The sequence below is a fragment of the Crotalus tigris genome, unplaced genomic scaffold, assembly GCF_016545835.1.
Source record: "Crotalus tigris isolate CLP2741 ecotype Arizona unplaced genomic scaffold, ASM1654583v1 scf7180000019754.1282937, whole genome shotgun sequence".
NCBI lineage: Eukaryota > Metazoa > Chordata > Lepidosauria > Squamata > Viperidae > Crotalus > Crotalus tigris.
In genome coordinates this window covers 130,766-415,360 of record NW_024097694.1, presented here as the reverse complement: position 1 = coordinate 415,360, position 284,595 = coordinate 130,766, and the positions used below count along the sequence as shown (strand labels likewise).

The following is a 284,595-nucleotide window of genomic DNA, read 5'->3' as shown; positions in this document are numbered from 1 at the left end:
CAATAGGTCCACTAATGGGAGCAGAAGGCAGGAAGGAGACAGGCAGCAGGGTGAATTCAGAAATCCTTAACTCCTTTCCATCTCTTTTTCAGCAAAAGAAAAAAAACAGCCTATCAACAGCAACATCGAGAGAGATAGAATCTATATACGATTCCAAATAGGCACGAAATTAGTCAAAGAGGACCAATCCACTCTGGATGGGTAGAAATCACGCCGACCAGATGGTTTGCCTCCCAGGCTTCCGAAGGAGCTGGCAGACCTAATTTTGGGGTCACCAAACGTCATTTCTGAATGCTCCTGCAGCCCAGGGGAGCTCTCAGAGAACTGGAAAAAGAGCTTGACATCAATTCCTGGGAAAATCCTGGAATAGAGAATCAAGTGGAGGATTTGCGAGCACCTAGAAATGCACATCCACCAGTATCACCTTCAGATGGGTCCTCAGGGGGCTGACCAGCCGCACCCAGTGTTTATTCCTTAATGGAGCTACCTGTACATCTACATGGGGGGAAGCATTCAGTGGGGACCCTCAGGGATCTGCCTTGGGCCCAGGACTCTTCCACATCTTCATCAATGATCTAGATGAGGGGATACAAGGGGAACTCATCAAATGTGCAGAGGACATCAAGATTGTTGGAAGATAGGCTCAATATCCAGGAGGATCTTGACAGACTTGAACATTGGGCCCATCTAACAAGATGCAGTTCATTGGTGAGAAAAGTACAGTTCTTCTTTACGCAGGAAAATCAATTGCACAGGCACAGAATGGGCGGTACCTGGCTCAGCAGGGATAACTTTGAGACGGATCTAGAGGAAAACCACTTAAGGATCAGCCAGAAGTGTGCTGCAGGTGTCAACACAGGCCAATGCAGTCTTAGGCAGCAATAAAAGAGGGCCAGTTTCAAGATGGCCAGAAGTGCTGGTACTGCTTTATATCGCACTGGTGAGACCACCTTGGAATACTGTATCCAATTCTGGTCAGCCCAATAGAAAACATTGTTGAGACTGCAGAAAGTTTGAAGAGCAACAAAGATGATTTAAGAGCTGGAGGCTAAATCGTTTCATGAACGGTTCAGGGAGTTCGCTATGTGTAGCCTATCGAAGATGATAAGGAGCGGGCAGACACAACAGCAGTCTTCCACACTGTTAGGGTCTCTCTCAAAGGAAAGAGCTTCAGAGCAGGCAAAAAGACATGGGTGGACGTTGAAAGGGAGATCCAACCCAGAAGTCAGGAGAAATTTTCAGACAGTAAGAAGTTGTCAGTGCTGCATCACTGGAAGTTTTCAAAAATGGAGAAGCAAACCATTTTTGGATGCAGGGACATCGGCTTGGAGTTACGGCAAGTGACAGCAATGGGCAAAACGGCACTTGCTTAATGACCATTAATGGCAGCAGGGACTCGCCCAGGAAGTGCTGGGGTGGCAGAAAAATCAAGATGGCAACCGCACAATCAGGTTTCACTACATATCCAGGAGAGGATGGGGGACTGGGACAGAGCGGGAGGGGGTGGGGGACTTGCTACCTAGTGTGCCAGGCTAGTCTGGCCACCGCTGGACCTGGGAACCGGAACCGAGCAGCCGAATGGGCCGAGCAGTCGGGAGCCCACAGCCCGCAGGAGAGGAGAAGAGAGGAGAGGAGCCAGGAGCTGGGCCGGGAGCCGAGGGGTCCCCAGGAGAGGCCTCGGGGGAGCAGAGAGCGCCGAGGCAGCAAGGCGGAGGGAGCGGGTGGCGGAACTGGGGGACGGGGCTGGGTAGAGGGTCTCGGGGGCAGGCAGAAGCTCCTGCTGCTCCAGAGCCTCTCGGGGGGAGCAAGAGAAGGACGACCTAACATCCAGCTGTAAGTACTCTATTGCTCGCCTGCATTATATATGCCAACGTTAAAAAAACATTCTGTTACAACACACCTCCAGTAACTCAAAAAGCCCCAACACCCCACTTTTCTCCTGCACCCTATATGTTCACAATTTGAGAAATACATTTATTTAGAACAAACCTCGAGATACTAAAAATGCCCTAATATATTCCTACACTCTATTTTCAATGCATATGTCCACTTTAAAAAAAGACTAAAACAAATCTTCAATAACTATACTATTTTTGTAATGCATTATATATGTCTACTGCATGTATCATATCTAAAGTATGAAATGAAAAAAAAATCCTAAACTCCCCCCTATATATGCCGATATTTCTCTCCTTTATTATATGTCTCCACTTTTTAAAAAGCTTGTTTGGTTAAAACATAGCTCAAGTGACTTAACAAGCCCTAATAGATAGCTAAACGCTACACCTGTAATGTATTATATATGTCCATTTTGATTAAAAGAAAACCCTGGAAAATGAAACGATGAAGGACCGAGCAAAAACAATACGACACGGAAAAATTAAAGATATCATGAGATACCAGAATGGTTGCTCAAAGAGCCCTCCGAGAAGTACAATATGGTCAGGTAGAAAAAAATGGAAAGAAGGGCACATAAGTAAAGCAGAATACCAGCGAGTAGACTGAATTTGCAAGGACGGACTCGGAATAGCAAAGGCCTGGAATGGGGAAAGACTGGCAACTAAGACCAAAAATAATAAAGGAAAATTTTATATAAGGAACAAGAAGAAAGTCAAGAAAGTCAATAGGTCCACTAATGGGAGCAGAAGGCAGGAAGGAGACAGGCAGCAGGGTGAATTCAGAAATCCTTAACTCCTTTCCATCTCTTTTTCAGCAAAAGAAAAAAAACAGCCTATCAACAGCAACATCGAGAGAGATAGAATCTATATACGATTCCAAATAGGCACGAAATTAGTCAAAGAGGACCAATCCACTCTGGATGGGTAGAAATCACGCCGACCCCTCCCAGGCTTCCAAAGGAGCTGGCAGACCTAATTTTGGGGTCACCAAACGTCATTTCTGAATGCTCCTGCAGCCCAGGGGAGCTCTCAGAGAACTGGAAAAAGAGCTTGACATCAATTCCTGGGAAAATCCTGGAATAGAGAATCAAGTGGAGGATTTGCGAGCACCTAGAAATGCACATCCACCAGTATCACCTTCAGATGGGTCCTCAGGGGGCTGACCAGCCGCACCCAGTGTTTATTCCTTAATGGAGCTACCGCTACATCTACAAGAAGGGAAGCATTCAGTGGGGAACCTCAGGGATCTGCCTTCGGCCTAGATCTCTTCCACATCTTCATCAATGATCTAGATGAGGGGATAGAAGGAGAACTCACCAAATGTGCAGAGGACATCAAGATTGTTGGAAGATAGGCTCAATATCCAGGAGGATCTTGACAGACGTGAACATTGGGCCCATCTAACAAGATGCAGTTCATTGGTGAGAAAAGTACAGTTCTTCTTTAGGCAGGAAAATCAATTGCACAGGCACAGAAGGAGCGGTACCTGGCTCAGCAGAGATAACTGTGAGACGGATCTAGAGGAAAACCACTTAAGGATCAGCCAGAAGTGTGCTGCAGGTGTCAACACAGGCCAATGCAGTCTTAGGCAGCAATAAAAGAGGGCCAGTTTCAAGATGGCCAGAAGTGCTGGTACTGCTTTATATCGCACTGGTGAGACCACCTTGGAATACTGTATCCAATTCTGGTCAGCCCAATAGAAAACATTGTTGAGACTGCAGAAAGTTTGAAGAGCAACAAAGATGATTTAAGAGCTGGAGGCTAAATCGTTTCATGAACGGTTCAGGGAGTTCGCTATGTGTAGCCTATCGAAGATGATAAGGAGCGGGCAGACACAACAGCAGTCTTCCACACTGTTAGGGTCTCTCTCAAAGGAAAGAGCTTCAGAGCAGGCAAAAAGACATGGGTGGACGTTGAAAGGGAGATCCAACCCAGAAGTCAGGAGAAATTTTCAGACAGTAAGAAGTTGTCAGTGCTGCATCACTGGAAGTTTTCAAAAATGGAGAAGCAAACCATTTTTGGATGCAGGGACATCGGCTTGGAGTTACGGCAAGTGACAGCAATGGGCAAAACGGCACTTGCTTAATGACCATTAATGGCAGCAGGGACTCGCCCAGGAAGTGCTGGGGTGGCAGAAAAATCAAGATGGCAACCGCACAATCAGGTTTCACTACATATCCAGGAGAGGATGGGGGACTGGGACAGAGCGGGAGGGGGTGGGGGACTTGCTACCTAGTGTGCCAGGCTAGTCTGGCCACCGTTGGACCTGGGAACCGGAACCGAGCAGCCTCATGGGCCGAGCAGTCGGGAGCCCACAGCCCGCAGGAGAGGAGAAGAGAGGAGAGGAGCCAGGAGCTGGGCCGGGAGCCGAGGGGTCCCCAGGAGAGGCCTCAGGGGAGCAGAGAGCGCCGAGGCAGCAAGGCGGAGGGAGCGGGTGGCGGAACTGGGGGACGGGGCTGGGTAGAGGGTCTCGGGGGCAGGCAGAAGCTCCTGCTGCTCCAGAGCCTCTCGGGGGGAGCAAGAGAAGGACGACCTAACATCCAGCTGTAAGTAGTCTATTGCTCGCCTGCATTATATATGCCAACGTTAAAAAAACATTCTGTTACAACACACCTCCAGTAACTCAAAAAGCCCCAACACCCCACTTTTCTCCTGCACCCTATATGTTCACAATTTGAGAAATACATTTATTTAGAACAAACCTCGAGATACTAAAAATGCCCTAATATATTCCTACACTCTATTTTCAATGCATATGTCCACTTTTAAAAAAAGACTAAAAGAAATCTTCAATAACTATACTATTTTTGTAATGCATTATATATGTCTACTGCATGTATCATATCTAAAGTATGAAATGAAAAAAAAATCCTAACTCCCCCCTATATATGCCGATATTTCTCTCCTTTATTATATGTCTCTACTTTTTAAAAAGCTTGTTTGGTTAAAACATAGCTCAAGTGACTTAACAAGCCCTAATAGATAGCTAAACGCTACACCTGTAATGTATTATATATGTCCATTTTGATTAAAAGAAAACCCTGGAAAATGAAACGATGAAGGACCGAGAAAAAACAATACGACACGGAAAAATTAAAGATATCATGAGATACCAGAATGGTTGCTCAAAGAGCCCTCCGAGAAGTACAATATGGTCAGGTAGAAAAAAATGGAAAGAAGGGCACATAAGTAAAGCAGAATACCAGCGAGTAGACTGAATTTGCAAGGACGGACTCGGAATAGCAAAGGCCTGGAATGGGGAAAGACTGGCAACTAAGACCAAAAATAATAAAGGAAAATTTTATATAAGGAACAAGAAGAAAGTCAAGAAAGTCAATAGGTCCACTAATGGGAGCAGAAGGCAGGAAGGAGACAGGCAGCAGGGTGAATTCAGAAATGCTTAACTCCTTTCCATCTCTTTTTCAGCAAAAGAAAAAAAACAGCCTATCAACAGCAACATCGAGAGAGATAGAATCTATATACGATTCCAAATAGGCACGAAATTAGTCAAAGAGGACCAATCCACTCTGGATGGGTAGAAATCACGCCGACCAGATGGTTTGCCTCCCAGGCTTCCGAAGGAGCTGGCAGACCTAATTTTGGGGTCACCAAACGTCATTTCTGAATGCTCCTGCAGCCCAGGGGAGCTCTCAGAGAACTGGAAAAAGAGCTTGACATCAATTCCTGGGAAAATCCTGGAATAGAGAATCAAGTGGAGGATTTGCGAGCACCTAGAAATGCACATCCACCAGTATCACCTTCAGATGGGTCCTCAGGGGGCTGACCAGCCGCACCCAGTGTTTATTCCTTAATGGAGCTACCTGTACATCTATATGGGGGGAAGCATTCAGTGGGGAACCTCAGGGATCTGCCTTGGGCCCAGGACTCTTTCACATCTTCATCAATGATCTAGATGAGGGGATACAAGGGGAACTCATCAAATGTGCAGAGGACATCAAGATTGTTGGAAGATAGGCTCAATATCCAGGAGGATCTTGACAGACTTGAACATTGGGCCCATCTAACAAGATGCAGTTCATTGGTGAGAAAAGTACAGTTCTTCTTTACGCAGGAAAATCAATTGCACAGGCACAGAATGGGCGGTACCTGGCTCAGCAGGGATAACTTTGAGACGGATCTAGAGGAAAACCACTTAAGGATCAGCCAGAAGTGTGCTGCAGGTGTCAACACAGGCCAATGCAGTCTTAGGCAGCAATAAAAGAGGGCCAGTTTCAAGATGGCCAGAAGTGCTGGTACTGCTTTATATCGCACTGGTGAGACCACCTTGGAATACTGTATCCAATTCTGGTCAGCCCAATAGAAAACATTGTTGAGACTGCAGAAAGTTTGAAGAGCAACAAAGATGATTTAAGAGCTGGAGGCTAAATCGTTTCATGAACGGTTCAGGGAGTTCGCTATGTGTAGCCTATCGAAGATGATAAGGAGCGGGCAGACACAACAGCAGTCTTCCACACTGTTAGGGTCTCTCTCAAAGGAAAGAGCTTCAGAGCAGGCAAAAAGACATGGGTGGACGTTGAAAGGGAGATCCAACCCAGAAGTCAGGAGAAATTTTCAGACAGTAAGAAGTTGTCAGTGCTGCATCACTGGAAGTTTTCAAAAATGGAGAAGCAAACCATTTTTGGATGCAGGGACATCGGCTTGGAGTTACGGCAAGTGACAGCAATGGGCAAAACGGCACTTGCTTAATGACCATTAATGGCAGCAGGGACTCGCCCAGGAAGTGCTGGGGTGGCAGAAAAATCAAGATGGCAACCGCACAATCAGGTTTCACTACATATCCAGGAGAGGATGGGGGACTGGGACAGAGCGGGAGGGGGTGGGGGACTTGCTACCTAGTGTGCCAGGCTAGTCTGGCCACCGTTGGACCTGGGAACCGGAACCGAGCAGCCTCATGGGCCGAGCAGTCGGGAGCCCACAGCCCGCAGGAGAGGAGAAGAGAGGAGAGGAGCCAGGAGCTGGGCCGGGAGCCGAGGGGTCCCCAGGAGAGGCCTCGGGGGAGCAGAGAGCGCCGAGGCAGCAAGGCGGAGGGAGCGGGTGGCGGAACTGGGGGACGGGGCTGGGTAGAGGGTCTCGGGGGCAGGCAGAAGCTCCTGCTGCTCCAGAGCCTCTCGGGGGGAGCAAGAGAAGGACGACCCAACATCCAGCTGTAAGTAGTCTATTGCTCGCCTGCATTATATATGCCAACGTTAAAAAAACATTCTGTTACAACACACCTCCAGTAACTCAAAAAGCCCCAACACCCCACTTTTCTCCAGGCACAGAATGGGCGGTACCTGGCTCAGCAGGGATAACTTTGAGACGGATCTAGAGGAAAACCACTTAAGGATCAGCCAGAAGTGTGCTGCAGGTGTCAACATAGGCCAATGCAGTCTTAGGCAGCAATAAAAGAGGGCCAGTTTCAAGATGGCCAGAAGTGCTGGTACTGCTTTATATCGCACTGGTGAGACCACCTTGGAATACTGTATCCAATTCTGGTCAGACCAATAGAAAACATTGTTGAGACTGCAGAAAGTTTGAAGAGAAGAGCAACAAAGATGATTTAAGAGCTGGAGGCTAAATCGTTTCATGAACAGTTCAGGGAGTTCGCTATGTGTAGCCTATCGAAGATGATAAGGAGCGGGCAGACACAACAGCAGTCTTCCACACTGTTAGGGTTTGTCTCAAAGGACAGGGAGTGACTTTGGAACTAGAGGGCAGGCAAAAAGACATGGGTGGACGTTTAAAGGAGATCCAACCCAGAAGTCAGGAGAAATTTTCAGACAGTAAGAAGTTGTGAGTGCTCCATCACTGGAAGTTTTCAAAAATGGACAAGCAAACCATTTGAATGGGATGGCAGAAAGTTCCTGCCTTGAGCAGACGGTTGGAGTAGAAGACCTCCAAAGTCCCTTCCAGCCCTACGAATCAATCTCTTATGCTCTACCACCCCTAAGACTACTTGACCACCCACAGGCCACTGACCGCCCCCGGCTTCTCCCTTCTGTTGCCACTCTCTTGCAGGCTCTGGAGCAGCAGGAGTTTCTGCCTGCCCCCGAGACCCTCAGCCCAGCCCTGTCTTCCAGCTCTGCCACCAGCTCCGTCAGCCTTGTGGCCTCCGGGGGTCTCTGCTGCCTCGTGGCGTCTCCTGCGGATCCCTCAGCTCCTAGTTCAGCTTCTAGCTCTTCTCCTCTCTGCTCCTCTCCTGTGGGCTGCTCGGATCCCAGCTGCTCGGCTCATTCAGCCACTCAGTTCTGGCTCACAGATCCGGTTCTGGACAGACTCTCTGCTCTCCCCACCGCAGAGCCCTCACCCTGTCACTGGTGCCCCTCATCCTCAGCTGGAACTCCGAGGCTTGGAGCTGAGTCTGTGGACTCATCCTACCAACCTCACCACCAAGCTCCTTCTTGGCTCGGAACCCTGGGATTCCCCAGCCCTCTGAGGCCCCTATATTCGGTGGATGTGAGGTTTTCAGCTCAGCTGACAGCCCTGCAGTGACTGGGAGGGTGAGGGTAAGGGTGTTGCTTTAGCTTGTAAGGGGGGGCTCGCCTGGCTCCCCGGCACATTAGGTGGCAAGTCAGGGGAAGGGAGGGAAAGAATTCTTTTTCTTTCTCCAAAGGGTAAAAGGCCACCGTTCCTCCATTCCAGCTATGGGGAGAGAGGGTCAGCGAGTTGTCCCATGTGCTGGTCGCTTAGGAGTGCCAAAACCATTTCTGAAGAAGGCCATTTGGCTGGGGACCTCCCTGTGGAGATCTTCACTGTCTTTCTCGAAACACCTGGTCTGCAACTCTAATTCTTACATCGCCATTTTGGCATGGTTCAGTCCTTCTCCGTTCTCCTCCTCGGTTTTCCACAGGTCTCCCACTGTGGCCTGGGAAGCACAGCTCTGTAGCGGTTGCTGTTGTTGCGGTAGATTGTTGACTTGCTTCTTCTTATTTTCCCTCACATTCTGCTGAAGAGGACAGACTTTCTACATCAGTTGGCTGGAGTGGCTTTTCTCCACATAGTAACTTTGGTCCGTCTCAATCTGTTCATGCTGCAGACTTTAGAGGTGCTTCTTAAGTTCTTAAGAAGGTTCCAGACTTCTTCGAGACCTCTTCTCAAAGGTTCTAAGGCAGCCTTCTCGTGTTTGAGGAAGGCCGCTTGGCTGCTGACCTGCACAGTTCTTTGTGCAGTTCTTCAGTGTGTTTCACCAAATATTTGATCTTTTAGCCCTCGCTGAAGGATCATGGTGGTGGCACGCTCCAACCTTTCTCTTTTGTCCTGCAGTTTTCTTCCACTTTTTTGTTGTGCTCTTTAGTTGATCGACCGTCTTCTTGAGGCAACTGTGCTGCTCTTTCATCCTTCATTTTTCTCTTGAATTCCTGGGCCTGAAGGTGAAAGGTATCTCTCGGCTGCTTAACCTGGAGATGTAGCATCTCACTGGTCGCTGAGAGATAGCCCAGGGATATTCACTATAGGGCCGTTTCTTCCCTGTTGCTGACCTATCTGAAAAAATGGAGAGACAAAGTCAGATCCTCCCTCTGTTCAGGGGCCATTTTGCTAACCGGCCTTAAAGTGGCCCATTAGATGTTATTCATCTTAAAAAGATATGAGAATGTGGCTAAAGAAACAAAAAGATTAAATGTTGTACAGTCCCTAACCAAGTACCCTACAATAGTCCTCGTTTTATAGCCTTTCCTTTTGCGACCGTTCCAAGTTCCAATGGCACTGAAAAGAGTGAAGTATCACGGATCCTCGCACATACGACTGTAGCAGCATCCCCAGGGTCACACGCTCATGACTTGGATGCCGGGCCATCAGCTTGGAGTTATGACAAGTGACAGCAATGGGCAAAACTGCACTTGCTTAATGACTCCCTTATTCACTAAACAATTGCCGTGATTTGCTTAATGACGATGGCAAAAACATCATAAATCTTAAGACAACTCGCTTAAGGACCACCTAGCTTAGCTATGGCAATACTGGTCCCAATTCTGGCTGTAAGTTGAGGACTGCCTTAAGGACCCAGCAGTGGACTGAACTGGAAAAGCTTAAGCAGACTTGGATTAAAGCAGGGATGGGAGACCACTAGGAAATGCCAGGGCTAGGTTGGGAAGGAAGTCGGAAGTCAACGCCTTTTCTTTCTCTTTCCCCTTTTTCCCTTTCTTTTTCCCTCCCCTATTCTTTCTACTCTTGTCTTTTGTCTTTTTGCATTTTATGCCTTAAACCAGGGTTTTTCAACCTTTTCACCCATTGTACCACTTTTAGGATATGGCAACATCCGAGTACCACCAGTTGCCTAGCAAGGTGTCAAAAACTTGATGATCAAAAAAAAAGTGATAAAGTACAGATAGTCCTCGTCTTACAACAGTTATGCTGAGCCCAGAAGAAGCACCGATCAGCTGGAATGTTGCAGCATCTCCAGGCTCTTGTGATTTACATTCAGATGCTTGGCACAGTGTCCCAGAGTCACATGAAGGACCAAAACCTGCTGCAACACCCAGCAGATGGGGGGGAATAAAAAACAAACACCCCCACTAAAGTAGAACAATGAAGAATAAAGTAGAATAATGTGGAAGAATAATAATAATAATAATGAAAAATCACTAAGAAAATGATGTGTCTGCAAAATTACTGGAATAATGCTGTGTTAGAAATATGTGACTAACCAAATGCGCATTGCATTTAGAAACATTGTATAAAGTAAAAAACTCTCTTCATTGTATGCCTGTGAGAAACTAACCTAATGAAATACAATGTAGATTTCTATGTGTGGTTCTTTGTTCCTGAGAAAAGAAAGCTATAAAACTGTAGTTTGAACCCGCCCTCGGGGTTCAGAATTGCTGTTGGTAATTGCTTCTGAACCTGCGCAAAATAAACCTCTCTGCTAAAACCCTCTGGAATTCGTAAAAGTTCCTTTCGTTTTCCACAAGATTTATGGTGACTCCGCCGGGACTTTTAGGAAGAGGCCGTTGACCTTCCAGACAGATTGCCCTGGTGGAGAGCCCCTCTCCTAACGATGACTTCTCCAAGCCGGCACTTTGGCTTTTGTCTAAGGGAGACCTCAACGGGAAGGGAGGGGAACTCACCCACCAGCGAAGCACTCCAGTCAAGGATCCGCCGAGGGTAGCAGACAGGTCTTTAATCTTCAAAAAAAAGTCTGGAACACCTGCAGGCAAGTATTGTAAAAGGGGAAACCTGATCCCTTTTGGATCAGAAGAGGGGACTGATCACCCCCTAGAAGACAAGGCGGCATCCCTAAGTCTTCAATAGGTAGGACTGTGTGGGTGGTTAAACCATCGCATTTCCTGCAGAGTGACCGTTGGAACATCCGGCACTTCAGGTCGGTGTTAGTGTGTTAGAGAGAAATGGGAGGGAATCGGTCAAAGAAGGGCGTTGGTCAGACGCCACTTCAATGCATGTTAGGAAATTTCAAAAAGGGTTTTTCTAGGGATTATGGAGACCCAAGACCAAATCCAGCCATGTTAAAAAGATTCTGTGAATCTGAATGGACCACCTTTGGCATAGGGTGGCCCAAAGAGGGATCGGCGAATCCCGAACTCGTGGCATGGGTTCATCAAATTGTGACTGGAAATGGTCATTGGGACCAATACCCCTATATTAACCAGTGGCAGATCAACATTGCAGCAAGACCCCGATGATTAGCAAAGTGTCAATTAGAATGTGCTATGATATATTTGGCAAGCCAAAAAGTCAAGCCTCAAACAAAAGCTAAGATTTTCAGCCAGGAAGATAGGGAGGAAATTGCCAGACCCCCCCCCCCATGTTCCTAGAAGAGAAGAAGGGAGAATAAATCAGCAAACTCCACCCCCTCTGGTTGAAAGAAATGAAGCCCAATTTCAGCCAGAAGCCGGTGAAGAAAGAAAAATAAAAACAGCTGGAACCATTCAAGAGGAAAATAAGGGCTTGGATAATGATGCAAGCAAAACAACAGTTTCTAGCCAAACTAGAAGTAAAACAGGAGTAAAAAGAAGAAAATATAGCCCCTCTAAGAGAAGTTTTGGTTCTTGGACCAAATAACACCAATATTTCAATGCTCCAATATGTTCCCTTTACAACCACTGATCTCCTTAATTGGAACTGCAATTTGGGCCATTTTCAGAAAAACCTCAAGAAATAATTGATCTATTTGCAAATATTATCCAAACTCATAATCCCAACTGGGACGATATCCAACAGATTATCTCTACTTTACTAGATGTTGAAGGCAGCGAAAAATATAAATTAAGAAAACTGAAAGTGCTGGCCAGACGGCATCCAGAAGGAGGAGTTAATTATGAGATACACAGAAATACAGAGACCAGAGACCAGACTGGAATGCAAATAATGTCCAATACCAGACTTTGTTACGAAATTATCAGATGTTGTGTTTAGAAGCTTTGAGAGAAGCAGCCATCTGTCCAGTTAATTATTCTGCCGTAACTAATGTTTGGCAGGAAAAAAAATGACTCCCCAACTGTTTTTCTCAGCCAACAGATAGAGGCTTACAAAGTAAATACAGGTCTTGATATGGAGACGGCTCAAAATCGCCCACTCCTAATTGAAAGATTTATTACCCAGAGTGCCCCAAACTTAAGAAGGAAGTTACAATGAACAGAAGGGGGCCTTAGGGAAAAATATAGCAGAGATTATGGAAATTGCTGAAAAGGTGTTCCGTAACCGTGACAAGGAGGAGGAACGTAAATCAGATAAGAAAGAGAAAAAGAAAGTTGAAATGTTAGCAGTGGCATTGGGAGGAATGCGAATTGGACCCAATCAATGTGCCTTCTGTAGACAGGAAGGACACTGGCAAAGGGAGTGCCCCCAGAGGAATGGCCAACCCAGGGGACAATCTCGCCAATATGGAAGAGAAGAGGAAGAGGATTCAGAGGGACTTTCCAGAGAGGCTTCAGAAAGAGCTTCAAAGGAAGAGGGCATCCAGTTTATCCCAATCAGACAGAGGAAAGAGAAAAAAACATGATCGGCTTAGCTGACATGGAATGGGAAGACTGAAGAGGACAGGGTTCTATAGCCCCACCCCCAGAGCCCATTGTTAAAATACGGGTGGGAGAACAGATTGTCCTGATGTTAGCTGACATGGGAGCCACCAGATCTGTCCTAAATTAATCTATTGGCAAGCAATCAAAGTAGACTATTCAAATTCAGGCAGTATCTGGAGAAACTCAAATCAGATCACTCCTGGAACCCCTAACATGCCAAGTGGGACAAGGAGTCATTAAACATCAGTTTCTATACGCTCCAGAATGTCCCATTCTGTTATTAGGCAGAGATTTACTCACTAAATTGAAAGTGACCATATCTTTTGACCATGGAAAACAATTAATGCAAGTGCGCCACCCAGTGGAACAAATATGGCGTTTGATGATAATAACAGAAACAGGAAAGGAAGTGGGAAATTCTAATTGGCAGCAATTTAATGTCCCACTACTGTGGGCACAGGATAATCTCCCTGGATTTGCAAAATATGCCACGCCCGTTATAGTGGAACTAAAGCCACAGGCATATTCTATTAGGGTGCCTCAACGATATTGTACTCCAGAGGCTGCAATTGCCATTCAAGAATTAATCCAAAAATACTTGATAGCAAAAATCATTAGAAAAATTCAGTCACCCTGGAATACTGCAATTCGACCTGTTCGTAAACCTGATGGACAGTGGAGGCCAGCACAGGATTTACACCCCGTTAATAATTTGACCCTAACCCTACACGCAACTCTTCCTAATCCATATATTCTTTTGAGCACAAATGGTTTTCAGTTGTAGATTTAAAAGATGCATTTTCGGGGAACGAAGACTCGCTATATTAGAGCAATTCCTTGTTCCGGCCCCTCAAAAGGCCCATCCTGTAGTACTAGTGACAGGGGAGTACAGGGCCCTAGTTGTAGACTGCTGTTGCTTAATGCCAGGTCCATTGTCAGCAAAGCCCCCTTGTCTGTGATCTAATATTGGACAGGGGGGCGGACCTGGCATGTATAACCGAAACCTGGCTGGGCCCTGAAGGGGGTGTTTCCCTCTCAGAGATGTGCCCAGATGGGTTTGTGGTGCTTCATCAGCCTCGACATCAGGGCAGGGGTGGGGGAGTGGCAGTCATCACTCAGAGGTCCCTGAGTCCTCATGGGATTCCTGCCCCGGAGATCGTTGGGTGTGAGTCCCTCCTATTGAAGTTGGGTTCACGGGTTCAGTTGGGCTTGTTGCTGATGTACCTACCTTCCAGCTGTGTTGCAACAGTCCTGCCTGCGCTGCTGGAGTCAGTAGCCGGGTTGGCGGTGGAGTTCCCCAGACTTATGGTACTGGGGGACTTTAACCTGCCATCACTCGGCGAATGCTCAGAGGTGGTGCAAGAGTTCATGGCTTCCATGGCAACCATGGACCTGACCCAGGTAATCCAGGATCCAACTCATAGGGGTGGTCACACGCTCAACCTTGTGTTTCTCTCGGGGCAATGGAGACAGGATCTGGAATTAAGGGGAATAGAGATCTCTCCCTTGTCATGGACAGATCATTTCCTATTGAGGCTAGACTTCAGAGCATCACTCCCCCACCGCAGGGAGATGGAGACGATTAGGTGGTTCCGCCCCAGGCGCCTAATGGACCCAGATCGGTTCCAGGAGGAGCTTGGGGAAATACCTGACTCCCTTGTCCACAACTTGTCCGGGTCCCTGGTTGCGGCCTGGAATGAGGCGGCATCCGGGGCCCTGGATCGAATTGTGCCTTTGCGACCTCTCTGTGGTAGAGGTCCCCGGAGGGCGCCTTGGTTTACTGAGGAGCTCCGGGAGATGAAGTGCCACAAGAGATATCTAGAGCGACGTTGGAGGGCCAGTAACTCTGAATCTGACCAATCACTATTAAGAGCCTATCTTAGGATTTATTTAGTGGCGATAAGGGCGGCAAAGCATGTTCATTTTTCCGCACTTATTGCGTCCGCAGAATCTCACCCAGCCACCTTGTTTAAGGTGACCCGCTCCTTCTTAAAGTGGAGGAGGTGGAGGAACGCTTGCAGCGGAGAGCTGAGGAGTTTGTTCAGTTTCTCTCGGACAAAATCGCTCAGATTCAGAGAGATCTGGACTCCGACTGGGCAGTGCCAGTCGAGATGCCGGGGGCTGGTCTTAGTCATGTTATCTGGAGCGAGTTTGAGCCTGTGACCCCTGATGTAGTGGACAAGGCCATGAGGGCAATGAATGCCGCCACCTGCTTATTGGACCCATGCCCCTCCTGGCTGGTTTCTGCCAGTAGGGAGGTGACACGAGGCTGGCTCCAGGCGATAATCAACGCCTCCTTGATGGAGGGGTCTTTCCCGCAACCTTTGAAGGAAGCGGTGGTGAGGCCCCTCCTCAAGAAGCCTTCCCTGGACCCAGCTGTTTTGAAGAGCTTTCATCCTGTCTCCAATCTGCCCTTTGTGGGGAAGGTTGTAGAGAAGGTGGTGGCGTCCCAACTCTTGCGATCCTTGGATGAAACGAATTATCTGGACCCTTTTCAATCTGGTTTCAGGCCCAGCTACAGCACTGAGACTGCTTTGGTTGCACTGACCGATGACCTCTGGCGAGCCCAGGATAGGGGTCATTCCTCTATCTTGGTGCTTCTTGACCTCTCAGTGGCTTTCGATACCATCGACCATGGTATCCTTCTGCGTCGTCTCGGAGAGCTGGGGGTGGGTGGCACCGTATTGTGGTGGTTCTCCTCCTACCTCTCTGACAGGTCACAGTCGGTGTTGGTGGGCAGACAGAGATCGACCCCTAGGCGCCTCGATAATGGGGTGCCTCATGGCTCGGTCCTGTCCCCCTTCCTTTTTAACATCTACATGAAACCGCTGGGTGAGATCATTCAGCGACACGGGGTGAAGTATCATCAGTATGCGGATGATACCCAATTGTATATCTCCACCCCGTGTCCTTTCAGTGAAGCAGTCGACGTGATGTGCCGGAAGATGTGAGGGTCTGGATGGGGGTGAACAGGCTTAGACTCAACCCTGACAAGACCGAGTGGCTCTGGGTCTTGCCCCCCAAGGGTCATCCTGATGGTCCATCATTAGTCCTGGGGGGGGGGGTAAATTTACCTCCCTCAGTGCAGGCACGCAACTTGGGTGTCCTCCTGGACTCACAGCTAAATTTGGAACAACATCTATCGGCTGTGGCCAGGGGGACCTTTGCCCAGGTTTGCCTGGTGCACCAGTTGCGGCCTTATTTGGACTGGGAGGCTCTACTCACGGTCAATCATGCCCTTGTCACCTCAAGACTGGATTACTGTAATGCGGTCTACATGGGGCTACCCTTGAAGGGCGTTCGGAGGCTGCAGTTGGTTCAGAATGCAGCTGCGAGAGCGATTGTGGGTGCGCCAAGGTACACCCACGTGTCACCTATCCTCCGCGAGCTGCACTGGCTTCCTGTGGGTCTCCAGACGCAATTCAAGGTGTTTGTTATCACCTTTAAAGCCCTTCATGGCTTAGGACCAGGTTACTTACAGGACCGCATACTGCCGCATAGTTCCCAGAGACCGGTGAGGTCCCACAGATTGGGCCTCCTTCAGGTCCCATCGGCCAGACAATGTCGGTTGGCGGGCCCTCAGGGAAGGGCCTTTTCTGTGGTGGCTCCGACCTGATGGAATCAACTTCCCCCCGAAATTTGAACTACTCCCACCTTGCCGGCCTTTAAGAAAGCCATTAAAACTCTCCTGTTCCGGCAGGCCTGGGGTTGATGTCCCCAGGGGGGCTGGAATACGATTGGGACATGCTGTATGAATGCACTTATTTTACTGTTTTATTGTTATATTTATTGTTTTAATTTTGTACGCCGCCCTGAGTCCCTAGGGATTGGGCAGCATATAAATTTTTATAATAATAATAATAATAATAATTTTTTACAATACCCTTAGCAGAGAGTTGTCGGCCAATCTTTGCATTTGAATGGGCTAATCCAAAGACACAGGTTAAGACTCAATACAACTGGACCAGGCTACCACAAGGCTTTAAGAATTCGCCAATGTGCTTTGGTCAAGCCCTAGCCCAAGATCTTGCTTATTTGAAGTTAGTCAGACAAGAGGATTGTTTTCTTCAATATGTAGATGATGTTTTGGTAACTGGACAAAACAGGGAGGATTGCTTTGAAAACACATCCAGACTGCTCCAATTGTTATAAGACTGTGGTTACAGAGCATCCAAAAAGAAAGCACAATTAGTTCAAAAGACTGTAATTTATTTAGGCAATGAACTATCACAAGGACAAAGAACTTTGGGCCCCCAGAGAAAGCAAGCTGTGTTACAGATTCTCATACCCCAAACAAAACAGGAAGTTAGAGCCTTTTGGGGAATTACAGGCTTCTGTAGAATTTGGATTCCTAACTTCGCACTCACAGCTAAACCATTATACCAAGTTTTAAGGGGACCAGAAAAAGAACCTCTTTTGTGGCAACAGGAACAAGTGATGAAACACTTACAACAGGCTCTAACCACAGCTCCAGCCCTAGGACTACCTGATATATCTAGGCCATTCTCACTTTATGTCAATGTGAGGCAGAATGTGGCTTTAGGAGTTCTTACCCAAAAGCAGGGAAATTGGAACCGCCCAGACGCTTATCTGTCAAAATAGCTGGATATGGCCTCGCAGGGTTGGCCACAATGTTTAAAAATTCTAGCAGCAGTTATACTGTTACTACAAGAGGCAAATAAGTTAACCTTTTCAGCTATGGTGGTTGTTTATACTAGTCATGCCCTGTAGACAATTATTGACAATAAGGGACATTTATGGATCAGCAATCAAAGGATGCATAAGATACAGGCTCTTTTATTAGAAAATCCACAAGTTACACTGCAACAGTGCTCAACTCTAAATCCAGCAACTCTCATGCCAATTCCTGAGTCAACTATGCCTGTTCATGACTGCATGCAAACAATAAAACTACAATATTCTTGCAGACCTGACCTTACAGACCAACCCTTGCATAATCCAGACTTTCAGTGGCTTACTGATGGATCTTGCTTTATGGATCAAGGATTTAGATACTCTGGTTACGCAATAGTTTCTCAAACTGCCACTGTCGAGTCAGCACAGTTACCTAGCCAAGCAAGTGCACAATTTGCAGAATTATATGCCCTAACCAGAGCATTAGAAATAGCTGCAGGAATGACTTTAAATGTATATACAGACAGTAAATATGCATTTTTAACAATCCACGCACATGCAGCAATCTACAAAGAGAGAGGATATTTGGACTCCACAGGCAAGATTATACAATATGCAACTTTGATTAAAAGACTTATTAAGGCAGCTCAATTACCATCCAAAGTTGCAATCATCCATTGTCCTGGACATCAAAAAGACTCAAGGCTTATTACTCAGGGCAATAGGAAGGCAGACAAAGAAGCCAAAAGAGCTGCATTAGAAGGTCCCCCTCTCCAGTTCAGATGTCACAAGGTTCATGTATCTAGACACCTAATTAGAACAACTTGATCCTACATATACGAGGGAGGAAACTCAAAAATTGCAACAAGATGTACAAGCCAAACTAGTTAAAGGCTGGTACACCCTACCCAATGGACGCATTGCTGTTCCTTTGGCACTCGCCTACTCACTTATTTTTCAGGCCCATACGCAACATCATTTGGGAAAAACTGCATTATTACAGCAACTTGAACTATTTTTCTGTCTTCCCTTTGCTTCTTCGCTAACAGCACAAGTATGTTCTCAATGTTCCATTTGTGCCCAAACCAATGCATGCCAAGGACCAGTAATACCACCTGGTCGACAACCAATAGCTTATTTTCCAATGGATTATGTCATTGTTGATTTTACTAATATGCCCAGAAGTAAGAAGTATGTAGCCTTGTTAGTTATAATCAATTATAAACCTATTCAGGATGGATTGAAGCATTTCCAACTGTAAACAAGAAAGCTATACAGGTTGCCAGAATATTTCTTAAAGAAATTATTCCTAGATTTGGTTGCCCTTCTAGGATTTCATCAGATAACAGCCCTGAGTTTGTACACCAAATCAATCAGGCTTTAGCCCAAGCATTAGGAATTAAATGGAGATTTCATTGTGCTTTCCACCCTCAATTGGCTGCTAGAGTGGAAAGGGCTCATAGAACAATTAAAACACTTATTACCAAATTTTGTTTGGAAACTCATCTACATTGGCCAAAGTTTTGCCTATGGTTTTGTATGCAACCAGACTGGCCCCCTGCACTAAATTACAACTTAGTCCTTATGAGCTCATGTTTGGCCATCCTCCTTGCTTATTTAAACCTGACAGTCAAGGCTGGCCAGATTTGGCTCATAAGGGGGGAGTAGATCAACAGAAATTGTTACATCAGTTACAGCTTCATAATTTGGCTGTTTCAAATTTGCGCCATTATATGATGGAACAACAACCTCCTCCAGTGGTCAGAGCAACACATGGGTTCAAACCAGGAGATAGGGTGTGGGTAAAGCACTGGAAATCAGATCCCTTGAGCCCAAGATGGAAAGGACCGTATACTGTTGTCATGTGTTCTCCTTTGGCGGTGAAAACCTTGGAAGGAAAGTCCTAGATCCACTGGAGTAGAGTGAAAGCAGCGGCACCTGCAGATCCAGTAACTTACAAGGTGGACAAGATTGACAAACCTTTGGTGTTGAAATTTACAAGAAATACAGCAATGGGTTCCCAACACATGGTGTGAACTACAGCCTTGCTCAGACACCCCAGAAGCTGTCTCTCTACGCACGGTGGAAGATATGAGGATTCTACAGTTCATCATACCTGTCAGTTATTTAATAATATACACACACATTCCTACACAGATCAGTGCAATGGCTACACGAGAGGTCATAATGCAGAAACCCTCTAGTAAAAAAGTAACACACACAAAGAAAGAACAAAAACACAGGGAAACCAAGGTTATCAAAACTGTATCAAGACTACAAAACAAGGAAACCAGATTACCAAGACTTTGATTTATCATACAGTAAAACCAGAAGGGTGCCAAGATAGTTCCCCTGACTCTTGTACATACAATAGAACTACATATAAAGTTTGTAAAAAAGGGGTCCAAGATCAGTGTTATAACCCAAAGTCTGATCCTGATCGTTGGGCCTTACAAATCAAAACAAATAGAACAAGAAGTAGCTATAAGGACCAGGCACTATTAGGGATCTCCCAATGGAAATCCAACCCACACTCCAGTTTTAGCGTCACCTTTGATGTTTGCAAAGCAGCTAATTATTGGGCTCCAATATATGGTTGCGGAGGGATCAATCATACCCACAGCTATATCCCAAACCATAAATACTTGTGTCCACCAGATGGATGTGCGGTCAAATGTAAGTGGTGGTCATGTATGAAGTGGCATACCCAAGACCCGAAGGAGATAGATCACATCTTGTTTGAAAAGAATGAAACTAAAGCTGTGGAACGGATAACTGTAATTTGGTGACTCTCACAGTCAAGAATGGCAGTTGGTTCCTGGAACAAAATAGGTGGGAAAGAAAGAAATGGATGTTTGGGATAGGAATAGATACCAAAGGCTATGACCCAATGTCAGAAATAGAAGTCAAAATTATATAACTGCAACCAAAAGACCAGAACAAAAATCATTATATAAAGAAATGGAGAACCTAAATATTGCTGAAGTACCTAGACATGTAACCAATACCTTTGTTAAGTTAGCTGAAGACATTGCCCATACTTTAGGCGTGTCTAACTGTTTTGTGTGTGGTGGAACAAACATGGGAGAAAGATGGCCATGGGAGGCACAAGAATTAAATTATACCAAGGTACTAGAAATGTCTAAAATAATAATTTAACCTATACAAGTGGGAAAGATGGTGATTGGACTCTCACTTCCAACTTGGTAGGACATGTATGTTACTCAAGAAACAAAACAGAATCTTTATTTTAAAGGAAATTCCACCTAAAATTTTAAGAAGCAGAAAAGATTTTGCTTTTTTAGTAAATGAACTTAAAGCAAGACAAATGCCATTTAGATGGGAGATTCCGATGGGCATTGTTTTGAGCCATGCGGGGACACGTTATAGACTTAATACAGTTGCTAAAGCTAAGGAATTTTATAAAACGGTCCTGGGAGCAGGCTCTCCTTTGCCCATGATGCATAAAGTCTTGAGTGACAAAGAGATGGAACAGAAATCTGAAGGTACAGGGATGATGACTGCTGGTCAGGTGGTATGGATGTCTCAACCAGAGGTTAAAGAACAGAGAATGACCCGTGCAGCACATAAACGTAAAGAAAAAGAACAACAGAAAAAAGAAAAAGAAAAAGAAATTGAAGAATCTACTCAGCAAATTGCTTCAGTGCCGGTGGGAGGAGCAAGACCCAAAAGCTCTGCTACATATTCATCAGCAGCAGAATTTGAGCGGATCTTCTCCAGGCTGAAGGCCAAGGGAGATGGCAAAGCTCCTGTCCTGGAATGTTAATGGATTAAACATTCCTCAAAAGAGAAAAAAAATTTACCACTATTTGAAACAACATAACAATGATATTATTTGCTTGCAAGAAACTCATATTACAGCTAAAGATCAAAAATATTTAAATAATCCTCGCTTGGGATCTCATTTTGTATCTCCCGCCCCTGGGAAGAAAGGGGGTGTGGTAATCTATGTTAAACAGAATCTATCCGCTACCTTGTTAGAATCAGATCCTTACGGAAGATATGTTATGCTTGAACTTGGTTTATATGGCAAGAAAATTCTTATTGTGGGGTTGTATGCACCAAACCAGCAACAGGAGCAATTTTATAGGTTACTACATCAGAAAATAACTTTGTTGGACTATAGATCTGTGATTTTAATGGGAGACTGGAATGGTGTCTTAGATATACAAATGGACAAAAAAGGCTCTTCTACCTTTTTTAAACAGGCTAAATTACCTAAAGCCTTTTTTGATATGAAAGAAGATTGGGAATTGAGAGACTATTGGCGTGAACGTAATCAAGAAGAAAAGGATTTTACGTTTTTCTCAGATAGACACCAATCTTTCTCAAGAATTGATTTCTTTTTGATCACAACAGATTTATACAACAGGGTGAAGAATGTAAAAATTTTTCCTAGGACATTGTCCGATCATAGTCCAGTTTGGATGGAACTGTTTGTAGAGAAGGAAGATAGGAGATCCTGGAGGGTGAATGAGAATTTATTTAAACAAGAAAAAAATGTTCATAAATTAAAGGAATGTTTAAAGGAATATTTTACTTTAAATATGAACAAGGGAACATCAATGTCAATGGTCTGGGATGCAAGTAAAGCTTTTATGCGTGGTATTTTGATAAAAATGAATAATTTGCATAGACAGAAACAGACTCAGAAACGGAAAGACTTGGAAGAGGAGATTAAATTAAAAGAGAAACTTTTAATTTCAAATCCCTTAGATGAAAAGGTTAAAGGAGCTTTAAAATTGTTAAAAACACAATTTAACATGCTGATGGCTGATCAAGCTGCAACTAATTTGCTATTTATGAAACAAAATACATTTTGTAATGCTAATAAACCAGGGAGATGGTTGGCTTATCAGTTAAGAAAAAAACAGAAACAGAGGAATATAGATAAAATAAATTATAATGGTAAATTGGTTTATCAGAAAGAATTGATTAAGAAATCTTTTTTAGAATACTATCAAAAATTATATAAGGGTACTAATATTCAAATTACAGATATAAATAATTATTTAGGCAAAGTTAACTTTCCTAAATTAACAGAAGATCAGGAAAAAAAGATTAATGGTTTAATTACTAAGGAAGAAATTGTTACAGCTATTAAACAATTGAAATTGGGCAAAGCGCCGGGTACGGATGGGTTGACATCTATTTATTATAAAGCTTTAGTAGAAGAGATGACTCAACCGTTGTGTGAACTGTTTAATAATTTATTACAGGGGTTAGAGATCCCTCCATCCTGGCGTAATGCATTTATATCATTGATTCCAAAAGATAGTCAAGATCTTACTTTGCCTAAAAATTATAGGCCTATATCTCTTTTAAATGTGGATTACAAAATTTTTGCAAAAATTTTAGCTAACAGGCTTATGGGGATCTTGCAGCAGTTTATACATAGGGATCAATCGGGTTTTATAACTGGAAGGTATATGAAGAATAACGTTAGACAAATTATTAATTTATTAGAGTATTTAGAAAAGAATAACCAAGTCTCTGCAGGCCTGATATTTTTGGATGCTGAAAAAGCCTTTGATCAAGTGAATTGGCAGTTTATGCTGTGTTTAATCAAGGAGATGAATTTTGGACAAAATATATTACAAGTATTATCCAATATATATCAAAAACAGACTGCTCAAATTATTGTAAATGGGGGTTTGTCAGAGGCTTTTGTAATAGAAAAAGGAACAAGACAGGGATGCCCGTTGTCTCCGTTATTGTTTGTTTTAACACTGGAAATTTTGTTGATTAAAATTCGGGAGTCTCAAGAAATAAAAGGAATAGAAATTAATAAAAAAGAATATAAATTAAGAGCCTTTGCAGATGACTTGGTTGTTACTTTGTCTCAACCTGTTTCTTCGGTGGTGAAATTATTACAATTGATTCAACAATATGGACGTGTTTCTGGCTTTAAAATTAATAATAATAAGACCAAAATATTAGCTAAAAACATGACTAATGGTGATAAACAGGCTCTAGTTAACTTAACAGACTTTGAAATTGTTGATAAGGTAAAATATTTGGGGGTTACATTATCTGCTTCTAATGTAAAATTGTATAAAAATAATTATGAAAAGCTGTGGATGGAGGTACAGAAGGATTTAAAAAACTGGAATAATTTACAGTTATCCCTTATGGGCAGAATTGCAGTTATTAAAATGAATGTCCTGCCAAAGTTTATTTTTTTGTTTCAAATGTTACCTATCTTAAAGAACGAACGTAATTTAGATGAATGGCAAAAAGGTATTAATAAATTTGTTTGGGCAGGGAAAAAACCAAGGGTGAAACTTAAAATAATGCAAGATTTTCGTGAGAGAGGTGGACTCAAGGTACCAAATATGAAATTGTATTATGATGCTGTAGTATTGACATTGATTAGCGACTGGGTGAATTTAACAAATACAGAAATACTTCATTTGGAAGGCTGGGACCTATTTTTTGGATGGCATGCCTATTTAATATTTAATAAAAAAGTGGATTGGGTTTTTAAGTCTCATATTATAAGAAACTCTTTGCTAAGAGTGTGGAGAAAGTATTATAAAAGTGACTTCAAAATACCATTATGGGCTATACCTCGGCATGCCATAGAAGGTATAAGGAAAGGGGTAAATATGGACAAGGTCTCTTACGTACAGTTATTAAGATGGGATGGCCAAGACTGGCAGTTAAAATCTTTGGAAGAATTAACACATGAAAACTTAACTTATTCATGGTTCCAATATAGACAAATAGTGGATAGATGGAAGATGGATTGTAAAATGGGCTGGCTTAGAGAAGATGAAATTTTTTTAAAACAAGTAAGAGATCAAAGGCCAACCCATATTAAGAGAGTTTATGGGGTTTTAGTGGAATTAGATTCAGAACTTGAACTAGTTAAAGATTGTATGATTAAATGGGCACAGAATATTGGTGAAACGATTTCAATGGATACTTGGGAACTTATTTGGATAAGAAATGTTAAATTCACACAAGCGCAAAACTTAAGAGAGAATTTTTATAAGATGTTTTATAGATGGCACCTTGACCCAAAGAAAATGTCCATTATGTACCCTAATCTACAGCCGAAATGCTGGAGATGTGGATATTTGGATGCTACCTATTACCATATTTGGTGGACGTGTAAGCATATAAAAGCTTTTTGGATTAAGATATGGTGGAATATTCAAAGAATTTTTAAAAGGAGGGTAAAATTTACTCCGCAATTATTTTTACTAGGTATTGTTATTGACTGTGATGCTAAGGAGGTTATATTGATGTTAAATTTGATTACAGCCGCTAGGTTGTTAATAGGACAATATTGGAAGAAGGAATCTTTGCCTACTTTACAAGAATGGTTTCATAAAGTTTCGTATTTGGCAGAAATGGCAAAGATTTCGGCTTTCTTAAAGGAGCAATCTCAAGAAAAATTTTTTGCGGTATGGGAAAAATGGATAAATTTTATACAACATAATTTGGATATGGAAAAATATTATTTAGCCTTTTTATAATTTGTAATGATTGTTTTTTCTTTCTTTCTTTCTTCTTTTTCTTTTTTATATATATACATTTTTTATGTATTATTATTCATATATTTTTTTTTTATATATATATATGCTTTATTCTTCGTCTACTTTCTTCTTTCTTCTTTCTCTCTCTCTCTTCTCTTTTTATTTTTTTTTTTTTTTTCTTTTTTAGTATATATTATTCATTTTAAAGTTTATGTTATGTATATTATTATTATATATATTATTACTGTGATTTTTATTATTATTATTAATTATTTTATAAATTGCAAATGTTATTTTTAAAATATTTGTTAAATAATCCTATATTCAGTTCTGGGAAGTCGGGGGGGGGTGGGGTGGTTGGGGAGGGGGGGGTGGATTTTTATTTGTAAAACTTTTGAAAAATTTCAATAAAAAAAAAAAAGAAACAAAACAGAATCTTGCATAGCAGTAGGTGACCTCCTATGCACAGGGACATGGGAAAACAGTAAATGGTGGTCTGGAACCAACGAGACCACTGCTATGGATTGTTATGCCCTTACTAACATACCTGGGATGCCATATCTAAAAGACCCCACAAATACCAGTCTCCATTGGCTAGCCCCAGATGGAATGTACTGGATTTGCGGAAAAATGGCATACGGACAACTACCTAAGAACTGGTGTGGATCTTGTGCATTGGGAATAATTCGACCAGGATTTTTCCCGTTACCATTAAAAACTAAGCAAATTCTTGGAGTCCCTATCTATGATGAAATTGGCAATATAAGACAAAAAAGGGAACCAAGTGCAGGAATCACTTGGCAAAAAAATGAATGGCCACCTTGTTGCGTCATCCTAGTCTATGGCCCGGCTACTTGGGCTGAGGATGGAATGTATGGATACCGTACCCCTATTTATATGATCAACAGGATCATTAGGTTACAAGCGGTGGTAGAGTTAATCACTAATGAGACTGTGAAGGGACTAACTGAATTGGCCAAAGAAAATGTAAAATCCAGAACATATATCATGCAAAATAGGTTAGTCTTGGACTATCTCTTTTGGCCAAAGAAGGAGGGGTATGTGGAAAATTCATCCTAACAAACTGTTGCATCGAAGTAGATGAAAATGGAAAAGTATTGAAAGGCATAACAGACCAAATGATCAAGTTAGCATATCTTCCGGTACAAACCTGGAACGGATTTAACTTGGAAGACGTATTTTCAGGATGGTGGCCAAAGTTACCAGGCCTACAAACCATCATAGTTATAGCAATCTTGTTAATTCTAGGATATATTTTGATTCCTTGCTTACTCACCTGTCTTATAGCCATGATTTGGAGGATCTCAGAAAGCACAGCCCAATTAACTGCAAAACACAAAACAATGTTAGCTTTATGGGAATATAAAATGGTGCCTACTAAAGATCCTGAATCAGAGGCAGAATAATGGAAGTTTAAGATGGAAAACTTCCAAAGGGGGGAATAAAGTGGAATAAAATAGAATAACATAGAATAAAGAAGAATAAAGTAGAATAATAATATCATTATTCAAGTAAAATGATGTGTCTGCATAATTCCTGGAAGAAAGCTGTGTTAGCAAAAGCTGTGTTAACTGACCTAATGCATATTTAGAAACATTGTATAAAGTAAAACTGCCTTCATTGTATTCCCATGAGAAATGAACCTAACCTGTGAGAAACTAACCGAATGATATACAGTGTAGATTCCATGTGTCTCCCTTTGTTCCTTAGAAAGGGGAGAGTTATAAAGATTGTAGTTTGGAACCGCCCCCCTGTTCAGAATTGCTTGTCTCTATTGCTTCTGAACCTTGTGCAAATAAACCTCTTGGTTTCACCCTTTGGAATTCGTAAAAGTCCTTTCGTATTCCACAAGACACCCAGCAGGCTGCACCCATCCTGGCCACACCCATCCGGCCCCCTGAGGGCAATCACCGTGCTGATGCAGCCCTCGATGAAATTGAGTTTGACACCCCTGTCCTAGGAAGCCAGAGCAACCGGCTCTTCAGTCCAGGAAGCGGATGGGCCACACGTTGATCTTTCCAGGACTGCAAGTCTTTTGGCCATCATAAGTTGTTTGGTTGTCAAATTCCACGTTCTAAGTAGGTGGTTCAAGGGAATTTCAGCTTTTGCCTATAGCTATAGAGATGAAGTGGAAAGTTACTTCTTCATATATTTCTTCTTTTTTTAGCACGCTATTCTTTCCTTTTATTCCTTTATTTTGTAGTTTGCAGTGGTTTTTATCTGCATCAGTGTAATACTTATTAAAAATATTTTTAAAAGAAAATAAGACTAGGTTCTATAACATCGCTTTAATACTAAGCGAAAGATAAATAATTCAGTAGTAATTTTGCTCAGAGAAATAGCCATTAAAATGTTGTGTAAGAGAAAAGAATATACTTTCCTGAGTGATAAACTTAAACAGAAGAAGCTACCATTCTGCTGGGGCCAAGGAATGATTTTAACTTTTAAACAGCAGAGATTCCAACTTAATTCAGTCCTAAAAGCCAGCTCTGATTGGATCATGCTGGATGCAGACTGAACATTTTGGCCAGATTCTGCCATCCGAGGATACTGCCGCACAGTTCCCAGAGACCGGTGAGGTCCCATAGATTGGGCCTCCTTCAGGTCCCGTTGGCCAGACAATGTCAGCTGGCGGGCCCTCGGGGAACGGCCTTTTCTGTGGTGGCTCCGACCTGGTGGAATCAACTTCCCCCCGAGGTTCAAACTACTCCCACCCTGCCGGCCTTTAAGAAAGCCATTAAAACTCTCCTGTTCCGGCAGGCCTGGGGCTGATGTCCCCGGGGGGGGGGGGGCGGGATATGATCGGACACGCTGTATGAATGTATTTATTTTATTGTTTTATTGTCAGATTATTGTTTTAATTTTGTACACCGCCCTGAGTCCCTTGGGATTGGGCGGCATATAAATTTTAGAAATAAATAAATAAATATTTCCGCTGTGCATCAAAGAGGCCTCTGTCTGGAGTAGAAAATCTCCCTCCAGGACTCATCACGGTCACAAAGCTTCTGGCTGATTGGGCTACCTATAGAGTCAATGCCTCACAGGCTGCCCAAAAGGGCACGATTCTGTCAGAGCTCTGTCAACAGTATCACTTTCCCTTGGGGAATGGGATCATTTCCATTCATTGCAAGTGGATAGAAAGTGCCCAGGTTCCTCCCGACAACGCACGCATTTTCCTGGGCAAGAAAGTAGCTTGGTTTCCTCGCCTTTGCAAGATTGGAATTTTGGCAGAAATGGAGAATCATAGAATCATAGAGCTGGAAGGGAACTCTATAAAGCAGGAGACCTTATACTAACCTGGAGAAGTGGTTGTCCAATCTCTTCTTGAATAATCTTTGAGAGAGAGGCTGTTCCATTGGTTAATCATTCTCAGTATCAGGGAATTTCTTTTTAATTCTAATTTTGATCTATTGTTAATCTTCCACCTGTTATGTCTCATTCTGCCCTCTGATGCTTTGGAGAATAAATTGACCTCCTCTTCTCTAGGACAGCCCCTCAAATACTGGAAGACAACTATTACATGCTCCCTAATCCTTCTCTTTGACAAGCCAGATATACCTGGCTCCCTCCACAGTTCATCATACGATCTAGCCTCCTGACCTCTTCTCCTGACCAGAGAAGAGCAACATCTTTGTTGCTCTTCTCTGCACACCTTCTACGGACTCAGCATCTTATTTGTATCATGGTGATATTCTAAGTGTGGCCTCGCTTATTCCTCATTTTAGTCAACTTTTTTTTTTTTATTTATTTAATTCATTATTTATCAGGCCACTAAAACCTGTGCTGAGCAAAAAGGTTTGAACTAGAATCTTTTTGATAACATCAGGTAGGGATGTCTCTGTGTGTGTACATGCGTGTATGTATGTGTGTGTGGTAGGGAAAACAATTATTCCATTTTGGGCTGGAGAACTACAATTCAGATGCTCAGCAATGAAGGTTTCCTTCCAAGAATGCTTGGTTGTCATGGTAACGGGGCCTGCTGCTCTGCCCGGAGGCACAAAGGCATAAGATGGCGTTGCTCCAGAGGCACTCATGAGCTGTGTGGAGGGGAAGCATTGTGGCTCGGGAGACCACATTGCCAGTGATGAAAATGGCTGTCAAGAGGAGGAGGACAACAAATTACTAAGACCTCAGGGCCACATAAGGATTTGCAAAAGTTCTTACTGAAGTGCAACATTTATGTGACAGAAGAAAGAAATAATTCAATACTAGAATCGGGAGTCATGATCTTGACTATATTTGATTGCAATTAAATCCAAATAGAATCAAAATCAGTTTTAAATCCTGTTCTGGCCCATTTACTGCTTTTTCAAACATAACCACATTGTTCAAATGTCATGTGTGCCGCTGGCCCTGAAAATCTGTGGCATAATTTGTTCCACATTTATGTTGGGAATAAATATCCTTTCAAATCTCACTGCCACTTTTTTCTTTAACAAAAAAATAGACATAGAAAAGCCGGCTAAGGCCAACTCTGCCTGAGCATCCAGGCTGGTCCTTGCAATTCCCACACAGGAGAAGGCAAGGAAAGGCCAGCTGGAGTCTCCATCTCTGTTTCCCCTCCCAGCAAGTTCCACCTGGGCTGGCAAAAAACCAGCCACTGCTCGCTCTTGTAAAGGCTTCTCCTTTACAAGAAAGAAAATGTGGCCTCCTGTGGCTGAAGGAAGTTGTGTGTTACACCCAGTGCTTTTTTTCTTAAAAAAAAAAAAAAAAAAAGGTGCCAGAACTCACACAAATCATACAACCCGCCTTGCCTGCCCTACAAGGTTCCATCCAAAATGGTGCCGGAAGTCCGTTCTGAGCGTTCTATGAGAAAAAAAAGCCCTGGTTACACCTCACCGAGGCACAAAAGATGGCCAAATATCCTGCAAAGGTGGCTAAAGATACAGCGTAGCCTTTTACTCAGCTTTTTCCTTTTCTCTCCCTGTTTTTCCTGCCTTCACTTCCTTTTGCCAGTTAAACTTTTTTTGTTGCTGGCTGATCTTTAATAAATAAGCATCAAGCTTTATTTTTTTTTCCAGCTGAACTGAGGGATATGCATGCTTGCTGGGAATGTGATAGGTGCAATCTAACCTGGAAATTACAGGAATTTTCTATGTATGCTAAAAATATTGTTAATCCAAGTATATAGTGACTCAGACTTTTAAATTTCATGGTTACAAAATCACACATGGAAAGTGATTTGGGATACGCATGCTGATATGAAGTGGATTGAATCCTGAATTTAAATCATACATTCGGTAAGAAATGTGACTGGCTTCCTTATTTACAAGTGGTTCTCACTTAATGATAGGAATTGGGACCAAATTTTTGTTGCGAAGTGTGCAGTTGTAAAGTAAGATGTCATGTGACTGTATTGCTTAGCAACAGCAGTTCTGGCAGTCTGGCAATTATCAACATTAAGCAATCACTGGGGGTCATTAAGCAAGAAATTCATGTGATTGCAACCTCTGACTTCCTGCCAGCATCCCCACTGACTTTGCCTGTGGGAAGCTGACATGGAATATTGTAAACTGCGATTATGGGACTGTAGGGTAATGCAGCAGGGGAAACCTCAAGAACCTATCTTAAGTACCACTCGTTCAGCACTGTTGCAAGTTTGAAAGATCTTGGAACAAGTAATTAAACAAGAGCCTCCTGTCTTTCTTTGTCTCATGATTCATTAGATGTCAGGAGGAAATATTCAGTCTACCATCTGTCAGTGGAGTTCTCAATCATCCAGGTTGTGGTCATCCCAAAGGTGCTTTTCAAAGGGCTTTCTATTTTTTTTCTTGGAAATGTTTCACTTTTCATCCAAGAAGCTTCTTCAGTTCTGACTGAGTGGAGGTAATAGAAGGATTCATAGTCTTTGCAGTCTTCTGGTCATTAGCAATCTGAAGGCCGGTCATTAGCCTTCTGAGAGTCATTGAGACCATTTGGAGGCTTAGCTTTACCCTCAGGGTCACCTGAATCAGAGTGCAAACGGATGTGGAACCTTTTTGGGACTGCTGAAAGGCCTGTGTGGTGGACAAGAGTCTTTCACAGTCCTTTCAGCAATCTCAAGAAGATTCCACACCTGTTTACACTCTAATTCAAGTGACTCTCAGGATAATAGATAAATCCCCAATGACCAGATGACTGCAAAGAATATAAATCCTTCCGTTCCCCACCAATCAGTCAGAACTGAAGAAGCTTCTTGAATGAGAAGCAAAACATTTTCAAGAAAAACTAGAAAGTCCAGTTGCCTTTTGAAAAGCACCTTTGGGTCCACTGTGTGGATTTTATTATTTTTCAGTCTGATCCAATGTATTTGCATGCTTACATGTAATGGAAGTTTGTGCATGGAAAGTGACAAGGGGGGGTGAGATTAAGGTTAGCAATGTGGGACACCCACTTTCTCCAGAATGAATGCCTCAGGTTGCACCTTCCTGGGTCCCGAGCCCCAAAGATCAAGATAATTTCGCACTACCAGACCTGGCTTACTGCACAGAGATTGCCCTTTTCTCCTAGAAAAGAAAAGATCATCTGGGGGCATTTAAAAGTTCTGGTCTAGTTGTGAGGTTGTAGACACTACATTTCTTGCCCACCAGGATGCTGAGTTAGATGAGTCTTCCTGCAGAATGAAAGACCTGAGGAAGAGGCCTTGACTCTCTGCTGCCAAGACATTGGTAGCAAGACCCTGAGAGAATGCAGGCATCTCTGTTTGAGGGGCTGGCAGGAGCATCCCCCCCCTGTGGGTGAGGCTGGGCTTAAGGAAGCAGAGGAGGCTACCAGGGCTTTTGCTGTGATGGGACAGGACTTCTACAGAGGCCCCATCTTCACTGGCTGATTTTCTCCAGCCTCAAAGTGAGTTCTGTTAGAAGCATCTAAACAATATCTTTCCAGGGATCTCATCCTGTTACTACGAAGAACATCCAGCTGTGCCAGGGAAAGACAGGTACTGTTATGTCCTGAGCCTGTGCAAGCAGGCTCGGGGCATTGCAAACGGTCCCGGGCAGGTGCAAGCTGCCCGGGACCAGACAGGCTGTCGCCAGTACTTGTGCGCATGCGCAAGTGCTGGCGCGCAAAAAGTTTGCAGATTGACCCGGGAATGGCCTATAAAAGAGGCTGGGAGTTTTGGGAGTTGTCAGCGTCTTGTAACCAGTATGCTGAACCGAAAATAAAGAAGTTCCTGAGAACTACAACTGCTTCTCGTGTCTTGCCATTTCGCAAAGGACGCAACACTGGCGACGAGGGTGGGATGCCTTACATCGACAGAAGAAAGGTGTAAACTTACCCGAGTGAGTCCTGAGCGGCAGGAACGGCGTTGACTCGGCAGCTACCCGCCAATCCAGCGAGCATCGGGGGTAGGCTGGCTGATAGACCCTTCCTTTCTACAAAATGGCAAAAATTGGAAGGCTTTCAGAATTCGACGTCTCACATCCGGAGAGGTGGGAGTCCTATGTAGCCAGGGTGGAAAACTATCTCAAGGTAAATCAAGTAAGGGAAGATAGTTTAAAGGCTGCCACCCTGCTGTGCGTTTGCGGTCAAGACGCATTCGAAATCGCTGAGAACATTGCAGCACCTGTTCCTCTAGAATCTGTCAGCTACGCAGATCTAAAAAAGCTACTGAAGGAGCACTTCCAGCCCAAGTTGTCTGTCATCGCGTGGCGCCACACCTTCAAACAGAGGGATCAACGACCCGGAGAATCGGCCAAGGAATACGTTGCCGCGCTGAGAAAAGCCGCTAAACACTGCGAGTTCAAGGACCTCGAAAAACGACTGAGAGACAGATTTGTATGCGGACTAAGGCATAGAGAGTTACAGCAGAGACTTTTTGCCAAAGAAGACTTATCATTCCAAGATGCCTTAAGAGAGGTCACTGCAGAAGAAGCAGCGGGTGGCGCCATCAAGAACATGCAGCCGATCAGAAGCACTCCAGATGCTGCGTCCGTGCACCAGGAAGGAGTCCAAAGGAACTCTGAGGAGGATCCTGACGATGAAGTGGACCGTCTCTACCCCATGAAGGAAGGGAAACAGAAAGGAAGCTCTTCAGCTCTCCCCAAGTGCCTCGGTTGTGGAGGTCGCCACAAGAGAACCGACTGTAAGTTCTGCTCCGCTATCTGCAGGGCATGCGGAAAACAAGGGCACATTGCAGCTGTGTGCCTGGGCCGTCAGAAGGTACAAGCTCAGGAAGAATTGCACCTGAAAGATACCAGGGTTCCCAGCCAAAATAGGGTGGGGTTTTGCGCTTCGCGAAGACAGGCACACACAAGCCCATTAAGAAAAAGCTGTCACTTAAGGTGAAGCTACAAGGGGTTCCATTGGCTATGGAACTGGATACGGGGTCTGCACTTTCGATCATTTCCATGCACACGTTTAGGAAGATTTGTTCTGGCACTGGAATTCAGGCCAAGTTGAGGCCTTCCGACATTGTGTTAACAGACTTTCAAAACTCCAGAGTGTGTGTTAAGGGGGAGGCCACCCTTAACGTACAGTATAAGGATTTTGAAGGTCCACTAGATCTAATAGTAGTAGGGGGTGAACGAACGAGTCTCATAGGACTCGATTGGTTTGAGGCCTTGGGAATACACGTCACAGGGCTCAATAGTCTGCAAACACTTGACCTACAAGAAGTCTGCAAAGAATTTGCAGATGTTTTCAGCCCCCAGCTGGGCACATACAAAGGACCCCCTGTGTCACTAAAGCTAGACCCCACTGTCACTCCCATTAGAATTAAAGCAAGAAGGGTCCCTTTTGCTTTAAAAGGTAAAATTGACACTGAGTTGGACAAACTGATTCAGCAAGGAGTTCTAGAACCTGTTGACTCCAGTCCCTGGGAAACCCCCATTGTCACGCCTCTCAAGGCAAATGGGGACATTCGCATCTGTGCTGATTACAAATGCACTCTGAATAAGGCATTGCAGCAACATGCCTATCCTGTTCCTGTGGTCAGTCATATTCTGGCCTCCCTCAAGGGGGGGGCGTGTTTTTGCAAAGCTTGACCTAGCTCAGGCGTATCAACAGCTGCCTGTTGATGATGATGCTGTAGCTCAGACCATTGTGACCCATAGAGGAGCATTCAAGGTGAAGAGGCTACAATTTGGAGTAAATGTCGCTCCTGGAATTTTCCAAAGCATAATGGAAAACACACTACGGGGTATACCAGGGGTTTGCCCCTATTTTGATGATGTCTTAATTGCAGGAGACTCTACACACAATTTAGCTGAGAGATTAAGGGCTGTCCTGTTAAGGTTCAGGAAAACGGGCCTCAAGCTTAAGAAGGACAAATGTAAAATTGGGGTGCCTTCTACTGATTTTCTGGGATTCAAAATTGATGCTACTGGGATTCACCCTGCTGAATCCAAACTGAAAGCTATTATGCAAGCCCCTAGGCCAAAGTCTAAGGCTGAACTACAGGCTTTTCTGGGCCTTCTGAATATCTACAATTCCTTTCTTCCACATAAGGCTAGTGTAGCTGAGCCTCTTCACAGGCTATTGGACAAACAGGCAGTGTGGCAGTGGTCACAAAAACATGAAGCAAGTTTCAATGAGGTCAAGGCCTTACTCACTTCTAACAGTGTACTTGCACATTTCAATGAATCCCTTCCTGTGTGCATCGCTTGTGATGCTTCTCCTTATGGGGTAGGAGCTGTACTAAGCCACCTCAGGTCAGATGGAACTCAGGTTCCTGTTGCATATTACTCCAGAATCTTGTCTTCTGCCGAGCGTAATTATGCTCAAATAGACAGGGAGGCTTTAGCTGTTGTTGCTGGAATTAAAAAATTCCATGATTTTTTATATGGCAGGCATTTCACGGTCTTCACTGACCATAAGCCTTTGTTGGGACTGTTTACCACACGTAAGCAAACTCCCCAAATCATCTCCCCCAGAATGCTAAGATGGTCTATCTTTCTTTCTGCCTATGATTTCTCCCTATTTCACAAACCTGGGAAGGAAATGGGCCATGCTGATGGCCTCAGTAGGTTACCCCTGCCAGTAATAGAAGCTGACCCTGCACCAGCTATCAATCTTCTCTCCATTCAGGCCTTGCCCGAGTCTCCTTTAAATGCCAGAGATGTAGCCGCTGAATCAGGCACAGATCACACACTTTCACGTGTCCTTTCTTGGGTTTTATCTGGATGGCCAGAGAGCTGTCCTGGTACTGAGTTTCAGAGTTTCTGGTCTAAAAGGAACGAGTTGTCCACCTTCCAGGGTTGTCTGCTTTGGGGAAGCAGAGTTGTCATTCCTACCTCAATGAGGACTAGGGTCTTAGGTTCCCTCCACGAGGGTCATCCTGGCATTGTACACATGAAGGCGCTTGCGCGCAGCCATTTGTGGTGGCCTGGGTTAGATAGAGACATTGAAGCTAAGGTGCACGCATGCCACCTTTGCCAACGCTCGTGCCCCGAAATGCCCCAAGCTCCTGTACATAGATGGGAGGAAACACAGTCTCCATGGTCTAGGGTGCACATTGACTACGCTGGGCCCTTTCAGGGTCAATTCTTCTTGGTCCTAGTTGACAGCCATTCAAAATGGCTTGAGGTTGTACCTGTCTCTTCCACCACCACTGCAAAGACTATTCAAGTACTGAGGGGGATTTTTGCTGCACACGTCCTCGTGTCTGACAACGGCCCTCAATTCATGTCTTCCAGACGTCCTCGTGTCTGACAACGGCCCTCAATTCATGTCTTCCGAATTCCAAGCTTTCTTACAGGCTAACATGATTCGTCATGCCACCTCTGCACCTTTCCACCCGTCCACCAATGGTATGGCTGAACGCATGGTTCGCATCACCAAGGACGCCTTGAAGAAAATTACCTATGGAGACTGGCATCACAGGTTGGCTGACTTCCTCCTTTCTTATCGCACCGTCCACTTCTACAGGGAGAAGCCCAGCTGAACTTCGTTGGGGGCGCAAACTGACTACCAAGCTTGACCGGTTGCATCCGGACAGACTGCCTTCTTCTTTCACACACCCCAGGGCACCTAGACAAACTCCCCGGTTTGGACTCGTAATTACAGGCCTGGTCATTCATGGGTCCCCGCTACTATATCCAGGGTCACTGGTCCTCTGTCTTACGAGGTGTCCCTGGACAACGGTCGTGTCCTGCGTCGACACATCGACCAGCTTCGCCCTAGACGGGACCTTCCCGCTGAGACTCCTGGGTCTTTTCCAGGGGGAAGGGGGACCCTTTTGGGCAAAGGAAAGGGTATGGGCTGCTGCCCATCATTAATGAGGAAGCTACAGACAGCTTATCCCAAGATTCCGCGAGTGCTCCAAACAGGAATTCAAGGAGCTCAACTAGATATCAGGCATCAACGCCTACTCCAGCCAGGGAGTCACCCCGGGGGCATAATCACTACTCACCCGCATCACTCAGTACTCCAGTCAGGGAGGATACCCGGGAGCATCCCAACAAACCATACCCCGCAAGAGAGCTGGCACACACTCCTTCTAGTTGGCCCGACACTACCCCTGTCCCTAGAAGGGGGCAAACATACAGGGAGGTGGTCGAGGAACCAAATCCCGACTACAACACCTCTGACTTCACTCAGGGGACAACTGAGTTTTGGGACAGCACTGAAACCCCCACAAGCCCGGGGACAGAACGGGAACCAGGGGACAGACAACCTCCTGACAGGTCTTGGACGGACCTAGGAGGTTCTACAGAATCGCCCAACAGTGACAGTCACTTAGAGGGGCCAGAGAGCCTGCAGCTAGGCAGGACAACCAGGTCAAACAAAGAAAGAAGCCCTGGCCTGACGAGCCCGGTGGGCAAGCAAGCAGGCCAGGCATTGGAGCACAGTCCTTGGGAACCACCAGGGTGTAATAGGGGGGACAGGTATGCATCACCCCTCAGTCAAGGGGTACTCGGCAGGTACCCACAAGTTAGGAGGTCAAAGAGAGCCAGAAGATCCCCTAAGTATTTAGAGGATTTTGTAGCTCTATTGGCAAAACAGAGTTAACAGAGAACATTCCTGTACACAGAGGAAATAGAACACTGAGACTGATGGAAACAAAAGAAATGCATAGCATGAGGTAGTATGGCACTACACTCGCAATGGGTTCTGTGTTATTATGGTATGATCAATAGTCTTAACCCGGGGGGAAGGGGTGTTATGTCCTGAGCCTGTGCAAGCAGGCTCAGGGCATTGCAAACGGTCCCGGGCAGGTGCAAGCTGCCCGGGACCAGACAGGCTGTCGCCAGTACTTGTGCGCATGCGCAAGTGCTGGCACGCAAAAAGTTGCAGATTGACCCGGGAATGGCCTATAAAAGAGGCCGGGAGTTTGGGGCGTTGTCGGCGTCTTGTAACCAGTATGCTGAACCGAAAATAAAGAAGTTCCTGAGAACTACAACTGCTTCTCGTGTCTTGCCATTTCGCGAAGGACGCAACAGGTACCATGTCATCGTCTTGATATGGGAGGGGCACAGTGACTCATGAGGTTAGGATGCTGAGTCAGAAGACTATTGAGAGGTCAATAATTTGGCAGTTTGAAATCCGAGAGCATGAGCTGTGTGACTGAATGACCTCCCATCAATTTGCCCCAGCTTCTGCCCACCTGGCAGTTCAAAAGCATGCAAATGAAAATAGATAAATAGGTACCACTTTGGTGGGAAAGTACCAGGATCATGAAAGGAGCCGCCTCCGGTATCCTCTGGGCAATGGCGGTGTCACTGGCTAATCCTTTCAACCCAGAAGCACCGTGGTAAGGGTGCTTCCAACACAAACGTAGTAATAGTATTCTTGATATGGAGTTGGCTGCTGGTGTTTCTTCTGATTTCATTGTTGTGTTTTGCTATTGTTGTTTGTATCACATACCGTATTTCCCTCTCCTCTGCACTTCTGTTTCTAGCACAAAATAATATTTTAAATCATCATATAATTTAGTTTACCTGCTGATCTTTTTCCAACTGAGAGTTAATCCAAAAACTGCAAGGCCAGATCTCCTACCACTCAGAGCACTGAATCTAATTCTACCCTTCAAGATGATTGTCCACAACTTTGGACAAGATGCCAGTTCTCCTGGAAAAGCAGGGAGAGTCCTTGTCTTCTAAGCTTTGTGAACCAGCATTCCTATTTTATCAATTTCCCCCCTTTTAGGAATGTGGTGCATGTGAATTCTAGGGGGATCAGAGTCTCAGTGGTGGAGGAGGCCTCAGTTGCCAACATCTGCAGCTCCATTTGCAGAATCCAAATTACACATTCTTGTACATGTCTATTTGGCCTCTGCATGAATTCCTCTAGTCTAGTGAATCTCTGCTGATTGTGAATTCCACAGTCTTCTACTCTTATTGTTAGCATATTTCCTCCTAATCTTCAAGCGCAGTGATAATCCTGGGCCATTACTCTTTTTAAATTACTTCCATGTCACTATAGCAACATTTTCTGAAAGGGTAGCTGCCACTGGACACCTCCCTAAAGCTACCTCAGCCCCAACATACTCACTAAATTCAAAATGTGCCCCTTGGCAGTAGATGGAGGCTGTCTGTCGTGGAAAAGAAAAGCGAAAGGATAAAAGAGGTCTGGCCTACTGGAGAAAGAGCAAGAAAAGGTGATGTCCATCCGCAGTTCAGCTACATTGAAATAACCACAGGCAGAATTCATCATTAGGCGTGTTTTCAAAAGGCACATTCTGGAGAAACAACAGAGATGAAATAGAGTTTTGGTAGCTCCAGGCAGGCCTGGGAAATGGCACTGATTAGTATAGGTAGCGCAAAGATCCTCAGATGTCACTTTTGTGCTAAGAACAAGGATGGATCCTTTTAGAAGACTCTTCACATGTTGCTCACATCCATTGTGTTTTCTTTAGGTTCCTGGTGTGCTTCCAAAGATTGACACTGTAGTATAGTCATGGAAACAAGTGACTGGGCAGAAGAGAGAGGAAGCCCGTTCTGCCCTCTTCTAAGCACTTGCATCACAAGCTGAATCCAGCCTGCAGATGTGGATATGACCGCAGTCATAAAAAGTCTTAGCCAGGAGGCAAAAATTAAAGCTATTTCTCCCAATGCAAATTGTATTGGAGCAATTAATTTTCTTGGCTTCACATGTTGTATTCAAGCATTCCAAAATGTGGATGGAACAAGTCAAAGTATGTTAAATATAGCAGCTACCCATTTAATAGTTTGCCTTTACTTGCAACGTGAAATTTGAAAGCTTTCAGCAGAGGAGAGGAAATAATGGAACTCCCACCATAAAATATTTTGTCGAGAACCAATTTGTCACTGATTAGTCATCATGATTAAATAGAATATATGACTTTGTGGCAAATACAGAATAGAGTTGAAAGGGACCTTGGAGGTCTTCTAGTCTTCCTACGCAAGCAAGAGACCCTATACTATTTCAGTCAAGTGGCTGTCCATTCTCTTCTTAAAAGACTCCAGTGATGGAGCACCCACAAATTCTGAAGGCAAAGTTGTTCCATTGGTTGATTGTTCTCACTGTTAGGAAATTTCTCCTTAGTTCTAGGTTGCTTCTCTTCTTTTTCAGCTTCCATCCATTGCTTCTTGTCCTGCCTTCAGGTGCTTTAGAAAATGAGTTGACTTCCTCTTTGTGACAGCCTCTCAGATATTGGAATACTGCTATCGTGTCATGCCTAGTGCTTCTTTTCACTAAAGTAGACACTCCCAGTTCCCACAACTGCTCATCATACTGTAAATGAGATATATGAATTCCTGCTATTTTTCTTGATTAGTTTCAATCTCACATCAGTATTCAAACAGGACAGTTTTGAAAGCATTTTGTGCATGTGCTGCATAAATTAATTTACGAAGGAGAGAACGAAGTCCAAGGAGGGAGCCATTTTTAGTAACGACTAAGAACAAAGCATCCTGTGGAACAAACGGATGCAAACGTGTCCTTGAGCCCCAGCCCTTGGCAGCAGTGAGCAGTCCCCAGAAGCTCCCAGACTGGTCTGTGGAATTGAGGGGAAATGGGACTGGGGAGCCATGAGGCTGATGTGGCTGCTTTGATGTCGATCTATAGAAAGTCTCCTTGCAGTCAGTAAGAGAGGCTATTCCCTTCTCTTCTGGTTCCGCCTGGCCCCGATCTAAAGCACGATGGACACAAAAGAGGATGAATTTTGTGCTCATAGTGATGTTTAAATAGTCCCTTCACACAGATCAGTCACTCAGATCTTATTATCACATCCTTCCAACACCAATAAACTCCTATTTTTCAAAGTCAGCCAGCCTTTCATCCATACCAAAGAAACAAGCAGCAAAATACAGTTTTACAACAGGTAATCTTAACCCATCTCTTTAGCATCTTGCAACAATTTATATTTCATTCTTGCTTTTTTCTTTGCCATACAAATTTAGAAATATCCTTTTGCCATTGTTTAAATGACACATCAAAGGTTAACATTGGTTTTGCCTGAATAAAAATTAAAATGACATCCTAGGTAAAACATCAATGTTTATCGCTGAAATTATACCCAGTAATGACAGTTGTAATTTAACCCACTTTGAAAAATCTTTTTTGATAACATATCACACCTTAACATAATTTGAAAGAACATTCATTTCATACTAATCGGTGTTATCCACAGGTATTTAATCTTCTTTTCAATTTTGGAGCCAGTCTTTTTCTCAAAGTTTCTTGATCTTCTGTGCTCACATTCTCAACCATCTTTGTTTTTTATTTACTTAACATTGGCTAATACACCAAAGTCCTTCGGTTCCTTCATTCAATATTCAATGTAATAATAATAATAATAATAATAATAATAAAGTTGAAAGGGACCTTGGAGGTCATCTAGTCCAACCCCCTGCTCAGGCAGGAAACCCTATACCATTTCGGACAAATGGCTGTCTAGTCTCTTCTTAAAAACTTCCAGTATTGGAGCATTCACCGCTTCTGGAGGCAGGTTGTTCCACTGGTTAATTGTTCTCACTGTCCGGAAGTTTCTCCTTAGTTCTAGGTTGCTTCTCTCCTTGATTAGTTTCCACCCGTTGCTTCTTGTCCTGCCTTCAGGCGCCTTGGAAAATAGCTTGACTCCCTCTTCTTTGTGGCAGCCCCTGAGATATTAGAACACTGCTATCATGTCCCCCCTCGTCCTTCTCTTCATTAAACTAGACATGTCAGATATTTTTTATTAGGTATAGTGCCAGAAAAGACTGGTAAACAAAGCATATATTTGACTTTGCATGTTATAATAGTGGAAAGAATTATATTTGCATAATATTGGAAAAATGAAAGAACACCATCAGATGAAGAAATAATTTAAAAAATATTAGAATGCGTGGAGATGGATAGACTGACTCTGAGACTGAAAGAAAAAGAAGAAACGGAATATTATCAAACTTGGGACTTATTTTATCGATGGCTAGAGGAAAGAATAAAGGATTAGGAATTAAATATGTATTAGCGAATGTAAACTCAGACAGCACGTTCATTGAATAAATACTATTGAATGTAAAAAAAAATTCCTTTCCTTAAGATTCCATTCTAAGCTGAGCAACGATATTCCCAAAATAAACAGCAGGGAAATAAGAAATGGCACACAAGTGTGATATAAGCTGCTAAAGCAGGTCCTGGGGATAGTTTCAATGAGTGCCATTAATTAAATATTCTGACTGTGTTATCAAAATAGAAAGCACCTTCTTCACCAACTCCTTTATCTTGCTTATTCTTTTTTCTCTAAAAAAAATGCACATTGCTTTTGAAATGATCCCAAATGTAAATGGGTACCTCATGTAAGCTGTCTGAATTGAAATAGACTTGCTCCAAAGAAACCCAAATAAGAAGCTACAACCTTTCCACACCTAAAACTTTTCACATATTTCATATGGCAAAAAAAAGTATTTTCTTCTTGCCATATAAAGCAGGGGTCTCCAACCCCCAGTCCGTGGACTGGTACTGGGTTGCGGCATGCCAGCAACCGGTCCGCACAAACAAGCAGAGCCCCATCCGTGGGATGTAGGCAGCACACAAAACCACGCCTCCTCCGGTCTGTGGAAAAACCTTTCTCCACGGAATTGGTCCCTGGTTCCCAAAAGGTTGGGGACCTCTGATATAAAGAAAAAACCGGGGACTGGAAGAAAGGAAACAAGTGAACCTCTTAATCATAATGACTGGTTTTACTGGGCTTTTAAATAATAATGCTTAGGATGAGTGTTGAGGAAATAGAACATTTGAATTGTCCTCATGTTCAGGTTTGTTTATTTATTCACTTTGGTTCCTTTGATTTCCTTGGGCAGAACCCTGCAGTTTTCTTGGCAAGGTTTTTCAAAAGTAGTCTGTCACTGTCTCCTTCCCAGGGTTGAGAGAGATTGAGTAGCCCAAGATCTCATAAGTGTTTTGTTATCTAAGGTGGAACTAGAACTCACAGTCCCCTAGTTTCCAGACTAGTGTCTGTTGGCTTTCTGTGTTCAACATTCTTCATAAATTCATAGAAGGAATGGTCAACAGTTAGGTTGATCTGCAAGGATATGAAATGTAGTATAGGGTATATGCTAGATAGTCCTTCTGTTTTTTTCCATTGCACCTATTTTGTCCTAGAGCAATCACCTACCCCATTTGCAAAGTTGTATTAATTTAACAGAACATTATGTGTCAATTGTTTCATTCATCATTCATTCAGCCTGGACTTTGCACCTATTCTTCTGAATGTTTGCACATTCCTGACTAAGAGACATGTTTATGCCATTATTCTAGAAATTACCCAAAATATATAAAAGGATAATTTGAGGAAACTATTCGTCACCACTCTTTGAAGATTCCGTTTTTATAAAACTATCTGGATTTTAAATTGACAAGTTCTAAGTTAAAGTCATCTTTATGCTCCTATTTCATATTATATGAAGGCAGGTGTTAGAAAGAGGGAGTTGTGGCAGGGTAATGCTAGGAAGTAATATTACAGGCAATCTACTAAGATTTTGTAATTTAGGGTTATACAAATTCCAATATAAGTTTCTCAACAACAATAACAACAATACAAAACCAAACCTGAAGTAATTGGTATTTTCTTTTCTTTTCTGCAATGTCATTATTAGCTTCTTGTGAGATCAAAATTAGGTCATTAGCAAAGGCCTTCAATTTATAGCTTTTTTTTAATTTTCAAAGCCATTATTTTTTCATCCTGTCTAATGTCCTTTTTAAATAGAATAGAATAGAGCTGGAAGGGACCCTGGAGGTCTTCTAGTCCAGCCCCTCACTCAAGAAGGAGAACTATACCATCTCAGACAAAGTGACTGTCTAGTCTCTTCTTAAAAACCTCCAGTGATGGAGCGTCCACAATGTCTAAAGGCAAGCTGTTCCACTGGTTGATTGTCCTCACTGTTAAGATGTTTCTCCTTAATTCCAGGTTGCTTCTCTCTTTGATCAGTTTCCAACCATTGTTTCTCACCTGCCCTCTGGTGCTTTGGAGAATAATTTGACCCCTTCTTCTTTGTGGCAAGCCCTCAAATACTGGAATACTGCCGTCATGTCATCCCTATTTGTTCTTTTCTTTACACTAGCCAAACCCAAGTCCCGCAGCCGTTCTTCATATGTTTTAGTCTCCAGGCCTTTGATCATCTTAGTTGCTCTTCTCTGAATTTTTCCCACACTCTCAACATCTTTTTTGTGATATGGTGACCAAAATTGGTTGCAATATTCCAGGTGTGGTCTTACTAGGGTTTTATAAAGCAGTACTAATACTTTGCGTGATCTTGATTCTATGCCTCTCTTTATACAACCCAGGATTGTATTAGCTGTTTTGGTTGTTGCTGTACACTGCTGGCTCATGGTCAAGTGATCGTCCACTAGGACTCCAAGGTCCCTCTCACAATTACTGTTTTTAAGCCAGGTCTTGCCCTATCTATACTTATACCTTTGATTTTTCTTGCCTAAATGTAAAACTTTGCTTTTCTCCACATTAAAATTCATTTTGTTAGATAGGGCCCATTGTTCAACTTTGTCAAGATCTTTTTGGATCCTGAGTTTGTCTTCTGGGGTATTAGTTACTCCTGCCAGTTTAGTGTCATCTGCAAATTTGATGAGTTCCCCTTCAATTCCCTCATCTAAGTCATTTATGAAAATATTGAAGAGTACTGGGCCTAAGACCGAACCTTGTAGTACCTCACTGTTTACTTCTCTCCATGTGGATGCAGTGCCATTGAGGACTACGCATTGAGTACGGTTTGTCAGCCAGCTACAGATCCATCTGATGGTGACGTTGTCTATTCCACCTTTTTCTAGCTTACCAAGGAGTAGGTTGTGGTCACCTTTATCAAATGCCTTACTGAAATCTAAGTATACTATGTCCATAGCATTTTGCTGGTCTACTAATTTAGTCACTTTATCGAAGAATGACATAAGATTGGTTTGGCATGATCTCTTTTTAAGAAACCCATGCTGATTACTGGTTATGACTTTGTTTGCTTCTAGTTGTTCGCAGATTTATTTTTTTTATCTTTTCTAGGATTTTCCAAGGTATTGATATTAAACTGACTGGTCTATAATTTCCTGGGTTTGTTTCTTTTTTCCGTTCTTGAAGATGGGAACCACATCAGCCCTTTTCCAATCCTCATGTACTTCCCCGGTGCTCCAGGGTTTATGAAAAATGTGGTGCAATAGTTCTGAGGTAACATCTGTCGGGTCCTGGTGATTTATATTCATCAAGGTCGGATAAGTGTTCTCTTACCATTTCTTGCTTATTTTAAATTTTGTTTCTAATTTGTCTTTTGCAGTGGGTTTTTTTGGGTATGTTGGACTATAGTTTCTTTTTGTGTGAAGACTGATGAAAAGTATAGTTAAGCAGCTCTGCTTTCTCCCTGTTGCCTGTTATTTCCTTGCCATCTTCTCTCTTTAGTGGACCTGCAGTTTCCTTGACTTTTTTCTTGTTGTTAATATGTTGGAAGACACTTTTTATTATCCTAGTAACTTTTTATCCTAGAAACTTTTTTATTATCAAAAAATATAAAATGAAAATAAAAATCAAATTTAGTTTCTCTAGATTGAATCGCTTTAGTTGTAAATCCTTCAAACGTATCTCTGAACATTTCCATTTCATTTGATCCTTGAGGGAATGGTCTTTTCACAGCCAAGTTCAATTACACACTACTACATATAAAGGCTCAAGAATTGGCACAAGCAAGTGAATAGTAGCCTCTAGTGTCTGCAGAGATGAATTGCAGCTGGCAATTCCATTTGAAAAAAGGGGGGGGGGAAGTTAACATGAAACTCCTTCAATTATTTCAGCACAAAGGCTGGTTCCCATCAAGCATCATCCAGGAATTCCAAATTCCAAGTCCACAGCAGCAGATTTGCCAAAAAGTGAATTTTAGTCTATCCACAAAAAAGCCTTCTCGTTTCTTAAAAAAATAGCCAGTCATCCGGCTTTCAGCCCTTTTTGCTAAATGTGCAATTCACAATAGCCACATCCAATTTTTATAACATACTCAAATACCCTTAAACTCCAAAATGAATGGAGGTCCCCATGTCTTCACATTCCAAGTTTGGACACCCCTGGTATAGGGTGCCCTGCTTGAGCAGAAGGGGCTAGGCCAGAAGACCAGCCAGGTCCCTTCCAACTCTGCCCTTTTATGCTCTAACTAAGCCAGTGTTTTTCAACCTTGGAAACTTTAAGATGGGTGGACTTCAACTCCCAGAATTCTCCAGCCAGCTTTGCTTTGCTGGCTGGAGAATTCTGAGAGTTGAAGTCCACCCATCTTAAAGTTTCCAAGGTTGAAAAACACTGCTCTAAGCGAGGGATCGGCAGAGATGCAGATTTTGTGCTGATGGCAAGCATGTTCATTCATCGCCTGAGGAAAGAGGCTGCAAACTGGACAGCTCCAGAAGATTTGTTCTTTGTTCTGTCTCAAGTTAACGCTCACAGAAATGCATGTAGCTCTCCCCCAAATGACACACATCTTTACCTATATTCCTTTCTGAAAAGTATTAAATGCTGGTTTTCTGTTGAGTTGCTTTTGAAATTTAAACAAAGCCTACAATCTGTAATTAAAAAACAGGTGCCTAAAATTACACTGACTTCTGTTCTTATCTTTTAGAAGTCTTGGTGCCTCTGAAAATGATATGAAAATAATACTAATACCACTCTATAAAGCCTTAGTAAGACCACGCCTAGAATACTGCAACCAGTTTTGGTCTCCACACTATAAAAAAGATGTTGAGACTCTAGAAATAGTTCAGAGAAGAGCAACAAAGATGATTAGGGAACTAGAGGCTAAAATATATAAAGAACGGCTAAAGGAACTAGGCATGGCTACTCTAGTGAAGAGAAGGACCAGGGGAGACATGATAGCAGTGTTCCAATATTTGAGGGGCTGTCACAGAGAAGAGAGAGTCAGTGTATTTTCCAAGCACCTGAAGGCCAGACGAGGAACAATGGATGGAAACTGATTAAGGAGAGATTCAACTTAGAAATAAGGAGAAATTTTCTGATAGTGGGAACAATCAACCAATGGAACAGATTGCATTCAGAAGTTGTGGGAGTTTCATCATTGGACGCTTTCAAGAAGTGACTGGACTGCTATCTGTCAGAAATGGTAGGTCAGGTCTCCTGCTTGGATGGAGGGTTGGACTAGATGACCTCCAAGGTCCCTTCCAACTCTCTTATTCTAATCTAATGCTGGTGTGATCAAAACTGAATGAAAAAGTCCATTCCTCTCAGGAGAAGGGGAAATCTACCCAAATATGGAAATACAGATCAAATAAAGGTTCCCAATTTTCTAGCTGTTGCAAAGCAGCTCTGACCTGTGTGCTTGCAAATGTCTAACAGACGAATGTGGACTCTAGAAGAGCCCATGCAAAGGAGGGGCACAGAGCAGCATTCCTCCAAATATGGTCCCAGGATGCCTTGGGGTCCACAAGACATTCTTGAGGGGTCTGTGAAATCAAAATCATTTCTATTTAGAGGTTTAAGTTGTTAGATTTGGTTTCAGTAAATATCAGTAACCCTAACCCATACAAACAAAAGCTCTTTTGGAGTTCTCCATAACTGTTAAAAGTGGGAAGGGGTCCTGAGGGGGGAAAGTTAAAGAAACACTGGTGCAGATTTTGTGTTGGTTCCTCTGTGTCCTTAGGAGGATCTTGCAGAACCTAAAGAAGATAAAGAAGAGGAGCTCCGAAACTATTTCCAAGTTGCGTTTTCTCTTTTTCTCGCTGTTCTCTGTGATCGTGGGGGAGGATATTAGTCTTCTTTTAAGGGATGGGTTTGATTGGGTATTTAAGGGATTGGAGGTGGCTTATTTTCACTTGGGGGGGAGGTTGAAATGCTACGAAGACGTTTTATTTTATTATGGAAAGTGCATTAAGAGAGCTTCTCACCCATTCCTGGAAGAGAGAGAGTAATTTTAGGAGATGGAAGATCAGCTGTGCATCTTTTGTCTCTTCAACATCTCTCTTCTTTTCCCCTATTGAAACCCAGGTCAGTGGCAAATAACACTCAACACATGCACGTTCTTTAATAAATTATAAATGATCATTTAATTTGTCGTGCTGAGAGCTGGTGAATTCCTTCTGGCCATAGCCAAGAAATAGCACAAATTAACACCCAGGACTTTGGTAGAGTTTTAAAGGCATGAATACCAGAAGTCACCTTAATTCATCAGGTAATCTGAGGCTGCGGGTGTTTTAGGCCAAGGCTTGGGCAATATATTTTAGCGTGTAAGTGACATTATGTTTGGCAATTTGTCTTGTGTAGCATTTTAATATCCAAGTTGCTTCATAATTGGTTGGATTAATCTAAGTATGGCAGCGACGCCAGTTGTGTGTTTGGGCAATTTATGTCCTTTGAAAATAGGATGGGTCACTGGATGTTCCTACACAACAGTGAAGTCAAATGCAATAATGTGCAATCCAGTCCCAGTCAGGAATTAGAGCACAGGAGAGAGAGAACATCCCTTCCCTCCACGGAGTCTGCAAAGAGGAAATCCAACCATTTCATTTTACAGCCCGGCATTTTCAATCACCCACGGCTTGGGCTGAAGAAGAATTCTGCTCTCCCGACTCTTCCCGGCCCGTTTGCAGCATTAAAAGATTGTAAAAGAAGCAACAGGAGCAAAAATAGAACAGAAGTCAAGGTTAAGTTCACAAACATTTTTTTAAAACAAAATTCCTCAGGCAAGTTCCAAGAATAGAACATAGAATAATAGAATTGGAAGGGACCTTGGAGATCTTCTAGCCCAACCCCCTGCTTGAGCAGGAGACCCTATACCCGTGGTGGTGAACCTATGGCACGGGTGCCAGAGGCTGCACTCAGAGCCCTCTCTGTGGGCACACGTGCCGATGCCCCAGTCTTGGGCCTTCAGTCCAGGTTTATAAAACCTTTTCCCTTTAGGCCTCCGCCGCCATGTGCAAAAAAAAAAGTAGGTTCAATCAATCAATTTCAACTTCTCAAGGGAAAAAATTTTTTTTTGCAAAGTTGGAATTGATTGATTGAACTTTTTAGTCCCACCCAGTCTGCCGTTACCACCGAAGCCACGCCTACCCAGCACCTGATGATACATAAGTGGGTTTTGGTTGCAGTTTGGGTACTCGGTCTCTAAAAGGTTTGCCATCACTGCCCTAAGTGGAATTTTCCTTCTAACCATACCCAAGCACTCGGAATTTGTTGATGATGTCCATTTTGCTGTATGAGTTCATGGAGACCTAACCCTAGCCCTAAGTGGAATTTTCCTCCAATGGGATTTTCTCATGTATTTTACCAGGAAACATAGATAGGGCAGGCTAGAAAAGTCAATGACTTTCTAATCATACCCAAGCACTCTGAATTTGTTGACAATGTCCATTTTGCTCTCTTATGGTGACATAACCCTAACCCTAAGTCTGTGGTGGCAAACCTATGGCATGCCTGCCATAGGTGGCACACTGAGCCCTCTCTTTGGGCACACGTGCCATCGTCCCAGCCTTCAGCTAGGTTTTATAAAACCTTTTCGGTTTAGGCTTTTGCTGTCGTGTGCAAAAAAAAAAAAAAAAAAGGTTCAATCAATTAATTTCAACCTCACAGGGAAAAAAAATTCTCGCAAAGTTGGAATTGATTGATTGCACTTTTAATCTCACCCAGTCTGCTGATACCACTGCAGCCATGCCCACCCAATGGGCCATGCCTGCCCAATGGACTACACCCACTCAATGGGCCACACCCACCCAATGAGCCACGCCCACCCGGCACCCGACCATACATAAGTGTGTTTTGGGTTACAGTTTGGGCACTCGGTCTCTAAAAGGTTTGCCATCACTGCCCTATACCTTTTGGGATTCCAGCCTTCCTGACCTCCAACATGCCAGATCCTGCAGCTTTTCATGGTTGTGGATGCCGTACAGAGAACCCATTTGAATAGAACACCTTGCAGTCCAAGGGACTCGCAGGAGTCTTCTCCGGCACCATAGTTCAAAGGCCTCAATTCTTTTGCGCTCAGTCTTTCTTATGGTCCAACTTTCACAGCCATACATTGCAACTGGGAAAACCATGGCCTGGACTATACGCACTTTTGTTGGCAGGGTGATGTCTCTGTTTTTTAGAATGCTGTCTAGATTTGCCATAGCTTTCCTCCCCAGGAGCAAGCGTCTTTTAATTTCTTGGCTGCAGTCCCCATCTGCGGTGATCTTGGAGCCCAGAAAAATAAAATCTGTCACTACCTCCATTTCTTCCCCATCTATTTGCCAGGAATTGAGAGGGCCGGATGCCATGATTTTGGTTTTCTTAATGTTGAGTTTCAAGCCAACTTTTGCACTCTCCTTCTTCACCCGCATCAAGAGGCTCTTTAGTTCCTCTTCACTTTCTGCCATTAGAGTGGTATCATCTGCATATCTTAGGTTGTTGATATTTCTCCCGGCAATCTTAATTCCAACTTTTGATTCATCTAGCCCTGCCTTTCTCATGATGTGCTCTGCATATAAGTTAAATAGGCAGGGCGACAGTATACAGCCTTGCCGGACTCCTTTTCCAATTTTGAACCAATCAGTGGTTCCGTGTTCGGTTCTCACTGTTGCTTCTTGACCCGCATATAGGTTTCTCAAGAGACAAATGAGATGGTCTGGTACTCCCATCTCTTTAAGAACTTGCCACAATTTGTTGTGATCCACACAATCAAAGGCTTTTGCATAGTCAATGAAGCAGAAGTAGATGTTTTTCTGGAACTCCCTAGCTTTCTCCATGATCCAGCGTATGTTGGCAATTTGATCTCTAGTTCCTCTGCCTCTTCGAAATCCTGCCTGTACTTCTGGTAGTTCTCGATCCACATACTGCTGGAGTCTAGCTTGTAGGATTTTAAGCATAACTTTACTAGCATGTGAAATGAGTGCAATGGTGCGATAGTTTGAACATTCTTTGGCATTGCCTTTCTTTGGAATTGGAATGTAAACTGACCTTTTCCAATCCTGTGGCCACTGTTGAGTTTTCCAAATTTGCTGGCAAATTGAGTGTAGCACTTTTACTGCATCGTCTTTTAAGATTTTGAATAGCTCAGCTGGAATACTGTCACCTCCACTAGCTTTGTTGTTGCTCAGATTTTCTAAGGCCCATTTCACTTCACATTCTAGGATGTCTGGTTCGAGGTCATGACCATCTCATTGTGGTTATCTGGGATGTTAAGCTCATTCTTGTATAGTTCTTCTGTGTAGTTTTGCCATCTCTTCTTAATCTCTTTTGCCTCTGTTAGGTCTCTGCCATTTTGGTCCTTTATCATGCCCATCTTTGCATGAAACGTTCCCTTCATATCTCCAATTTTCTTGAAGAGATCTCTGGTCCTCCCTATTCTGTTGTTTTCTTCTATTTCTTTGCACTGTTCATTTAAGAAGGCATTCTTATCTCTTCTAGCTACTCTCTGGAATTCTGCATTCAATTGGGTGTATCTTTCTCTTTCTCCTTTGCCTTTCGCTTCCCTTCTTTCCTCAGCTATTTGCAAAGCTTCCTCAGACAGCCATTTTGCTTTCTTGCATTTCTTTTTCTTTGGGATGGTTTTAGTTGCTACCTCTTGTACAATGTTGCGAACTTCCATCCATAGTTCTTCAGGCACTCTGTCTATCAGATCCAGTTCCTTAAATCTATTTGTCACCTCTACTGTATATTCATCAGGAATATGATTTAGTTCATACCTGAGTGGCCTAGTGCTTTTCCCTACTTTTTTCAATTTAAGCCTAAATTTTGCAACGAGAAGCTCATGATCTGAGCCACAGTCAGCTCCTGGTCTTGTTTTTACTGACTGTATAGAGCTTCTCCATCTTTGGCTGCAGAGCACATAGTCAATCTGATTTCTATGTTGACCGTCTGGTGATGTCCATGTGTAGAGCCGTCTCTTGGGTTGTTGGAAAAGAGTGTTTGTTATGACCATCGTATTCTCTTGACAAAATTCTATTAGTCTGTGCCCTGCTTCATTTTGTACTCCAAGGCCAAACTTGCCTGTTATTCCGGTTATCTTTTGGCTTCCTACCTTAGCATTCCAATCCCCCATGATGATAAGGACATCATTTTTTGGTGTTAATTCTATAAGGTGCTGTAGGGCTTCATAGAACCGGTCAATTTCATCCTCTTCAGCACCAGTGGTTGGGGCATAGATTTGGACTACTGTGATATTGAATGGTTTGCCTTGGATTCGAATTGAGATCATTCTGTCATTTTGGGGATTATATCCCAGTATTGCTTTTCCTATTCTTTTATTGACTATGAAGGCTACTCCATTTCTTCTGAGGGATTCTTGCCCACAGTAGTATACTTGGTGGTCATCTGAGTTAAATTCACCCATTCCTGTCCATTTTAGTTCGCTGATTCCTAAGATGTCGATGTTCAGTCTTGTCATCTCTTTTTTGACTACGTCTAGCTTGCCTTGACTCATGGATCTTACATTCCAGGTTCCTATGGAGAAAAAATCTTTACAGCATCAGACTTTCCTTTCACCACCAGATATATCCACAGCTGAGTGTCCTTTTGGCTTTGGCCCAGTCGCTTCATTCTTTCTGGTGCTACTAGTACTAGCCCTCTGCTCTTCCCCAGTAGAAGTAGTGTATACCTTTTTTTAATGAAAATTATCAGCACTTTTGATCAGTGACGTCATCAAAGTAAACAAACCCACGTGCTGATTACGTCAACAGGGCACAGCCCTAAAAGGAAGTGACGTGCTCAGCCCCCACCCTCCGGATGTGACGTTTTGGCCTAATCCCATCAAGATTGGCAGTCAATCCTCTGGGTACATGATTAGGTTAACCCTAGACTAATTCTATGGACATTCAAAACCAAAAAGAGCTAAGTAAAGTGAATAATTAGCAGAGGCCTGTGTTTTTGGGGAACAAGCCCTACTTTGGGGAGCTGTTAACCCTAGACTATTTCTATGGACATTCAAAACCCAAAAGAGCTAAGTGAATAATTAGCAGAGGCCTGTGTTTTTGGGAAACAAGCCGTACTTTGGGGAGCTGTGAAATAAAAAATAAAAAAGGCTTTTTATTTCTAATCATTCTAGCCTAACGATGCTTTTAATTTTTGTGGAGTTTTAAAAATCAGTGCCTCAAAAGCTGGGGAAAAAGAAGCCCCTGAAAGGCAGCCAGAGCCTGCATTTAACCCCTTTTTTCTAAAAGATATTTTTTTCTAAAAGGTATTTATGTCTAGGTGGTTTTAAAAGCATTTCCTCGAATGCAGGGGGAAAAACAAACAAACACAGCCCCTTTTAAAACCCACAGCTGGTTTTTACCTTTGTAAAAAATCTAAACACACATATTTTGCCATTTGTACCCTGAATAAAATTTATTCTGCCCGCCTTCCCACTATAGCAAAAGACAAGGAATATTAACAGGAATTAAAATGCTCACAAGAGGCAAGCAGCCAACCAGGCTCACAAGAGGCAAGCAGCAAGCAGCCATGTGTGTTTCTGTCTGTCTGCTAGTAAAAAAAGGGGGGGTTAGGCCTTGTTTGGGACGTGCCCGGGCATGTCATGCTCCCCGTGATCTGGGCATGCGCAATGCTCAAGGGCGTGTCATTGCAAGGGGCAGGGGAGTTTGCTCCCCGTGATCTGGGCATGCGCAATGCTCAAGGGCGTGTCATTGCAAGGGGCAGGGGAGTTTGCGCGGGCAGGGACATGCCCGGGCATGTCATGCCCCCCGTGATCTGGGCATGCGCAATGCTCAAGGGCGTGTCATTGCAAGGGGCAGGGGAGTTTGCTCCCCGTGATCTGGGCATGCGCAATGCTCAAGGGCGTGTCATTGCAAGGGGCAGGGGAGTTTGCGCGGGCAGGGACATGCCCGGGCATGTCATGCTCCCCGTGATCTGGGCATGCGCAATGCTCAAGGGCGTGTCATTGCAAGGGGCAGGGGAGTTTGTGTGGGCAGGCCTGAACAGCTAGCGATTTAACCCCAGCAGTCTTTTGAAGATGGCAGCCTCTGATGGAGATTTGTTTGATGTAAATTTGACCCCCAAACCACCCAAGCGTGGGCGCAGAATAAGAAAAGGACCTGAGTTATACAGTTTCATTGAAGAGAACAAACTTATAAAACCTTGTTATTGCAGATTCTGCAAAACATCAAATGGTAAGTAAATATGTTTTTATTTATGATAATGTAAATGGTGCTGGAGCGGATACACCGCTAACAGGATGTGCTTTATATTTTGCAGACTCTGAATTAGTAATACCTAGACAGCAAACACTTCAAGACACCCCGCTTTTAGATTCCTGTGGTAATCGCCATGGTCAGAAAGCTTCTGCAGATTTCTCTGATCTAGACTGTAACAGGGATTATGAGCTATCCCAGAGACCACGCTATCTACCTTGTGAGTTAAAGAGCTGCAATTTGTGTAAAGACTGGTTTGCTTGTGACTGCGGACGTGATTTGTGGGGCTCAGACGGGTCAGAGTATTATAAAATAGTATTATCTTCTGATTCTGATAGTGGTGATGAGGGATATTTTTCTGATGGCGGAGCCGTGCACCCTCTGAATTCTGTATAACCAATAAAAGACTGTGTTAATGTCAACACTTGAACATTTGTCAGTGGTCTTTCAGTATAACGATGCATGAAAAGCTTTTAAGTCGTATTTATTATACTCCGGGGTGTGTAGGGAGTTATGGAGGTGTGAATGCCCTTTTTCAGGAAGCTAGAAAACATGATAAAAACCTGACCATGAAGCAAGTCAAGACGTGGCTGTCAGGGGAAGATGCTTATACGCTTCATAAGCCTGCAAGAATTAATTTTCCTAGAAATAAAACAGTAGTGTCTGGCTTAGATCATCAATGCCAGGCTGACCTCATAGATGTCTCCAAATTTTCTAAAGAGAATCATGGAAAAAAGTACATCTTAGCAGTTATCGATGTGTTATCTAAATATGCCTGGGCCTCCCCTTTATCTGATAAAACAGGGAGGGAAGTTACATCCGCTTTCCAGAATATCTTTCAAACAGGACGTGCACCCCGAAAATTACAGACAGATGCAGGTAAAGAGTTCTTGAATATTCCACTGAAGAAACTTTTAGCACGTTACGGCATTCATCATTTTGTCACTCATAGCGAAACTAAAGCAGCCGTTATAGAGAGGTTTAATAGAACCCTAAAAAACAAACTCTGGAGATATTTCACAGCTAGAAATACCCACCGGTATGTGGACATTTTAGCAGATACTATTCAGGGGTACAATAGCTCTTACCATCGTAGCATCGGTACTGCTCCTAACACCGTAAATTTGTCTAACGAAAGGGGTGTGTGGATGAGGCTTTATGGGGCAACTTTAAAAAGAAAAAGAAAGGAAAAATGTCTTAAGATGGGGGATCATGTCAGGGTATCCAGACTGAAGGGTAAGTTTGAAAAGGGCTATCAGCAAACCTATACGGATGAGATATTCATCGTCAAAGAACTGCAGACAAGGGGGGAAAGAGCGGTGTATAGATTAAATGATTACACTGGTGACCCTGTAAAGGGGGCTTTTTACTTTGAGGAGCTCCAAAAGGTTCCTGCTGACCAACAGCGCATATACAGAATAGAGAAAATTATCCAAAAAAGAGAGCGGGGGAGACACAGAGAATTTCTGGTCAAATGGACTGGATGGCCAGAGAAGTTCAACAGTTGGGTTAAGGAGACTGAAGTACAACATCTTTGATATGGCAGAGTTTTACATCACCCTTCCCAGCAATGCGTCAGCAGCAATTTTCCCCCAAAACAGAAATTCTAATTTTACTATACAATTAGCAAGATCATTGGATCTTCCAGGGTCATGGGAAGTAGGGCTAGCAGAGATACAGTATCCGCATAGTTGGCACACATTAACTTCTCCTGGATATTTTGAAATTGCTAATGAGAGAAAGAGATGGCATTTTTCTTTGAGAAGCGGATACTATACTAGCATCCGACAACTGTTAGAAAATATGAACAAGCTTATATCAAGTGCCAAGGACGGCCCTAAGACAACCCTACAGTATGATGCAGTGGGTCGAAAAATTAACCTTAAAGGTGATGAACCGCATACCATTCTAGTTAGCGGAGAACTTGGACATCTGTTAAGTACATTCCCTGGATTCAACACCTTATATGTTTACACAGACATTGTAGAGCTCCAGATAGTGGGTGACTACTATGTGCCATTACTGCGCTGTGTGCCTGTGCAAGGGCAAGACAATGATTTCATCACAATAACCTATGACCGTCCACATTATGTACCAGTCAGCAAACATCACATCGATACCGTTACTATAGAAATCAAAACCGACCAGGACAAAAACGTGCGTTTTTATAACAGGAAGGTGATTGTCAAGCTTCATTTTAGGCCTCGGAAAAGTGAAGGATGGTTGTAATCAAGGAGCACGGGAACCCTCAAGACTACGTGGCTTACTACAGGGCACAAGCCGGTGGAGGCCTTCCAGGCTTCCGAGGAGCCCCCATTATGTACGGGACAGGGTTAGGGGGTCTGTTCCGTGGGCTTTTTCGAAAAGCAATGCCTTTTTTGAGGCGTGGGTTAGAAATCATTAAGCCGCATGTGAAATCTGCTGCCAAAAACATTGTCAGAGATGTTGCGGGGAATCTTGTATCCCAAGTTGTTGATAGGGGGCAGGCTGGATCAGGGTTGTTCATAGCCAGGAAGAATTATGCATCGGGCCCGCCTATTCCGCTTAAAAAGAGAAGACTTGTGAAAAAGGCCCGTCATACCAAGAGGAGACGTGCGCAGAAGAGGAAGCTCTGTGACAAGGAAGACATATTCTAATACAATATGTCATTTATTCATTCTGCTTCAGAGGAATGTGTTAAATCAGAACTGGATCTTTTTCAACTGGCGCCTACACAGACCAGTATTGAAAACAGTACCTATGTCGAGATCCCTCCTTTATCAGCGCTAACACCCAACGCACCCCTGGAATTTTTTATCACGGGGCATGGTGAGCATTACACGGATTTAAACAACACTCTGCTGTATGTGAGTTGCAAGATTGTAAAGGCGGATGGGACGGATATTGATGATGGGGCAAGGGTGGGCCTGACCAACTACCCTATAGCATCACTATTTAACCAGCTGGATGTTACTTTGGGAGATCGGCTCATTACACAGAGCCATCATTGCTATTCTTATCGGGCCATGATTGAACTGATTCTGAACTTTGGTAGTGATGCACTGGGTACCCAATTTACAGCTGGGGGTTTTTACAAAGATGACTCAGAACTCATGGAGAGTACTCTACTGACAGCTGCTGGGAACTCCGGTTTCAAAGCGAGAGCAAGACACACGGCCGGTAGTCGTAAATGGGATTTGCTAGGGCCTCTGCATAGCGATCTGTTTTTTCAAGACAGACTGCTGATTAATGGCGTTGATGTGAAAGTCAAACTCACAAGAAGCAGAAATGAATTTTGTGTGATGAAGGACGGCAATGAGAATTATAAAGTGCAACTCCTGGCAGCTTCTCTCTTTGTAAAACGTGTAAAAATAGCCCCGGGAGTGCGCCTTGGGCATGCAGAAGCTTTGCTCACCTCCAATGCCAAATACCCCATTGATCGAGTGGGGATGAAGGTTTACAGCATTCCTGCAGGGAGCCTTGTGTGTAATCAGGAAAATCTATTTCTGGGGCAGCTACCTAAACAATTAGTGATTGGGTTTGTGGACAATGCATCTTTTAGTGGGGATTATGAAAGAAACCCGTTCAATTTTCAACACTGCAATGTCAATTTTTGCGCCCTGTATTGTGATGGCGAGCAGATCCCTGCAAAGCCTCTCCAGCCTGATTATGAACACGGTCTTTTTGTGAGAGAGTACATGCAGATGGTGCAAGCCACGGGCAAAGGCATGAAAGACAGGCCACTGATAATCAGCCGGGAAGAGTTTAACCGAGGGTATACTTTGTATTGTTTTGACTTGAGTCCTGATCAGGGGTGTTCTGAGCACTATTCTTTGATCAAGAATGGTAACCTCAGAGCCGAAATTAGATTTGCACAACCCCTCCCCAACACCGTCAACATGATTCTCTATGCAATTTTTGAAAACCTTATTGAAATAAGTCACACAAGGAATGTGCTTTTTGATTATATGTGAGTATGGACACACTGCAGCTCCTCCAATTGTTCTCTGGAAATACTGCCTTTCTAGGGGTCTACCCTTGTGATCTGCTACCCCAGAGACATATCTCCAAAAGACCTTTTGGATTAATTGTAAATACTCACCCTCACACTCTGCCTGGTGAACACTGGCTGGCCCTCTACTTCCCATCTCCTGGATATGGGGAATTTTTTGATTCTTATGGAAGACCGCCGGATAGCCCTGACTTTCCTGGCTCTATAGTGATGTTTTTAGAGCAGCAAGCTGAGAAGTACACATTTCACCAACGTCAACTGCAACACCCCAGCACTGTGACCTGCGGGCAACACTGTGCGTTTTTTCTACTGAACCGGACTAAAGGAGTGGACTATGAAAATATTTTAAAGATGTACTCCAAAGCCGATATTAAAAATGATCAAATGGTAAAGCTGTTTGTAAAAACTATAAAGGTGGGAAGGGGGCTTGGAACCTGTAACCGTCACCAATGCATGCAGACATGCATGCCTTATTGTAAAATAAAGAAGAAGACTTAAACGTTTTTACTTGTTTCACTGTGTTTTTATTCATTTTACAAATTGAGCCAGTCACCAAACTTGAACCTACTTCTAGGATTTAATGTCCAAGGGCTAGAGGGGGTACCGGTAATCAGAGGCTTCTGAGTTCCAAAAGGGGGTGTCATAACAGAGACGGGGTTAGTAGCAGCTTCATCCTTAACAACCAGAGAATCTTTCAACTTTTCTATTTGCTCTTTAACAGTTGTAGATCCCAACACAGAGGTTGGAACATTCACCTCGGCCATAGCATTCATAAAGTCATCCCAGCCTTTAGGTTTCCGCTTCTCAGTAGGAGCTCGGTGTTGTGAGGCTCCTTTTACCAAGTCTAAAATATTAGTACCAGGAATAGGGACCCCTTTGTATAAAAAGGTACCACGATCATCCCAGGTTGAGACGTCCTGATGCTGCTTCATTTTGTTCAGTAAAAGTTCTGCATTTTTCCTGTAACGGGTGCTCACACCCCTTAGGATCTCATCCATCGCTGTGTCCTGCGGAGATGGCTGTGGCGGCTGTTCTGGTAAAGTTGGAAGTGGTCGAGGCTCTTCCGGTGGATAAATGAGATTCAGTCTGTCCTTTTCAGATTCATTTTGCCTGGTCAGTCTTAGATACCTCTGCAGTGTAGAATTGTAGAGCTTAATCTTGTCATCCTCAGACAAATCAGCTCTCTGAAGAATGGTACGCATCTCATCATCCAACCGGTTAGTGGCTATAGCCCCCATAGTAGGTGGCCTACCCTGTAGTTGCTCCATCTGATGACGCGACACCAGGTACATTTTCTCGGCATGATCCATGGTTTATCCAGCTAACGGGCTAATCAACAGCGGAATAGCTGTCCCTAGTAAGGACCCGATAAAACCACCCGACTGAAGTATGATCTTCTTCTTCTTTTTTAGTGAGACCTTTCTATCACTCAACTTTTTAATGACACCTTTCTTTCTCTTTAGAGACCGGAATTGTGAAGGTTTCAGAGGAAGGTTTCCTTTTAGGGTGTTCAGAGCTATTTCTGCTATTGCCCCCACCAGGTCATTGTTAGCATTGCATAAGATGGCTTTTCTCTGTCTTGGTCCAGCCTTTACTAAGATTTTTAAAAGCCCCCAATTTCTACGTACCCTCTCTGACATCTTAAATGAACTAGTGCTAGGGTAACTGAGCTACTGCTTTTTACACTTCTTTTTCATCGTGTAAACAGTAGGCCAATCAGGCGGGAAGAGGCCTGTTCTCAACCTGTAGGATTCTGGAGTGGTGGCTGCCAAATCTACCAAAAGGTACCCATGTGGTTTGTGAGTGGCATCTTGGAATACTTCTAAAAAATACTTTGTGTTAGTGGGATACATTTGCCTGGCCAGTGTGACAATTTGCATCTGATCACGGGGGCTGCTGAACAAAACCAAATATTTGGAATTCAGAGCTATTGTTCTCATTTTCTTACCTTGAAAGAACAGGTTTTGTAGTATGAGAATAATGCTCAGGTTTCTGTGATGGACGTACTGTGTAAAAGCCTTCTCTATTTGATCGCTGTCACCGGCCGATGCCATGAGATCATCTATCACAGCTAGAGTGATTTGTTTTGGCGGAAACAAATCATCATCTTCAAAAGAAGACGGAAGCCCCTCCATAAACTTAATATAAGGAACTTTATTAAGCAGTTCTTTGTACAGAGGTTGCCAACAACTATAAAACCATACAATATTTTGAGGCATTTGAGACAACACAACATCACCATGTTCTAACATTTGTTTGATAAAAAAAGATTTGCCAGAATTGGACGGGCCGCTTATAATACAGGAGAAAGGATGTACAAATTGTGCAATGTTTTCTGCCATCCTTAATAACCGTAAGGCAGCGTACAGTAATCCTCACTCTTTAATAACCTTTTATTATACACTACTTTTAGAGTTTTTCGGAGGACCCGCGTTTCTAGGGTCCAATTTTTCTTAACCCTAACAATCCCCAACTGCTCTACCCCGATCTCCTTTTTTCTCTCTGCACCAGACACACAATAATCATCTACCAAATCTTTCAAGCTGTCAAAATTAACCTTGTTGCTATTACCACAGTTTAGCGTGATCCCCTTCACTTTTAGCACCGTTTCCCCGTTGGACAAAGCATAAGCATACGTTTTGGGACCAGCTGCAACAAACTCTGTTATCGTAGTGTTTGGTGGAATCTCACTTGTCAGCTGTCCTAAATAATCACCCAAAGGAGGTGTCCACGCCCCCTCTCTACTTACAAAAATGACTGAATCGGTGTCATGGTACAGGCACCTATCGCCCAGCCCATCCAGTAGTCTGTATAATTCCAGCCGGGCATAAGCAGTAGTAAAGCTGGCGATAAATACATTAGTGCATGTCGATTTGGTGGGGTGGTTCTTGGCTGTTTTCCATGTCACAACAGCTGTCTCTGTATCCACAAACTCACATGAGGAAACATCATAATAGGGCACAAAAAAGTATTTGAATAAATCCTCAGGGTTTGTCACCACGGATGTGGTCGGGTGATTGGTGCTCTGACCAAACTTGCCCCACAGCGAATTTAAAAACAGCTTGGCAATCTGTCTTTTAGCAGGATTTACTTCAATGTGGTCACGTCGTAAGCGGACACCTTCCATCTTTTCATAATCCTGAATATATTGCTCTTCATCCTGTTCTGTTTTGCACCAGTCAGGGTAACCACTGGCCTCCTGTTTCTGTCTGAGATGCGTGTTCATATAACCTGAAAATAGCTCATTTGATGTTCTTTCAAAATGCCAGATCTCATAGATTTCAACAATTCTGTAACCTTTTTCTAAAGCTACATTCAATTCAATGGTACACCATGTCCCAGTCAGAGCTCTTTCCTCATCACTGTGTTTACAGGGGGTGGTTTGCAGTTTTTCTGTGCAGGTTGCACACAAACTAAACATTAATTTGCCCCCTGATTTGTGGGGTAGGATTGGGAAATAGAGATTCCTTGGTGGGTACACTTTGACTTTGGCCAACCCAAAATATTGCTTTATGTCCCCAAAGTTTTGGTAGATGATTTGCGGATGGCCAATTGGGTACTCCTTGGTCTTATTCACAAACGGGTACAAACTGGTGAAATCATAGTATAAGATTTGTTCACCGGGTTTTGGTTTGTAGTACAGGCATGTAGCATTTGTTCTACCACCAAAAAAAGCATCTCGAGGATTCAAAGGAGTTGGGAGCTTATTCTCAACTAGAAACTGCTTCAAAGAGGTGTCATCCTCCACCATGGCCCTCCATTCATGTTCCCAGATGCAGCGCACAGCATACCCCTGGCCCCTGAGGTACTCTTCTTTAATCTTAGTACGATTGTGCAGGCCTCCATATGTTGAATCAAGTAATTTGTTGAAGTCTTTTTCAGAGTAGCAGACAGGGCACCCATGAAAAAAACACCCGCGAAATTCAAAAGCTGTGGGAGTTCCATTTATGACAGCAAAACCATCCAAAAAATATTTGCCTACTTGCTTTTCACCCCCCTTCAGAGCATGCTGGATATTGAGATTCTCAGTGTGCTCTATATGCAACAACCATTGAATCGCTGGAGCTGAATACCTTTTCTGTGTCTTGTGATAATTGTCCAAAGGAGCTAATGCAATGGTATAGCTCTTCAAATACATGAACCGGTACTGGGCCATACAGACAGATGCCAGTGTGATATGTTGGAAGGGGTCAATGCCTCGAATCGCTATCTCCTCAACAATATCCCCCCCGACCCCCCTGAAACACTCTCGCTCAGTCATTTCCATCACCTGTTCCCTAAATCGAATACAGGCCTCTCTTAATATATCTACATCTTGTCTGCAATAGTAAGCCAGAGCCTTCTTTAGTTTAAACACAGTACCTGTATTAGCAGAGTGCCATTTCATGAATTCTTCTCTCTCCCCGGGCATCATGGTTTCAGGGCTGTAATACTTGATTTCAGGGAGTGGCCCCACATAGTCTTGATTGGCCATTGTATTGAACAAGTGGGGGAAATATCCTTTGCTGCCTTGAAACTCCATAGCTTTGGGTAATTTGCTTAATTTAAGGGGCAAAAATGAGAGGCTATCAATAAACCGGATCTTATAATCTGGCAGGGTGATACACAAAAGTTTCCCCCCTTGATTTATAAGCTGAACCCTAACCTTTTCACGGATCAATTGCTTCAGTACTAGGTACCCGTCATAACCTTTGGAGTTGTGAGCGATAAAAGTACATCCTTTAAACTTATGATTTATAAAATTCTTTACAAACTGCTCCAGGCATCTAACACCATAACAATCCCACCTCACAACATCTTTATCATCCTCATCCTTCAACATATCCCTGGCACAGGCATAATTAGGTATATGGATGCCTGTCTCTTGACAGCATTCAAAATCATAAATAATATATCTTTTGCCAATTTGCGGCCGGTCCAACGAATTTAGAAAGCATAAATGCCCTTCCAAACTTTCAACCTTCTCAGAGCACTGTCCACACTTGGTTTCCTTGCACTTTTTGTGGGGGCTAAAGACGTAAACCCCACACGTTTCACAATATTCTTTATTCTTACAGTCTACTTTTCCCTCCATAGCAAGCTGTGTGTGTCTTTCAAGACACACCTTAGACCGGCAAAACTCTTTGCACCTACAGCAGCGCGCCTTCTCCCCCACCACCTGCTGGCATTCTTGGGTGAGGCAGGCTCTGCAGATATATTGACAGCCATGACTAAATTTGTGGTGGTAGGCTGTGTGGCAGAATTTACAGAAATAGCGTTCACCCAGGAAGCCCTTGATATTTTTGATGCCATAATAATGCTTGTCGTGTAACAATATAAACACTATTTTTTCTTGCTGGGGGCTACCTGTGACAAAAAACCGCCAACCGTCCTGCATATAAAACAAGATCTTTATAGTGACCCTTAAAGCTTCTTCAAAGAGGTGTATCTGAGAAAAGTCAATTCTGTTTTCTGTGGAAACACCCAGTCTATTGTGAAGTTCCCTGGCCCTGGTAATAATTTCTTGATTTCTAACATCCCCGCCAATCAGCCAGAGCAAACAGCTAGCAAAACATAGAAATTCACCTCCCACATTGAAATCTACTAGGTGCTGCCTTTTTTTCTCCAGCACTCTGGTGAGCAGCACAGTGCTTAACTTCCTAAGACCTCCCCCCTCCTTGTTCTTCACGACGGTAACCACTAATTGCAAATCACCCCCCCACAATATCTCGGCCTTACTTTGCAGCAGATTTTCAATACCGGTCAGAAAATCCTCAGCATTTAAATCATTGATATTCCTCCTAAGAGAAAAGAGAGGATGATTTAACCCCTCTGCATCCAGCCGTAGTTGAACAAAATCGTTTGGACCTATGTCCCTAGCAACATTATTCAAAAGAGGCTGTATCACATTATGAACAGCCTCTATAGCATCTACAAAAGACTGGATTCGGTCAAGATTAATAAATCTATAGCGTTGATAATATTCCACAGCCCTGAAATTCCTGATAGGCTTCTCCCATTCCTGTACCATATCCAAATAAACATTGTTCATATTCTGAGAGTTTGCAGAGTTAGGGGCTTGTAGCTGTGGTGTAGAATGACATATCTCCCCTTCTGGTTGAGATGCTGGCATGAAATCACATTTATGACTGTCTGCTGGGGATGCGGGAAGTCCACCTCCATGCATTTTTGCTTTTTTGCAGGCCGGCTCTGGTTAAACAAACAAACAAAAGGCTATCACCAACATTCCTAATAATGTAATACCGTTCCCCTACCTTTAGTTTCTAAAAAATAATACTAATGATTTTGTAGTTGGATAAAATGCTAAATATTATACCTCCTAACAGCATTCGTGTTGTGTAGCTTGTGCATGGCCGGGCCTCTTGGGGCTCCTGGGGTAATGTAAGGTCTACATAGGGCTGGTCATCCTCCCATTCTGAAGGAAAAAAAGCCCCCCAATGTTCAGAATTGTTGCAGAAATGTTTACCAGAATCTAAAATGTTATGAAAATATGAAAGACAAATACCTTCATACGCCCTCAAACATTCTGAGTCTGTCAATTGGTTCTCAATAGCAATAACTACTCCAGTAAATAGCTGATCATCCTCCCATTCTGAAGGAAAAGAGAAATCCTATGGTCAGATTTGTTGCAGAAATGTTTACCAGAATCTAAATGTGTGAAAAGTATGAAAGACAAATACCTTCATAAGCCCTCAAACATTCTGAGTCTGTCAATTCATTCTAGTGAAATAAAACAATCAATCAGTCAAAAAGCAAGCAGACAAGAATATTCTAAAACTCCATTTTGCATCTAAGTGTTTCAAAAATTAGCCATAAAACTACTTACAATAGTGGCTTCCATTCTGAAAAGGGTCTTCTTAGCAGATCAAATGGCTCCGGAGGTACAGATATGCCAGAAACCAGCAAATGTGACTAGACCAGTATGGACCCTGCTTTTGTATACGCTGGTGATGTCACAACTTAATCACATCAGAGGAGGTGTGCTTTTCACAACTTTTGCAAATCTGGCCAGCCCCGCCTCATCAGGAAAACCCAATTGAATAATACCCCTTGAGTTTTGATTAAATTGTGTTTAACATCTGCCAAAGTTAAACAGGGGTCAGCAAAAGAAAAACATAATATATATTTCATGTGATTTGTAAAACCCATTTTATTATAAATTTCATAGCATTAAGAGATTCTTGTAATTAATTTCTGTTACATTTTGGCATATGAGCCTCTTCAGAGACAATGGCAATTCAGATTCAATCTTTGACATTAATGACAGTGGTTTACGGCTCTTTTCGATGCGCTGTATGAATGTCTTGACCTCATCAAGGGAACCCTGGGTGAAATATAAGTTATTCATTTTGTCAGAAATACTGATGATGATCCAGAGAACATGAGGCATAGAAAGTCTAAAGCATAAGCTTTTAATATGTTCTGTTTCACTGGTACCATCCACGTGGTCTTCATCTGATTGTAGACACCCCATTAAACAGTGGTGTAATATTTTAATAATACACGCTTTCAGAATCTGAGGCATGCTGACATTTTGAGACTCCGCCGTTTCTAAAGCAGGAAATAAGGTAGATTTAGGCTAGCTGTTTCAACCAATCAAAATACTGTTTTCTTAATTTTATATATATATATTTACTTACCATTTGATGTTTTGCAGAATCTGCAATAACAAGGTTTTATAAGTTTGTTCTCTTCAATGAAACTGTATAACTCAGGTCCTTTTCTTATTCTGCGCCCACGCTTGGGTGGTTTGGGGGTCAAATTTACATCAAACAAATCTCCATCAGAGGCTGCCATCTTCAAAAGACTGCTGGGGTTAAATCGCTAGCTGTTCAGGCCTGCCCACACAAACTCCCCTGCCCCTTGCAATGACACGCCCTTGAGCATTGCGCATGCCCAGATCACGGGGAGCAAACTCCCCTGCCCCTTGCAATGACACGCCCTTGAGCATTGTGCATGCCCAGATCACGGGGGGCATGACATGCCCGGGCATGTCCCTGCCCGCGCAAACTCCCCTGCCCCTTGCAATGACACGCCCTTGAGCATTGCGCATGCCCAGATCACGGGGAGCAAACTCCCCTGCCCCTTGCAATGACACGCCCTTGAGCATTGCGCATGCCCAGATCACGGGGAGCATGACATGCCCGGGCACGTCCCAAACAAGGCCCAACCCCCCTCCCCTTTTTTACTAGCAGACAGACAGAAACACACATGGCTGCTTGCTGCTTGCCTCTTGTGAGCCTGGTTGGCTGCTTGCCTCTTGTGAGCATTTTAATTCCTGTTAATATTCCTTGTCTTTTGCTATAGTGGGAAGGCGGGCAGAATAAATTTTATTCAGGGTACAAATGGCAAAATATGTGTGTTTAGATTTTTTACAAAGGTAAAAACCAGCTGTGGGTTTTAAAAGGGGCTGTGTTTGTTTGTTTTTCCCCCTGCATTCGAGGAAATGCTTTTAAAACCACCTAGACATAAATACCTTTTAGAAAAAAATATCTTTTAGAAAAAAGGGGTTAAATGCAGGCTCTGGCTGCCTTTCAGGGGCTTCTTTTTCCCCAGCTTTTGAGGCACTGATTTTTAAAACTCCACAAAAATTAAAAGCATCGTTAGGCTAGAATGATTAGAAATAAAAAGCCTTTTTTATTTTTTATTTCACAGCTCCCCAAAGTAGGGCTTGTTTCCCAAAAACACAGGCCTCTGCTAATTATTCACTTAGCTCTTTTGGGTTTTGAATGTCCATAGAAATAGTCTAGGGTTAACAGCTCCCCAAAGTAGGGCTTGTTCCCCAAAAACACAGGCCTCTGCTAATTATTCACTTTACTTAGCTCTTTTTGGTTTTGAATGTCCATAGAATTAGTCTAGGGTTAACCTAATCATGTACCCAGAGGATTGACTGCCAATCTTGATGGGATTAGGCCAAAACGTCACATCCGGAGGGTGGGGGCTGAGCACGTCACTTCCTTTTAGGGCTGTGCCCTGTTGACGTAATCAGCACGTGGGTTTGTTTACTTTGATGACGTCACTGATCAAAAGTGCTGATAATTTTCATTAAAAAAAGGTATACACTACTTCTACTTTCCCCAGTAGCATATTGGACACCTTCCGACCTGAGGGGCTCATCTTCCAGCGTCATATCTTTTTGCCTTTTAGTACTGTCCATGGGGTTTTCATGGCAAAGATACTGAAGTGGTTTGCCATTTTCTTCTCCAGTGGATCACATTTTGTCAGAACTCTCTGCTATAACCTGTCCGTCTTGGGTGGCCCTGCATGGCATAGGTTATAGCTTCATTGAGTTACGCAAGCCCCTTCGCCACGACAAGGCAGTAATCCATAAAGGGGCTTAGAAATATACATGTATTTAATTCTTTTCTGTTTATTAATCAAATTCATATGTCCCACCTCCATTTCACTAAATGACTGAGCAGTTTACAAGTAAAAAATAAATATTGCTTTTCCCAATTCAAAAATCTGAAAAATCCTAAAAATGTCCTAAGAATATTTGAGTTGCTTAAAAAAAGCAGTGTGTTGGGGGTTATATTATCTGCTTCCAATGCAAAATTGTATAAAAATAATTATGAAAAGCTGTGGACGGAGGTACAGAAGGATTTAAAAAATTGGAACAATTTACAGTTATCCCTTATGGGTAGAATTGCAGTTATTAAAATGAATGTCCTGCCAAAGTTTATTTTTCTGTTTCAAATGTTACCTATTCTAAAGAGTGATCGTAATTTAGATGAATGGCAAAAAGGTATTAATAAATTTGTTTGGGCAGGGAAAAAACCAAGGGTGAAACTTAAAATAATGCAAGATTTTCGTGAGAGAGGTGGACTCAAGGTACCAAATATGAAATTGTATTATGATGCTGTAGTATTAACATTGATCAGCGATTGGGTGAATTTAACAAATATAGAAATACTTCATTTGGAAGGTTGGGATTTACTTTTTGGATGGCATGCCTATTTAATATTTAATAAAAAAGTGGATTGGGTTTTTAAGTCTCATATTATAAGAATCTCTTTGCTTAGAGTGTGGAGGAAGTATTACAAATGTGATTTTAAAATACCATTATGGGCTATACCTCGGCATGCCATAGAAGGCATAAGGAAAGGGGTTAATATGGATATGGTCTCTTATGCACAGTTACTTAGATGGGATGGCCAAGACTGGCAGTTAAAATCTTTGGAAGAATTAACACATGAAAATCTAATTTATTCATGGTTCCAATATAGACAAATAGTGGATAGATGGAAGATGGATTGTAAAATGGGCTGGCTCAGAGAAGATGAAATTCTTCTAAAACAAGTAAGAGATCAAAGGCCAACCCATATAAAGAGAGTTTATGGGGTTTTAGTGGAATTGGATTCAGAATCTGAATTAGTTAAAGATTGTATGATTAAATGGGCACAGAATATTGGTGATTCGATTTCAATGGATACTTGGGAACTTATTTGGATAAGAAATGTTAAATTCACACAAGCGCAAAATTTAAGAGAGAATTTTTATAAGATGTTTTATAGATGGCACCTTGATCCAAAGAAAATGTCCATTATGTACCCTAATTTACAGCCGAAATGCTGGAGATGTGGACACTTGGATGCTACTTATTATCATATCTGGTGGACGTGTAAGCATATAAAAGCTTTTTGGATTAAGATATGGTGGAATATTCAAAGAATTTTTAGAAAGAGGGTAAAATTTACTCCGCAATTATTTTTATTAGGTATTGTTATTGATTGTGATGCTAAGGAGGTTATATTGATGTTAAACTTGATTACAGCCGCTAGGCTGCTAATAGGACAATATTGGAAGAAGGAATCCTTGCCTACTTTACAAGAGTGGTTTTATAAAGTTTCGTATTTGGCAGAAATGGCAAAGATTTCGGCTTTTTTAAAGGAGCAATCTCAAGAGAAATTTTTTGCGGTATGGGAAAAATGGATAAATTTTATACAACATAATTTGGATATGGAAAAATATTATTTAGCTTTTCTATAACTTGTAATGATTGTTTTTTTTTTCTCTTTCTTTCTTCCTTTTTTTTACGCTTTATGTATTATTATTCATATACTTTTTTATATATGTTTTATTTTTCGTCTACCTTTTTCTTTTTTTCTTTCTCTCTCTTTTCTTTTTCCTTTTTTCTTCTTTTTTTTCCTTTTTTTTTTTAATATATATTATTCACTTTAAAGCTTATGTTATGTATATTATTATTTATATATATTATGATTACGATTTTTATTATTATTATTAATTATCTTATAAATTGTAAACGTTATTTTTAAAATTTGTTAAATAATCCTATATTCAGTTCTGGGAAGTCGGGGGAGGGAGGGTGGGGTGGTTTGGGAGGGGGGGTGGATGTTTATCTGTAAAATTTCTGAAAAAAATTCAATAAAAAAAAAAAGCAGTGTGTTTTAAACAGCTTAAATCAAATATATTGGCATTAAAATAACAGTCAAATAGCCACTTGTCAAAAACACAGGGTTTTAACAGCTATAGAATTTCATGAGATATGCTATGAATATCAAAAGTTAAGAAATCCTGCCCCTCCTCAACATAGTTTAATAATTTAATCTACACTACAAACTGAACAGTCTATATTATCTAAGTATTAATCCTAAATCCAGGTTAAAAGTGCAACCCAATTAAGTTTCACCTAACTGGAAGCCGAAAAGGAAAGCATGAAGGCAACACTTTCTGAATTGGTTCTGATAAGTTCTTGCTTCAAGGAATTGCAGACGATTGGGTGGGCATGGCTGCCGTGGTAACGGCAGACTGGGTGGGACTAAAAAGTTCAATCAATCAATTCCAACTTTGCAAGAGATTTCCCCCCCCCCCCAGAAGTTGAAATTGATTGATTGGACCTTTTTTTTTTTTTTTTTTTGCACACAATGGCAGAGGCCTAAAGTGAAAAGGTTTTATAAAACCCAGCTGAAGGCCTAGGACTGGGGTGACGACGCGCGTGCCCACAGAGAGGGCTCTGAGTGCCGCCTCTGGCACCCGTGACATAGGTTCACCACCACAGGATTAGATGAACCCTGGCTTTATAGTAATAACTGCAAGAGGGACTTTGGAGTCTAAGTGGACAATCACATAAATATGGCCCAATGATGTGCAGCAGCAACCAAAAAACCCAATACAATCCTAGGTTGCATTAACAGAGGGACAGAATCAAGATCACGTGAACACAGAATCAAGAATCAAGTGCTAGTACTGCTTTATAAAGCATTGACTTTCTACATCACATTGTGTCTTCCCCAATGTTGCCACAGCTTCAACCCCCTCTATCACTTCTGCTCTGTTAGTAAGAATTAGGTCCGGTCCAACTGACTCTCTAATTCAGAGGTCCAGGGGACCAGTTCCGTGGGGAAAGGTTTTTCTGTGGACAGGAGAGTGTGTGGTTTTGTGTGCTGCCTTTATCCCACGGATGGGGCTATGCTTGTTTGTGCGGACTGGTTGCTGACATGCTGTGGCCCGGTACCGATCCCCAGACCAGAGGTTGGGGACCCCTGCTCTAGTTCAGAGGTCTCCAACCTTTCTCAGTTGACAGACTGGAAGAAAAAATAGGGGGAAGCATTTTATGTGCGCGTGGGCACACACACACAAACAGTGCCAAGAGCATGTGCGATGCAAATGGGGCAGTGCTAGCGTCCACATGACACTCGCTAGCGCTACCGTTTTTACCACGCGGCACCCCATTTTTGCCTCACGGCATGGGGATGAGTGCATGCATGTGTACGCACACTGGCCATCCTGTCCCGCATGGCTCAGTAGTGGGCTGTGGCCCACAGGTTGGGGACCCTCTGCTCTAGTTCCCTCTTTTACCCTTTGGATGACAAAGTTGTCAGTCAGGCTTGTCAGGAACCTGTTCAATCTCCCACTTGCTTCAGAGTTTGTCTCCCAGTTGATGTCAGGGTACTTAAAGTCCCCCATTACTGTTGTGGTGTGCTTCCTACATATCTTAGTTAGCTGATAAGCAAAAGGTTCAATTTCCTCTGCTTGGTTTGCTAATTAACACTAACTTTCCAAGTGACTTTTTTTTAGACTAACTTGTTTCTTGCCTATCTCTTGCACAAAGATGACCACAACAGTTTATTCCCTCCTTTGCAAAGTGGGTCACGGGGAATGAAAAGTTCCAAATTTGTACTTGTATGATATGTAACTCTTGAAGGCCTGAGTGCTGGTGCTGAGAAGGATGTGCATCAAATAAAACTTTAAGTTGAGATTTTTGCAATTTGTGGCTCATGCTTTTAAAATTTGGTTTCCTCATGCTTTTCTTGCATTTTAATTATGGTAATTAAGTTTTAGAAATCTAGGCCACTACCACAGATGAAAAATGCCCAAAATTATGAAAATAACACAGGGATATATTCAACAATACAATAAAAACATCCCAAATAAAGACATACACAGCACCCAAGAGACTTGGCCAAGTTAGCAATACAGCTGGAGTATCTGGGTGGGCACTACTTCCAGTGGTGGGATTCAAATAGGTGAACAACCGGGTCTCTGTGAGGATGCCACTTCCGGAAGTCCATTCTAGGCAACAAAAAATTAGCTACCGGTTGTGCGAACTGGCTGAATCCCACCACTGCCTACCTCTTTTCAAGAGACCGGAGTGAATTTATAGGGAAGTTCAATGCCGAATTGGGAAGAAAATTTGAAGGTTTTGCTTTGTGTCCTTTTGCTAGGCGGTATCCAAGGTAAAGGGCGGTGAAAACGAGCGCTTTGCTCAGGATGCGGTCGAGCCCGCTTTGCTCTTCGGTCCTTTTTCCCGAGTCTTGCGCGGGGAGGCCCCGAGGGAGAAGGCGGGAGGCGGACGGGCGAGACGGCCGCGGGATTCGCCCCGCTTCTGGGAGACGCGCCTGGCCCCGGAGCCTCCCGCCGGCTTCCACCGGGGACGCGGAGAAGGCTTGCCCGGGAAATTATGCAGCTGAAGCGGAGGGAGAGCTTCTGCCGGGGCTGGAAGGGCTCCTCTGCCTGCCGCGAACGCTCAGAGCAGAGGCGGCCGGAGCTGCGCCCGCCCGGGGATTCCGCGCAGGGCTGCCCGCCTGCGCTCGCCCACCGGCCGGGACTGGGCGGGCGGAGCGGGTCTGGCCTGCGGTGAAGAGGCGCTCCCCCTCCGGCCGACCCTCTGCGCTGCGGAGCCTCCCAACGGCTGCCCCCGCCGAGGCCGGGAGGCGCCGCGTCCGCTCCGCTGACCCGACAGCGTCGGGCGGGGGATCGCGGGCTTCCCCGGCGCCCTCCGCCTCCCCCGCGCCCGCCGAGGGAGCCGTGTGAGCCGGGCCGCCCCTCCCTCCCTCCTGGCTGGGCCGGGCGAGCGGCGGCGGCGGCGGGCAAGTCCGGACACGTCCCTGGCTCCGCGCGGGCGACGGGGCTGCTCTCGCTGGCTGAGCGAGAAGCGGAGCCGAGGCCGCGCGTCGCCTCCCGGCCGGGGCCGGGTCGGTGAGTGGCCGCGGGCGGGCGGGAGCGCGGGCGGAGGCGCCGGGAGGGTCTGCGCGGCTCCTTCCCGGGCGAGTCCCGGCCGGCGAAGGAAAGCCGCGTCCGTGGCGCAGAGTTGCCGGCTGGCTGGCGGGCTCCCCGGACGGGCGCGCGGCTGCAGAGCGGAGCCGGAGCGGGTGCCGGGTCGGTGCAAGGTGCGCCGGGCAGCCCCGGCCCGGTTGGGCGGCGCCTGGACGGTCCCGAAGGAACCTGGCTGAATTCATAACGTTGCATAGTGTTGATACTGTGATGATGTTGCACCAAGGAGGGTAACGTAATAGTACATTTTTTTCCTTGGGTCGGTCGGGCTTTTTTACTTTGCTTCCAAGGCTCAAGTCGCCCAGAGCCTCGCACTTGGGACGGGCGTCGAGGTGCATTTGTTAAACAGGCTCCAAAGCCCCCGTCCACGGGGGGGCCGCGGGCGAATGCCTGCGCTTTTCGGAGGGGGTGAGCGGGTTTTCCCTCCGCTTCCACCTTGGCGGAAGAGGCGAAAGGAAGGGGGGATGGGGGGGCCGCCGGATTTTGCAGCGCAGCTCCCGCCGTCCCGGAGCCGTTGCGAGCGGCGGGTCCCCCCCCTTGATCCGGGACTGTTAATTGGAGCTCGCGCGACGCCCCCTGCGCGTCCACGGACTCTGCTGGGGCAGAGCGGCTTCCTCCCAGGTGTCCGGGGGGGGGGGTCTTTCTGCATTTTTCCTGGCTTGATATTTTTTTTATTAGTTTATCCAAAAACAAAATCTAAAGAAATGGGAAAATGGGGGAGGAAAAAGTGTAAGGTAAAGAGAAAAAGAAGAAGAAAGCATTGACTTTGGATTCCTTTTGGCGCAATAGAATAAGATAATAACATAACAACCTCAACTTTTTAAGTTTACATAATACTGTGGTATTACAACAAGCCCATCTAATCAGCAAAACCCAAAAACAGAGTTTCATTTTTTTCACTTTGTGCACAAAGTCCAAAAGTGGTTTCCAAGTAAAAACAAAATTATTTGTGTTCTTTTCTTTAATTAAAACAGTCATTTTAGCCATTTCTGCTAACACCATCAACGTTTGCAGCCATTGATCCATTATGAGATTCAGAAAGTATCCTTTCATTTTTGTGCATAGAGTCTTGCTGTTGCCAGCAAATATTATCATTAAAGTTCTAGGGTTTTTTTCAATTCTTTATCCATTAAATCCAAAAGAAAACTCTCTAGGTTTAGCTTTAATTACACTTTCAGAATCCTCTGTATTAAGATGTGAATCCTACTCCAATTATTTCTTTGCTTTATCACATGTCCACCATAAATGGTAAAAAGTTCCTTCTTTATACATTTACATTTCCAACATTTACTTGAAATACTTTTATACATTCTTGACAATTGGTCCACTGTTAAGATACCAATGGTACATTATCTTATAAAAATTTTCTTTTAAATATAATTTAATGTAAATTTTAAATATTTCATGCACATGTTTTTCTATTGTTCAGGCATTATATCATATCCAAGCTCTTTGCCCATGCTTTACATCAGGCGTGGCAAACTGCCAGCCCGCGGGTCAGATGCCTCTCACACCGAAACCGCGCCCACCTCATTGCCGGCAGTGGGGAAAAAGTCCCGTTACATCACATGACATCGCGAGTTTGACATGCCTGCTTTACATGCTCTTTCTCCAAGTTCAGTTTCAATAGCAACGTATAAACTTTAGCAATAGAATTTCCAATTCATTTCTTAGAAAATCAAATTCATAGCTTTTTATCTATTTGAAATCTTTCTTTCAATAGGCTAATGTGTAAACTAATGACAAACACATCCTTCTAATTCGAACTCCTCTTTAGATTTGAGTATAGGGTTACCATAAATGAAAAATATTATTTGACCCTAAGTCCAGCTGTCTGGCCTCACCACTATTCCTTTTCTTAAAAAAGGTTCCTGGGGTGACACCCAAAGGAGCATATTTGCAGAGAACCTTACTTTATATTTATTCCAATTCAATAAACAAAGTGGTTGTTGAAATCAACATTTATCATACAATAAATAGGCAAGCCATCTGAATGTTAATTTTTAATCTGAATCTTAAGTAACCTCTTATCTTGGAGAGTCATCCACTCTTAGCCAGACCAAACAACAAGTATCAAAGTATAATTTCAAATTGGGTAAACCCAAACCTCCCTTTCCTTAGCATCTTGCAATAATTTGTATCCAATTCTTGAGCTTTTCCATTGCCATATAAATTTAGAGATGTCCATCTGCCCTTGTTTAAATGGTGTATTGGTTATAAGTACTGGTAGAGTCTGAAACAGAAAAAGCATCTTTGGTAAAACTGGCTGGGGAATTCTGAGAGTCGAAGTCCACAAGTTGCCAAGTTTGGAGACCTCTGCAGTAATCTAGTGCAGTATTTCTTAAACTTTTTGTTTTCAAAGATCCCTTTCCACTTTTAAAAATTATAGAGGACTCACAAAAGCTTCTGTTTATATGAGATATGTAGCAATATTTTCCTTATTAAAAATTACAATTGACCCATTTGTAGAACATTTATTGAAATGTAAAAATAACAATATTAAACTAGTAGATGTTAATATAAAAATTCATTAAAAACTATTTTTAACAATAAAAAGATTAGGAAGAGTGACATTTTTGCAAATATTTTCAATATCTGGCATAATAGAAGACAGTTGGATTTAATCTACTGAGAAATGTAGTTTTTGTTGAACTATATGAAGAAAATGCAGCTTCACACTTATATGTATTTGGAAAAGGGACAAGTACTGTATATGTTGACAGCCTTCTCGGATAATTGTGGATATTCTTTTTTGATACTACATCAAAACTCAACAAGTGATAGTTTCTCAAGATTAGCCGCAAGTCAATGAACTTTTCCTACATTTTGTTACATTAAAACTTAGTGGTTACACTCTAAATGGATCTTTGCCAGGCATGCTTTCATTATTTGGAAAATATTGAGTTTCCTGGAGTTTCGCTGTAGATCTTCCAAATATTGGCTTATCCTGAAGGCTTCTGTCAACGCTGCTAACCTCGGATGTTTTTGCTTTGACAACAGATGGAGATGCAACCATTTTCTTCTTATGTTTTACTCTTAGAGTTAGAGTTAGATGATGCTGGGGGGAAGAATGTGCATGAGAGTTTAGCTAGACATAATAATACTGAACCTAGTGTGTAAAGCAAGGTTATTGAAATAAGAGATGATAAGAATTGGTGGACTGGAGAACTGGAGGGAAAGCCTGCTTTTCAAACTAATTGGAGAATGTGATTTATGACTGTTAATTGGAGGAGGGAATTGTGCTTTGATGCTATGTGCTCAGGGGAGGGGAATCCAGTTTTTGGCTTCAATAGTGCTGATACTATGCTTCTTGAATAAAGATCCTTTAAGGCAGTGGTTCTCAACCTGTGGGTCGGGACCCCATTTGGGGTCGAAGGACCATTTCACAGGGGTCGCCAAACAATGCAGTCCGCCATTTTTTTCCCCTTTTCCTTAGCTGTGCTATCCCTTTTATTCTATTGGCTTTTGAAAGCCAATAGAACAGACTCTTGAATAGAGTCTAATTCTATTGGCTTTCCAAAGCCAATAGGAATTGTCCAGGCTGTCTCTGCCCTGCTGAGCCCGCCAAAAGTCCCATTCTGCAAATGGTGCTGCACCAGTTGAGTAGTCCTCGACTTACGACCGGTTGGGGGTCGCGGCATTAAAAAGGTTGAGAACCACTGCTTTAAGGTAAACAATGTCTCGAAGTTCTTTGAAGAGTTTCATCTGTCGGAACCCTGACAGCCGCACTGCCACAAAACAGTCCAAAACCTACAAAATCCTTGCCATTCCCAGCCTCCCTTCAGGTGATCAGGCACCCTGATCAACTCAAAGCAGTCTTGCCAAGTCCGGGGTCCCACAAGAAGCAGGGATGAGCAAGGTGGCTGCTGGACAAGGGTCAGCTCCCTGCCCCTGCCTGTTTCTGCTGCTGCCATCCCCCAAGTCCTCCCATCAGCCAGGGCTCTTCTTCCACGGCCAGTTCCCCCAGAAATGGGTGGCCCAGCCAACCGCCCTCCTGTTTCCAGAGTGGCCAAGTGCCAGCTGGCCACCAGCTGCCTCCCCAGGGGCTGGCCAGGCACTGCTCCCAACGCCAGAGCCAGCCAGTCTGTGGTCCACCATTCACTGTGCCGTCCCCCCAGGCCCTGCCCAATCAGCCTCGCGTGCTCAGATGGGGCCGGGCAGGGCTGGCGGTTCCTCTGCTGCCACCTGAGTGTTTGGTGGAATTTTAATGGTGTATTATTTTCAACATAGGCTGGCAAATAATTTCAATTTCACAGATTCCTGGGAGGTCTTGTGTGAAGATCCTCAATCACACATGGAGAAATAGCGATCTGGTATAATAGACACAATCTCATTAAAATTGTATTTAGATTTAGCAGTTGTCAGTATGACACATTTCTGCTTGAATGGGCTTAATGCAGATATCCTGAACTTACAGCCATTCATTTAGTGACAGTTTAATGTTACAACAGCACTGAAAAAAGAGACATAACTTGGTCCTCACACTTACAAGCATCACAGCATTTCCCTAGTCACAACATTTGGGTGCTTGATAACTGGTGTGCCTTTACAACGGTTGCCGCTTCCCGGGGTCCCACAGTTGCTGTTTGAAACCTTCCAGGGGGCTTCAGACAAGCAAAGTCAGTACTCAACAGCTGCGTGAGTCACTGAACAACTGTAGTGACTTGCTTAACAACCATGGCAAAAAAGTCATAAAATTGAGCATGGCTCACTTAATAACTGCCTTGCTTAGTCATGTAAATTCTGGTCTCAGTTGTTATAAGTCAAGGACTACCTGTAACTCAATCCTGAGCAAGGATTATTAGCATAACCCCTCTTTGTATCTGTTTTGTTTTTAAGTCTCCTACAAACTGTAAGCTAAGTTGCCTTTTTATTATATCTTTGTTTGTTAAATTTATCCTCCACCCTCTCGCTGTTGTATGACTCTGGGCGATTACTGTGTCCTTTTGCCATCCAGGTGGCTTCAGTATTCACAGGGAAGGTCTCCTCTGAACCTTTCCTGGGCTGTGTGGCCAAAGAGCTTTGCTGTTGCTGCTGCCTTCTGCCCATCTCACGTCAGCCCAAAGCCCCGGGGATTTCCTGCTGTTCCCCCACAATTCCTCAGCAGGGCTCAGGGGCGCTTGTGACCTTTTCTGAGGAAATGAAACACTGTCTTGAAACTGAAGAGATTTATCCTGTGTTGGAGGAGAAGAAAGGGGGCTTTGGGGAGATACCCATGGTTTTTATGTCTGTGTAGCTTGTATTCCAGATAGCAGCGAACGGAGCAGTTCAACATGGAGAAGGGAGCTGCGCTGCGTCTTACGCTGATCATCGTGGCCGAGGTAAGAGTCAGCCCTGGGGATAAGACAAGTCACCGACTGAAGCTGTGGAAAAATGGGATCTATGGCAAACCAAAATGGTGATGCTCCCAGCAACGTTATGCTGCAAATGCCACTGTTGGGACTTGAATCCCTCTGTCTGATGCAGGCAAGGAAGCCGCAGTCTTTGCGTGATGATGTGTTACATCCGGGTTGCCCTTGACTTGCCCACAGCTACCTGGGTAAGGGTTGGGACTGCCCCTTGGCAGCACCTGAGCCTACCTTGCTCCACTTCAGCACTGCAAGGGTGGTGAAGCCTCCCTCTTCTGTTCAACTTCAGAAAGACTCGATGCAAATCCTGTTCCTCTTGAAAAGCGCACAATTGTTTGTCAGCAAGCAGAAGTGGGGCTTGAGGAAATCATTGTACCAAAACCGGTGGCTGTGCCTTCGGGTTCAGGTGCCAAGGACCCTCCGTTCTCTGCCCGGGTTTCCTGGGCTGATTTAGATTCTGAGCTCTCCTTCCACCACCAGGGACCATCTTTTACTTAAAACTGCTTTTAGGGGCAACTATATTTTTTTCCAGAGGGTAAAATTATCTTACTTATGTTGTTCCCCATTAGCCGAAAGGACCTATCACTCAGCATATTATTAATTAGTTGATAGAGATTGTTGCAGGGGATAATATGGCATAGTTTGTACAACTGTATAACCCGTCCTTCCAAACTGTCATATGCTGCACTTCGGTCTATGAACGCAGCCGTGGTTGGGAGGCCTTGTTGGAATCCGGATTTCATGCAGCCTGTTAGGTTTAACACATCATCTATTCTACGTCACTCCGGTCTTGTCGGAAGCTGGCTTATTCCACAGGCAGATGTTCATCTATTATGGGACCTATCCTGTTTATAATTAATCTTTCCAGGAGTTTGAAGCAGGAGCTCAAAAGGGCAACTGGGTGGTAGCTTTCAACTCTGTCTTGTGGTTTGCCAGGCTTTAGAAGTGATATTATTTTAGCTTTTTTGAAGTCTGGTGGCAGGCAGCCGTTGGAAAATACATTCAGAGAGGAATTTGCTGATCCAATTCCATGCGCGCCTCCTGGAGTTTATCAGGAATTCTGGATGAATGCCGTCGAATTCCACTTTGCTCAGTCTCTTGTGTTATTGGAAGGGTTATTTGGGAGATGGTGCTCTTCCTAGTTAGTTGAGGTGCCATGTCACGCTGGCTCTGAAGGTGTGTTTCCCACCAGGCTCTCGCGTCCCAGTCCATGGCAAACCCCGTGGAATGTCGAGAGAGTGAATACCTGGACAATCACGGCAAATGCAGCCCCTGCAAGGAGTGTGGCCCGGGATTCGAACTTTCCAAGGTAATGTGAAGATGTACTTATTGTGCCTTTTCAGACATTTGTGACCCAATGGAATTTGCATAGGAAACTCTTTGAGTCTCCCATAGCCGTTTATGTCTGTAGTCTTCAACTTAAGCCAATTTATTTCAAATTAAATCAGTCAGGCGTTTTAAAAATTAAACTGTTGCTCCACTTTTTCCTTTTTTCCAAATTGGCATGCACTTTAGAATCAAACATTCTTCTCTGACATTTTTAGTCTGTGGGATAAGCCCCCGTCCTGTCTTTCCATAATCTCTTTCTCCAGAAATATATATATTATATTTACCTGAAAAAAGACCATTTCCTCCCACCCCCAAATTCTTTCGCTTTAAAGCTGGCTTAGATGTTGTGTTTGCTGAGAATACAGTAAGAGTGGCAGATGTGCAGGTGGGCTTCTTTTAGCCAGGTGAAAAGACAGCTGTGAAGAGCGTGCTAGACAGATTGTAATCATGAACATATTTTGTGAGAATGTTGGTGCTAAATTACCCTTATTGGAATAGGTGGAAGATTGTCACTCTGAAAGGTGTTTTGTGGCGTTTCCTCTATAAAAGCTCCTTCACAGAAACCCGTTCTCTCCCTCTCTGCTGTGATTTTTCTGTACCCCTAGCCAGGATAACAGTCATGGGGTGCGTCTCTCTTGCAGGAGTGTGGCTATGGGGAAGGAAGAGGGGCTGAGTGCAGCCCATGCCAGCCCAGGAGGTTCAAGGACAGCTGGGGAGTGCACGGCTGCAAGTCCTGTGTCTCCTGCACACTGATTAACCGGGCCCAGAAGTCCAACTGCAGTGCAACCTCCGATGCCACCTGTGGAGGCTGCTTCCCCGGGTAAGGCTCTCCAGCGCCACAGCACAGGGGCCTTTGACCAAAGCAAGAGCTCAAATGGTAAATGCAGGATTGGGCAGCTATTGAAAGTCCATTTGTGGTTGTGACAGGATGCTTGAGTAAGTTACCCTATAAAATTACTTTTTTAAGAGCATCACCAAGAAAATCAAATCCTATGAGGGAAAGATGGACTGGGTTCTTTGAGATCTCTCAGCTTATTATACCCCTTGTGTTTAGTGTGATCATGATTGCTGTTCACAGTGGTGTCGAATTGCTCCCATTTGTACACAATCTGTCTGGAGTTGACCGAAAGAGTCCAAACTTTGGAAATCCCTTGGTAAACTTCTTTAGCCTGATGAGCAGCCAGCAACCATATTTTCCCAGAGGCTTCAGTTTAATAATAATATAAACATGATCATTACTCCAAATTTTCAGTAGCATGTTGAGTACCATCTGATACGAGGGGCCTGACACAATATTGCCAATCACTTTGTTTTATTTAACCCCATGATTTTCTTGGCAAACTTTCCTTGTTGTGGTTTCTCATTGTCTCCTCCCTTGCACTTGACAATTGTCACATTTGCCTCCAGTGTCTTGCCAGCCCAGTTGGAATCGTCTTCACAACTGGGTGACCTTGCTGGGAATGGCTAGTCTTGGCTCTCCTGTTGGTGTTCCTCCCTTGTCCCTCACAGGAACATCCCCTGCCCTGCAGAGCTTGAGCAGTTCATAAATGTAGCACTATAACTATTTTTAATTTCTGAGAGACTAGACTGACTCAGGGGAGACTCAGATTCGAGTTCAGCCTGAGTGACTTTTTAGTCATCATTCTCAGCCCAGCCAGAAGCAAAACTTTGTTTTTTTGTGGGGAAAAACAAGAGGAAAGGAATATTGCATCCTGAAAGAAAAGTGGAGTGTAGATTTGAAGAATGAATAAATAAAATCATCAGATTTGTGGGGCAGCAGTATCAAATCAGGAAATCCATGCTATGTTCAGAAAGTGGTTAGTTCATTCTGTGGGCTGCTCGTAATCCTGCTTTTCCACATGCCTAAGATCCTTGTTCCAAGGAGTAACATTTGCATGCTGAGGACTGGTTGAGCTCAGGAAAAGCAGATGAACATGGGAGCAGGGTTAAAGCCAATTATTCACTTATTTCCTCTGCACCTTGATCTTGGCACCTCCCTGTTAATTCAGTTCATTTTGGGCTGCTCTTTGGTATATTAAATATGAACTGGCTTTATTTAATTGAATTTGTTATGGATTATGAGCTGCTTTCATGATTAGATAATCAGCGTACTGGAAATGATTTTGGGGTATGAACCAAGTCCTCGGTGCAGCAGGGAGCAAGGTACCGGATGTGGCTGTAGTTAACTAAGAGTAATGGGCTTTGCAGACTTTGGGAAGCCTTTGGTGCTCTCTGCCCCTGTTCAATTGGTAAGTAGCCCTCCACAACTCCCCCATATTAAATAATGGCCCATTTTTCTTCCTCTTTATAGCTTCTACAGTAAAACTCAGATTGGTGGATTCCAGGACCTTGAATGTGTACCCTGCACAAAGCAGACCCCATCCTCTGAACAACAGTGTACGTACTAACTAGGCTTCTAGGAGCTACTTGTCTGTATTTTGCTTCAGGCCTCATCTTCCTCACAGAGTTCTATACCAGGGTCCCCAAACGTAGCAACTTTAAGATTCCCAGAATTCCATGGCTGGCTGAGGAATTCTGGGAGTTGAAATCCACAAGTCTTAAAGTTGCTAAGTTTGAAGACGCCTGTTCTACACGGCAGTAAGATTGAGGCTTGCCAAATATTTAGGCTCCCTGCCTACATGTAGGTCAAGGTCAAGGTTTCCCCTGTCCAGTCGTGCCCGATGCTCATCTCCATTTCTTAGCCAAGGGAGCCAGCTTTGTCCGAAGACACTTCTGTGATCATGTGACCAGCATGACTATACGCCAAGGCGCACAAAACGCTGTTACCTTCCCACCGATAGTAGTACCTATTTATCTACTCGCATTTGCATGCTTTCGAACTGCTAGATGGGCAGGAGCTGGGGCAAGTAATGGGAACTCAACCCTGTCACATGGCACAGGCTGTCCGCTTTCCAGTTGACAAGCTCAGCATCTTTAAGTGCTGAGCCATCGCGCTCCCGGCCTCCGTGTATGAAATTGCCTATCCGGGGAGTTTGATTCTGCAGATGATGCATTGGCAATACCCTGCTCCTGTTAGCCTTGTGAAATATGTGAAACCCTGCAGAGCCTATCCGTGCTGACTCCTGATCGATAGGAAGAAAACCCAACCAAAGCTGCCTGACTTCATTGCCTATAAAACTTTTGAGACCCAGAGGCATTTTGAGATGTTCTGGTCAAGAGGGCTAGAAACATCTATTCCTTTGTTTGCAATGGTGATTCCAGGTTCCAAGCACACATTTTCTGTCTGAACAGAATCAGCATTGCCCTGGCAAAATGCTTTCATTTATTTTAATTTCCAGTATATTCCAGTTCAATTGCAAGGCATGCTAACTCTCGCTTTACACTGTCCTCTAATTAGGAAGACTCGAAGTAGTAGTAGCGATGCACTCACAAGAGCAGAGCAGGCCTGTCTGGTCGGCAAGTTAGGAAGAGGTGCAGCAAGGGAACTTCTGCAGTTGCTAATTGCTGCGCAATTGGAACATCCAGTTGGGCTTGTAGCAAAGCTCATTTTGCACTTGGGAGATGGAAATGTCCCATTCTGCATTACGGAGCACACGTCCTGTCAGGCCCAAGACAGGCTCCTAACTGGGATTTGTTGCCCACCAAATAGAAAACAGGAGCTTGTTCCTTCCTGCTTTGAATGATGTTTTTGATCTTGTAGGCCTCTCTAGAATTGGCTTAGAAGAAAGTTCCACGGATCCTGTCCAAGACCCGGCTCTGGTGGTGCTCACGAGCAGTGCCCTGGTGCTCCTGGTGCTGGTCCTTCTGACGGTCGCCGTTCTCTACTGCCAACAGTTCTGGAAGAGCCAGTGCCAGCATGGTGAGTGGGCCCTGTCTGCAGTTGCCCCTCCTTTCCCTACTCTTGCTAAGGGAAATGGGTCTCTCTCCAGCCAGGGTTTTCTCTGTCTCAGCCACATTCTTTTTAGTAGTCTCACACAGAGTAAGGAAGATGGCTTGACAGAAACACACAAGGGATGTCACATAGGCAAAAGGGGCAGAAACATATTTTTAAGTCGTGAGAAATGAGATAATATTTGGAAGCAGCTCAGGCAAATGATTCCCTGGAATATAAAAAGAGGGGAGGAGATACCGGACAAACAGACCGGCAGATTCCTGACAACCAGCCTCAACAAAAGTTTGGTCCAACTGATGGGGCTGGCCTAAATTTTGCAAGTGTTCTCAACTTACAATCATTCTCTTGGTGACCATTCTAAGTTACAGTGTCACTGAAAAAAGTGACCTATGACTGGTCTCAAACTTACAACCATTCCACAGCTTCGCAACCGTCCTGCGTTTATGACAGTCGCGGGGTTCCAGGGTCAGGGGATCCCCATTTTCCAGCCAGCTTCCAATAAGCAAAGTCAGTGGGAGAAAGCCAGATTCACTTAACAGCCACATAATTACTTAACAGTTGCAATGATTCACTTAACAACTGTGGCAAAAAAGTTTATAAAATGGGGCACAATTCATTTTAACAACAGCCTTGCCTAGCAATGGAAATGTTGGACGCTATTTTGATTGTAAGTAGAGGACTCCCTGTACTCTTTCAAGAGAAGATGAAAAATCTCACATGTGCTGATCAAGATGGCCGCTGATCCTCAAGGTGTATCACTGAGCACCTTGGTGTAGCATTGTTGCAACATCAACAACAGGCAGATTTAAAAAGAACTTGGAAAATTTCATAATGCAACAAACCTGTAAGGACCCACCCCACTTTGCATCTTAAGAAGACAGAACTCTTGGAATAATTCTTCCAACAGGAATCCTTTATTAAGAGAAAATGGTTGCAGGCATGCTAGACAGGACTTGGGGTTCAAGCTCTTCCATTCAAGGTTTTAAGGGGTTCCCCAGTAGTCCCACCCAATCAACCCCCCTTCCAGTGATAGTTTCAAGTATCACAATTCCACCCCCTTTCTTCTTTCTTCCGTCTGGATGGGGACTTCAGATAACTACATGAAAGGCAACTACCCTCCTTTGGTATGCTAACGCTTCGAGGTTACAATAAACACACATTCAGCATTCCGCTCTTTGAAGTGTAAAGAAGGAAGTGAGGGCCATAAAGCCCCTTTGTTCTCCCCCTTCTCTCCCTCTTATGGCAGAATCCAGAGAAGGCAGAATTGGGAGTTTCTATATTTGATAATTTAAAGATGAAATATAATTGGATTCTGACATCCGGCCCCTCTTAACAATAAGAGAGATCCACCTGAAAGAAAACACAAGTATAAAATTTAGTCAGGCTTGTTAGGATACTCTGTGTGAAACTTCTTCAATAGCTTCGGGGCTCTGACATGACATTTATGGACCCACTCATTTTGTGAGGGAGGGAGGTGTTTCCAGGCAACTAGGTACTGAGTTGCTCCATGATATCTCCTAGAATCAAGGATTTCCTTTATTTCGAAGTGTTGTTCACCCTCCACCATGAGTGGAGGTGGTGGTGGGGGGATTTTTGGCCATAGATGTGACTGATGCTCTCTTTTCAGCAAGCTGCAATGAAAAATTGGGTGTATTTGCCTGAGGTTTTTGGGTAATTCTAATTCTACTGTTACTGGATTTATGATTCTTTTAATTGGAAAAGGTCCTATATATTTTGGTCCAAGTTTTTTACAGGGCTGTAGGGACTTTAGGTATTTTGTAGATAAGTACACCATTTCTCCTATAATGAATGGTGTAGGCTCAACCCTTTTTTTATCGGCTTGTGCTTTGTATGCCCGCCTAGCTTCATCTAGTGATTTTCTGACTATTGGCCAGGTGTTTTGTAGGTTTTCCATCCATTCTTTCAGTGAAGGGATCGTTGGTTCTTTTGGGGTTAACTCTGGCATAGGGTTGAAACTTTGACCGTTGGCTATTTGAAAAGGAGTGTAGCCTGTGCTGGAGTGGACTGCATTATTGTAGGCAACTTCTGCAAAAGGAAGTAAGTCCGTCCAATCACTCTGTTGGAAATTTAAAAAACATCTCAAATATTGCTCAAGTACCGACTGGCAGCGTTCCGCTTGTCCATCTCCTTGAGGGTGGTGGCTAGATGTCAATCCCTGAGTGGTCCCTAAGAGGGATAAAAATTCCTTCCAAAATGCAGACGTAAATTGCACTCCCCTATCAGAGATGATGCGTTGGGGTGCCCCGTGCAATCTGTAAATGTGCTGGATGAAAAGTTTTGCTAAGGCCTTTGCAGTGGGAATTTTTTGGCAAGGGATAAAGTGCACCTGTTTGGAAAATAGGTCCGTGACTGTCCAGATAACAGTATTCCCATTGCTTTCTGGCAATTCCACTATAAAATCCATGGCTATTTCCCTCCAGGGGGCTGAGGGACTTGCCACTGGTTGTAATAGCCCTGGCGATTTCCCTTGCAACCTCTTTGCTGATGCACAGGTTGGGCAGCTGGCAACATAACTTTCTATGTCCTTTTTTATTGATGGCCACCAAAATTGCCGTTTAATTAAGTGTAAAGTTTTTACAAATCCAAAATGCCCTGCTGATTTTGTGTCATGGCAAAGTGCATGAAAGTTAGTCTTTGAGTTGTTGGTATATATAACTTTTCCCCTACCCAAGGCAATCCGTCTCTCATTGTGCACACATGTTTGTTTTTCTGGAACCAATCATCTGTTTCCAAACTTTTTCTGAATTCAATCCCAGTTTGGCTGTCCAGTTGTGGTTTTATTTTGGCTTGGGTTCTTGTGGTTACTGGCGCTGCCAGTTGTGACTCTGCCATTATTGGTCTAGAGTCTGTGGTTCGTGCGCTGTTATATTGGGGCATGCGAGATAGTGCATCTGCCAGGAAGTTCTTTCTTCCTGGTAAATGTTTGAGCTTAAATTGGAATTGGTGAAAATGCTGGGACCAGCGGGCTTGTTTGGGATTGAGTTTCCTGGAAGTTTTCAGGGCTTCTAAATTTTTGTGATCAGTCCACACCTGGAAGGGGATTTTGTTGCCTTCCAGGAACTGTCGCCACGTGAGTAATGCCCAACGTATCCCATAAGCCTCCTTCTCCCATACGGGCCAGCGCTGTTCTGTTTCCGTGAGTTTCTTGGATGTATATGCACAGGGTTGCAATACTGCATCATCATTTTCTTGTAATAGCACAGCCCCACTGCCACATCACTTGCATCTGCCTGTATTATGAAGGGCTTGTCCATGTCTGGGTGCCTTAGTACTGGTTCGGCAGAAAAAAGTCTCTTTAGTCTCTCAAACGCTGCTTGGCACTCCATTGTCCATGTTAGTGGCTGGCTAGGTTTTACTGAGGATGTTCCCTTCGTTTTTAGTAAGTTAGTGAGGGGCAAGGCTATCTGTGCAAATGAGGGGATGAATTGGCGGTAAAATTTGCAAAGCCCAGGAAACTTTGTAGTTGCTTTCTTGTGCGGGGTGGTGCCCAATCTAGTACTGCTTTGACCTTCTCCGGGTCCATTTCAATGCCCTGTGGGGATATGCGATAGCCTAGGTAGTCTATCCTTTCCTGGTGGAATTCGCATTTTGAGAGTTTGGCATATAGGTGAGCGGCTCGCAGCTTCTTTAAAACCGCTCTGACAAGTTTGACGTGTTCTTCTTTTGTTTCAGTAAAGATAAGAATGTCGTCCAAGTAAACAAGGACCCCCTTAAACAGGTGCTCCCTTAGAACGTCATTGATTAATTGCATAAAGACTGCAGGGCCCCCTTGTAATCCAAATGGCAAGACTTTGAATTGATAGCACCCCATGGGGCAGTTAAATGCAGTCTTCCATTCGTCCCCTTCCTTGATTCTCACGCGATAGTAAGCTTCCCTTAAGTCTAGTTTAGAAAAAATTTTCCCTTTCGATAGGTGTGACAGCATGTCTTTCATGAGGGGCAGCGGGTATAGGTTGCTTTCACTGATTGTATTCAGGGCCCTATAATCCACGCATAAACGTAAAGAGCCATCCTTCTTCTCTCTAAAAAGGACCGGGGCAGCCACTTTAGGCTTGGCTGGCTCAATGAAACCTCTCTCCAGGTTTTTTTTTATAAATCTTTCCATTTCCTCCTTCTCCTTTGGGCTCATGGAGTATAATCTGGGCTTCGGGAGTTTTGCCCCAGGCTTGAATTCAATGGTACAGTCTGTGGGTCGGTGGGGGGGAAGCTCATTCGCCCTCTCCTCACTGAAGACTTCAGCAAGGTCCCTATATTCCTCTGGTATTTCTGTTAATCCTTTTTCCTCTCCTATGGATGCTTTTTCTATTCTTGATTCTGGTAGCCTCCCTTGGGGTTTTAAGTCCATAGGGTCCCCCTTCGGGAATTTGATTTCTGTCGTCCTCCAATTTACCCAGGGGTTCCATTTTTTCAACCATTCCATCCCTAGAATCATTGGGCATTCCATACCTGGGGTCACCACAAACGTTAAGTCCTCTTCATGGTTGCCCAGGGAGAGATGTATTGGCAAAGTGGCTAGGGTAGCTGGCACCCCCCCTGCTATGGATCCATCTAGCTGGCCAAATGAGATTGGTTGTTCCAGTCTCCTGGATGGGATGCCCAGATTCCCCACTAGTGTTGGGCTAATGAGGCAGCGGGTGCAGCCAGAGTCTATTAAGGCTTTCACCTTCACAGCTTCGGGCATGGGGGGGATTAATATAGTCACTGTTTTGAAGATGGGTGTGATGCGTCCACTTACCAGGGGTTCGCCCTCCGAGCTGTCATCTGAGGCATCCACCGTCCCTGTGGTGTAGGCTGGAGTTCTTTCCCCTTGGTGAGCAGAGGTGGGGGTTTCTGCAATTTCCATCATTTTCATGGCTGTTTCTTTTGGCTTAGCTGAATACCCTCTGGGTTTGTTGATTGGGGATCTGTCTGGGTTGTGCTGGGGGGCCTTTGAGCGGCATTCTACAGCTCGATGCCCTTCTCTTCCGCACTTGAAACACCCCATTTGCTTCTTGGCTGTATCCGATGATTTCACCGGTTGGTGTGTCAGCTCAGGCGGGGGGCGGCTCCATTGTTTTCTTCGGCGGTGCCTCTTCAATATGTCAATCTCTGCTTCCTCTGCCAAGACGTACCATTCCTCAAGTCGATGTGGGTCCCCTCGGGGCAGGCAAGCATCATATAGATCATAGTTTAGTCCGTCTTTGAAATGGCCAAGGAGGATGTCTTCTGGCCAATTCAGTTTGCTGGCAATGGCCCGGAATTCTTGTGTATACTCGGCCACTGGGCGTTTGCCTTGCCTCATCGTTGTTATTCTTTCACGGGCTTTGCGATCAGCCAGGGGGTCTTCAAATCGTCTTCTCAAAGAGGACATGAAACGGTTGAAGTTACTGAGTTCTGGGGCATTGGAGTCATGCAAGTTCACTACCCAATCCGCAGCTGGTCCATCCAGGGCAGATTGCACGATCCGGATGCGGGCTTTGTCGCTGGGAATGTCCTGCCCATATTCCTCCATGTAGCTGAGGACTTGGGTTAGGAAAAACCCCAAGCGTGTTGGCTCCCCTTTGAATTTCACCTCCAACGGTGGACGTCTTGGAATGGATCGGTGCCTCCGTTGTGGGTGGTAGTGTCTTCCGTCCAGATTGCCATCTGTGGTCCGGTAGGGGGTGGGGGCTCCTGGATCAGTAGATGTCCCTGGGGTTGCAGGTTCCACGTCCCCCTCGGTGTCTCTCCCTTTGTGGCTCCAGGAACTGGGGCGGCCGTAGGGCTCAGTATTCTCCTCTCCTAGGGAGCTGAGAGTTCTCTTCATCAGGTCAATAGCTTTCTCTAGGATCCAGTCTGAGTACGGTACCCAGCTTCCTCCCTCTTCACTTGCGTGCAGGGATTTCTCCATCTCCTGCTTCCATTCTGGTTGCTTGGTCCCCCGTCTCAGGGTCACCTTTCTTGATTCCTTTCTCCACTCACTTTTCTTTCCAACGTTCATCGACCAGCGAGGCTTGTGGTCCTGTGTCTCCACCACTTCTTCTCCCGAGGAATCTGACCTCTCAGATCCCAACATCTGGCAAGGTTCCAACTGGGTCAGCGGCTCTCTTTCCAGGGAGTTTTCCCCCTCTCTTTCTCCATTGTCTGACATGGTAAATATTTTGCAAAATCCCCCGGCAAGGGTCTCCCTTCCAGATGGATTAATTTTGCAAGTCCTGTCTAATGTAAGGACCCACCCCACTTTGCATCTTAAGAAGACAGAACTCTTGGAATAATTCTTCCAACAGGAATCCTTTATTAAGAGAAAATGGTTGCAGGCATGCTAGACAGGACTTGGGGTTCAAGCTCTTCCATTCAAGGTTTTAAGGGGTTCCCCAGTAGTCCCACCCAATCAACCCCCCTTCCAGTGATAGTTTCAAGTATCACAATTCCACCCCCTTTCTTCTTTCTTCCGTCTGGATGGGGACTTCAGATAACTACATGAAAGGCAACTACCCTCCTTTGGTATGCTAACGCTTCGAGGTTACAATAAACACACATTCAGCATTCCGCTCTTTGAAGTGTAAAGAAGGAAGTGAGGACCATAAAGCCCCTTTGTTCTCCCCCTTCTCTCCCTCTTATGGCAGAATCCAGAGAAGGCAGAATTGGGAGTTTCTATATTTGATAATTTAAAGATGAAATATAATTGGATTCTGACAAAACCCAACAGTTGGGAGAGAATTTACCACAGCCGCCTGCAGCACAGGCAGTACCTCTGCATTCCCCTGGGGGGGGGGTCACTGGAGAGGTTTGGAGAAGACCAAGGCCAATTCTAGACCTTCATGACTCAGTGTGGGTTTCCCACAGATTGCAGCAAAGTGACATTTGTGCAGAATTTGCTGAAACGAGAGATGGCCAGATGGCTTATGCCCTCATTTAGGTCAATGACCCCATGCTGAACAATTATAAAAACTTAATGCAAAGATTCATAGGTGTTTCAGTGATCCCATGAGATGGTGGATCACCAACCATAACATCTGAAAACCAAGCAAGGTCAGAGTCAAATATGGGTGTACATACTGAGTTTAAAATTATTGGCCAGAGATGTCAGATGGAATGATTGGGCTTTAATTGACCAGCTTAGAGAAGGACTTGCTGAGAGCTAAACTGGTGAAACGAGGCAGCCCAGATACTTTGGAAGATCTGTCCCAGTGTTGCACAATAACAGATGCCAACTAGAATAGCTGAGGCAAGGGAGAAATGCAGCCCCTGATCTCCCGTAGTCCCCCTTCCTGATGGCTGCCTTTGAATCCAGTTCTGGAGAATCCATGCAAATTGGAGCAGTCAAAACATTTCTGTCAACTAGGAGAGAAACTTGAGGAAGAAGAACTGAAGTTTCTGCTTTTGACATGAAGCTTTCGGGTAGCACCAGAACTGGCATCATTAAAATCCACCCTGTTGACTCAGCTGTGAATTGCCACACTAGGAGAGAGCAAGCGAGGGCTTCACCCGTTTCAAGATGTGTCACAGGAAACTTTGCAGGCCCTCAGACAATTGAGGAGACCTCAGGTGACTGACAGCAGGCAGGCACAAGGTATTGTTCCGTCACTGTTTATTTAGACTCAGGCCAGGAAAGTACAGTGCTCTGCTCTTGTACCCTTGGGAGCGACTGCCAATTTTATACAGTGGGGCTTAAGAGCTTGCAAATCCTTTTGAATGTTCAGTATTTCTGCATAAATAAATATCAACAAGCTACTGAAAAAGAGCTGAGGATCTTTAGGAGCACTAATAGTTCTTATGGCTTGACTGGATTAAAGTTCATGTGACATCTGGTTGCTGATGTTGCCATGCAGGAAAAGAAAATGTGAATTACCCTGAGAAAAGAGAGCATTTGAAGCATGAACATGGAAAAGCTCAACCCAGTGAAAGATGAAATGAAACAACCACAGATTGATACTGTAGTAGGCATTGGCAAATTGAGATGGACTTGGATCAGACACTTTCAGTCAGAAGATTACATAGTTCATTACTCAGGACATGAAAACAAAGTTGTTGTTCTAATTAGGAAGAAGACAGCCAGAAGACTAGTTGTCTATAATGCAGGCAGTGACAGAATAATATCAATTAGACTTTGCAGATGATCTTTCCAGTTCATGTTCCAGCCACTGATGCAGAAGATTAAGTTCAGGTTGAACTCAACAGGACATACAGTACAAGGAAGATGTGCTGCTTGTGATTGGAGACTGGAATGCCAAAAGCTGGAAACATGAAAGATGAAAATTCAGTTGGATTTTATGGCTTAGGGAAATGAAAGGAAGCAGAGACTGATTTAGCAGTTTGCCAGGCCAGTGATTTCTTCATAGCTAGCACTGTCTTCAAACAACTAAACTTGGACATCAGCAAATGGCATATACAGAAATCAAATTGCTAACTTATTGCTAACAGGAATAAGGAGAAGAACTCAGTTATATTATCCAAAATGTGGGTAAGTGCTGACAGTGGCATAGATCAGGAAATGGCTGATGCGCAAGCTCTTAAGCTGAGCTAAAGAAGAAAGTCAGTTTCCACAACATGCAGGCACCATTTTCAAGAAGAACATCAGAAACCATTTTGAATCTTGAACTTCATTGGCTTTAAGGGTAACCACAACTACCTTGAATGGCACCTGAAAGCACATTGGAAGCCGCATGTGCCCAAACCCAATGGCATTAACGGGCTGTACCACCACATTCTGTACCAGCTGAATCTTCCAGGTGTGTTCAAGGGCAGCCGCATGTAGAGGTCACAAGTTCTCACTGTCATGAAATTTCTCCTTAGTTCGAGGTTGCTTCTCTCCTTGGTTAGTTTCCATCCATTGATTCTTCTTCTGCCTTCTGGTGCTTTGGAGAATAGGTTGACACCTAATCCCTCATCTTTGTGGCAGCCCCTCAAATATTGGAATGCTATCATGTCACCGCTAGTCAGGTCGTCCGATCTAGGTTGATGCTGTGAAGTTCCAGTGCTATTACCATCTCTACAATTTTCCTAAAAAGGGATGGTTGGAAGTTGTCCAGGACAGTGAAGTCTAGCAATGGCTTCTTGAGGGGACGAACTGCTGTCTCCTTGACAGAAGGTCTGCTTTTTCAAAGAAGAATTAATCACCTCCAAACCCCAACCACATGTCCCTTCCCAGGTAGCCCTGAACATCCATGAGGGAGATGGATGATACAGAGATGATTGAGCTAACAGCGCAAGGACCCTGTCCATTTCCCTCAAGCCAAATGGGATCAAATTCTTCCCAGATAACTTGAGCCAGATCTGGTCCCAGCAGCCCTCCAGATCTAGCCAGTTTTTGGTATATATGCCAGGTTGGCCCTCTCATCCTTGATGAAGGCAGCCTTGTTATAGACTGACCTGGCATTCTCCAGCAACAATTGAAAACCTTAAAGATCTGGCAATGTGCCATTGAAGCCATATAACTATGGGGTGTTCCCCAAGAGCAGCCCAACCCATTTGCTGGCATATCTCTTACATGACCTGTCCCTGCACCCCTGAGATTTTCCCCCACTCCCTCCCATCCTGGCCTGTGCACAAATCTTTATGAAAGTGTATCTATCTATATACAGTATAGGCATTCAGTGGACAGATTAAAACAACAAGCATGTTTATAAAACGTCATTCAGTTATGAACAATCCCAAAAAGCTCTACAGATTTTTTTTGCAAGGTGTGTAAACTCATGTTTCTTCTTCTCTTTCTCTGTATGTTTTTAAAGTGTTTTTGAAAAGTCAGACTGTCTCTGGTCAGAGAGGGACACTTCGGACATCTGGGCTGACTGGTTTCCATGAACTGCCGCCAGATGCTTGCTCCTTGGACGTCAAGAACTTCAAGTCTCCCTACAGATCCACAGAAGGTGACTTTCTCTCGTGGTTTTCACAGAGTAACAAGATGAAGTCTGTGTCCATTCAGAGCCTCTTTCTTGTGTCCTTACCATGCTGTGAGCTGGAAATCTACAAAATCGCCCAGTGAACCTTGAGGAGATGTTCTATGAGACTCAACAATGAGTCCTCGAGCGCTTTGCATAGAAGCCTGATGCTCCTTTGTTTGTTGGAAGAGGAGCACACACATCTTCAGAAGGCACTTCCCATGTTTGGAATTCAAATGTCAATTCCATAAGAGGGGGAGGGGAGATAATGCTTTGATCTGCAGAACAGGTTCAAAACTGTCATCTGCCCAGGCTTACTAGGACATCTGCAGACATGCTGGGATGGAAGACAAGCCAAGCATGTTCACATCTTGTGTGCAAAATATTTTGCATTTTATGATTCAGCTTAATTAGGTGTAAACATAATTCACTCCTCTTAACATTATACATCACAGGCAGTCCTCAACTTACAACAGTTCATTTAGTGACTGTTCAAAGTTACAACGGCACTGAAAAAAGTAATTTATGACCATTTTTCACGCTCATGACTGTTGTGGCATCCCCATGGTCACGAGATCATAATTTGGGTGCTTGGCAACTGACACATACTTATGACGGTTGCAGTGTCCCAGGGTCCTGTGATCCCCCTTTTGTGACCTTTTGACAAGCAAAGTCAATGAGGAAGCCAAATTCTCGTAACAGCCGGATTACTAACTTACCAACTGCAGTCATTCATTTAACTGTGGTAAGAAAGGTCATAAAATGGAGCAAAACTTAGTGAACAAATGTCTCACTTAACAACAGAAATTTGGGGCTCAGTTGTGATCGTAAGTCAAGGGCCTTCTGTACTACTTGTTAAGGAGGAACAAAGGGGAACGATGGGCCTCCTGAGGGCTCTCCAGCCTCCTCAGATATTTGGAGGTTTCGCCCCCGTTTCAGGTCTGCCTTTGGCTCCCTCTGGCCTTCCGGAAGCCTCCTGGGTGGAATTGGGTCCTTCTGGCCCGGAGAGAAGGAGGGGCCCAGCAGGGGGCTGTTCAGGTGGTCGGTCTTCTGGGCTGATGACGTTTTAGTCAGAGGAAAAGGGGGCTTTCCTCCTCCTCTGGGGTGTTTTATTTATTTAATATGACAATTATTTGCCACCCATCTCGTATCCAACGCCACTGGGCAGCTTACAACAGGAGGTATTGTGATATCAACAGTGAAGGTTGTAGAATAAAAATGAAGAACTTGTTGATTTCAAGCTGCTTTATAATTGCCTGCCCAATGCGTTTGTGGTTTTTATTTTCCATAACGCTTTGTTATAGGTATCATATCTTTTGATCAATTTCAATTTTCAATTGAAACTGATCATTTTCATTTTTTTGCAAGGCTTAGGGAGTGCCGTACTTTGAACCTGAAGGCAAAAGAGATGCTTGGGGGGGGGGGCAGCTGCACCATCCCAGGAAAGACGTGGTTGCTTTTTTGTTTTCAAATCTGAAGTGTTGCATGGCTGTCTTTTGTGGCTGTGACCTTCCTTTTCCATGAGTTGAGCAAGCAGTTGTAGGACTTTCCATCTTCATTTGAATGGATTGGAGAAACCGGCAATCTTAACTAGTTTTTTCTGATTTCAGGCCCTGTCAGAGCTCTTCAGTTGATCCCAGGTGTGGACGTTTCTGGATCTCACCTCCCCCATCCACAGCCTGATATGGATTCGTCCAGACTGATGATAGTCACTTCCAAGAACCCTCCAGCCAGGAGCCCCTTGGAGACGCGGCCCGTGATGGGGGCTTCTGGGCTCCAAAGCTACTCCTTCCCTGGGGGTTTTTCCGAGTGCAGAGAGGTCCGCAGCAGAGGCCCTGATGGCCCAGCCCAGCCCTCTTCCTGCGCCAGGGAATCACAGCATTGCTGGCCTCACACCCCGGTGGAATGCACTGAGCTGGATCTGCAGGCCTTCTCTGCCTGGGCAGGGAAGGGGACGGCCAAGACCGAAACCCCAGGCAAGCAGACACTGTCACCTGAAGTGCCCCCCTGGTCTGCCTGTCCAGCAGCCCAGCCTGGGCTCTCTCTGGAAGCGGCTTCGGTCCCGTGTTCCTCCTTCCAAAACCCGACACTAGAAAGTGGAGAACTCCTGCAAAGTTCCTCTAGCAGTGTTTCTCTGGAGCAGCCACCACGTTGAATATTTACAGTTTCACTCTCTCCTCTCTTTTGTACACTTCAGCCCTTGCTACTCTTCACATGGATGTTGTGGCACTGGCAACATTGGTCGAGCTAAAGAGACTCTGCCTTCCATGTGGATTTTGTGGCATTGTCAGGCTGTCTTCTCTTTAATGCCATCCAGCCGCACCCCAAACTGAAGAGGTCGGCCCATCCCCACTGACTGATGCAGAAGGCTGGCACTGAGCCAGACATCAAGACTACAAAAGCTTATTGACTTCCAGGCCAGTTTTGGAAGAACGTCTTCCTGTTGTCTTCTCAGCGTAAAGCTCTGCAGAAGATTCAGCATTTTGATGCTTTTTGGCTTTGTGACTGATTTATTGGGACTTCAGCCCATAATGTCCGACTCTAGAATGTTTTCTACTCGTCTATGAGAAGACTTGTAACAACCGAACGGCCCATCCAAGCCTTGTCTCTTAGAGTAAAATCTTAAACAGAGCAAAAAGAGTTTACTTATGGATCAGGGGAGAAAAGAAATCCAAGGAGAGACCTGGACTATCATGTGTCTGCTTGATTTCTCCATGAAATTCACCTTCTGATCAGCTTTGCAAGAAGGTTGCAGAGTCGGAGGAGAGCTTCCGAGCACTCCATGTCCATCTCCTGGTTTCTCCCATTGGTTACCATTTGGCTCCTCACAATGGAGTTCCTGTACTTGAAAACTGTGGAACTTAAGTGGGTTGTTTTGTTCATTGTTAAAAATGTGGTTTATTTTCAGGGCATGGAGGGAAGTTATAATATTCCAGTAATCCCTGAAAAAACTATCTTACATTGCTGTAGATTTGAGGTGTTCTTTTTGCTCTGGACATTTATAATAATTTCAACATGGCTGTTTTCAACATCTGCCTTGATCCTTCTGAGCTGAGCTCTTCAGCAAACGTCAAACGCTGCCCCTTCCCTCTTTATTGGACACTTTCAGGAAAGGGTTCTAACCACGCTTGTTGGTTTCCCCTTTGAATAGAGTTGTAGCAGAAAAGGTACTGTACATTTTTTTAAAATCCAGAAGCTCTGAGTATTATGTATTTTCCATTGGTTCTAGAGGAGTATCTCCACTCGTAGTTTGGCAGTTCATTCAGTGTTCTTTCCTTGTCTTTGTGCATGGTAAAAGGTCCGTCTGAAATGCCCGCCTTCCTTCTCAGATGCGGCTTTGTCATTTCAGGGATGTATCTGACAATCCATCTTTATGTTGTCAGTTCCAGAATTCAGTTCCCTATATAAACAAAGATAGTCCTGACTTAATAACCCTAATTGGGACTGACAAGTCTGCTGCTCAGCAAAGCAGTCGCTAAAAGGAAAATCACATGACCGGGACTGTGCTTTCAGGCTGGGAAGAGACAAAACTACTCAGTTTCACACCTTTTGGCTTTTGTATGCCTCCTAAACATTCTCTCCTCCCCCCCCCCCCCACTGTCACCACCTTTGGAACACTCACAAGTTCCTGCTTTCTGTCTTGTGCACATTGAAAGCAAAGCCATTGTGTTGCAAGGGGGGGGAGGCTGGGAGCCATGGGGACTGCCTGTAGTTTTGAAAACCACTGAAGGAAGGCAGCAGGCCAAGATTGCCTTATTGAGTCATCCTTAACCAGGCTTCCTTGGATCTGGACATTGTTTCCTACATGGTTAGTATTTAATTATCTGAGCCTGGAGGCACCCTAGCAGTTCACCATCCTGGCTTGGTAATGATAACTCTGTCACGAATATAAAGATGTATCTGGGGATCTCCTGCCAATCAGAAATGGAAAGGTGTGTTTCTTGTATAATATGCTGAAAGCGTTTTGTGTGGTCATTGTGGGTTTAAGATAGGAGGGATCAGGACGGCTTTGAATTGCCAATTGGGGCAATTGTATTTTGGACCTGACTATTAAGACAATAAGTACTCAGCCAAATGTATGGCTTTTCTTTCAGCTAATATGCTGTGGCTGTTGCTGGTTGTTGACTTGAACTGCCACAGGAACTCCTTCTGATGAATGCAATTTTACTGTAACATTTCAGAGAGTCTCTGGTACAGACCTTTTTTTGTAATAGACTATAAAGCTTCAATATCTCATCTCATTTAATAATTATAATGACTTTGGGTTAGTTAAATTGCTCTTTCTTACATCATCATTGCCACATTTGCCTGAAATGCAGACACAATTGGTGAATTGGTTGACTGGGTTCTCATAGATTATATGAGACTGCAGTTGGTAACTAAAAATTCAGGCTTCTCTGCAGTCATTAAGCAGATATGCAGCAGATTGTCAAAATTCAGCTGTCATTGTCATTGCATTTGTGTGATCAAGTGTCATGGGAATCTTTGAGTAAACACAAATATAAGCCTATCATTTAGGGGTCCTTATAGTGATTTACTTCACTGATCTTACAAAATATACAAGTTATTTTTAATGATTATTGAATAGGAATTTTCTTTGGAAAATTTTGTTGTGATTATTTTGTGAATGACATTCTGTTGGCTAAAGCAAGTTTAGAAAAGATACATCTTCTATTTTAACCAGAATAATAACCCTGGTGTATCTCTAATTAATTGCTCTTAAAGCCTCACATTTGTATTTTATATGTTATCCTAAGTTTAGGAACCATCTCGCATATTCAGGGGTGAGGCCATTCCTTTTAGGAGTTATAGCAGGCATGTCAAATTTGCGATGTCGTGTGATGTCACGCAACATATTGTGACTTTTTCCCCATTGCCGGCAATGGGGTGGGTGCGGTCTTGGCATGACGCATCCGGCCCGTGGGCCAGCAGTTTGACATGCCTAAGGCATAGAGATCGCCTGAAAGCATTCTATAGTTGCTTGGTAGATTGATTTATGTAAGATCTAACCAGAGGCTGAGGGTGCAGAGTGGTCTACAACCACCATGTAAAATAATTCATCCAAAACTAGGCTGTGTACTCTTTGTGAGTCAAGGAGACCGATGTGAGGAAGTTGCCATCAGATACCATCTGAAGCCTCTAATCTTGTACAAATAGAAATGTTGTAAATAGAAATGGATCCTTCAGATTCATGTACAAAAGGAATCTTATTGCTGCACTGTTATTACCAGCCCTTGCGTTTCTGCTTGGCATCAATGTGCTGCAATCTACAAAGTTGTGAAGATCTTACTGCCAGCTGCCCTGCCTGAATAATGTGAAAAACAACAATTGCATTTCAAAACTACTTTCTGTACTTTGTTTTATATTGGGTATAAATGATTAGTGTATAGAAGACTACTATAGTGATAAATACAGACTCTCTTAAGAAGTGAATGTTTTTTTAAGCAATGAGAATTTGTTTTGCAACTCTACAGTGGAAGAATCACTGCTGAATGAAATCTGTTTTTCCTGTTTTGAAAATCTCCTGTAAAAGAGGCCACCATTTTTTTTAATCTCACTCTCAATGCTTGTTTTTAACAAAGTAAAATATTGTTGATTTATAGCTTTGGAATAAATAGATTTTTGAAAGTTCAGTCACAGAACAGCTTAAAAATTTGTGCCTGGTGTTTGCTTTTCCCAGCCAACAGCACTGGAGAACTGTAGGCAGGCAAAGGATATCAGAGCTCAGGTTTAAAAAGAGTTGTATTATTTTCACACTATCAAAAATATTCTTACCAGGCTGGAAATAGAAGCATTTTAAAGTATTGGGATTTATATATTCTTAGTTTTAGTTTTCATTTTTAATAAACCTCAACTGATGATGGAAACTTTTATTTTTAAAAGGAAGTTGTTTCCAAAACAGGGAAAAGGTAGGGACATCTTTGGGAAGTCAGAGTTCCTGCTTCTTTGCATTTATTTATTTTGAGGGGAAAGTACCTCATGTATTTTTTTGTATGTGAAGTTCTGCATTGATTTTCCTGTCATTTTAAATGCCACTATTTTAATAGTGATTTGGGGAATCTTTATTTTGAATATAAACAATTATCCATGTGAAGCATTTTGTACTTGCGTGGAAAGAAATAAAAGTGTGTCTCCTGTAAACACTTTCCCTGCTGTGTCTCACATTAACTATCTTGCAGGTAGTTCTCGATTGAAAACCCTTCAGTGACTTAGGCTCGCAGCAGCATTCCCTGGTCAGGGGACCAAAGTCTGATCAGCTGCGATTCCCAGCTGTCAATGGAAGTAGCCGGATTCGCTTAATGGCAATGTGATTCGTTTAACGTGGCAAAAAGGTCGTAAAGTGGGGCAAATGCCAGTATCTGCCTTGCTTAGCAATGAAAATGTTGGCATCGATCGTGGTCGTAAATCGAGGACTACCTGCCCTAGCGAAGCGGGGGGGGGGCTTTCTAGCCTCGTCCTGGGCGGCACGGACTGCGCGGGGCCCTGAACGGCTGCCCGGCTCGCAGCTGGGCCTGAGGGCTGCGCTGCGGTAGCCAGGCCGACTGGGGAGGCCTTTCTGGCGCCCAAACGCGGGGAATCCCCGGATTCCCCTGGACTTTGCGTGACGTCATGCCCCGCCCCCGGGGCCGCCTCCTGGCCGTGCGTCGGGAGGACCCCCGTCGAGTGACGTCATCTCGGCGCCGTCGCGCGATGATGACGCTATCTCCACGTCGCCGGTCCACAGCCGCGGATCGAGATGGCGGCGGCGGCGGCGGCGGACGGAGAGGTGGCGGTGGGCGACGGAGCCGCGAAGCCGCTGGTAGGAAGAGGGGCGACGAGGGCCGTGAAGCTGCAGGCCGTTCCGAGCACGAACCGGTCCCAGCGTGGCCCCGGGCGGCCAGGCGGAGAGCCCGGCCTTGCGGCGCCATCGCTCCGGACAAGCGCCTGCCGTGAAGCCCCGTCCGAGCCCCCGAGGGGCAGCCCCGCTGATTGGGTGGTGCGGGTCTTGTGGGGCTGGAAGCGGCTGGTTGGGAGGCTGAGGTTCCGCCTTCTCTCCCCTCCGCCGTTTTAGGTTCTGTTTGAATAGCGTTGAAAAGGCGGTTTCCTTCTATCTTGGATAAATTAGTTGGAGAACAGTCTAGCAGCGCACAGAACTTTCTGAATAGGACGTTAAGATTCAACGTATCTAATTCTGAGATATTGTAATTCATCTCCCCAAAATCTTGCTTGACCTATTCATATCCCTCTCTGTAATATGCGGGTGAGAGTAAATATCTGAATTCAGATATGAAAGTAAGAAATGCGTAATATCATATTGAAATCAAAGCATTCTGATACCAGAATGGCTGTAACGACCTTACCATCAGGATTCAGACTTGTTTTACATCCATTCCAACTGTCAAGTCACTTCAGGATACTTCATGTTTGGGATGCTTAAATGTCAAGATATTCTGCATACTTCTGGTTATATTTCCCATTATCTGGGATTGATCATGTACAAAATATTTCCAAATGCAAATACTCCTGTACTATTTATTAATTGTTTGGTTAGATATAGTTGAGTAAATGTTTTTAAATCTTGTATAAACAGTTTGCAGGTCTTGCAGATGTGTCAATATCAGAAGACATCCCTGTAGAAGGAGAAATTACTGTTCCTGTGGGATCTAATACCCCAGACGAAGACTATTCCACATTAGATGAGCCAGTAAAAGAGACAGTTGTAAGTGTCTTGGTCAGTGGTTCTCAACCTTTTTAATACCGTGACCCCCAACCGGTCGTAAGTCGGGGACTACCCAACCGGTCATAAGTCAAGGATTTTCCCTGCCTGGGAACGCCACGCATGCGTGGTGCCGCCCCCTGCACCGGCTGAGGTGTAGCTGGCAAGCGGCAGAGATGGCGCAGGCCGACCACCGGCTGGGCCACCAGCTGGCCCAGCCCAAGGGAGGTAAGGCACCCGCTGGGCCCCACGCGTGCCAGCAACCCTCCCTGCGCCCGTCGGCCTCCCGCCTCCCACCCCTGACCCTCTTTTACTTACAGTTTTAGTAGTTGCTCAGCAGGGAGGGGTGGAAGCTTCCAGACAGCTTGCCTTCACTGCAGACAACTTGCAGCACCGTTTGCAGAATGGGACTTTTGGCGGGCTCAGCAGGGCAGACAGCCTGGACAATTCCTATTGGCTTTTGAAAGCCAATAGAAGTAAACTCTATTCAAGAAAGTCTATTCTATTGGCTTTCAAAAGCCAATAGAATAAAAGGGAGTAGCGGAGCTAAGGAAAAGGGGGGAAAAATGGCAGACTGTTGTTTGGCGACCCCCATGAAATGGTCGTTCGACCCCAAATGGGGTCCCGACCCACAGGTTGAGAACCACTGGTCTTGGTGAAGGGAAGAGATTTCCATCAGATTTCTCTTGGTGTACTTGGCAATAAAGTGCAAAAATAAGACATCCAAGGATATCAACATTGGATGATTTTGATAAATCAATTTATTGTGGCAATGTTAATGAAGCCATTAAAAAAGAGCTTCAGTTGCTTTGTGCCAGATTACAGTTATCCTGGTTACAGTTAATTTTTGTACAATCACTTTCAAACTCAGTACAATATTCCAAGAAATCTCAAGCTTTCAGAACTGGGACTTCTTAGAATATTGTATTGAGTTTGAAGATGTATTTGCATATTGTTAATTACTGTAGTTTAAAAGTCATTTGAGGTATCAATCCTATTTTTAATTAATCAGTTTGCAAGATTGAATAAGAAGCTGGGTAGTGAAATCCCCAGATTTGGGGAAATTGGTATCTGTATGTTTAAATTATTTTTTTTACCAGTACTAGAAGCAAGAAAAGAGAAATTCAATTCAATCGTGGCAGTTAGCATTGCTATAATTTATGTAAATGTATCTCATCTAAATTTGTTTTTGACTGAACTTTCATTGAATTTTTCAGATGCGAGATTTAAAAGCAGTTGGAAAGAAATTTGTCCATGTCATGTATCCCAAAAAGAGCAGTGCCCTCCTCAGAGACTGTAGGTGCCAGAAGTAATGTTGAAAACCTTAAACTGTGTTAAATTCTGTGAAAGCATATTTGCCTCAAAATAAAGTATACACAAGAGGGAGGGAGAACTTTAAAAATAACCATTTGGGGTTATAAATTTTGCATTCCCTTGTAAAAATTATCTGTATGATTTATTTATTTGCAGGGGATTTATGGGGCCCATTAATCCTATGTGTTTTACTTGCACTGTAAGTATTTATATTATTTCCTCTCCCCCCACCTTAATGCTCTAAAATTGTGTTGTTCACTGGCAAAATATAAATGCAACGCAGCAGTTGTTCATACTACAAATTCTGAGGGAGCACCATTCCAAGAACCAAATGTATGGGCTTGATTTAATAAACATGCATATGAATATTGAAATCTCTACGTTGCATAAGAGCCTGCACTTCATTCTTCCTGTGCTGAACATTTTAATTACAGATCTTATAACCCACCTTTCTTTTATAAACCCACCGATTTTTAAGCTTCTTCTATGCTAATTGGCCTTAGTCCAGGGGATGGGACAATCAAGTGAAGCAGGCTTCTGCCACAGTTTTTATTAAATACTTCCATATTTTTTGTCTGAGAAGGATACTCAGACTATCATGAAGAAAAATAAAGTGTCACAATAGTAAATAAAGATTATACCATTGTTCGACCAGATTGCTAAAACATTCTTAGGTGTCTAGATAACTTATGCCAGGATAATTCAGTTTAGTTGCAATGGGTTGTCCCAATCCTAGCTTATAGGCACTGACACATTTTGAAATGGGAAAGAGAAACAATAAATCAGAAAAGAGGCTCTGCTGTTTTGTCCTAATCCATTTCTCTTCTTTAGAATGCTTCAGGGAGGAGCAGCAGATAGTACAGAAGACAGAGGCCCTCAGTTTGCAGAAGTCTTTGTTATCATCTGGTTTGGAGCAGTTGTCATAACACTAAATTCCAAGCTCCTTGGAGGAACCATGTAAGATACCTGTAGAGCTGTCTTCTGGGGTGGGGGAAGAGTTTGACTCCCTTGGGGATTCTCCAGATGACCTGTTGCTTTAATTCAGGGACAGACAATTTTTGCTTTGGGATGATAAAATGGCATACCTGACTGGGGCAGTTTCTGGTCTTGGGAAGTAGACTGTTTTTATTCAGAATTTTTGAATTCAGAATTACTGTTTGGGCCTTATTTAAAGCAAATAACACTATTGTTATTTAAAAGAGCAACAATGGATCAGTAGCTTGCTCTTGAGAGCAGGGGCTCTGGAAGCCCAAAAGATGTAAGTTGGGGCGTGCATGTGGCTAAGGATCCTGCCCTTTTAACCGGAATGCAGAGTGCTTTTAAACAGCCTACATCATGTTAATTTAAACATCTTAATTTTTAAAACAGCCTTTATTTTCCTGCTTCTAGCTTGCTCATCAAGGAGAAAGCTAAATCAATTGACTTTGTAAAGCTTCCTAAAATCTTTTAATGACAGGCAGGTGGATAGCAGACAGTTTAGGGCCCATTTTGTCTGGCTGTAGTTCTGTAGTTCTCTACCCTTTTTTCTCTCCCATCTCTGCACATTATCATTTATCAAGACTTCTCTCTTTTTTGCCAGATCTTTCTTTCAGAGCCTTTGTGTCCTGGGCTACTGCATCCTGCCACTCACCGTGGCTCTTTTAGTGTGCAGGCTTGTACTGATAGCAAACAGTGGGACTGCTGGCTTCATTGTGCGTCTTTTAGTTGTGGTAACAATGTTTGGCTGGTCAACTTTAGGTAAGTTGGAAATGGAAAGCAGCCACTGGGTCCTCCTTGAGTTCATCTGCATACCATAATCCCAGCACTTGTGTTGACAGAATTTTGTGGAATGCATTACACGATTTGTTTAAAAAAACAGGAGTAACAGAAAATTAGTTCACTAACTCTATAGCATATGCAGAGTAGGAGGAGCGCCATGTTAGTTTATAATAGCTAGAAATTGGAAAGAGCACCTTTCCTGGCTAACGTTATTAAAAGGCACGTACTTTTGAGGGCTATAATTCCCTTCATCAAATGCATGAAGTAGATGACTTAGATTGGGGTGTGGTAGATGTGCAGAAATGAGGGGAAGGTGGTTGGTTATGCAGATTACAGACAAGCAGTGAGGAAGGAAACAATCACAGAACACCAAGAAAGAAATCAGATCCCCACAAAAACTGGCAGGGCAAGCTACTTTATATATTGAGGCAGAAAATCCCACATTTGTTCGAACTGATGGTGTTACTTAGTTGAAAAATCCAAAGTCTGCAAGGAGACAGCCAAGCTCAGAGAATGCCAAGGCTGCCAGGACAAACTTTGCATAAAAGAATTAATGAACAAAAGCTTGACATGAGGACTCAGAATAAGGATAAAGTAATACCAGAGCATTCCACCTTCCGAAATAGACTTGAAGTTCTCAGGGCATCCTTTTGGGGGGGGGGGGGCGGGAAGATGGTACCAGACACCTGATTTTTAACACTATTGCCCTTGAGGCTTTGTTTCCAAAAAAGATCCTTGTCCTGGGCAGAATTGTTTGCTGGGATCAAGAATTCTATGGACTTTGGGGTTTATTTATATTTCTTGATATGAGTAAATATTTATTTATTTATTTATTTTTGAGACTTATATACCGCTTTAAGTGCAAGCACTCTCTAATTAATATGTTAATATTAATTGAATAATAAAAGGAATGAAATGTATACCCTGCTTGCTTTCTATTAGTATCAATTAGGTTATCCGGGTTATGATTTTGTATACATATTTCCATCCCATTTCACTTGTTTAATTTTAGAAGCACAATTCCCTCTTTCAGTCCAAAAGAGTGGGGGTGCTACGGATCAGGGATGAACAGCTTCTTCGGTTGAGGTCTGCCTGGATGGCCAAGCGGGGCTGGAGGAGGCACAGAGCCCTTCTTTGCATTTCCACTTTCCCCGCTTCAAGTAGGGGAAAAGGAGCTGAGTTCAGGCTTGTTCCCAACAACCCCTTGCAGATTGCTGCTTCCAGCTGCAATTAGAATAAGTGAAGCTGATTTTTTTTTTTTTAAGTAGAAGTTGAGATTTTTATTTTAACGGACTGGTACCTCACTGGTATAAGAACAATCCATATTGTTTTACATATCTTATTCTAAAAACATTTTGTTGTTTTTGCTTTGGGAACCTTTCCTTGGTTGTTAAATTTTTGAAGGAAACAAAGGTATTTACTGTATATATAATCCTGCCATTTCTGCATGAGTTCAGGGTGGCTCCTACTACAGGAACCTCGTTTTATTCCTATAGCCACTCTGTGAGGCAGGCTGGGCCAAGAGAGGGACTGGCCTAGGTCTCCCTTCAGCTTTCTAAGGCTGAGGGGGACTTCAGTCTGGATCTATTCAGTACTAATCCACCTTTAATCAGTACATCACACTGGTTTTCAAAATTAATTAAAATTACACAAGCATTAATATTCCATTAACATGCTGAACGGCTATCCAGCTTAATTTACAGCCTTGATATTTGGTTTTTGCAATGATTATCCCTGTTGGTCTAGTGGTTAAGGCGCCCGCTAGAAGCAGGAGATTGTGAATTCAGGTGACCTTGGGCCAGTCCCCCTCTCTCAGCCCAGCCCACCTCACAGGGTTGATGTGGGGAAAAGAGGAGGAGGAGGAAGATGTTTTAGGTATGTTCGCTGCCTTGATTTATTTATACAAATAATAAAGGCAGGATGCAAATAAATACAAAATAAATGATTATTGTTTCCCAAATTGGCTCTTGCTAATTCCATGAGGTAGACAGGCTTAGATTTTGAGAAGTCAGGAATCCTCATGGGGAGTCTACACTTCAGGTAGGCCCAGCCTTTCCTCCCTGCTCCCATGGCTGTGGAGGGGATGCCTTTCTGTTTTCCCCCTGGCCACCCTGGCCAATCTTAGCAAGCTCCGTAAAAGGGCCGGGCAGGTCTCTCCTGGGACAGATCCACTCCACAAAAAGCAAGCGTGGCAGTTTGTACTCTCCCTTGGGGAGGGAAGAGGCGAGGGCTGGCAAGGAGCCCTGGTTTTGGTGGGTATGGATGCGAGGCTGATTTTATTTGACGTGTTGTATTTCTGGTGCCTGTTTTTCCAACATGAGGTCTTTGTTGTTTCTTTTCCCAGCCTCTACCGCTTTCCTGGCAGACAGCCAACCCCCAAACCGCAAAGCTCTCGTTGTCTACCCCATTTTCCTTTTCTACTTTGTCATCAGTTGGATGATCCTCACCTTTACGCCATAGTGAAGGTGCTCTCAGCAAAGACGACAAAACCGAATGAAGGTGTTTTTGTTGCTTTTCAGTGAAAACCTCTCTCTGTGGTTAACCTGCCTGCCTCTTGCTCTGCTTCTGCCGATATTTATAATGAATGCTGTGAAAAGGCTGGCAGGTTCCATGTCGGAAACCACAAACTGCTCTTACTCCTATTTCTTTGAAGAGCACTACTGATATCTCCGTGCTGAGTTCTGTTTTCTACCGATTCTGTGTCAGCCTCCAGTCAGGAGAATGGCTAAATGTAATCCTATTCTGGCCATCGAGATTGTTGACAAAAGAAAAGACTGTCTATCTAGAGTTAACTGATTTATCAACAGGCCACAGTTCTTTAGGAGAGAATACTATGTTACAGTTTCAAAATATTTGCTTTCTTGGGATGGGAAATGCTATCCAATTTCACTTATTGTCCAAAAACTAAAAGGGAACAGGTGCAGAAAGATGGTCTTTTTCAGTTTTTCATCCGTTTTTAGTTGTTCAAATCAGTGCAGTCTCTTCACTCCCTGCGCATTGGTTCAAAAGGCCTTGTGGAAGAAGACAAGGAAAGAGCCACAAGAGACCTGGGATCGCTCTTTAATGCAGGAGGGGAAAGAAGCTGCACCAGACTAGTCAGCAGTTAAGGGTAGAGAGGCAGAGTTTGGGAGGCTTTGATTCTGGAAACATGAAACACAGAGTTCAACTTCTGACCTCCGCGTGGAGCCTGGTCGTCCGAAAGGATTTCAGCTGCATCGGATCTGGCATCCCACCCCGTGTCCCGCAGGGATGGCCTCTCTTATAGAAGGACTTGTGAAAAGGGCCGTGGGTGTCTCTGCGAGTTCTGGCTTTTTAATTACAAAACGGGGAAGCTATTTATTTAGTAAGGTAGGGCACAAGCTGGGCTTTTGGGGCTCTGCACATTCACATCCATTGTGAAGGTTCTGGAAGAATCTGCTCTTGAAACGAAATTCTTTTTCTTGTCTAGCCAGATGTAGGCGGTAGTTGACAGCTTATACGTGATTTAATTCTCATGGTGTAATTAATAGCTTATTTTGTATTATTACCTGTTAAATTAATTTTATTTTGTTGCATACTTGTTGGGGTTTTGAAGAGTAAAACTGTTCTCTCTATATATAAATTACTTCTTTGTGTTTCTTTCTGAAAATATTTGCTGTTTTTTTCTGTACTGTGAGTTTTATAGGCCCCTTTTTATTTTCTCCTAAAATTCCAGCTATTGGGCTTTTGTTTCTCTGGGATAAATTGCTTTGTTCTCCTTGCTCTGTTTGCCATCATATGTAAAAAAAGATAGGGCAAGTTGATATGGAATATTATTTCTATGGAAATGTAAAGGTATCTGCAGGGAGACTTAAAAGAACCTCTTTAAGGTTATTTCTGCTTATAACAAACTGAATTTAAATAATCTCTGTGTAAGGAAAGTTCTTTTTAAAATACTTGCTGTTTTTTCCAGAGGAATTTAAGAAAAGGTGCCCTACAGATCCATTAAAATTAATTTTCCATGTGAAATTTTATTTCATATATCATTCTAATTGGGCACAAATGTCAGCTTTATCCTTCTCTTGACCGATATACATTGGTCCAGGTTTGGCCTGGAAATAAAACTTTACATGGTAATTTAGAGGTGATTTGGGCAGCATATACATTTAATAGTTTTCATTTGAGTCGGACTTAATTCCATCGTTATGTCTGTGTACTTACAAGGTAATTAAGTAAGTTTGTTGACAAGGAAATCTTTTGGTCAAAACCAGAGATAAGGATCCTGCTTTCTTTTGACAACAGCAGCTTAAGCCAGTTTGGTTGCTTGAAAATATCTCCACTCTTCAACATTAGGACAACTGGTTTTAGAAAGGGAAACTGGTGTTGGTCTTCTGACTTGAATCTACCATTTAAATGGCAACAGCACTTAAACTTGTATAGCCCTCTCTAAGCAGTTTAGAGTCAGCATATTTCCCAGAACAATCTGGGTCCTCATTTTGCCAACCTCAGAAGGATAGAAGGCTGAGTCAACCCTGAACCTCGTCAGGATTGAACTGCTGGCAGTGAGCAGTGAGTTAGCCTGCAATCCTGCATTCTAACCACTGCGCCACCACGGCTCCTTTGCAGTTTCATGGCAGAAGAATATTGTTCTGTAGGCTCTGGATGAGAGTTATGTTTATAGGTTATTTTATTGAGACAATATGCTATCTGTAAAAGTAGTCAACCTGGAACAAAATAAGTTATTTGATGTAGTTAGTCCCACCCCTTTTGATAACATGATACATGCCATGTAATATGGTGCAATTTTTTACATGCTTGTTACACCAGTTGTACTTTTTTCTTATTTTTTTTTAGTGTTTCACTAAGAAATTTGCGATGTGGCGTTAACTAATCGTTATTTGCAATATGTTTCAGTTACTGTGATGAGACCTACAGAGGCTTTTATTTATTTACCTTTTGCTGGTTATATAGCAGCCTGTCTTTTCTCCACTAACACAAATGCTTGTTTACAAATAGTAAATTCTCTGCTCTGGTGACTGACTTTTTAATAAGTTTTTTTCCCCCTTAATATTGAGATTCAAAAAAATAATAGTTAAGATTATGCTCTCTTTTTTTCTCTGTTGTGACCAACCGAGAAAACGGGGTTCGAAAGTGTCAGTAAATGATCCGATGCTATTCCAGAGTGAAGGATCTGCAGCTGGCCAGGGCAGACCGAGGCAAAGTCCATAAACACAAGATGTATCATGCAGAATGCTGTTATCATCATCACCATTACTGAAATTTGTAAGACGGCTTAACTCTGATGACACAGGGCAGTGTGAAGTAAAACAATCATACAGTACAATTTTACAAAATTATAGAATGTGGTTGATTGGTTTGGAGGTGATTGATACAGAAAGAAGGGCAACGTTTAGTGATGTTCTTAACAATCTGTCATATCCACATATTGTTCATCATGTGCTGCAGCCAAAGAGGCCAACTGACACAATTAATACTGGAGTTGTACACAATATAATTACTAGTGTTTACATTGGGGCAGGGCATAATATGTGTAAATTCTTTAATTGTTTTGTAAATGAATATACTGATAGGAATATGCAGTATAAATCTATGTAGCTCACAAAATCTTTCAACTGTCACTTTCAATCCTTAAAATACCAAATTTTAAAATGTTACATAAGTGTCTAAAACTATGGTATGAGTAGGAACTTTGACTGACTCACAGATTGTAATTGAAAAGTTGCTGGCATCTGAGACTACTTTTTAATAAAATAAACTCTTATGAATAGGAATGCTGCATTTCTAAGAAATTTTGAAATTGCAGGATGCTATATTTTAGCAGGGAGAGATGCAAGGACAGGTTTTGGATGAAATATATATTTAATAAAGTATAAATCCTAACATTCTTTCATCATCTTAATATAAAAGGCTTCATTTTACAGGTTTCTATATTATATATTAGAGGAATATTTATATAATACAAATAAATTATTTTTCAAAAAAAAACCCTAAACATGCATGTATTCTAAAATATTTTGAAAGCCCTTCAGATGATGCTGTAAAACATTATGAAGTGGTAACAGAATAACAGAGTTGGGAGGGACCTAGGAGGTCATCTAGTCCAACCCCCTGCTCAGGCAGGAAACTCTATACCATTTCAGACAAAAGGTTATCCAATCTCTTCTTAAAGCTTCCAATGTTGGAGCATTGGTATATAAATCTAAGTGCTGGTGCTATTGCCTTTTATGATTCTTTGTAGGTGTATTAGCCTGCAAGCAGGTTGTGTGAAGTTGTGGTGCCAGAGATATGAGAATGGATGAATATGGAATTTTGAAAATGTTGAGAATGTGAAATGTTCATTCAAAACAAAGACAGGAAAAAAAGCACCAGCATGCTCAAAATACCTAGAACAGTGGTTCTCAACCTTTGGGTCGGGACCCCATTTGGGGTCGAACGACCATTTCACTGGGGTCGCCAAACAACGCAGTCCGCCATTTTTTTCCCCTTTTCCTTAGCTGTGCTACTCCCTTTTATTCTCTTGACTTTTGAAAGCCAATAGAATAGACTCTCTTGAATAGAGTCTAATTCTATTGGCTTTCAAAAGCCAATAGGAATTGTCCAGGCTGTCTCTGCCCTGCTGAGCCCGCCAAAAGTCCCATTCTGCAAACGATGCTGCACCAGTTGAGTAGTCCTCAACTTACGACCGGTTGAGTAGTCGTCGACTTACGACCGGTTGGGGGTCGCGGCAATAAAAAGGTTGAGAACCACTGACCTAGAAAGACAACTGATGATGCTGGGAAACCAGCGAATTTGCCCAAGATCCAGAATATCAGGCAGAAACGGGTCATTCTTTGCTCTGAGGCCACAGTTCTCTTCCAGCTAAGAACCGTTCCCTTCGCAAGCTGTTACCTTCTTACACACTCAGGTTGCCATACAGACTCACTTTTCACTCAGTCACTGCCTACAAGGGAAGCCCTCCCCTCCCCTCCTCCGAGTCGCAAGAGAACCAGGCCTTCCTTTCCTCTCTCCCCTCCATGGGTGGCTGAGACGGGCTCAGAGGCTTCCCACCCTTATGCCCCCCAAATGTTCCAGGGGTCGGGTCCACACGGGCCTTGAATGCTCTCCCAGGAGGACTACCATACCACATAGAACCCAGATCATCCTCTCCCCGTCCTCCTAGCCCCTCAACTCCACTAGCCCATTCTTCCCGCGTGCTTTTAGGCTGGCTCTTCCTGCCAATGGGAGCTTACAGGCTCTGCTGGGTTTGGTGTGTTTCAAAGTTGGAGCATTGCGTTAGCTGGGATGCAGTGCTTGTTCTTTATATAAACAGGGAGAAGCAAGTCCTGCAGCTGTTCCTGGGAAAGTGGTGAAGAGATAATGAAACTAAACTGCGGTGGATCTTCTAAAAGTTTCAGTTATCAAGTTGAGCAGAAAAGGGGGGCCTGGAAGGAATAGACACCCCAAATATTATCTCAGATATGAAGGAACAAATTGTACACGGTCCCTGATTCACAGCTGAACTGCAAAAAGGCTCCTTGAGCAAGGCAGCAGTGGGCGTCTGCAGCTGTCAACCACCGATCACCAGGCATGGCCTGTGAAGCAGCTCCTCTTCCTCCTATGGCTAGGAGATTGGAAGCCCAGCGGAAATTGCACTGTGCCGTTTGCTGTGTGCCTTGGAGCAGGTACTGCCTCCTTGGTGCCTCTACGTGGAACAGACTCTGGGGTAGCTCCTGCCTGCTCCCCTGTGCCTCTGCGAGGTCTGGGGGATGACTGGAGACAGCCTGCTCTTGGTCTCCTGTGTATTTTTGAGGGTTTTTTTTTCTTTGCTTCTGTTTAAATGAGATGCTTGCTTGTTCATTCTTTCTTTCCTCCCTGCCTTCCGCAAGGTCTTCAGCAGAAATTCTGCAACCAGAGCCAAGCAACTGATTGCTTCCCCTGCGCCATCACTTTGGGCTCACTTTCTATAGAACGCTTGACTGGTATTAGTAATAAGGTATATTTTGGCTCCAGATTACTCTCTGGCTCTGTCTTCACAAGATACCAAACTAGATTAAATTGGAGTGTGACAGTTGTGATTAAGGGGTTGAATGAAAAGACCTGCCAGGTCCCTTCCAACTCTGTTTTGCTGTTATTCTGAAATGCTTGGCCTATAGATGTCACCAAGCTCTTATGGAAATATTTATACAATTTTTTTTACAAAGATTGCTTCATTTTAGGTATGAATAGTGTATTAAGCACACTGTGAAGTGAGCTTTGTATATAGTACCTACTGTGCACAGTTGTGTAAGCATCTGGTTTGGGTAACTATTTCCAAGGACCCGAACCAGATGCTACACAACCTTGCACAATACATGTTGACATGGCCCTAACTAGACTCTCTGGGTTCAAGAATATCTAGGGGTAAATTTTATAAAGTTTGCCATTAGGAGAACAGGTGTCAAAATCATACTTTTAGCTCTTTATGATGTCCTAGACTGGGATACAATCAACCAGGCATAGCTGATTAGTCACCAGGCGACCAAAGTCTCTCCATGCAGGGTCATCAAAATCTTAACAAAATATCTAGAGCTCTTTCCTAAGATCTCTAGAATCAAAAAATCTCTTTGGAGCCTCACCCACTGGAACTCTCCAGTCCATCCAGGGTTTGGGGAGTTTTGACACAATTCAACAGAAGCCTCTTCTTCCTTCTGACTGAAGAGAAAGAGGGATTGTGGTGCAACTTTTTTCCATCTTAAACCTCTCAGTCTCTAGACAGGAAGGGAGCTCCCTAATGGCTTATGGGAAAAGTAAATTCATCATAATAGAACATTCCTAAAATACTTCTCTGAAGGCCCCGAGAGACTCTTGCTAAGCAGGAAGACTCAAAGACTCCAAGGGCATTTGGAGATCTTCAACTTTTTTTCACGTGGGAATCTCCAAAGTCTTGGTGAGACTTCTTCCAAGTCATGTACTTGGCACCGCACTTTGTGGCAGGTGTGTGCCCACTCTTCTTCAGACTCATCTCCTTGGCCTTTCTGCCCTTTGCCACCAGGGCCAACTTTACTACCTCAGCTCTGCCTCTCCATCAGTTGCCAATCATCTTTTGGCTCAAGCCATAAGATTTCAGCCTGTACATTTTCCCCTTTCTCTTCTTTGGCAGCTTTTACAGAATACAGAATCATAGAATTGAAAAGGACCTTGGAGGTTTTCTAGTCCAATCCCCAACTTAAGCAGGGGACCCGATGCCATTCCAGCCAACGTTATCTGTTAATGTGAAAAGAGAGAGACGTTTTCAACAGACAAATGGTCTGTGTGCTTCTCCCCTTGATTAGTTTCCATCCATTGTTTCTTGTCTTGCCTTCTGGTGCTTTGGAAAATAGGTTGACCCCCTCTTCTTTGTGGCAGCCCCTCAAATCCTGAAATGCTGCTATCGTATCACCCCTACTCCTTCTTTTCTCTAGACTAGCCAAACGCAAATCCTGCAACCTTTCTTCATATGTTTTTGTCTCCAGGCCTTTGATCGGCTTAGTTAAGTGATGGCGAACCTTTTAGAGACCGAGTGCCCAAACTGCAACCTAAACCCCACTTATTTATTGACGGGTGCCAGGTGGGCGTGGCCCACTGGGTGGGCGTGGCTGTGGTCATGGCAGATTGGGTGGATGTGGCCAAGGTGGGTGTGGTCACTTCAATGTTGCTCATGGGGAGGGATGCCTGTGGGGGTGGGCAGAGTTGGGGGAGATCCAGGGGGTCTCTGACAGGTGGGGCAGTGGACAGGGGGCTCATCCTGCGGGGCAAGGGCCGGGTGGCTGCTGCCTGACACCATCGGCCCCCGCACACAGAGGCCAGCGAGCACATGGGGGCCATAGCCTGCCGGCCCCTCGACCAGCACACTCTGGGGCTCTGCAGCCCACCACCAGTAGTTCAAAGAAGCCACCTCTGAGCTGGATGGCCGGCCAACAGGTTGTGCCCGGGAAAAGGAGATCATGCAAGGCCAGGAGGGATGGGATGGGGGGAGGAAAACCAGGAGGGATGGGATGGGGGGAGGAAAACCAGCAACCAGGGATGCTCGGTGAGTTAGCAGGCAGCTGGTTGAAGAGGGACAGTTGCCATCTCCGGGGCATTGCACGATTGCCCACAGAGAGGGCTCTGAGTGCTGCCTCTGGCACGCGTGCCATAGGTTCGCCACCACTGGCTTAGTTGCTCTTCTTCGCAGTTTTTCCAAAGTCTCAACATCCTTTTTGTAATGTGTTGACCAAAGGTTGATGCAGTATTCCAGGGGTGGCCTTACTAAGGCATTATAAAGCGGTACTAATACTTCACATGATTTTCATTCTGTGCCTGTTTATATAACCAAGGATTGTATTAGCCTTTTTGGCTGTTGCCGCACACAGCTGGCTCATATTTAAGTGATCGTCCTCTAGGATTCCAAGGTCTCTCTCACAGTTACCGTTTTTGAGCCAGATTTTGCCTAACCTGTTTGGTATTTCCTACCCAGATGTAAAACTTTGCTTTTCTCCACATTGAATTTCATGTTGTTGGATAGGGCCCATTGTTCAAATCTGTCAAGATATTCTTGGATCCTGAGATTGTCTTCTGGTGTGTTGGCTATTCTTGTTAGCTTAGTGTCATTTGCAATTTTGATGAGTTCCCCTTCTAATTCTAAAGTTATATCCAAACCATACTAAATTACAACATGTAAAGCCATACATGAGCTGTTTTTTTCCACAGGCATTGGGGCCAGGCCTCACAAGTCTGGGTTTTTGCAGGATGGATTAAAAAAGTCAAGCGGGAAGCCAAAATTCTGCAGCCTAAATATGCACATCTCTCTCTCTCTCTTTCTCCTGTCTGTCTGTCTGTCTATCATCTATCATCTTTCTCATCTCTTTCTGTTTAGCTATCCATCCATCCATCCATCCTAATGTATTCTGGGTCACTGTCTCAGATTACATTAATCCTCCCTCTTTTCAAGACGTTTCCAAAAAGATTTATAAATTATTAGGAAAACAACTAAGGAAAACATGCTCTAAAATCAGGACTATCTTGCTTCCTAGGAAAATCCTTCAAGGTAAAAACCAAACTGTCTAACAAACTTTCATAAACATGAAAGAAAAGGTGGATTAGTACTATATGACTGACTTCTTTATCCACCACATATGAGAAGGGTTCAGTCAGCTGACAACAACATGAATCCGTGGGTGAGATGTTGCTTGTAAGCGAGTCTAATGTAGTTTTGGTTTCATAGACCCTGGACAGGCACCTCTCAAATATAACTTAAATGGTTTTCCTACACATTGTAAAGGATTGAGTTAGAAGATCTGTGTGACCCTTTCCAACTCTACAATTCTACAATTTCTATTGCACTTTTATTTTTTATCAGCAGCCTATAGCGAAAAAACAATACCTCTCTCCTAAAATGATGAAATTTAGTAGAGTGTAAAAGGCAAACTAGCAAAATAAAAGATTTGTAGCAAACAGTGTAGGTAAATAGCAAATCAGAGCTCTAAGGTTCAATGATGTTCCCTAGTTGGGTCATCAAGCTCAGAGAGCACCAAGGGCCCCACAGTTCAACCCTGAGCTATAAATATTCTCTTCTATTTGTCCTTATTTATTCCACAGGAAAATGAAAACTCATGAGTAGAGAAGTGGGAGGAGGAGTTGTGCATTAGATCTGGATGTGTTTGCTTTCCAGCCTGGGGTTTCCCCCATCAGCTGCTGAATGGAGGGAAGCTCAACTACTTGCCAGAATAAAAACAGAAACCAATTTTGTTTCTGAGAATTTGGCGCCCCAACTGCCACTTCACATGTCCCATGACCCGAGGGGATCTACAGATGGATCAACTAGTGTGGTCACCCATGTGTTCTCTGCTGATGAATCACTTGCAGATTACTGTTAGCAATAGTGTTTTCTCCCTTCATGTGCCCCCCCTTCCAAATGGGTCTTGGCAGCATCTAAGGGGAAGTATGGAAAGGGAGGTCCTGGCAGGTCAGGAGATTGGCTGGGTGGAAAAAGGGGACAAACGATATGGTGCCCTTGTTTAGGAGCATCCCCAAAACACAGAACAACCTCCTGTCTTCAACGAAGGTTGAAGACAATTAAGCCTTCAACAATCGCATCAAGATGACAGGAACTGTTAGTGCGCTTTATACTGCCTTGGTAAGGCCACATTTGGAATCCTGTGTCCAGTTCTGGTCACCATGATACAAAACAGATGCTGAGACCCTAGAAAGAGTGTAGAGAAGAGCAACAAAGGTGATCGGGGCTCTGGAGGCTAAATCATGCAATGAAGAGCTAAGGGAACTAGGTATGTTGAGCCTAACAGAGAAGGCTTGAGCCTGTCTTCAATCAATCGGAATCAATCAGAATATAGCTGGGAGGGATCTTGGAGGTCTTCTAGTCCAGCCCTGTGCTCAAGCAGGAATCCCTATATCATTTTAAACAAATGATTGTCCAGTCTCTTCTTTAAAAAAAGACCCTCCATGTCTTCCAGTACTTGAAGGCAGTCACAGAGTTGAGGGCAACTGTTTCCACTCAAAGCACCTGAAGGCAGAACAAGAAGAAATGTGTGGAAGCTCATCAGAGGAAGCTAAAAATAAGCTCGAATTTTGACCCAAGATCACACAGGAAAACACAGGAATTGGAAGCATTCAACAAACGCATCAACTCTGTGGACAGATACATCAAATTCACATGTGAGGATGTTAAGGAAAATAGTCTAGCCTTCCTGGCCTGTGCAATATACATTAAGGAAGACAGAAGCCTTAACACTGAACTTTACAGAAAACCCACACAGAGAGATCAAAATTTACATTTTGATTTTCATCACCCACTGGAACACAAAATGGGAGTTATCAGAACTTTACACCACCAAGCTGAAGGCCTACCCACCAGCAAAGATGGGAAAGAAAAAGAACTAAAACATCAAGGAAGCCCTCAGTGTGGCTATCCCAAGTGGACCTTCACCAAATCGTTCATACGTTGCAGGAATATCTGAAAAGTTCAGGAGGATCTTCAGTCAACACAACATACATGCACACTTTAAACCCAAAAATACACTAAGGCAGAAGCTTGTCCACCCCAAGGATAAAACACCCGGGCACAAACTAAGCAATGTGGTATATGCAGTACAATGCAGTGAGCCATGTGCAGATCTGTACATTGGGGAAACAAAACAACCACTTCATAAACACCTGGCGCAACATAGGAGAACAAACCCATCAGAACAAGATTCAGCAGTCCATCTGCATTTAAAAGAGAAAGGCCACTGTTTTGAAGGCAGCAAAGTCCATGTTTTGGACAGAGAGGACCGTTGGTTTGAAAGAGGGGTCAAAGAGGCCATCTATGTCAAAATTGAACAGTTCTCCCTCAACAGAGGGGGAAGGATACAACATTACCTATCCCCAGTCTACAACACAGTCCTTTCAGCAGTTCCAAGAAGGCTCCACTCCAGGGGTCTTCAAACTTGGCTCTTTTATGACTTCTGGACTTCAGCTCCCAGAATTCTTCAGCCAGCATGCCTGGCTGAGGAATTCTGGGAGTTGAAGTCCACAAGTCATAAAAGGGCCAAGTTTGAAGATCCCTGCTCTATACCCACTTGCACTATTCAGGTGATCCTGAGGACACAAACCTCCAGGTGGCATCAGCAACTCTAAAAGAATGCAAATGACCAGTTGTCTACAAGGAGTACAAATCCTTCCATTTCCCCCCCCCCCCCATTCAGTCAGAGCTGAAAAAGTTCTTGGATGAGAAGTGAAACATCTTCAAAGGAAGTCCAGTTGCATCTTGAAAAAGCATCTTTGGAATAACTATGACCTGGATGACTGAGAATCTCCATAGAGTTCAAAAGTTCCTGTTTTGTGTTTTGTTTTCTTTTTGACATTTTTTTTAGATAATATCCCTTTGAGAGCCAGCTTGGTGGAGTTTAAGGCAACAGGTGGAAACCGGGAGATGGTGTGTTCTAGTGGCACCTTAGTCACAAAGCCAGCTGGGTGACCTTGGGCTTTGTCACTGTCTGCCCTAGGAAAAAGGCAGCGGCAAGCCACTTCTGAAAAACTTGACAAGGAAACTGCAGAGACCTGGGATCAAAAACTGACTCAAGACCCTCCTCCCACCTGACTGGAGGCTCCTTCCAGGGTTTCTTTCAGAGCTGGGCTATCTGGCATTTTCAGGATTAGCCTGTTTGTTCACCCAGATCATTGCCTGGCCCAGGAACGCTGCTTATCCTGAAGTAAAAGGGCTTCCAGACTGGAGGCCATTTTGCTTCTGTTCTCCTGTCTGAAGAAAGATTAAAAAAAAAAAACTGTGGGAGGTTATAAATGGAAGCTGATGTCATTTGAGACAGGTCTGTTTTTATAAAATGAGAACCAGATAAAGCATTTTCTTTCTTTGGCAGCTAATGGAAAACATGAAAAGAAGGCTATTTCCTGTGCAAATGCATTTCCTCTTTTCAGTTCTATTTTGCAATAGGGAATTTGCCCAGTCACTTCAGTCAAGGCTCTACCCCCTGGGATGCAGGAGAAGGCCTCACTTGAGTGGCACCAGGGAATGGAATGGGAAGGGAACTATATTTGGAGAAATGGCAAAAACATCTCTTTCATCTAGCTTTTAAATGTTGATTTACTGCATTGTAAACAGGAGATAGGTAATATGTACAACACAGTCCTTTCAGCAATCCCAAGAAGATTCTACACAGGTTTGCACTCTGATTGTGCTCCCAACTCCTCAACAACTCTCAAAGGGCTAATGACCGGCTGACTGCAAAGAACATCAATCCTTCCATTCCCCACCAGCCAGTTAGAACTGAAGAAGCTTCCTGAATGAGAAGTGAAACATTTTCAAAAGAAAAAAAACAAGAAAGCCCAGTTGCCTTTTCGGGAAAAAAGCATCTGTGGGACAACCATGACCTGGATGACTGAGAATCTCCCTAGCCATATCTGTGGGAAGGCTAATTTCTCTATTATTTGGGGAAATCCCCTCCTTTTAGCTCTTTGCTCCCATGCTTCTGTGAAAAGCTGCATTGGCTAATACTTTCTAGCCAGCACCCCCCAACCCCCAGCAGAGCCTGGAAACATTTGGACAGTAGTCATCTTAGCTCATACTTCACTTTTATCATGTGATCACACATGCATGTATGTCAGCGGTTCTCAACCTGTGGGTCAGGACCCCATTTGGGGTCGAACGACCATTTCACGGGGGTCGCCAAACAACGCAGTCCGCCATTTTCCCCCCTTTTCCTTAGCTGTGCTACTCCCTTTTATTCTATTGGCTTTTGAAAGCCAATAGAATAGACTCTCTTGAATAGAGTCTAATTCTATTGGCTTTCAAAAGCCAATAGGAATTGTCCAGGCTGTCTCTGCCCTGCTCAGCCTGCCAAAAGTCCCAGTCTGCAAACAGTGCTGCAAGTTGTCTGCAGCGAAGGCGAGCTGTCTGGAAGCTTCCACCCCTCCCTGCTGAGCAACTACTAAAAATGTAAGTAAAAGAGGGCGGGGGGGGGAGGTGGGAGGCCGGCGGGTGCAGGGAGGGTTGCTGGCATGCCTGGGGCCCGGCGGGTGCCTTACCTCCCTTGGGCTGGGCCAGCTGGTGGCCCAGCCGGTGGTTGGCCTGTGCCGTCTCTGCCGCTTGCCAGCTACGCCTTGGCTGGCGCAGGGGGTGGCACCACGCATGCGCGGCGCTCCCGGGCAGGGAAAGTCCTCGACTTACAACCGGTTGGGTAGTCCTCGACTTACGACCAGTTGGGGGTCGCAGCACTAAAAAGGTTGAGAACCACTGATGTATGTGCACATGTACAGATGCACATACTTGTGTGAGTTGCCCAGGTTGCAAACTCTGAATGTCTCCCATGTGAGGCTCTCCTAATACTACCTGTTCACCAGGCTGGCTGACTCTGGCCAGAGCAGGCAGGCTTTCTTCTGCCTGGACTCTCATTCCGCACAGCAGCTTTCTGCAAGAGATGCGTGGCTGACAGCTGGATGTGACCCACTTGGTGCCAGTCAGAGTTTGTGCCTGGGAAACATTCCTTTCTGGCCCTGGTTTGCTTCCCTCACGGGGCAATGCTTTTTCCAAGTGGGCATTTTTCAAATGGAATTTCTCTGCCAGAGAAAAACAAATGACATGTCTGTGTTGTTTGGTAGACATTTGAACACCAACACGGGGCATCGTTTTATACCCAAATTCTTAAAAAATAGCTGAGTTCAAATCAGTTTATTACAGCCTTAAGGCCAGATGCAATAGCACTCATATAAATCTTTCTTTTAAAAATGATTTGAAATTGTCCTTCAGCCATTTTCCCTCAAAGAGGAGTCCAGAAAATGGCATTCAAACACTGTCTCATCCCATGAATGCAACAATTCCCAAAGAAGCAAAGATTCCCACCAACCCACTCACATTCTTTCTGCCTCTCCTTCCTAATTTTCAGCATATTATACCTTTTGCAAAAAATTATACTGTGTGCTTAAATACAGATCTGATCATTTGCTTAGAGGGGTCCTATTCAGAGGCAAAAGCATCATTCCTTTCTCATTTTCTTTAAAATCTGTGATGCAATGTCAGCATTTTGGTACTGGACCTTTTTCACAATAGTTCTAATCACGAGCCAGATTTTTGCCTTTATGATCCTTCTCTCCTTTGGGCTATAATTAGCAGGCTGTTGCTTGCCTGCTTGTTGTTTTTGAGATGATTATGTTGAAGTGGAAATCCCCAGAAGATACATTCTTAATCGAGGTTCTTGAGGTAGAGCCCATAGTAAGGCTTTGACCTCAGGAACTGGGGGGCAGAGTGAGGCCAGTTTCCACTAGTGCGGAAACAAGGCCACTTACAAGTTGAATCTTGCCAAATAAAATCCAGATGAGTGAATGGACCACAAGAGTCCAGAACCATTTTTAAACTGTTATGGAGTCCTACAAATAAGAACAACACTTATGACAAGAGCACCACCTCGGTCTCCTACTCTTGGAAAGACTCCAGTTCCTGTGATTGCGAGGCAGCTTTCTCAGAAGTTGTGGATGCCTGCCGTTGTGAGGGATTGATTCTTACATTTTGCCCCTCACATAAGAAGGGGTTGACATCTACGGGAGGTGCTTGCAGAGTAGCAGGTAGTCCATTAAATTGGTAGCACTACTGACCAGCTTCAGGATAAAACTAATCATATGTGCAAAGCCCACTATTGATGTTCTAATTCAGCTGGATTGTATTAACAGAAAATAAGGACAAGAAAGGATTCCCCAATAAAAATGTGCAGTCAAAAGTGATCAGATCCAAGTCAGAGTTTTCCGCAGTCAACATCAGAATGCCCCGATGTTCTCTCTTCTCTGCTCCAGAAAAAGTGAAGCAAATAAGGTCAGAAACAGAGGTCAGACTGGAAGATGTGCGTCTCCAAGACTGGTGTGTTTGTGCAAACAGGTTGTGCAAGACCCATTTGCTGTCCCCCTTTCCCTTCCATCTAGCTTGCAGCCATCTTCTTGTAGTTTTAATTTCTCAGGTCTTGAGTGGGAAGACCAGTTTCTGGTAGGAGACCCTACTCCAAGGAATATTGCCTGTTCCTTCCTATTTGGCGGTGGAAAGTGATCATTTGGTGCAGGGCGAGGGGGCAGTCCCAGGGGCGCTTTCCTGTTCACTCTTCCAGGAATGGGGCACAGGGAGTAGGGAAGGAGAAGGATGCACCTGCTGGCCTCTCTAGGGGAATTCCTGCAAAGATTTGCCACCCCCTCCCTTCCAACCAACGTCTCCCTTCTGCTCTGGGCAAGAACTACATTTTCTCTACTTTTAAACAGCCACATATGTGTGGTTCAAAAACTTATCACCACTCATCTGGATTGCTGCTGCCTGCTGTGGGAGAAGTTGCCTTTGAAGTCTACTTGGAAGTTGTAACTGGTGCAGAATTATCACAGTTTGTGTATTCAAGATCGGGGCCACTGCAGTAGGGGAATATTCAGTTGGCTTCTGAGTGAAATTCAGAGTGCTGGTTTTCTCATTTAAAGCTTTACGTGGCTTCGCACGGCGTTTTTGGCACAGAAGCCGCCTGCTGAATTGGTCGCATGTCCATGTTGCCAACATCTTTTAATGGCTCCCAGGCCATTAGGGTGAAGGGATGGGTGGCTTCCACTCAGGTTTTTCAGCTGCAGCTTCCTTGAAATGGGACAACTTCCTTCTGGAAATTGGTCTAGAGATTCCAAAAGCTTCTAAAATCTGAGTTGTTCCGGGAGCCCTTCAAGGAATAAATTGGGTGTGTTGTATTATTTTAGAATGACACATTTTTAAGTTTTATTTCATCCTTATAACATGTTTTGTTTTTACGATGTAAACTTCTGGGAGTTATTTTGGAGTCGGGGGGGTATATATAACAGTCAGGATCAGAAAAAGGAAAGGAGGCGAGATTGTCGTGCAGGAATACAAGCTAATTTGAGGGCTAATCCACATAGAGCTCCATTTCCATCTCTCCTGTTTGCCATCGTTGGCTCCCTAGAGACTAAATTGGACGATCTGAAACTTGAGCTGACCACGAACAAGGAGTGTATATTGGAGGTGGTGACCCTTTGAGAGCTGTATGCAACAAAATTTCATTTTGATGTATGCTGATTGGTGTACATTCAAAGTGACAATAAAGTTGTTGTTGTTGTTGTTGTTGTTGTTGTTGTTGTTATAGTTGGTCATCAGCTGACATCAAGTCATTCAATGACTATTCAGAATTATGCAGTGCTGGAAAAATGGATGTGCAGCGGTCATTGAAGTTCTGACTATTGCAGCTCCCGCATGACGTGATCGTGCCCCGAGTGCCCAGTGCCCGGCTCACTACTGCAATATTGCAGGGGAACTGCAGCCCTGGCAACGCCATTTGCCGCCTTCCCCAGTAGCTTCCCACAAGGACATCAATGGGGAAGCTGGCAGGGAAGGTCACAAGTCCCGCTTGTAAATCACTCCCACTTTCTCTCCCACCCCCAGCCTGTGCTGGCCCTCCCAGCCCCCCGATACTTGTGTGGGACCCCATGCTCCTTACCTGAGAGTCCCCCAATTCCCGTTAACCACTCACACATCCTGGTGTTACAACGGCAATCAGGACTGCCAGATTGTCGTTGTGAAGTGATGCAGTCAGGTGATGTCATGCTTTATAACTGCATCACTTAACAACAGCAGTCCCAATCTCCACTGCCATCATAACCCAGGCACTACATGTACAACAATCCATAACGGAAGAACTATGTGAGTTGTGGCAGGCCCTGCTTGGAAGAGGGGGGAGATGAGATGCGTTGTCTAATATAGTGCATGTTTAAACTTCTAAAATACTTGGCTTTGTTATTCATCAGACCACCTTTTTCAGGGCATGTTTGGGTACCATAAGCCATACTTTCCGTTGGGGTGTTCAGCTCCATTCCCTTACAGGTTTACTCAGTTCAATGGGACTTACTTCCAGGTAAGTCATAGAAGGTTGGATCCAGTGGTGGGATTCAAATAGGTGAACAACCGGTTCTCTGTGTGGATGCCGCTTCCGGAAGTCCATTCTGGGCCTGGGCAACAAAAAATTAGTTACCGGTTCTGCCGAAGTGGTACAAACCGGCTGAATCCCACTACTGGCTGGATCTTTAAACATGGCTAAATATTGGTAGGCAAATAGGATTCTTATCATTTCAGAGTGCGGCTTTTGATTTTGTTGGTTGTCGTAGGTGCTTTTGGTTTAGAACAGAGGCTTCGGACATCTCCCAAGCAAGACTCCTTGGAGATGCCTTCCTAGAGTAGGGATACTAAAGTGAAGAAAACCAAGCCTTCTCAGTCCAGGACGGGGCCCCAGCCTCCATTTGGAATCAGGCCGTGCCAGCCACTCTCACAGAACCATCCCCTCTCCTTCCCCACGCCAGGCCATCAAGCCAGAAGAGTTGGGGACCACTGGTCCAGGAGATAATACAGGTTTCAATAAAGGAGAATATTTGTAACTCACCGAGTGGAAATGAGGGGTCCTTGGTTGTTTTATTGCAGACATTTCATTACCCAAACTAGGTAACATCATTAGTGCTAGATTGTTGATGTTACCTTGTTTGGATAATTAAACATCTGCAAGAAAACAGCCCTGCTCAGAGACCACCAAGGAGCCCCTCATAATACCAGTTTTTATAGGGGGTGCATGCATAGGTGGCTATAACATGACTTCAGAAGTGTATTTTTTAAACTTGATGAATATTATCCAGTATTTATGCCCAAAGCCAAAGTGACTGCATTGACCACAAGGGGGACTACTCCAAATTCTTTTTTGAGAGCAGCTCAAGTTTTTCAGAATAATTGATTTGCATCTTGGAGCAAGAAAGGGGGAAAGCAAACGTGCCTAGTTAAATCCCCTGTGTGGGATCCTGCAGTCACACAGGTGGATTTGGTCAAGTATGGAAGCAGTCTTAGCACCAAGCGTCCTCCTATAGTTTTGGGGACAGAAAAAATAAATAGTTGGTAGTCTAGCTTGTTTCAGAAATGAGAAGTCAGAGCTGCTTTCCTCCTTCGTAGGGGACCCTGGGTGAGAAAGGGGCATGAAAAAGAGGAGACTAATCAACTGGGCGTTCTTTCTGCCTTGAAAGGCAGGACATAAATTTGATAAAGAAGCAGGGGAGAATAATGGGGGAGGGAGGGGGGCTAAGGTTATCTTAAGGAAGGATCCTCTTGGCATCCCATGTGCCAGTTTAGAAGGAAGCCAGCTGGCACATGGGCCCTTCTTGCGCCCAGGACATAGATCCCTGCTGGCAACCTTTTTCCCTGCCGTGTCCATCTGATACTGGCTTCATCACCTCCCAGCCTGCACCTGAGTCGAGCTAAAGTCATTCTTGGCTGATCTGGGGTTAAAGAAGTATCTCTTCCTTAGGATGGGGGTGGGGGAGGCAGGATTCACCAAATCCTTCTTGGCTGCCTTTCGTCTGGGCTCTCCCTTAAGCGCCTGGTTTCTAGAAAAGCCCCCACCAGGTGTGGAAGCCCAGCTAGCAGGAGGAGGGTTACATTGTGCAGCAGCAGAAGGGAGCCAAGTTGGGCGATGCCCCCGGGGCTTTCCTCTCTTCCAGCTGGTCAGGATCTGCGGGGACCTGACAGGCAGAGGCCTCTACTTTCACCTTTCACCAGCTGGAGTTCTGCAGGTTCAGCTGTCTCTCAAAGGGTTGCCAACCAGAACAGCAGCGCTCGGGTTGGGAAGCCCATCTTCCCCTGCCCGGTGGCAGCAGAAACTTTGGGACAGTAGCCCTTCGGACCTGAAGCTCTGTGCTCAGGTTAACCCAAGTAGCCAGAGTTGCAGGCTCTCTAGTGGGTACCACATTGGAGCAAGCTAAAACGATGAATGATAGAGTTGAGCAGTGCCTGTTGATAGGAGTTATTTGTTAACTTTATGGGGGCATGATGGCCTAACCCTGAGTGTTGACTGCAGGGTTGGCCGTTTGAGGGCCAAGTGACAGGGTGAGCTCCCATTTCTGCCTCAGCTCCTGCCCACCTAGAAGTCTAGAAATCATACAAGATGAAAGTAGATAAATAGGTACCATTTTGGTGGGAACCTAACCGTGCTCGGTGGCTTGGCGTATAGGGATGCTGGCCACATGACCACAGAACATGTTTTTGGACAACACTGGCTCTCTCGACTAAGAAATGGAGATAAGCAACATCCCCTGGAGTCTGACGTGATTGGACAGGGAAAACCTTCACCTTTTGGGGCAGAAGTTCAAAGAGTTATACATAAATCCCACCTCTTCGTTTTCCTGTAACCACAACCTGATAAGATAGGATAGGCTGAGCCGAGAGTAAGTGGGCTGATGGGGGACTGGAACGTGGGATAGGGGACACAAACTCAATTTGCCAGAACTGAAAATGGGTGTCAAGGCACAAACTCTGCCTGCCACCCCTTTATGTACCCCTTATTTACCCCTTATTTACACACAACATCCCAGGCACAACCCTTCAGAATGCAAAATTCTTCCCTCCAGAAGTTGTGGGGGCTCCATCCCTGGAGGCCCTTAAGAAGGGACTGGACACCCACTTGTCAGAACTGATACAGGCTCTCCTGCTGGAGCAGGGGGTTGGACTAGAAGACCTCCACGCTCCCTTCCAGCTATGTCAACCGGGGCAGAGTTGCACAATTGGGACGCTCCTTGCACCGGGGCATTCGGCCCTCCGGTCCTCTTCCGAGCCCTCAACCACAACGGAGGCGGAAAGCCCCTTCAGCGCTCAGGACAGCGGACCGGGGCGCAGAGGGAGGCGCGGGGCGGAGGCGGCCCCAGGGAGCAGCCGGTCGGGGGGGGGGCGGAGTCGGGCGCCGCCTCCGCCCGCCCTGCGCCTCGCGAGCTCCGTGCGGCTCTCAGCCCGGCCGACCGCGCAGGGTCGCTGTGGAGGAAGCCGGCGGGCGGCGGGCGGGGCGGGAGGCGGCCTCATCCGGCCGGCCACCTGCGCGCAGAGCCGCTCGCTCGCTCTGACCAGGGCCGGGAGCTGCGCCCGCGGCTGCTCTCGCTGGCTGGCCGGAAAGGGCCCCGCGGTGGGCGGCCCATGCCGGGACGGGGCGGCTGGCAGCGCGCCGGTCTGCTCGGGGGACGACGGCGGGAGCGGGACGCGCCGGACGAGGAGCTCCGGGGGCCCCGACGCGGCCTCGGGGTAAGAGACGGCGTGGGGGGCGGCGGCGTTTTTGGGCTCCCCCGCGGGAGCGGCTGGGCGCGGGGCTGCTCCTCCCCTTCGGGGCAGCCGCGCCGCCGGCCCCGCTCCTCGGACGCCCTGTCGATGCCCGCTTCCCGAGGGGAGGCCGGCTCTTCCCGGGCCCGGGCGTCGGGGTCCCGGCAGCGGCTGTCACGGGAGGGCCCGGCCGAGGCGCCGGTGGGGTCCCTCGGCGGGCCAGCTCGGCTGCAGCTGCTCCCGCGCGGGGGATTCTGGCGGCTCCCTCAGTCCCGCCGGGCGGAGGATCCCGCGCAGCCCCGCTTGGAAGCCCCGGCTCGGCTGCGGCGCGTGGCTCTCCGGCGTCCGCGGGCGGGGAGGCGGCCGGCGGAGTGCAGCGCCGTCCGGGGCGGTGGGGCCGGGACGGGACGGGACGGGACGGAGCCTCCCCCCCGGCCGGGCAGCTGCAGCCTTCGCGGGTCCCTAGGGCGTCCGGAGCTGCCCCAGGGAAGGAGCGGCCGCGCCGGAGAAGAGACGGCGGTTGTCCAGCCGTCTCGTGCTGAGCTCTGGCTGGGTGAAGCGGCCGCTTTTCCGTCGAGGAGGCCCTTGTAATTCTGCGAACAGCCAGGCTCTCCAGGGGGCTCTTGTGGCCTGGAGTGCCGCAGGCACTCTGTCCTGAGCCGGGGGGGGGCCTGGAGGGGGCCTCGGTCTGTGAATCTCTTGCCCGGGACAGGCAGAAGCCCGTACGGAGCTCTCAAGGGTGGCTCTGGACAGGACTCTCTCCCCCCAGCCTTAGGCCCAAAGGCTCCGGATGGCCCGGTGGAAAGTTTGTGTCCTGCCCGGCTGGTGTGGCTGAGGAGCCGGCCGGTGTCCTTAGAGACCCGGGCAGGCTGACTGAAAGGCCCCCAAAATGGGAAGGCAAATGACGGGAGTTCAGGGAAGCCTGTTGCTGCTGCTGCTGCTGCTGCTTTCCTGAGTGTTGGATCAAGTCTCAACGGCATATTTGGAGAGTGAGCAAGTCTGGCTGATCCCACCTGACTCCCTCACAGATGTCCCACTCTTCCTTCTCAGCTTTATTTAAGCTGTAACTTCCTCAAAGGGAAGATTATCTGTGCGTCTCATCCTTTCTGATACTTACTTTAAAGTGGAAGATCACCATTTATTATCTAATGTTGGGCTGCTGCGGGACTAATTCCTCCTTTAATAGTAAACACTTTGATTTGCTGGCACATCTATCTGTGTGGTTAAGGCTGCGTGTGCTACGGTGAGTGCACGGGAAAATATAAGGACTGTTTTAAAGAGATACGGATATGAGAAATTCTTTGGTGGGCTGTATCTTGCCGGGTTCCTAAAATGGCCGGGTGGCACTTGGGGCTTTTCATTGTCCCCACAGAGCCTGAAGGGAGACTGAGTCACCCCCGAACGGTCCTTCAGAACTGCGGCTCATGGTTGGCTGAGAAGCCTGTGCAAAAGCGAAGTAAAAAGAAAGTGAAGTGAAAGCCTGGTGGACTCTGGCTACCCTCGGAGCCTGCACTGGCAGATGGGCAGCTGAGACGCTCCTGCGCGGACTGCTGGGGGAGGGAGGCTCAGTGGCGGAGGCATGGGGGGGGGGCGGCTGAGCTCAGGCCTTGGTTCCCACTGACCTGCTTCTCCCATGCTGGCTTCTCCCCACTGCCGGCTGCCAAGAGACCCACCTGTTGGCACAGCCTCAGCCACCCCTGGGGGAACAGCTTTTGTCATAAGCTCAGGGGGGGGTCTTGGCCAGTCAGAGCATCTGCTGAGCCTGGGGGGGGGTATCTGTGATGGAAGGCATCCCCAAATGCCGGCCACACGGGCCCTTTCAGGGCAGGAAACAGTGCCAAGTACCAGAGAAGCTGCTTCTCTTTAGCTTTCCACGCTTGCTCTCATGACATCTAAACACAACTTCATGTGTCGCCTTTCTTTCTTTAACTTGGCACCTTTTTAAGGATTTCTAACTCTCAGGAATGAAGACAAATCTACGTGTCCCAGGATAATGTTGAAAGATCCAATCTGGGTCGGTCACTGGGACCAGTTTACTCTTCCATGATTTTGTCTGTCTTCTCCTTCACAATTCTTTCCTACATTTGTTTTTGTATTTGATCCTCACTACTTCTGCATGTCCCAACTACCGCAATATGCGTCTTTCATAGAGATCATTCAGTGCTGTATTTGGTTCATTACTTGTTCAATTCCATTCATACTTGATCCTGTCTCTTTTAGTTTCACCACTCACCTTTCTTAACTAGCCCGTTCCCTCTCATTGTATCCAACTTATTTTCCTGCTGCTCTTAATGTTAACTGTATTTCCTTATAACCCAGAGGGCAGAAGCACACTTTTACCAATAGCCATTTTACAGTTTATAGCAAGCATTGATTCCTTGCAACAGACAGTATTGATCTATAAATTGTCGATGTCATGAATTCTACTGACCACTGAATAGTTGGGGCCATATGTTTGTCTTCACAATACTGAACAATAGATCTTATAGCTGGAAGTAAGGTACATAAAATATGCTTTCTTTTTTCATGTAATAGGAATTTATTTGTATGTTTATTGTAGTAGCAAGATTGATGATTGCCTCACTCGGCATACATCTTAATACATTGCGATACTTTTCATTTATTTTTTCTGGGAGCATACCTAATAAAAACATTTGTGATTTTAATTTGAGTTCCAGAACTTTCTGAATGTTTTGGTGTATTTCTTTCTAGCACTTTTGAATCTTTTTGCATAAGCACCACATAGGTTAAAAGGTTCCTTCTTTGGATGGTATTTCCAACTTTTGGCTTTTCAACCAACAACGGAGCATCTTTGTATACAAAAATATGTGCATTTTTATGTCACCGACTAAGATCTCTAACAATAGTGAAAGTGTTCTTTATGTATTAACCATAAATGTATCCATCAAGGGAATATTACGCATCTTTGTCTTACTCTGTGCTCAGAGTTGAATCATATGCTAAGTAATCCATTGATTTTCACACATGCTTTATTTTCATCATAAATCCCTCTTACTACATTCAGCCACCAACTTTCACCACTCAATTATATCAAACATTTAGTGATCCAAGTGCATTTGCTTTATCATTTGGTTTGTGTAAATCAACAAATGTAAACTTTCTTACATCCGCACATTTCTCAGGGACCTTCTAAAGAAGAAAAGAGGCACGGGTTGCTTGTTCCCCTTCCTCATTCACCTTCAGGCGGAATTCTTCCAGTGGCCCCCAGGCACACCTCACAAACTCCCCTCCCTTCGGCTTTGTATTCACTTTCTCTTTGCACAGGGGAACAATCATCCCACACCAGCGCAATCCTCACACCCTTTTGGCAAATTGCAGTTATTCCCCAAACAAATCACAAGCATACTTTAGCATATAATTATCTATACCCTCTGTACCTGCAGCCTGCCATTTTTCAAAATTCTCAAGTATTTATGATTTTCTTTCTATTAAGTTTTCTTGAATGCTGACATTTATAATATTTGCTTCATATATCTGCACTTTAATTTTTAATTCAGTCTTCCACGTTGGAGTATTCTTGTTCAGCCCCCTTTCACATTTTCAAAACATATTTTAATTTCCATCAATAACTAAGACCATCTGTTGACCTCTCCCTAAGTTTTTCCAGATTTTGTTGGAGCCGGGATGGCTTTCACATTTGCTGCTGGAATTAGGTCAGCTTGTTCCCACTCATTTTGGATTATCTGTTTTCTGGGGAGGGGGACCATTTTTTTCAAACTTGCCTTGGTCTTCTTGCCTGGCCAGTGATTGGGAACAGCAGTGAGGTTTCCAGGATAGAAGAAGACAGTCCTTTTCTCCTTCCAGGCTGTGCTCTTTCATGCTGACTCTCTGGGAGCCCCTGATCCACGGAAGGCTCCTGGCATTGCAGGAGGGGGAATGGGAGAAGGAAAAAAATTACTTAATAATCCTCAGCCAAGAGTCTGGCCCCGATGCCTGGGGGAAGAGTCAATTCTTCCTACTCTTCGAAAAGGCCAGTAGGGTCGACACTGTCCATGTCTCCGGGGAGGGGTTCCATAGGGCAGAGGCGGCCTGCTTTCTGGGCCCTCCCCCACACGCGACATCTGCCCCTCTGCCAGATCTAGTGAGATGAGCAGAAGCCAGCAGGGAGAGACAGTCCTGTGAGTGAGCTGGCCTTGGCATGAAGACAGCCAGAACCTTGAAATGTGCTTGGAGCCCCCTGGGAGCCAGTGGGGGTCATAAAGTCTTATGGGGGTGTCCCCACTAAACTTATTCTCAGCCTTTCCTGATAAAAGAATTGCAGCAGGAATGGCCAGCCAGCATCCCCTGGGCAGCTCTGAAACTAACTGGGGACCAAATTCCATTTGCATGAGAGGAGGAGCCAAGTGGAAGATCCATTGATCCCTTAAGCGGAGAAGAGAAAGAGGCTCCAGCTGAGGGGGGGGGCAGTTGCTTCCAGGGATCCTGCCCAGCCCAGGAAGAAGCCCTGCTGTGGGAGGAAAAGCTTGGGCAGCCCCACCCTGGGGAAGTGGGTCAGGCTCCTTCCTAGGCTGAGCTCCATCCGAATCCCAGCCAGGCTTTGGAGGGCTTTGAGCTGCAGTTGGCTGCACACCTGTGGCCTTTTGGTGCTCGAGTGGAATTTTTCTGGTGGGGTGTGTGATTTCAAGTCTTATTTTGCCTGCAAATACTTTATGAATGATCATGCGGAGCGTTGCATTAATTTAAGAGCAATTGTACAAGGATTAGTGGGTGTTGCATTCTAATAGAAACTCCTTCAGTTAGCCAAGCACATTAGCCAAGAAATAAAAACAGTCCAAGAAATGAAACATTAAAAGGAAGAAATATTAAAAAGTCTTTCCAGTGTTCTCTCTCCCCCCCCCAATCTTCTTTCTATTAACTTGTTTCAGGCTGCTTTTGCAGCATAAACTTCCCTGCCAAGGTTGAACTTTCAGTTCTGGAGTTTGAAGGGAGAGAACCCATCATCCTCTCCATTTCCGAGTATCTAACTACTGGCCTACTCAAAGATGAGTATAGTTCAGGCTTTGCTCAGCTTATAGGAAGATGAAGACGGAGGGGAGGGTCCTAATATGTGGCATTAGACCCTCAGAAATGAAACCCAAATTTGGTTTTCACGGGTTCCTTGGGGCAGAATCTTTACATGCCTTCCCTTGTCGGTGAGTAGCTCTACAAATCCTCATGCATTTGAGAACGGGTCCCAGGCTGCCCTTTTCTCATGTGCTTGGGGTTATTTCTTCTGGAGAAGCTCTACACTCCTGGCTCTTGAAACCTGTTTCCTCCTGCCCGGAGGAAGTGCAAACAGGCTGGTGAGCAGGATTTAACCTTCCAGAGAGCAAGGACCTCTTTGGGAATGACTGCCTGGAGGACCAGGGCTAGCTCGGAGAAGGAATGCATTAATTTTTACGCCCGGTCCCGCTGCCTTCTGCGGCAGCTGAAGCCTCGCTACGGAGGTAGACCACATTCCAATCAAGTCAAGGGTCTTCCCTCCCCCAGCCCAGTTAATAATTGAGCCACAATGACCCTCCTTGTGCCGTGTCTCCGTCAAAGTCACGGCACATAATTCTATTAACTTCTGCAGGCATTTGGGACTCAGAGCTTTAAAGAGATAGGTCCTTTTTAATTTTGGGCAGAGAATATTCCTTCTAAAGTTATCTTGGTTCTGGGTGTTAGAAATCAGAGGCCTGTTTCAAAACCTTCCCGTGATAAATGCTTTTTAGTGTTTCGTTATGCAGAATAGCTGGAAGCAGCTGGAGTTCGGAGACAGCAAGGAACAGCGGGCTGAAATGAAAGAAATGTAGATTTTAGGTTAGCGATGATGGGAATTCAGCCCTGTAATCAACTGTATACAGAAGTTGGGGAATTCCAATCTTGAATGTTCAAGAAAATGATTCAGGGATTTCCAGATGATGTAGGGCACTGCAGCAATGCCAAGGGAACCTTGCCTCTTCCTAGAAGCCTTTTTTCTAAAAATATCTATTTTGATGCTTTCCCTGTTGCCTGCCTTGCAAAGGGGTGCAATGGCAACCGTCCAGAGTGGCCCTTGGCCTGGGGCTTCTGCAAGGCCTTGGCCACGTTTCATAGCCGTGCTTTTTTTGCCTTCGGCATTCTCTTCGGGTCACACCATTGACCCTTTTTAAAATTGCTTATTTATTTATTTGTTTATATAGCAATAGTACTCGTATACCTGCTCCATAGTGCTTTAAAGCCCTCTCTGAGCGGTTGGCAGATGCCTGCGTATTGCCAACAATCTGGGTCCTCATTTTACTGACCGCGGAAGGATGGAAGGCTGAGTCAACCTTGAGCCGGTCAGGATCGAACTCCTGGGAAGAATTTGCCTGCAATGCTACATTCTAACCACTGCGCCACCACGGCTCCTATTTTTATCCCTTTTTTAATAATTTTTACAACTAAGTTAAGGCAATGAATATACTCAATCCATCTTCCTCCTCCTATTTTCCCCACAACAACACTCCTGTGAGGTGGGTTGGGCTGAGAGAGAAAGACTGGCCCAAAGGCATCTAGTGGGTTTTCGTGGTTAAGGTGGAACTTGAACTCAGGTCTCCCCCCTTCTAGCCTGATGCCTTAATTGCTAGAACAAACTGGCTTCTTCTTCTTCTTCTTCTTCTTCTTCTTCTTCTTCTTCTTCTTCTTCTTCTTCTTCTTCTTCTTCTTCTTCTTCTTCTTCTTCTTCTTCTTCTTCTCCTTCTCCTTCTCCTTCTCCTTCTCCTTCTCCTTCTCCTTCTCCTTCTCCTTCTTCTTCTTCTTCTTCCTCCTCCTCCTCCTCCTCCTCCTTCTTCTTCTTCCTCCTGCTTCTCAGAAGCCAAGTTTTCCTTCCTCTGTAGCTGGATCAATAAAATCTGCCCCTTTTGATTCTCCTCCTCCCCAGACTGTAAGATTAAAATCTGGAGCAGTTGACTTGCAACCTTCTCACCAGCTACCCTCAGCCTCCTTGGAACAATTGAACGCCAGGGGCGATCAGTATGGAAATGGCTGGGCCAGATCCAAGGCTCTCTGCGGCTTTGAACGAGGAGGATGTTTGTCCTGAGTCCTGGCTTGCACAGTGGGCATCAGCCACACAAGACGTATCTTCGCAGAAATGTCCACTACTCCCGTCATCCTTGTTGCGACACTTCTGTCCCTGGGCTGGGAAGAATTTGCGCAGAATGGGGCTGCAGCCACGAGGAGGAAGCTGTGAAGGGGCTGGAGCTTTCTCCTGGTCCTCCGAGTCATCTCCCTGTCCCTTTGCTGGGCTTGCTGTGGCAGCTGCTGTGGCAGCTTCTGGTTGGTTGGCCCAGGGCGAGGCAGTCTGCCTCTTTGTTTTCCTTGGATGGCCAATCTGTACTTCCTGTTGGCTGCAGGAGGAATCTGGACGTTACCCCAAGACAGGAATGAAGGAGTTCTGAGCTGCCCTGGGGGGGGGGAGCTCAAAATTTCACCCCATCCGCTGCTCCTTTTGGCACGACTGGCAGAGCTTTATCTTCGCTGCCACTCAATAATGATGCATTATTCTCCCAGCCGGAGTGGGGACATTTCCTGGCACTGATTATCCATCTTATCAGCTGCTTATCAGGGCCCTGGGCTTGGCCTCTGAATAAAGGGAGAGGGAGCAGGCCCGGCCAAGGCTGGAGGCTGCTTTGGTGAAGCCAACGACGGCTGGTCTGACCTTTTCAAGTCCATCATCAGATAAAGCTTCCAGAGGTGTGCACGTTTCACACCTTCTGTTCTCCAGCTTTGTGCCAGTTGAAGTGGCAGAGAAAAGACCCCAGTTTTTCCTGAGGACTGGCTGGTTGAATAGGTTTGCTGTAAAATAGCTAAGAATGGCACCTCCACGGCCAGAGGCAGTGTATCTCTTTTTGAATGTTTTAAATGAAGATGAAAGTTTAGATTTAAAATATTGTACGCAGGCCGAGGAAAACAGCCAGCCAACCTTGAACAATCTGCCAAAAGAAACTTGCATCCCAACGGCCAGCCCAGCCTTTCCAGAGGGCTGAGAGCAGCCTCCGCTTCCGAAGGGCAACAGTTCTTACGCAAAACCGGTTTCCTTCTGCTTCTTACTGACATGGCCGTTTCAGAGTCCTTGATGGGGGGGGGGCAAAAAAGCCACCAGGAAGGCCTGTCCAGTCTGAACAGCTTCAATGCTTGCTCTCTCCATCGTGAGATCCCAGAAGTGATGTGAGCAGTTGGGATCCTGATGCAAGGGAGCTGGGGCTCCTTTCCTGTGCCAGTACATCTTCCCTGCCCTTCCCCCTTCCTCCTGCCCTGCCCTTCCCCTGAATCAGCCCAGCTGCTCAGCCTCTGCTTTCTGATCAATTGCTGAGCCAGAAAAGGGGCTCATTTGCTGCCATCAATTCTCAGGGCTCTCCTCTCTTCCCCCGGAAGCGTGTCCTCGGGACAGGAGCCCCCTGGAAGCGCCTCGACCTTCCGTGCCTGGCGAGAGAGTTGCAGGGCCTGACTCCAGCACGCTCAGAGGGCAGCTGCCGCTTTTTCACAACGTTGCTCACCTCTCTTGTGCCTTCCAGGTTCTTGCCTCACCTGCTTTTCTTCTGTGTGGGAGGGATTAAATTTTACAATAGCTAGACGTCGACCAGGGGTGTCAAACTGCCGTCCCGCAGGCCGGATGCATCATAGCGAAATTGCACCTACCCCGTTGCTGGCAATGGCAAAAAAGTCGCAATACATCACGACACGTCATGTGATGTTGCGAATTTGACACCCCTGATGTAGGCCTACACACCCAAACATCTTAGCCCAGAGACCAAGAATGCGTGTGGAGCTGCGAAACGTCTTCAAAGAAAAACAAGGAAGTCCAGTTGCCTCCTGAAAAAGCACCTTTGGGACAACCGTGACCGGGATGACTGAGAACCTCCGTAGATAGTTTCAGTCGTGTGTTTTCGCACAGACAAAAATCCCCGGTTTTGCCTGTGCCGGTCTTCAATTGCCGTGGATTCCCCTTCTCTGCATCAAGCTCTTTGGCTGACGCGTCTTCTTCAGAAAAGGCGAACTTCGATGAACTTCAGAGCAGCCTTTTTTCCTTTCAGCAAATCTTTTGGGGTGATCTCCGGAGTCGGGCCAGAGGCAGCTCCCTGACCTTGGAGGCTCTGCACGCAGGGTCTTGTGCCCGGCTCAGGGCTGGTCATGTGGTTTCCTGTCATTCATCACAGCAAGCGAGAAGCACATGATAGGGGGTGGGGGGGAATGGGCGGAGCTTGTGACCACTCTGTGCAATTACAGCACATTGGGGTTGCTGCCTTGAAGTTCCTTCGCCCCACCCCCACCCCAGCATGGCACGTCCGCATTCCTTTGCTCAATGTGGGAAGACAGACGGGAGCAGGCCGAGCTTTGGCGTGCCCAGCCATTAATGTAGCGTCTCCTCTGTGGGCAGCTGGCTCTGCCCTGGACCTGCTCTGGCCTTCGGGAAGCTCTCCTTGGAGTTCAGTCAGAATCTGCTTGGTGACTTAAATCCGTTCTCTTGTGCGTGCAGTGGAACGTGAGAGGTTGTGTGTCGTAGGGTGTCCCAAAGACAGGCCCCCTTTGGGGGGCTGCTGAACCCCTTAAGAAAGGGCTTGGCCAGGTCGCACAGGCTGCGGAGGTGCACTTTTCATTTACAGGTAGTCCTCAACTTACGACCACCAAAATTTCTGTTACTAAGTGAGAAATTTGTTAAGTGAGTTTTGCCCCATTTTATGACTTGTCACATTTGTTAAGTGAACCACTGCAGTTGTTATGTTAGTAACATGGTTGTTAAAGGAATCTGGCTTCCCCCATTGACTTTGCTTGTCAGAAGGTCGCAAAAGGGGATCACGCGATCCTGGGAAACTGCAACCGTCATAAATGTGAGGTATCCAAATGTAAGCAACCTGACCGCGGAGATGCTGCAATGGTCATAAGTGTGAAAAATGGTCATGTCACTTTTTTCAGTGCCATTGTAACGTCAAACGGTCACTAAAGGAACTGTTGCAAGTTAAGGGCTACCGGTACTTATTAAAGTTGTGTGCCACCTATCTCACTACCGAGCAGGTGTGGCATACAGCGGATCGTCTGCCCCACCGAACCCTTCCCTGTCTTCTTCTGTTCCCATCTTGGACTCTTTTCTCCCCAGAAGGAGCCTGAGCGTCTTTCCTCTCGACTTGTGGCCGAGAGGAGCAGAGTGCCTCATAAAACAAAGACAAGAGATCAGCTCTCCATGTTGTGGGAACGCAGAGGAGCCGAGCTGCTCTCCCACCCAGGACGGGATCTCCACACGCATTGCCAGCACTGCCGGCTGTGGGAGGAAAAGGGAAGTGGGGGGAGCTTCCTTCTCTCCTAGCAGAAGAGAAAATGGCTGCAGCGGAAGCCGACGACTTCTCCTTTATTTCTAGGATCACAAGCTGTTGAAAATTTCAGCAGAAACATTTTCACCTTGATTGATTCAATTTGGAAAACCTGACTCCCAAATGACTAATCTCCAGGCATATGTCTCCTCCTCTCTTTGGCTTCTAAATGTGTAAGCAGAATGATAGAATAACAGATTTGGAAGGGACCTTGGAGGTCTTCTACTCCAACCCCCTGCACAAGCAGGAGATCCTATACCAGGGGTCCCCAACCTGTGGGCTGTGGCCCACTAGTGGGCCATAAAGGGATTGCAGCCGAGCCGTGGAAACAGCTTGCAGCTCACGTGGAACCATCCCCTCTCCCTCCCCCTCGCAGCTGGTCCACAAAGCCGGAAACTTTGGGAAACTCTGCCCTATACCGTTCCAGACAAATGGTTGTCCAACCTCTTCTTAAACACTTTCAGCACCCGCAACTTCTAGAGTTGTTCCACTGATTAATTGTTCTCACCGTGAGGAAATTTCTCCTTAGTTCTAGGTTGCTTCTCTCCTTGATTAGTTTCCATCCGTTGCTTCTTGTCTGCCTTCAGGTGCTTTGGAGAATAGCTTGACTCCCTCTTCTTTGGGGCAGCCCTTGGAATATTGATATCATGTCACTCCTACTCCTTTTTTTCATTAAACGACATCCCTAGTTCCTGCAACCGTCCTTCATGTGTTTTAGTCTCCAGACCCCTAATCGTTTTTGTTGCTCTTTTCTACACTCTTTCTAGAGTCTCTACATCTTTTTTATAATATGGTGACCAAAACTGGATGCAGTTTTCATCCAAAGAGCCCACTGCATGGCAAGGCACTGCCTGGGGCTTCATAAATAGCCTAACCTGAGACCTGAGAGTAAAACCGAGTTTTCAAAGACTTGTGGAATCGTGACAGGGTGGGGGAAATGTGCATCTCTCGTCCTTTGGGCCTTTTGCTGGGAGAATGTGTGTGTGGGGGGGTGCGCATGCATGTGTATCTCTTTGATCACCTCCCTCTTTCCAACAACTACAAGAGGCCTGGCTCCATGTGTGGTTTGCATGGCTCTGTCCTCAGTGGATCACGCTGGTCTGTGGCCTTCTGTTTTTAGGAAGTGTGAATGTGAGTCAACTGTAGCTGCAGAGTTTTTAGAGAAGAGGAATTTCCACAGAGAGGAAAACCACACGGTCGGAGCTGAGCATGGATGACTGCCCCCCCCCCCCAGTGCTTTCCTGGGCTTGGAGGGAGTGGAGTCTGTGTAGGGAGTTGGCACGAAGGAGCAGCAGAGAAAAACCTGTTTTGCTTTCGCTTTGTTGATGATGGCTGCTGCAAAGATGGCCCTGGGACACCCACAGCCTGCTTGAGGCGCCTTCGCCTGCAGGCCTGGGAAGAGGCAGCGCTGCCCTTCTCTTCTGCCCATCCGTTCCCCACTTGGGGCCAGGTTCACCTTTGGGAGCGGTGGGTGATTCGTGCACCTCACCAGAAGCCCATCATTTCGGCTCGGCTTCTGTGCAGCCCGAATCCAAAGGACTCTCTGAGGCCGGACTGCATTTTCTCAGGTGACTTGGCTGCCCTTCTGCCTAGGGCTGGGGGGGCTTCTCCTTGGCTGCTTCTGGTGGCTTCTCCCAGCCTTTTGTCTCCCAAGTTTCAGCGCTGTTTCCGCCCTTCTTCTTTGGGCCCTTGAACTTTGAGAGAGACCTGGTGTTAAAAAAGAAATCCATCCTGCAGGAAGAGCTTTAGCAGCGCCTTGCAGTAAATTATGCCCAATTTATTAACACGTAGGTTAATCTGTACGTTAGTTGGACCATTTTTTAAAATTTAATTTATTTGCTACTCTTTTAATTTTTTAGCTTATCTTAATTCTGTTTCTGCATCTTCACCATCTTATTTTGAATAATTTTGATGCAGGAAGTGTGTGTGCATATTGAAAAACAAGACGTTTTGAAAAGAGATTTTAAGAAATAGTGGAGATAATCTGAAATATGATCCTACCTAGTCATAAGGAAAGCAAAGGACGGGATTTGTGTATAATTTTGGAAGAGTCCAGTAGAGGAAAGACATTTCTTGCTCTTTTGAGTTCCATTTCATTAACTAAAATAAAATCACTCATTCATTATTGAGAAGTGCATAGGAAATGTCAATTTCTCCCCCCCCCCACAAACACACAAACACTCTTCTCCTGTACCCGATATATTTCCAGGGATAAGTATCCACTAGCAAGTTAGGTGTGAACAAGACCAAATTACTCAACCACAGAGAGGAGACTGATCAGCCACAGCAACTGATACTTTCAATCAGGAGTCTCCAAACTTAAGACATCAACTCCCAGAATTCCCCAACGAGCATGGAATTATGGGAGTTGAAGTCCACAAGTCTTAAAGTTGCCAAATTTGGAGACCCCCTGCTTTTGATCAAAAGCCTCTGCTCATCTTTGGGTTGACCACATCTTTAAAAAGAGAAATCCCTTGATTACATCTAGGAGTCTCTTTAATGCAGTTTCTGTTTGAACATTTCATGGGCTTCTGCTTCTCATCGCCTGGATTTGGGAGGCTGGACATGCCCAGACACCTGGGGTTTCTGAAAACAGGAAGATGCGTTCAGAGCAATTTTTCCCAAAGGTGATATTCCTCAGATTGAGCATATGTCTTCAAATCCTCTTTAACCCATTTGATGAGAGCATAAAAGTAAAAAAGTGACATGAATTTTAATTGTAAAGGTGCGGGTCCTATCTTAAGTTGTGACTCTACTAGACTCTTTTAGAAAAGGGGCCACTTATTTCTTTAAAGGCATCTGATACATTTTCTGGAGAAGCTCCATTAACCACATCCATAGAGGCTGCTAAACAGACTTTATTTTATTAAGATTTTACCAAATGAAATCCTTTAAAAACTTTTTCTGGGAATCTCTGTCTTTTCAGCTAGCCATTGAAGTGGTTCTTGTACCTGTTACTTTGGCAGGGATCATTAGAATAAAAGAATAGCAAGATAGAGAGTGTATTGCTGATTATTCTGATTTGGCTGGTGTTCATAAATTTGATATTAGTTAATATTATGCATCTTAATAATCTGCATGGTGGAGGAAAAGGTGACCTGAGATCTGGAATTAGGATTGTGAAATGCACAGACAGGTCTGGAGCCAGTAAGGAATTTTGTGCATACCAGTAACATTTTGCCAGTGTTTGCATAACACTATTTATGGTTGTGCAACTCTTTTTACTGTATTCCTACTGTACACAGACAGAAAGAAGAGATTTCCCACTGTAACAGAATATCAGAATTGGAAGGGACCTTGGAGGTCTTCTAGTCCAACCCCTTGTCCAAGCAGCAACCCTATGCCATTCCAGACAAATGACTGTCTAGTGACGGAGCATCCACAATTTCTGGAGAGAAGCTGTTTCACTGGCTAATTGTTCTAACTGCCAGGAAATGTATCCTTAGTTCTAGATTACTTCTCTCCTTGATTATTTTCCATTGATTGTTTCTTGTTTGCCTTTTGATACTTTGGAGAATAGGTTGACCCTCCTCATCATTTTGGCAGCCCCTCATACTGGAACTCTGCTATCATGTCACCCCTAGTCCTTCTTTTCAGTAGACTAGCCATACCCAATTCCAGCAACCATTCTTGAAAGGCACTTTCTCAGCAAGAAAGGTTAACTTGGCAGTTATTCCTGTCCATTTGTTCTGCAAGGGAAGATGGGGCAGAGAGAGGCTGGAGCTCCTCCTAGTTTGGGCTTTGTCCAGCTGGGCTCTCACAACATTTCCAGCCATTTTGCTGGTTTCCTGGATGAAGCAAGGTCTCCTCCATTAAATGACTGGTGCAGAGTTAACTGTGGTCTTCTTAGAAAGCAGTTTAGCAAAGTTGACTATAATAATTATAATAGATTATAATAGTGGCAGTTGGTAGTGACTACAGCCTGACCAGATAACTTTTCAGAACCTGGTAAAACCCCTCAAGAGTTCTTGTTACAATCTTAGTTTTCATTATCTCAGAAGGAAAAATGAAAATCATGCTAGGAAGTAACTTCTGATCATTTAGATGTCTATATAATTAAGAATTTTGATGTGTTTCCAATCCTACATACTCCTTCCAAGCTGGTGAAAGGCCACCTCATTCGAAGCTAGCTCTGGTTCCTTGACCCCCAGCCAATCTTCTTGGGGTACATTGGAACACGGAAGTTCCATTTTTAATAATGTGGGGCTGCTCAGAAATGTCTTTGCTTGGGCCAGAATTCTAGAAGAGAATCATTGATTTTATATCCCCAGAGTATCCTTGAAGGAAATATGCTGAGTAAGAAAGAGAAACACGCAAAACTCTGAGGAAGGAGATTGCATACATTCCTTTCACTTCCTGACTAAAGATAAAGTAATGATTTATTACTGAGCCACCATTAATTTTCTTCTGAGGTTCATCATTCATCTCCCTTCCTGTAGAAATGCAAAAGCATTCTTTCTCCCGTATTGCCTGGAACAACCGAAGCGAATCCTGTTACGGAGGAAAAAGGAGGTGGTGCATCCCATCCTGAGTAGGCTTCCTAGAGCTCCTGCTCTTCTCCCCTCACCCAGTTGCTGTTGTTGGCTGCCTCCTTCGTCCCAGAAGGGCACGTTAGCGCCCCGCCGTTGACTTGGAGCAGATTGGCTGCCGGCAGTGCCAGCAACTCAGTTCATTAGCTCAAGAGCTGGAACTGGGCCTGCTCTGCTGCTGGGACGATTGTACAGCACCTGATTAGCAGAAGGCTTTAAGCTGATTGTGCTGCTTTTCTGTCCTGCGGGTGCCAGCTGCACTCTAGCAACAAATGGCCCCTTTGTGGAAAACAGTCAACAGGGATGTGACTGAACAGGTTGCTTGTTCTCGGGGCCAATCCAGCGAATCTCAGCTGCTGGGAGCAAGTCTGTTTCCTTCTCTGGCTTTTCTAGAAGGGCAAAAATGGGTGGCTTCTTGTTCTCCCAATCTGGACGGAGTTTAGGATTTCTCAGATCTACCCTGTTTTTTTTTGTTTTGTTTTGTTTTTTATTGAAAATTTTTAAGTTTTACAAAAAGAAAAAAAATTCCCTTCCCCAAACCCTCCCAACCCTCCCCTACCCTCCCACAACCTTCCCAGAGCTGAATACAGGCTTAATTAAAAAATTTTAAGAAAAATCTTAAGATACATATAAACCATAAGCAAATCTAAATACATTCATTAAACAAATTGTAATATAATTAACAGCGATATATATAAAAAGAAATACAAGAAGAAAGAAACAGAAAAAGAAAAAATCCAATAAGAAAAGAAAAATAAAAAAATTAAAAAGATCTACCCTGTTTTAAGACACATACAGTAAGTGCCACTGAGAGTGGGAGGAAACAAAGGGTCACACATATCCAGAAAAAGATACAAGAATTGAGGTTGTGTTGAAGGTGAGCATCTGGCAGTTGTCATTTAGATTTCTTCCCATGACAATGTGGAGAGTTTGGCTTTCTTGCAGAAACCCGGCTCGGGGCCAGGCAAAAGCTCCGTTCCTTTTGCTTCCAGATAGACATTGTAGAGTTGCCCTCAACATGTGCAACCAGAGAGTGTGGATTATCTGACCGTGAGCACCTTCAGGAAAGGTGGGATATAAACACAGTAAGGCAAATCAGTGTGTCCTGGTACTTCTGTCCCTGTGTCTACAGATGAACTTTCCTCCATTTTTTAACCTAATCTAGTCTGAGACTAGCTCTTGAAAGGTTCTTCGATCCAACCCCATGCTGGCCTTGGGGCCTTTGCTCTGAGCTCTGTGCAATTGGGGAGAGTAACCTGCTGTAATGAGCACAGTGCCCATTCTTGGATGGATGGATGGATGGATGGATGGATGGATGGATGGATGGATGGATGGATGGATGATATCTCTGAATATCCTTGGTAGATTGGCCTTAACTGCTCTTCTAAACACTCCTTTTGAGTGAGAGGAGGGTGGTTGCTGTCCTTTTACGGTATGGGAAGGGACAGGGAGAGGAATTTCCTTTATATAAGCAATATTCTGTTAGAGTCAATCCACTGCCATGGGCCTGCCATTCTTCTGGCTGAGCCCAGGGGGGTTGTCTCACCTGTCTCTGGGAGGGCTTAGTTCCTGGTTGAACGGTTCACCTCACTATCGATAGATTTACTGGTGTATTGAGTGTGTTTCAAGATCTGATCATGACAGCCATGGGTTCTTTACTAAGTTAGTAATTGACCTATTCATGGTACAATATATTTGGTTGACCTGATAGATAAGATGACACAGTGGCATAGCGGTTTAATGATTTTGGAACTGCCAGCCAGAAATGGTCTGCACTTCAGCAGTTCGAGTCCGACTCTGTGCAAGGATGTGGGCAGTTGATTCCAAGTGAATTCCTGAAGGGCCTCTGGATTTTTTAGTCAGCAGTATGACTGTTTTGTGGAATAAAAATGACCTGGTTGATCAGCACAAGTGGTCTTAGGTGGCCTCTCCCTCCAGGGATAAAAAGCCAAAACTTTTATTTCTGTGTTGCTCTTTTGTTTCTGCAGAAATCCAGAGCAGTTAAAAATAGGCTTTCTGGATTTGTTTTACCTAAATATGCTGGCCCCTAGATTACAAAGTAAAATTGGTCCCAAAGCATATTAATAAATGCTTTCACTAATTTCACCAACTCATCCAGTTGGATAAATCTGCAAACATAATTGAAGCATAATAAACGAGACTTGGTGGCGCAGTGGTTAGAATGCAGTACTGCAGGCTACTTACGCTGCCTGCCGGCTACCTGCAGTTTGGCAGTTCGATTCTGATCATCTCAAGGCTGACTCAGCCTCCATCCTTCTGAGGTCAGTAAAATGAGGGCCCAGATGGTTGGGGGTAATATGCTGACTGTAAACCACTTAGAGAGGGCTGTCAAGCATAATATATGCTTGACAGCCCTTAAACATATATAAGTCTAAGTGCTATTGCTAAATGGAAAACCATAGAATTCAGAGTGGACTGACTCAGTTTAGCATGCATTAGCTCAAGTGAATTAATTAAAAAAAACCTCCAAAATAATAACTTGGATGATGGAAACAGTTTCCTCTAGATAAAAGAGACATTTTGCACAGTAGTTTCTAGTGAAAACAATCTGATTTGCCAAGGGATATTTGCTTTGCAAATTTAGGAGAAGGGCACGGCAGGATGGCAGATGAAGCCGCAGCAAAACCTTGGACAGCTGGAATGGAGGGACTGACGTAGATACACGCTTGGGTTTTGAAGATCTCTGTGGCTGCTGTTTTGCACAGGGCAGAATTTTTCCCAAAACATGCAGGCCTCTTGTGATTCACTTTGACCCGTCTGGCAACTGTATAGCCAGTTTTTCTTTTGCCAAGTGGGCATTAGGTTTGGCATACCAAGCAGATGCTGGCATGTGCACAGTTGGCAAGACAGTGTCTACTTCTTGTGCATTGGATGGCTGGTGGCATAATGTGCCAGGCTGCGCTAAACTGGACTAAGTGGGTTGTGGGAACCCAGCCATTCTCTTAGTGTCTTGTGTCTTAAAGTCTTGCATGTTTATTGGTTTGGGCAGAGCATGTAATTGTGTGTTAAATGTGGAGTTCCACGGAAACACTGCCTCCCTCAGCCAAGCAGCGGAGATGAGCATCTCTCCTAGAGTCAAACATGATTATTGCACGGGGAATAATATACATGGTCTTTAGTAAGGCATTTGACAAAGTAGACCACAGCCTTCTTCTTGATAAGATAGGGCAATGTAGGATAGACAGTACCACCACCAGATGGATTCTCAATTGGCTGACCAACCATATTCAACGTGTAATCCTTAATGGAGCTACATCTGCATGGAGGGATACTGCATGCTTGGGCCCAGCACTCTCCATCATCTTCATAAATGATTTAGATGAGGTGGTAGAAGGGGAACTCATCCAGTTTGCAGATGACACCAAGTTGAGAGGAATAGCTCCAGATGATAGGCTCAAGACAGAAGGATTTTGACAGACTTGAACACTGGGCCTTATTTAACAAAATGCAATTCAGAAAAGTAAGATCTTACACTAAGACAAGAAAAGCCAAATGTACAGGTATAGAATAGGTGGTACCTGGCTCAATAGTAGCAACTGTGAGAGGGCTCTAAGTTTCCTAGTGGCCCACCATACTTATACTTATGAGCCAGCAGAATGCTGCAGCTGCCAAAAAAAGCCAATGTGATCCTGGGCTGCATCAACAGAACAGCATCAAGATCATGTGAAGGGAGTGTGCCGCTCTGTACTGCACTGGTAAGACCCCACTTGGAGTTGTTGTTGTTAATTGCAAAGTCGTGTCCGACCTATCGTGACCCCATGGACAACGTTCCTCCAGGTCTTCCTATCCTCTACCATCTTCTGGAGTCCATACTGCACCCAATTCCCTTCTCACCGGAGACGAGCTTTGCTCCAGGAAACCAAAGGTCTTCCCAGGATCTTTGGGATTTTTATACATACATACATACGTACGTACATACATACATACATACATACGTACGTACGTACGTACGTACATACATATTTAAAATAACATTCTTAATATTTAGCAAACAGCATGTTGTCTGGGTTCATGTATTTAAAAAAATGAATAATTATCATAAACAATATGTTAATTAATTGCACAATAGTCTTCTTACTAGTATATATTCAATGTTGCATATCACATTCCTTTTTCTCTCTAACTTGTTTTTCTAGCCATTGATAAAAAATTATCCCATGTTCTAAAATACACTGAATCTTCTTTCTCTTTTATCTTTAAAGTCAATCTATCCATTTCTGCACACTCTAAAATTTTCTTAATTAGTTCTTCAATTGATAAGTTTTCATTTTTCCAATATTGGGCAAATACAATACTTGCTGCAGTTAGTACATGTAAAATTAAATATATATAGTCTTTCTCATAATTTGCTCATATCCTATCCTATCCTATTTAATTCTGGCTTAAAATCTATTTGTTTTTTAGTCATTTTCTCCAACCATAAGTGTAATTTTGACCAAAATCTTTTAGCTTTAGGGCATGTCCACCAGATATGTTAATAGGTACCTAGCTTTTGTGTGCATTTCCAACACTTGTTTGAAGTATTTTTAAACATTTTTGCTAATCTCACTGGTGTAAGTGCCACCTGTAAAACATTTTATGTAAGTTTTCTTTATATGCCACTGCTTTCGTTAATTTAGCATTTCTTTCCCATAAACTTTGCCAGTTTTGTAATTTTATATTATGTCCAAAGTTCTTTGCCCAGGCTATCATTTTTTTGTTTTTACTTGTTTCTCTTTGTTGTTAAAGGTGGTTCTACAAGCTAGATCCTTGGGATTTTTCTCGTATTTAAAAGATATCTGTCTTCTGGCTGCAGCTTCAAGTTTGAAGCTTCTTCCTCACTGCTGCCCTGCAGCCTGTTACCTGAGGAAACCAATTTTTTTCAGCAATGCCTCAACTCAGTCTGGAGACTATTAGCTACTCAGGTGCTCAGGAATGCCAGCTGGGCTCCTGCCCAGCTTCTCTTCTTGTTGCAACTTTATCGTTCCACACTCAGCTCACATTTAAGGCATCACAGGAAGGCGCACTTCAAGATATTTATTGCAGCTCCTGGTGTGTTCTTGGGGTGGAAGATGCCCTCTGCCCCCTCGGCCTTCCATGACATTAAAACAGGAAATGATTAAAAAACAGCTCTCCTGGACTTACCTTGGAACTGTTTTAAAGGTTTTTTTTTTAAAAAAAAAGCTGCTTATAAACAGGAAATAATTGCTAAAAATATCACATGCATGATGTTTAAAATCTTAAACACAGCTTTGTTCAGACAGAAGGAGAGCCATCTGATGGATTTAAAGTCAGTGAAGGAATCTGTCCTCCACAGACCTCTTCTTTAAAGGCTTCGGCGGTTTCCTAAAAGGCAACACAAGGCAGCCAAATAAAACTAAAAAAAAAAAAATTCCAGAACTGAAAAGAGCTCGTCCCAGGAAGAGCCAGACTCCTCCCCGGAAAGTCCATCCTGGCTGATCCTGCAGGGACCCGGCCCTTCTCCTTCCGGCAGAGGGAAAGGGGGCCCGTGAGGTGTTGGGCCTTGGCATGCAGTGGTGGGCTGGCTTGTGCAGAGCAGAGTGGCATATAAAAAGGTCAGATAAATAAGGAGGTTGGCTCCTGTGCCACCTTCACCCAGTGGGTTCTTGGTCATGTACAGGAGCAATCTCGCATGTGGAGCGGGCGTAGTGGGTTCCTCAGCCTCGCTCCCGTCGCCCTTCCCTGTACATTTTGTGAGTCAGGGATAGACTGATGGCAGTAAGCCGGGATGCCTAAGCCTGCTTTCGGGATGTCAGTTTGGCCATCTGGTGCCCCTTGCATCCTCTCTGGCAAGACTCCTTGCATTCTTGCTAAAGCGGCCTTGTCTTTTGACGCCCTCCTGTGCTATGTTTTAAAAGCAAAAAGGCCACAGAGGGGGGAGGCCTCTAGTTTTGGGCCTATGGAAGGAGCTCAAAAAGATGCCCTCCAAACCTTCCACAGTTGCCCCTTCTAGTCTGAAGGGGCCCTCTTGGCAGCGTAACTCCCTGGTTAAGGAAAAGAAACCAACCGGGGGGCTCCACGTTTTGGGGAAGCCAGGCAGATTGCGTTCCCATTCTGTACGCCATGAGAAGAAGATCTCTTTCTGAAGCATAAAATTTGCCTGTGTTGATTCTGTAAAAACTGTTTACACTCATTCATTTGCAAACATGGGCTTCGTTACAGTGTGTTCCTCTTAAGTTGGAGTCTAACCCTAGAGTCCTAGAAGAAAAGCTGATGGTAGAAATCATAGAACGTAGGAATCATCGGGCTGGCTGGAGTTGGACGTCTGCTACGAGGCACCCTTATACCATTCTGGACAAATGAACATCCAGTCTTTTCTTGAAGACTTCCAATGATGGAGCACCCATGGCTTCAGGAAGCAAGCTCTTCCATTGATTAACTGATCTCACTGTCAGGAAACTTCTCCTTAATTCTGGGCTGGATCTCTCTTTAACAAGCTTCTATACACAATTCAAAGCACACTGAAGATGTCTCCCTGAATGGAGATGAAATGTGTGCAGCCAAATCGCCAAGCTTGGAGATTAAACCAATAGCCCAATTACTAACCCAAGCTACTAGTATTCAAACACATCTCAAGCTTCTACCCGTTACTTTTTATCCTGGCTTCTGGTGTTTTGGAGAGTAAGTTGATCCCATCTTCCCTATGACATCCTTTCTGTTATGTCCCGAGCCTTGCAAACGGCTCGGGCGTTTGCAGGCAGTCCCGGGCAGGTGCAAAGCTGCCCGGGACCAGACAGGCTGTCGCCAGCGCCGTGCGCATGCGCGGGTGCTGGCGCGGGAAAAGTATCGCATTTACCCGGGAAATGTCTATATAAGAAGCTGGGAGGTTTTGGGAGCTGCTGAAGCCATCTACTTGTAAGCTGAACGCAGAATAAAGAAAACTGAGAACTTCAACTGCTTCTCGTGTCTGCTTCCCGCCAAGGACTCAACACTGGCGACGAAGGTGGGATCGCCTTACACCGCCTGGAAAGGAAGAAGTGTAAGCTTACCCAAGTGAGTCCTGAGCGGCGGAACGGCGTCGACTCGGCAGCTACCCGCCAATCCAGTGCGCATTCGGGGGTAGGCTGGCTGATAGACCCGTCTCCTGAAGATGGCGAAAATCGGAAGGCTTTCGGAATTCGACGTCTCACATCCAGAGCGGTGGGAGTCATACGTAGCCAGGGTGGAGAACTACTTCAAGGCAAACCAAGTGAGGGAAGAGAGCTTGAAGGCTGCCACCCTGCTTTGTGTTTGCGGTCAAGACGCCTTCGACATCGCAGAAAACCTTGCAGCACCTGTTCCAGTAGAGTCTGTCAGCTACGCAGATCTGAAGAAGCTACTGAAGGAGCACTTCCACCCCAAGATGTCCGTCATCGCATGGCGCCACACCTTCGAGCAGAGGGATCAACGGCCCGGTGAGTCGGCCAAAGAATTCATCGCCGCATTACGGAAGGCTGCCAAGCACTGCGAGATCAAAGACCTCGAAGAACGACTGAGGGACCGATTCGTGTGCGGGTTAAGGCATCGAGATCTACAACAGAGACTTTTCGCTAAAGAAGAATTGTCCTACCAAGATGCCTTAAGGGAAGTCACTGCAGAAGAAGCAGCAGGCGGCGCTGTCAAGAACATGCGGCCGATCAGAAACAGTCCAGAGGTTGCATCCGTGCACCAGGGAGACGTCCAAAGAAACTCCGAGGAGGATCCGGACGAGGAAGTCGACCGTCTCCACCCCACGAAGGAAGAAAAACAGAAGGGAAGCTCTTCAGCTCCGCTCAAATGCATCGGCTGTGGAGGTCGCCACAGGAGAACCGACTGCAAGTTCCGCTCCGCTACCTGCCGGGCATGCGGCAAACAAGGACACATTGCAGCTGTGTGTCTGGGCCGCCGAAAGGTACAACCTCAGGAAGAACTGCGCCTGAAAGGTACCAGATTCCCCAGCCAGAATAGGGTAGGGTTTTGCGCTTCGCGAAGAAGCATCCTTAGGACAGGCACACACAAGCCCATTAAGAAAAAGCTGTCACTCAAGGTGAAGCTACAAGGGGTTCCATTATCTATGGAACTAGACACAGGGTCTGCCTTTTCAATTATCTCCTTGCATACATTTAGGAAGATTTGTTCCGGTAGTGGAACTCAGGCCAAGTTAAGGCCTTCTGACATTGTGTTAACAGATTTTCAAAATTCAAGAGTGTGTGTTAAGGGGGAGGCCACCCTTAACGTGCAATACAAGAGTTTTGAAGGTCCACTAGACTTATTAGTAGTAGGGGGTGAACGAACGAGTCTCATAGGACTCGATTGGTTTGAGGCCCTGGGGATACACGTCACAGGACTCAACAGTTTACAAACACTCGACCTACAGGAAGTCTGCAAAGAATTTGCAGATGTTTTCAGCCCCCAGCTGGGCACATTCAAAGGACCCCCTGTGTCCTTAAAGCTAGACCCCACTGTCACTCCCATTAGAATTAAAGCAAGAAGGGTCCCTTTTGCTTTAAAGAGTAAAATTGACACTGAGTTAGACAAACTGATTCAACAGGGAATCCTAGAACCTGTTGATTCCAGTCCTTGGGAGACCCCCATTGTCACGCCTCTAAAGGCAAATGGGGACATTCGCATTTGTGCTGACTACAAATGCACTCTGAATAAGGCATTGCAGCAACATGCCTATCCTGTTCCTGTGGTCAGTCATATTCTGGCCTCCCTCAAGGGGGGGCGCGTTTTTGCAAAGCTTGACCTAGCTCAAGCGTATCAACAGCTGCCTGTTGATGATGATGCTGCTATAGCTCAGACTATTGTGACCCACAGGGGAGCCTTTAAGGTAAAAAGGCTGCAGTTTGGAGTGAATGTCGCTCCTGGGATTTTCCAAAGCGTAATGGAAAACACACTGCGGGGCATACCGGGGGTTTGCCCCTACTTTGATGATGTCTTAATTGCAGGAGACTCCACACACATTCTAGCTGAAAGGCTAAGGGCTGTTCTGTTAAGATTCAGGAAATCAGGCCTCAAGCTCAAAAAAGACAAATGCAAAGATTGGGGTGCCTTCTACTGAATTTCTGGGGTTCAAAATTGATGCTGCTGGGATTCACCCTGCTGAATCCAAACTAACTGCTATTTTAGAAGCACCTAGGCCAAAGTCCAAGGCCGAACTTCAGGCCTTCCTGGGCCTCCTGAATTTCTACAATTCTTTTCTTCCACAAAAAGCTAGTGTAGCTGAGCCTCTTCACAGGCTACTAGACAAGCAAGCAGTGTGGCAGTGGTCACAAACGCATGAGGGTTGTTTTAACAAAGTCAAGGCTTTGCTCACTTCTAACAGTGTACTTGCACATTTCAACGAGTCCCTTCCTGTGTGCATCGCTTGTGATGCGTCCCCTTACGGGGTTGGAGCTGTCCTGAGCCACCTCAGGTCTGATGGAACTCAGGTTCCTGTTGCATATTACTCCAGAACATTGTCTTCTGCTGAGCACAACTACGCTCAGATAGACAGGGAGGCTCTGGCTGTTGTTGCTGGAATTAAAAAATTCCATGACTTTCTATATGGCAGGCACTTCACGGTCTTCACTGACCATAAGCCTCTGCTGGGACTGTTTACCACACGTAAGCAGACTCCCCAAATCATTTCCCCTAGAATGCTTAGGTGGTCTATTTTTTTGTCTGCATATGATTTTTCTTTACTCCACAAGCCTGGAAAAGAAATGGGCCATGCTGATGGCCTCAGTAGATTGCCTCTGCCAGTAGTAGAAGCTGACCCTGCGCCAGCTGTCAACATTCTATCAATCCAAGCCTTGCCCGAGCTCCCTCTTAGTGCCAGGGATGTTGCCGCTGAAACAGGTACAGATCACACACTTTCACGTGTCCGTTCCTGGGTTTTGTCTGGTTGGCCTGAGCACTGCCCTAGTCCTGAGTTTCAGAGTTTCTGGTCCAAAAGGAACGAGCTGTCCCTTTCTCAGGGTTGTCTGCTTTGGGGAAACAGAGTTGTCATTCCCACCTCAATGAGGACTAGGGTCTTAGAATCCCTCCACGAGGGTCATCCTGGCATTGTTCGTATGAAGGCTCTTGCGCGCAGCCACTTGTGGTGGCCTGGTTTAGATAAAGATATTGAGGCTAAGGTGCATGCATGCCACCTGTGCCAACGATCTCGCCCAGAGATGCCCCAAGCTCCCGTGCATAGATGGGAGGAAACACAGTCCCCATGGTCTAGGGTGCACATTGACTACGCTGGACCCTTTCAGGGCCAGTTCTTCTTGGTCCTTGTTGACAGCCATTTGAAATGGCTTGAGGTTGCACCTGTCTCATCCACCACCACTGCAAAGACTATTCAGGTACTGAGGGGGATTTTTGCTGCACACGGGCTGCCAGATGTCATTGTGTCCGACAACGGCCCTCAATTCACTTCCTCCGAATTCCAAGCTTTCTTACAGGCAAACATGATTCGTCATGCCACGTCTGCACCCTTCCACCCGTCCACCAACGGTATGGCTGAACGTATGGTGCGCATCACAAAGGACGCATTGAAAAGACTCACCTACGGGGACTGGCATCACAGGTTGGCTGACTTTCTCCTTTCTTATCGCACCACACCGTCCACTTCTACAGGGAGAAGCCCAGCTGAACTTCGTTGGGGGCGTCAACTTACTACTAAACTTGACCGGTTGCATCTGGACAGACTGCCTTCATCTACCTCACATCCTAGGGCACCTAGACAACTACTTGTGGGTGCCCCGGTTTGGGCTCGCAATTACGGGCCTGGTCATACATGGGTCCCCGCTTCTATTTCCAGGGTCACAGGTCCTCTCTCCTACGAGGTAGCCCTGGACAACGGTCGTGTCCTGCGTCGGCACATCGACCAACTCCGCCCTAGGCGGGACTTTTCAGATGAGACTCCTGGGTCTTTTCCAGGGGGGGAGGGGGACCCTTTGGAGCAAAGGGAAGGGCACGAGCTGCTGCCCATCTCCACTGATGGAGCCACAAACGGCCCATCCCAGGGTTCCGCGAGAGCTCCGAACAAGAATTCTATGAGCCTACCTAACTACCAGGCATCCACGCCTACTCCAGCCAGGGAGTCACCCCGGGGGCATACTCACTTTCCACACACATCACACAGCACTCCAGTCACGGATGATACCCGGGGGCATCCCAACAAATCATTCCCCGCAAGAGAGCTGGCACACAATCCCCAAGATTGGCCTGACCTTACCCCAAATCCTACAGGGGGTCAAACATACAGGGAGGTGGTCGAGGAACCAAGTCCCGACTACAACACCTCTAGCCCAAATCAGGGAGTAACTGAGTTTTGGGAAAGTACAGAAACCCACACAAGCCCGGACACAGAACGGGGTTCAGGGAATGGTCAGCCTCCTGACAGGTCTTGGACGGACCTAGGAGGTTCAACAGAGACGCCCAGCAGTGGCTATCACTTCAAGGGGCCCGAGGGTCTACAGCTAGGCAGGTCAACCAGGTCACAAAGTGACAGAAGCCCTGGCCTGACGAGCCCGGTGGGCGAGCAAGCAGGCCAGGCATCGGGGCACAGTCCTTGGAAGGCACCAAGGCAAAATAAGGAGAACAGGCTCACATCTCCCTCCAGTCAGGGAACTCATGCTAGTAACCCAGAGCTGAGAAGGTCACAGAGAGCAAAGAAGTCTCCTAAATACTTAGAGGATTACATAACATTGCTGGCTAAACAAAAGCCAGGTAACGATAGGAGCACTGAGAAGCAGAACACTGCATAAAATAAATGATTATATGTTGGTAGTAGTTTTAGCCCGGGGGAAAGGGGTGTTATGTCCCGAGCCTTGCAAACGGCTCGGGCGTTTGCAGGCAGTCCCGGGCAGGTGCAAAGCTGCCCGGGACCAGACAGGCTGTCGCCAGCGCCGTGCGCATGCGCGGGTGCTGGCGCGGGAAAAGTATCGCATTTACCCGGGAAATGTCTATATAAGAAGCTGGGAGGTTTTGGGAGCTGCTGAAGCCATCTACTTGTAAGCTGAACGCAGAATAAAGAAAACTGAGAACTTCAACTGCTTCTCGTGTCTGCTTTCCGCCAAGGACTCAACACTTTCAAGTATGGGAAGATGGCTATCACACCTTCTCTTCATTGGTCTAGCCAGGAGTCTGCAATCTTGACAACTTTAAGACTTGTGGACTATGCTGGCTGAGGAATTCTAGGAACTGAAGTCCACAAGTTTTAAAGTTGTCAAGGTTGCAGACCCCTGGCCTAGGCATATGTAGTTCCCTTAACCCTTCATCTTATGGTTTAGCCTCCAGACTCCTTATCTTTGTTGCTCTTCTCTGTATTCTTTTCTAGAATCTCAACATCTTTTGTTTATTGTGGTGATCAAAACTGGACATAGTGTTCCCTATGTGGCCTCACTAGTGTGGTATAAAGTAGTATTATATTTCTAGACTTGTTTAAAGATCCTCTTCTTCTCAGGTTGACATAATAATAATAATATAATAATAGTAGTAGTAGTAGTAGTAGTAGTAGTCGTAGTAGTAGTAGTAGTAGTAATAGTAAAGTTGGAAGGGACCTTGGAGATCTTCTAGTCCAACCCCCTGCTCAGGCAGGAAACCCTATACCATTTCGGACAAATGGCTGTTCAGTCTCTTCTTAAAAACTTCCACCGCTTCTGGAGGCAGGTTGTTCCACTGGTTAATTGTTCTAACTGTCAGGAAATTTCTCCTTGGTTCTAGGTTGCTTCTCTCCTTGATTAGTTTCCGTCTGTTGCTTCTTGTCCTGCCTCCAGGTGCCTTGGAGAATAGCTTGACTCCCTCTTCTTTGGGGCAGCCCCTGAAGAGTGCCTTTAGATCTACAAAACTTGTGAAGACATTGGACTAGAAGCCCACCAAGGTCCCTTCCATCCCTGTTGTTCTGTGTTCTAAGATTTTGTATTTTAGTTAATGTGAGATCATTTCAGGAGCATCTTTTTTGGATTTCCTCCTATGGTTGAGGATCTTGAACCCAGCAGTCTGGTGGCTGGAGGACCTGATCCATTGCAACTATAGAATAGGGTGGGGGCCATTCCAGCCAAGGGGCTTCATTGTGATTGTGGAGATATCGCCTTTCCTTTTTTCTACACATCCTACACATCCTACCCTTTGTAGGATTTCAATCACTACGGTCCCCAAGGAAATTTAGGTAAAATGCTGCAGTTACTTTTCACGAGCAGGTTGAATTTGCAAACAGATAAAATGCTTATCTGGTTTATATTATAATAGGCAGATAAATTTCTCTAGTCTCTTCTGCCTACATTTCATACCTAGATTTCCCTTGAGCTAAGATGACGCTCTTCATACTTCATTGCCTAAGGTGACTATTTTCTATGGGTTGTTTTTTTTTAAGAAATTGATCGTATTCTGATCTGCATGTTTGGTCTTGCTTATACAAGTTGTCCATAAATGAACAGTTGTTGAACCAGGGCTGCTTTGTCATTCAGCATATTAGAAAATAGTCAATCCAGTTCTGAGCACGGTCACCATCCCTCCCTGGAGTGGGAGGAAAGGGATGTTTCTCCAGCCAGACCTGAAGTCAGCCAAAGTCAGAGCTGTGGGGTCGTTGCGATGGGGACTCACCTTCACAAGTCCTCTGGCTGGCAGCCCCTGAGAGAGAATTGGGTTGGGGTTGCAAGAACAGAGGCTGAAGCCCACGTGCTGTAATCTCAAATGAGCAAGTCGTGTTTGCATATTTTCTCCACGAGGCACTTGGGCATTTTTGCCTTCCCATTTTCATTGCTTGAGACAATTCTCTACATTGGCAGGAGAAGGGAAATGGCCTGAAACTGGATCTCCATGTAGGTATTTTATTTGCCAAATGATCTGCAGCTGTGGCTTCACTGAAGGGTGATCTCTCTGATGTCATTGACCCAGGAATAGGATTAGGTGCAACTGGACAGCTTGGTTCTTTGAGTAGTTTATGGAATCGGGGGAGGGGGGAGAGATACGCTAGAGCAGAGGTAGGCAACCCTGGCTCTTTTAGGACTCGTGGACTTCAACTCCCAGAATTCCTGAGCCAGCCTGGCTCAGCATGGCAACCTCTCCCTTTCCCCTCAGCATGGCTGGCTCAGGAATTCTGGGAGTTGAAGTCCACGAGTCATAAAAGAGCCAAGGTTGCCTACCCCTGTGCTAGAGGAACTAACTGTTGATGTGAAAGTACGTACATGTGCTTTGCACAGAGACATAATGTGTCATATACATTCACGAAAGGTTGAAGATGCCTTTGAAAGTATAGATGAGATGATGTGGAAATCTTTCAATAGAAAATATCTTCTTTAGGACAATTTTAGAGTCTTTTCTCAAATTGTTTTAGCTCTTAGATGGTCCATAGAAGCCAACAAATTCTAGTTTCTGTTTGATGCAGGAATCCAAATGAAAGCATCCCTGACTGGTGGATGTACAGCCTCCTCTTGAAGAGCCCACCACCCCTTTATGACTCTGTGCCACTCTTGCACTGTTCTTATCATAAGGAAGGTTTTTTGACCGTGATGGCGTTCCAATATTTTTTTAAAAAAAGAAACACTTGGTTTTGTCCTGAGCTAAACACTCAAAAGAGGTGGGATTGAACTCTGAATGCATTGCATACTTCCGCTGTCTTAAAAGTGATTCCCACTGCTTATTGTTTCTGAACTGCATATCCTGCATGGATCATTTCAGCAGTTAGGATGTCACCCAGTTGCTGAATGAAGTCAATGTGAGGCGGAGGAAGCCAGGAGCCAGAATAGAGTTCAAACGTATTACAGGTTTATTTCATGCAACCTACACACAAGCAGCTAATTTACTAAACTGGCCCCCAATAAGAGTCAATGGACTTCAAGGAGGCGGGGGAGGGCTGGACCTGGGTCTCTTATGAGGGTGTAGCGATTCCAAGCTGCTGATGCGTTTGACCCCTCCCTAGGTTGTCTCCTGCAGTGACTCCTTTTACTCCAGGAGAAACGGTTGCCCCTTTCCCCACCTCTTCCCCTTCTTTGCCTTTGTCCATCTCCTCCAGTAAGTAAAGTGGGGCTACAAAGAGTGTGGCATGGGAGGAGCCATGGAAGGTACCTGGAGCTATCTCTTCTCCTGCTTGGTAGCTCAGATGCGGTTCCTCTTGGAAAGAAAGCAGCCCCCTCCATGAAAAGAACTTATGGAGCCGAAAGCTCAGGCTATGCCGCACTCTTCTAGATTTAGAGCATAGGATTATGTAAAAATCTTCCTAAGAGTCAGAATCTAGTGGGTGTATTCCTGCTGTGAGTTTGTTTGTGTCTGACTTGATCTGGTCTGGTATCAGCTACCTGTGAAATGCTGAAATTCTCAGTAATTGAGGTTTCTATGTGTTTGTGAAAGGAACCAGGTTCACAGTTTGCCTAAGCCTTGAACTGTCTTTCCTTCAAACCGAAGGAAGCCATTGCAGCCTGTGGCTACGTAAACTTGCTGATTGTTCATTCTGCAGGAGAACTTCATTGGTCAGGACAGAAGGTTTCTCAAGGCTTTGTAGCGTCCCCATATTTATTTTCAAAAGCAGATCCAGAGGAAGGAAAGGGAGGAAGAATGGCTTCCGCACTTGCTTTCAAACTGCGAGTTTCACCCTAATCCTAACCCAGTTTTTGTCTTCCAATTCTTGTCAACCTTGACTCTTCTTTGGTCTGTGTGAATGCTTTGGTCAGCATAGGCTTTTCTCCACTGTTTATTTCTCAAAGATCCAGCAAAATTTGGTTATTGATATAACATAAACTACTACATAGAAACTATTGGCAGTAATATCTGTATTGTTTTGCTTTAGTAGATCTTTGACAGTTCAGCAAATATTTCAGAATATTTCCAGTTTCCAAAAAGGTTGTTATTACGATGTTAAATCCTTATATACCAGCCCATCTCTGTATTTTCAGCATATTAAACACCACCCATATGGAGTTTAGTAAAACCTAGAGCAAGTAGAAAGTGATGAAATCGCTGAAGAAATAATAGACTTTTTGCCTGCTACAAAACTGATAGCAAATTAGCCCTCTGGGGAGCTGCATTCACTGAAACAGCTCTTCAACGGGACAGCATTTTCCTTAAGACACATTTAAATGGTGAGGGGACTGTCACGCCTGCCTGCAGTCGGCCCCTGGAACAGGATTTCCCAGTGCATTCTTTGCACCAAACAGAAGAGCGTTTATATTACTGAGCTGTAAAACAGCTCACATTAAACTTTGGGAAAGCCATTTATTTTAGGCCATGTGAAAGCAACAGCTGGTCCTTAGAAAAGTCTGCCCACATCTGCCCACTCTCCTCTTTCACAGTTTTCCATGATGTCAGATATAGGCTTTTTTTCCACACATGACTTGACTGTGTAGCTATTTTAAAGGAGGATTTTAGAATCTTTCAGTTAAAATTCAGGGCCTGGGGGGTCTCCTCTTATAAAGGAGGAGACAGAGATTGATTCCTTTCTTTGTTTCTTTGTGGGTAGGTGAAGTATAAAATAGTCAGGGTTGAGGGAGGGGTAAAGAAAGTGAACGTGGAATGAAGAAACAAGAGTGCTTATAGGTATATAATTGACTAATTTGAGTCCAAAACTAAAGCCAGATTCTACAAGCTATGAAATACATGTTCATATCTAGCATGCATTTGTTGTAGGAAAAAGTAACGTTTGCTGCCTAAATTAAGTTAAGTTAATGCTGCCATTAACTTCCCTGGGCCACTTTGAAAAAGAATACATACATTTTTCTTCTAAGCAATTCAAACAATGAAAGTGATCTGATTTGCTTCACTGAAGGCACCCGGTTTGCCTTGATGGAAAGCTAGCCAAAATATTTGCAGGCTGGGAAGCTTCCGGCTTGATGCCGGGATGGGGGGTGGGCTGTAGCCCCCTCAGCTACAGACCTGGTGTCCTTCTGGCTGCATATGCCAGAAACACAGTATTGAAAACCCTGGGATTTCCTGTATTCTGCATATGGGGCCCCTGGCTCAGGAAACCCATTCATATATGCAAAATGACCTGATATGCAAATAAAATATAAAATAAATAAACAAAATAAAAACATTGAGTTAACCTGAAATAGGTTCAGGTACAGCAAAACAAGTTTCCCAAGCCTTGAGTGGATTCTTGATATTGCAATTCTTGATTATCATCTGATCTGGCAGGAAGCTAGACTGGAAAGTTAAAAAAAACACCCCAGGAAATAGCAGTGCCCAATTACTTGGTATCATTGCCAGGAAAATGACCTAGCTGTGTTCATGTAATCACCAAGCCTTTCGTTCAACTGGAAGGAGATGCTGACTTGACCAGATGTGATGTGCCGATCTATCAAGAGTGCTTCCAAATACATAGTGAGCCTGTCCTGGGGTGGAGGGAGCGAAGTCTTTGCTTTCTGATATGCATTATAAGTGTCTGAGCTTCTGAGTGAGATGTTGGGCTTAAGATTGCAGCTACTTTTATTGCGTCCTCACAACTAGAAGACTTAGTTATGAAAGAAATTAGTGTAAAATCAATGATTGTGGTTGGTTGTCCACCACATCTTTCTTTCCACAAGGGCAGTTTGTCAGATTTTAATCAATTCATTTCAGACCTGATACGGAATAAATTAATGTTCACAAAGAGAAGTGACAGCTAATTAGCAAGCTTGACTTCAAGGAAGAAGTAGAGAAGATCTTCTTTGTCTTGGTCCAGTCTGTGCAAATGCAGGTGTACCTAAGTCCTTTTGTTTAGAGGACACTTGTCAAATTTCCCACCCAGGAAAATGAGGTGCCCGTGAACTGGATGGACATCTTGGAACATGCCAACATGCAGTGCTGGCAGGTTAGCGAAGCAGAGGAAAGCTTCTTAATCTGGGATGCTGGACAGTCACTGCAGTCACCACCCTTTTCAAAGCCAGCGTAAAGCCTGATGTCTAAAACGGAGCATACAGTCAATGGATTTTAGTTAATACATAGTTTGCTTCTTAAGGAGAGATAGTTTGCTCCGGTAGTTAAGTTCCCAGGCCAAAGACCAGGCGACAGTAAATTCTAGTCCTGCTCTAGGCTTGAAAATGGACTGAACGGCTTTGGGCCAATCACTAGGAAACCCTGTTAAACTCTGGCCCCTCCTTAGACATGAAAGCTGACTGGGGGACTTAGGGCCAATCACCAGGAGAGATGGAGTTCTGGTCCCACAATTCCTCATTATTGGATTAGCAGAGAAATAATAAAATCATTTGTAAATCTAGTACACATAGAAACACGAAACAGTTTTGAAATGTACTTGTATGTTTACTGTATATATTTGTACATGCTAAGAATGAACTAAGACTTGCAACAAATGTAAAAAATAATTAAAACAACATGGCAAGCAGTCATTGGTGTGAGCTGGTTGCGAAAAGCACCCAAAACATCATGTGACTGCAGAGTATGGAACACCACATTTTATGACAGTTGTGCTCTCCATGCTGTAAAATACCCTTTCCGAGGCTGTCGTAACTGAACGGTTGTTAAATGAGTGGTCATAAGTCAAGAACTTCCTGTATTTGTTCAGGGATGTGTGTATATTTGTATGTGCATACAGACAAACTGTTTACAGTGAAAAGGGGTAGCGTCCGTCCCGCACAATGGACTGTGCAGCGTGGGCAGGGCTCGGATCCCTTGGCCCGAGGGAGTGGCTTGGACAGCTTTTGATGCTGGTGTCCAAAAGAGCATATTTCCCCCCATTTGCCCTGCCCCAAATGTCTTTGTTTTTGGTTTCTGCAGGCTGAAGAACTAGTTACAAAAACAAATGTTGTTCCGATGGTCTCGGGCAAAGGCCGGCTCCCTCCTCTTTTCCGGCACTCTTCCTCCCCACACACACACCCACACCCTCCCACCCGCTCCCACCCAGGGCCCTTGGAAGAGAGGAAGAGAGGAAGGAAATGCCCCGCTGGAGTTCACATTCCTGGGGCTGAAGTGAAGGAGAGTTCAGCAGGATCCCAGGCCGGCCCGGCTAACCCGCCCAGCTCCTCTGCTGCTCTGCAGAGAGCCGGCCTGGCCGGGTCCGCAGAAAGGCTTTGATTTGCCCGCTTCCCCCGGTGGGTGCCTGGGAGCAGCAAGCAAGCTGGGAATGGTGGTTTTCAATCTGGCTTGTGCTTCTGAGAGGCCTGGACGGGGGAGCCAAGACCTGCTGGGCTTCTGATCCACCTCGAGGCGCTTTTGTCAGCAGCAGCTTTCTGCCTCCAGAGGGGTGAGGCCGAGTCTCCCCCCTGCTCTGCAAGGGAGCATATGCTACCTTTCAGGATTTGGGTGCTTATATCTTTACTCTGGGAAATGGGTCTTTTACTTGCTGAGAGCTGGAGGATCTCAGAGCAGTGGGGTTCTCTTGACCCGTTTTTTTGGAATGTGTTTTTTTTTCCCCAATGGTTTCTATTTACCCCAAGACCACACAGTGATCGGCCGTCTGGTCTGTTTTCAGCCAGGAGACTCTTTTGCATCTGGAGCTGGGAAGAGGGCTGAGGTCAGACTCCGTCGTACGGGTAAACTCTGTATCCCAGAACCAGAGAGTACGCTCAGGTATTCCTTCGGAAAAATCAATGAGGACTTAGCATTAAATTAATATTTCTGTCTCTGAGCAAACTGCAAAAAAAATAAAATAGCTGTGAAATAGGCCCTTCAGAAACAGAACTGGGCTGCCATGCAGCTATCACGTGCAGTTGCCCAGAGATGCTATTCTTCTGAGTTCAGATTGTGAACCGTCAGCCTCTGCGGACTCTGCAATCGGTCCAGTTGACCTGAATTCACAAGAGAGCAAAGGCACTCTTGGTCTTCCAGAATCGCTTCAAATAGGCAGAGTTGGAAGGTCTTCTTTTGCTCCCTCTTACTGAACTCTGGCAAGGGTGTGAATTAGTTTGCTTTGGTTTGAGTTGCGTTCTACAGGGCCGTGTTGCCTTCGGGTCTTGTTCTAGTGATTCATCCCAGAGTTACAAAGGGCAGGCAGCTCTTGCGCCCAATGGGAGGACTTCCCCTAGGAGGTGGCCACACAGAGGAGGCACTTGCAGCCCCCCTGTCCCTGAGCTGAGAAAGGCTCCTGCCAAGGCTGACCCCATCCCACCTCCTGGCTTTGCTTGAAGGCAGACTCTGTGGCCAGAACTGATTGCCTCTCCTGAGTTAATCCGTCCGGCCTGGTCTTTCAATCCAGATTATTGTTTGCACAATCTTTTTGAGGGAATCATAGACGTGTCTTGCCTTGAGAAGGCTGATTAGGACTCGTATGCAGAAAGGTGGGTGTCCTGCTACTACTGCAACAATGCTGGTATTCTGGACACAGTGTGGACTGCCGTGACTCAACTGATTTGGAAGAGGAAGTGCCGTCCTGGGGAGAGGGGTTCCTGTTTGTGGCCTTTTGGAGCAGCTCCTCTTTTTCTGGAAACCCAGAACAACTTAAGCAGGTTTCTTTTAAATCCTTGCATTCCGTTACGCACAGTGACCCCTGGCTGTGAAGTGGGCTTAGGCTTATAAAATGCCACAAAAGCTGACTGGCTGCCCTGTCACCCAAATTCCTCCCGCGCAGTGAAATGGGAGAAACTGGGTGGTCTACTCTAGATCCCAAAGCTGATTCTGCTAATCTTGCAATACTTTGTGCACACTTAACTGAAATTGAATCCCGTTGAATCCGGGGAAGATCATTTTTACCAAGATAAGCACTGAATTGTATTGTAATGGGTAAATTGCATTTGAAAGGAATTGGCTTTTTATTAATTAGCAGGCATAGCAAAGGGCATTGTGGATTCTGGGCATAGGAATAAGGTTCCTACTCAAACTATGCGGGTTTTACTCTAAGGAAAAAGACGAACTACTATTTTCATATTAAGTAGTCCTGAGTTTAAGGTATCACACATGTAGTCTTGCACTTGCTGAAAATAGGGTGAAGGGTTAATTTGATCCGAAGCCCCTTTGCAGACACTCTGCTTTATACAGGTAGTTCCCTCCTACGACTGTAACAGAGCCCGCCCACTGGACCTGAAAACAAGGAGAAGATTATCAGAAGATGGTATAGAGTTGGAATGGTGGGCATACTTACAAATACAGTCGCGATACAGAAAAGACAAAAAAGAACCAGGGATAAAATTAGAGCATACACAATTAGATAAAATCCTTCTAGGAACAGAAGATCAAATGATAAAAAAGATATATCAATATTTATTAGAACAAGATTTGTTAGAAGAACAGATAAAAGAAACAATGTTAATCTGGAGTAAAAATTTTGGTTACAGTATTGACCTAGATAATTGGCAATCATTATGGGACAGAAACAGGAGGTTAAGACTAGCCACCTCCTACAAAGAAAATTTATACAAGATGTCTTATAGATGGCACCTTCCCCCTACAAGACTAGCAAAAATAGATAAAAAAACCTCACCAACATGCTGGAAATGTAGAAGGCTTCCAGGGACTTACTACCACATGTGGTGGGAATGTTCAAAGGCGCAAAATTTTTGGAATCGGATAAAAAATTGGCTAGAAGAAATACTATTACAATAAATTGATTTAAAATCAGAAATCTTCTTATTAGCGATTATTAATGATAAACTTAGCAAAGCATCTTTCTACTTACAATTGCATATTTTAACCGCAGCAAGATTGGCATATGCCCAAAAATGGAAAGGAAAGGAAACCCCCACTGAGGAAGAAATAATAAATAAAATTTTATCCTGTGCCGAAATGGACAGGTTAACTCTAGAGATTAAAAATAAAACTGAAACAGAGTATTGTGAAATTTGGAAAAATTTGTATGATTGGTTAGAGATAAGGAGGATCGCTGAGATAATTATTGATTGACTAGTTGATATCGTAAGGACTTCTTATTAGTACCTATATTAGGACACAACTGAAAGATATGTAAATACAACATTGACGATTGAAAGATGGTTTATCAAAAAATTTACAGATGTTATACGCACAGTTTGTTATACTGTGTCCTGTTATAGAATGTATTTTAAGTTTCTGTTTTTCTTTCTGTAACATGAGGTAATACTAATAGCACTGTTAAAGCCAGGGAAATTGAATCATGTCCATTTTTGTTTTTAAAATGTACATTTAATAAAATTTGAAAAAAAAAAAGAGCCTGCCCATTACAGTCATGTTATGATGGCTGTTAAATGGCCCCCACAGCTTGCTCTCCCTGATGTGGCTGTTAAATGTGTGGGTCATTAAATGGAGCACTGAGTGCCTCAGGGGTGACGGAAGCCCAGCACAGACCCAGGACTGCCTGCCCTAACCTCCACCAGAGACACCTCGTGGTGCGCTTCCTGCCCCTCCCTTGGGTTTGCTTTGCCCCCCCAGCCCCCCCCACAAGCCTTAGACCTGATTGTCATACACACACACACACACACACACATCCCCACTCTCTCCTCCTGACTTTCTTCTGAAGCGCTGGGTGGGGGGGGCCTCCCGCTTCTCTTCGTTCTGCAGCCACGCAGACCAATTGCGGGAATGGTTGCCATGTTCCCAGCTCCTGGAATTCAGTGCTCTTCCAAAGATAAATGTGGTGGGTGGGTGGGACCTTAGGGTGGAAATCAAGTCTGGGGTCACCCAGTGGAGGGGATGGCAAAGGGGGGCCCTGCAGTCAGACGTAAGGGTGAACAACCTCAGGGGCTCTCAGTGGCCACCACAAACTGAAACCAGTTTGTAAGTAGCTTTTGGGGGGGGGCTGTCTGTGGCAACTTCGAATGGTCATAAACTGAGGACTGCCGGTAGTCCAGAGGATATTCACCTCACTGACCTGCAGTTAATGCCAATATTTTTGCACTGCTCTCCTTCCATTGTTTTCTTGGCAAATGCAAAGAATTGTAAAGAGTTTCAGAGCTTTTGCTGGATCGCCCCCTCACCCTCCCTTGGCTTTCTTTCAGACGCCGAGGCTAAGGAAGGTCCTACATGGCTGCAGCCGCTGGATCCCCTCACTATGCACAACTCTGTGAAGGTAGGAAGCCCTGCTGGGTCTCTGGGAGAGTCAGTGCTCCTCACACAGTGGGCATTGCGGTCACTTTACAGAAAACGATCACATCCATCCTTGAAGTAGCCAGATGACCTTTCTTTGCCCCTTAGATCAGGGGTCTCCAAACTTGGCAACTTTAAGACTTGTGGACTTCAACCCCCAGAATTCCTCAGCCAGCATAGCATTCTTTTTCCTCCACACAGTCCTGATAAAAACACATCTCCTTTTACTTCCAAAACTTCTATTAATTGTAGGAGTTCGAGGCTGGAATGAAAAAGGAAATGCTGTATGTATGTGAAATGGAAAGTCTTAAGTTCCATTCAGGTCTGGCAACAATTCTTTAAAGTTTTGGAAATACCAATGCATTTAATAATTGTTTCTAATTGATAGTTTTGCTTCAGTGATTTTTATCTATCTCACCATTGCTTTGTTGCTAAATTATATATTTCAAGAAATGTGTTGGGATGATTCTAAGGCATGTCTGCTCTGTTCCTGCTTCCCTCTCTTGCTCTGCCTCTTAGCGACATAACTCAGGCACACTTGCTAAACTGCAGAAAAATCAACCTGCTCCACAAAACTTTTGCTCTCAGCTGTTTTACATTCCTGAAGTTTTCCCTTCAGGCAATCCTCTGGCCTGAGACTTTACAGAATGTTTAAGGAATGCTGGCCTATCCTATCTCTAAGAGTTGAGGGGGGCTTCAGGCTGGCGCAGGAATAAGCAGTTTAGCTGGGTGGATTTGGGTAGAGAAAGCTGTTGTCCAGCTCTGATAGGCTGTGACTTGTGTGTGCAGAAACAGCAGGCTCAGGCACTGCTGTCCTTAGGAATGGGCTGCACTTCAAAAAAAAAAAAAAAAAAAAGCCTGGGACCGAGACTTGTCTGATGTTTTCATGGCTGGTTCCAATTCAGCTTCTGCTCCCTCCCTCTACGTCGCCTTCAGAGAAAGAAGAAAAACAGCATGAGCTGAACTCAGTTAGATTTACTTCATAGTCTAACTTCACTCACGGGTTGGATTGTGTGCAGCATATGCCAAGAAACTCTTTCTCGTGTGCTTTCACAACACTGGGAGAAAGGTAATTTCCTGCTGGGTACTTTCTGGTTATTCTGCTAGTGATATTCTATCAATTCACTATGAGCACGGAATCAGCAAATTCCTAACCCTCTGGTGGGAATATGGGAACACATTATAACATTATAAGTCCAAACTCAGTGGAGGAAATACCATCAAGGCAATTAACACTTGAGCAATTCCACATGGCTGGAATAATGAACTGGATCTAAGCAGAATTAAAAGTCTTGGATAGGAAGACCAAAAATAATTGCAATAAATTATGTCCTTCAGGGGTTGCCACAAAGAAGAGGGAGTCAAGCTATCCTCCAAAGCACCTGAAGGAGGACAAGAAGCAATGGACGGAAACTAATCAAGGAGAGAAGCAACCTAGAACTAAGGAGAAATTTCCTGACAGTGAGGACAATTAACCAGTGGAACAGCTTTCCTCCTCAAAAATCGTGGGTGCTCCTTTGCATTAGCACAACAAAAGGGAAAGAAGATAGTAACAGCACTTGGCAGGAAAGCAGGAAAGTTGAAGAAAGAGGCTGAAGGGCTAATTCTGGCTGCACAAAATCGATCCTTAAGAGCAAATGCGCACAAAGCCAGAATTGAGACGAAAGCAACAGAAAGCAAGTGCCGCCTCTGCAAAGAAGCTGAAGAAACAGTGGATCACCTGGCTAGCTGCTGCAAGACTGCACAGACTGACAATGGTGACTTCTGACTGCACAGACTGACAATGGTGTGACAATGGTGTGACATTTGCCAGCAAGCAGGAATCGGCGGTACCATAAAATAGAGAAAGCAACAGAAAAAGAAGAAGCTAAAGTATTCTGGGACTTTAGAATTCAAACAGACAGGTACCTGCCACATAAGTAGAACAGAATAGAGCTGGAAGGGACCTTGGAGGTCTTCTAGTCCAGCCCCTGCTCAAGCAGGAGGATATTTACCATCTGAGACAAGTGACTGTCCAGTCTCTTCTTAAAAACCTCCAGTGATGAAGCGCCCACGATTTCTGGAGGCAAGCTGTTCCACTGATTGATTGTCCTCACTGTCAGGAAGTTTCTCCTTAATTCCAGGTTGCTTCTCTCTTTGATAAGCCCAACCATTGTTTTTTCTTGTCCTGCCCTCTGGAGAATAGCTTGACCCCATCTTCCTTGTGGCAGCCCCTCAAATACTGGAATACTGCTATCATGTCACCCCTATTTCTTCTTTTCTTTAGACTAGCCAAACCCAACTCCTGAAGCTGTTCTTCATATGTTTTAGTCTCCAGGCCTTTGATCATTTTAGTTGCTCTTCTCTGAAATTTTTCCAAACTCTCAATATCTTTTTTGTGATATGATGACTAAAATTGGCTGCAGTATTCCAGATGTGGTCTTACTAGGGTTTTATAAAGCGGTACTAATACTTTGCATGATCTTGATTCTCTGCCTCTGTTTATACAATCCAGGATTGTATTAGCTTTTGTGGCTGTTGCTGCACACTGCTGGCTCATAATCAAGTGATCGTCCACTAGGACTCCAAGGTCCCTCTCACAGTTACTGTTTTTAAGCCAGGTCTTGCCCAATCTATACTTGTACCTTTGATTTTTCCTGCCTAAATGTAAAACTTTGCTTTTCTCCACATTGAAACTCATTTTGTTGGATAGGGCCCATTGTTCAAGTTAGTCAAGATCTTTTTGGATCCTGTTTTTTTTTTCTGGGGTGTTGGTTACTCCTGCTAGTTTGCTGTCATCTGTAAATTTGATGAGTTCCCCTTCAATTCCCTCATCTAAGTCATTGATGAAGTTATTGAAGGGTCCTAGGACGGAACCTTGTGGTACCCCATTGCTTACTTCTCTCCATGTGGATGTAGTGTCGTTGTTGAGTACAGTTTGCCAGCCAGCTACAGATCCATCTAGTGGCGATGTTGTCTATTCCACCTTCGTCTAGCTTACCAAGGAGTAGGTTTTGGTCTACTTTATCAAATTCATTACTGAAATCTAAGTATACTATGTCCACAGCATTTCGCTGATCTACTAGTTCAATCACTTTATCAAAGAATGAAATAAGATTGGTTTGGCATGATCGGTTTTTAACAAACCCGTATTAGCTGCTGGTTATAACTTTGTTTGCTTCTAGTTGTTCGCAGATCTGTTTTTTGATTCTCTTTTCTAGGATCTTCCCAGATATTGGTGTTAAACTGATTGGTCTGTAGTTTCCTGGGTCCGTTTTTTCCCTTTCTTGAAGATGGGAACCACATCAGCCCTTTTTCAATCCTCAGATACTTCCCCGTGCTCCAGGATTTATGAAAGATGTGGTGCAATGGTCCTGAGATAACATCTGCCAGCTCCTTCAGAACCCTGGGATGTAATCTGTTGGGTCCTGATGATTTATATTTGCCAAGGTCGGATAGGTGTTCTCTTACCATTTTCTTGCTTATTTTAATTTTTGTTTCTAGTTTGTCTTTTGCAGTGGGGTTTTTTTTTTTTTTTGGTATGTTGGGCAATAGTTTCTTTTTGTGTGAAGACTGATGCAAAGTATGAGTTAAACACCTCTGCTTTCTTCCTGTTGCCTGTTATTTCCTTGCCATCTTCTCTCTTTAGTGGACCTACACTCCAGATTTAACAGTTATCTATAAGAAAGACGAAGAAGTGTAGTTGCAGTACTTGGAAACAGCAGAAGAGAAGAGAGAGAGCTGGATAAGATCACAAAATAAAAAACCTACAAATAGGAATGTGCCAAAATAAAGCAAAGGTAGTACCAATAGTAATAGGTGTTTTGATGGAATCCCAAAACATCTCAAGCACCACTTGAATACCATCAACATTGACAAACTTCCCATCAGTCACCTGCAAAATGCAGCTTTATATCCTGCCTTTAATAATACTGGGTGATACCTTTTAACACCATTAAACAACATTTGCCTATCCCAGGTCCTTGGGAAGGGCTCAGTAGGTTGACAAAAATACCAAATCCAATGTAACCACCTGACTGACCATAAGGACACTTTTCCAAAGGAATGAAATGCTGGGCTTTTTTTTAATGTCTTCCACTTTCATTGTTGTTGTTATTTTTTTTTAATATTTTTTTTTATTTTCCATTTATCCAACATACAACAAAATTCACTTATCAAAATAAGATAGATTCATAATCATAACCATAACCATAGGTGCCGCTTGCCCATTCCCCCTAAGCTGCATCCACCCTCTCTAATACCTTCCCTACTTCCCTCCTCTTTCTCTCCTCCCCTCCTACTCTCTTCCCCTCCCCTTCTCCTCTTACCATCCTATTTCCTCCCTTCACCTTCCTCCCCTCTCATCCTTCTCAAATACAGGAATACAGAGTAGGGGAAATGCCCAAGCGCCACCTCTCCATAAATTACCATATTTACATTATCCTATTCTACCTATTTACCCACCCACCCACTCACCCACCCACCCACCCTCAAACCCCCCCCCTCACTTCCCAGAGCAGAGTACAGGGTTATTAATCACAAAATTATACAATACAAAAAGAAAAAAGAAAAGGAAAGAAAAGAAAAAGAAAAAAAATCATACTTAGCCCTTAACTCCCCTTAAATTACATCATCATAAACAAATCTCTTATACAACATTTACTATAAAATTTACTCATAAAATAAATGAAACTTTATAGTCCCATACTTCTTCTGAATATAATCTATCCATCTTCTCCATACAATAATATATCTTTCTTGTGTATGATCCTTTAAATAAGCAGAAATTTTTGCTATTTCTGCAAAATTAGAAACTTTAAATATCCATTCTTCTAAAGTAGGCAACAAATCTTTCTTCCAATATGAACCTACTAGTAACCTTGCAGCAGTTAATAAATTCAACATTAAAATAGTTTCTTAATCATCTAAATCCACAAAAATACCCAATAAGAATAATTGAGGAGTAAACTTTATCTTCCTTTTAAAAATCTTTCGAATGTTCCACCAAATCATAATCCAAAAAGCCTTTACCTTTTTACAATTCCACCAAACGTGAAAATAAGTCGCATCCGTATTGCCACATCTCCAACATTTGGGTTGTAAATTAGAATACATACAAGATAATTTTTTAGGATCTAGATGCCACCTATAAAACATTTTATAAAAATTTTCCCTCAAATTTTGAGCTTGTGTAAATTTAACATTTCTAATACAAATTATCTCCCATAAATCCAATGGGATCATTTCCTGGATATTCTGAGCCCATTTAAGCATACAGTCTTTAACCAATTCTGTTTCCGAATCTAATTCTATTAAAGCATTATAAATTCTTTTTATATGAGCCTGATTCTGATCTTTAATCTGAATTACTAAATTTTCATCTTCTAATGTTATTCCCTCTTTCTTATCTACAGTCCACCTATCCACTATTTGTAAGTATTGAAACCATGACTGTAAAATATTTTCCTGCCTTAATACATCTAAAGATTTTAAGTGCCAGTCCAAACCTGATCAAACTAATAATTCTTTATACGAAATTTTGTCAAAACTCATCCCCTTAGAAATTTCCTCAATTGCATGTCCAGGAATCCCCCAGATAGGTATTTTATAATTTAACTTATAATAATACTTTTTCCAAACTCGGAGTAAAGCATTCCTCAAAATATGTGATTTAAAAGCCCGGTCAACTTTCTTGTTAAAAATTAAATATGCATGCCAACCATACCTTAAATCCCACCCTTCAAGGGGAAAAATATCCTTATTTGTTAAATTAAGCCAATCACTTATCCAAGTTAAGGTGGCTGCATCATAATATAATTTCAAATTAGGTGCTTTAAGTCCTCCTCTTTCTCGGGCATCTTGCAAAATCTTAAACTTAACCCTTGGTTTCTTCCCAGCCCAAATGAATTTATTGATACCCTTCTGCCATTCCTCCAAATTTACATCTTTTTTTAAAATAGGTATCATCCGAAACAAGAAAAGAAACTTTGGTAGAACATTCATTTTTACAGCTGAAATTCTCCCCAACAGTGACAATTGCAATTTCTTCCAGTCATTTAAATCCTTTTGTACTTTTGCCCATAATAATTCATAATTATTCTTATACAATTTTCCATTTGAAGCTGTTAAATATACTCCCAGATATTTAACCTTTTTCACCATCTGAAAACCTGTAGATTTAACTAAACTTTCCTTATCGTTAATTGACATATTCTTAGATAATATCTTAGTCTTATGATTATTAACTTTAAAACCAGAAACTTTCCCATACTGTGTTATAAGTTCTAATAGGCAATCAACCGCAAAAGCCCGCAATTTATACTCATTCTTTTTTATCTTTATACCCTTCTCGAATCTGAATCAACAAAATCTCCATTGTTAAAACAAATAACAATGGAGATAATGGACATCCTTGTCTTGTTCCCTTTTCAATATTAAAAGTCTCAGTCAGTCCCCAATTGACAACAATTTGAGCAGATTGTTGCTAATATATAGCTTTAAGCGCATGTAAAAACTTATCCCCAAAATTCATTTTCTCTACCAATGAGAATAAAAATTGCCAATCTAATTGATCAAAAACTTTCTCAGCATCCAAAAATATAAAAGCCACAGGAATCTGATTATTCTTATCCAAATATTCAATTAAATTAATAAGTTGTCTTACATTGTATTTCATATATCGCCCTGTTATAAATCCTGATTGATCACTATGAATTAAATCCTTCATAACCTGCATTAGTCTATTTGCCAGAATTTTAGAGAAAATCTTATAATCAAGAAAAAATCAATCCTTGAAAATGACTGGTGTCTGTCCGAATAAAAAGTAAAGTCTCTATCACTTATATTCCTTTCTCGCCAAATGTCAATAAGTTCCAACTCTTCTTTCAAATCAAAAAAAGTTTTGGGTAATTTAGCTTGAATAAAAGTTTTAGAAGAACTCTTTTTATCTATCATTGAGTCCAAAACTCCATTCCAATCTCCCATCAAAATTACAGATTTATAATCCAACTGAGATATTTTCCCATGCAAAAGCTTGTAAAATTGCTTCTGTTGTTGATTAGGGGCATATAGTCCAACAATAAGAACTTTCTTGCCTTGTAATAATAATTCCACAAAAACATATCTTCCTTCCGAATCAGCCTCTATTAATTTAGCCGATAAATTTTTCTTCACATAAATTACAACACCCCCTTTTTTCCCTGGAGCTGGAGCCATAAAATGTGATCCCAAACGAAAATTTATCAAATATTTTGAATCCTTTGAAGTTATATGAGTCTCTTGCAAACATATTTAGTCATTATTATGTTGTTTCAGATAGTGGAAAACTTTTCTCCTTTTCTGTGGTGAGTTTAAGCCATTAACATTCCAGGTCAGGAACTTTGCCATCTCCACCGGCCTGAAGCCTCTGAAGCATGGCCTGAAGATCAATTGTCGAAGATCTTTTAGGTCTTGCCCCTCCCACAGGCTCTGTAGTAACAGTTTCTTCTATTTTGTCACCACTCTTCTGCTGCTGCTCTTTTTCTTTACGTTTATGGGCAGCTCGTGTCATCCTTTGTTCTTTTATCTCAAAATTCTGTGCAGCCAACACCGTTTGTTCCATAACCATCCGTGAAGAGGCTCCTGCCATTACAGGCTCTTCTTCAGTTTTACTTGTTTGTGAGGGTGAAGACAGTCCTGCCTTTAAAATAGAATAATAAAAATCTCTTGCCTTTGAAACTGTAGTTAATCTGTAGCGTGTTCCATCATAATTCACTACTATTCCATTTGGGATCTCCCATCTGAACTGAATTTGGCGACGTTTTAACTCATCAGACAAAAAGGTGAAATCTTTTCTGCTTCTTAAAATTTTTGGAGGTATTTCTTTTAAAATTATCACATCTTGGGCTGCAATTTGAAACCTCTGTTTATAAAAAGCCTGTATAATTTCATTACGAATAGATCTTCTGGAAAAATAAATGACCACATCTCTTGGTAGGTTTCTCTGTCTAGCAACCCGTGAGTTGACTCTAAAAAAATTTTCTATCTCGTTCCCAACCTCTTCTGGTCTCCATCCAAGATTAAAGGCAATATCTTTAACAATAAGCATCTTTAAATCTTCCTGCAAATTTTCTTTCAATCCCCTGATGTGCAATGCAAACTCCATTTCTCTGTATTGTGAGATGGTTAATTCATCCTGTGTGGATTCTATTTTGTTCTCCACTTCCTCCATTCTAGATTCCAGTCTTGCTGCATTTTCAGTGACCTCCTCCATTTTATCATCAATCCTTTCAATATGCAAAGCAAGACCTTGAAACGCAAATAATATATCCTCCCTAACCTCCTTGTTTTTTTTCTCCAGTAATTCTTCCGTAATAGCCTTCTCTGCAATCATAAGATCTTTTACCTCCTCTTTAATATCCAAAGCAGTCGTTTTTAAAGCTTCTTGTAAGTCTTTAAGAGAAAATGCAGGAGGAGGGGAGGGAGGGGGTAACTTTGGTTTAGACTGAGAAACAGATTGAGTCATTGGAGAGGAAAGAGAAACTTTAGGGGCTGGAACCAAACGTTTTGAAGCCATTCTTTTAAATTCAAAGGAGCAAAATTCTTGCCTCTATAGTGTCAAAGTTCTTTAAATAATAATAGAAAAAGAAAAAAGAAAAAAAGAACAAGATTCTTGCCTCTATATTTGAAACATAAACTGTATCCAACTTTTAGCTTTGTTGCAAAATCAAACAAGAAAGATAGTCGCCATTTTACCTTTCACTTTCACTTTCTTCTTCAAAAGGGAAAGTAAACAATAAAAAAGGAGAAGATACTTTCAGGATTTAAAGTCCCAATCAATCCTAAATCCACTTTCTCCTGGTCTACTCCATCTGCATATAAATACTCACAAAGCCACCCAAAAAAGCAGATGTGGAAGCAGCGTCTTTCTTCGTCCCAGAACTTCGGGACAAAGACGTCCTGGAGCGCGGAGTTGGCTCAGGCTCAGAGGGAGCTCTACCCTCCGATCCCCAAAATTATAGGGATCCAGGGGAGCTCTTCCTCTACCTGAGCGGCTCTTCTCTTCCCTTTCTCCCAGGGAAAAGATTCAAGCCGCGGGACAGCTGATTGTCAAAGTCCCGCTGGCTTTTATGCGATCCGGGAACGGGCGGCTTCTAAGAAAGCCGCCATCGTCGCAGCTTGATCTACCAGAAGTCCCATTGTTGTTGTTATTGATGATGATTTCATCATAGGATCATAGGCTGGAAGGGATCTCAGCCCATGAGTCTAGTCTAGTCCAGGGATAGGCTCCTCTATGCAATTGCATTGTGCCGAAACCATGCTTGGATCCTTGAGAATCTTCTTTTCATCTTCCGGAGACTTCCAAATATGTTTGTCTGGCTTCTCTCCAGAAGAATGGGAGGCAGTCCTGCACTGAATACATATTCCACTTCAAGACTGCCTCCCATTCTTCTAAAAAAAAAATGATATTGCCATAGGTGTATACTATAGGCCACCCAACAAAGCAGAAGAAATAGATGAACTTTTTGCTAATCGGTTAACTAGTATATGTAGGAAACACACCACAGTAGTAATGAGGGACTTTAACTACCCTGACATGAACTGTGAGAATGACTCTGCATTAAGTGGGAGATCAAACAGGTTCCTGACGAGCCTAGCTGACTATTTTTGTCATCCAAAAGGTAGAGGAAGGAACTAGAACAGACATGTCAAACACAAGGCCCGGGGGCCGGATGCGGCCAACGAAGTGGTTTCATGTGGCCTGTGAAGCCATCCTGGAAACAGTGAGGGAATGGCCCCCGCTGCCTTGGCCTTGGCCCAGGCCGGCCGAGAGCCAATGTACAATTTTGTGGTGGCCATCTATGCCGAAACGCATTCAGTCTTAGCTCCACAAGGCCATCCAGAAACAGCAAGGAACCAGCCCCTGCTGTGTCGGCTCCGCCTCCTGGGTGCATGCTGGGGAAGTGTCACCCTCTGTGAGGAATGAAGAAAGCACCATGCCTTGGCGCTTGCCCTGGTCCCATCCCCTTCGTCAGAGACCCTCAGATCTGTCCCACTCCTGCTCAGGCCCCCACAGACACCCTTGATGCGAACAATGTAGAACTGGCGATGCCCACCCAGTAGGCCACACCCACTCCATCCATGCCCACCCTGGCCACACCCACCTGGCCCCCCAAGGGCAACCGCAATGCTGATGTGGCCCTCAATGAAATTGAGTTTGACACCCCTGAACTAGAAGGTCAGTTATATTGGACTTAATTCTTACAAACAGAGAAGAACTAGAGGGGGTTGAAGTTGCACAAATTGTGGAGAGATTGACCCTGTCATATTGGAATTCAATATAATGCATACACAAGCAATAGAACATAATCCAGCCAGTGTCTTAAACTTTAAAAGAGCTGATTTCAACAATCTTAGAGAGAGCTTGCAAAGGATTCCATGGATGAAAATCTTAAAGGGACAAACAATTCAAGAAGCTTGGGAAATTCTGAAAAATGTGATTATACAACTCCAGTCTACCGCAATACTGCTGAAAAAGAAAAATAAGAAATCCAAGAAGAAACCAGCATGGTTACATAAAGAACTCTCTGATAAACTGAAAAACGAAAAGGACAAGTACAAAAAATGGAAAGAGGGACACATATCTAAAGCAGAATATCAGCAGATACCTGAATCTGCAAAGAGGAAATGAGGAAAGCTAAGGCTCAGAATGAACTAAGACTTGAAACAAATGTCAAAATACTAATAAAAGCTTCTTTCAACATATTAAAAAACAAAAAAAATTCAAGGAAACAATTGGTCCACTAATGGGAGAAGATGGCAAGGAAGTGACAGGCAGCAGGGAGAAAGCAGAGCTACTTAATTCATTATTTGCATCTACCTACCCTACCTAGCCAAAACAGAACTGTTAAAGACAGACTAGGAATACAAGTTAAAATAGGCAAGAAAATGGTAGGTGTCTGGTCCCTGTCAGAACGCTGCCATTCAGAGTGGAGGAGGGATGGATACTTGGGAATTAAAACAGTTATTGCTTTCACTTTGATGTATCTGCATGGGAATTAGGGAGGGGGGACTGGGCCATCAGGGCCATCTGAATGGACTCCTTTCCAGCAGTTCCCACCTCTTACCAAAGTCACAGCACCAGAGAATGACTTGTTATTACCTTCTTATCTCAGAGTTTTCACCAGCAGATTGGCTCCTGATGCACTGGGGCATTGGAGTGGGGTTGGAACAATGGGAAATTAGCTTAATGTTTTGCACGGGAACTTCAGATTCCACCGGGCTTCTCTGCAATCACTTTCTCTCAGTAAAAGATCCTTTTGGAATAACACTTGTTTCAAGAGTCACGCTTTCCTGAGAAGATAGCTGAGGCAGGACCTTACAGTAAGACAACACTATTCACTCTAGACAATTTCAAACCTCCAGGACCAGATGGATTACATCCCAGAGTTCTGAAGGAATTGGCAGACATGAACTCAGAATCACTGAACAAATCCTGGAATAATAGGAAACTATCAGAGGACTGAAAAAGAGCTGATGTCATTCCTGTCTTCAGAAAAAGGGGGGGGAAATGGATCCAGGAAACTACAGACCAATCAGCCTGACATCAATACCTGGGAAGATACTGGAAAAGGTAATCAAGCAACAGATCTGCAAACACCTACAAGCAACCAGAAACCAAAATGGGTTTGTCAAATCAAATCAAATCATGTCAAAAAAGCTTATTTTATTCTTTGACAAAGTGACTAAACTAGTAGACCAGTGAAAGAGACTGGACCTCCTTTTGTCTACAATGATATAGGACAGTGATGGCGAACCTTTTAGAGACCGAGTGCCCAAACTGCAACCCAAAACCCACTTATGTATCGTCAGGTGCTGGGTGGGTGTGGCCCATTGGGTGGGTGTGGCTGTGGTGGTAACAGCAGACTGGGTGGGACTAAAAAGTTCAATCAATAAATTCCAACTTTGCAAGATCTTTTTTTTCCCATGAGAAGTTGAAATTGATTGATTGATTGAAACTTTTTTTTTTTTTTGCACATGGCGGCGGAGGCCTAAAGCAAAAAGGTTTTGTAAAACCCAGCTGAAGGACTAGGACTGGGGCGACGGCATGTGTGCCCATAGAGAGGGCTCTGAGTGCCGCCTCTGGCACCCGTGCCCTAGATTCGCCACCACTGGTATAGGATCTCCTACTTGGGTGGGAGGTTGGACTGGAGAACCTCAGGGGTTCCTTCCAACTCTTTTATTCTGTTCTGTTATTCTTTCTATGATCATGTATATCAAGTTCCCTTCCAATCCTATTGTTCTGTGTTCTGTATTCTATGTTCCGTTAGCTTCACTATAGCATCCACAGGAAGACTGTCCTTATTTTTCTCCTGCTTCCTTTTGGATTACTGGCTTCCTCAAGAAATTCTATCAGCCTGCCCCACATTGCAGCCAAGAGAGAAGGTGAAGGGGTCTTGGCTTCTGTTGGAGGAGCTTCACTCCTTGCTCTGAGCCAGACAATCGCAGCCAAGGGGCAAAATTCAACACGAAGAAACCACACCATCTGATCATGGAATTTTACTACTTCTGATCTAGATCCTGTTCTAAGGACAGGGATAATGTCTCTCTTCTTGAGTTTCCTTCTTCTGTTCCTGCTGCTCTGGCACGTTGCTTTTGCTTTCTCTAGACTGTTGCTTTGAAAGTCAAATCAATGTTCTACTTTGCCAAGACCTGCTAATAGTTATATTCTATTAGCATCTGTTTAGGGACAGACGAGGAAAACCCTTCTTTCGGTGATCATTTGCCAAAAGGTTTGTGCATATGCAGACTTATTTTTCTGGAGGATGTCGGGTGGTTTTAAGAATAAGATGAAAAATAAAAAAAGATTGAATCAAAAACTTCAAAGTGCTTTTGAGAGTGTAGTGCATTTGAGTGAAAGTAGCAATGAAATTTTTCAAAGACAAATGTGAATGGTCAAATATAAAGGTGTAAAATCCTGGATTCCCTATCTGGCAATCACATTTCCAGGAAGGATCTTGGACTTGTAGTTGATCACAAGCAGAATGTCAACAGTGCAGTGGGGCTGCAGACAAGACCAGTGCAGTTGAAGGTTGCCCCAAATACGGGATGTAATTGCTTCACTTGGTTCTGCTTTAACTACACCCCCTTTTAAGCGCTGAGTCCTGTTGGGGGCACCAGACTAACAAAATTCAGAAACTGGAACAGACGCAACAAAAGGTTGCAAGGGTGATGAGCAAACTAGCAATTAAAGTCTTGCAAGGGAAGACTGAGGAACCGGGTATGTGTACCTTGAGGCTATGATAGTCCTGTTTCAGTACCCAAGGAAGCTCTCCAGAGACGAAGGCCAGGTCTTGTTCTGTATCACTCAAAATGCAGGCAGCATAATGACTTCGGAAAGAACGGTGGGATTCCCTGGGGTGGGAGCAGGACATCCATCTATCTGGGGTGCTTTAGTTTGGACTCATGCACTGAGAAGAGAGTTGGCTCGGTGAAGGCACAGTTGAAAGATTTGCAAAGAAAAGGGAACGGGGAAATCACCCATGGTTCTCCTGACTTTCCCTGAAGCATAGAAATCTGTTCCTGGATATGCTGAGGACTGAAAGATTGCTCGGCCACTTAGCATCAATCTGATGAAAAAGTGTCTTCCGTGTGAAGATCAATCCACCTGCTCCTTTTTCCTGGGAAAAGATGCCTGGGTCCCATCCTTTCCAATCTCTGGGTGGCACTCTGGATGGGACTAACTTTGAAATATATTAGCAAATTTCTGGTGATAAAGATTGGTGTCTGCCATTATCATTATTCATACGGTGGGGTTCAGTGTTAGCACGTAGCAGATTTGCTGATGATTCCTTTAAAAAAATTCTAAACAAAAATACAGTAACCATAAATAGTACAATAACCTGGTTAAGAAGAAGACAACAACAATGAAACCGAATATTAATAATATCCCTTTAGTATTCTTCCCTCTCGTTAACGTATTAATCTGGCATAAAACAATTATAGTTCCCCTGGGTGGTATAAGATACAAACTCAGACTGTAAATTTGAGAAGGCTTTAACTTTGACCAGAATGCAGCTGAAGGGTGAGGTCAGTTTCCCAGCTCTGGCCATGCGCCAGGCATTTGGGGGCCAGAGCGCTAATGTCTTTGCTCTCTTTTTCCAGTACTGTGGACATTCTAGTGGCAAGTTCACAGAAATACTATCGATTTTTAGAATAAATGTTTGCATTTATGTGCTACTAAAACTCTCACTGTGTTTATCTGTTTGTTTGTACTCTCAAGTTAGCCCAAACAGTACATTCTATCGCAGCAAATTTTGAATTGGCGTACCTAAAATCTGCTACCTTAAAGAATGGCTGTGTGGTCCTCAGTCATCCTGAGGTGGTTACAGCAGAGTGTCTCCATTCTGGCCCAGCCTTAGTGCTCCCTCCACTGTTGAGCCTCTGACCAGGAAGCTTTCTAGAAAGTTTGGATTAATTTTGACCCCTGAGGAAAACGATGATAGTTAGAATGATGGTGGTTGCTTTTCCTGATTTGTTGTTTTCCGCCCATTGTGCTCCTTCATTGCCCTTTTTTCTTATTCCAGGTTAATACTGATTTTGATTGGATTTGATTAGAGCAAAAAGGAGGCCATAATTTAAAATATAAATCATAAAGGTAAGGTCAGTGGACCTGGATGCAAAGGGTTTGATCAAGTCCTCGGGCTTTTCCCCGTGAAAACATCAGGGCCTGCAGTCCAAATGCACTCGGAAGTGATGCTTTCAGCTGGCTGGGAAGGACAGCCACCTTCTCTCCCGTGGGGCTTCAAAAGCCTTTGCTGGCACAAGATGAAAAGACCTGGCAGTGACGCCTTTGAGTGCCTTGAAGCTTCTGGCTCTGGAGGGCAAGAGGCCCATGAGCTGGCATCTCTTGTGGGGGGAGGGGCATAAATCCAGCCCCACCCGTGGGGATGAGCCTGCTTCTCTCAAGTCTGTGTGTGTGTGTGTGTGTGTGTGTGTGTGTAGAGCCTTGCATGCTTCCTTGATCCCCAGCTGTTTGCGTGTCAAGTGACAATGGCCTAAAACAAGGGCTGCTTGTTTTTAAATAGCATGACCAACCTCATGAATGCCGCTGGGGCTGAACAAGCCGAGCGAAACGGATCTCTGTTTTGCCTTGCAGGAGGCTCATGACTCTGAACTCGATGAAGCTGGAAGTCCACTTTCAGCAGAAACAGGTAAGATGCGGTGTGGGGTACAAGGGCTGGGGGGGGGGGGCTGAGAATGCCATCCATGTCCTGGTAAAAGTTGGACCCAGGTCTAGTCCAAAGGGGAGCAGGCTGGTGATCCTTGCCACCACCATCCCCTGGCTGCCCCCCCCCGGGTCCTGTCCAGATGCCCTTTGAGCTGACACAAAGACTTCCCTAGGGGATCCCCTGGGGAGCTCAGCTGGACAGTCCCGGCCAGACAGTCCTGGACAGACCCTGGGAAAGAGGTCCCGGGGTGGAGAAAGGCCAGGCCCTGTGGGAAGCGCTGGACCTCAGATGCAGAAACTAAAGCTGTAGTTGCTTAGGTAACTTACATCGTGCCTTTTCACTAGCAAATATAGTTCTGTGTACACATTTTTTACTTAATTTTGCCTGAATCAATCACTTTCCTGAGATTGCACACTACAGTACATTGAAACAAACATGGTGGGGACCATGACTCAAATCCCTTCTAATTAAAGTTAGTGCTAACCAAGTATAATATTCAAATGAATTTTAGCTTTGTCTTTAACTATCCAGGTTAAGCGGGCTATGTAAATACAGCAAGTGTGGCAAACAGTTAATGAAATTGTCAAGTCAAAAGAAGCCAGAAAGCTTGAGCTAACATAAAATTCATCTAGGAAAAGGAGCAACCAGTGAGAACAAAACCATCAAAGCAAGAGACAGAAGGGAACAGAACGTAGAATAACAGGATTGGAAGGGACCTTGTGAGTGTTTTAGTTTGAAGCACAATTGGGGATCAACCATCTTTCTAGACACCTCTCCCAATTTGAGGATTGCCAAATTCTCACAAGATTTCTGTATTTTTAATTTGTAGTTTTGTAGCCTCCATGTTGCCAGAAAAGTACATGAAGATCCAACATCTGTCTTTGTTCTAAATTATGATCCAGAAGTTTTGAGATCACTTTTATGGGAAGAGAACTAAAATGGATATAAATAATTAAAATATCTGTCTTTTCCCCTTTCAAAAGCATCACCAATTTAGCTGGACTTTCCGTAATGACCCTGAAGGTTCTCTTGCCCTTAGGCTTTGAATGAATGGCAAGGGATGGGCTGGGCAATCCAGTGTAAACTCTTCTGGATTAGTTCTTTGGATCAATTGGAGGTCATAAAATGATACTTCTGACGATGCAAAGAGGACGCAGTTCCTTTAGAGCCAGTCTTTTCCCACCTAGCTGTCCAATGACTCCGATTTCTATGCTTGATCTAGAATGAAGACTTGGATGATGAAGACTTCTGCACTCTTGGTGGACGATGGGCCTCTCAGAGCAACAGCGAAAGGTGGCTCCAGACTGACTCACAGGAACACCTTGGAGAGAGCTGGCAGAGCAGCTCCACCATGAGGAGGTTTTCCAGCCAGGAAAGTGTCCTCACAGACCTCAGTGCTGACTTGGAGGCGATTTCACTCCACAGCACCAGCAGCACCGGTGGGGCCTTCGCTCTCGGGGCTGGGGTGCCCCGTTCGTCCTCCACACAGAACTCTCCAACCTCCCCCAGCCCTCGTGGAGGCTTGAGTAGTCATTCGCCAGCAGCCCTGTCTTCAGATGGAAACAGCAGGGAAAAACCCAAGAACTGTCAGACGCGGAGTTTCCTCAAAAGAATCGAATCTCTGAGAAGGAAGGACAAGGAGAAATTGGACTCCGCTAAAGCTCCAGACAGGGACGGAACTCACATCGCGCCTAGTTGGAGCTCCCCAAAGGACGCCAAGGCCCCTGCCTCTGGGACGCAGGTTGCGGGAGGAAACGAAAAGTCACATTCTTTCTACAGCACTAAGACCCCTTCAACAGGTGGTTGGACTAACCAGGCTCTGGCCTCAGTTAAAGACAAGCTGCCCCATGAGCCCAAGTATGGTAGTATTTATTTAGAGGATTATGAAAGCAGTCTGAACAAGAACTGGGATGCCAGAACGTGGGATCACCAGATTGCATCTAAAAGAGATTATTTATTCCACATCCCAGGGGATCACAAGCCAGGCACTTTCCCCAAATCCCTCTCCCTCGAAAGCTTGTGTCCTTTGGAGAGTGGCTGCTGGGCAGACTGGAAATCAACCCCCAGAGCCTCCAGGTCTTTGGCAGGCGGCACTGGCGTCAGCAGTGGCGTCCGCGGGAGCAACTCTCCTGGTGCCCTGGAACACCAGCCAAGGAGGCCTTCAAGCACTTTCACAGGTAGCCGCACCAGCCTCTATGATAATATTCCTGACTTTGGCAGTGGAGACGATCTCTTTGATCTGGATCAGGAAAAGATCTATGAAAACCTGGATGACATCCTGCAGCACGTTTGGGGACTCCAGCAGAAAATAGAGCTCTGGTCAAAGGCAGTTAAGTTTGACACGGAAGATGAAACTACTGGGGTGGAGGAAAGGGAGGACACAGATTCTGGCGAGGAGCCCACCCATCTGAACGTGGAGAACCGCTCCATCTCTGACATGGGCACTTCCACCAGCGACTTCGAGAGCACGGCCAACTCCCTGAATGAGACTGAGGATCCAGAAATGAGGGAGCGCAGAGACTCTGGCGTGGGGGCCTCGCTTACAAGGCCTTGCAGGTAAGTCTGGGAAGAGTTTGGAAGCAACTTTTTGGGGGTGTTTAGGAATCACATGAGCCTCCTCTCTCTCCCTAGGAAACTCCATCTGATTGCTGCTCAGGGTTGTGATGGAGTTGTGTAGCCTATGCGTTTAATAAAGAGCAATAATAATTTCAGATTTTTGCTCTTCCAGTCCCCCTACGTAAAGATGGAAATACTGTCCAGGTCTACCTGGTCACTGTTCAGAATTGGGATTGGAGCCCCTCGCTCTCATTCAGTGGCCATGGATGATGATGCCCCAGTGCTGTCTTTGGAGGGATTCTTCTCTCCAGTTTGTTCTGCAAATACTCGCAGGATATACTGTCTACTGTCAGGACAGAAATTGTAGTCTTGGATACTGTAAGAAATTCCACAAATTTCTTTAGGGTGAAGTTGAGATTTGGCAATGTGTTTAGTATTGCATGTAAAAAGAAAACTACTATCTACAGTTCAGTGTCATGAAAGATCAGACGTAGACTTTAAGAATTTCATGGGGTTTAAATCATTTTGCAAAATTATTTACAATGATGCTTAATTATTTATTGATGGATTAGAGTTTTGTCCCAGTCTGAAGGCAGATTGAATAAATGTCCCTTATAATTTTATCCCAGCAACATCCCTGTGAGGTAGGCTGTGCCAAGAGAGAGCAATAGCTGCCATGGCACCAAAGGCACTCCCCGGTCTAAGGTCAACCTTTACCCACTGCACAATGCCTCGCTTGGCAGCATTTCAGGCTGGAGTTGGGTGCTTGTGGGGACCTAAGACTAGGAAAAGTGTGGCATTTCTGGATCCAGTGTGGCATTTCTGGACTTTGAATGGACTGCCACAGGCTGGTCCAGGGCAAAAAGATCCAAGACAATAACTAAACTGGGTATAGTCCCATTTTAATTCAATTAAAACCAAATGAAAATAGTGATACGATTATTCTTCAAATGTTGACTTAAAAACCTGCTCTTTTTTCACTTTAAAAATACAGCTCAAAATCAACTTTGGGCTGACTGTGGAGGCTGTGCCACTTAGGAGAGGGGAAGCTTGTGGCTCCAGACATCAGATTGTATTGGGGCTGCATTTTCTGCTAACCTTTTCAGATGCAAGAGACACTCAAGCATTCAGAACTAAAGAACAAGGCAGTGGCCCTAGTTTCTTCTTTTCAAATGCAAAAGTCACATTATAATTGTTGAAGGAGGAGGGAATCCAAAACCATGGCTGATTTGCACTCTCCACTAGATCATGATTTATCTCCTCTTCACCTACAATTAAGACACTCCATTTCTGCAGTTTACGCATAAGGACCTGCCATCCAGAGTGCAGGTGGTTGATCTGATGATCTCCCTTTGATCAAGGGAGGTTGTACATTCTCCGCTGCAGTGTCTCTAGATGCCTTCAGAGAGGGTCAGCCAGCCATAATCCCCTGCCAGGAGTTCTCCATCTAATTCTTTTCAGGAAGAGACCCGTTGAGCTATGGGCAATGAACAGCCCAGCTGTTACTAGTCTCTTAGAGGCAGAATACTTCACCTTTCATTTGAGTTAGACTAAAAAAACAAAATTTAAAACATTTCATAGCTGTTTTCCATCCATAAAAATAATATTTTCCAATTTGTTTTCTAAAGCAAGCTGAAAAAATCTGGCAATTTTAACAAATGCTTAATAGTCAATAGTTCATAGCAAAGATACATGTTATGAGACTGCGTGTTCCAGCTGCCCCTAGTTCTAGTATTTTTTTCCTTGTGGCATATTATTCAAGTCTTTGCCCATCTAGAAGGGTTCTTGCCCCTCGCATCCCTGGCCCAGAAGGAAGACAGATTTGAGTGACAGGCTTTCTTGGACACACCACCTTCATTCCGTTCTGGTTAATTTTTTATTGTATTTGATTTTAAAACAAAAAGGTCTGGTCTTAAATTTGCACTCAGGCAGGATCAGATGTTCAGGAAGAGACATCAGGTCCTGCTTCCTCCCTGGGACAGAAAGTTGGGCTCTTGAATCAGAGGTCCCAGAGAGCAGTGAATCAGAGGCTGCTTATCCTGAGCAGGACAGGCAAGGTGCCTTCCATCGCTCTGTCTGGGTTCTGTTCCAGGACATTCTTCATTAAGGGCAGAATCAGTTGCTTCCATTGCAGCTGGCAATGACAAGTCATCCCACAGATCTGTGAATTACCTAATTTACTCACGATGTCGCTCACCCCACGGGCCAGGCAACAGGAGTTCCCAGTTCCACCCAGCCTTGCATAGGCCAGCATATGATATTGGGCAAGACCTTCCTGAGGGCTAGCCACACATTGCACAGACCACAGAGTTCTCTTGGGAGCCCTTCTGCGCTTACGTCCATTTTGGCTACCCACAGAAAAACATGATCTGAAAGACGTGGAACTGCATCTGCATGGAGGGAAGCATGGGTGGGTTCCCTCAAGGTTCTGTCTTAGGTCCAGTAGTCCTCAACATCTTCATCAACGATTTAAATGGGAGGTAGAAGGAATACTCATCAAACCTGCAGACAATATCAAGCTGGTGGGGAATAGCTAACACTTTAGAAGGTAAGCCCAAGATCCAGAAGGATCTTGACAGACTTGAGCGTTGAATCCTAACCAAAAAAAATGCAGTTCAGTGGTGAGAAAAGAGAGGTTTGATATTTAGGCAGGAAAAGCCAAATGCACAGATACAGAATAGGTGGTACCTGGCTCAACAGCAGTAACTGGGAGGGATCTTGGTGTCCTAGTAGACCATCATTTGAGCCAGCAGTGTATTGCAGCTGTGAAAAAGACAACGAAGTCCTAGGTTGCATCAAGATCATAGGAAGTGATAGTACTAGTGTTTTATACCAGGGCTTTTCAACCTTTTCACCCATTGTACCAGTTTTAGGATATGGCAATATTCAAGTACCATTAGTCGCCTAGCAAGGTGTCAAAACTCGATGACCCAAAAAAAAAAGGAAAAGTACAGGTAGTCCTTGACTTACAACAGTTCGCTTAGTGACTGTTCAAAGTTAAAACGGCACTGAAAAAAGTGACATAACCATTTTTCACACTTATTACCATTGCAGCATTCCCAGGGTCACAGGATTTACATTTGGATGCTTGGCAACTGATTCATATTTATGACGGTCACATTGTCCCAGGGTTATGTAATCCCCTTTTGTGACCTTCTGACAAGCAAAATCAGTGGGGAAACCAGATTCACTTAACAACCATGTTACTAATTTAACTACTGCAGTGATTCACTTAATAACTGTGGCAAGAAAAGTCATAAAATGGGGCAAAACTCATTTAACAAATTTCTCACCCCTCCTCCTTTTATATCCTCTCTTCTCTCCTCCTTTTATATCCTCTCTTCTCTCCCCCTTTTATATCCTCTCTTCTCTCCCCCTCTTTTATATCCACTCTTTTCTCCTCCTTTTATATCCTCTCTTCTCTCCTCCTTTTATATCTCTTCTCTCCTCCTTTTATATCCTCTCTTCTCTCCCCCTTTTATATCCTCTCTTCTCTCCCCCTTTTTTATATTCAGCAGTTCCATCCAGCTGAAGGTTGACTCAGCCTTCCATCCTCCCATAAAATGAGGAGCCAGATTATTGGAGGCAAGATGCTGACTCTGTAATCTCTTAGAGGGGGCGTTAAAGCACCGTGAAGCGGTTTATAAGGATAAGTGCTACTGCTAAGCAAATCTAAGAGCTCATTAGATAAAGAAACAACTGCTTTTCTCCTCCTTGTCCCACCTCAGGAAACTCCGCTGGCACAGTTTCCAGAACTCCCACCGGCCCAGCTTAAGTTCGGCCTCCTTAGAAATCAGCTGCCAGTCAGCAGCTCAGCTCAGCCTTCTCCAGAAGTGCTCCCTTTTCCGCCTCACAGCCATCATGGAGAAGTTCTCCGTTCCCCACAAGCAGTCCTGGGCCTGGTAAGTCCGTGAGGACACGAGGATCTTGAGGGGCTTGAAGAAAAGCAGCACCTCAATGGATTGACATGTCCTCCCTCTGGGGGAGCTTCTGTTCCATCCATTTTGGCCTCTGTGTGGTTCAAGGTGGCTCACAGAATTGCCAAGTTAGAAGGCACCTCAAGAGGTTTTGTGGTCTGACTCCTTCCTTGAAACAGGATTTTCTGAACAATTTTAGACAGATCCAGCTTTGATTTGAAGCCCTCCATCTCATGAGATAACCTCACGAGACAACCTCATGATGTTTATTGTTATATATTCTTCGTAATATGTAAATCTACTTCTCTATCGTGTCAACTATTGGTTCTCTGGGCAAATACAGTAAATCCACTCCTTATCCTAAAGATTCTACAGATTCTCCTCTCAGTTATCTATTTGTAGATTAAACAGACCTAGATCTTTTTAACAACTCCTGGTAGAATGCGGTTTCCACTTTGGCAGCCCTTCTCTGAATTGGTTCCAGTTGGTTAATGTCCTTTTTAGAGCAGAGCACAGAATATTCCAGTTGTTGCACAGAAGTCATTTGACTCTTTCAGATCTTGAAATTCAGAGAATTACTGAACTCTGTTTGCATGATGCATGAGGGGCTGGTGTGTCACGTGGGCATGGAAACCCTAACAATGAAGGACTAGGAAAGGGGCATTTTAACCCCACACAGCCCCAGAATTGTTTGAGGCGATCATTTTTCTATTTCACCAGCTGGACATGGAGAACCTTGTGTGGCCCTGTCAAAACAGGACTTCTCCAGGACTCATTTCCTTAAGTGAGATGGGTGGTGTAGAAATTTGATGAAAAAATAACTAAAGGAGGAATCAGTTAAAAATTTTCCAAGCCAATGTGAAGGACTGGTTAACATTTATCAGAAATGTTTAGTTACCGAAAGCAAAGGTTCAGATGCTTTTGCCACATACAAATATGTAGCTTTGGATAATTTTCAATAAAGAAATGAACATATTTTGGTTTTGACCATTTATTTAACTGGGTTCTATATCTTTCATTTTAAAATATGTGGAAAAGTCATATTTTGGGTCATATTTATGCAGAAATGGGGCAATAGTTGGGTGGGCAATAAATTTAAAAAGATAAATAACATTGAAAATGTTTTAAGCACTAGAGCAAGGGTGTCCAACCTTGGCAATTTTAAGACTTGACTTCAGCTCTCAGAATTCCCCAGCCAGGCCTAGGCAGTCACTCTCTCTTCTCTGACAGGACTGTTCCCAAGTTCATGAAGAGGAGCAAGCCCCCAAACTACAGGGGCAAGATGGTCTTTGGAGTCCCCTTGATTCTCAGTGTCCAAAGGACGGGGCAGCCCCTGCCCCAGAGCATCCAGCAGGCCATGCGCTATATCCGAAGCCGGTGCCTGGACCAGGTGAGGAAAAATTCTCTCTCTCTCTCTCTCTCTCTCTCTCTCTCTCTCTCTCACACACACACACACACACACACACACACACACACACACACACACGCACACACACTCATTTCTGATTGGGCCTAAGACAACCCAGGTGGGAAGGAAGACATAAGGAAACAAAGGCCTAATCCTGAGATAATGGGGCACAGGCTCCCACACAGTAGAGGAGGAGAGGCGGGTGGGAGAACAGAGCCCAGACTTGCTGCTGATGCGTGGTCTGGATCATCTGAGATGTATAGGTGATCCTATCTGAAAACTAATTTTGCTAGCATTGTTAAATGGGGAGATGGAAAGAGAGCAGAAGGCAGAAGAAATACGGGTCTTTGTAGTTGTTGATATATGTGTGATTTCCCCCCCCCCAAATGGCACTCATTTCTAATTTCCTTGGCGTTTCCTTTTTCGTAAGGCCTTTCTTTTTAGCCAGTGATCACAACTGAGACCAAGATTTTTGTTGCAAAGTGAGACAGTTGCTAGATGGCTTTTGCCCCGTTTTGCGACCTTTCTTGTCACCGTTGTTGGGCGGGTTGCTGCGGTTGTTGGGTTGGTGATGCGGTTGTTGAGCGAACCTAGCTTCCCTTTGACTTTGCCTGTCAGAGGGTTGCAAGGGGGGATCGTGGTGGTCGTGGGTGTGAGGACCAGTCATGAGTCACTGCTCTAAAGCAGCGACAGCCTCATTCGTGTATTTTGAAGGAGGAATTCCAGAGTTCCTGCCTGCAGCCACATTGACTAATGGTTGCTGCAATCCAAAAGGGGTGAGGGACATCAGGTTGTAAAATGTGAAGTATTTCTCTGTGTAAAAAAGTTGTTTAAGTCTGTGCCCTACAGAGGTTTGGTCGCCTTCTGTACACGTGGGGATGACTGACCCATTCAGGTTGACCAGAGATGCCTAAACTTTTGCAGGTAACTCTGTGTTCATCCTTCACATGTAGCTCAAGCTATCACTTTCTCTTGACCTAACTAATATATTTTCTCTATCTAGAGTTTCACATTTTTCCTACTGGTGGCCAACACAGTTGCTTTGTTCTGAATAAGGTATCTGAAACCTATGAGACTAGAATAAAAATGGCAGCTGGGAGCTTCAGTTGGCCTTGGAAGACCTACGCAGGCATATAAAGGATCTGCTATAGTGCTAGACCAGACCAGACCTCAGCAGAACGGGACAGAATAACAGAGGTGGAAGGGGCCTTGGAGATTGTACACCTACCTGATATCTCTTTCCTGCACAGGTTGGCATTTTTCGCAAATCTGGTGTAAAGTCCCGGATCCAGGTCCTCAGACAAAGGAGTGAAGCCTCTCCCGATTATGTGAATTATGAAGGGCAATCGGCCTATGATGTGGCTGACCTGTTGAAGCAGTACTTCCGTGACCTCCCAGAGCCCGTCTTCACCAGCAAGCTGACAGATACATTTCTGCAGATATACCAGTGTGAGTAGGGGGGTGGTGGAGGAGGAGGAGGCCCATGGTTATGGAACTTTAGCTGGCCGTCTATTGGGCTAGAGTCAGTATGTCTATGGACAAATACGCTTGGCTAAAATGTTGTTTCATATCTTGTAGGGACTGTCCACAACAACAGCGTGTCCTATGTATTTTTCGCAGCTAGGATTCTGATTCATAGAACTATATTGCTGGTTCTGGTGCTGCTTTCTCCCCCCCCCCCCATGGATATCCGATGATAGTACTTGACCAGGACTGTTTCTATTTGTGCGATTGCCCATGACAGCCTTTGACCCTCCACGTGATAGTAACTTCATATAGTTTTAAGAGACTGCTTGTGCAGCCCACTGCAAGTGCCACTGCTGCCTCCTCTCCCCCAAATAGACATTAGGAATCTCCTAATCAACTGCTTAGTGGTTGCAGACTGTCAGGTGCAAAGAATCGGGACCATTCATAAGGTTGCAGCATAGAAGATTTCTTCAAGCCTATACACAAGAATCTAGTCAGCTAAAGTTCAGCACTAAAGTTCCATGCCAGATAAGGGTCAATGGAATTCAGGAGGGGTTGGACTTGGGAGTGGGAATGCAAGGACTCTGAACTGAAGATAATTTAACTCCACCCCTGCCCAGCTCTTCTCCTACACATACAAAGATGTCTCATTGAACAGTTTTCTCCACTTCCCAGGAAGCTTCTGGATCAGTGGTCCCCAATCTTTCTGGCTCCATGGACTGCCGGCGGCTGTGGGGACAGTGGCTGCAGTGGGAGGGAGGTGTTTGAGCATGCAACCTAAATCCCGTGCATGCGCAAATGAAGCTTTGTGCACTTGCCCACTTGCCCACTGCTTGCCCAGCCCAGTTCCCAACAGGCTGGGGACCCCTGTTCTAAGTGGTTTCTTCCACAATTGTTAGACTCCAGCCCTATTGACCTTGTCACTGCAAGCTCCCTTCATTTTCAGGGACTTCATGAGTGTGTTTGGTATTATGAAGGGGGAGTGGGCATACTTCTATGGGCACATACACCTCACACCTAGATATATGTAGCTGGACCACGATTGTTAATCATAGGACCAAAAGGCTCTGGCAGGGCTCTGGCTTGTATCTCATCAAAATGTATTAAGAATTGGTTAAACTGTATTTTATTTCTGTTTTATTTTAAATTGTATTTTAACCAATTCCATTTTAAATTGTTTTTACTGCATTTTAGTATAAACATGTGTTTGGAACTCTACGCCTTGATATGGCTCATGGGCTAATCAATAAAGTACTGAATTAATTAATATTAAGAATTGGAAGCAGCTTTTTTATTTTCAAGCCATACTCAGTAGGATGAAAGATCTGCCAGTAAGCTGGGCACCGTCTCAGAAACCAGAGACAGAAGCAGAAATGGAATGTCTTCTCATAGGGAGGGATGGGGAATCCTGATCTGAAGATCAGAGCAGGACTGAGTAGGGCCGGGCCTCTCTTTCCCCTGCAGAGCTGACACAGGGGGCAGAGTCCCTGCTGCTGTCAGTATTCAGCCCCCCACAGTTCAGACACTGACGTTTGTTTCTTGAACTTTCCAGTTGTGCCCAAAGAGCAGAAGCTGCAAGCTGTCCAGGCCACCATCATGTTAATGCCGGATGAGAACCGGGAGGTTTTGCAGACGCTGCTCTATTTTCTCAGCGATGTTGCCTCTTCCGAGGAGAACCAGATGACCGTGGGAAACCTGGCTGTGTGCTTAGCTCCCTCCATCTTTCACCTCAATGTCTCCAAGAAAGAGAGCACTTCTCCAAGGTGAGGCGATATCTCCCAGCTGCAGGTCAGGTCTCTTTGCTCTTGGTTACCTGATGCTCAAACCCCAGATGGATGGCGCTTTCAAGATGGCAGAGGGTCCCTACTTCAGAACTGCAGCAAGGCATCAGTCTTTTTTTTTTAAGTAGATTTTTATCAAAGTTTTGGAAGGAAGGAAGGAAGGAAGGAAGGAAGGAAGGAAGGAAGGAAGGAAGGAAGGAAGGAAGGAAGGAAGGAAGGAAGGAAGGAAGGAAGGAAGGAAGGAAGGAAGCTTTCCATTTCCTTTGCAGCAAATACGAGTACATTTACAATTCTCTCTTACTCTATGATTTTAAAATAAACCCTCACTTTCTACTATTATCCACCCAGCACCAGACTTTGGAGGCTGTGTGATCAAAAGAAACAGTTTATAAAGCGAATAAGTAAAATTCATGCTATGGCATGCCATTTTCCACAGAATGGGATAACTCATCGCGGCCATTTTGCCGCAGCCAACTCACCCTGGGACAATTCCACGCAGGATAAATCAATGTGATAAATATTATCCGCCACTGTTTCTTTGATATTATTTCTATTGACAAAAATGGCGGATAACATTTATCGTGTTGAGTTATCCCGTGTGGATTTCCCACAGCAAGTCATCCCACGGTAAGTTGATCAAGGCAAGATGGCCACAGTGAGATGGCCGTGGCAAATTGTCCTAGACCCCATTCTCCGTTGTTGCAGAGCCCTTTTCTGTTTGGAAAGGGAGTGTGATTTTGCGTTGTCTACCTGTACAGTATATACAGTACATATTTATATTTCTAAAAGAGAGAAAAAGAAAAGTCTTTTTTTGAAAGTCTTATGTTGAAAGGCCGCCTGAATGTGTATTAATAATTTTTGATATGAATTAAAATCAGAAATCCATAACTGCACAATCTTAATGAGGCCAACTGACATTTATCATAGTTATAAGTTATTGGGAGTTATCAGAATTTTTCTTAGATAAAACAGAATCCTGGAAGAATAAGAGTAAAAAGTGGCGGTAGGCATTGACGCAGGTCTCATCTGCTTGTGACACTGGTGGAGGGTCCATCCTCACCTTGTCAGGCCTCGGGGCCAAACCTGGAAGAAGAGAACTTCCCCTGTGGCTTTTGCTGCCTGTAGCTAGAAGGGCTGGAGCAGGAGCGCAGGCGATGCTGACTTCTCTTTGTCCACCTGACAGGTCAATTCACAGGAGGGGCCCTGTGGGGAAACCAGAGCAGAAAGACCTGAATGAAAACATGGCTGCCACCCAAGGCCTCTCCCACATGATTGCCAACTGCAAGAAGCTGTTCCAGGTACCAGAGGCTTTCGTTGCTCTTTCGCTCAGGAGGGTGGCCTGGAGCTCCCAGAATTCCAGCCAGCTGCAGCGGGCTTGACCTTGCGGGGCAGGAGGAAGAGCCCCTGCCAAGAGAGTGGTCAGATAAAGAGGACTGAGCTTGCCCCAGGTTCTCACACAGATAAAGGGAGGGAGGGACGAGTGCTTTCCTGCTTGAAAGATTCTGCTACTAAAGCTATACAATAAAAGTAATATTGATCTATAATATGATCGGTTGGATTTCTTCTCTGCTCCACGTTAAAGGGCTGATATAAGTAGGGCCTAAAAGGAATTGTGGATGTTGCAAGGAGGGCTCCAGATTGTCTCAGGTGATTTTTAGGTTATTTCAAATACACTTTTCTATTGCTTTCAACTTCAGTTTGTAGAATGGTTTACAGTAAAATTTAAAAAAAAAACAGAACCATACAAAATAAGAGTATAATTAAGATAGCAAATCAACATAAAGAGCTTTATGTAATCAAACACATTCTGTCAAGTTGTGGTCATCTCTTAGCAATCACAAATGTGTATTTTCCCCAAAACAATCTATCCCTAGCTTGGTCCTTCAAATCTTCCAATGGTGTCCCCAATGCCAATGTAACGGAATCCCGCCCTCTTGCTGCTGATCGTCCTCTTCTCTTTCCTTCCACTTTTCCCAGCATCCACCATCCCCATCCTCTAGCAAAAATAGGGAGCACCGGAAGAGTCTGTCTGGACAGGGAGAGCTTTGCTGTTGGGTGCAAGCAGAGGTTCGTCCTCAGTGGCAGAGTCACTCAAAGGATCCTCTTCCTTCCTCCAGATTCCCCATGATATGATACTGCAGCTCAGCAACTCCTACCTGTTGGCTGATGCTCAGCCACTCTCCTTACCGGAGCTGAGGAAGCAAAACCTGGGAAGAGAAATCCAGGATTCCCACCCAGTCTTGGAGGCCAGCATCCGAGGCCTGCTGAAGGAGTCATCCGAACGCTTCAAAGGCTGGACCAGCATGCTTGGCCCCCCACACACGGAGCTCTCATGCAAGAAGGTAAGAGGGGCCAAGGGAAGCCTTACAGCTGCTCTCGGAACGTCTGATGTGCCCCCTGGGCCACCATTAGACTATGTTTCAAGGTAGCCATCCAGGATAATTGTGTGTCTGTCTTAGAATGATTTCCTGTTATTTCATCGTTCACTGGTAGGCAAAAATGCATCTTTTGGTCACTTTTAATGCCAAGGCCAACATCTTCTTTGGCTCTGGGTTTCGGCCGCAGTGGAAAATTCCTTCTTCACCATCCCCTTCCTCGTTGCCATTGTAAAAGAGAAGAAAGAGGGGTTTCCCTGCGCCCCAACTGAAGTGGGGCTTGGGGACGGCAGAAAACGCCACCCTCCCTGAAAGGGAAGATGCTCCCAGCAGCAGCTGAGGCTGAGTACACACACTGGCCCAGAGGGCCAAAGCTGAGGGGTGCCGGTGCCGCCTTCTCCTCCCAAATCATTCTAAAAATGCCAGTCTTCACACTGCAGGAGGTGGCGCCCTCAGACAATCTGGCCCAGGGCAGCCAACGTGTTCTGAGTATTCACATAGGCTGAATCCGCCTTTGTCCTGTCCCAGGCCAAACACACACAAGAGGTGATTGAAACCTTCCCTTTGGTCTTTTTGAGGCAAGTTCTCAGTGACAGGGAGAGCATCAGCACAACCTACAATACCCAAAAGGGAAACAGGTCCTCACAAGCCTGCCTTACCAGAGACCCCAGACCTCCAAGTCCAAAGCAGCAGCCAAAGAGGGGCCAGGGGAGGTCGGAGGGTCTGCACAGCCCAGAAGCTTCATTGGCTTGTCTGGGAGTGAAAGCGCAGGATTCAGAAGTCAAGATTCGAGGCCCACGGAGTCTGGGTCAGCGCGTGGCTCTTTCCAGCAGAGAGGCTCAGGTCTGCCGCTCTGCTTAAGGAGAGGCAGGACCAGCATTGCTCCTCGGAGGAGGGCTCCTTTCTCACGAGGAGCCCAGCAGAGCCTTTTGCTCTGCTCTCTTCTCTGTGCGGTCAGCCCTCGTGCCAGGGGAGGCAGCAGCTTGAACTTCTCACCTTCTGAGGCTGACGGCAGCTCTTCCTCTGGAGGACAGGCCCCCAACTGTCCTCAGGCAGGGATTCGTCCAGTAACTCTAGAGCCAGCTGCTCGTGGTGGGCCTACGTGTCTGAGCTGAGCCCAGCCTGGTGGATTCGAATGGCTGTGTGGTGGAAGGACTGTAAATCAGGATGCTTCACCTTCACACACAGGTGCTCCATCCCAGTCCAGGTGGAGTCAAGAAGGTGAAATAACTTGTGCCAGGAGGCCCTCTTTGCCCAGCTGCCTAGAACCTGCAGGACACACGCAGGCCCTTGCTGGGATGGTGGGGCCTTCGTAAAGTTGGTAGGCATGGGCATTCTCTGTTTGTCGTTCCCAGTTAAGAGGAACCCAGTTCTTGGAGTAAGTAAATGCAGAGATTGGCAGGGTAGATGCCTGATGTGGGCATATGTGTATTCATTTATTTCCAAACTTGATATCTTATCTAACAGACCCTCAATGTGTAACAAGAAAAGATGGACCAAAAGATGTCTTGTTTCTGGAATGGTAGAGAAATGCAGAGAAAATGAAAGTTTCCTCTTTCTAATCAGGAGCTGGACATTGTTTCGAGTCTAGAAATCTTTAAAGGGATCTTTCTTTCTTTCTTTCTTTCTTTCTTTCTTTCTTTCTTTCTTTCTTTCTTTTTACTTACTTACTTACTGTCTATGCTGGGTGGTTTACAACAACATAATAAAAATATAAAATGGAATTAAGACAAGAAGTTAAAGCTCACAAGGTAAAACTGAAATCCAGAGTTAAAAATGCTGAAAGGGCGACAAGGCAGAGGAGACCGTCAACCCCCAGCCGCCCCCTGCTCATTGGCAGAGCCAGTCTTAACACACTTCTAGAAGGCTGAAGGTGGGGGCTGCCTCACCTCGGGGCCAAATGTTACAAAGGTTTGGGCAATGGTAGAGAAGGCCTAAGGGATGTAGCATGAAGGATGGTGGCCTTCGGGGAATGGATGATGGGGAGACTCTGCCACCTGGGCACGACCTGGCCCTAAACAGTAACGTCTTTGTGATATCCAGGTGGAGGATGGGCATCCCCTGCGTCTCTGGAAGGTCTCCACCGAAGTGGCCGCGCCCCCTCACCTGGTGCTCAAGCGGATTCTCAGGGAGCGGCACTTTTGGGACGAGGACCTGCTGCAGGGCCATGTGGTGGAGGCTCTGGACAAGAACACCGAAGTGTACCATTATGTGACCGACAGCATGGCTCCACACCCACGGCGGGACTTTGTGGTTCTCAGGTGAGGAACTCTAGAGAGGAAATCTCCATAAACAAGCACAGTGTCCCATCTCTGGCTCTCTGACCCCGTCGCTTTCTGCACTAATCCTTTGCCTAGATCTTTTTAGCTGGAGCTGAGGATGCCATTTTGCTGAAGCCCTCAGCCTTTGGGAAGCAGCGGAGAGTTCCTGGGCTTCCTTTGCTGCCTCATGCAACATTTCCTGCAGGCCACTTATTTCGATTTTGGACTGTAGCGATTAGAAGTGGCTGTGAGATACAGTCCTAGGCTGCTACTCTTCTCTCTGGCAGCTCCACATAGTTTGGGCTCCTCACATGGTGTCCCAGCTCTCATCTGCCCACTTAGTTTTTAAATTTGCTACTTAAGTCTGTTTCTCTCTGGAAACAAAGCCCTTCTTTTTTCCCTATCAGTTCAGAACTGCACCCAGTGAGAAGTGGTGACCATGCTCTAGCCAGGTTGGTTGAAAGTTAGAATCAGATCTTCAGTGTGAGTTGGAAAGGTGACTCTTTAATATCCAGACTGGAGCAAAGACTCCTAACATTGTACTTGACTTTCAAATAACTTTAGTGCTTGCAATAATTCTAGCCTTTCTCGGGTTTGTCTGTCCTCTGAGTCTAAAGCCAGCCACCTGGCTTCTACCCAGGGCCTGTTCTTGCCCCGAGGATCCCAACAGCTCTCCCATCAGTTGCTTGATTAGGTAGCCCCTGGAGACGGGAAAGAGCAGACGACTTTAGACATTCCTGAGCCAAGATCACCTTTTCTAGGTCATGGCAGACAGACTTACCCCGTGGGGGTTGCCTCCTGGTCTCCTTCTCTTTGGAGCATCAAAAGTTGCCACTGGAATTTGGAGTCAGGGCCACGGTGCTCACCTCCCAGTACCTGATGGAGCCTTGTGGAACAGGACACTCCAAGGTGACACACATCTGCCAAACTGATCTCCGGTAAGAATTCAAGCCAGCTGTCCTACATTTAATGGCAGGGAGGTGGGCATCCCTTTGACCTCTACCCCCATAAAAGGGTCTGGCCTTCAGCAACACAACAAGCCAAGAGCGTTCCAATTTCTTAGCCATGACAAGAGAATTTCTCAGTCCAAAGGGTGGCAATATCATTGTAGGTCTAACAGGACTTCTCCAGGCTGCTGCTGTCCAGATGTGCTGGTTACACTGCCGTAATTCCTACACTGACTAGCTATTATTGAAGTTGAGTGTTGAGAGCAACAGATTGGGGAATATTGTTTCCACCACAGAGAGAGAAAATTCCTTCAGCTAAATCTGTTGCTTTTCAATCAAATTTGAAATATGTGAAAACCTTGTTGTGCACAATTTTTTCCCTAAGATGACCTATCTTATTCAAAGCAAGGCCAGGATTTTGCAACTTAACTGAATTGTGGTAAGCTTGGATTTCCTCTTTCAGTATTTTGTTTCTGCTTGTGCGTTAAAGGATAAAACCCAACCTCGCCTCCCCCCATCCCAGATTGCTTCTGAGGTTCCAGATGATTGAGTTTGTTTGGATTCTGGATTACATTTACGGTTGCTCAAAGGGAGCTCTTGGCCTGAGTGTTGAGACTCTAGAAGGAGTGCAGAGAAAAGCAACAAAGATGATTAGAGGGCTAGAGCCTAAAACATGAAGAACAGTTGCAGGAATTGGGTAAGTCTAGTCAAGTGAAAAGAAGGACGAGACAGTACAGCAGTGTTCCAATACTTCAGGGTTTGCCACGAGGAAGAGGGGGTCAAGCTATTCTCCAAAGCCCCTGAAGGCAGGACAAGAAGCAACGGATGGAAACAAATCAAGGAGAGAAGCTAACTAGAATTAAGGAGAAATTTCCTCGCAGTTAGAAAAAATAATCAGTGGAACGGCTTGCTTTTGAAACTTGTGTGTGCTCCATCACTGGAGGCTTTTAAGAAGAGATTGGACAGCCATTTGTCTGAAATGGTATAGGGTCTCCTGCTTGACATGGGGTTCGACTAGAAGACCTCCAAAACTTTTTCCATCTCTGTTATTCTGTTGCTAATTCCCTGCTTTTTGCACTTCTAGAGGGAGGTCTCCAGAGTGGTACAACAAGGTCTTTGGCCATCTCTGTGCTATGGAGCTGGCCAGGATTCGCGATTCTTTCCCAGTGTTCAATCCCTGTGGACCAGAAACCAAGATCTGAAGGATGCCACCAGATGGGTAGACTTCAAGTTGGAGTCCTTTTGGAGCAGAATGTTGGAACTGAGCCTTTGCTTCCTGGAACGCACCCTCCACCCTTCAATTTCCCTTTGCTTCTTCGTTTCAAGGAATATGAGATCCAAGTCTCCCTAACGTTCCTGTTTTATGATTCAGCAACATGATCCAGAGGTTAAGCTTTATGCTAGTGGTTACTTCTCCATAAATTATCTCCAGGGTTAGAAGAATTCTTTGAACACTGTTTACTAAAAGACACAATTGAGAAGGAGCTCCTGAGCTCCTGCCTGCTTTGGGGTTCTCAGTTTGTCTCTGGTTATTGTGAGGACAAGATGTTAGATAATATGGTCTGATCCTGTAAAACTTCTCACGATCTTCTGAGAAGTCTATCAATCCACCTAAGTCAAGGAAAGCCAACTTTGAAACCTCTTTAAAGGATTAGACTGCTTTGTTGAGGGCTGTCCTCAGATGTAGCAGACATGGTGCTTATTGAACCAGGTTTCAGGTTCAGGAACTACCATCCCAAATCTAGACTAAAGACTGGATATGTCCAAGCCACTTTCCTGCAACCTTTGAAAAATAACCCAATCTGATTTGAGAGGATTGGGAATTGGGGCCCACCTCAGCACAAAATACCTCCTTGCGACTTTTTAATTGCAACCACTGTTTCCTTAGCAGGTAGGTGTACCCTGTGCAGGGCAATCCCTGGGAAGAACCAGGGAGTAGCAGAGGGTGTGGGTGGAATGGAGTCAAATATGGCAAGCTGTTCTCATGTTTAAGCATGAGGGGTCTTGGAGAAAGGAAAGGAGAGCTGTGGGTGAGGTTTTTACTACTACACTTGTCAGGCATGGAGCATGTGTGAAAAAGAGCCAGAGCTTGCATCTTGGTCACGGTGCCCACGATATGCTCTTAGCCTCTTTTCATCCTGGCTTCCATCTCTTCAGCGGTAGAAGGCCAAAAGGGACTGAAATTATTCCAGACCATGTAGGTGGACACTCTTTTTTCCAGGAGTCTAATATTTCAGGTAATAAGAATTCCCTAGTAGTTATAAGATTAAAAATCAAGACAATGGAGGAAAAGTTTGGAATTCCCAGACTTCTTTTTCCTTCAGCATAATTTCAAAGTACCTGAATCGGGGCTTGCAGGTTGTTAAACCACGTGAAATCTTTGGGTCTTAAAGTCATCCCAGGGAATCGAGGGGAATCCCTACTGTTTTGTAGATCACATTTCATTTGATGCTCATTGTTTTGGGGGATGGAAGTCAGCCTTTAATGCTGCGGCTGGCAAAGAGAAAGATTAGGCAAGCTAGCATGTCTGTGATCTTATTCATCTCAAAGGTTTCGGGACCTCCATCCTTACGATGGGAAGTAGGAAAACTGGAACTGCAGAAGTCTCTGGGCTGCTTGAGCCAGCAAGGAGATGGGCAGCTTTCTTCAGGCTGGCCACTCCGTACTTCCCAGTCTCGGCACGGGAGGAGCACAAGTACAAGCCTCATTTGGAGAATGAAAGCCAAGCCAAGCTAACAATTAAAGCAATTACTTTGGAAATGACCACCGAAGAAGAAAGTGCCTGAGAAATAGCCCGAGAGCATTCAGCAGGATATGAAAAAGGTGTGGAAACAAGAAAACAAGGCAGGGAAACAGCAAAACGTGCTCTCCTTCCCATCACATCCTGATTCTTGTAGAGACATAAATATTCCTTTACATAAGAACGAGCTTGTTACCTGAAGAAAGGAAGGCTCAACTTCTCTCCAAAGGAGGTTGAAGAAAGACAACACTTGCCCCTTCCATATTAGCCAACAAGATTTGTTCTAGTCCAAGTTGCCACAAAATATTCGAGGGAATAGAAAGGATCATCACTCTTTGGAGACCCTCCCAAAGACTCTGGGAGAGCTTTGTCTACTTGCAGCTTCCACAGTTGTGGCCATTTTTGTATCCCTAAACAACCTCCGTTCTAAACCTGATAAGCTTATTCAGGCTTCAACGACACCTGGTGCTGGTGGTTGCCAGGCCACGACGTCTCAGGATGCAGGGTCCTCTGCTAAAAATCAAGCTGAGGCTAAGCTAGAGTGCTTCGAAAGAGCTAGGCCTTGCTTCCTTCCCTTTCAATAGCCAGTTTGCTAGGGATCTGACCCATTGGGAAGCAGTCATCCATCTGCTAAGCAAGCTTCTAATCCCTCATCCCGAGCATAGACATCAGGATACACGCCACTAAGGCTTAAGAGAATCTTGTCTGATCCTTCATTAGCTGTATAACGTACAGAAAATCATTAGGATGGCAGAAACTCTGACAAAAATAGTGTTTTCCCTTCCAGTCCAGCCCTATTCAGCTCCACTCTGCTCACTTGCTGAAGGCTGCAGCCTCCTGCCAAGAGCAGAGGATAATTACTCCGTGTAGAGAAAAGGCCACCTTTCTTCTCTCTCGGCCAATAACTCACCTCATGCTCAGTTAGCAGATCTTCAGAATAGGCCCCAGATTTTAAAACCACCACCCTCCCCACTGACCTCTTGCTGGACCTAAATGACAAGAATTGAGAGGAACTTCCCAACTTACCTGCTCAATGCAGTTCCAAGAGGGGGAAATTATCCCTACAGGCTCAGACCCTCCACAAGACCCCAGAACCAGAGCAGTCCCCTCCTCCGACAGTGACTCTGATTTGGATCCTGACAAACAAGCATTTGCTTACTTATCTGGAGGGAAACTGCTTGCTCACTTCTCAGTTTTTGTTCTACAGTCATAGAATTGTAAGGCTGCTACCCCTTGGGTCTTCTAGTCCAACTCCTTGCCCAAGGCAGGATCCTTATGCCATCCCTGAAAAATGGTTGTCCAATCTTTTCTTGAACACCTCCAGCAATGGAGGACCCACAACTCTGGGAGGAAAGGTTGATCGATTGATTGGTCTCACAGTCAGGAAATTCGTCCTAATTTCCAAGTTGGATCTCCCTCTGACAGGATTCCATCCATTACTTCTTTCTTGCCCTCAGGTACTATGGAGAATAAATCAACACCCTCTTCCCGGTGGCAGCTCTTCAAGTATTGGAAGACAAGGATTGTGTCTTCCCTGTGCCTTCTCATCATTAGGCAAAACACAGCTAGGTCTCTTAGCTGTTCATTGTATGATTTAGCGTTCAGACTCCTGATCATCTTTGTAGCTCTTCTCTGCACTCTTTGTAGGGTCCCAACATCTTTTTTATATCATGGTAACCTGAACTGGAGGCAGGAATCCAAATGTGGCCTTACCCGGGCAGTATGAAGCGCAGTAGCACCTCTCGTGATCTTGATGCCATCCCTCTGCGGAAGAGAAGGTTCTGTATTTTGGGGGTCCTCCTGAGCAAGGGCACCGTATCATTTCATCCCCTCCGTCTCCATTCAGCCAGTCTTCTGACCTGCCAGGACCTCCCTTTCTATACTTCCTCTTAGATGCTGCCAAGACCTGTTTGGGGGGGGGGACACTAATGGAGGAAACGCTACTTTTTAACAGTGAATGTATTAATCCATCTGTAGATCCCCTCTGGTCCCCTGAGTGAAGTGGCAGCTGGGGGCTCCAAATTCTCAGGAACAGGCCAGTAAAAGAAAAGGCTGACCACAACCTGCCCTTCTTCATCCGTCCACCACACATCCAAGGTCATCCTCAGAATTGGATGAAGCTGCTGATCTTGAAGCCAGGAGGAGGAGTCCCCAAATGCTCAGAGGCTCATAGGTGGTCTGGAAGGGGAAGGAAGAGCCTTCAGTCTCAGAAGGCTACACCAGAAGAACTGAAGCAGGCTAAGATCTCCCAAACTTGGCTCGCCATACCGGAAGGGCCACAGGGAGCCGGAATCCTCCTCTTGCGCCTCCTATCTCCAGGCTGTCCCCAGAGTTCTGTAGAGGACTGACCCTTGAGGCCCAGAATTCTCCATCATCATTTTGATCCTCTAATCGTTCCAAATGTACAGTTTGACCTTGGTTAATACTGGCCTGTAAGCATGTCAGTTTGTTCTTTAACCAGGGACCCAGTTGATCAGACAGCCTTCCAACTGGAAGCAAGAAAACCTAATCTGTTAGAAAGGTAGGTGGGTGTTTTACAGCTGATTCAGTGATTCTTGCCAGATTCCTTATGATAAGAATGTATGTGGTTTATACCATTATTTATGGGACTATTATTTTTTAATCATCATAAATGATATTTTTCCTAACTGTAAATATTGTATAGTTGAAATATTAATTTAATATATAAAGAGTGTGAGAGCATGTGAAATGGATGTACTCTCAGTAAAAGCTGTTTTATATTTAATGAACATTTTGTACAATTCTGCAAACTGTTGACTGGAGAGAGGTTCCTCCTCTATTCGTATGACAAATAAAGACTAACAATACCCAACCACTGGTTGGGAAACCATCTACCAAAATAAAATCCTGAAGTGAGAGTCTTTGCTTTTCATCTGACAATAGAGGGACACTTTGGGTTTTAGTTCTATTTGGGGTTTTGTTCTTCAGCATCAGAACTGTGAAAACCAAAATGTTCAATTTTTCCAAAATTTGCTAATTATTATTAAATTAATCAAGACAAATTCTGAATGATTCCTGAAGGCCACGACGGCAGAGTCTACAAAATTGACCGAAGTATGTGCCGAAATGCTTTTAGTCTATTAAAGTTACTCTTATTAAAGTTATCTCTTTCGATGCCTAAAGAAATGTCTGTGCTTGAAAGACCATTTCGAACTTGATTTATCAGTCAAATGTTTTGGAATAATTGCACATAGCACTTTGATTTTAAAAAAGCTTTTATATGGTAAGAGGTGCAGAGTGGTGGATCAGCAGTTAAGAAACTGGACTTGTCGGGAGGAAAGCCAGCAGCCCCGGTTCGAGACCCGAGTTCCATGTGACGGGGTGAGCTGCCGTCCTCACCTCAGCTCCTGCCCACTTAGCAATTCGAAAGCATGCAAATGCAAATAGATAAATAGGTACCACTTCAGTGGGAAAGTATCAGTGCTCTGTGACGTCACGCTGGCCACATGATCATAGAAATGTCTTCCAGGGTTTCACTGCAGTGAGGTTTGGAAATAATCTCTAATAAATAAGGAGCAACTTTGAAGGAGGGACAATGCAGCAACCTTCCAACCGCCCATTAAGAGCCCCGCTGCGCCCTAAGCGGCTCTCAGGGCTCAGCCAGACAGTCGAAAAGGATGCCAGCATAAATTGTGCTGCCCTCATTGCCAGTCCTGGTTCTGTGTAGGGGACAAGCGAAGAAAAGAAAAGCCCTTTTTCCCAACTAAACCCGCTGTTGGGAAAAAGGGCTTTGCATACAATGGGCAAAATCAGGTGAGCAGAAGAGGGTGCTTGAACCAGAGGACTTAGCTATGGTCCTGATGGCAGGGCCAGACTACGGAAGCTCACCCTGAGGAGAGAATCGCCATCGTTGCCTTCACTGCCCAGCTTGCAGCCTTTGCCCCCTCTGGCATTGGAGCTTCCATGCAGGCTTCCTGCCCCTGGAATGCTGGCAGGGCTCTTTAAAGGGGATCAATCAATATGGAGAAGACTTGTGTTTAAGAAAGGCAACGGACAGGCTGTTCTCAGGTATAAAGAATAGAACAGAGCTGGAGGGGACCTTGGAGGTCTTCTAGTCCAGCCCCTGCTCAAGCAGGAGAACCTATACCATCTCAGACAAGTGACTGTCTAGCCTCTTTAAAAATCTCCAGTGATGGAGTGCCCACTATTTCTTTCTCTCTACCTTGTTTTTCTAGCCATTGATAAAAAGTGTCCCATGTTCTAAAATAAACTGAATCTTCTTTCTCTTTCATTTTCAATGTCAATCTATTCATTTCTGCACAATCTAACCTCAATTTATAAAGCTCTGCAGGTAACTATAAGGCCTCCAAGGTCCCTTCCATCCCTATTATTCAATGTTCTAAATCGAGTTAGTAGCCTGGGGACTGCCTCATTGGGAGTGTTTGCGTACCATCAGAGGATTCTGGGAGAATGAAAATTTGCTCACCACAAGCCAGTGATCAAGCTAGCAGCCCACATGAATCTTACAACCAAGAATCTAAATCAGAAAGTGTACATGTGCCAAGCTCAAACAAATCAAGAGAGGCACATAGAGTTACTTCTGAGTAGTTTCCTTTATTGTTCCTCACCTATAGACAGAAACCTTGCCAAACTACTTGCATCATTAAAGACGTAGTCTGAGAACTTCTAGGAGGAGCCGTCTTGACCTTCCTCCCAACTAAACTATCTAAACTTCACTGTCTCTTGGTCCTCTCCTTTCTGGGTATCTAGACTACCTGTAGTAGGAAACAGAGAGCCCTAGAGCAGGAGGGGTGGAGTCTTATCCTTTTTTTTTTTGCCTTTTTATGGCCTTTGTCATCTCCATCACTGATATTTTTTCATTTAAAATGTTTTGTCTATTCTCTGGGATTTTTGGTAGATTGCATTTTTTCTATATTGCTTTATTTTTTCTTGAGAAGTTTCCTCTGTATCATAACATGTCTCATAAAAGTAATTATTTTTTTAATTATATCATTTTGGAACTGTAACTCTTCTTTTGAGTCTTGCAGTTTATCAATTTTCTCTCTCTTTTTTTTTTAATTTGTATGCTAACCACCTCCCTGGTTTATTAGCATTTTTTGGCCTCTGCTAGGTTTATTTTATGTTTTATTAGTTCCATTTGTTTTTTAAGTGTTTTCTTTTATGGATCTATTTGTAGTTCTTTTTCTAATTTCATAAATTCTTCCTTTAACTTTAGCTCTTGTTGCTTTTTTTCTTTATTCTTTTTCGCCATGTAGGTTATGCCCAACCTTCTGAAGTATGCTTTAGCTGTGTCCCACACATTTTGAAGGGACATTTCCTCTTTTTTATTTATTTTGAAAAAGAATTCCATTTCCTTTGTTGCTATTTGCATAAATTGTTTCTCTTTCAATAAAGATTTATTCGGGGACCATCTTACTTTTTTCTTGGTTCCTCTCCAAGTCATCTTTATTGGATTGTGATCTGTCCATATATTGGGTTCTATCTCGATCTCTTGTATAATCGTGGTTAATTCAGGAAAACTCTGATAAACTGAAAGACAAAAAAGGATAAATATAAAAAAAATGGAAAGAGGTGAACATAATTAAGAAGGAATACCAGCGTATAGTCTGAATCTTTGAAGATGAAGTCAGGATACTTAAGGCTCAGAATGAACTAAGACTTGCAACAAATGTCAAAAATAGTTTTAAAAAAGTTCTTTTAATATGTAAAACACAAGAAAAATTCAAAGAAACAATCAGTCCATTAAAATGGGAGAAGATGGCAAGGAAGTGACAGGGAGCAGGGAGAAAGCAGAGCTGCTAATTCTTTCTTTGCATCCGTCTTCACACAAGATTTAAAAAATAGCCCAACCTATCAAAAACAGTATCATAAAAGACAGACTGGGAATTCAAGTTAAAATAGGCAGGAAAATGGTAAGAAAACAACTGTCCACTTTAGATGAGTTCAAAACAGCAGGACCTGATGGATTATATCCCAGAATTCTGAAGGAGCTGGCAGATCTGAACCATATCTTTCCAAGATCCTGAAGCACCCGAGAACTACCAGAAGACTGGAAAAGAGCTGATGTGGTTCCCAACTTCAAAAAAGGGAAAAAGTTCCAGTAAACTACACACCAATCAACCTGACATCAATACCTGGGAGTTCCTGGAAAAGATAATCAAGCAAATTAAATTAGTGGACCAATGAAATGCTATGGACATAGTATACTTGGATTTCAGTAAGGCATTTCACAAAGTAGACCACAACCTACTTCTTGGTAAGCTAGAAAAATGTGGAACAGACAGCATCACCACCAGATGGATTTGTAAGTGGCTGACAAACCGTACCCAACAAGTAGTCCTTAATGGTACTACATCTACATGGAGGGAAGTAAGCAGTGGGATACCCCAAGGTTCTATTTTAAACCCAGTACTTTTCAATATCTTCATAAATTATTTAGATGAAGGAATAGAAGGGGAACTCATCAAATTTGCAGATGACACCAAGTTGGCAGGAACAGCCAACACCCCAGAAGATCAAGAAGGATCTCAACAGACGTGAACACTGAGCCCTATCTAACAAAATTAAATTCAGTGTAAATAAAAGTAAGGTTTTACACTTAGGCAAGAAAAACCAAGAATACAAGTACAGACTAGGTGAAACTTGGCTCAATGCCAGCAACTGTGAGCAGGATCTTAAACAGGAGCCAGCCGTGTGCGGCAGCAGCCAAAAGAGCCAATGCAATCCTAGGCTGCATCAACAGAGGGACAGTATCAAGATCACGTGAAGTATTAGGACCACTTTACAAAGTCTTAGTAGGACCACTCTTGGAATACTGCATCCAATCGTGTTGACCACAATAAAAAAAAGATGTAAAGACTCTAGAAACAGTGCAGAGAAGAGCAACAAAGTTGATTAGCGGACTGGGGGCTAAAGCATATGAAGAACAATTGCAGGAATTGGGTATGTCTAGTTTAATGAAAAGAAGGGCTAGGGGGGATATGATAATTCTGAACGGTCACTAAATGAACTGTTATAAGTCAAGGACTACCTGTATTCTGAGATGAAGGAACAGGGGCTTCTGTTCCAAAGTCTGACTCTCGGTTGCCAAAAGCAGGAGCTGCAGAGTGCTGGAGTTCATCAGAAAGAGCATCTGACTTGTTTTGGCTTTTTTAAAAAAAATCTCATTAATTCATAAGCAAGGAAATAAATACACACCTTTCTGAATTTGTTTTCCAGATTAGTTCACATTTTAGTAACCACATTACTAGATGTCTGATGCAGAGAATATGATTATACCAGATGGGTGGAAGATGGCAATAGTTGTTCCCATTTATACAAAAGGGAATAAAAAGGATCCTAGTAATTATATAGGCCCATTAGTCTTATTGACCTTGTAGCAAAAATTTATGCTAGGTTCCATCTGAATAGAATTGAAATCTGGATAGAGGAAAATCATATCCTCGCAGAAGAACAAGCAGGTTTTAGATAAAATCGATCTACCATCAATAACTGCTTTGTCCTGAACCATCTAATTGCCAAATATGCCTATAAGAGGAGACCCATTTGCTGCTTTTATAGATCTTACAGCAGCATTTGATACTGTAAATAGAAAAGTACTATGGAGTAAATTGACATTTCTTAAAATAGAACCTAGATTTATAGCTTTGATTAAAGCCCTTTACACTAGTACCTGTTTGAAGGTGCAGTATGGGGTTAATGGGGCCCAAGAGGATTCACACAAACAAAGGGAAAAGAGAAGGTGTATCCTGGCCCCATTATTATTTAATCTATACATTAATGACCTGCCAGGGTTAACGAAGGATCCCATGGTACATATACTGATGATCCTAAATACATACTGTAATAGCTTGCTCTATGCTGACAATATGATCCTATTATCGTATTTGCAAGTAGGATTGTGTAGACTATTAAGAAGGTTTAACTCCTATTGCCAGGACAACTCCCTAACCATCAGTAAAACTAAATAAAAAATCATGGTGTTTGGAAAACATCATGAGATGGCAATTAGATGGTGAACCAATTGAACAGGTGAACACCTTTGTATATTTAGGCATAACGGTTTCCAAGACTTGATCTTGGGCTTGCCATCTTCAACGGAGCACACTTAGAGCAAAGGCTCATTTGAATCTACTGCTTAAATTAAAGAATCATAGTTATCCAGGGTCCCTTGTTCCATTAATCAGAATATATAAAGCTAAGGTTACTTCTATGCTTTTGCATGGAGCAGAAGTTTGGGGTATATACCCAATTACAACACTAGAACAAACGCAGTCCCAGCACCTGAGATGTATTTTGGGTGTAGATCCAAGAACATCTGCTGCAGCAGTTAGTGCTGAACTGGGAATTCGTAACAATTCATGCTCTATCGAAAATTAGAACATATAATTACTGGCATAAAATTAATGAAATGGAGACTGATAGACTCCCCAAGTTAATGCCTACTAGAGCAGATAAAATTACAACCACAAACTTCCTGGTTCACTAAATTGACAAATTTTGTAAGAAGCTGTGGCCTTCCTGTCTCTTGCATAACAGGGGAACAATCTAAAAAAAGAGCTGCCCAAAGAATTAAGGATGCTGAAGCACAAAACGACATAGCCATCCTTAGTAAGGTGGGTAACTTGAAATGGCTGAGCAAATGCAAACGTACTTTTCAAGCAGACAGCTATTTGAAGTTACGACTGCCAAAACATCTTAGGGAAATATTCACGTGAGCGAGATTTGAACAGTTTGACACAATGGCCAGATATGGGAGACTCCACTCTATACCCTATAATGAATGTCTCTGCATCTGCAGAGCAGCAGCGGTTGAGGACCTGGCTCACATCCTATTTCACTGCTGCCTGTATAAGAGGGTGACAGACAGTACCTTGGCCTATAATTAAACAAATGACCCATTGGGACCCCCATGTCAAAATAACCTACCTTATGTATGGCCAGAATTTGAAAATTACATTTAACACAGCACAGTAGCTGAGCAAAATGGTTTGGCTGAGATTGGCATATGTGAGACTGATTGGGGTAGATTGTAGGGGTGATTAAAGTAGGGTATCTGCTAAGACTTAGAAAAGAAAGTGCTTTGCCAAATTATGGTTTATATGAAGCTGGATTCATTTTGGAAGCTAGAACAATTAATCAGTGGAACGACTTGCCCTCAGAAGTTGGGGGTGCTCCAACATGGGAGGTTTTTAAGAAGAGACTGGACAGCCATTTGTATGGAATGGTGTAGGGTTTCCTGCCTGAGCAGGGGTTTGGACTAGATGACCTCCAAGGTCCTTTCCAAATCTGTTATTCTTCTGTCAAAGAGCCCTGGTGGCGCAGTGGTTAGAATGCAGTACTGCGGGCTAATTCTGCTGACTGCCAGTTGTCAGCAATTCAGCAGTTCGATCCTGACCGGCTCAACTCAGCCTTCCATCCTTCTGGGGTCAATAAAATGAGGACCCAGATTGTTCGGGGTCATATGCTGGTGTTTGCAAACTGCTCAGAGAGGGCTGTAAAACATTGTGAAGCGGTATATAAGTCTTCTATTGCTTTTGTGGGAAGGGGAAGTAAACCAGCAAGATAATGGATGTGGGGATACCAGAGGATGGTAGAATAGAAGGCAAAGAATTGGAGAAGATCACAAAGTATCAAGATATGGAAACTGAAGTTGAAAGATTATGGCATAAACCAGCAGTGGTGATTCCGGTGGTTATCAGCATAGTAGGTGCCATACCCCAAAATCCTGCACATTGACAAAATTTCCATTGGCCAATTACAAAAGGTCACACTGCACATGTTCTATGTTGATACATTACAACATCCTTGGTTCTTGGGAAGAATCCGGTATTTATGTAGACCAACACAAGCTGAAGAATTGGCACTATAACTTCACATTGTTGTGGTATATAAAAATAGGTGGACAAAAATGCCAAATCCAGTCTGAACATCTGGTTGTCTATGTGAAGAACCATATAAATGGAATTTATATACTGCCCTACTCACAGTGACTCTGAATTCAGAATAGGCACCCAGATAGGGTTCCTGTATTAAATGCAATTCTGATAAGTAAAAATCATATGAGAAGATTAAAAACAAATTAGAGCCTTTTTTGCAGAATTGAACTGATGAAACAGCAAAGGATCTGCAGAGTTTTTTGGTTTATTTAGGAAAAGTTACCAGATTTAGTAGCAAAAGTCATGGTCACAGTGTAAGTTCTCTGAATGAAATTTGTGCCATGAAAAGAGATCAGGTAGAGTGATCCCAAAGGATCCAGTTCTCCTCAGAGCCAGAGGAATGTGGAGAAGGAAGCTCGTGGGCCATCTCCCTGGTGGACTGAAGCAATATCTTTTCAGACCAAAGTTCTGAGCCTCTGTTTCATCCCCTCTTTTGGCCACGTCAGCATGAAGGGCTTCTGCACCATCAGCACTGTCGAGACAACACAACTGTTAATGGGAGGCTCAGCCTTTCACACCTGATGTCACCTTGGCTTTGTGTTCCTTCTCAAAGTCGTCCATCTTGGCTGAAGAGGTGGACACGTTCTGATCCAGAGATGTCCTTCTGACTAGTAGCACAAAGATTAGGCCGTCTTTCTTGGAAGGGAGGCTGTCTGCTTTCACAGTATAGAAACAGCATGTTTCTAGTCCTCTGTTCCCACAAAGTTCTATTCTTTGGGAAGGATCCTGGTGCACTTTAAGGCTCTTCATTTTCCTTCCCCAGCAATCTTTCGCTCTAATCCAGTCTCATCTCTGGGGCTTTGGGAAATTCACATCTTCAGCCATATACAAAATGGCAGAAGGCAAAAGAGTGGGGTTTCCTTCGTCACAGCTAAAATTCTGATTGGTGAGCACATAGTCCCAATCCAGAACAAGATCCTCTGAATTAGGGCTATCCGTTGGGTATGGTAAAAATATTCAAGATGGCGACCATGTTGGTGTGATCAATTCTCTGCCCATGTTTTTATGGGTGTTGCATATGTGATGCACTTAACAACCAGGTGGAGCTTTGAGTGCACCATTGTGGTTGCCATCTTGAATTTTTGACTATCCCCCCCCCGCCCCCCAGACAGTGAATAAAACAAGTTTTAGGAGAAGATATTAGTAAGAGAAAAACACAGAAGGAAAGGTGCTGATGGAGGCAACCTTGAAGTGCTTGGTTCTCAGTTTGCTTTATCAAAATTGCCATGGCAACTTAATTGCTGTTTCTTTATTGTGACAAAAGCTCTTTCTTGAGGATTGTAATGGTAGAAGAGTGGAGAAGTAACTTGAGTTTTGCTAATTATGGATATCAGTGCTTACATTACCTATTGTCTATGCGCATGTATAACCGTATCATTTTCTCCTCTTTTCCTGAAATGTATAAATATGATTGCATCCTTTTGTCTGCAGTAGTCCTTCCCATTGTTTTCTCAAGGGAATTCCTCCAGGGCACACTGAGTAAATAAGTTCTGCAGTGACCTTTGATTATTGGTTTTTGTTCCTGTTCCTGTGGCTCCTTTGCTTTTCCAAAAGCACCACCAAATTTAACTATCGCATCGTAATTGCTATCATTTTGAGGCTGAAATCATTGCTCTAGACCAGGGATAGGCAACCTTGGCTCTTTTATGACTCATGGACTTCAACTCCTAGAATTCTGGGAGTTGAAGTCCATGAGTCATAAAAGAGTCAAGGTTGCCTATCCCTGCCCTAGACACACCAATTGGTTGAAAAATCTCAGCTTTGCCCCAAGAATTATGGAGTGCTGCTTCTTTTACCTCCTTCTCCTGCCACTGAGAGTTTCCTAAAAATAATTAGGTGCATTCCCAGACCTTCTTGCATGAAAGGGATTTCCATTTCTGTTGAGGTCTGTGAAGCTTCCCAGACTGATTTATTTAGCTGCAAATGGGTGTTCAAATGGGGTTTCTTTTAGGCAAAGCTTAGAGAAATCCTCCCTCTTCTTCTACCCAATATTTATCTTCACTGGGTTTTTTTTTTTGTAAAAAAAAATTTATTTTCAATTTTACATTACATTCATAAAAAATACTTCAGATAAAGAGTAAAATAAATTTATACACACAACTTTCGGTATTGCTCACCCATTTCCCCCCAAACCGCATCCACCCTCTAACCTCTTCTCTCACTTCCCTCTTTCCCTCTTCTTCCTCACTCTCCCCCTCTCCTCCTTCTCCTCAACCTTCCTACTTACTTCTCCCCTTCCTCCTATCTTCTCAGTCCGGATGTGGTCCAGGGGAAATGCCCGAGCAATTCCTCTCTCCAAATTAAAACATCAATATTATATACAATAAAACTATTTCTACTTATCTGAGCTATTTAACCTCCAACCCATCCTCCCCCCACCCCCACCCCCGACTTCCCAGAGCCAAGTACAGGGTTATACAAACGTATTAAACATAATCTATTTAAGTTTACTAATTATACAATAACCAAAATCATACTAACCCTTAACTCTCTTCACACTTTAACATCATAATTTTATAAATAAATCCATTACTCATAAAATAAATGAAACTTTGTAATTCCATATTTCTTCTGAACATATTCTATCCATCTTGTCCATACAATAACATATCTCTCTTGTGAATGGTCCTTTAAATAAGCAGAAATTTTAGCCATTTCTGCTAAATTAGAAACCTTAAATACCCATTCTTCTAAAGAAGGCAGAGAGTCTTTCTTCCAATATTGACCCACCAATAATCTTGCTGCTGTTATTAAATTCAACATTAAAATAGTTTCTTTAGCATCAAAATCCACAGAAATACCCAAAAGAAATAACTGGGGAGTAAACTTAATCTTCCTTTTAAAAATCTTTTGAATATTCCACCAAATCATAATCCAAAAGGCTTTAATATTTTTACAAGTCCACCAAACATGAAAATAGGTTGCATCCAAGCAACCACATCTCCAACATTTAGGCTGCAGGTTCGGGTACATACAAGACAACTTTTTAGGATCCAGATGCCATCTATAAAACATTTTATAAAAATTTTCCCTCAAATTTTGAGCCTGCGTAAATTTAACATTTCTAATCTAAATTACCTCCCATAAATCCAATGAAATCGGTTCCTGAATATTCTGGGCCCATTTAATCATACAATCTTTTACTAACTCTGTTTCGGAATCCAATTTTATTAACTCATTGTAAATTCTTTTAATATGAGCATATTTCTGATCTTTAATCTGAATTACCAATTTTTCATCTGCTAAAGTAATATCCAAGGTCAACCTCTCCATTATTTGCAAATATTGAAACCATGATTGTAAAATATTTTCTTGCCTTAGCACATCTGAAGACTTTAGTTGCCAATCAGTACCCGACCAAATAAGTAATTCTTTATACAAAATATTATCAAAATTCACCCCCTTAGAAACCCCCTGAATTGCTTGTCCAGGAATCCCCCAAATAGGTATTTTATAATTTAATTTATAATAATACTTCTTCCAGACTCGAAGTAAAGCATTTCTTAAAATGTGTGACTTAAAAACCAGATCTACTTTCTTATCAAAAATTAAATATGCATGCCAACCATATAATAAATCCCAACCTTCAAGAACAAGAATATTTTTATTTGTTACATTAAGCCAATCACTTACTAAAGTTAAAGTGGCCGCATCATAATATAATTTCAAATTAGGTGCTTTAAGTCCACCTCTTTCTCGAGCGTCTTGTAAAATCTTAAACTTTACCCTTGATTTCTTCCCACCCCAGATAAATTTATTGATACCCTTCTGCCACTCATCCAAATTAGCATCCTTTTTTAAAATAGGTATCATCTGAAACAAAAAAAAGAAACTTTGGTAGAACATTCATCTTTACTACTGAAATTCTCCCCAGTAATGATAATTGTAATTTTTGCCAATCATTTAAATCTTTTTGTACTTTTACCCATAAGCGTTCATAATTATTCTTATACAATTTTCCATTAGATGTTGTAATATATATTCCTAAATACTTAACCTTATTAACTACTTCATAACCTGTTGCTTCAACTATAATATCTTTTCCCTTCATAGACATATTTTTCAATAATATTTTAGTTTTATTCTTATTCACCTTAAAACCAGAGACCTGTCCATACTGTGCTAAAATTTCAACCAAGTCTCTGACCGAATCTGTTGGATGGGATAACATCACAACCAAATCATCAGCAAAAGCTCTCAGCCTATAATCAATCTTACTTATTTTTATTCCTTTTAATCTAGATGAATCTCGAATTTTAATAAGTAAAATCTCCATTGTTAATACAAATAGCAAGGAGGATAAGGGACAACCCTGTCTCGTACCTTTTTCTATTTTAAATACATCTGTTAATCCCCCATTAATTATAATTTGTGCCGATAGTTGCTGATATATGGCCTTGAGAGCACACAAAAATTTGTCTCCAAAGTTCATTTCCTCTACGACTTTCAATAAAAATTTCCAGTCTAATTGATCAAAAGCTTTCTCAGCATCTATAAATATTAAAGCAGCAGGGATTTGGTTGTTCTTATCCAAATACTCTATTAAATTAACAATTTATCTTACATTATTTTTCATATATCTTCCCATTATAAATCCAGATTGGTCAGTATGAATCAATTGTTTCAAAACCTGCATTAATCTGTTTGCCAGTATCTTTGCAAAAATCTTATAATCTGTATTTAAAAGAGATATAGGCCTATAATTTCTAGGTTGGGACAGATCCTGGTCTTCCTTTGGAATCAATGATATGAAGACCCTTCTCAAGATGGAGGTAGCTCTGCTCCCAACAAAATGTCATTAAAAAGTTCCTTTAATGGTTCTATCATTTCTTCAGATAGCATCTTATAATAAATTGCTGTTAGTCCATCAGTACCTGGAGTCTTGCCAACCTTCAATTGTTTAATTGCAGAAATAATCTCTTCAGAAGTAATTAAGCCATTAATCCCATCACGTTGGTCAATCGTAAGTCTAAGAAAATGTGCTTCCTGTAAATATTTTTCTATGTCTGAAATTTGTATAGTTTCACTAGCGTATAACTTTGAATAAAAATCTAAAAAAGTCTTTTTAATCAAATTTTGTTGATACACTTCTTTACCTTTATAAATTATTTTATCTATAGTCCTTGATTTCTGTTTCTTACGTAATTGATAAGCCAACCATCTACCAGGTTTATTTGCATTACAAAATGTATTGTGTTTCATATACCTCAAATTAGTTGCCATCTGATCCGCTATTAACATATTAAATTGCTCCTTAAGCAGAGATATAGAAACCTTTAAGTTATTATCCATTGGGTTTGATATCAAAATCTTTTCCTTACATTTAATCTCATCTTCCAACTCTTTACGTTTCTGAATCTGTTTACGTCTATGAGCATTATTCATAGAAATCAAAATCCCTCTCATATATGCTTTACTAGAATCCCATACCATTGGCATCGAGGTACCCTTATTCATGTTCCAAGCAAAAAATTCCTTTAAATAACCTCTACATCTCTGTATATTCTCTTCATATCTAAATAAATTCCCGTTCAACCTCCAAGACCTTCTAATCCCTTCTTCCAGCGAAATTTCCAACCATACAGGACTATGATCTGAAATTATTCTAGGAAATATCTTGGTATTTTTCGCCCTAGAAAAGAAATCATTAGTAACTAAAAAAAAGTCAATTCTAGAATAAGATTGGTGCCTATCTGAGAAAAAAGTAAAATCTTTTTCTTCAATGTTCCGTTCTCTCCAAATGTCTCTAAGTTCCAAATCATCCTTTAAGTCAAAAAAAACTTTAGGAAGTCTTGCATGGTTAGAAACTTTAAAGGGACCTTTCTTATCTTTACTTGAATCTAAAACACCATTCCAATCTCCCATCCTAATAACTGACCTGTAATCCAAAGAAATTAATTTCTGGTGAATCATCTTGTAGAAATATTTTTGTTGTTGATTGGGAGCATATAATCCAACAAGAAGAGTTCTCTTATCATTTATTAATAAATCAATAATGACATATCTTCCTTGTGGATCAAAATCAATTAGTTTCGGTGAAAGCTCCTTTCTCACATAAATAACTACACCTCCTTTTTTCTGCAAAGCAGGAGCTATGAAATGTACCCCCAGCCGGGGGTTAAACACTGTTTTTGTCTGCAAGTTATTTTATTTCAAAATAATGACTTGTTAAAACCAGTATTTCTCAACTTTGGCCACTTTAAGATACGTGGACATCTCCGTGCTGGCTGGAGAAATTCTGAGAGTTGAAGTCCATGTATCGCAAAGTGCCAGGCTTGAGAAGCACTGCATTCAACACTTGGGTTGGGCTCCAGCTTCAGACAGTGAAGGTATCAACACGGACACCAAGGCTTTTGGGCTGCAGTTTCTTCCACCACTCATGGAAAGCAGCAACCTAAAGTGATGTCCACTCATATAATGCTGATGTGGTAAGTTCTTGTCAGAAAGCACGCAATGTGGATGTTGCAAAGGCCTGGACAGTAGATGACACAACTACAAAACGGTTACTAAACCAGAGTAAGGCTGTTTTATTCCACATTCAAGTCTCCTCCTCGCTGCCTGTTGTGATCAGATTGACAACAGAGGTGTCTGTCTGGGCAGAGACGACTCCCTTGTCTGCTGAGTGGGGGCCTCTTGCTTGTAGCAATAATTGCCACCCCAGGCGAGTCTCAACTCGGCCTATATGGACTGCATGGGCTGATTGCTGGAGGCAGGCTTCTTACGGCACATTCCCAGCAGGGCCCTGAGTTCTGTGCGGAAACCTTCGTTGAGCCAGCAGTACATGAAGGGGTTGTAGCAGGCGCTGCTCATGGCTATCCAATGGAAAGCAATGTAAAGAATATCGCTGTTATCGATGGCTTGGCTGGACATGAGGATCAAGTAGCAATTCAGGGGAAACCAGCAGAAACCAAACACCATCACGACCACCAGCAACATCTTCAGGGTCATCTTCTTTTTCCGCTGATGGGCATAGTACTGATCCACGGTCACATCGCCAATGGCGTTCCTCATCCAGACTTTCTTGGCCACCGATATGTAAGTGACGGAGATCACTGACAAAGGCAGAACATACAGAAGCACAAAAGTGGCCAAGTCCAAGTACTTCCAGTAGAGATCTGTCGGAGGAGGGAAACTGGAAAGGCACATCATCCGGGTAGTCCTATTTCTGGAACATGGAAGAAGAGAAAACAAGTTTTAGTGGAAGAAGCTGCACCTTGGAAGGTCCATTCCTGCACAAAGTGGAGGTGATTAAGTCTTTATATCTTCTCTCATTTTCTGTTTGAAAGAGGACAGACAATACTCTACCACTCATCTTTTGTCAGCTCACCATTCAAACTAATCAGGCAAGTCACTGAGAGTAACTTTAGGTGCAAGTGCAAAAATATTGTTTTGTAAGGATTTTGGCCAAAATTATTTGGTGGAGGAAGTTAATAGAGACACATGCAATTTGTTAAAACAAGGATACTAGTACTTAGATGAAATTATTTTTTCAATTGTCAGTCATACCTTCTTTCAGTCAATGAGTCAAACAGTTAATTGTATTGTCTAATTTTTTAACATTTTTTTATTGATTGGATCTCAGCTTGGAATCTGTCAGGATAAAAGGAGAGCCATACATGTTTTTTGAGTATTTGGAAGAAATGCTTTTTGATCTTGCGCGAACACAGCAGGAGCCTGGGAGAAAAAGCTACCCTGAAAGAATCTTTTATAACTAAATTCCTTAAAGCAGGATCATCTTCATTCAGGTTTGTGTAAAAGCTTGAAAAAAGGGGAGAGGCAATTATGTTACCTCTTTAGAAATAGGGGATGGGCAATTGTGTTCACTTCCAAATTATTTTGAATATATACTTACCAAACATGAAGCAATGAAGAGTGAATAGTAATGCAGGCTTTGCATTTATTTTTCCACCATTAATATGTTACTTTTTAAAACATGATTGGATTTAATTTTGACTATTAAACCCTTCAAGATGTTTTATGGAAAATTAAATATATACACATACTGTGTATGTGTTTGTGCCTTTGAGTCAGTCTTGACTCTTAGGAAACACCTGGACTCCTCTCTGAAGTTTTCTTCAAAAGATTTTCACAAATGGTTTGCCCACGCCTTCTTCTTGGGGCTGAGAGAGAGTGACTGGCCCAAGGTCACCCAGCTGGCTTCGTGCCTAAAGCAGGACCAGATCTCAGGGTTTCCTGGTTTCTTGCCTGGTGCTTAATCTCTACACCAAAGTGGCTCTCATCTACACATATAGCACATGCACACTAGGAAATACCAACACAGACTCATGTGCGTGACAGGCATGTCAGAAGGGTGTGTATCAAAATCTGCACAAAGGCTAGTGCAGTATCACAGCACAAGCCTCTCCCCTGTGGAACGTGCAGGCGCATTGCATACCAAAGGGAGAAGGTTTCGATCATGAATGAGATTTTGATCTCTCCGCAATCCTTGTGGCATTGGTCGATCATCATTTCTGATGTTCGGAGTGATGGAGGAGACGAGGCCTTATTTTCCCCCTTGGCGGTCCTTGGCGACCTTGATCAACCTTACCCATAAGGCAGCCTCACGAGGTTCTGGTAGATGGCGTAGGGCAGAGAGAAGCAAGTGGCCGTCAGCCAGATGATCAGGATGCGCAGCGCTCCTTTCCCCAGAGACATTCGGGGCTTCAAGGGATGCATGATGACCTAAAAAGAGTCAGAGTCAAGCAGGCTGAAGTCTCCTCAAGCACACAACCGGCCAAGGAGATAGCTCAAAAGGGATCTCTATGGTTCACAGTAGTGTGTGTGAGCTTGACCTTTTGGATGCCCTTTGGGTGCCCCTGGGAACCTTGATAGTCAGCTCTTCAGGGCAAGTTCATTTCAATCTTGGTGAATTGACTTCCACTAATAATCAGCCTCTCCCGGTATCTGATGTGGGATGCCTTATTCCAGCTAGGAACGAGAGTTTGAGTTCTGGACCAATAAAGAGGCAAGATCAGGAAATACGATTCTGCTTGGCCTCGGATCAAAAAGGGTTTAAAGTCACCCCAAAATTGAAGACAGTTATTCTAGATCCTTCCTTCCTTCCTTCCTCCCTCCCTCCCTCCCTCCCTCCCTGATGTATCGTTCAAATGTTTTAACTTTTAGTTCTAGCATGGAACTTTTTTTTAACATTTGGGAGAGGTTTTCTTTTTTAATTCCGTTCTGGTTTTTTTCGTACGTAGTCTAATAGAGTCATTTCTTTTTTTCTTTCTCCAATATAAATAACACATACACACATGAAAAATAGAGAGAGTATGTACCTATTCTAAGCTACATTTTTTAATTGTACAATAATAATATAGGTACATTATTACACTGCTGCTTAATTTTTACATTATAGATAGTTTTTAAAGCAGGGGCCCCCAACCTTTGGGCACCAGGGACCGGTTCCGCGGAGAGAGGTTTTCTGCAGATGGGAGGGGGGCTGGTTTCACATGCTGAAACATGGGGCTTTGCTTGTTTGCGCAGACCGGTTTGGGGCATGCTGGTCCACGGACCGGAGGTTGGGACCCCTGTTTTAAAGGATGTATTATAAGTAGTTTTCGACTTACAACCACAATTGGGCCCAAAATGTCTGTTGCTAAGCAAGACAGTTGCTAAGTGAGTTTTGCCTCATTTTATGACCTTTCTTGCCACAGTTGTTAAGTGAATCACTGCACTTGTAAAGTTAGTAACTCGGTTGTTAAATGAATCTGTTTTCCCCATTGACTTTGCTTGTCAGAAGGTCGCAAAAGGGGATCACGTGACCTGCCGGGACGCTGCGACCGTCGTAAATTGGAGCCGTTTGCCAAGCGTCCAAACTTTGATCACGTGACCACGGGGAGGCTGCAATGGTCGTAAGTGTGAAAAACAGTCACAAGTTGCTTTTCTCAGTGCTGTTGTAACTTTGAAAGGTCACCAAAAGAAGGGTTGTATGTCGAGGCTTATCTATCAGGAGGTTTTTGAAAAATTGAAACAAATATAATAGAGATTTTTAAAATAGTTCCCAAAAGAGAATCTAGAGGGGCCCTTACCTGATGGCGGTCCAGAGCAATGGCAGCAAAGGTCAGTGCGGACATGTGGACGGAGCAATACTGGACCAAGCGACTTATATGGCACATCGGTTTTCCAAAAGGCCAGGTGCTGCTGACAAATCGCACCTAGAAGAGAAAGTTAGGCTGGGTCTAGAATCAGGCCTAATGCAGGCTCAGCTCAGGCTTATTCCATGTCTCTCCTCCAACAGAAGCCAGGCAGCGCACACACCTTCCCTTGATGTTACAGCAGCCTTCACCAAACTTTGCGGATCGGGGCGGATCGGCAGGATGAGGGGAGGAGAGGGGACGGTTCCATGCAAGCAGCAGGCACACATGTAGTTCCATTTGAGCGAGCGGCAGGCATGCACATCAGCTGCTCGCTGCCTGTTGATTGCACAAACGGAACTGTGCATGGGTGTGTGTTTACCCACTGCTCGCACAAGTGCAGCTGTGTGCACACAGGCTTGCCCGCCATTTCTGTGGCCGGTTCCAAAGGGGCCACAGACCGGTACTGGGGCACAGCCCAGGGGTGGGGCACCCCCATGTTACACTCTTCTCACAACAGACTGATTGGATATGTTAGGCTGGGAGAGAGCAGCTGAACTTCTAAAATCAACTGCTCGCTGAATTAACTAGACTCAGCTAAAATGGGTAGCTTGTAATATTGACTGAACGTTGACTGATCACAGGTAATGTGGCTCAGACCTTAGTGAAGAATGCATTGCCTGTGAGCAAAGCAAGTTGTGCACCTGGACATTGGGTGTGAACCCAACCACCCAGACTTCATAAGCTGTTGTTACAGCTATTCAAGTGACAAACTCAAATGTCTAGAACAGGGGTGTCAAACTCGCAACGTCACGTGATGTGTCGCGAAATATCACAACTTTTTTTCCATTGCTGGCAACGGGGTGGGTGCGATTTCACCATGACTTTGACACCCCTGGTCTAGAAGGAAAGGCTCATGACGTGTTTTGGATGCCCTGTCAACTTGCAGTGCTCAGATGGGTCCAGGCAAAGGCCACCAACCTTACTCAAGTCGCCATGAAAGCCCTCACAAGAAGGAGCAAGACTGCATCCCAAGGTGCTGGGGAGTTTTTGATTGGGGCAGGGAGTGGAAGGAGAATTCCATGGGGGGGGGGGATGTTTCTAGAATGGCTTCAGATGGCACAATGTCTGCAAAGAACATGTCTGGAGCAGCCTTACACAGCCTAATGATTTCCAAGTGTGTAGGACAATGATGGCGAACCTTTTAGAGCAATGGTTCTCAACCTGTGGGTCGGGACCCCATTTGGGGTCGAACGACCATTTCATGGGGGTCGCCAAATGCAGTCTGCCATTTTTTCCCCCCTTTTCCTTAGCTGTGCTACTCCCTTTTATTCTATTGGCTTTTGAAAGCCAATAGAATAGACTCTCTTGAATAGAGTCTAATTCTATTGGCTTTCAAAAGCCAATAGGAATTGTCCAGGCTGTCTCTGCCCTGCTGAGCCCGCCAAAAGTCCCATTCTACAAACGGTGCTGCACCAGTTGAGTAGTCCTCGACTTACGACCGGTTGAGTAGTCCTTGACTTACGACCGGTTGGGGGTCGCGGCATTAAAAAAGTTGAGAACCACTGTTTTAGAGACCAAGTGCCCAAACTGCAACCCAAAACCCACTTATGTATCGTCGGGTGCTGGGTGGGCGTGGCCAATTGGATGGGCGTGGCCAATTGGATGGGCATGGCCCATTGGGTGCTTGTGGCTGCGGTGGTAACGGCAGACTGGGTGGAACTAAAAAGTTCAATCAATCAATTCCAACTTTGCGAGATTTTTTTTTTCCGTGAGAAATTGAAATTGATTGATTGATCGAACCTTTTTTTTTTTTGCACACAGCGGCGGAGGCCTAAAGCGAAAAGGTTTTATAAAACCCAGCTGAAGGACTAGGACAGCACAAGTGCCCACTAGGACAGCACAAGTGCCCACAGAGAGGGCTTTGCATGCCACCTATGGCATGCGTCCCATAGGTTCGCCACCATGGACTTAGGGCTAGGGTTACGTCACCATGAACTCAGAGAGCAAAATGGACATCATCAAAAAATTCGGAGTGCTGGGTATGGTTAGGAGGGCACTGACTTTTCTGGGCTACCCTATCTATTTTCCTGGTAAAATACATGGAAAAATCCCACTGGAGGAAAATTCCATTTAGGTTTAGGGTTAGGTCACCATGAACTCATAGAGCAAAATGGACATCACCAACAAATTCAGAGTGCTTGGGTATGATTAGGAGGGCACTGACCTTTCTAGGCTGCCCTATCTATGTTTCCTGGTAAAATACATGGGAAAATCCCATTGGAGGAAAGTTCCACTTAGGGTTAGGGTTAAGTCACCATGAATTCATACAGCAAAATGGACGTTGCCAACAAATTCGGAGTGCTTGGATATGGTTATATAGATTTGCAGAACAATGGCATAAAATAATATTTCTGAACTTTGTTTTATGATTTATCTCCTGGTCACTGTGAAATTCTGTGAATGCATCAATGCAGTGCATGTTATCTCAGCTTACAAAGCTTGGATTCATTGAATGAGTTTACCAAAAATGTAAATATTGCAGAATATACAGCCTCATGCTATATAACTAAGCTCCATTTCATGCCGAATAAACCAAATTATTAATGTATCTTAAATAGAAAACTATATTTAGATAGATTTTTACTCCAAAAGCATTTTATTAAAATAAATTTGATAAAAATCAAAAAAATCCGATTTAAATTTAAAAAATCATCATTATCCACCCTGTACACGTGTGTACGCAGTTGCACTTGGGCGAGCAGCAGGCGAGCACACGTGTGCGCAGCCCCATTTGGGCAAGCGGCAGGCGCGAGCAGCTGATGCACGTGCCTGCCGCTCTCGCAAATGGACCTACCTGTTGCTTGTGTGGAATCGTCCCCTCTCCTCCCCCCCCCCACTCCGTCCTCAAAGCCAGAAAGGCCGGGGAAGGTTGCTGTAACATCAAGGGAAGGTGTGTTCGCTGCCTGGCTTCTGTTAGAGGGGAGAGGTCTCAAGGCTGCATCTTTTCAGATCTCACATCTCCTGTTCTACGAAGACATTTGGCAAAGGAAACACCTTTTCAGAGGGGATATGCTTTCCCAATCTTTCAATCCTAGCGCCTTGGGCAAAAAGGAAGGAAGGACCCCAAATCCACTGGAGACTTTTCCCTGGGGAACCCTGAGCCCCAGCAACAGGCCCGATCGACCGCTCTCACAGTGGAGGAGTCCGCATTGGGGCCCTCTCTAAGAAGGCAATTGTAGGACCAGGGCTGCTTACCAGGGTGAAGGGCGTGTTCAGGAGGGTGATCGTGACATCAACTGCAGCCAAGTTGAGCATGAAAAGGCTTGTGGCTGAGTGCATCCTCTTGTTCTTGACCACCACGTGGCACACCACGACATTGCCAAGAAGCGAGATGCAAATAATGACCAAATAAGCCACAATCAGGAGCCCTTTAATCATCTGGCTCTGCGATTCCTCTTTGTAACCTGTGTCGCTCTCGAAATCTCCTGTGTGGTTTACATCCAGGTCCTCGTGGAAGGAGGATCGATTGTGGAGTGGAAAGAGGGTGGAGTTGGTACTGTTGGGTCTCCCCACCCAACGGGATGATTTGGAGACATGTGGAGAAGGGAGCCTGTTCATAGCCGGGAGAAGAAAAAGCAACAGAAAAGTTTTCTTCTCTCTCTCCAGAATCCCGGGGACCTGGAGGGATGTCCCCCTTCTTTCAGCTTCTCTCCTTTTAGTGCCCGCCCTGGACCGAACGTTCCTCAGATTTTTCAGATCCGGCCTGAAATGGAGATGGTTTCCTTCCTCTGAAGTTTCTAGAGTTACTGTCTGGTTTTTATTTCCACTCGATTTGTCTGCTTCCTCTCTCCCGAGAGGTCTTCAAAAGTGTGGAGTTTGCTTTCAGTTCCTCCAGGCTGGTTAGTTTACCCAGCAATCAAAGCCCCGAATGAAGAAGGAAAGGCTAGGAGGCAAGCGAGTCCTTCTCCGCGGAAGCCAGGCTGCGCTGGACGGTGGACGCCCGCTCTGCCTTAGGTGTAATTTGCAGGCTGCGCCGATGTTTATGCTGAGCAACAGGAGCGGAGTAGGATTCTTTGCCGCTTCTTTCCAATCCCAGATACGGCGGGGGGGGGGAGGTGCGGAGGGGAGGGGAGCGAGAGCGCGCGAGAGAAAAAAATGTTAGTTGCAAGGAAACCGTTCGAGAGCCTTTGCTGGGAGCTGCTTATCCGCCCATCTGGCAAACCAATCTCCTTCAGGGGCTGGCTCCCCCCTCCTCTCTTTCCAGCATTTGCATGCGAGCCCCGGTGAGGAATTGTTTGTGGTCTTTGTCCGCAGCTTGAAGCAAGTCACACCAGCGTCAATAAAGAGCTCAGAGACAGGTGGGGGCAGCAGAAATGCCCCAGGAGGGATGCTGGAACGAAGGGGGAGGTGGGGGGGGCTGCTGCTTCTAACCATTTTGTGGGCAGAGGATTTGCACGTCGCCTTGTGGGAGGGGGGGCTCCCCTCCTTTCCTACGAAGAATTTGGGAATCAGGAAGAACTTAATCCAAGACCGCACTATAAATCCCATCAGTCTACAATTGGGTCATAGCTTTGATCCAGCTTTTTCAAAAGCCACAATCTACCCCCCCCCCCCCAGGCCAAGAACTGGCTTCAACTAAGTGCCTTTGCTTAAATCTCTGAGCATCCCCCCTCCCCCCAAAAAACACCCTAGCCAAAAAAAATCTGCCAAACTTACTCTTCCAGAAAAGGCAGCAGCAGTTAAGGAGGCATATCATCCCCAGCCTGCTGGTTTTATTTACTATGAACTATTGCTTGATGAGACGAGCACGGGATGAATCCCGGGAAGGGACCATGCGCATGTTCCAAGGTGCTGGAAGTGGTTACAGTACCTTTTCTCAACCAGGGCAACATGAAGGTGGGTGGACTTCAACTCCCAGAATTCCCCAGCCAGGTAAGCACTGCTTTACAGAGACAGGAAGGATCTTTTGCCTTGTCTTGAGTCATTCAAGAGTCATTCTAGTGAAAGTGCTGCTCTCTCAAATTACCTCTTGAACTACAATGTGAAGTGGGAGCTAACATACAAAAAATCAACCCAGAGGCCCAAGGAAGCTGTGTGCACTTACACAGGCACAAGTGCACAGGGAGGGAGAGAGAGACGGAGACAGTGTGTGTGTGTGTGTGTGTGTGTGTGTCTGTGTGTTCTGGAGGTTGTGGGATGAGAGGACTCTTCAGGCAGCTGCTTTCATGCGCTTCCCTTCTGGCCTAGATTTGGCCGGAATGTCTGGTGACATAAATTGCAACCATGGCGTCCTAGAGATCTTAATTCAGCAGCTGGAGAATTCTGCCCCATCCTTTCTTTTCACACTCAGTGTCAGCAGCAGATAAACCCAGAACCAATTAGTCCCTGAGCCCATAGCAGGGCAGGGTTGCGAGTTTCTGCCAATTTGTATTTGCTTTTCAGTTCAGATCATTCAAACAACTGAACTTTAGAAATGTCAGACTCTTTGAGAGTGATCATCCTATGGGGGAGAACCAAAACCACGAGTACACGTATAGACTTGAAGCAAAACACACTTGTGCTTGTCTGAAAAGTACAACCTAATAGCCTTTAATGGGAGAACTGGCTGAATTCCCAACAGGATCTGCTCCTGGTGACCCCTAGAATGAGGAAAAGACGGATTCCCCCCTCCCATCTTAGCCCTGCTCTTCCCAGTTTGAATGCTCTTGGCCATACTGGATTTGATGCTCTCTTCCTGTAACTTAGTCCCCTGGGGGTCTGCGGGCTTTGGCCCTGTGTATATATGGGTATCTATATGCTGCTATGACCCATGCACAAAGGGGTGGGGACGTGCATCTTGGCAGCATGACACTTCTTTATTGCTGCACTGCCTATTTACAAGAATTGCACCAGATTGACTGCATTCTCTTGGGAAGGGTCAGGTGAAGCATCAGGATCTGGGGGGGGGTGTCCGGCCTGTGCCACTTTCTGCTATGCAAGGTGACTCACACTTTCACCTGTATTCCGCTTGACAAAGAAAAGGGAGGGGGTGGAATGCAAGGGGGGGAATGGCATCCAAACATCATCGGTTCCCGTGAGACATTGCTCCCACCTCAAGGACACCCCAAGCAGATGACTCAGTGTGGTCAGCTGGTTCCCATAACAAAATGAACAGAAGTGGTTGGCGGACGTAATGGGCTGCGGGTGGCCCGTGGGGAAAGGGGGAATGAACAATGCTAGCTTTTGCGCAGGAAGCCCAGAGCTGGTTTTGCTTCTTCTGTGCCAATGTGTTTTATTCAGTAAAGTTTTATACTCTTGGTAAAATAATGTCCCAGGAGTTTCTTTTTCTGGATTCACCAACTGGATAGTTGACACTAAGGACTCTAAGCTCGGCCCCCTCTTGAAATCTCCCCCCCCCCAACACACTACTGGAGATTCCACCACACTTTTCCTAGCATTCCACCCTGATCTGCCTTCCTGTAGTAGAAGAGCATTATTCTGTATTCTGAATTATGACAGATTAGGGAACAGGACTCAACCTTCTCCTGTATGATACACCTTTTAGCCATTCAGGTCTATCATATTCCTGCCTGAGCAGGGGGCTGGACTAGGGCTTTTCAACTGGTGGTACGTGTACCACTGGTGGTACATCGGCACCTGGCAGGTGGTACGCAACGCTGCCTAGCCTAGCGAAGTGTAGCAGGGGAAGGGAACGAGCTAAAGCAGTGCAGCGCAGGACTTGCTGTGAGAGACTCCTCAGGAGCTGCAGGGCTGCTGGGGTGAGACAGAGCCCCCAGGGTCGGCACTTCGGGCACACCCAGAAGACAAAGGAAGAAGGGGCGGAAACAGGAGAGGGTATAAAAGGAAACAGTTTTGGTGGGAGAGGGAGAGAGAAAAAAGATGCAGCCTTCAAAGGAGGACTCAGCTGGAGTTGCACCAAAGAGAAAAGGAGGAGGGGGGGAAGAGAGGAAAGGAGATAAAACAGGCAGGCCAGGAGCTGATCTACAACTTCGTGACAGCCATCCGTACCGAGTGCGCACACAGGTGGCAGCTGGGGAGGGGTTGCCCTGCACGAGGAATGAAGAAAGTCACCATCGGCTGGAGGTGACCAACAATTGGCCCTCACTCGCTTCACACATCTGGCTGTGTGGGCTCCGGGAGAGGGGATGCCACGAGCGGCATGAAAGGTCACATTACCTGCACAATAGCACCCAGCCCCCAGCCTGCCCAGTTTCGGCAGGCAGTGAGGCACGCTCCTCACAGCGCAGAGAGGCTGCACCAGACAAAACTGGCAAGAAGCTGAAGCTACCTGGGCGTGCACACAGGAGGCAGCAAGCGGGCGGGACCTGGTGACGTCCCGGGTGACCATCCTGCCCCCGCAGGCTGACTGCATTCTGAGTGCTTCCCTTTCACCTGGGAACCAGGCCCCACAGGGGCGCTGCCTCCTGTGTGTGTACCCAGGCAGGTTTGGCTTATCGCCAGCTTTGCCTCGCCCATCCCAGGGACGCTGCCTTTCCTCATTCCTCAGGGAGGGTGACACTTCCCCAGCTGCGTTTCTTGCCTATTTTTCTCCCTCATCACAAAAATCTTCCCGCCACCCTGCTCTTAAGGCTGTGCGGCTCTTGTCCAGGAACTTACAGTGGCCTTTCAAGCCATGCCCACTGGCGGCACGGCCACTGGCCATGCAGGCAACCTCTCCCTCTCCCCTTGTCCCTTCTTGGGCACGAAGGGAGGTAGGAAGGGAGGGAGAGAGGGTGGAAGGAAGGACGGAGATGGGAGTGAGAAAAAGGGAAGGAGGGAGGGAGGGAAGGAAGGAAGGAAGGAAGGAAGGAAGGAAGGAAGGAAGGAAGGAAGGAAGGAAGGAGATTGGAATAAGAGGGAGGGAGGGTCTGAGGGAAGTCCTGCCTTAGCACTTGGCCACCAGCAGCCCTGCTGCCCTTGTCCCCTCCTCTTGGCCTAATCTGATAGTCTCCCATTCTATCGCTAAGGATGCCTTGGTTACAAAGCCAGATCTTCTCACATGGAGAGGGAGTGGGCCTCCCTCTGACCCACACACTTTGCCCTCCTCCACCCACCATGAGCAACCTGGCCAAGGAGAGTGAGCATAGCAGCAGCAGCCTCAAGGAGGAGGTAAGCGCAGCCGGGCACCACCTCGGGGAAGTGGGGCTGGACTGGGTTGGGCTGAGGGGTCCTGGTGCCCTGGGAGCTTGAGGACCAGGCTGGGTGCTTGCCCTCCACTCCCCAGGGCTCCGGGCAGCCCACGCCTATGTCCAGGAGTCCCCCAGTGTAGCCCAAGAGGGACTTCGAGGCTCCTCCAATGGACCATTGACTTTGCTTGTCCAAAGGTTGCAAAGATCACATAACCCTGGGACACTGTGACCATCAGAAATATGAATCAGTTGCTAAACATCCGAATGTAAATCACATGACCCTGCGGATGCTGCAATGATCATAAGTGTGAAAAATGCTCATAAGTCACTTTTTTCAGTGCTGTTGTAACTTGAAACAGTCACTAAGCAAACTGTTATAAATCGAGGATTACCTGTACTTTATCACTTTTTCCCTTTTTTTTTTTTTTTGGTCATCAAGTTTTTGACATCTTGCTAGGCGACTGGTGGTATTTGAATATTGCCATATCCTAAAAGTGGCACAATGGGTGAAAAGGTTGAATAGCCCTGGACTAGAAGACCTTCCGGGGTCCCTTCCAACTCTATTATTCTGTTATTTGTATGTCATGGAACATATTTTCCCTTCTACTCATCTTGTTTCAAGACTCAAAATAAGCCATAAGGGTATTTGGTCCCCTGTCCTGGTTTCTCTAAAATGCAATGCCCTAAACTGATCCTGTGTTCAAACTCAAACCTGCAATCAAGGTGACTTAGTTTTTTCCCCCCTGAAATATCCAAGCTGAATTCTTCTACAAAGTAAAATTGTGTTCATCTTTTTTCTAGCCATTTCATACATGCTATCAAATACTGTTCTAAGATACCTTTTACACAAATGTTGCCCAATGTATCCCAATACCTTTGAATTATTTTTCCTAAATTAAGAATTTTGCATCTGCACTCATTAAATTTGAGTTCAGTATCTCTACCTCACCCATCTTGCTTCTTACTGTCCTCTAGAGCAGTGGTTCTTAACCTTTTTGAACGAATCGCCCCCTTGAGCCAATGAGAAAGTTGTCATCGCCCCCCTCCCCCAACATAACCTCTCAATCACAACATAGGCAATAATTCTTCAAATTATGCAAACACTTTTTTTGTTTTCTTAAAAATTGTCATCATATCGATGCAAATAATTTATTTCCAGTCTTTTTCCCATATCTCAACTGTTTGAAAAATTTTGGTGCCACCCATCACTTTATACACGTATTTCATTATTATCTTATTTATTCAAGACACTTAAATGTAATGACCACTGAAAGCAAAATTCAGTTGCAAGAAAATGAAATGCCCGAAAAGAAAAACAGTAACATTTAATGATTGAATTACAAGTGAAATTTAGGACGCAAAAAGAAATATAAAAAGGGTAAAGGCTGCTGCGCAACGTGCATGAAGATAAGCGATGCATATTGACATATGTACAGCATTCTGTACTGAAGCTGGCTGGAGGAACCTTTGAGAACACAATTCAATCCACTAATAGCGAGCGCGATCTGATGTTTTTCTACGACAGATATGCAGTGATTCACTGTACGAAAAAATCTCAAAAGTGTCCCCAAAACTTCTCGCTCCATCGCCCCCATATCGCCCCCTTTTTGTTCCATCACCCCCCTGAAAAACGAAATTGCCCCCTGGGGGGGCAATATCGCCCAAGTTAAGAAGCACTGCTCTAGAGTAGTACCTGGCTTTGTGTCACATTTCCTCCCTCTTTTCCTCCAAGTGCTTAACGAAGGCATGGAAGACCATCAGAATCGGCTGAATTCTATGACCTGACTCCTCTTTACAGTTGGGGAACCGATGCTGAACATACCTTGAGTTTAGTTTTTCAAGTTAGCTCTGGATCCACTTAAATATAATGCCATCTAGCCCTCACTTAACTAGTTTGGTAATTAAAATATCATTCACTTCATAAAGTGCTTGGTTAACGATATCTGTATCTATAGATCTAAATATGTCCACAACATTCCCACATTCTAGTGGGGGCTTTACCAGATTTTAAAAAGCAGAGGAGCAAATAGCTGCTCTTCTCCCTCTCCCTCCCACACTGCTCCCCCTTCCCCAACACACTCCGGTCCCCTCGTCTTGGCAAGTCATTTTCTCTTTCCTGTAAAAAGTGGGGCAACAAAACTCTAATTACAGTCAGCATTTGAATTTCTCCCTACAAAGGGGTGAAGGAATATAACAAATAATTTGCAGGGGTTTTTTTTAGTGGTACTGAATTTGGGTCTTTTCAACAAAGTAGAGGAGACCCCCCCCCTAAGGAAGGGGAAAAGAGATGGAGAGATGGAGCTGCCCGTGTCTCTGCTGCTCTGTGGCTGCCCACACAGGCCTCTTGCCATGTCAAGCACCAGAAGCACTTCAAAGACAGCGGCCATTAGAATTGCTCTCAAAGCCAGGCAGGGGATAGTCATCTATATATAGTACATGAAATAAGGATGGAAAATCAGCATAATCCATTTCAGCTATTTTTTGTCATGCTTTACAATGAAACATGGAATGAAATGATATGGTCGGTGTCATAGATGCTCAACCAGGGCTTTTCACAATCAAGCTTAGTATCCTGCAATTACCAGCAGTGATAGAATTACATTTCCTATATCCCCCCTCCTCTTGACTGAAGCTGCAAACTCTCCTTTCTGAAACTTCCCAACTTTCTGCTCACCAAGACCCCGAGTCCCTTCAGGGAGGTGACCTCCTCACGCAACATTAATCATTGGCCGTCTGGACCCTCTAAGAATCATTGCTGAAGGCAGGCAGACTTCGGTGCCTAACATTTGATCCTGAATTCCCATGACTGGGATGTGGGTTTGACAGATTATCTCCTGTAGATTGGAAATTTGGCTGATTGTTCCTGCTGGGCCTGACTTCCAATTTGTTCTGCAGCAATTTTCTTGATGGCTGAGCTCCTCCCAAATAAATGATGCAAGGACAGGTGTTTTGTTACAGGTGGGGATTGTCTCAGACACCGGAAATGGAAAAGCAACGGGGATCAGCAGATCCCAATGATTTTGTTTGGAGTGAGAGGCCCCTGCAGCGTTTGCTCCTTCGAGGCTTGGGAAGTTAGTTCCAGGCCATCCCTGGATTAACCATTAAGCAACATAAGAGCATCCTCAGGGCCCCAAGGGGCATCACAGAGGTTTTTCCCTTAGACAACAAGCCCTTAATACTGTCATTGCCACTCTTGGCTTTATTACAGAATAATATTTTGTATTTGTATTTTCCCCTTAGAACAATTTTATTAAAAATGCACTAAAAAAGTCCAAATTTTGCATTTTTTCTGTTGCTCTATTTAACTGTTCTAAATAAGTTGTTCACATTGTTTTTGGCTACCTAGCATTAAATAGTTAAAAATAATCAAATTTAAAAATAACAGAAATCACAAAATAATGCAGCAGCCAAGATCTTCCACTAAAAAACCCAAGGTGCTAAAGCAGGCTTGCGTACTCTCGGGCCTGACAGCAAAGCCAGCTTTTCAATGCCTTGGGAGAGGCCAGCAGATCCAGCCAGCAGAGCAGGTCTCATCTCTGGGGAATTTGATGTTCCATGGGGAGGGGGAGGGACAGCAGGAAAGCCTCTCGTGGGTTGTGACATTCTCTTGCAGAGGGGATGAGCAGCATGCCTCTCCTGCCGGACCTAGGGGGACAAGGAGACCCCAATGGGGAGAGGTGGCCCTGGAAGAGCCCTGGTCCCAAGTCACGAAGGGCTTTAAGGGTAACCATCAACACCTTGAGTTGCACCTAGAAACAACTGGTAGCCAATGCTGTTCATGCAGTTGTATCACATGTGGTGAATGACCGGCACCTGTAACTGCTGCCCATTCTGCTGCCACAGTTTGCACCAGTTGAAGCTCCTGAATACTCTTATTGATTTATTTATTTATTTATTTAATTTATTTATATGCCGCCCAATCCCAAAGGACTCAGGGCGGCGTACAAAATTAAAACAATCATCGAGAATAAAACAATAAAATAATACAATCATACCGCAAGTCCGATCATGTCCCGGCCCCCCCGGGGACATCAGCCCCAGGCCTGCGGGAACAGGAGAGTTTTAACGGCTTTCTTAAAGGCCGGTAGGGTGGGAGTTCGAACCTCGGGGGGAAGTTGATTCCACCAGGTTGGAGCCACCACAGAAAAGGCCCTTCCCCAAGGGCCCGCCAGCCGACATTGTCTGGCCGACGTGACCTGAAGGAGGCCCAATCTATGGGACTCACCGGTCTCTGGGAACTGTGTGGCAGTATGCAGTCCTGTAAGTAACCTGGCCCTATGCCATGAAGGGCTTTAAAGGTGATAACCAACACCTTGAATTGCGTCCGGAGACCCACAGGAAGCCAGTGCAGCTCGCGGAGGATAGGTGACACGTGGGCGTACCTTGGCGCCCACAATCGCTCTCGCGGCTGCATTCTGAACCAACTTCTTCAAGGGCAGCCCCATGTGCAGTGCAGTAATCCAAGTGGAATCAGTGCACTGATTGTGTCAGAATCCAATTATATTTCATCTCTAGTTATCGACTATGGAAAACCCCATTTCTGTCCTCTCTGGATTCTGTCATACGATGAAGGGGAAGGGGGGTGAACAAAGGGGCTTTATGGCCCTCACTTCCTTCGGTACAACTTCAAAGGGACTGAATGTGGATACCACCAAAAGGACTAATCATAACAATAGCCTGGGATTGTTGCTGGAAAGATGGTGGGGTGGGGTGGGGCTGCTGGGGACCCCTTAAAACCTTGAACCGTAGGGCTTGGGCCCCAGGTCCTGTCTAGAACGCCTGCAACCATTTTCTCTTAATAAAGGATGCCTGTTGGAAGAAATATTCCAAGAGTTCTGTCTTCTTAAGATGCAAAGTGGGGTGGGTCCTTACAGATTGCTTGGAACAGGAGGAAGAGTGAGTGCCGGGAGAACTGTCCCTTTTCAAGGCCCCTTAGAAATGCTTCTGCATTGCGTGACTGCTCGGCCTCCATTGCTTCTGCACATGGGCAAAGCCATCACGTGTGGCATCTCCTCCATCAAGGTGCTTGGGGAGAGGAAGTGGAAGAGTCAGAGGTTCATGGTCAGCAATTTCCATCAACCTTTGTAGACAAGGTTAATCGGATGCTCTTTGTGTTGGGCCATGTCAGTCAGAAGTAACCTTGGCAACCACTTGTCTACTTCACATGGTGTCTTTTCTGCTTGTGGATCTTTAGGATGTTGGCTGAATTGAGGAGGAATGAGGGCCATCATTTGTTTACTCAATTCTTAACCCTTCTGGCTGATTAAATTGACTTGGCTGGGATTTGCTCTATGTTTCAGGGAGGTGATTAATGATTCCTTCAGTAAAGGATGTGCTTTTTCTTGCTGGAAGGAGGAAATTATAAGATTTTACTTGAACGGCCTTCCCCCACCTGGAAGATTCCTGTAATTATAAACCATTCTCAGATATCCCATTCTTACTTTTAAGGGGCTGATGGTGATCCGACTGCCTCAGTTGCATTGATCTCCATGCCTGAAATTGGATGCGGGGAGTGCAACTCTGCTTGGGTTTTGGGGGGCTTCTCAAGGGCTTTAGATACCATCAAACTTAGTTTCTTCCTGGTATGGTATGGTTGGACATGGAGGAGATTGTTTAGTAGTGGTATTGGTCTTACTGGTTGGGATATGTCTAACAGGTATTCCTGGGTACCATGGACCAAAGCGGTACAACACATACTGGTATGTATGTGTCACAGTTTGCCTACACTGAACACTCTGCACTGGCTAATAGCACAATTTGAGGGGCTGATGTTGAGTTTTGAAGCTATAAATCTCTTTGGACCTGTTTATCTATGGGACTCTCCCTCCTGCTATGAACCTATCCAGTTACTCAGGCCCCAAGAGAACCTTTTGGGAGACACTCCTGCTGCCAGAATGTGGCTGATATGTGTGGGGGGGGAGGGAAACAGGGTCTCCTCTGGGCAGCTCTCAGCCTGTCAAATGTGCATCCCAAGGAAGTGCCCTCAACCTGGCTTTTCCAGCAGTGAGGGAAACCTCTGAAGCACCAGCCTTTTAGTAGCAAACCTACTTTGAATTGTCTTGACTTCAAGGTCATGTTTACTATTTTGTGTTTTTGATTTAATTGTAAGTCACCAAGTGCTTATTCTTCAAGTAGAAAGGCAGTCAGATGGGTTAAACAAACAAGGCCATCAGTAGTAACAACAGAACAAAATAACAGAGTTGGAAGGGACCTTGGAGGTCTTCTAGTGAGTCCAACCCTCTCCTCAAGCAAGAAACCCTATACCATTCCAGACAAGTAACTGTCCAGTCTCTTCTTAAAAGATCCAGTGATGGAGTGCCCACAATTTCTGGAGGGAAGCCGTTCCACTGGTTTATTGTTCTCACTGTTAGGAAATTTCTCCTTAGTTCTAAGGTTGCTTCTCTCCTTGGCTAGTTTCCATCCATTGCTTTTTATCTTGCTTTCTGGTGCTTTGGAAAATAGTTTGCCCCACTCTTCTTTGTGGCAGCCCCTCAAATACTGGAACACTGCTATTATGTCACCCCTGGGTTCTTCTTTTCACTTAGATTAGACATACCAATTCCTGCTAAAACCGTTCTTCATATGTTTTAGCCTCAAGCCTCCTAATCATCTTTGTTGCTCTTCTCTGCACTCTTTCCAGAGTCTCAACTTCTTTTTTATAATACGATAACCAGAACTGGATGCAGTATTCTAGGGATGGTCTTACTAAGGCTTTATAAAGTAGTACTAGAACAAAGACAGGCAAGAGGCACTTTGCCAAGAAAGGAAATCAGTATCCTCATTAAAGTTAGCTGCCTGCAGCCTGTTTTAAGAGGCGGCCATGACCCTGTTGGAAACAACCATCTGATCTCCAGTGCTGGCATGTAGTTCCCATGTATTCTGAGCTGAAATTTTGTCACTCTGGCCTTTGGATGGCTGACCAACGTGACTAGGATCTTCAGATTGGATTTGACTTCTCTTCTCCACACCCCTGCTAACAGTGAAACTATCCAGGCCACTTGCTTTCTCATAGGCTCTGTTTTGAGTTACATTCCTTCCCTTGTCTGCAGTTCTTTACTCAGCCTTCAGTAAATTGCTTTCCTCACCTAGCCACTCTGTGTGAGTCTAAGATATGAAGTAGGACAGTCAGTGCCCATTTGCAGTCCTCACCCACTGATCTTGTGTCAGAACAACCCCAGAACAAACCCTCAAATGTACACCAGAAAGTAAAACTGGGAAATCAGGCAGTTAGTGCCCCTTTCTTCCTTTTCAACACCTTCTGCCAAAAATCCTTTTTGCTTGAACTCTGCTCAGTGAATCACATTTTCTTGTCAATAGTACAAAACATGGTGCAAAAATAAAAGTGTACAGAAATTCAGCTTAACTCTACAACTATTAAATGAGAAGATGAGTTACCTTACAAGGTTCTGCAAGCAAGAAGACTAAAAACCTATTCTTCAGCCATGGAGAGATTGCAAGATTTGTTCTGCTCTCCATGGTCAAGAACGGCCTGTCATGGTTCTGATAGATGAGACCTCTAAAACAGTGGTTCTCAACCTTTTTAATGCCGCGACCCCCAACCAGTCGTAAGTCGATGACTACTCAACCGGTCTTAAGTCGAGGACTACTCAACTGGTGCAGCACCGTTTGCAGAAGGGGACTTTTGGCGGGTTCAGCAGGGCAGAGACAGCCTGGACAATTCCTATTGGCTTTTGAAAGCCAATAGAATTAGACTCTATTCAAGAGAGTCTATTCTATTGGCTTTCAAAAGCCAATAGAATGTAAGGGAGTAGCACAGCTAAGGAAAAGGGGGAAAAAAATGGCAGACTGCGTTGTTTGGCGACCCCCGTGAAATGGTTGTTCGACCCCAAATGGGGTCCCGACCCGCAGATTGAGAACCACTGCTCTAAAAGCAGAACTCCAAGGCAAGAGGTTTCCTTAAAGAACATATTTATTGGCTACAAAGTATCAGCACAGTCAAAAGTGAAACCAAGACTGGATTTCCCTCCCAAGTGTTACAAAGTTACAAAGTTGAACTTCCCACCCCAGCACTATGTAATTATCCATGTTCCCCAATAGAATACTTTGGCAGACTTTCTTACGGAAGGCTCAGCCCACCAAAAGTTAGGCAGCAATGACCTTGGTTCCCATGGGACAATTTATTGTTTAGTCTAACCTTAAAACCACTCATCCCTCCTCCCAGTCCTGTGGCAACCAAAAACGAAGCAAAAATGGCTTCAGCCAAGATTGTTGCAGTGTTGACACGGCCATTGTCAAGTTGCTTGGAATAACCACCACAGAGTACTAAGAGATTGCTGAACAACTGCTAAATATAAATAGATAAATCCTGGAACATCACAAGGCAGTGACTCATGGCTTTGTGAGGCACCAGATGCGATGGGACATTGGGTTCTTCAGCTTTTTCCTTACTGGTTGGGAAGAACCTTTGAAGGCCACAAATGAGAATAGAGGTAGGAAGGAAGTGGCACTTAACTCTTTCTCCATCAGCGATTTTCCCTCAACTGAATCTTCCTATGTTCAACCAAGAAAGAGATTATATGAATTCATATCACTTGTAGATCTTTCTAATTACATGTAGTCCTTGACTTGTAACCAATTTTTAGTGACCATTTAAAGTTACAACAGCACTGAAAAAGTGACTTGTGACCATTTTTCACATTTTGACTGTGGTCACATGACTGTGGCCACATGATCAAAATGCTGAAGCTTGGCAACCAGTTGCAGTCTCCTGGGTCATGTGATCACCTTTTCAAACCTTCTGACAAGCAAAGTTAGTCGGGAAGTTAGATTAACAGCCATATTCCTAACTTAATATTTGCAATGATTCACTTAACAACTGTGGCAAGAAAGGTAATAAAATGGGGTAAAACTCACTTAACAACTGTCTTGCTTAGCAATAGAAATTTTGGGCTCAACTGTGGTCATAAATCAAGAATTACCTGTACATACATGCAGACAGATTTTTTTCATTACTTAGCTTACATGGAAATGGGGACACAAAATGGATTCAGCACGGATGCCCTCCCTCTGGCCCCCAGAATTCCCCCAAAGCAGTATCTTCTCCTTGTTCCTCTGGAAAAAGCAACTCAGTCTTCATCCTTCTTTACCTCATATTGCAAGAACTACCATATTTTCCGGCATATAAGACGACTTTCTAAGCATGCAAATCGGCTCCGAAGTTGGGGGTCGTCTTATACACCGAGTCGTCTAATACGCCAGAAAATACGGTACCAATAATGTGGTAGTTGTGCAAATCCGGAGTAGTTGCAAGTAGAAAAATGGTTGGGATGGAGAAAAGCATGAGTGGAATAACAACAACTTGTTTAAGAGGGAAAACTCCAGTGAGTTGTGTTCATGAATAAGCAAAGTGGTGGCCTCTCTTCATTTTCCCTGAATCTGCCTCTCCTTTTCTACAGTCTCAAGAGCTTGAGGAGAACAAAAGGCTGACACAAAGTAGAGCAAATGGAAAAATCTGGGGAAAAGTACCAAATTCTGCTTATGAACAGAACAAACTCAAAAGTCAGAAATAGATAGGAAGCATAGACAGGTAGTTCTCAAGTTATGACTGGTCTCTTAGCGACTGCTTGAAGCTACGATGGACCCTCCCCCAAAGATGCTTACGACCCAGTTCTGATGTTTAGACAGCCAAGTCCCCCAATGTGGTCACATGACTGTATTTTGGGTGCTCCGCTACTGGTTCCCTTTATGGCTGTTTGCAGCATCCTGCAGTCATGTGACTACGATTTGCGATGTTTTTGCTACCCCCCCCCCAGTGTTTATGCCTGGTTTTCGGCAATAATGTGCCATAGTGAACAACAGGTTTGCATAACAACCACTGCAAAAGAAGGTTGTATTCACGCTCCATTATAGTCATACCTGTTCTCAGTATAGACAATCACAGTATATACACAACAAGCAAACATGAGTATGATGTTACCAAGGTATAATCAGCCATGATGGTGAGCTCAAAGTGACAGGCACATAACATGGTAGAGCATCTTAATTTATCATCACAAGCACCCTCTCAACTTTCTTGACCATAGTCCTGTGGACACTCCCTGCATGCAGATGTAGAAATCTGGATATCCAGGAGGCAGAGTCATTGGTGAAGCTGCTGGTCCCAGAGGAGGTGAAGAGATGGATGGCTGGGACAGGCAACGATTGCGAGTTGGGGGCTCAGAGCTGAAGAAGACCTGCTGGTCAATGCCAGGAGTTGTCCTGCCTTCAGCATGTCCTGCTGTGACTTTGGCATAGCCAGTTCTGGCCTTACCAGGAATGCTTTACCTTCAAAATTGTTTGTTCCAAACTTCGTGAAAGAGTTCTGATCTCAAGATTAGACTTAATCTGAGTTCTGTTCTATTTTGCCAGCTTAGAATATTTTGACAGAACATTTCAAATGGAGCTTTTTTTACATTCAAAAACACATTTTCAATTTCATATATTCCCTTACTTGCAAAGCCTTTGGGTCTCATTCAGAGGTGGCACAAAGCCTTTGCAGTGCCATCACCTACCAAGGCCTGTTCCTTTTTGGGGCCCCATTAGGGACCCCAGGGGCCACCTGGTTTTGCTTCTTTTGATCCTCATCGTGGTGCCTCCTCTTCTGTTTCCTAAGAGCAAACCAGCCCATGACTAATAGGCAAAAAGAGAATTTCAAGAGTGGGAATAAAAAGCCTCACAACCATCTTGCTTCTAGAATGTGGGTGGAAAGAGAAGTTAGCTAAGATATTAGAAATTGGGTGAGTCAGCTACTCTTGTGTTTGTGTCATAATATTTACCAAGTGGTCAAGACATTTCTGGCTTTTCGCTGCAGGGCAATTTATCTCATTCGTTCAAATTTGTTCCTTTTGTAGCTAGATTTGTACAAGTTACTGTGACACGTGCATCGTGATATCACTGTTCAAGGCATCTATTGTACAATGATATCATGATGCCTCTCTTGCAGGTGCCAAACTGCCACAGTTACCCTTCTCTTTGAAAATATCAGTAGTGGTTCAATCTGTGCAGACAATATAAATTTTGATGGATGAAACCAGGAATTCCCACAGGCTAGGGGGCATTAATAGGAGAGAGAGTGGAGAGCATGCTGGGGTTTAACATGGGGAATTGGTATTTTAGGTCTGGACTGGCCCCACATTTGTGAATGGGCAAGCAGGGGTAGCCATTTAGTAAGAGATTTATAAAACTCTGGTGCATTTTGAGCTGAGTGTATGCATGCAGATGCTTTCCAACTTTTTTTTCTAACTGCAATCACTATATTTTCCATCTTCAAGTACCAACCACTTTCAAATGTTGCTTTTAGCGTTTACAGCCCAAAAGGCTCCATCAATTAAACATTATGGAAGCACAATCAAACTAGAGTCTTGGACTTCAAGAGAGCTAATTTCAATAAACTTAGAGAGGGCTTGGGAAGGATTCCATGGATGAGAATCCTCAAGGGGAAAACAACTCAAGAAGCTTGGGAAATTTTGAAAAATGAGATAATAAAAGCCAGTCTAGCACAATACCAACAAAGAGGAAAAATAACAGCTCACAAAAGAAACCAGCATGGCTGCATAAAGAACTCTCTGACAAATTGAAAGATAAAAAGGACAACTATAGAAAGTGGAAAGAGGGGCACATAACTAAGTCAGAATATCAGCAAATAGCCCGAGCCTCCAAAGACGAAGTGAGGAACGCCAAGGCTCAAAATGATCTAAGGCTTGCAACCAAAGTCAAAGATAACAAAAAAAGCTTCTTTCAGCATGTAAAAAACAAGAAAAAAGTGAAGGAAATGGTTGGTCCATTAGTGGGTGAAAGTGGCAAGAAGGTGACAAGCAACAGGGAGAAAGCAGAACTATTTAACTCATTTTCTGCATCTGTCTTTACACAAAGGGAAAAAACAGATCAACCTATCAAAAATAGTGCTATAAAAAACAGAATAGAAACACAAATTAAGATGGGCAAGAAAATGGTAAGTGAGCACTTGTCCAGCCTAGACAAGTTCAAATCACCAGGACCAGATGGGTTACACCCCAAGGTTCTCAAGGAACTGGCAGATGTGATCTCAGAACCACTGAACTATATTTTTCAAAGATCCTGGAGCACAGGGGAACTACCAGAGGACTGGAAAAGAGCTGATGTAGTTCCCATATACAAAAAAGAAAAAAAAATGGACCCAGGAAATTACAGACCTATCAGCCTGACCTCAATACCTAGGAAGATTCTGGAAAATATAATCAAACAATGAATCACCGAACATCTAGCGGCAAACAAAGTCATTACTAAAAGCCAACATGGGTTTGTCAAAAACAGATCATGCCAGACAAATCTTATTGCATTCTTTGACCAAGTGACAAAATTAGTGGATCAGAGGAATGCTGTGGACAAAATATACTTGGACTTCAGTAAGGTATTTGATAAAGTAGATCACAACCTACTACTTGACAAGATAGAAAAATGTGGGGTAGACAGCATCCCCACCAGATGGATCCTCAATGGAACTGCATCTATATGGAGGGAAGTGTGTAGTGGGGCACCCCAGGGCTCTGTTCTGGGCCCAGTGCTCTTCAACATCTTCATCAACGATTTGGATGAAGGGATAGATGGGGAACTCATCAAATTTGCAGACAACATCAAGCTGGCAGGAATAGCCAACACTCCAGAAGACAGACTTAAGATACAGAAGGATCTGGACAGACTTGAACACTGGGCACTAACTAACAAAATGAAATTCAATGGTGAAAAAAGCAAGGTTCTACATTTAGGCAAGAAAAACCAAATGCACAAGTACAGCATAGGTGGCACCATGCTCAATAGTTGTAACTGTGAGAGGGACCTCGGAGTCCTAGTAGACAATCACCTAAATATGAGCCAGCAGTGGACTAGATGACCTCCAAGGTCCCTTCCAACTTTACTACTACTACTACTACTACTACTACTACTACTACTACTACTACTACTACTACTACTATTTCCTCTGCTGCTTAATCAAAGATGGACACAAGTTATACTGGGATCCATTAGTAGAACTTGCATTGTGTGCAATTGATTGTTGATTTCCTTATCCTGACTATAATAAAACTTTCTAAAGTAAGCAGCTGAAATAGAAAACACTTCAGGGAAAACCAGGAGCAAACTTTTGCAAATGCAAAGACTCTGTTTGGGAATTAAAACCAAATAACCAAGCTAAAGATATAAGGGACCAAGTAACCAAGCTAAAGATATAAGTTTTGCTCATTTGGAGCAGGAAAATTGTGAGCATGCTGCTGAAGATGTTACCTAGCCTGGTAAAGAAACCTTTGGAAACCAACCTACGTGCTCAGAGAACGAGCCTTCACCGCAAACTTAACAGGCTTAACTAGAACCCTCAGAACTCCAAAAATCCAGAAGTCTCACCACTAGATGGCAGTACAGCTAGCAATTTCCATAACTCTTTCTTGTCCGTTGATGGTAACCTGTAGTTTTGCAGCCCAGATCTGGTAGTTCTAACTACTACCTCTTCCCCACAAAACTGAATGAATGAAACCAGAGCCAATTACTGGTGGTGGAGTTGTTTCTCCATCGCTAGAGAACTGGACAAGCATTTGTACCTTTGGAGAGAGATGAGTCAGCCCAGTGGACTACCAGCCTTAATCCATCCTAATGAGAATTATAGTAATAATTCAGGTACCATTTAAACCTGTTTTCCAATTTCAGTTTTTTCTAATTAGTTTCAGAGAGCAAAGATCTAAATTATCTAAATGGTGCTTATTTCCTTACTTGAATAGTAAATGTAGTTGTGGAATTAGAAATTCTGAGAAAATATTACCCCTCCCAGAATTTTTCAATCATTTTCCTTCATATAATTAGATAAAATGTATTTAAATTGCCAACCGTCTGTTATAAAATCTATGAAACAATGACCTATGTAATAGAACATTTCAGGCTGAACTGAACAATGAGTTAATTGCATAAATGAAAATAAAATAGCAACTAAGATGATTAAGGGCCTGGAAACAAAAACTTAGGAAGAATGGTTGCAGGAATTGGGTATGGCCAGTCTAGAGAAAAGAAGGATTAGGGGAGACATGACAGCAATATTCCAGTATTTGAGGGGCTGCCACAAAGAAGAGAGGGTCAACTTATTTTCCAAAGCACCAGAAGGCAGGACAAGAAGCAACAGATGGAAACTAATCAAGGAGAGAAGCAACCTAGAATTAAGGAGAAACTTCCTGACAGTGAGGACAATCAACCAGTGGAACAGCTTGCCTCCAGAAGTTGTGGATGCTCCATCACTGAAAGTTTTTAAGAAGAGACTGGACAGCCATGTATCTAAAATGGTATAAGGTCTTCTGCTTGAGCAGGGGGTGGGACTAGAACACCTCGAAGGTCCCTTCCAGCTCTATTCTGATTGAAAAGGGGAGCTTCTCCTTCAAGATAATATTGACAAAATTATCTACTCAGTTTAACTGTCCACAATTGGGTGGAGAATTTTGAGAGGTCATTTGTGCCCAAAGTTTGAATCAATGATTTGAGAAATTACATCTTCCTCTCTGAATTCATTTTTTTAAATGGGTACATAGCTTGCTATGTTTTACTCTGTTTTCTTTTTTCTTTTCTGGGTCTATATATAACTTTTGTTTTGGGGTTCGCAGCATTGAAGCAACACACATGTGGTAAACAAGTACTTCTTTATTCGTTCCTCAACTCAACTCACTACCAAGCAGGCACGCAGGCCTTTTATAGTCTCTCTAAACCCAGGCAGTCCAGCCAATAGGGAAGAACCTTTTTTCGCACCTTGCGCATGCGCACAAATCCAGCGCCAGCCAGTCTGGTCCCGGGTAGCTTTTTGGTTGCCCGGAACCGTTTGCAACATTTCTGGGCCTGCTGAAATGCTTCAGCAGGCCCAGGACACAACACCCCTCCCTCCTGGATGAAACACGTCACAGAAGGCACAATAGCCCCCATATAGGTGTCTTTGACCGAGTCAGTGTTAAACACAAGTTTCTTTTACTGCGCATAGGCAGAGTACTTTATACTAAATCATAATAATAACAAATAAACTTTTAACAAAATAGTTACAACCACTTTGTGGAACACAATTCATTGATTAGTAAGGTGGTCTTTGGACTGATAGTAACCTTACATAACCTTTAAGGTACTTAGGTGGGCCTTTGGCCCTGTCTGACCGTAGCAGGGTCAGGGAGGGTGCCTGGCCTGACAGCTCGCCTTCCAGTCTAGGCAGACTAGGACTTCTATTTAATGGTGCCTGGCCTACCTGCTCGTTTGGTGGGCTCGATAGACCAGGACTTTGATGCCTTAGAATTCCAGGTGATCCATTCCGCTGCTGACTGGCTGGATCCTCTGAATCCCAGTGTCAGAATCCAATTATATTTCATCTCTAGTTATCAATTATAGAAAACCCCATTTCTGCCTTCTATGGATTCTGTCATACGATGAAGGGAAGGGGGTGAACAAAGGGGCTTTATGGCCCTCACTTCCTTCAGTACACTTCAAAGGAACTGGTTGTGTGTATCACCAAAAGGACTAACCATAACAATGGGGCTATTACCTTTCATGTAGTTTTCTCTGAAGTCTCCATCCAGCAGGCAGTAAGGTCCTTACATTAGATAGGACTTGCAAAATTAATCCACCTGGAAGGGAGACCCTTGCCGGGGGATTTTGCAAAAAATTATCATGTCAGACAATGGAGCAAGAAAGGGGGAAAACACCCTGGAAAGAGAGCCGCTGCCCCAACTGGAACCTTGCCGGATGTTGGGATTCGAGAGGTCAGATTCCTCAGGAGAAGAAGTAGTGGAGACACGGGACCACAAGCCTCGCTGGTCAATGGGCGTTGGAAAGAAAAGTGAGTGGAGAAAGGAATCAAGAAAGGTGACCCTGAGACGGGGGACCAAGCAACCAGAATGGAAGCAGGAGATGGAGAAATCCCTGCACGCAAGTGAAGAGGGAGAAAGCTGGGCACCGTACTCAGACTGGATCCTAGAGAGAGCTATTGACCTGATGAAGAGAACTCTCAGCTCCCTAGGAGAGGAGAATCCTGAGCCCTACGGCCGCCCCAGCTCCTGGAGCCGCAAAGGGAGAGACACCAAGGGGGAAGTGGAACCTGCAGCCCCGGGGACATCTGCTGATCCAGTAGTCCCCACCCCCTACTGAACCACAGATGGCGATCTGGACGGAAGACACTACCACCAACAACGGAGGCACCGATCCATTCCAAGACGTCCGCCATTGGAGGTGAAATTCAAAGGGGAGCCAACACGCTTGGGGTTTTTCCTAACCCAAGTCCTCAGCTACATGGAGGAATATGGGCAGGACATCCCCAGTGACAAAGCCCGCATCCGGATCGTGCAATCTTCCCTGGATGGACCGGCTGCAGATTGGGTGGTGAACTTGCATGACTCCAATGCCCCAGAACTCAATGACTTCAACCGTTTCATGTCCTCTCTGAGAAGACGATTTGAAGACCCCCTGGCTGATCGCAAAGCCCACGAAAGGATAAAAATGATGAGGCAAGGCAAACGCCCGGTGGCTGAATATACACAAGAATTCCGGGCCATTGCCAGCAAACTGAATTGGCCGGAAGACATCCTCCTTAGCCATTTCAAAGACGGACTAAATTATGACCTATATGACGCTTGCCTGCCCCGAGGGGACCCACACCAACTTGAGGAATGGTACATCTTGGCAGAGGAAGCAGAGATCAACATATTGAAGAGACACCGCCAAGGAAAACAATGGAGCCGCTCCCTGCCTGAGTTGACACACGAAGCAGTGAAACCATTGGCTACAGCCAAGAAGCAAATGGGGTTTTTTCAAGTGTGGAAGAGAAGGGCATCGAGCTGTAGAATGCCGCTCCAAAGCCCCCCAGCACAACCCAGACAGATCCCCAATCAGCAAATCCAGAAAGTCTTCAGCTAAGCCAAAAGAAACTGGCATGAGAATGATGGAAATTGCAGAACGCCCCACTTCTGCTCATCAGAGGGAAAGAACTCCAGCCTATACCGCAGGGCCGGTGGACGCCTCAGATGACAGCTCGGAGAGCGAACCCCTGGTAAGTGGACGCATTGCACCCATCCTCAAGACAGTGACTATATTAATTCCCCCCATGCCCGAAGCTGTGAAGGTGAAAGTCTTTAGACTCTGGCTGCACCCGCTGCCTCATTAACCCGACACTAGTGGGAAATCTGGGCATTCCTTCGAGGAGACTGGAACAACCAATCTCATTTGGCCAGTTAGATGGATTCATAGCAGGGGTGTGCCAGCTACCCTAGCCACTCTACCAATACACCTCTCCCTGGGCAAACATGAGGAGGACATAACGTTTGTGGTGACCCCAGGTAAGGAATGCCCAATGATCCTAGGGTTGGAATGGTTAAAAAAATGGAACCCCTGGGTAAATTGGAGGATGGCAAAAATCACTTTCCCGAAGGGGTACCCTATGGACTTAAAATCCCAAGGGGAGCTACCAGAATCAAGAATAGAAAAAGCATCCATGGGAGAGGAAAAGGGACTAACAGAAATACCAGAGGAATACAAAGACCTTGCTGAAGTTTTCAGTGAGGAGAGGGCAGATGAGCTCCCCCCTCCACCGACCCACAGACTGTGCCATTGAATTCAAGCCTGGGGCAAAACTCCAGAAGCCCAGATTATACTCCATGAGCCCAAAGGAGAAGGAGGAAATGGAAAGATTCATAAAAAAAAAACCTAGAGAGAGGTTTCATTGAGCCAGCCAAGCCTAAAGTGGCTGCCCCGGTCCTGTTTAGAGAGAAGAAGGATGGCTCTTTACGTTTATGCGTGGATTATAGGGCCCTGAATACAATCAGTGAAAGCAACCTATTATCATAGGTTCCGACTAATGAAGCACTTCAAAGAACTTTCAGGCATGTTTCCTAAAGTCTTTATTACAGAGCTACAATTTTGCCGGTCACCATCATGGACGTATTGATGCCAGAATCTGACTTCCACTCGCTGGCATCAATCTTTTCTTGCTAAACCCCTCCCTTGTCTTGCAGTCACAAGTCACATTATCCAATTAGTGTGAAGGTCAAAAGTTTACTTCCTCTTTCTTTCCCGGGCTTTCCCCCCCCCACTCTAAGCTATGTATTAACCCAGTAATTACCAGACAGTTTTGCATATTGTCAAAGCAAGAATATACAGTATTTGCAGCATTGACACCTATACCCTCTGCCCCTCATGAAAGACATGCTGTCACACCTCTCAAAAGGGAATTTTTTTTTGTAAACTAGACCTAAGGGAAGCTTACTATCGCGTGAGAATTAAGGAAGGGGACAAATGGAAGACTGCATTTAACTGCCCCATGGGGTGCTATCAATTCAAAGTCTTGCCATTTGGATTACAAGGGGGCCCTGCAGTCTTTATGCAATTAATCAATGACATTCTAAGGGAGCACCTGTTTAAGGGGGTCCTTGTTTACTTGGACAACATTCTTATCTTCACCGAAACAAAAGAGGAACATGTCAACCTAGTCAAAGCGGTTTTAAAGAAACTTCAAGCCGCCCACCAATATGCCAAACTCTCAAAATGCGAATTCCATCAGGAAAGGATAGACTACCTAGGTTATCGCATATCCTCCCAGGGCATTGAAATGGACCCAGAGAAGTTCAGAGCAGTATTAGATTGGGCACCACCCCGCACAAGAAAGCAACTACAAAGTTTCCTGGGCTTTGCAAATTTTTACCGCCAATTCATCCCCTCATTTGCACAGATAGCCTTGCCCTCACTAACTTACTAAAAACGAAGGGAACATCCTCAGTAAAACCTAGCCAGCCACTAACATGGACAATGGAGTGCCAAGCAGCGTTTGAGAGACTAAAGAGATTTTTTCTGCCAAACCAGTACTAAGGCACCCAGACATGGATAAGCCCTTCGTAATACAGGCAGATGCAAGTGATGTGGCAGTGGGGGCTGTTCTATTACAAGAAAACGATCATGGAGTATTGTAACCCTGTGCATATACATCCAAGAAACTCACGGAAACAGAACAGCGCTGGCCCGTATGGGAGAAGGAGGCATACGGGATACGTTGGGCATTACTCATGTGGCGACGTGACTCAATCCCAAACAAGCCCGCTGGTCCCAGCATTTTCACCAGTTCCAATTTATGCTCAAACATTTACCAGGGAGAAAGAACTTCTCTCATGCCCCAATATAACAGCGCACGAGCCACAGACTCTAAACCAATGATGGCAGAGTCACATCTAGCAGCACCAGTAACCACAAGAACCCAAGCTAAATTAAAACCACAACTGGACAGCCAAACTGGAATTGAATTCCGGAAAAGTTTGGAAACAGATGAATGGTTCCAGAAAAACAAAAATGTGTGCACAATGAGAGATGGGTTGCCTTGGGTAGGGGAAAAATTATATATACCAACAACCCAAAGAGTCACTTTCATGCAGCTTTGCCATGACACAAAATCAGCAGGGCATTTTGGATTTGTAAAAACTTTACACTTAATTAAACGGCAATTTTGGTGGCCATCAATAAAAAATGACATAGAAAGTTATGTAGCCAGCTGCCCAAAATGTGCTACTGCAAAGAGGTTGCAAGGGAAATCGCCAGGACTATTACAAACAGTGGCAATTCCCTCAGCCCCCTGGAGGGAAATAGCCATGGATTTTATAGTGGAATTGCCAGAAAGCAATGGGAATACTGTTATCTGGACAGTCACGGACTTGTTTTCCAAACAGGTGCACTTTATCCCTTGCCAAAAGATTCCCACTGCAAAAGCCTTAGCAAAACTTTTTGTCCAGCACATTTACAGATTGCACGGGGCACCCCAACGCATCATCTCTGACAGGGGGGTGCAATTTACGTCTGCATTTTGGAAGGAATTTTTATCCCTCTTAGGGACCACTCAGGGACTGACATCTAGCCATCATCCACAAGGGGATGGACAAACAGAACGTTGTCATTCAGTACTTGAGCAATATTTAAGATGTTTTATTAATTTTCAGCAAACAAATTGGACGGACCTACTCCCTTTCGCAGAAGTTGCTTACAATAATGCAGTCCACTCCAGCACGGGTTACACTCCTTTTCAAATAGCCACCGGTCAAAGTTTCAACCTCATGCCAGAATTAACCCCACAGGAACCGGTGATCCCATCACTGAAAGAATGGATGGAACAATTACAAAACACCTGGCCAATAGTCAGAAAAGCATACAAAGCACAAGCTGATCAAAAAAAGGGTTGAGCCTACACCATTTATTATAGGAGAAATGGTGTACTTATCTACAAAATACCTAAAGTTCCTACAGTCCTGTAAAAAACTTGGACCAAAATATATAGGGCCTTTTCCAATTAAAAGAATCATAAACCCAGTAACAGTAGAATTAGAATTACCCAAAAATCTTAGGCAAATACACCCAATTTTTTTATTGCAGCTTGCTGAAAAGAGAGCGTCAGTCACCTTTACGGCCAAAAATCCCCCCCCCACCTCCAATCATGGTGGAGGGCGAAAAACACTTCGAAATAAAGGAAATCCTTGACTCTAGGAGATATCATGGAGCGACTCAGTACCTAGTTGCCTGGAAACACCTCCCTCCCTCACAGAACGAGTGGGTCCATAAATGTCATGTCAGAGCCCCAATGCTATTAAAGAAGTTTCACACAGAATATCCTAACAAGCCTGACTAACTTTTATACCTGTTTTGTTTTCTTTCAGGTGGATCTGTCGTATTTTTGAGGGGGCAGGATGTCAGAATCCAATTATATTTCACCTCTAGTTATCAATTATAGAAAACCCCATTTCTGCCTTCTATGGATTCTGTCATACGATGAAGGGAAGGGGGTGAACAAAGGGGTTTTATGGCCCTCACTTCCTTTGGTACACTTCAAAGGAACTGGTTGTGTGTATCACCAAAAGGACTAACCATAACAATGGGGCTATTACCTTTCATGTAGTTTTCTCTGAAGTCTCCATCCAGCCGGCAGTAAGGAAAAGGGGGTGGGAGTGTAATGCCTGAGACTGTCGCTGGAAGAAGGGGGTGATTGGGTGGGGCTACTGGGGAACCCCTTATAACCTTGAATGGGAGAGCTTGGACCCCAAGTCCTGTCTAGAATGCCTGCAACCATTTTCTCTCAATAAAGGATGCCTGTTGGAAGAATTATTCCAAGAGTTCTGTCTTCTTAAGATGCAAAGTGGGGTGGGTCCTTACACCCAGCCAGGTATCCTCGGAGGGGTGGCAGTCCCCAAGCCCAATGGTGGAGTGGAATTTTCCAAGTCCACAATGGACTCCTCTTGGGAACATTGTCCCTCGAGCCCATGACCAGCATCGGAAGTGGCCTGCGTTGCAGCAGTGCCCCAGTAGTCCCAGTCCCCCGTGTATGTGGCCGAGATGCCAGAGTCAGGAGCTGTCTCCAATGCAAAACCCCTCTCTTGTGGCTTCCTGTTTGGAGCGCTTGCTGTATTTACCCCTGGTGAGACTCCCTGTCTGGAGCAATAACTGATGTGGGGGATGACCCCCTTCCGGAGAATTCCTATTCGGAGCACTTGCTGAACCTTGAGATGACCCCTAAACAGCCTCAGCGGCCGTCCCAGCAGCTTGTGAGACACTGCTATAACTGGGAAACTATAAACCAGAATGCAGATTATGGTCCTCCTCCCCCACCCCCCGAGCAGAGCCAGGAGCGGAAACGTTGTTGGACAACCGCCAGTGCAGTTGGTCAATATGGCACCGATTGACGTGTCCATTGTCCAAGACCACTTCGTATGAGAATGGCCCTGAGAACGTGCATACAACAGCACTGACCCAGAAATGTCCAGGACCATAGTTCTTTGCCCAGACCAGATTGCCCACCTGAAGTCTCCTAGGTGCCCACGGCTATGACACCTGTGAAGCCACCTGGTCTGGGTGCAGTCTGTCCAACTTTGTTGACCCCAGCGGAGTTCAGCTGGGCTCTTTCCAGTGGCAGTGCATGGTGTGGTGCGGTGTGCAAGAAGAAAGTCTGCTAACCTGTGATGCAGCTATCGTGCGTGATTCTTTTGAGTGCATCTTTGGTGGTGCGTACCATCAGTTCAGCTTCCCCGTTGCTGGAAGGGTGGAAAGGAGCTGATGTTGTAAGTTGGATCAAGTTGGCCTGTAGGAAAGCCTGGAACTCAAGAGAAGTAAATTGGGGGCCATTGTCCGAGAGAAAGGACATCAGGAAGTCCATGGGTAGTGAAGATTCCTCTCAACACCTGGATGGTCCTAGCAGTAGTAGTGGAGGAGACAGGTACAACCTCTAGCCACTTGGAATGGCTATCCACCAGGATAAGGAAGAATTGCCCCTGAAAGGGCCCAGAATAATCTAAATGTACCTTTGACCAAGGGGTTTATGTCTCCTGCCACCTGTGTACAGGGGCCTGAGGCATTTCAGGCTGTGACTGTTGGCACACCTGACACCTGGGCTTCGATAGCTTTATCAAGCTCAGGCCACCTAAGATGACTGCGCGCAAGTGCTTTCATGTGCACAATGCCCGGATGTCCCTCATGCAGAGAGAATAAGACTCTAGACCTCAGTGAGGCTGGGATAACTACTCTACTACCCCATAACAGGCAACCATTAAATGTAGACATTTCGTGCCTCCTTTGCCAGAAGCTTTGAAATGCAGCATCTGGACACATGTCAGGCCATCCTGATAACACCCATGTCAGCACATGTGTAAGCGTGTGATCAGTGGCAGTTTCTGCAGCCACGTCCCTAGCATTGAGGGGAGATTCAGGCAGTTCCTGAATAGACAGAATGTTAACAGCAGGGGCAGGATCTGCCTCTATTTGTGTGAGAGGTAGCCTACTGAGGCCATCTGCATGACCCATTTCTTTCCCAGGTTTGTGAATGAGCATGTAGTCATATGCTGACAGGAAAATTGGCCACCTCAGCATACATAGGGATATGATGTGTGGGATTTGTTTGGTCGTTGTAAACAACCCCAGCATGGGCTTATGGTCTGTATAGACCGTGAAGTGGTGGCCATATAAGAAAACATGGAATTTCTTTATGCCAGCCACTATGGCCAAGGCTTCTCTGTCAATCTGAGCGTAATTCCGCTCTGCAGATGACAAAGTCCTTGAGTAATAAGCTACAGGGACTTGTGTCCTGTCAGCCTTCAGGTGACTGAGTACTGCACCCACCCCATAAGGGGATGCATCACAAGCGATGCACACAGGCAGTTGCTCGTTAAAATGTGCTAATACCGCATTTGATGAGAGCAAGGCCTTGACCTCTTTAAAACTCCTGTCATGGATCTTAGTCCACTGCCATGGAGCTTGCTTATCTAAGAGCCAGTGTAACGGCTCAGCCACTACAGCTTTATGGGGAAGAAAAGCATGATAGAAGTTAAGAAGTCCCAAGAAAGCCTGAAGCTTGCTTTTAGACTTGGGACTTGGGGCCTCCTGAATGGCCTTCAGTTTGGATTCTGCAGGGTGGATGCCTTCAGCATCTATTTTAAAGCCTAAAAATTCTGTGGAAGTAACTCCAATTTTGCATTTCTTTTTTTAATTTGAGGCCCGCTTGGCGGAACTTCAGCAACACAGCCCGTAACCTCTCAGCCAAATTCTGTGATGACTCCCCTGCGATGAGGACATCATCAAAGTAGGGGCAAACTCCCGGAATACCCCTGAGCATGTGCTTCATGACGCTCTGAAATATGCCAGGAACAACATTCACCCCAAATTGTAACCTTTTTACCTTAAAAGCACCCCTATGGGTCACTATTGTTTGGGCCTCAGCAGCTGCCTCATCAACAGGTAGCTGTTGATAGGCCTGTGCTAAATCAAGCTTTGCAAACAGCTTTTCCCCTTTGAGGGAGGCCAGAATGTGACTCATTACTGGTACAGGATATGCATGCTGTTGCAAAGTTGTGTTCAAAGTACATTTATAGTCCACGCAAATTCAGACTTCCCCATTAACCTTTAAAGGTGTTACAATGGGGGTTTCCCATGGACTTGAGTCCACAGGTTCCAAGATGTCCTGCTGGAGCAGCTTGTTCAGCTCAACATCAATCTTGCCCTTGAGGGCGAAGGGCACCCTCCTAGGTTTAATCCTAACCGGTGTGATGTTTGGGTCTAACGGCAGGCAATGGGAGGCTCCTTGTATGAACCGAGCTCTGAACTAAACACATCCACAAACTCTCTGCAGACTTCTGCAATTCCTGGTAAGCCAGTTACCTGGATTCCCAGGGCCTCAAACCAATCGAATCCAATTAGACTCGTATGATCACCCCCAACAACCACCACCTCTAATAGGCCTTGGAAAGCCTTATGCTGCACTTTGAGCGTAGCTTCTCCAATTACATGAACCCTTGAATTTTGAAAGTCAGTAAGAATTAAGTTCGATGGCCTGAGTTTGACTCGAAGGCCACTACTACTGCAAATCCTTTTAAAGGTATTGTGTGAAATGATCGATAGAGTGGACCCGGTGTCCAGCTCCATCGATAAGGGAATCCCTTGTAACTTCACATCAATGCAAAATTTCTTTTTAAGGGGCTTGGGTGTCCCCGTCCGCAAAATGCTTCTACGCTACATGCAGAAACCCACCCTGTGTTGGCTGGGGACCCTGGTACCTTTCTGAAGGAATTCTTCCCGAGATTGCACTTGCTGGCGACCCAAACAAACAGTGGCAATATGGCCTTGCTTACCACATGACTGGCAAATGGCAGAGCGGAACCGGCAGTCCGTGTGTTTGTGGCATCCTCCGCAACCGAGAAACTGAAGGGCTGCTGGGGCCTTGTCTGGTTTCTCTCGCGGCCTTCTTACCGCAGGCTGGTGAAGTCTGTCCATCTCCTCTTCAGGATTCAGGTCTGGAACTTCTTGAGCGACCTCTTGGTGGATGGTCATGATGGCTGAAGTGTTTCTGGCGAGCCGCAAGGCCTTCACAGCGCCACTTGCTGCTTCTTCAGCTGCAACTTCACGCAAGACATCTTGGAAAGTGACTTCAGCTTTAGCAAAGATTTTTTGTTGCAGCTCTCTGCTTCTCAGGCCGCAGTCAAGGCGGTCTCGTAAGCATTCTTCCAGGTCCTTGAATTCACAAGGCCTGGCAGCTTGTCTCAAGGCAGCAATGAATTCTGCAGCAGACTCACCCGGCTTCTGGTTCCTCTGCTCAAAAGCATGCCTCCACACAATTACAGACAGTTTGGGATGGAAATGATCCTTCAGCATGTTTTTTAAGTCTGTGTAGGTAACAGACTCCAGTGGTGCAGGGGCTACCAGGTTTTCGGCCATGTCGAAGGTGTCCTGACCACAGACGCACAGCAGGGTAGCCGCTTTCAGGCCGTCCAACAATCTGGGTCCTCATTTTACCGACCTTGGAAGGATGGGAGGCTGAGTCAACCTTGAGCCGGTCAGGATCAAACTCCAGGCTGTGGGCAGAGTTTGCCTGCAATGCTGCATTCCAACCGCTGTACTACCAGGGCTCAGTAAATGCTGGTACACAGCAAAAATGTCATAAATCAGGGTCATGTGACTGAGAGATGCTGTAAACAGCCATAAATGTGGGCTGGTTGCCAAGCACCCAAAATGGGGTCATGTCACCATGCGGAAGGGAGGGGTCAGAACTTGGCTGTAACTTTGAATGGTTAGTAAGTGGCTGGTTGTAAAGACTGTCTGCACTTTCACAAATTCTCCTTCAATCAGAAAAAGAAGTCAGAGTGCCTAATTCCCTAGAGCGTCTGTGTAGAAATAAGGGAAGCTCTGCTGGTCCCTGGGGAAAAGGAGCCGGACCATGGCTTCTTTTGAGTCAGCCATCTCTGCCCAGTATCTTTGTTTATCGTGCAAGAGGAAAAGAAAAGGGTAGACTGGTTGAATGCACACACTGTATGGGGACCATCCAGGAGATTGGAGAAATAACTGTACAAAGTGCCTTCAAACAAAGGAGAACTGAATTTCTCCTGTTAATAGGCAGGCTAATGAAAAGTAGATTCGTTATTAAATATTACTTTTTCCCCACAGATTCTTCTCTCTCCCCCATTTATGAGGTCTTATTACCATTTTCTTTTTGTGTATTTCCTGCACACTTTAAAGTACTCTACTGAAAGAATTGCATTTCTCCGCTCGGTTCTTTCAAGAGGCTATTTAAAAGCTTTTAAAGATATTGGACTTTCTGTTCTTGGGGGGAAAGGCATTTCTCCGCCCCCCCCTTCCCCCAAGGCTGCTCTATTTTATCCTCCATAGAAAACTGCATTGTGCAGGATGTTTTTCTGCTCAAGAGGGAACAGCCTCTTTTTTCCAGACCAAGTCACAATGGCATCTGCAGCATTTTCTACCCGTTTCCTCCTCCTGGAGGACAGACTGAAGGACCCTCCAGCCCGAACAAAGGCAGAAGGAGACCAATTTTCCAGTTGAGATGCTCCTACAAAAGGACTGAGGACTTCAGGGTTCCTCAGCTACACAATTTCTTTTTTTTTTTTTTTTTTTGGTTTTGTAATACAGAAATTTGATCTGGGATTTAAAAAAGGGAGAATCAACGCATATTCTAGGGGCAATATGGCTTCATGTTATTATTTTATTTTAAGGGTTTTCCAAGAGTTGGGTGTTGGTTTTGATGTTTATTTTTTTTCTTACAGAAACTAGAGAGTCAGGATATTTTGAAAACTCAGAACTATATCACATGTAAAGCAGGAGCATATTAAGAAAATATGGAACCAGCATGATGATGATCATGATGATGATGATGATGGTGATGGCAACTAAATTTGCTCTTCTAGAAATGGTGGGAGATCCCACCAATATTTCTACTGCGCTGCGTTTTGGGGGAGTCCTCTTAGCCATTCCAAATGCAGCATTCTTAAAATGAGGAAAAATTCTTTTGATGCTGCATTCTAATACTACAATGAAGAAAAAAAGATACGTTGAAAATAGAGCAATCGACTTGATGATAAAATACATGACTTCTGGATGTTGGCACATTCGTCCTTCATTCCTTTCTTCTTCCCTCCCTTATATTCTTTTCTGTGGAGTGACTTTTTTCCTTTCCCTTTTTGCTACGGACTTTCTTGTTATAATTAATTAATTTAGAAGAAACTTTGCAAATGAACAATTGACAGCCAGAAATCTATTCATAAAACTAAAGAGCGTGCTCAAGTCGTTTAAGATGCAACCGAATAATTTATGTAGTGTTTCTCAACCTCCACGTTTTTAAGTTTGTGGACATGCTGGAATTCTGGGAGATAAAGTCCATACATTTTAAAATTGCTGATGTTGAGAAACATTGGTTTATACTGCCTCAAAGAAATGTTCATCCAGAAACAAACATCTTGGCTTAACCTTTTCTTTTTCCATCAGGAAATGTACGGTATTCAATAATCCAACTAGTTCCCTTCTGAAATTTTCTTGAAATTTTCTTTCAAAGTTCTTCTCCAATAAATGGAGTGTTTGTAGTACTCTATATAATCTGAGACTAATAGCACTCTGTAATAAAAAGCAGAAAGCAGAAATTCAAACCCAGAATGTTCCAGCCGCAGATTTGTGGGAAAAGTCTATTTCATCTTACATTCAGCTTGAGAAAGCCTGAGGTGCTTAAAACCATCCCAATTGCTCTGAAAGGAACAGGGCCGGTTCCAGGATTAGTTCTGTGACCTGAACAGGCTGGCCTCTGCTCTTGAAAAAATCACAGTGCCCCTTGGTTGCATTTGGTAGGTTTTGTGGGAAAGTATGCAGAGTTTACAACAGACACTGTGCCGAGAGTTATTTCTCATTTATTTTCAGTTGCTGCTTGGGGAAATCATATTTGTGAACAGTTGCCCTGGAATCGATTTTCAACTTTTGCAATGAAAGAAGTTTTAGAGACATTTATTGGTGTCCACAGACTACCAAACCTTTCCTGTTGTGATTGACCTCTTAACTATTTTTAAAATCATATTCTTCAGTCAGCCCTGCACGTATTTGTTCAGCCCTGCACGTATTTGTAGCTCCAGCAGCATAATTTAAAATGAACTCTGGGCTTTTTTAGATGCTTTAATTTTCTAGCTCTTTTTCTGAGAGATAGATTGGTATACTCATAACATGGCTGAATAGATGGAGTTATGTATGGCTGAGTCTCTTTGAGGCCATATCTAGGGCTCTTGTAACTAACTAAATGACCCATTTGGTATTCTCACAACACATTCTCACCCTCCATCAATTTGGTTAATCTAATCATATATTGTATTAGCTCCAACATCCTCTTTGCAGCCCTGACTCATTCTGAAATCAATGTTCCTGATTATTGAGGCATACGAGAGGGACCACTGCATACTCTTTTTGCTCTTAAATAGGACTCATTAGTTTGATCTACTATTGTGTCTTACCAAGTCTAGAAAACTCTTACAAGATCTGGACCAGTACATGGACACAGGAAGTAAGCAGTGGGACAGTTTGCTTCCAGAAGTTATGGGTGCTTCATCACTGGAGGTCTTTGAGAAGAGACTGGACAACCATATAATAATAATAATAATAATAATAATAATAATAATAATAATAATAATAATAATAATAATAATAATAATAACAACAACAACAGAATAGAGGCATGGGAAGACAAAGCACTACATGGCCAATACATGAAAAAAATAGCTGGGAAAGCAGATAATAATAAGACCTGGCAATGGCTAAGAGCAGGAAAATTGAAGAAAGAGACCGAGGGACTAATTCTGGCTGCACAAGACCAAGCCTTAAGGACAAATGCATACAAAGTCAAAATTGAGAAGACAGCAACAGACAGTAAGTGCCGCCTATGCAAAGAAGCTGAAGAAACAGTGGACCACTTGGTAAGCTGTTGCAAGAAGATTGCACAGACTGACTACAAGCAGCGGCATGACAAAGTAGCAACAATGGTGCATTGGAAGATCTGCAAAAAATATCATTTGCCTGTAAGCAAAAACTGGTGGGATCATAAAATAGAGAAAGTCATAGAAAATGATAAAATTAAACTGCTCTGGGACTTCAGAATTCAAACAGACAAGCACCTGCAACATAACACCCCAGACTTAATAATTGTCGATAAGAAAGACAAAAAAGTCTGGATAGTGGACGTGGCAGTGCCTGGAGACAGCAGAATAGAAGAGAAAGAACTGGAGAAGATAACAAAATACAAAGACCTACAAATAGAAATAGAAAGACTGTGGCAAAAGCAAGCAAGGGTAGTACCAATAGTCATAGGCTCCTTGGGTGCAATCCCAAAACAACTGGAGCACCACTTGAACACCATTGGCATTGACAAATTCGCTATTAGTCAATTGCAAAAGGCGGCCTTATTAGGAACTGCTTCCATCCTGCGACGATATCTGTAATACCATCAAACATCCACATCTGCCTATCCCAGGTCCTGGGTAAGGACTCGATAGGTAGACAAAATGCCAAATCCAGTCTGAACATCTGGCTGACTGTGCGATGATCATAATAATAATAATAATAATAATTCTGGCTGCACAAGACCAAGCCTTAAGGACAAATGCATATAAAGTCAAAATTGAGAAGACAGCAACAGACAGTAAGTGCCGCCTATGCAAAGAAGCTGAAGAAACAGTGGACCACTTGGTAAGCTGTTGCAAGAAGATTGCACAGACTGACTACAAGCAGCGGCATGACAAAGTAGCAACAATGGTGCATTGGAAGATCTGCAAAAAATATCATTTGCCTGTAAGCAAAAACTGGTGGGATCATAAAATAGAGAAAGTCATAGAAAATGATAAAATTAAACTGCTCTGGGACTTCAGAACTCAAACAGACAAGCACCTGCAACATAACACCCCAGACTTAATAATTGTCGATAAGAAAGACAAAAAAGTCTGGATAGTGGACGTGGCAGTGCCTGAAGATAGCAGAATAGAAGAGAAAGAACTGGAGAAGATAACAAAATACAAAGACCTACAAATAGAAATAGAAAGACTGTGGCAAAAGCAAGCAAGGGTAGTACCAATAGTCATAGGCTCCTTGGGTGCAATCCCAAAACAACTGGAGCACCACTTGAACACCATTGGCATTGACAAATTCGCTATTAGTCAATTGCAAAAGGCAGCCTTACTAGGAACTGCTTCCATCCTACGACGATATCTGTAATACCATCAAACATCCACATCTGCCTATCCCAGGTCCTGGGTAAGGACTCGATAGGTAGACAAAATGTCAAATCCAGTCTGAACATCTGGCTGACTGTGCGATGATCCATAATAACAATAATAGTAAAGTTGGAAGGGACCTTGGAAGTCATCTAGTCCAACCCCCTACTCAGGCAGGATGCAGTTTTCTATGGAGGATAAAATAGAGCAGCCTTGGGGGAAGGGGGGCGGAGAAATGCCTTTCCCCCCAAATACTGCTGTCATGTCACCCCTAGTCCTTCTTGTCATTAAAGTAAGCATACCGAATTCCTGCAACCTTTCCTTATATGCTTTAGCCTCCAGTCCCCTAATCATCTTTGTTGCTGTTCTTTGAAAATGTTTCCACATTTTTGGTCACTACTGTACTACTATTGAGCCAGGTACCACCTATACTGTACCTGCACATTTGTCCTAAATGTAGAATCTTACTTTTCTTACCATTAAACTGCATTTTGTTAGGTAGGGCCTGGTGTTCCAGTCTGTCAAGATCCTTCTGTATCTTGAACCTGTCTTCTGGAGTGTTGGCTATTCCTGCCAGCTTGGTGTCATCTGCAGAGTCTCAGTAACTTGCTTGTTTGTTCTATAGTTCCAGTGCACTCCAATGCATACTGTTTAAATCTGGATGTTCCACACCAATGTTTTTATTGACATGATTGAGAGCGGCCCCAGACGTTCCTCCAAGACTGACTGACAATCATGAGAAAAGTTAGCTATATCCACAACCACTTTCTCCTTCCAGCTGGTACAATGTTTCACTGTTCAGTCTCCTATTCTGTACAAAAAGGATTTTCCTCCCCTTTGCATAAAAGTTGGAACTAGTAAATCGACTGCATTACTTTCTTTCATTTTCCTTTTGCTTCTAGATAAAAGGTCTGATCACTCTAGCAGCAGCAGCTACAGTATATTAAGCCTTTTCCTTAGTCTGTGGTTTTATTTCTTCATCAGCCAGACATTAAAAAACAGAGCCTGAAAGATCCCGGAAATTGCTTTTCTCTATCGTGATGATCACGTCCTTCACACCACACACTTCACAGCAGGAACATCCAGTATGGAAAAGAGATGAAAGAAAAAACAACAGGAATGTGTTAAATCATTTATGCTTAAAAGGTTATTTACTTGTCTATCTGTCTACATGAAGAAATGCAATACAAGTTACAGACACACCTAAACAGGTAAGAACAGTGCAACCTACACATCACAAACAGTAACCAATCCTGAATTAATTGCCTACAATGTCAGCAAAGCATGAATTCTGCAGGCCACAAATGCAAACTTTGTAAGTACTTGTAGCTTCAGGGCGCTGCCCGCCCCAAGAGATTTCCTGTGATGCTTATCTGGTTCCTTGGAGAATCAAGCATCTCCAGAGAAATGACCACGGAGCCTCTGTGTGTCCAAATCAAAACGTCCCTCCTACCTTCTCCTATATTGCTGGGAGAGCCTTAGAATGTTGAAGATTAACATGAAATGGCAAAGGTTCAAAAGGCAGTCGGTGCAACATTACACATACAAAACACTCAGTTAATGGCAAGCAGTCCCATTTTCTAAAATTTAGGTTTCCTGCAGATAGAAAGTTTTCTGAAAAAAAGAAAAAGGACCGCCCTGACTACTTCTATCTTCTGTCCACTGATGATGACCGGGTTTTTTAATGTACATTTATTTATTAAACAAATGTACACGTGCACTCAACTCGCACACAGATAACTCAGCGTACAATATTAAAAACCATAACATAAAAACTATAATACCATCCCCCTCCACCCGATGGCAGCCAGCAACACAATCAGATCAACCAACTGATCTGCCCCATCTCCATTTAAATTCCCTCCTCACTGCTTTTTGAACCATATCCACCCAGCCAGGCCTCTGGCTCTACCACCTTCAAAGGCTGAATCCCTGCACGCATCTAAGCAGTTATTATGCACTAAAACCCCAATTTAGTAGACAGATAGGGAGGAAGGTGTATCTGCTAAAACAGAAGGTCTGTTTAATCCAAATAGGATGTTATACTTGTGTAATTTATTCAATTTTACTGCACAAAATCAGACTGTATACATGTGCAAAAAATATGTGGGCAATTTTGTCTCTGGCTTTTTTTCTGAAGTTTGCTAAGTCCTTTAACTTAGGAATTGCTATCACATCTACATGGCAGGTTTGAAGTGAGGATACAGATGAACAGTTGTGCCACCATTGAAAGAAATAAAAGTTATTATTTTATAAAATTGTAGAAAAATAATTGTAGAAATGTAATGCCAGTATATGAGACTGTCTATTTAACACAAATGTAACACTGTAACGCAAATGTAGCAGTGCACTGCCAAATGTGTGAGAAGGTTTGTTCAGTATTCACTGCCTAAAAATCCCTCTGGAAACAGGAACTTACACTTTGAGTAGAAATCACTATCAAAGAGGGGGATTTTGACCCTAGGTGAAAATTACAAATAAACAAGATAACAGCAGATGGGTGGAAGAGATCAGGATGACTTTAAGTACAACTTCAAAGTACATTTATAAAGATGAAAGAGCTTCTTAGATGTGACATGTATTGTAGGGGTATAAAATGCAGATCTTGAAACCAGGCCAGTGCACTCCTGGAAACCAATCCATAGGGAAGGATCCGGGAGGCCGCGTTTGCAAACGCTTCTCTTCTCTTCTCTTTTTATTCTTTTTACGTTATTCTCCAATAAAACTTTGTTTTGTTAACCAGACTTGTCTTCGTACTGTGAGTATCAAAATTTGGAGTTTTTACATCTCACACCTTCTTCCTGCCCACATTGATTAATGGGAATAAGTTCTTGGGATACTATCCAAATGGATAGTGAAATTATTTTTACATAATGGCTCTTGGTATGACGCTAGCACTCTTCTGGCTTTCAGCTGAAGGGTTGCCCTCACTTTCTCCAGCCTTCATGCTTCCAGGTAGGCATTGGAAATGAAGCATTCGGGCTGGGCATGTGAGGATTCCCGAGAAGAGGAATCTGATCTGAGCAAGGATGAGTGAAGCAGGAGTTGCAACTAGAACGGAAAGATTTATTTACGAGAAGTGCATTTCAGGAATGAACAAAGCCTGGCAGATACTAATTACATCTTTCCAGAGCAGCATCCAAAGTGTCTGGGAAGGAAGGAAGAAGGAAGTAACTTCAAACTGCCAGTCTCTTAGAGGACCGTTTCTCAACCTCATCACCTTTAAGATGGGTGGACTTCAATTTTCAGAATTCCCCAGCCAGCCATTCTGGGAGTTGAAGGCTGCCCATCTTAAAGTTGATGAGGCTGAGTAACACAGACTTGATCATGTTGAGATCAGGGCTCTGGGGGGGCCCAGCCGTCACTTCCAGGAGTCCTTGTTCTTCTTTAGGCGGAAGTCAGTTATGAATGACATGGGCGGCATGTTTGGGGCCGTTGTCCTGCTGTGAATAAATTTGGGGCCAATCACACGCCTTCCTGGTGGTATGACATGATGGATAAGTAGCTGACTGTATTTCTCAGCACTGAGGTCACAATTGATCCTGACCAAACCTCCTACTCCATTTGCAGAAATACAACCCCAAACTTGCCAGGAACCTCCACTATTGTCAGAAGTAGAGTCTTCATCCTGGTTCATCCAAGCCGGGAATAAATAAGCAAACATAGTGACTGCTTTGGGAAGAAAGTTACAGTTTATTGCAGAAAGATGGTTCTTCAGGAAAGAGCAGAGGAGAGAAGGGGTGAGCACATGGTGTTGTAGGTTTTTATATCCCCTCTAGCCTTTTGTTTGGAATAGTTTCCTGTTCCTGTGTCCTGAACTTTGAGGCTATTTCCTGTGTCATGTATTCTGACCTGAGTTTAGGTGTGCCTCTATGGTATACTTGATGGTAATGGATTAGTCCTATTATATCCCCAAAGGCATCTCCTGCTTCCCTGGGCTGGGCTAATGACTCTTAAGAGTTTCTTTGTCTTGAGATCCCTGGCTCCAACCTTCCTAATGGTCTTATATCTGCATTTGTATGAGGCTAGCTCTTGCTTGGGGCAAAGAAATTTGGGGCCAGGTTTGGTTTCTGCTTTTCAAAAAATCCTTTTGGTGAAAAATATATTTTCCTTTTTAATATTTCCTTCTGGGGGGGGGCTAACTTCCCTCACTATGTTTCACTGTTGCCTGCAGACACTCATTATTGTACTCCTCTCCAGCCCTTTGAAAAACAAGTTGCCTATTTCTAATTTTGACTCATCAGCCCAGAGCACCTGCTGCTATTTTTCTACCAATTGTTTCTCTCCTTGATTAGTTTGCATCCATTGCTTCTTGTCTTCCCTTCTGGTGCTTTGGAAAATAGGTTGCCCCCCCCCTTCTGTGTGGCAGCCCAAATTTATCTTAAAATTACTTACCTAAACTTATCTAACAATTAACTCCCATGAAAAGCAGCACTTGAAAAATGTTGACTATTATAACATTCATGAATGTACAGAGAAGAGCAACAAAGATGATTAGGGGACTAGAGGCTAAAGCATATAAGGAATTGGGTATGTCTAGTTTAATGAATAGAAGGACGAGGGGGGACATGATAGCAGTGTTCCAGTATCTCAGGGGCTGCCACAAAGAAGAGGGAGTCAAGCTATTCTCCAAAGCGCCTGAAGGCAGGACAAGAAGCAACGGGTGGGAACTAATCAAGGAGAGAAGCAACCTAGAGCTAAGGAGAAACTTCCTGACAGTTAGAACAATTAACCAGTGGAACAACCTGCCTCCAAAAGTGGTGAATGCTCCAACACTGGAAGTTTTTAAGAAGAGACTGGACAGTCATTTGTCCGAAATGGTATAGGGTTTCCTGTAATTGTTGTCTATTTGGAGAGGAGATGGTTTTGGCCTTCAAACTGTTCTTCAAGAGAAAGATAATTTGATGCAGCTGAACAATTTTTAAAATGGAGTTCCACTCACGTTTAAATTATAAACTTATTCTGGAAAAGATCTATGAGGCTAAAAAAGAAATATGTGCTACAATGAAAGAGTTTACTACAGAATTAAGAGCCAGAATCTCTCCTTCAAACTTCAAAATTGACTTTCAGACTACATCTGATTCTTCTATAAAACAGATTAAACAAGAAGAGGACCTAACTGAGAATAAAGAGAAATTGATTTTGCCTTATAAGCAATTCACTTATGGTGCTGAGGACCAGAAAAAGCAAAGACTAAGACCTGAAATGTTAAAGCAACAAGACTTTATAGTTAAGAGAATCAGAGGGCCAATGCAGAGGCCAAGATAGTTTTCACTGATCCAAATGATACTACAAGCAATAAAGAGAGACTTATCAGCTGGAAGGGAAGCTCTGCTATGGAAACCTACTTGGCATAAGAAGAAACCCAGAATAAGACTGAAAAAAAGTGAAAGTTAAAGTTTTATGTAATGGACTAAAGGCAACCTAGTACTATGGATTGATTTAAGGACTAAGATTATGAGTTAGATGTAAGAGAAACGGGCGAATAATGGAACATATATAAGGTTTATCTATATGAAAATTACTATTTCTTTTTTTAAAAAAAAAATTTATAACAAATTTTATTGGTTTTTTAACTTTTACAACAGAATGCTCAAGACACACCGTGGTGGTTAGGTGGTCAATCATCCAAAAACAAAATCATATAATAGCTCAAGTAAATACATTAAATGTTCCCTCTCTATTTCCCTCAAATGATATAACCTATTTAACATAATCCATTTCTACATTACATATCTATAAATCCTAATCCTGTTTTGAGCTTTATTAATTTACAATTACCATAGTCCAATTTAACCTTAGATAAATGTATTATCTCTTCGGATATCCCTTTTAAAATACTAATCCAGATATATTCTAATTCATAATCTCATAAACCATTGATTTTATCACAGATCTCTCTTATTACTTCAAATAGCATTTAAATCTCATTCAAATAATTATCATATCTAAAAAAAAAGAACACACCTATTATTACACAAAACATCGTCTTACTAACTTAACACACTCAATTAGTTGTTAAAGCTATCTGAATTTCTAAAGGCCTCTTTCATATTCTTATTCTCATTCCATTACAAAATAATTTTCATACAAATAAACATATTATTCAAGAAAATACATTCTTACTCTGTTTATATATATTCTAATAATCACAAATTTTCAACTCTAAATCTTAATCCTTAAATCAGTCCATATTTTTCAAAACCTTTTTAATCCATTACATATAATTTTCCGGTTTGGGTTGCAGTGGCTGTAGGCACACAAAGAGGCTCTCTCTCTTCGTTACCTGCTTTTCCTCTGCCAGTAAACTCTTAATTGGGTCAAAAAGTCACCCTGGAGGGGTGACTACCGATGAAGAGGACTCTCCTTGATTGCGGGGGGGGGGGGGGCGGCAGCTCCTTCCACGGTCCGAGGCAGCTCCTCAGGGCCGACAGAGAGAAAGATCGGCCACTAACATGGCCGATTATTTAGCTGCTCCAGCTGAAAGTCAAAAGAACATCTAAGCATTAAGAAACCATTGTGAATGATCCCGGTGAGATTTTTCCCTCTCTCCTTCTGCCTAACTACTCTCCTGTCAAAAGCCTTTTGGAATTACTTCCCTGCTTTGAAAGAGCTGCCTTTGTTTATCTGGGGAAAAGAGCTTTCCATAACAAAGGAAAAAACTTCTTATTGACTATTTTTACTTTTGGCTACTTGGAGGCCCTGGAAAAATCCTTGTCATAAAACTTTATTATTATATCTTCTAAGCTGGAGAATAGCGTCTTCCTGTGTCTTGGACTTACTTTTTTTAAAAATATATTTTATTGGTTTTTTTAAATTTTAACAAAGAGTACTTTAGACACACCGTGGTGTTTGGGTAAACAAACAATTCAAGATGAAAAACATACATAAACAGCTCAACTTAATACATTCACTATCATCTCTCTATTTCTCACAAATAACATAATAGATTTAAGATATTCCATTTCTAGCTTAAATTTCTGTTACTACTCCACCTGTTTTAAAGCTTTATCAATTTAAAATTACCATAATCAAATATTGTTTTACATCAACAAATTATCACTTCAAGTATCTCTACCATGTATATTAAAATTTTTAATCTCTCTCAACCCTCTTCTTATCACCAATCTCATTCATTTCTTCTTCCAGTGATAACTAACTTAATTTTTTTTAAAAATGTTAAACCTTAGTTCCTTTCAATTCATTACTCAAACTTCAGATATCCAATTAGTTATCATACCTTATCAGATCATATTATTATAAGCAAAAACCACCTAATCAATTTCATGACTGGACATTTTTTTTCAACTCCAGAACACACACACGTGTGTGTGTGTGTGTGTGTGTGTGTGTGTGTGTGTGTGTATATATATATATTACCAAGCTTTTGCTGGCTACTGCCAGCATCGTCAGGGTAACTTCCAGTCGATGGGGGAAGCTATTTACGGATATGGTGCTCTTTGCGCCTGGCTCCTAGACCTCGTCACAGGTCCCAGCCAATCCACCTGTGTTTCGGTCGTAATTTCCGTATTGCTAGCCGTTGTTTCCTTGCTTTCCTTGCTTGTATCCATATCACCACCCTTTCTCCTCTCCCCATGTGGCCATGAGCTAAGGAAACCCCTTAGTTTCATATGATCAAACGTGCGTTGTACATCTTTTTGCTGTTTGCTCTCCTCCCCTTCTTTCCTAGCACTCCCCATCGCCATTCTCCTCCCACCTTCCCTCTTTCCATGGTCCTTTTTCACAGCTACATCCTCATTGTCTTTCCCTACGACACGGGATTTTGTTGTAATTGTCTCATCATGACTCCCGTTCTCCAGTGCTCCCTCGCTAGCTTTCCCCTTCATTTTCTCATCAATGGGAACGTTTTTAACGGCATCGCTGGAGTCCGGACCACCAACGTGGAACACGCTTTCAGGTATATCCCTGTAAGTGTGTATGATTATATATTTTTTATCCTTAATACAATCCATAGAGCCAAGGTTCTTTTATCCAAACCATTCCATACAACAAAAAAACATCTAACTAATTTAAACACATATGTATATAGTTATAACTGATTTAATTAAGAGAAAAGAAAAAAGAAAAAAATAATAATGTTAAACCTTAATTCCTTTCAATAGATTACACAAACTTCAAATTCCATCCAATTAATTATCATACCTTATCAGATCATGTTATTATACACAAAAATCACCTAATCAGTTTAAGCGCTTACTAATTTAAACACACATGTATATAATTGCATTTTTCTTAGTTCTGGTTCTAGATCATTATCCTTAAAACAATCCATAGAATCAACATTGCCTTTTACTCCATTAAACATTTTTAAATTTCTTTTTCAGTCTAATTCTGGGTTTCTTTCTATGCCACCTGGGCTTCCATAAAAACGCTTCCCTTTCAACCAGTAAATCTGTTCTTGATGCTTGTAGTAATCTTTGGGAAAATGTACGTCCCTTCCTCTGCAGTAAACGTCTTTTTTCCCTTTCAACCAATAGATCGATTCTTGTTGCTTGTAGTAATCTTTGAGAAAATATAAATCTCTTCCTCTGCAGTAAACGTCTTTTTCTGTTCTCCTTGCAATGTAGTTGCTTTGTATTTTGAGGTCTTAGTCTTTGCTTCTTCTGGTTCTCTGTTGCTGAAGAAAGGATTGTCAGATGAAATAAATTCCACTTCTATCTCTGTAAATTCCTCTTCTGGTACATTTTGATTTATGCCATGATCAGTTGTAACCTGGACATCAGTTTGAGCAAATGTAGTAGAATCTCTGGATCTTAATTCCAAAGTACAGTTTTTAAATGTAGCACAAATTTCTGCAGTGGCCTCATAAATCTTTTCCAATATAAGTGCACAGTTCAGTTGTATCTGAGGTTTCTCCATTTTAATATTAATGCTTAAAAGAAAATCTCTTTTTCTATTTTGTAGAGGCTTTGTTTAATGTAAAAACAACCACCCCCACAGCTTCACAGATGTACAGTTTATCTTTAGTGTTTCGAAATTCAATAGAATAAACAAAGTTGCAATATTACATTTTCGCCAACAGATGCCCTCAGTGAGTTAAGAAAGTCTTTTCCAAAAATCAATTCTTTTTTTTATTATATATATATATATATATATATATATATATATATATATATATTCATATTCTGAGCTTTTCGCAGGTGTTTGTATGTAGGTCTACCAGAAGAAAACACACACAAACCGCTATCTGCACGCTCTCTCACACCACCACCCAGCACAGATCAACTCCGTAGCCAAGACACTCATCTCTAGAACAAAACGCTTAGCTGATGAACAACACCTAAAAACCGAACTACACACTCTCACTAATGTACTTACATCCAATGGATTCCAAAGAAATAAGATTACCAAACTAATCCAAAAAGAAACCCCCACTAAAACCCAAGACAGAGAACAAGAAAACGGCAAAGCCCTCCTCCCTTACATAAAAGGCATCACAGACGGAATCAGCAAGCTCCTCCACAAACACAACATTAAGACAGCATTCTGCACAAACAGAAAAATATCCACCATCCTAAGAAACCCCAAAGATAAAATTGAATTAGAAAATCAAGGAGTATACAAAATCCCATGCACCACTTGTCCCACCACATACATCGGACAAACCAACAGAAGAATAAGTGCACGTATTGAAGAACATAAGAACTCAGTCAAAAAAGAGGAACCAACTTCTTCCCTGGTCCAACACCTTAAAATCACAGGACATGAAATTGACTTTAAAAAGACCAGAACTATCGCCAAAATTGAACACTTTAATAACAGAATAATCAGAGAAGCCATCGAGATAGAAAAACGCTCACACAGCATGAACAAACGAGATGATACCTCCCGCCTACCAACCATTTGGAAACTCGCCCTTTTTGACAAACGAGTCCCTAACACAAAGAATGACACCAGACCCACACTCACAAAAGCCACACAGGATGTCACTACCACACGTCCACGCAAAAAGCAAACCCAAACCCACACCGATGATGAGGCATGATCACAAACCAGAAGCCAGACCACAGCTGCATCATTAGCCACTTTAAACCCCTCCAATCCATACATGAAGCAAACTGACACCCATCATCAAGATGAGGCACGACCACGAACATGAAGCCAAACAATAGCAATGCAACTCACCATCTCACATCCCCATGCAACTCAGACTAACCTGAGCACAACAAAGCCCCCACCCAAAGAGAACACTCTCCCAACCAATCAGAGCACAGCCAACCCCCCATCCAACCAGAGCACAGCCAACCCCCCATCCAATCAGAGCACAGCCAAGCTCCTAACCAATCAAAACATACCTCCATCCAATCAGAACACAGCCAAGCTCTCATCCAATCAGTTCATAACCCCACTGGCAGTTAAAAGGAAGAAACAGCTACGATCACACATTGCTCCTAGAAACACGAAGCCGAAAACACCAGCCTGAAGATGACGAATGAGACTTCGTCGAAACGTCGCCAAGACACTTCCAATTTGATGCGGGAGAAAACCCGAATATCCAAAGACCTATATATATAATAGAAATAGTAAAGTTCTTAAAAAGAAAGGAGAGAGAAAACCTTTTCCTTCTTTTTTTCCTTTTTAGTGTCCAAATAAAAGTAAAATATAGTCTTTCAGTATTTGTAAAATGCCTTTCTTCCCAAAGAAAGCAGAAGCCGCCTTTCCAAGCCAGGGAAATAATTTCAAAAGCTCTTACAGGTACACAAACAAAAAAAGGCAGAAAAGAGAGAAAAACAAGAAAAAATTCTCACCCGGATTCACCATGGGGGCACTCAAAGCTTAGATGTTGTCTGACTTACAGTCTGAAGCGGCAGGGCGATCAGCCATTTTACTGGCCGATCTTCTTTGGACTTACTTTTTTGAAGGGATAAATCTTTATTGTTTGAAAAAAACAGCAACAACTCTATGAGAAGCCGGAAAAGAGACCCCATAGTTCTGACTTTGCTAATCTCATTCTTGATGTCTGGAAGAGACTTTCATAGTTTACTGAGGACATCTTATGGAGAAATTTAATTGTAACTGTTTTTTGTTTGTATTACTATTGAAATGGAGAAATCATACTCACAACTCAACTGTAAACTCATACTGGAAAAAATTTATGAAGCTACTGAGGAAATATGTTCCCAAATAAGAGAGAGAACTGCAGAAATAATAAACAGAAATTTTACTGTGAATTTACAAACTGACCTTCAGACTCTATTTGATCATTCTACAGACCAAAAAGGAACAGAAGAAGAATTAATTTACATACAACCTATGGAGACTTTGGATGACCAAAAAATGATTGTAACTAAACTATCTACAATTGCAAAACTAACAGAAATGGACTTGAAATTACAACTGTTGGAGAATTATGATAATCTTGATAATCAACTATTAATTATAAAATTGGGCATGATTGAGTGTTTTATCCAGCAGACAGGAACCAGGCGTCAAAAACAGAGGATGGGAGGTCTTTTACTGACCCAAATGATATTACAAGCAATAATGGGAGATCTATTTGCTGAAATAGAGGCTTTGTTATGGAAGCCTGCTTGGCGTAGGAAGAAAGCCAGAATAAGACTAAAAATTACTATTTCTAACAAGATGACTTATTTGTTTGATGTTCAATGAATTGAAATAATTTAAGATTTGATATTATCTTGTCAGCTTAAAGAGACTGATTGATGGATTAGATGTCTAGATCAATATTTTAGCTTAAAAAGGAGATATTTTTAGGTAATGGATTAAAGGTAATCTAGAATTATGGGTTGATTTAAGGATTAAGATTGTGAGTTAGAAGTAAGAGAAAAGGGGGTGATTAATGGAATATATATTAAATTGATTAAGAGGTTGTTCTTTTTTCTTTTTTAGGATGATAGGGTTACTTGTAAGAAAATTATTATGTAATGTTGAGTTAATCTAATAAGATAATTTGTTTGTTTGATAACATGGATGTTATTAGTTATGGCAATTAATTGGATGAAATTTGAATTCTGTTTAATGGATTGAAATGACTTAAGGTCTGATTTTCTTCTGTCAGCTTAAAGAGATTGATTAATTGATGGATTACATACATATAGGATAGATTAATATTTTATTTTAATTAAGGGAAATTAGTGGAAGAAGAACTAAATAAGATTTATGATAAAATTAAGGAACTAGAATATATTTGGAAGGGATACCCGAATTGATAATGTTTGTACTTAAAGTTAATTTGATTATGGTAGTGTAAATTTTTAAAGCTTTAAAAACAGGTATAGGTTGAATAAATTTAAGCTAGAATTGGACTATTTTAAATAAATTATGTTATCTAAGGGAAAAAGAGAGGGAATATTCAATGTATTGATTGAATTATGTATATATGTTTTGTCTTTGGATGTTTGACCACCCTAACACCACAGTGTGTCTTGAGCACTTTGTCTTAAAAACCAAAAAAACAATAAAATTTCTTCTAAAAAAAAAAAGAGTGGGTGAACTTCCAGAATAAGAGGCTACCTGACTTGGAAGGCCATGAATTAAGGTTTGGATAGCATGGGTATTTATGGTATTGACTTTGACGATAAAGTCAAAGTAAATGTTGATTTCAATAATCAATTTATTAGATGTGCCGTATTAAGAGTTTGGAATAAATAAAGGTTCTTTATGAAGTTGCCTCTTTTGGTGTCAAGAACCTTTTTTAAGAAAGGGACTGGTGGACGTATGGTAAAATAGTATCTTTCAACTTTGGAAACCCCACCCTCAAGTCTAAGGAAGAAAGGGAATTAGAAGGTCATGTCTGCCATTGGTTTACATACCTACAAATGAAGGGAAGATTTAAACTAGATAAAAAAAATCCATGAGTTTAATTTTGCTAAAAATGAATTGGAAATTTTACTATGCTGTAGTGACGATCATATTATTGCCAAGGTCTATAAAATGCTACTAAAATTGAATTTGGAAAATGAACATGTAAAACATTGTATATTCCAGTGGGCAAGGAATTTTGGCTATAATGTGATGCTTGAACAATGGGAGAATATGTGGATAAAAGGCTTAAAATTTACATTAAACTATAACTTAAAAGAAAATTGTTACAAGATGATGTATCACTGGTATTTAACGCCAGATAAATTATCTAGATTCTAGAATATATAAAGGTATTTCAAATGAATGTTAAAAATGTAAATGTAAGGAAGGGACTTCTTATCATTTATGGTGGTCATGTGATAAAGCTAAGAAATATTGGAGTAGGAATCATACGTTAATGCAGAAAATTCTTAAAGTGAACATAAAGATTAAACCAGAAACTTTCCTTCTGGGTCTAAGGGGAAAAGACTTGGGAAAAAAATTGGAACTCTGATTTTATGTATGGTGACCGCAGCAAGACTGATCTTTGCACAAAAATGGAAGGATGTTTCAATTCCCACCATGGACAAATGGCTACAAAAGCTGATGGAATTAGTAGAGATGGCTCAAAAAAAGAAAAGAATACAAGTTACTTTTCTTTCTACTTGGAAACAGCTGCTGGACTTTGTGCTTGAGATGGAAAAAAATAATACTTTGATTTTGGGTTTTACTGATTAGACTGATTTGTTGATACAGAAATGGCTAGTGCATACTGCTGTAGAAATGTAAAAAGTTGGGATTCAATCTTACTGTCTTATTTTACTGCAACAGAGGGAGTCAGAAGCCTTTTGTTTCTTCCCCTCCCCTTCTCCACACTTTTTCGTTTTCCCTTTCCCTATTGTTGTCCCTTACTATTTGCTTTTGTATTTTCATATTTTATGTTATAAATGAATAAAATTATAAAAAAAATAAAAATTTTAAAAAGGAACCTGCTGGGTTTCTGGCAAAAAAAATAATACACAAGTTAGCTATTTGGGAACATACAAATGCTGTCATGTCATTTATTCTGGATTCTTTCACCTTGTTCTGTCCCAGCCTACGTACGTCCTTGTTACTGCACAAAGACACCCCTCTTTTAACAGTAGACTGAAAATAAACCCTTTTTATTTGAGTTACAGACCTGATAATTGTCCCAGAAAAACAAAAGCAAGAGAACACTTTTCCAACAGAGCAAAATGGAGCATTATTTCAAACGGGAAATAACTCACAGGCAAAATAAACAGACCATGATCTTTTGACACTGAAGTTCTTTGCAAACAGTTGCTTCCAGCAACCAGCCCTGCCCACACATTCCCTTTTTGTTATGCAGCCCCCAAGGCATGGCTTCTCATTGCTTTCTCCTATTCCTCTGGAGTGGCCCATTGCCTCCCTCTGTCCTACTCATGTGACCTGCCTACATTTACGAGCGTCTCTGAGGTCTTCCAATTGTGCTTCCTCCGAGTCTGACTCAGCTTCCCGGCACAGCTGGCTCTCAGCTCAATCACAAGTGGAAGGACCAGCCTCCTCATCAGTCTGTAAGTCCTAGGAAGCATAGCAAAAAAACACTGAAAGTTTCAATATCAGTTCATACCCATCCCATATCAACCATTTAGCTCAGCCCTTCCTTCCTTCCTTCCTTCCTTCCTTCCTTCCTTCCTTCCTTCCTTCCTTCCTCCCTCCCTCCCTCCCTCCCTCCCTCCTTCCCTTGTTGCAAAATATGGGAAAGTGCAAAGTCTGATTGATGTATAGGTCTGAAAATGTGAAATTTGCTTTCTGATATGAACTAAACAAATTTATTTTCCCATCCCTGAACTTGAGGCTGTTGGCTCACAAAGCACAATGTCACTCCTGAACTGCAGTGATTTAGTACCCTTGGAAATTTCCAAACTTTTTAAAGCATCCAGGAGACATGAGCGAGTGAATCAACCACCAAGACTGACTCAGGCATTAAATCTCCACCAGGTAGTAAAGTAGAAGCAATAAAGTTGGAAGTACCTTATTTATTTATTTGCTCCTTCCATTTCTAACCTGCAGACCAAAAATTCAAGGCAATTTACATCTTAAAAGTAAATCAAATACAAAGATGAGAGCTGAAGGCAAATGAAATGAAGATTCTCAAATATGTAGACAGAGAAAGTAAATGATTTTCCTATTTTCACTTCATTGGGGATTCCAGTTTTCCTACTTTTTTTCCCCAGAGATTTATTTTGGATTCCTTATTCTTTACTGTATACATTCCTGAAAGTGTAGTAGGAGATGCTATGGCTGGGCTTGCTTGCTGAAGCCTCCTTGAGCTCCTTCATGGCAGAAGTGGAGAAGCCAAGGAGGCTGCAATGTCAACTGGAAAGAGCATCATTCCACAAAAAGTAGCACATTCACATACAAGACTGATGCCTCTTTGCTAAGTGCAGAAACACACACACACACATCCATGACAGTTTTATCAAAACCTTTTCCTCCTTTGAACATTTTTCTGAAGCAGATTTGCTTTCATCTGGAGTCAAAAATTTATAAAGTTGCGGCACAGATTTCATCCACATCTATTACTGACATTAATTGCACAGCACAAGTTTAAATCAAAGTAGTGAGCAAACAAGTAAGTTGAGGTCCTATTGTATGTCAGCTGATTTTAGGGTTAGAGAAAACTAAGAAGAGCAGCAGATAGTGGCTTGAGAGTTTGAATTGCAAAACGAGTGGACTCCAACCATAAGGATCCACTGCCCTCTCAACAGGATTTGGAGGCATCCCTCAGCAAAGAAGTTAGAGTTACTCATCTATTTTTAGTATTGCTGGGGGTTTTGTGCAAGCTGTTTCATTGGTCTTGTTATGTCCTGGGCCTGTGATCGACAGGGCAGGTGCAGGAAGCTGTAGAGAGACCCGGGCAGACCACGTGGCTGCCCAGGCCAGACAGGCTGTCTCCAGCCTATTGCGCATGCGCAAAGCGGGAAAATATGTTGCATTTATTGGCTGATGCTGTTCCCTGCAAAAGGTATAAAAGGGAACCGTGCCATTTTGTGTTGGTTCTGTTGGTTCTGTTGAAGCTTAAATAAAGGAGCAACTGTTGTTACACCTGCCTCGTCTCAATGCCTTACCAACACACAGAACAGAACATTGGCGACGAAGGTGGGATGGTGAGCTTTCAAAGTCAGAAGACTGCAGTTCGGGGTTAATGTAGCTCTTGGCATTTTCCAAAGCGTGATGGAGCGAACGTTCCATAACATTCCAGGAGTTTGCCCATATTTTGATGATGTCCTCATCACAGGGGAATCAATCGAAAACCTGTCTGAAAGGCTTCAGTCCATTTTGCTGCGTTTCTGCGAAGCGGGGCTGAAAGTTAAGCAGGAAAAATGCAAAATTGAAGTAACTTCCACTGAATTCCTGGGGATTTGCATAGATGCTGAAGGCATCCATCCTGCTGAATCTAAGCTCAAAGCGATTCAGCAGGCCCCTAGTCCCAAGTCGAAGAGCGAGCTTCAAGCCTTTCTTGGACTTCTAAATTTTTACCATTCCTTTCTCTCCCACAAGGCTGCAGTGGCAGAGCCATTACACCGGCTCTTGCATAAACAGGCTCCATGGAAGTGGACACAAGTCCACAAAAGGAGTTTTGCTGAGGTCAAGGCATTGTTGTCTTCAAATGCTGTTCTCACTCATTTCAATGAGCAGCTGCCGGTGTGTATAGCCTGCGATGCATCCCCTTATGGCAGGGGTGTCAAACTCAATTTCATTGAGGGCCGCATCAGCATTGCGGTTGCCAGGTGGGTGTGGCCAGGGTGGGCGCAGCCTACTGGGTGGGCATGGATGGAGTGGGTGTGGCCTACTGGGTGGGTGTGGCCAGCTCTACATCGTTCATGTCAAGGGTGCCTGTGGGGCCTGGGCAGGAATGGGACAGATCTGAGGGTCTCTGGCAAAAGGCGTGGGACCGGGGCAAGCGCCAAGGCATGGTGATACTTCCCCAGCATGCACCCAGGAGGCGGAGGTGACGCAGCAGGGGCTGGTTCCCCGCTGTTTCTAGATGGCCTTGTGGAGCTAAGACTGAATGCATTTCAGCATAAATGGCCACCACAAAATTGTACATTGGCTCTCGGCCGGCCTGGGCCAGGGCCAAGGCAGCGGGGGCCATTTCCTCACTGTTTCCAAGATGGCTTCGCGGGCCACATGAAACCACTTTGCGGGCCGCATCCGGCCCCCGGGCTTTGTGTTTGACCTGTCTGCCTTACGGGATCGGGGCTGCCTTAAGTCACCTCAAGGCTGATGGAACACAAGTTCCTGTAGCCTACTATTTAAGGACTCTGTCTTCTGCTGAACATAATTACGCACAGATAGACAGAGAAGCCTTGGCCATAGTGGCTGGCATAAAAAAGTTCCATGACTTTTTGTATGGTTGCCACTTCACAGTCTTTACAGACCACAAGCCACTGCTGGGGTTGTTCACAACGAATAAACAAACCCCACACATAATTTTTCCTAGAATGTTGAGGTGGTCAATTTTCCTTTCTGCGTATGACTACTCCCTGGTTCATGAACCAGGCAAATAAATGGGCCATGCAGATGGCCTTAGTAGGTTGCCTCTACAGCTTGTAGAATCAGATCCTGCTCCAGCTAACCACATCCTAGCTATCCAGGATTTGCCTGAGTCTTCCCTCAGTGCAGGGGATGTGGCTGCAGAAACAGCCACTGATCACATGCTAACACGCGTGTTGAACTGGGTGTTGTCAGGATGGCCTGACACGTGTCCTGGCACCAATTTCCAGAGCTTTTGGAAAAGGAAGCATGAGCTATCCACCTTTAAGGGTTGTGTCCTGTGGGGTAGTAGGGTAGTGATCCCAACCTCATTGAGGACTAGAGTCTTGCAGTATCTGCATGAGGGACATCCGGGAATAGTCCGGATGAAGGTGCTTGAGCGCAGCTATCTCTGATGGCCTGGGCTTGATGAAGAGATTGAGACCCAGGTCCATGGGTGCCACATTTGCCAACAGTCCAGGCCTCAAATGCCACAGGCTCCTGGGCATAGATGACACACATGCTCCTTGGTCAAGGGTTCATATTGACTACGCTGGCCCCTTTCAGGGGCAATTCTTCCTCATTGTTATGGACAGTCACTCCAAATGGCTAAAGGTCTCCATGTGCACCAGTAGAAATTAAGAAATTAAGTTCATAGAACATTTCTTCCTATGAAATGAAGTTTATTTAGATTTCCCTTTATGGCAACTCTGGCTTCTATTTTTTTAAATTCCCAGCCAGCCAGAAGTTTATATCAATTGCTTTGAAACAAACAGACATACCATAGATTCCTATTAGAAAATCTAATAAAGAAATAGATTGGATAGTCACTTGTCTGAGATGGTATAGCTTCTCCTGCTTGAGTGGGGGCTGGACTAGAAGACCTCCAAGATCCCTTCCAACTTCTATTCTATTCTATTTTATTCTATTCTATTCTATTCTATTCTATTCTATTCTATTCTATTCTATTCTATTCTATTCTAAACATTTCCTTCAATAGACAAATTTGGTCATTTTTTTGTCAACACATTTTTTTTCAATATACCGTATATGCCGGCGTATAAGGCGACTTCCGCGAGTGCTGAAATCGGCGCCAAAGACGGGGGTCGTCTTATACGCCGAGTCGTCTTATACGCCGGAAATACTGGTAGTTTTCGGCGTATAAGACGATGTTCTAGGAATGCGGCTCGGCGATAAAGACGGGGGTCGTCTTATACGCCGGGTCGCCTTGTACGCCGGCATATACGGTATCATTGACAAACTTTGCTGACCCTTTTTCATTTTTGAAGATATTGGCAACCCCGTTCTCCCAACTCACAATATTTGCAAATTAGACAAGTACAAAAGAAAGATTCAAAAATGGAAAGACCACGTGGGGTAAGAAACCAAGGTTACTGCTTTTAAAATTTCTGGATGTTTCCATTTTAGTTTCATTCTTTTCTGGTGAAGATTGAGTTTTGCAATCTTTCCATCTTGAAACTGTACTTGGACCAAAACAGAGATATAGCAGCAGATTTGAATATCACAAGCCAGATCTGTTCGCTGATTCGTTGTTTGATTATCTTTTCCAGAATCTTCCCAGGTATTGAAGTCAGGCTGATAGGTCTGTAATTTCCTGGGTCCGTTTTTTTTTTCTTTTTTTGAAGATGGGAACTACATCAACTCTTTTCCAGTCCTCCAGTAGTTCCCCAATACTCCAGGATCTTTGAAAAGTATAGTTCAATGGTTCTGAGAACACATCTGCCAGTTCCTTGAGAACGCTGGGGTGTAATCCATCTGGTCCTGATGATTTTAACTCATCTAGGCTGGACAGGTGCTCACTTACTGTTTTCTTACTGTTTTTCTGGAACTCCCTAGCTTTCTCCACGATCCAGTGTATGTTGGCAATTTGATCTCTAGTTCTTCTGCCTCTTTGAAATCCTGCCTGTACTTCTGGAAGTTTTCGATCCACATACTGCTGGAGTCTAGCTTGTAGGATTTTAAGCATAACTTTACTTGCATGTGAAATGAGTGCAATGGTGCGATAGTTTGAACATTCTTTGGCATTGCCTTTCTTTGGAATTGGAATGTAAACTGACCTTTTCCAATCCTGTGGCCACTGTTGAGTTTTCCAAATTTGCTGGCAAATTGAGTGTAGTACTTTTACTGCATCGTCTTTTAAGATTTTGAATAGCTTAGCTGGAATACCGTGACCTCCACTAGCTTTGTTGTTGCTCAGCTTTCCTAAGGCCCGTTTCACTTCATATTCTAGGACAGGGGTATCAAACTCAATTTCATTGAGGGCCGCATTAGCATTGCAGTTGCCCTCGGGGGGGGGTGTGTGGCCAGGGTGAGTGCAGCCTACTGGATGGGCATGGACAGAGTGGTGCCTGGGCAGGAGTGGGACAGATCTGGGGGTCTCTGGCAGAAGGGGGTGGGACCAGGGCAAGAGCCAAGGCATGCTCCACTGGAGGAGCCTCACTGTTCCTCTCAGGCCATGTGGGGGGGGGCTGGATGGTGGCGTGGGCTGCTCGGAGCCCTGGGCAGCAGAGGTCAAACGCCCAACCTGGCCCTCGGGCACCTGTGGCACCAAGCCATTTCCAGATGGCCTTGTGGAGCTAAGACTGAATACGTTTCAGTATAGATGGTCACCACAAAATTGTACATTGGCTTCCGGCTGGCCTGGGCCAGGGCCAAGGCAGTGGGGAGCGTTCCCTCACTGTTTCCAGGATGGTTTCGCAGGCCACATGAAACCACTTCGCAGACCGCATCTGGCCCCCGGGCCTTGTGTTTGACATGTCTGTTCTAGGATGTGTGGCTCGAGGTCAGTGACCACCCCATCATGGTTATCAGGGATGCTAAGCTCGGTCTTGTATAGTTCTTCTGTGTAATTTTGCCACCTCTTCTTAATCTCTTCTGCCTCTGTTAGGTCCCTGCCGTTTTGGTCCTTTATCATGCCCATCTTTGCATGAAACGTTCCCTTCATAACTCCAATTTTCTTGAAGAGATCTCTGGTTCTCCCTATTCTATTATTCTCTTCTATTTATTTGCACTGTTCATTTAAGAGGGCATTCTTATCTCTTCTAGCTATTCTCCGGAATTCTGCATTCAGTTGGGTGTATCTTTCTCTTTCTCCCTTGCCTTTCGCTTTCCTTTCCTCAGCTATTTGCAAAGCTTCCTCAGACAGCCATTATGCTTTCTTGCATTTTTTCTTTCGGATGGTTTTTAGTTGCTACCTCTTGAACAATGTTGCGAACCTCTGTCCATAGTTCTTCAGGCACTCTGTCTATCAGATCTAATTCCTTAAATCTATTTGTCACCTTTACTGTATATTCATCAGGGATATGATTTAGTTCATACCTGAGTGGCCTAGTGTTTTCCCCTACTTTCTTCAATTTGAGCCTAAATTTTGCAATGAGAAACTCATGATCTGAGCCACAGTCAGCTCCTGGTCTTGTTTTTACTGACTGTATAGAAATCTTTGGCTGCAGAGCACATAGTAAATCTGATTTCTATGTTGACTGTCTGGTGATGTCCATGTGTAGAGCCGTCTCTTGGGTTGTTGGAAAAGAGTATTTGCTATGACCATCGTATTCTCTTGACAAAATTCTATCAGCCTGTGCCCTGCTTCATTTTGTACTCCAAGGCCAAACTTGTCTGTTATTCTGGTTATCATTTGGCTTCCTACTTTAGCATTCCAATCCCCCATGATGATAAGGACATCATTTTTTGGTGTAGATTCTATAAAGTGCTGTAGGGCTTCATAGAACCGGTCAATTTCATCCTCTTCAGCACCAGTGGTTGGAGCATAGATTTGGACTATTGTGATATTGAATGGTTTGCCTTGGATTCGAATTGAGATCATTCTGTCATTTTGGGGATTGTATCCCAGTATTGCTTTTCCTATTCTTTTATTGACTATGAAGGCTACTCCATTTCTTCTGAGGGATTCTTGCCCGCATAGTATACCTGATGGTCCTCTGAATTAAATTCACCTATTCCGGTCCATTTGCGTTCGCTGATTCCTAAGATGTCGATGTTCAGTCTTGTCATCTCTTGTTTGACCACGTCCAATTTGCCTTGATTCATGGATCTTACATTCCAGGTTCCTATGGAGAAAAGATCTTTACAGCATCGGACTTTCCTTTCACCACCAGATATATCCACAGCTGAGCGTCCTTTCGGCTTTGGCCCAGTCGCTTCATTCTTTCTGGTGCTACTAGTACTAGCCCTCTGCTCTTCCTCAGTAGCATATTGGACACCTTCTGACCTGAGGGGCTCATCTTCCAGCATCATATCTTTTTGCCTTTTGGTACTGTCTATGGGGTTTTCATGGCAAAGATACTGGAGTGGTTTGCCATTTCCTTCTCCAGTGGATCACATTTTGTCAGAACTCTCTGCTATGACCTGTCCATCTTGGGTGGCCCTGCCTGGCATAGCTCATAGCTTGAGTTACGCCAGCCCCTTCGCCATGACAAGGCAGTAATCCATGAAGGAGTTGAATACTTTATCATCCTTAAAATTCATGGATATATCAAGAATGGAGGAATGAATATTAATATGGCTATGATGAAGAACCCATTGGTTTTCATTTAGCTATTAAATCTTTTCTCAATTTCATTCCTCCAGACTTTTTAAGTAGAAAAGTGCTAGTAGTTGTGTCCTTATAATCTTTTGGGACTAGAGACTTCATATTTACTCAGTTGAAATCCAGGCTGTTTGTCTAATATCTATGTCTACCTCCATTTTCCATGGTTGGTAAGTCTTAACACATTTTCTTTGGCATTTCTTGTTTTTCTCCTTAGTCCCTGCCTCAATCCAAATGTGTGGAAAATTGCCAACCTGGATTTTTCAAGAGGGTTTGAGAAGGAGAACCAGTTTGCTGCTATGACTGTGTTCCTTGTCCAAAGGGGACCTTCTCCACTCAGGAAGGTGAGGGATATCAAAGAAAATGTGAAACTGGATTCATCCACAGAATTTTCATGAAAATGTAAATGAAAGTTTAAAACCATGAAACTCGAATATTTTCTTGTTAATTCAAAATGCACAGATTTTTAGGACATCGCCCAATTTCACCTTAGCTACTGTGTTTCCCTGAAAATAAGACCCGGTTTTATATTTTCTTTGCCTCCAAAAGAGGCATTAGGTCTCTATCTTCCCCCACAAACACTGTCTCACCTCGCAATAGCAGCACCAACAGCCCTGTCCAGCAGGAGCCTGAGTGGCCGCCATCAGCCCACTTCTTCTGCGACCACTCACTGCTGCTTGCACACATCATCCCTGGCCTTCATTTTGCCGGCAGAGGCCTTCAGGAAAGGCCTCTGCAGCCCAGAATGGAGCTTTGGATTGATGCATGCACTGCCCCCAGCCTCCATTTTGTTGGCAGAGGCCTTTTCCTGAAAGCCTCTGCTGGTGAAATGGAGGCCGGGGGCAATGTGCATGAGAGGTGGCGAGCAGCCGCAGAAGTGGGCTGGCAGCAGCCCCGAGGGCTCCAGCTAGATGGGGCTGTTGGTGCCACCACGAAGCAAGGCAGGTATTGGGGCATCGGAGGCCTGGCTGTGGTGGTCCTGAGGTAAGCAGGTGTGGGGCACATGGGGCAGTTCCACTCCCCACCTCCGCCCTAGCTTGATTTTTACACATGTGCCTTGCTCCACCTCGTGTAATCTGATGGTGAGATAAAGCGAGTGGGTTCTTAACTAGGACTTATTTGGGGGGTAGGGCTTATATTAGACGCAAACGTAAAAATCAAGCTAGGGCCTATTTTGGGGAAAACATGGGATATAGGTTTTAGAAAACAATATTTTCAATTTATTCTGTGGAATTGTTAAGCTATGCATCTTGGAAAATGTCCCTGTTATCTATTGTCCAAGGAAGGTATTTTTTGAAATGTAAAAGGAATATTAAAGAAATATTGGTTTTTGGTTTTCTCAGATATGGAAAAATGTACCAAGTGTACAGATGATAAATAAAGTTATAACCTTCCTCTCTTATGAAGAACATCTGGGCATTGTCCTGGTTTCTGTTGCCCTATTCTTATTCCTAACTACAGGCCTTGTCTTAATCATCTTCATTAAATACCAAGAAACTCCCATTGTCAAAGCCAACAATCGGGATCTCTCCTACATCCTCCTGGTCTCTCTCCTGCTTTGCTTCTTGTCTTCTTTTCTCCTTCAACCAAGGAAAGCCACCTGCCTTTTCCGACAAATGGTTTTCAGCATCATCTTTTCAGTTGCCATTTCTTCTCTCTTGGCCAAAACCATTACAGTGGTGCTGGCTTTCCTGGCCACAAAACCAGGAAACTGAGTGAAGAGATGGTTGGGGAAGAGTTTGGCCAACTCCATCATCCTTTCTTGTTTTGCTGTCCAAATTATTACCTGCTCCATCTGGCTGGGAGTTTCTCCCCCATTCCCTGATTTTTGACCCCCACTCCCAGCCTGGAGATATCATCCTGCAATGCAAAGAAGGGGCTGTTGTCATGTTTTATATCCACCCAGCTACATGGGCTTCCTGGCTGCCATCTGCTTCACGGTGGCTTTCCTGACTAGGAATCTGCCTGGGGCCTTCAACGAAACCAAGCTGATCACCTTCAGCATGCTGGTCTTCTGCAGTGTCTGGGTGACCTTTGTGCCTACCTACCTGAGCACCAAAGGGAAATACATGGTGGCTGTGCAGGTCTTCTCCATCCTGGCCTACAGTACTGGTCTGCTGATCTGCATCGTCATCCCCAAGTGCTACATTATCATTCTAAGGCCAGACCTGAATATAAAGGAGCAGCTTATGAACAAGAGAAATCTGGAAATGTGAGGCAGAGGAATTTCAACACTCAACATCTTCAAAAGAAAGAGACTGAATAAAAGAGGAGGTGGATTTGCATTATATATACACCTGCACAAATGCAAAATAAAATAAAATAAAACCTTCTTCAATGGATTTGGGTTAATATAAAAGGAAAAAGGAATAACATTGCCATAAGTGTATACGACAGACCACCCAACCAAATAGAAGAAATATACGAACTTTTTTGCTAGTCAGTTATCTAAGATGTGCAGGAAGCATATTATAATAGTAATGAGGGACTGTAAGGACCGGCTTCAAAACCTCATCCCAAGAAAGCAGGACTCTTGGAACACTTTCATTCCAAAAGGAACTTTTATTAGGAGAAGCGGACAGCAGGCAAAGAAGAAAGGATCTGAGGGTTTCCCACTCAGATCAATAGGTTAAAGGAGCATCAAGCAAACCTCACATCAATTGTTCATCCGGTCAGTTCAAACTAGCCAATCCCTAGGTGTTAAGTCAACTGTGGGAACGGAAATAACGGAGTTCAGTTCCATGCCTGTGAAGACATTGTTGGGTCTTTGCACCTTTCTCTTCCACTGCGAGAGATAAGCCAGATGGCCGGAGGCACATTCCTTTCTCACCCCAGGTTGACATCAAGGGGAAACAGTCCAAAGAGCAAGCAGTTAGAAAAGGCAGAGAGATACATTGTAGCTAAGCAAAAGGAGAAATGATGCATTCCATAAGGCCGCCCCCTTCCCTCTCAGGAGAATGACAGAACCCACAGAAAGAAGCTAGAAAGGGACAGACCCAACCCCCCCCCTCAACAAGGAAATAGGTTCTGACATGGGGATTTTAACTATCTTGACATCAACTGGGGGACAAACTCTGCACCTAGTGGGAGGACAAATAGGTCCTGACAAACATTTGTTTCCCAAATATTTTGTTTGCTTGCTTGTAATTGTCTGCAGTGTAGCAGCAGTCAAAAAGGCTAATTCAATCCTGGATTGTATAAACCAGGGGTCGGCAACCTGAAACACTGAAAGAGCCACTTGGACCCGTTTATCTCACAAAAGAAAAAACAGAGCCACAAAATGCGCAAACAAAACAGGGCGCTTGACTGAAGAGTGGAGCCTAAGGTGAGACATGCACTGACCCCACCCCTGTCCAGCTCTGGTATGGACAGCTCTGCTCCCAGCGACATCATCGTGGCCAGGGGCGGCTTTGCCTACCTTGCAGGGCGGATGGTAATCGGGGGGGAAGCCTCTTCCCCGGAGCCAGGTGTGTGAAATGAGCCAGCTCCAGCTTTTATGCTGTGTGCACGGCCGTCTGAACGCGTTTCTCACAGTGGCTTTTGCAGCTTTTGCTCCACTTTTGCAAGTTTTTGCCCAGAAATGCCAGCTGGAGCCCCGAAGCAGTGAAGGGCTGGCAGGGTGGAAGGGGCCTCTGAGCCCCCAGGACTACCCCTCGCTTTGCTTCCTGGCGATCTTGGACTTATATAGAGTTTTTACAGCGCCCCAGCTTCGTTGCCCTTCCGAATCCCTCCTTCTGTGCCCAGTTTGCGCAGCAGCTGCTGGGGGAAAACCACTACTGGCACCCTGACCACTGCCTGAAGCTCAACAGGTAAAGCCTTGCACCCCCCCAGGAACCACATGGCAGGTTGTAATGCAGCTGCCTGCCTTTGCAACGCAGTCAGGCTGGATCCGGCTCCCGAGAAGCTCCTTGTAAGTAGAGCCAGCTTCATTTTATTCCCTCCAAGGCCGGAACCCCCAACGGCCCTCCCCGCCTTGATCCAGAAAGATTTGCGCCTTTCCCGAACCCCAAATCGGTCCCTTCCAGCAAGTTGCCAAGACTCCCCTCCCTCCTCCTCCTCTGGCAGCTGTGCTTAAATTTGCTTTTTCTTGGATGGGTACTTCCTTCCTTCCTATCCCTCTTCTCCCCACAGCTTTCCCTACAATGCTCTTGTGCTGCAGTGTATCCTCCTGTCCCATAGATGCTAATTTTTAAAGTATGGTCAGCTCTGCCATCCTGGCTTCTCCTCCTTTCAGAAGACTGCTCTCCCCCCGCCCCACGCTCTCCCTCTCTGGGACTTTCTTCTTTCCGCCTTTTGGCGCGAAGGTTCCGAGGGAGCGGAGGAGGAAGCCGACGGGGAGGAGCTGCTGTGGCAAATCTTCCGAGGTGGCAGTAGATGGCCGCTCAGGCTTGCCTATCTCAGCCTACTGCAGGAAGCCAGAGTTTTGCCTCTGGGGGACAGCAAAGGGACGTGGCTGCCCAGTCCTGCCCCAGCCGGGACTGCCACCTGAACCAGGGAGATGTGTGACTAGCTCAGCTGCCCAGGAACACCAATAACCTCACCAGCTGGGACTGCCGCCCAGGGGACAGCAGGAGGAAGAAGGGGAGGAGGAGAAGGGCAAGAAAGCCACTGCCGCCCCAGCCAGGACTCCACGCTGCCCAGGCTCACCCTCTGCCCATGAGAAGTAGCAGTGGTGAGCCGCTGGTGCCATGCGGCCCACTGGCCCTGGCCGCGATGCTGCGGCTGCTCTTCCTGACTGGCCCATGCCAGCCCCTCCGCCTGATACAAGCAAGCTGGGGGGGGGGTGCAACCTGTCCCGCAGCCATTTCACAAGCAGCAATCCATGGACCTGGAGCCCCCTCCCTCCCCCCCACTACTGACCCACCATCTCTAGCTCTGCTGCTGCTTGGCCAATGGTTGCACCACCTGGGGTTCACAGGGGCTGCTCTCCCTTGAGGCCATGGCTTGTGGGAGGGCTGGCCCGCTCAGCCGAGGCTCCGGTGGGCCGCTCCCAACAGGGATCCTGGGGTTTCCCCACACAGCTCCCTGGCCACGTGCGCCTCAGACGGGACCAGGCCGGGAAAGGGACTTCTTGGCCCCTTCTCCCAGGGGCCGGGACACCCAGGTTCAGGGCCAATCAGGAGCCCCACAAGGGGGCAAGTCTGCACGAGAGAGAGAAGGGAGGCGCAAGTGGCTCTATGCCTCTGCAAATGGCAGAAGAGGCTCTGGAGCCACAGGAGATGGCTCAAAGAGCCGCATGTGGCTCCAGAGCCACGGGTTGCTGACCCATGCCCTAGAATCAGCATGTTGACACTTCCACGCCAGGACAAGCTCCCTTACAAAAGTCTGTTGCTGTATCGCATTTCTCTGGCAGCTGCCCCTAAAGGCAAACTGTTTGCTTTTAGGAATACATTTTTCTTTCCTCACAGCTGTCTGGATCTCATTTTTATTTATTCTTGAACAATCCCAGCTCTAGTTGGAACCCCAAATTATTCTTTTGACAATACGATCCCAGAATTTGAGACATTTCCTTTTGCAAAGGGCCCCCTTCCCCCATCACAGAATATGAACCACCAAGTAGTTCAAAGAAAAGCATTTAAGGGGGACAAATGTTTTATAAGGTACAGAAACAAATGATACATTTGGCACCTACGATAGATCAGAAAGCAAGTGAACAAATAATAAAAGACACTGATTAAATATGAATCTTGAACAATATTATTGATTCTAGAAAACATTCCATAAGTGGCACATTTACTTATTACTTTAACCTTTCCCAGCTGGGTTGTTTTTTAAAAAATTTTCAATTGTATTCAAGGACTATCAGAATTTGCTCCCTGGTCTCTTGTACACTGCCGCAAAAGCAAGTTCTCGTATACCAAAGGCCTTGGCTACGAGGAAAAAACTCGTTTTCTTAAACTTAAAAAAGAGGCCTGGATCGCCATGTTAAAACTGTTACTATCGCCTTTTAAAATGCTAATAACGGAGCCTAAACTTCAAGGCGACAAAGCTACGAGGTCTTGCTTGCTTTGACCGAGCGCTTGAAGGGCAGGAGGATTTCTTCTCCAGAGGCCAAAAAAGGAGCCGCAGGTCCAGCGGCTCCATCCGTTCCGCAAACGCCGCTTCGGAGCAGCCGCGGGCGGGCGGCCGCCTCAGACCCAGCGACGGGGCGGCATCTTCAGCGTCAGGCTTTCCTCTCCAGGCAGAAAAGCCAGCCGACCAAGGAGGCCGGAGGAGGATTCTGGCGGGAACCGCGTCGTCGGAGAAGTGCGGCCGCCTCGGCGCCTCCATTTCCCGCCCTTTCCGGTCCCCCTCCAGCGCCGCGCCCGAGTTCGGGGTGGCCCGGCCTTGAGCCGGCAGCCGCCCGCGGGAAAGGAGAAGGGGGCGGAGGGGTCTCCGGCACCAGCAGGCCAAGAAGGCAGGCAAGCTCGAGGAGCGCTGGAGCTCGCCAGGGGGTCTTCCGGAGACGGGGTGGAAAGTGCGGCAAAAAGGCAGCTGGGTTCGGGGA

At 44.1% G+C, this 284,595-nt stretch overlaps 4 protein-coding genes across 14 annotated transcripts; 3 read left to right on the top strand and 1 right to left on the bottom strand.

The window, feature by feature from the left end:
- The first annotated feature begins 71,066 nt into the window (after positions 1-71,066).
- On the top strand, positions 71,067-98,502 carry EDA2R (ectodysplasin A2 receptor). 4 transcript variants are annotated; one of them, XM_039364387.1, is made up of 8 exons: positions 71,067-71,166; positions 77,220-77,304; positions 78,524-78,640; positions 79,302-79,480; positions 80,972-81,057; positions 82,322-82,480; positions 92,224-92,361; positions 93,984-98,502. In XM_039364387.1, exons 2-8 carry the CDS (start codon positions 77,257-77,259, stop codon positions 94,526-94,528), a joined length of 1,272 nt encoding a protein of 423 aa, XP_039220321.1. In that variant the 5' UTR covers positions 71,067-71,166; positions 77,220-77,256; the 3' UTR covers positions 94,529-98,502. The 4 variants fall into 4 exon arrangements, with proteins under 4 accessions (XP_039220321.1, XP_039220322.1, XP_039220319.1 ...); XM_039364385.1 differs by lacking the exon at positions 71,067-71,166 and adding an exon at positions 71,309-71,908; XM_039364386.1 differs by lacking the exon at positions 71,067-71,166 and adding an exon at positions 71,964-72,213.
- Positions 98,503-99,025: 523 nt separating this feature from the next.
- YIPF6 (Yip1 domain family member 6) lies at positions 99,026-108,891 on the top strand. The gene is made up of 7 exons (XM_039364390.1): positions 99,026-99,172; positions 99,944-100,072; positions 101,287-101,365; positions 101,540-101,582; positions 102,215-102,340; positions 102,963-103,120; positions 105,486-108,891. Exons 1-7 carry the CDS (start codon positions 99,110-99,112, stop codon positions 105,599-105,601), a joined length of 714 nt encoding a protein of 237 aa, XP_039220324.1. The 5' UTR covers positions 99,026-99,109; the 3' UTR covers positions 105,602-108,891.
- Positions 108,892-125,401: 16,510 nt separating this feature from the next.
- Positions 125,402-200,901, top strand: LOC120317641 (rho GTPase-activating protein 7-like). 8 transcript variants are annotated; one of them, XR_005559284.1, is made up of 15 exons: positions 125,536-125,669; positions 163,308-163,378; positions 177,939-178,009; positions 178,511-178,565; positions 179,806-181,139; positions 184,868-185,041; positions 186,287-186,446; positions 187,715-187,913; positions 189,484-189,694; positions 190,896-191,010; positions 191,830-192,054; positions 194,131-194,348; positions 195,110-195,286; positions 196,380-198,118; positions 200,013-200,901. XR_005559284.1 is itself a non-coding variant. In XM_039364380.1 (14 exons), exons 4-14 carry the CDS (start codon positions 178,518-178,520, stop codon positions 200,029-200,031), a joined length of 2,880 nt encoding a protein of 959 aa, XP_039220314.1. In that variant the 5' UTR covers positions 125,536-125,669; positions 163,308-163,378; positions 177,939-178,009; positions 178,511-178,517; the 3' UTR covers positions 200,032-200,901. The 8 variants fall into 8 exon arrangements, 7 of the variants coding, with proteins under 7 accessions (XP_039220315.1, XP_039220314.1, XP_039220313.1 ...); XM_039364380.1 differs by lacking the exon at positions 196,380-198,118; XM_039364379.1 differs by lacking the exon at positions 196,380-198,118 and having other exon boundaries at positions 199,683-200,901.
- Positions 200,902-213,938: 13,037 nt separating this feature from the next.
- On the bottom strand, positions 213,939-222,118 carry GPR83 (G protein-coupled receptor 83). The gene is made up of 4 exons (XM_039364389.1): positions 221,290-222,118; positions 217,987-218,112; positions 216,504-216,637; positions 213,939-215,120 (listed from the first exon to the last, which is right to left on the bottom strand). Exons 1-4 carry the CDS (start codon positions 221,650-221,652, stop codon positions 214,634-214,636), a joined length of 1,110 nt encoding a protein of 369 aa, XP_039220323.1. The 5' UTR covers positions 221,653-222,118; the 3' UTR covers positions 213,939-214,633.
- Between the last annotated feature and the right edge of the window lie 62,477 nt (positions 222,119-284,595).

Coding starts and splice junctions, on each gene's coding strand:
- EDA2R (XM_039364387.1), top strand. CDS start 77,257: ATGGAGAAGGGAGCTGCGCTGCGTCTTACGCTGATCATCGTGGCCGAG. Junction 77,305..78,523: donor CGCTGATCATCGTGGCCGAG/GTAAGAGTCAGC, acceptor GTTTCCCACCAG/GCTCTCGCGTCCCAGTCCAT. Junction 82,481..92,223: donor GAAGAGCCAGTGCCAGCATG/GTGAGTGGGCCC, acceptor ATGTTTTTAAAG/TGTTTTTGAAAAGTCAGACT.
- YIPF6 (XM_039364390.1), top strand. CDS start 99,110: ATGGCGGCGGCGGCGGCGGCGGACGGAGAGGTGGCGGTGGGCGACGGA. Junction 99,173..99,943: donor ACGGAGCCGCGAAGCCGCTG/GTAGGAAGAGGG, acceptor TTGTATAAACAG/TTTGCAGGTCTTGCAGATGT. Junction 102,341..102,962: donor AAGCTCCTTGGAGGAACCAT/GTAAGATACCTG, acceptor CTTTTTTGCCAG/ATCTTTCTTTCAGAGCCTTT.
- LOC120317641 (XM_039364381.1), top strand. CDS start 178,518: ATGACTCTGAACTCGATGAAGCTGGAAGTCCACTTTCAGCAGAAACAG. Junction 187,914..189,483: donor ATTTCTGCAGATATACCAGT/GTGAGTAGGGGG, acceptor TGAACTTTCCAG/TTGTGCCCAAAGAGCAGAAG. Junction 195,287..196,379: donor ATCTGCCAAACTGATCTCCG/GTAAGAATTCAA, acceptor TTGCACTTCTAG/AGGGAGGTCTCCAGAGTGGT.
- GPR83 (XM_039364389.1), bottom strand. CDS start 221,652: ATGAACAGGCTCCCTTCTCCACATGTCTCCAAATCATCCCGTTGGGTG. Junction 216,638..217,986: donor TTGCTCTGGACCGCCATCAG/GTAAGGGCCCCT, acceptor GACTCTTTTTAG/GTCATCATGCATCCCTTGAA. Junction 215,121..216,503: donor CTCGTGAGGCTGCCTTATGG/GTAAGGTTGATC, acceptor TCCATGTTCCAG/AAATAGGACTACCCGGATGA.